This window comes from Apium graveolens, chromosome 9, assembly GCF_009905375.1.
Source record: "Apium graveolens cultivar Ventura chromosome 9, ASM990537v1, whole genome shotgun sequence".
Lineage (NCBI taxonomy): Eukaryota > Viridiplantae > Streptophyta > Magnoliopsida > Apiales > Apiaceae > Apium > Apium graveolens.
The window spans coordinates 88,801,140-89,089,497 of NC_133655.1; the positions used below are offsets into that span (position 1 = coordinate 88,801,140).

At 36.3% G+C, this 288,358-nt stretch overlaps 1 non-coding gene across 1 annotated transcript; it reads right to left on the reverse strand.

Annotated features, from left to right (window-relative positions):
• Positions 1–51,284: 51,284 nt before the first annotated feature.
• On the reverse strand, positions 51,285–51,389 carry LOC141688157 (small nucleolar RNA R71). The gene has a single exon (XR_012561619.1). It is a non-coding gene; the product is annotated as a small nucleolar RNA R71 (small nucleolar RNA).
• Between the last annotated feature and the right edge of the window lie 236,969 nt (positions 51,390–288,358).

Here is a 288,358-nt window from a genome sequence, read left to right on the forward strand (position 1 = left end):
GAGACTTGGTGGGCAAGTCTCTGAATTAGAATGGACTTTGGAGTCCTAGGAAGTAGGAAACTGATTTTTTATCCTATGAGATTTCTTGGAGGCCAAACTCCAAGGAATTGTGTCCTTATTTGGTCTTTATTTATCAGCTGATTTACCGCTTATTAATTAATTATGAAATTAATTAATATCTAGAATTTTGGTCCCTTTCTAATGGGCTTCACTGTCATCCCAATTTTGACATAACTAATGCGATATTAATTACGCAATCAAGGTTTATTTTAACTTTCTATCATTTGCCCCCAACTTCTGGGAAACCGTAAAAGATTTCTCAGAAGTTAAGTTTGTTTGTTCCCTTACAGGGTATTGTTTTTGCGTAAATTATGGAATGACCTATACATTTACAATGATTTGCCTTGTATGTGGCTTCAGGGTTATTTTAGAACCTCCCCATTAGTTTTCTTTACCTATATTCCTACTTTTAGGAATTTTCCGGTATTATTCACAGGAATTTTCCTTTAATTTTTAGAAAACATTCATAATTTTCAGGAATTTCCTTAATTTATAGGATTTATTCCTAACTTCTAGGATTTTTTCTTAATTTACAGGAATTTTCCCTTAAATTATGGGATTTTTTACCGAAATGATCCTTATTTTCCAAAAATATTCATAATTTCCAAGAATTTATAAAGGATTTTCTATAATTTCTTTAAATTATTCAGGAATTTTCCTTAGAATTTATTATTTTTCCTGAAATCTCCTTTTTTTAAAAGGAATTTCGACGAGGAATCCTTGCGGCTAGTATCCTGGTCGAATAAGCCTCCACTTTGTTCTGATCGACATCCATTTCGGGTAGAAGCTCTCGACCAGGATCCTGACCGAAATTCGGTCAGGATTTTTTTTGTTGCTTTGATGTTTGACCGAATAATGGCTCAATAGGATCCTGGTCGTGCATACTTTCGACCAGGGATTTTCAACCAGAATCCTGATAAAAATTCGGTCAGGATTTTTTGCTAATTAATTTTTTGATCCAATAATGCCCCCATATTTTCTGATCGTGGGATTTTCGATCAAAAATCTTCGACCTGAATTCTTGATCGAATTTTCGGTCAGGATTATATTGCTCGTCCCTTTTTTGACCGAATTAAGGACCATTATTTTCTGGTCGTGGGTAATTTCGAGCACATGGTTTCGACCAGGAATCTACTAAAAATCCTGATTGAGTTTGGTCAGGATTCTTTATATTAATAATAATACATTTTCATGGATTTGGGCCTCCTGGGTTTTCAACCTTTGGGCCTGGTTTGACCAAAGGCCCCTTCTTTCCTGTTGGTTTTCTTTTTATATATTTCCTGATTTGGGCCCTTATACCGGGCTTTTTATACTCCCAGGCCCAAAATCATTTGGGCTCCTTAGAGCTTTCCTGAACACTCTAGAACACACACATATATACATATTTATTTTTATATATACATTTTTTATTCTAGACTCTTCCAGAGTTTGGGCCCATGACTTGGGTTGGGCCTCTATTTTTTATGGGCTTCAAAATCCAAATTCCAGAATATTCTGGAATTCTGAAGTATCTTTTATATTATCAATGTTTTATTTCCAGATTTTTCTAGATTCCTCTAGAATTGTCCAATTTTTGGGCCGAAATGCGCTTTTGACCGGCTGTAGCCAGTTAAAATCCTTCTTCACCGGCCCATTTACCGGATAGCGGTGGCTATAAAAGGGGGAAAAAGTGAAGTGAAAAATCATACTTCTCATTTCACAAATTATCATTTCTCAAATTCTCCTTTCTCAAACTCTCCTCCTTTCTAAAACTCTCCTCTAGAAACTTTCTGGTAATAAACTAGCCTTTTCGGCCTTCTTCTCTTCCTTCCAAAGTTTCAAGTTTTCATTCACCTCTATCAATGGTGGATAAGAGTTCTGAGAGGGCGGCCAAAATCGCTTCTGCTTCCAAGCGAGGTAATGAAATCAAAATCCGCTCTTCTTATATGTCATTGCTAGACATGATTAACACTAGGGGGTGATAACCCATCGAATGCCCATCTAGATTCGTTTGATTACTGTAATAAGTGGTACAACATAGATGACATTAACAAGCTTAACACCACATACAATGTTCATCCCCCACTTAGGAGAGTTCTCGCTAAAGGTGGTGATCGCACATGCCACTGGAAGCCCAACACTCTTTTTATCTATGCAGATGGCCTTACTGCCGGGCTTAGGTTTCTGTTTCATGAGTTCATCCCTATTTTGTTAGCAAACTTACAAATAAGTCCTTGTCAGCTTCCCCCTAATGCTTGGAGAAACATTTTATATTTCATGGTCTTGTGTCTTAGGATCGGTTTCCCTTTGTTAGTAGCTGTCTTTAGAAAAAAAATTCAATGTTACAATAGTTCCCAAAATTCATGTGGCTAGTTCTATATTAGAAAAAGGCCCAAATGCAAACATATTTTTAACAGTGCTTCAATCCATGATAATAACCAACACTGGAAGGATAGCTTTGTTGGGCTTAAGTGGGAGAACGGAGACTGGGGCACCCCCTTTAGATCTTTCTTCGGGAAGGTCAGCGATGGTAACCTTAAATCCATTCACCTTACTCCCGAAGAGACTATCATCTATGATGAGCTCATCAAGGATAATGGCGTAACTCCCAGCTGGACTTTACTAGAGGCGTTTTCCCTGATCGATGAGGGGCTTTCCTCAGTTACTGCGCAGGATATTTTTCTTCCCTTCTTATTCTTACCTTCTTGCATGCATTATTGACACCACTTATTTTTGTTTCTCTTTTGCTTTTGCAGCTGCTAAGGGAATAAATGAAGATAACCTGCCTGTTGTTGAGGAAACAACGAGGATTAAAAAGGCCCGGCTCGCAGGGTTGGATACCCGGGGAAAGGCTTTGGAGCCTAGCTTCTTGAGGAAGCATAAAGAGCCTATGATGGAGGCTTCCTCAGGGGGAACTGAAGTCCCAAAGGCTCCTATTACTCCCGTTTCTGTTGCTATCGGCGCTTTCCAATCTCTTTGGGGATTTCGCCGAGGGGACACCGTGGTTGGATCCATGAAGCATGCCTGGGATTGGTCCTACCACTCTGTGACCCCTAAGGACTTCACCGATATTATGGCGGGTCCAGATTTGGAGAGGATAAAGCTCATGGGTGCTCAGTCTTTGGCCTCGGTATGAATTCTCTTCTCAAACTCCTTTTTCTCATATACTCATAGCATTCTCAAATTCAGTTACAATACCTTCTCAAATTCAGTTTGATGTGGCTCCTATAAATGTGGAGTCACAGCCAAAATCTTTAATCATAGAAGCACCTCACACACAAAACTCACCCATAAATTCTCTGAATGTGGATATAATTCACACATCAATTCCTGATTCTCCATCTTTAACTCTCATGGAGAAGCCAAAATCTACAGCCAGTGAGCATCATCTTTAGATGATTTGTTGGCTCACTTGCCATTTCTTTCTGATTCTACTGAGAAATATGTGCCAAATCTCAAATCAATCACCACAAATTCTATAGTAGTTTCTACTCCAAACTCGGTCATTTCTACTATCTCGATGGATATTGTTCATCCGTTGACTAGTGATTGTATCTCGACGGATATGCTTAACAGCAGTCATCCGTTGAAACTCTCTACTACTACCTCGACGGATGTTTCTAATTTGTTGACTATCACTGCACTACTTGAAATCTCAACTAGTGTTACTGTAATATTTGAGATATATCGTGTAATTATTTCGGTTAATAAATAAATATTATGCATGTTTAGTATGTATTCTGTGAATTATTTGTGAAGTGGTATATGTGTTTGAGTGATTAAAAATAATATAAATTGAGTATTTTAATTTTAATATATCCAAAATAAAATATAGATAATTGTTATATCTTTCTATTTATTTTTATGTTGTTTTTTGATTTTATAGAAAATTTACGGATTTAATAAATTCTTTTTCCGAGTATTTTTAAATCATTTTATATAATCGGGAAACAGCCGACTTCAACCGTTTTTACGTTTTTATAAACACAAAACTCTTCCGAGAACTCCTTCCTAACCTAATTGCAATATTCCGAGCATTTTCCACGTTTTGACTTTTTCAATCAGGCGTACGGTTTGTCTTGTGCGGGTCCCGACGCAATATTTTCGATACAAAATTTGTTTCGGGAAATCAATAAAACTCGTATTTTCGATAAACGGGATCTTTTTATTAAACTATTATAATTATCACATCGTAATATGTGTAACCAGGCGCTGAGACCAAGACCGCAGTACAAATTGTACCAAGACCTTCATTTTGGATCTGTTTTTATAAATAAACGTGCTATTTTATATCCGGTATGATCCAACGGGGTACCAATATTCCGTAAATATAAATAGCCCTTACCGTATTTTATTTTGTACATAAAATCATTTGCAGCCAGTAATTATATAATTTTACAGAGAAAAACCCTAATTTCTTATAACTTCTGAGAATCAAACTATAATTTCGAGGTGTTATTGAAATATGCTCGGGAAGGTCTAGTAACCAAAATGAAGGATTTAAGGAGTACTATCAGATTCTTCAAGTTTCAGAACTGTAGAAATCAATATTTATTTTCAATATTTTTATTTATTTTCGAATTATTTTGATTAAAATTATAAATTTTTGTTTGAATGATTGTTTGGATGATTTGATGATTGCATGTTGTAGATCTTTTGTTCCTGATGATTTTGATATATTATATGACTGATTTGGAGTCCAATAACATGTTCAAAATTGGGTTTAATTTTCGAATTTCAAAATTAGGGTTTATAACTCGTATGAACATTTTTAATTGAAATTTGGGCCTTTTTATTCTGGGGGTTATTAGATGTTTTTGTTGATTATATCGTGTTCCTTGTTGAATTTACAATCAGTTCATGTATATTACAACAACTGACGATTCCTGGTTTCCTCGAATCAAAGCAAACAAAGTTCGCTGGAACTGGCGAACTTCTCGGCCAATTTCCGGGGTTATTAGAACGATTTGATTGTTGGGGTGCGTTCCTGGTGATTAGGAGAAGTGATCTGGAGCTTATGGAGGTGTGAGGATTCCGGGCACGCCGTCTCCGGCGAGACAGGGGGTTTTCCGGCGACGGGTTTGTAAAATTGCACTTTAGTCCATGTACTTTTGAAAACGATGAAGTATGGTCCCTGAACTTTCCAGAATTTGCAAAAATAGGATTGCTGTTTATAAATTATTTAAAAATCATATTTTCTATTTATTTTAATTACAGAGTTTCATTTTTAATTATTAAAAATTCTAAAAATTATTATTTTAATTCCAAAAAATTATTTTTAATTCAAAAATAAATCTGAATTAATTAGTTAATTAATTTTAGTTAATAATAAATTAGTTAATTGGTCAATTAATTAGAAAATTAATTAATTAATTAATTTAATTAATTATTAATTGATTTTAATTAATTATTTAATTAGATTTAATTATTTATTTTTAATTTAAAAATTCCAAAAAATAGTTTCGAGCTTTAAAATATTATTCTAAATTATTTTCAAGGTCCGATAATTATTATAAAATTATTTTGAAGCCAGATTCGGCCAACCGAACTGTGTTTATTGTTTAAAGAATGGTTCAACGGCCCGTTTAAATTCCGAAAAATGTTTAAAAATCCATATTAAGTATCTGAAAAATCCTTTTAACATCAAACCTTCTTTGAAAAGTATTTTCAATCAAACATCTTACGTGTTATGTGTTATATGTGCATTGATTAATGTGTTAAGTGCGTATGTGTACGTTATATGACTGTTTTGATCGTATCTTTCAATCTGTAAATCGGATTTGGGTAAAACGAATGGTAGATAAAAGCTTATATTGAGTAGGATCATATGAGTTGAGTATTGATAGATACTTATGCTATGTGAGCAGAAGAGGCAAGGCGTAGGAAAGGGAAACAAGTAGTCGAGGAGTAAGAGGTTGTGATTGAAAGCTAGTAGAGTGTAACAAGTTAATACAAGGCATGTGTTCAGAAATTTCTCGAGATATACTGTGAATAGTTGCTAGTTCTGTTTTATATTGCAAGTGCTTTGAAGCACTGAACCCTAAACCTTGATTCCAGTTATTGATCTTTAAGCCGTAAACCTTATTCTTTCTGAACCATTGATTATTGAATACCCGAATACGAACCACAGATATACGATACTACTTCACAAATACATACAAACTAAATACTGAACACTGAACCAGGATTACTTACATACTCAAACCATTGTACCTTATACATTGAAAGACCAAATCCTTGTAACTCTGAAACTTTGATTCTTTTATTATCCAATTCTTTCACCACCTGATAGCCATTCTTTGTAATTGCCATATTATTTCCTTGTGAAGATTGAAACCATCTCATGATTGGAAATCCAATGTTGTTTATGAATCTGTTTATTGTGTTACATTGTTTATTCTGTTATTGTGATAAAATTGGATTATTTTATAAAATTATGGACCAGATTCGTGGTCAGACCAGATTTGTGGTCAAGTTAGGCCAATGTGTGCCTTAGATCCAGTAATTAGAGCAGAGCTGTGTGCCTTGCTCGGGATTAGTGCGTGACTGATCATCAGCCTAACCTTAGTTTTTAAAATGAAAATCTAATATCCAATTCTAAATCATTATTCAGTGTTCACTTGATACCTTAACTCATTTCCCTTGATCATTATTTATTCTCAGTATTATCAATGTGACTTGCTGAGCTAGTTAGCTCATTTGTGCGATTTTGTTTATACTCTTTTACAGTTAAGAAGGAACCGGTTTGTAGCGAGGATCCCCAATCTAGTGCGAGAGCTAGGATTACAGGTTGATCGGAATAAGCTAGCTAACGGCTTTTGGAATAGTTTAAGTTTGTGTAGTTTGTAATAATGTTTAATATTCAGTTGTAAGTTTAAATAGTTGGGATTTGGGCGTTTGTAATATAAGTGTGTGTGTGGCTTGTGTGCATACTTTAACCTGTTGTGATCCGTGGTAGTTGGTAAGTAGGATCACTGCATATTATTATTATTATTATCTTTATTATTGGTATAAGCAGGTTATAAATAAGGTGTTTGTGTGGACCCCAAACTTCTGACCCGGGTTTTGAGGGTGCCACATGTTTGATATCAGAGCTACATGTTATAAGTCACTGACACAAGCCTAGATTGACGAGAATTGGAAGAGGGTTATGATTAGAAGTAAGGACGTAGAAATATAGGACGTCGAGAGGTTGAGTGCAATGGTATAACATGTATTAGTATGATTCGCATTGTGGTTCGAGATTCTTATTTTGTGATATGATTTTAGATATCAGCGATGGACGACTCTTTCATCCCAGTACCAGCTGACCACTCTGAGCCCTCAGTTGGAGGACCATCTTCAGATCCACGTCCTGTTGCTCCGCCAGTATTGGCTATTCTACCCCCAGCTGTGTTGCAGCCCGTACCACTGCAGACCATTCCACCCTCGGGTATGAGGCCACTTATCAGTGGACCCCTACCTGCTGATTCAGATTCTACTGGGCATTCAGTTATGGGTGCCCCATTCCAGTCTACATTGCATCCTGTTCCTTATTACCAATATGAGGCTCTTCTTCTGGAACGTGATTCCCTGTTGGCACAAATTCGAGAGCTGCAACATATAATCAGGACTACAGATGTTGATCATAGTGTGAGGGCGCTTCGAGAGGAGATCCATGTGACACGCATGATTCTTGAGGCCAGACTGTATGGAGCTACATTAGCCGGGCCTGATTCATTTATAGGATGGGCTAGGGAGGTGATGGAGGACCTCGAGAGGCTAGGTGGACCAGAGTTTCCTTGGAGTTAGAGACAGAGATAAAGAGATGGAGATGCTGAGCAATGTTGTTGTGGTTGTTTGTTATGTACAGTAGTGTGTAATATGTATTAGTAGACTTTTGGGTTGTATTTATAGATTAGATCTGCTGACTAGTGAGTAGGTTTGTTGTACCCTTTTGCTTTTACTATTGAAGCATTTTTACACTTGTACTACCTAAAACTTTTGATCTATATATATTAGTACCTTTTCCTTTCGAGGATTGTCATTTACATTACTGCACCTGTTTTACTTTACTTTACTTATTGCATCAGTTATACCTCTTGTGATACTGTAACGCCCCCAAATCCGGGGTCAGGAATCTGGGTCATCACGCCATCCTTCACTCATGTGTAACCCGGTATTGATTCAATAATCCAACAGACCCCAATCTCATACTCGCATACAAGTTATAGCCTTAAAAATGATGTACAAAATGTAATCTTCTTTTATTACACTCAAATGTACTTTACAGGATCTCAAACAATTATTTATAACCTCTACATGAAGTTACAATAATTACGACCGATATCTTATATCTATCTGATACTCTAGCACACCTGAGACAAAGCTGCCAAGGATCCTCCCCATGACTACAAGCGACTAAGTCCCACACCGGCATACTGGTTATCTGTTGTGTTGTGTCATTTAAAAGAAAACAAGAGTGAGCTATAATGCCCAGCATAATAGTGTACAATATGAAATGACTGTATGATAAACTCAAGTAAAACGTCATATATGATAAATACGTTTTCTTCAAAAATAGTTTTCCTTGATGATACACACCTTCTTATGAAAACAATTCTTTAGTGGATTTTATTAACCTGCGAATACCTTAATAGTAAACCCAGCACCAAGGCTTGGGTTACGGTATTGCATCACAATTCCAACTAGAAGAATAGGACACTCGTTGGAGCCACCGCATACGATGATCAGTCGTACTACGATAAAAGTAACCTTTTCTACTAGTAGAAGGACGACTCCTTCGTATCCGGTTATCACCCTTGCCGCATTCGGGCTACGTGTCCCATTTTCGGGTATATACATACTTCACAAGTTCCTGAGTACACAGAGTACCTTCGCCTGCGGTACCTTTGGTAGTCCATCTAGCACACATAGTACCAGAGTCTACCCCTCCCTTGTCCTTTAAAAGAATTTTATCAATCTCGAGAACTCGAACCACATCGAAGTTCCCCAAGCATTTTGCTTGTTGATAGAAACAGCTTATCTCTCTAAGATATAATTGTATATATGTATATACGTACTTCCGAGATTTTCGGAGGAAGTACTAAGGATGTGAGTTGACCGTTGTCAACAGATAATTAATAAGGGGGAAAAGTTTCTCCTTGAAACTATATTCAAAATATTAAATAAGTCGGGATAATATTCACCGACGATCTGAAATTATTCGAATGATATTCCGAAATCAGGAAGTATATTTTAAATCAGGATCTATGATTTTTAAATCAATAATAAACCTTTTAAGAATAATAATTAATTAAATAAAAGTCGATAAATAATTAAATCTCGAATGAGTTTACTCTCTAGAAGAATATTTAAAATAATATTCCTCAACTAGTTTGTGTCTACATAATTAATAATCTATAATGATTAATCGGGTTTGAAATAAATAATCGTTGGATTATACTACTCCCATAATAAAGGAATAAGTATATAGTATTTATTATTTGAACCATAAAATATAGTTGAGGTAATATGATCGTTGGGAAATCGTTTTAATAAAAGCTCGAGGTATTTTAATATTTCATAAGTGGACGTTGAGTCCCTTTTAAAACGTACTACTATGGACTTATAATCGTCCAAAACATCTCCGGAATGATTCCCGGGTTTATACTTTATAAAACAAAACTGACCGACTCTCGGTCTTACGACTTATACATCACGCTATACTGTAGCGTTAATATTCTTAATTAAATCATCTCCGTAATACTTCTGGGTTTTCATCAATTTTTACTGACCGATCCTCGGTCTAAAATATATACACGCCACGCTACTCGCTAGCGTTAACATTCTCAATTATAAACTCCTCCGGGATACTTCCGGGTTTTTATAAGCTTATACCGACCGGCTCTCGGTCTAAATATAATATTTCGAACTCGGTATGAACATAAACTAGAAATTATCAACAATTGAATAATGTAATACATCTCAAATTTCATAAAACAGTTTAAAAGAATCTCATGCATATATCACAGTTTTGTAAAATATTCACAACACAACAGTTCTTAAAAGGTAGGGTTTGAAAACTTGCCTGGGTATCTCGAGGTGGAGGATGCTCTAGGTTCCGCTCGGAAATCTATAATCATAAACACAATTCGTTTTGTTAGGCCCCGTCCTAATTTACGGCGACTCGCACTCATGCGCTACTTATTATGCACCCTCTCAACTTATACTACCCTTATTATTCCTTTAAGTTCTTATTAACATTATGGTCGCTTCATTTTTCTAAGTATCTTAGGTTCATTTTCGCTGTCGGCTCCGCTTATGGATTCTACGGTTTCTAATCGCGCGGTCTCGGCTCCGATATTTTTATAAAACTGAAAAATCATTGTTTTCACTTGAAATTTTTATGACAGTTAGGAAACTCAATATTTTACTCTCTATAAAATTTCATGATTTATGAACACTTTTAAGTCGATCCTTTATATTTTCAAAGTTCGTGATTTGTAGCAGTTTTTGTCGCGTAAATCACTTTTACTAAAATGACCATAACTTTTAATCCGTAAATCGGAATCAAGCGATTCAAGTGCCTAAACGATCCTTATAAAATTTCCTATCATAATAAAGGGTTAGTTTTCAAGAAATCGCATTTTCAAACTCCGGGATTTTTTGCAGAAACTTAAAGTTACGATTCGTTGGTTTTAACGGAGTTACGTTTACGATCGGGGTTTCGTTTACGCCCTAACTCTTAACACAACCACCAACAATCATCATTTCATCATCAACACATAAAATCCTCTCAAGAAAATCATGTTATTGAGGCAACAACAATGAACCTTAAATCTACTTAACTTAAACTTCAAGATCTCAACAATACCACTTCTTAAACTAAGTTTTCTACCACATACTAAATGGATCTTAAAAATGAATCTTAAATAAAGTTGGGCCAAAGATTTTTACCTTTCTTGAAATCTTGAGATGTGTTATTGAGGATGGTGGAGACTTGGAAGTGCTTGGTATGATTTTTGGAGCCTAAAACAACCATTGAAATCAGGAAACCAAAGAGAGGTTACTATTCATACTATTCACTAGTGAGTTTCTTGATTTTATTTTACCCATCAAATCTTAATAAAAAGAAATGAAAGAATTTCCTTACCTTAGTTTAATTGCTAGGAAGCTTGAGAATTAATGGGATGGTTTTACCATGGCTAGAACTTGAGTTTTGAAATGGAATTTCTCCCTTTTTCTTCAAAGGGCCGAATGGAAGAAGTGAATGGGTGGTGGGTATTTATACTTGCTTCCCTTGGTTGCTTAGCTTGGTTGTTTTTCTAGGTTGCTTCTAGGAAATGGGGGTTATATATTTACTTGATCTTTATTCTTCCTAGTATAGCATTCTAGGTTTATTCTTTGTTGCAAATCTTAGGGACAAATCTTAGGTAGCTTCCTAGAAACTACTTGTGTTAGCTTCCTTAGCACATTATTTGGATAGTTTGCTTGATTATCCTATGGTTAGCTTACTATTTGATAAATTAACCATGGTTACTTTCTTACCATGGTTTAGTTAGTGCGTTAAATTTATTTAATCGTTTACGCGTTCGCTCGGTTGCTTAAACATTTTCGTAATACTTACTCGTAAATGGTTCGCGACGTAATTCCTTTCGTATTTATTCCTTATATTTTTAATTATCATACTTGAATATAAATCCTTAGGGTTTTAATCTTGTAATTATATTGTGATTCCCGTAATCCTCGATGAGTCGTAAATACGGTATTTTTCAAAGTTCGTTTTCTTCGAAAACTAATAATGTTTACATACACTTATTTGGTACGTATAATCGTAATATCAACTCCGAAACTCATCTTCTCATGCACTACATAGTGTGGGCTCAATAGTTTTTCCCGTCCGACAGTGTTACTATTCATTAAACATTTTACAAGATCTCAAAAATTCAATTTATTATATTACCATTCATAAGGGTCTTTTACCGATGTCAAAAATTTGGGTTCTTACAGATACCATGTACCCTAACCCCTTAACTGTTTACATTTTGTAAAGAAGCATGCAATTTACTTAGTTCAACTGTTATAACTATTTTCAAAACGAGATATTTCTGTTTTACAAAACTTTTCTTTTATGCAAAGAATTTGATTTAAAGGCTAAATAAGTTGTTTGATTGTTTACAGAAAATGCCTCCCAGAAGAAATAACCGTTCCAACACCCAGAATGAAGAAACCAACAACAACAACCAAGATAATACCAACCAGAATGCAAACCCAGGACCTATAGACCCAGCAGTAGCCCAGATTCTTCAGATCTTGGCTCAACAAATAGTTCACCTGACTCAACAGCAACAAACACAGACCAAACCCCCCCAGGTAACTTTCAAAACTTTTCAGGCGGTGAATCCACCGGAATTCAAGGGTTCCTTAGATCCAATTGAAGCGAATGTTTGGTTAAAGGAAATAGAGAAGTCATTTGCCTTAGTCAAGGTAAAGGAAGAACAGAAGGTTGAGTTTGTAAGTTATTATTTTAAGAATGAGGCCACCTACTGGTTGGAAAATGTGAAGATATTGGAAGGTACATATGCTATTACTTGGGAAAGGTTCAAAGAATTATTTTTAGAAAAATATTTTCCCCAGTTTGTTCAGGACCAAATGGAGTTGAAGTTTTTGGAGCTAAAGCAAGGAAGTATGTCGGTAGTTGATTATGAAAGTAAGTTTGAGGAATTGTCAAGATTTGTTCCATCATATGTGGATACTGACAAGAAGAAAGCTAAGAGATTTCAGCAAGGTCTAAAGCCATGGATCAGAGGGAAGGTAGCCATATTTGAATTGGATACCTATGCATGAGTTGTACAAAAGGCCATGATTGCAAAAACAGAGAGTGAGATGTCACAAAAAGATAAGGAAAGTAAGAAAAGACAGTTTGAAGGGAATGAATGACAGTCACAACCAGGGAATTTCCAAATTTTAAGAAGGGCAAGTTTCAGCCAAGAAGGAATTCTAATTTCAAGAAGCAGAATGCAGGCGATGGAGGTCAAGGCAACCGTCCAACCAATGTGAATCAGCCAAATCCGTTGAGGCTAACTTTTCTAGATTGTCAGGTATGTGGGAAGAAGCACGTAGGAGTTTGTAATAAGTTGAGTGTGGTTTATTTCAAGTGTAATCAGAAAGGGCACTATTCGAGGGAGTGGCGCAACCAGCGAACAAGAGAGCAAGTGAGCAAGGATCAGCCTAGCCGGAATCCAACATTTAAGGTTCTAGCCATTGGGTTTACATGTTTTAAATATGGGAAGGCAAGACATATAGCCAGGGATTGCAAGACACCAGCCCCAGTCAGTAATGCATTGAGGATTATGGGATCTACTCCCGCAGTGAATGAGACGCCATGGGCTAAAGTTTTTGATATGTCTATGAAGGACGCTATTCAGGACACTAATGTCGTGGCAGGTACACTTAATGTGAATTCTTTATGTGCCAAAGTGTTAATAGATTCGGGAGCAACTCGATCGTTTATTTCTCAAGATTTTGTTAGTAAGTTAAATTGTCCAGTTGAATATTTAAATGAAATAATGACCGTGGAATTAGCAAATCAAGAACGTGTATCTATTAATCAAGTTTGTGGGAATTGTGAAATTGAGATTTCTGGTAATAAGTTATGTGTGGATTTGATACCATTTAAGCTAGGAGAGTTTGACGTTATCTTAGGAATGGATTGGTTATCTAAGCACGATGCCCAGATAGACTGTCATAATAAAAAGGTAATTGTAAAGACGCCAGACGAAAGGATAGTAACGTTTAAGGGCCAGAAGCAAGCAAAGAAGTTCTTAACGATGATCCAAGCTAAAAGGTTGCTACGACAATGATGCGAGCATTTCATTGCATATGTAATTGATAGAAGTAAGGAGCCAGCAAAACCTTGAAGATATTTCGGTAGTCAATGAATTCCAGACGTGTTTCCCTATGAGTTACCAGGACTTCCTCCAGACAGAGAAATTGAGTGCAATCGACTTAGCACCTAGAACGGAACCAGTATCCTAGGCCCCATATAGAATGGCGCCCGTCGAAATGAAGAAATTAGCAAAGCAATTGCAAGAGTTGTTAGAGAAAGGAGTAATCAGACCCAGTGTATCCCCGTGGGGTGCACCTATATTATTTGTCAAGAAGAAGAATGGGAGCATGAGACTGTGTATCGACTATCGAGAGCTCAACAAGCTTACAATCAAGAACAAGTATCCGTTACCTCGAATTGATGATTTGTTTGACCAGTTGAAAGGAGCTAAGTACTTCTCCAAGATTGATTTGAGATCAGGATATTACCAACTAAAGATTAAGCCATGGGATATACCAAAGACAAATTTTAGAACAAGGTACGAATATTATGAATTTTTAGTGATGTCTTTTGGATTAACCAATGCCCCAACAACATTTATGGACCTGATGAACAGAATTTTCAAGGAATACTTGGACAAGTTTGTTATTGTGTTTATAAATGATATTTTGATTTATTCAAAGACAGAAGAGGATCATACAGAACATTTGAGGACAACTTTAGAGATTTTAAAGAAGAAAAAGTTATATGCTAAATTCTCGAAGTATGAGTTTTGGCTACAAGAAGTTCAGTTCTTAGGACACATAGTCAGTAATGAAGGGATCAAAGTGGACCCGACAAAAATTGAAGCTATTACAAATTGGGAAAGACCAAAAACACCGACAGAAGTAAGAACTTTCTTGGGATTAGCGGGATATTATCGGCGATTTGTTCAAAATATCTCAAGGATTGCAACACCATTGATAAAGCTTACACGAAAGAATGAAAAGTTTATATGGAACAACAAATATGAAGAAAGCTTTCAAGAATTGAAGCAAAGATTAATTACAGCACCTGTTTTGTCAGTTCCAGATGACCAGGGGAATTTCGTAATCTATAGCGATGCTTCTCATAAAGGACTAGGATGTGTTCTGATGCAGCACGATAAGGTTATTGCATATGCGTCAAGGCAACTAAAACCACACAAACAAAAGTATCATACTCAAAATTTGGAGCTAGTAGCCATAATATTCGCTTTGAAGATTTTGAGACATTATTTATATGGAGAAAAATGTGAGATTTATACAGATCACAAAAGTTTGAAGTACATATTCACACAAAAAGAGCTTAACATAAGACAAAGAAGATGGTTAGAGTTGATTAAGGATTACGATTGCACGATTAACTACCATCCCGACAAAGCAAATGTTGTGGCGGACGTGTGAAGTCAAAAAGAGAAGTTGAATATGTTATCAATACCCCAGGAGATATACAAGGAATTTCAGAAATTGGAATTGGAGATCAGAGTTTGCAAGCTTGATGAAGCAAAAGTGTATAGTATGACTTTCCAGCCAGAGTTGTTAGAAAAGATAAGGAAGTGTCAAGAGGAGATAATGGATCAGGACATCAATCGTTTGGTAGGTGAAGAGTTGTGCATACAAAAGGATGATCAAGGTATTCTTAGGTTTTCTTCTAGCATTTGGATTCCACCAGTGACCGAGTTGAAGAATGAAATTTTACAGGAAGCTCATAATTCGAGGTATTCAATCCATCCAGGGAGTATAAAGATGTACAAATATTTAAAGGAAAATTATTGGTGGCCCGATATGAAGATAGAGATTGCTGAATGGGTTAGCAGATGTTATACATGTCAGAGAGTCAAGGCAGAGCACCAGAGACCAAGTGGATTATTGCAGCCATTAGAGATTCCAGAATGGAAGTGAGAGAACATTGCCATGGATTTCATAGTCAGATTACCGAGGACAAAATCCAATCACGATGCCATTTGGGTTATAGTGGACAAACTTACCAAATCAGCTTATTTTCTGCCTATAAATGAAAGATTTTCACTGTGGTCCATATGTACCTGAAAGAGATCGTAGTTCGTTATGGAGTTCCTATGTCTATCGTATCTGATCGAGATCCGAGATTTAATTCGAGATTTTGGAAGAGTTTTCAAGAATGTTTGGGAACGAGACTAAAATGAGTACGGCCTACCATCCACAGACGGATGGCCAAAGTGAATGAACAATCCAGAAAATTGAAGACATGTTACGCGTTTGTGCTATTGATTTCAAAGGAAGTTGGGATGAAGTAGGAGAACGCAAGATACTTGGGCCTGAAGTGGTGCAACAGAGAAAAGAAGTTGTTGAAGTTATCTAGAAGAGATTAATAGCAGCACAAGACCGTCAGAGGAAGTATGCAGACCAATCAAGGAAAGATATAGAATTCGAAGAAGGAAATCTAGTATTGCTGAAAGTGTCGTCGCGGAAGGGATTGACAAGATTTGGGAAGAAAGGAAAACTAAGCCCTAGATATGTCGGACCTTTTAAGATTCTAAAGCGTGTTGGCAAAGTAGCTTATGAGTTGGCGTTACCCACACACATAGAGCACATTCACAATGTTTTTCACGTACTGATGCTTAAGAAGTATAATCCAGACTCCAGGCATGTAATTGAGTACGAGCCAATAGAATTTCAAGCAGATTTGTCGTCTGTAGAGAGTCCGATAGAGATTCTAGAAGAAAGAGAGAAAGCGCTAAGAAATAAAGTGGTAAAGTTGGTAAGAGTATTGTGTAGAAATCTAAAGGTTGAAGAGTCAACATAAGAGTTAGAGAGTAATATGAGAGAAAAGTACCCTCATTTGTTTTCTTAGGAGATTCTGAGGACAGAAACCTTTTAAGGGGGGAAGGATGTAATATCTGAGATATATCGTGTAATTATTTTGGTTAATAAATAAATATTATGCATGTTCAATATGTATTCTGTGAATTATTTGTTAAGTGGTATATGCGTTTGGGTGATTAAAAATAATATAAATTGAGTATTTTAATTTTTATATGTCCAAAATAAAATATAGATAATTGTCATATCTTTCTATTTATTTTTATGTTGATTTATGATTTTATAGAAAATTTATGGATTTAAAAAATTCTTTTTCCGAGTATTTTTAAATCATTTTATATAATCGGGAACTAGCCGACTTTACCCGTTTTTACGTTTTTATAACCAGAAACTCTTTCGAGAACTCTTTCCTAACCTAATTGCAATATTCCGAGCATTTTCCATGTCTTGACTTTTTCGATCTGGCGTACGGTTTGTCCTGTGTGGGTCCCGGCGCAATATTTTCGATACAAAATTTGTTTCGGTGAATCAATAAAACTCGTATTTTTGATAAACGGAATCTTTTTATTAAACTATTATAATTATCACCTCGTAATACATGTAACTAGGCGTTGAGACCAAGACCGCAGTACAACTTGTACAGATTTGAATAATTATCCCGAAACTGGTACCGTTTTTGATCTGTTTTTATAAATAAACGTACTATTTTATATCCGGTATGATCCAACGGGTTACCAATATTCCGTAAATATAAATAGCCCTTACCGTATTTTATTTTGTACAGAAAATCATTTGCAACCAATAATTATATAATTTTACAGAGAAAAACCCTAATTTCTTATAACCATCTGAGAATCAAACTATAATTTCGAGGTGTTATTGAAATCTGCTCGGGAAGCTCTAGTAACAAAAACTAAGGATTTAAGGAGTACTATCAGATTCTTGAAGTTTCAGAACTACAGAAATCAAGGTTTATTTTCTATATTTTTATTTATTTTCGAATTATTTTGATTAAAATTATGAATTTTTGTTCGGATGATTGTTTGGATGATTTGATGATTGCATGTCGTAGAGCTTTTCTTCCTGATGATTTTGATATATTATATGACTGACTTGGAGTTCAATAACATGTTCAAAATTGGGTTTAATTTTCGAATTTCAAAATTAGGGTTTATAACCCGTATGAATATTTTTAATTGAAATTTGGGCCTTTTTGTTCTAGGGGTTATTAGATGTTTTTGTTGATTGTATCGTGTTCCTTGTTGAATTTGCAATCGATTCATGTATATTACAACAACTGACGATTCCTGGTTTCCTTGAATCGAAGCAAACAAAGTTCGCCGGAACCAGCGAACTTCTTGGCCAATTTTTGGCCAACTCCGGGGTTTTTGGAACGATTTGATTGTTGGGTTGTGTTCCTGGTGATTAGGAGAAGTGATCTGGAGCTTGTGGAGGTGTAAGGATCCCGGGCATGCCGTCTCCGGTGAGACAGGGAGTTTTCCGGCGACGGGGTTGTAAAATTGCACTTTAGTCCCTGTACTTTTGAAAACGATGAAGTATGGTCCCTGAACTTTCCAGAATTTGCAAAAATAGGATTGCTATTTATAAATTATTTAAAAATCATATTTTCTATTTATTTTAATTACAGAAATTCATTTTTAATTATTAAAAATTCTAAAAATTATTATTTTAATTCCAAAAAATTATTTTTAATTCAAAAATAAATCTGAATTAGTCAGTTAATTAATTTTAGTTAATAATAAATTAGTTAATTGGTCAATTAATTCGAAAATTAATTGATTTAATTAACTATTAATTGATTTTAATTAATTATTTAATTAGATTTAATTATTTATTTTTGATTTAAAAATTCCGAAAAATAGTTTCGAGCTTTAAAATATTATTCTAAATTGTTTTCAAGGCTCGATAATTATTTTTAAATTATTTTGAAGCCAGATTCGACCAACCGAACCCTGTTTACTATTTCAAAAATGGTTCAACGGCCCGTTTAAATTCCGAAAAATGTTTAAAAATCCATATTTAAGTATCTGAAAAATCCTTTTAACATCAAACCTTCTTTGAAAAGTATTTTCAATCAAACATCTTACGTGTTATGTGTTATATGTGCGTTGATTAACGTGTTAAATGCATATGTGTACGTTATATGACTGTTATGATCGTATCTTTCAATCTGTAAATCAGATTTGGGTAAAACGAAGGGTAGATAAAAGCTTATATCGAGTAGAATCATATGAGTTGAGTATTGATAGATACTTATGCTATGTGAGCAGAAGAGGCAAGGCGAAGGAAAGGGAAGCCAGTAGGCGAGGAGTAAGAGGTTGTGATTGAAAGCTAGTAGAGTGTAGCAAGCTAATACAAGGCATGTGTTCAGAACTTTCTCGAGATATACTGTGAATAGTTGCTAGTTCTGTTTTATATTACAAGTGCTTTGAAGCACTGAACCCTAAACCTTGATTCCAGTTATTGATCTTTGAGCCGTAAACCTTATTATTTCTGAACCACTGATTATTGAATACCCGAATACGAACCACAGATATACTATACTACTCCATAAATACATACAAACTAAATACTGAACACTGAACCAGGATTACTTACATACTCAAACCATTATACCTTATACATTGAAAGACCAAATCCTTGTAACTCTGAAACTTTGATTCTTTTGTTATCCAATTCTTTCACCACCTGATAGCCATTTTTTGTAATTTCCATATTATTTCCTTGTGAAGATTGAAACCATCTCATGATTGGAAATCCAGTGTTGTTTAGGAATCTGTTTATTGTGTTACATTGTTTATTCTATTATTATGACAAAATTGGATTATTTTATAAAATTAAGGACCAGATTCGTGGTCAGACCAGATTGGTGGTCAAGTTAGGCCAATGTGTGCCTTGGATCCAGTAATTAGAGCAGAGCTGTGTGCCTTGCTCGGGTTTAGTGCGTGACTGATCAGCAGCCTAATCTTGGTTTTTAAAATGAAAATCTAATATCCAATTCTAAATCATTATTCATTGTTCACTTGATACCTTAACTGTTAGATATGAATACAACACAGAGGGGCGGGGGGGGGGGGGGGGGATGAATGTGTTTTGGCTTAAATGTTTACTTTTTGATTGACTTTGGGTTTAGCAGTTGGTTGTTATCAATGATTTTGTAGAATAGATGTTAAACATAAATAACAATGCAAATATGTAAAACAAAGATCTTCAAAACTCACTTAATTTAATATTAAAAATCAAGCAGTGTTTTGCTACAAAATCTTTAAGTTCTTGGTTTAGAACTTAGCTTCTTTCTTGAGAGAGAATATAATTTCTAATCTATTTTGTTCTATCTTAAAGAAAGGACCTCAGTTAACTTTATATGATAGTTAACTTTGGTTTATATAGTGAACAATAAGAAGTGCTAATCGCTTTTCTAACCTATCACTAATCACTTCTATTTAAGGGAAAAGTGAGATTTCCATATCTAGATTAACATATCTTCATCCACTGTATATTGGTTGATCCTCCTTTGTCAGTTAATCTTCACCATTAATCTTGTACATCTCTCAAGCTACTTTTTGTAGACTTGTCAATCCATCTGTGTGAATTGTTTGTTGATTTGCAACCTTGGATATTGAACTGTTCTGCAATTCTGTACTTAGAGAAATTTCTTCACTTCGAGATCTCCAATTAAGCTGTAGAGAACTCGACATCTCGATAGGCATGTTGGCTTGTCGATATCTCTAAAACTTCATTATTGACTTGACTTATCGACAACTCTGAGTTCTCTAGTGAATTTTGGTTTATTGATAACTAATAGTTCTCTAATGGACTTTGGCTTATCGATAACTCAGAGTTCTCTAATGAATGTATACTTGTCGATATCTCTGAGTTCTCGAATGGGAATCTGACTTATCGATATCTCCAATAGCATTTCCTGAGTTCTCGATAGACAATTCCTGAGTTCTCGATAGGTCTTTCTGAATTTTCGAATGACTTCTCTATAACACTAATTCTATGACTTGTAGAGATCTTGACTTAAAATGTTTTTCACCAAACAAAATTATTCAACTCCAAGCTTCTTCATAATTCTTCTGAGGCATGACCTTCTTGATCTTCTTCCAGATATAATTCTTAGGCTTGACACTGTTTAGGGAAAAATGCTCCAGTCTGCTCCATTTACATTTTACAGACATTAAGTGTTACAAGTATAAATTACAGATTAAGGTTACAATACAACTAATCTTAGGGTTATCAATATGACTTAGTCTTTTTATGATACGGTATGTCTTGCACAACAATCTCCCCCAATTTGTGAGAAGATTACTTATCACAAATTCATGCCTGTTAACAAGACTAACCCCAAGTTAAAGAATGAAAATAAAACAATACAAAAGCTGATACAACACTTGTACCTTGAACATTTGACAGTTTACAATAATTAAGTAAAGACTGAGCTTTCTGATCCTTTCTCAATTATGTTCTTAATCTGTACAAGTATTTCTAATTCTTCTAGGATGGGGGTGTCAGTTAGAGCCTCTATTAGTTTCAGCAAATCTGGCTTATGATAACTAGCTAACATCCCTATCCTATATCTTGACAAAGAGCCAGCTTTTACATTCATAAATCTTCCATCCTTTGATATTCTGCTCTTGCCTGCTGCCTTCAACTCTTCTGATCTTCTAATATACTCATCAATGTCATGCTCATACTTTCTCCTCTTTTCAGCTTGTAAAGCTCTATGCTCATCTCCCATCTCCTCTCTGTTAACCACAAACACTGCCAATACTGTTCTCCATGCCTTAGTGGCTGAATCTTTACCATTCATCAAGCTTAGCACCCTTTTCAGTTCAACAATTGAGAGAGAATCCATTAGTCTATTTCCAAGCTGTTCAAAGGACCCATCACTGTAGTAGATTCTAACTTCTTTGATGTTAACAACCCAAACTCTGACCATTCTTTCAGCTAGCTGTTGGAAGTAGTCTTCATCTGAATCAACAACATTTAGAGGTTGGAAATCATCTTAATCATATCTGTTCCAGATGGCCTTTTCACCAAATCCATGATCATTGAGAAATTCAGTTATCAGTTGTCTTCTTCTTTGTCTTCTTTGTCTTCTGAATCTTCTCTTGACCTTGGCTTCTTTTGGACCTATTCCAACTGTTTTGAAGTGTGTTTTATGGGGTGGCTTGAATGAAGGTACAGTTTTGAGTCTTTTCAGAGAAGTATGGCTGTGAGTGATTTGAGTTTTGATGAGAGAGTTTGCAGTGAGCTTGTAGAAATATTTAGACTTAGAGGTTTGAGGTTGAGCAGTTTTTGATGAGGTTGAATGTGAAGGTTTAGCAATTGGTATTTGGATATTTAGGGTTTGGAGGGGTTGTGAGGTATCATTCTTTTGACTTTGTCTCCTTCCACCCCTCCTTTGAGTCTCAGATCCACTTTTCTTCTCCTTCTCTTTCTCACTATCACTTTTTCCACCAATTGCCTTGCTAGATTAACTTGAGTTTGAGCCAAAAGGGTTTTGACCATCTTTCTTCTGTTCATCATCACCCAAGTCATCTTTGTTGAATTGAGTTTTAGGCAAACTGGCTTCAGGGTTATCAATGTATCTCCTCAGAATCTTGATCATAGCTTCATCTTCACTAGTCTTCAATTTCTTACTTTTCAGCCCATACTCAAGCACCATTATCAGTCTTCTGTTGGCCATGACACAGTTTTTAGGTACTTGGAAATGTTTCAGTTGCTTGGTTGTAGAGCTGATATAGTGCACCCCTTTGCTTGGATGTAGATAGGCTTCTGGGAATGCAGTTTTATGAGCCTTCTTCAACTCTGCTAGTAGCATTTTCTCTTCATTGGTGATTATCCTGACCTTGTTAATCAAAATATCCACCTCATATGCTCTTCTAGAAATTAAATAATTGATATTGACTTGCATACATCTGTCTACACCAAAATCATTAAGATTGATCACTATTCTTTTTTCCAAAAACTGGTCCTTGACTGGGATCTGCAGCACCCTGATGTAATTGATAGTCTTTTCCAAAGTCTTTTTGTAAGTGAAGAAGTTGTTGTTGAGAGAGTTCCTTAGTCCAGTGAGCAAATTATCAAATTCTTGTGTCATTCCTGGACCTTGGGCAGCCATAAGAAGCCTCTCTTGTTCTAGACCTCGTACTTGACTTTTGAGTTTTGATTGTGCTAGCCTTGCATCTATCTCCCCCTTAGTCTTAGTGACAGGCATAAGTAGGGGAGTAGGAATCTCAGGTCTTACAGCTTCAGGCAATGCTGGTAGTGGTATGTTGAGTTTTCCCATAATGGCTCCCAAAGTAACTGTATTCTGCATTTGTAAATGCTTATGGGACTCAACTAGGGCCTGAATATCATGCTGTTGACTTTCAACCAATGTGTTAGAGCTCTGACTTATGAAGATAAATCTGAGTTGGAAGTTTGAAGTGAAGAAATTTGATCTTGAAGTTCTTTTATTTGAGGAGTAGAGGTAGTGGAGACTGTTGTAGCTGAGAAGGACCCAAAGTGTTCATCAACAGCTTTTCTGACACCCTCCATGAGAAGAAATGAAGGCTCATACCTAGCAGTATGCATTTGATTTAGCTTGACCCCAGTATCATTTGAATTTGTGATATGAGCTTGAACTTGTTCACACAGGGCCTTGAAAGAACTCTTCATATTTGACACTTCCTTCTCCATGGAGGCCAGATTTATCCTTGACATTTGCTCAGTGAAAGACTAAAATTTATTCTTGATGTCCTTTTGAGAAGGCACAATGTCATCCATCTTTTCCTTGATCAGCTTCCTGATTTTATCTTCATGTCCAGTCAATTTTACTTCAAGGGCCTTTTCAAACAGATGAAAAGCCTTGAGTTGAGCTTTGTGCACATCCATGATGGCATCATAGACTTTAGGAGGAGTGAGAGATTTAGCATTGCTTCCCATGATAGTTATGTACTCCCTCCTGAATCTAGCCAAAACTTTATCCATTTCTGCGACATGGTCATTAGACAACCAGGCATCTATATTGCCATCCTCTTCAACCTCATCTACTATCTTCTCCTTCTGTTGTTCAACCTCTTCATTGAAGCATAGCAGTATAGCTTGATAGTCCTGGTTCCCTATGTCTGAAGTGAGCAATTGCTGAGAGAGATTGGCCAAGCCTGAGATTTGATCTACCAACATGTCATCAGCTGTAGAAGGCTGAACTTCTATATCTTGTAGCCATTGAGCCATGTCATGTAGTTGGCTGGATTGAGATGTGGATGGCTGTTGAGAAATGTCCAGATTACCACCTGTGACTGAAGTCACAGTTTGACTCACAGATAAATCTATGGTATTGACAATTTGTTGTTCACCACATGTAGTGGGACCCTCCATTAGAATTGGAGAGGATTTGACTGGGTTACTGTCATGTACACCAGCCTCAAACCTTTGTGCACCTTGCAGAGCACTGTCACATAAATGTGATGAACTTGCCTCTCCCATAACAGGGTCATTGGCAATTGTACTCCTAGCTTTAACTGTTAAGGCAATTTCAGCTAGGGTTGTGAGGGGAGTTATTCCTTCTAGAGGTACCTCCAATTGAATTGGAGAGGATTTAGATAACTCTCCCTCAAGAGTACTACCCTAAAACCTATTCATTTGTGAAGATGATTGTGCACATGAAGGTGCAAGAATGACCATGGGGTCTTCAGTAAAAACTGATGAAACCCCCATATTTTTGATGGTGTCATCAATGTCTACCCCAGCTAGTAGCCTCTCACCATCTAGATGTTGGTTCTGGGTGGTGATCACAGTTTCATGAACCATGTCACTTGAGTGTTGGTGCACTTAAGAATCAGATTCAAGTGCCCTATATGATGAAAAAATTTGAGAGATTAGAGAAGTTTGCTCCGTTGTGAGTGTTCGCAGCTCCCCCTGAATGGATGAGGGAGCTTCAAATGATGTGCCCTCAATGTATGTGCCATCCTTATTTCTTCTACCATACACTCTAGGTGCAGGTTGTGCTGACTCAGTACAGGGTGCATTGGGGTGAACGCTCTTTTCAATAGATACACCCTGTTGAGAGGATGCATCTAGTAACTGTTTACTCCCCATTTGTTCAACTGTGCCCTTCTGGGAGGACACAGAGGTGTTTTGAGTGGTCAACTCAGGTATCTTACTCTTCTTTGGTCTCTTGACCAAGGGTGACTCTGGTTCAGTTTGAACTGTTTCACTCTCATTTACAACAGCAAGGGTTGGTTCCTTTCTCTTCTTTTTACTCACTTCAGTCTTTTGAGAGACTAAAGTGGTTGGTTTGCTAATATCTAGTGGTTTAGAAGAAGGGGCTGCAGCTTTGGAAGGTCCATGTTGGTGTGCCTGTGTTTGTACTTCCACAGGCTCAGGAACCATAGCTGAACTAGCATGTAACACCCCCAAATCCGGGGTCAGGGATCCGGGTTGTCATGAGTTCCATTTCCCTTAATAATACTTAATCTTAATAATCAACCTACTACTTGCTGATATAAACATAGTTATAATATCCAATGAATTTGGAAAGAAGAAAACCTTGACATAAACCTGATATCTTGCTGATCAGGCAAAGATACCAATAAGTAACCTTTTCTACTAGTAGATGGACGAATTCCCCACTGGTCATCACCCTGGCCGCATTAGGACCTATGCTGGACTGCCACTCAGCCACATAAGCATTGATGGACTCCCACTGAGCCACTTACACTTTCATGGATGCCCACTGAGCCCATGTTGCTTATGCCGACTCAAATAGATGGACTTACTTCCCGAACGTTGGGAAAGTAATCAAAATGTTTTCTCAAAACAGCAACTTTGTTGCGAATATAAAATACACCACAGAGCCGGATCCCTCGGGTTTTGAGCGAGTATTTAAATCCCCTTTGAAAGGAAGATCTTAAATATAAAAATGAGTTTTGGGATCCGCTCTAACTTTCAAAATTTTTTTGAAGACTCGAAAACATTTTTAAGAATGTTTGGAGTAATGCTGATTTAATAAAATAAATCAGTCCCGATATATTAGAAAATATCTGAATATTATTATTTAAATAATATTCCCATAAGGATAACCTTTATAAAAAAATAATTGAAGTAGAATTTTTAAAACTCATACTTGAAATGAATAATAAATAACCAAAGATATACTTATGCGAAAGTAGGATCTTTATTTGAATAATCGAAAATAAGTTTGATTATCGAAACATTATTCTTTAATAAAATAAAGAATATTATTTAATAAATAAGCGAAGTCATAAGTCCACGAATGAATATTCAAAATAATATTCATTAAATATAATAAACGGAGTCATAAGTCCTCGAACGAACATTCAACTAATAATATTCATTAAATAAAATAAACGGAGTCATAAGTCCTCGAATGAATATTCAACTAATATTCATTAAATAAAATAAACGGAGTCATAAGTCCTCGAATGAATATTCAACTAATAATATTCATTAAATAAAATAAACGGAGTCATATATCCTCGAATGAATATTCAACTAATATTCATTATTTAAAATAAAGTTATCGAATAAACCTTATTCGATTAATAGTTTTGAAAACTATATCTATATATATAATATACTCAGGAACATCGACTCCCAGTTTAGAAAATGTTCACCTTTGGGTCCCCTATACTAAGGGTATACGCAACTACTGCTTATCTCTAGCATAGGTATTATGCAACTATAAGCATTGGAATCAACAGATAGATATCAAGATTACGAAACAGACATGCATATATCCCATATCAGCATGCTCCAATATATCGTAAGATTTTCTAATTAACCATCATACATCTATCACAAGATAATGCATATACATATATTTACATTACAACAACAATATAACGGGTAGAAAACTTGTCTGAGTACTCCGGGGTAGACTTAAGCTTAGAGTGGGTCCGGTAACCTATGAAAAATAACATAAGCCGGAATTAGACCACGGTCGCTTAAGAAACTAGTTTTTAACCACTTAGACCCTAACGTTCGCTTTTGCGCTTAGCGATTTACATAAGTCGCTCGAGTACCCTCGGCTCCACAATTTTTAATAAATTAACTGTTACGAATTTTAAGGCGATTCTTTCGCGAGTACTCTACCAACTTCCTAATCCACTTTAAATAATTGTTTCATACTCCAATTAGTCATTTAAGGGCCTTAACCAAGGTTTCAAAGTAAGACGAGGGGTAATGGTTCGTTCGCGAAATGCCGTTACTTAAAACGGTCGTTTCTCCTAAACCGTACATCGGATTCAAGCGAACCACATATCAAAACGAAGCTTACGACATAATATAACTAAACATGAAAAAGTAACAGATTAAATAGTTATATCTCTTTCCCGAACACTAAGAACAAGAAGTTGTATGAAATTGGGCATTACGACGGCTATGTTTACACGATTACCAAGTTTTAAACCACTCCAAACAACCACCATTCAACTCACAACCAACAATACAACCAACCCTCATCCAAAACTTACTACATCAGTCCCCAAACCTCAAGATTTTCCAATTTATACAACCCCACACATGAACTACTAGCTATACTTAAGTTTCATTAACTATAAACAAGATTTCAACATCCAAATCACTACAAATCCAATCCAAACTCTAAACACACAAGCATCATGCTTCTCATTTACTATAACCATCAAAACCATAGTAATACTCAAAGTAAAGTTAGGGTTTGGAGGTGTTATACCTTCCTTGGAGTGATTAGAGTAGCTAGGAAGTCTTAGGGAGCCTCCTACAAGCTTGATCTTTCCAAAGAAATCAAGAACACAAAGTTAGGCTTTGAAGTTTTCTAAAAGTCAGATTGAAAGAACTGTCAAAACGAGGGTCTTACCATACTTATTTGGACAAGACTTGTGAACAAGAGTTGTAGGCCATCTCAATACCTTTCCAAAGAGCTATAGAACATACTATTTGAGTGCGTATTGAAGGAGATATGGTAGTTTGAAGTTGCTGCTCTGGTTTTGGCCGAGAGCTTCTTCATGAAATGGGGAAAGTCAACTTGTGTTTTGTGTTTTTGATTTGTTTTGCTTGGTCGTTTCCTTTTGTTTTGCTTAATTACCTTTTAACCATGGTAAAATTTGTGTGGCTTGTAATCAACCAACAATCCCTCCATTTGTCATGCTTATGTCACCATGTATATGTCATCCATTTGCCACATGTCTCTTCCTTGTGGTTTGATGATGTCACAATCCTTGGCTTCTTGTACAAGCTTGTCTCTTGGTTGCTTATTTGTTTTACGGTTCGCTTAACTTTCGTTCTCGTTCATCATTTGAGGGATCATATCCGGGATCTTATTACTTGGGTTCCGCTAAACTCTTCTTAATAATTTATATTCCTTTTATGATCCTCTCTTATAATCCTTGAATTTAAATCCTTTTAATCATGTTACCTTATACTCAATTTTTTTCGGTATCTGGTGGATTTTCGGGAAAAAATCAAAGTGTTCGGATTTGGATTCTGACGATCTTTACATACACTTATATACCATATAGAGTACTAATAAGAACTCAGAATATCAATAAAAGAACTGCTATATTGTGTGGCATGAAAAGTTTTCTTATTCAGCATAATCAGCAAAATCACTATTCATAAGGTTTACAAAAAGTCCAAAATTTTTGGGTTTATTACATAGCAAATTGAGGAGCCCTCATGTCGGCATAGGGTAAGGATAAGTCCTGAATCTCTCTAACATAAATGGAGTGATTCTAAGACTTACACTCACCTTATTCTTTGTAGTAAGTGATCCAAATATTATTTTGGACACTTGTTTATAATTGCCAATTCTACTACTATCAATACCAGCTAACAAATGTATGTCATTTACTTTATGAGCTAAAATAGACATAATAAACCTTGGAAAAAAGATTTCTTTACCTCTATTCTTTAAAGGCACAGTAAGCCTGGTAGCCAGCTCCTCCAGAATTAGAGCCCCAACATTTAGATGCCTGTTGTGAGCTATTGAGAACACCAGCTTCTGCACCACACTTGAGATGTTGTCAAAGCCAGTTTTTCTATAGGTGAAAGCCCTCACTACAGAATCAAACACAAAGGACCATTCCTTCCTAAGGTTTGTCCTGTTCAGGCTTGCCAAGTTGATTGAGCCACTGTAGTTGATGAAGTCCATGAATTCACTCAGCTCATCTGCAGTTGGCATCTCTGCATAGTTCTCATTTGGCAATCCCAGGGCTGTATTCACATCAGCAGCTGAAAACTCAATTTCTTGGCCTCCAATTGTGCAGGTGACCACCATAGAAGTGACATTCTCTAGAACAACTGTCCTAGTTATAGCTGATGTCCAAAATTCATGAAGAACGTCCAAATACAGCACATGACTTGCAGTAAAAGCACCTGCAATATAGGATTCAGAAAGAAACTTCACAAACCCCTTGAAACTATCAGTGGTTTGGTTAGCATCAAGAAAAGCAATAAAGTTGGTTCCCTTCTCTGGAATGATAGCTCTAACAATGTTTTGTGCCATTTTAGTGTTTAGCAGTAGTGGGTAAGAAAAAGTTTTGAGAAAGGGGCAAAAACGAGAGAGAAATCGCCTTTTGTCTGAAAGCTAGGTCACTTGAGATCTCGAAAAAGTGTAAGTACAATGTATGTATCGAGAAGTCTGGGTATTTATAGAAAAAGTAAAATACTTATCGAGAAGTCAAATAAACGTTTGATATTAAACTTATCGAGAAGTAATTTTGAATTTGAAAAAGGTACATTCGATAAGTCATTTTATTAATTCTTTTCGAGAACTAAGAAATGATTTATCGAGAACTCTGATAAATGCCCAGTTTGTCCGAAAATGACTAAAAATGATTTTAATTTATTTGAATTGAATCAAATTGAAATCATAATAAATTTTCCAAAAGTATTTGTCTAAAATAATTCATTGAATTAAATTATTTTAGTTATGAGTTATTGATAAGTCTCAAAATATGCTTGTCGAGAACTCTGCGAATTAACACTATTAGAGAACTCTACATGGTCTTATCGATAAGTCATAATAGAGCTTATCGAGAAGTCATTCGAGAAGTCTGTAAATAGGCTTATCGAGGACTCACTCGAGAACTCTAAAATGACTTGTCGATAAGTCATTTTGACTTATCGAGAACTCAGTTCTCTATACCTTTGAGCACTTTTATTCAGCCTTGTGTTAATTTTACACATTTAAGATGTAAATTAACAACTACGCAGTTTACTTAGAATTTGAAATATTCTAAGTTAATTTTTGAGTTTTAAAAAAAAACATACAAAGATTCTAAAATATTTATAATTTGTATTTCAGTTAATTTCCAATTAAATCAAACTAGGTTGATTTATTAGAAATTAATCTGCTGCAACACATTAGCTGAGTTCTTGCCTTAGGATGAAGAATTGAGCATCCCAATTTCACTCACAAGTCTAGTGAAGGTTGCTTCATCCAAAGGTTTAGTCAGCTAATTCTTTCTCTGTTGGAACAAAAATGAGCTCAGTGGTACCATTTGCAGCATGTTCCTTGATAAAATGGTACCTAACATCAATGTGCTTTGTTCTAGAATGATTAACTGGATTAGCTACTATAGATATGGCACTAGTATTGTCACACATAATAGGAATTTTGTGTAACACTAGACCATAGTCCATTAGCTGATTTCTAACCCAAAGCACCTGAGCACAATAACTTCCAGCAGCTATATATTCAGCCTCAGCTGTGGAAGTTGACACAGATTGTTGTTTCTTACTATACCAGGATACAAGTTTTTGACCAAGAAATTGACAGCTTCCACTAGTACTTTTCCTATCAACCCTGCATCCAGCAAAATCTACATCTGTGTATCCAACAGCTTCAAAACCAGTTCCCTTGAGATACCATAATCCCAAGTTTGGAGTTCCCTTTAAGTATCTGAAAATCCTCTTCACAGCCATCAAATGTGATTCCTATGGATTGGCTTGAAATCTAGCACATAGACAAGTAGCAAACATGATATCTGGTCTACTAGCAGTCAAATAAAGCAATGATCCAATCATCCCTCTGTAGCTTGAAATATCCACACTCTTGCCTTTCTTGTCTTCATCCAACTTGGTTGCAGTAGACATTGGTGTAGATGCAGGTGAGCTATCCACCATACCAAATTTCTTCAATAAGTCATTCACATATTTGGTTTGGCTGATGAAAATAACATCACTTCTTTGACTAACTTGAAGGCCAAGGAAGTAACTCAATTCTCCCATCATGCTCATTTCATACTCACTCTGCATTAGCCTAGAGAATCTTTGACAAAGCTTTTCATTTGTAGATCCAAAGATGATATCATCCACATAGATTTGAACTAGGATCATATCTTCACCATGCTTCTTGTAGAAGAGAGTCTTATCAATAGTACCTCTGGTAAAACCATGTTTGAGTAGAAATTCTGACAGTGTGTCATACCAGGCTCTAGGTGCCTGTTTCAATCCATATAGAGCCTTGAGTAATTTGTAAACAGAGTTAGGAAATTCTGGATCTTCAAAGCCAGGTGGCTGTTGCACATAAACTTCTTCTTCTAGTTCACCATTAAGAAAAACACTCTTGACATCCATTTGATACACCTTGAAATTTGAGTGTGCAGCAAATGCCAGAAAAATTCTTATTGCTTCTAGTCTTGCAACAGGAGCAAAAGTCTCATCATAGTCAATTCCCTCTTCTTGTGAGTAGCCTTTAGCAACCAGCCTTGCTTTGTTTCTAGTAACAATTCCATTTTCATCCATTTTGTTCCTGTACACCCACTTAGTTCCAATTATGCTTCTGTTCTTTGGTGCAGGGACTAATTTCCAAACTTTGTTTCTTTCAAACTGATTCAGCTCCTCCTGCATAGCATATATCCAATCAGGATCCAATAGGGCTTCTTCAGTTTTTTTGGGCTCTACTTGAGATAGAAAACATGCATGTATGCATTCATTAGTAGTTGCACTTTTAGTTCTCACACCAGCTGAGGGATCACCAATAATAGCTTCTACTGTATGACTCCTATCCCACTTTCTAGTGTGTGTCAGTTGACTAATGCCTTCATCATTTTCTTCAGTATTACCATGACTGTCATTTCCATTCTTTCCTTCTCCCCCTGAGTTTGTGCCATCAAATTCAGGTGTCTGAAGAGAGCTTTCATTCCCATGATTTTGTTTAGAGGTCTCTTCATTTGTCATTTGTTGTGCCACAACTTCATCTTCCTCATCAGAATCACTATCAATGGTTAGATTCTCAAATGCAAGGGCTTCAACATCATTTACATCAAGGCATTCCAAGCCTGGACACTTGTCATCATCAAAAGTCACATCTGTGCTTTCCATAATTTTCTTTTGATCAATCACATAAACTTTGTAGGCTGTTCTTTCCAATGAATATCCCAGAAAAATTGCTTCAAAAACTTTAGAGTCAAATTTTCCCACATATTCAGAGTTGTCTTTTAGAATATAACACTTGCTTCCAAACACATGTAGATGCTTCACTGTAGGCTTCCTGTTAGACATGATTGAGTAAGGTGATTTTCCATGAGCTTTGTTGACAAGATATCTGTTTTGAGTGTAGCATGCAGTATTAACAGCCTCTTCCCAAAAACTAGTTGGCAACTGAGCATCTTGTAGCAAGGTTCTAGCAGCTTCAACCAATGTTCTATTTTTCCTATCAACTACTCCATTCTGTTGAGGTGTTCTAGCTGTTGAAAATTCTTTAACAATGCCTTTGCTTTTGCAGAATTCACTTAATGTTAAGTTTCTGAATTCTGTTCCATTATCACTCCTCAATCTTTTCACACTAACTTTTCCTTCAGCTTGCTTCTCAATTTTCTTGATGTGCTCAATTATAATGTTTGGAGTTTCATCTTTAGAGTACATGAACTCAACCCAAGTGTATCTTGAAAAATCATCAACCATGATAAGGGCATATTTGTTCCTTGAAATGGACAAGACATTTACTGGCCCAAACAAGTCCATGTGAATAAGTTGCAGAGGTGCACTTATAGAATTCACAGATTTTGACTTGTGACTTGATCTTTTCATTTTTCCTTTCTGACAAGCTTCACAAACTTCCAGTTGAGCAAATTCCAGACTGGGCATGTCTCTCACAAGCTCCTTCTTGACTAAGGTGTTGATTGCTTTGAAATTCAAGTGAGATAGCTTCTTATGCCATAATTTGCTTTGCTCTTCTGATGCCTTGGTATAGAAATAACACACTCCATCCTTATTTGTTGAGTCTAAGTCTGCAACAAACAAGCTTCCCTTTCTTACTCCTTTAAGAGCAATTTCACCATTCTTTTAGCTAATAAAAACACAATCTTCTTTGTTAAAAACAACTTGAAAACCTCTGTCTGCAAATTGACTAACACTTAGAAGATTTACTTCTAATCCAACAACTAGTGCTACATCTTCAATGACAATATTTCCAGAAACAATCTTGCCATATCCCATTGTGAATCCTTTGCTGTTGTCTCCAAAGGTCACCAAAGGGTCAGCCATCTCCTCAAATTGTGATAGCAGGGCCTTATCACCTGTCATATGCCTGGAACATCCACTATCAATGATCCATATGACCTTCTTTCCTTTGCCCTGCACACAATGAGGATTAAGTGTGTTTAGCTACCCAAGCTGTGTTGGGCACTTTCTTCTTGTTAACTGATTTTGCAGAAGTAGAATGAGAATTTTCAGATAAAATGGAATTTATAGACTGTTGAGCATTTTCCCTTTCAGATATAGAACCAACTTTTGATTCTATGAGATCAATTCTCAATTTGTGGCAACTCTTCATCACTTTCATGTTGCAGGGAATACAGTCAAACTTGTCACAGAATGAATAGGGATCATTAGCCTTAGCTTCATTGTACTTGTAGACTCCTTCAGGTGGATTACTAACAATCTTTTTACAAAGGTGAGTTAGGTGATTCATTGATCCACAATTCTCACACCTCTTTCTAGGAGCATCTGCAACATAAGCAAAATTATTGCTTTTGTTTATCCCAATCTTTCCATTTCTATTCTTCTTTTCTTTTTGACCTCTTCAGCTTTAATCTCCTTCACAGGCTCCTTAGTTTCTTGATTGGCTTTTAGTGTTTCAACAGAGATGGAAGACTGAGTTGTCTCATCATTTTTCTTTTCCTTGTCCTCATCAGCTATCTCCTGTTTGATGATCAACTCTTCTTCACTGAAGTTCACCTCACATGCCTTGAACAAAGGTGATTCAACTTTCTTCAAAATAATTGGAACATTCTCAGTTTCAGTTGATTTTCCTTTGTCACTGACATACTTCTTTTTGTTGTTCAAACCCTCATAATCAAGACCAATGGCAACGTTTGCACATGGCTTGTTCTTTTCATGATATTGGCCAATCAACTCAGAAGCATTTTTGAAGGATTTCAGCTTCACTTCATTCTTCTCCAGCCTTTCTCTCAATACTGCTTCAATTTCTCTTGCACACTTTAATTTGTTCTTTAAGTATGCATTTTCTTGCTTAGCAGCATCAAGCTCAACCAGCAACAATTCAGTCTCTTTTTTTCACTCTCAAGTTTTTCATTGATCTTTTTCAATCTTCTAACTTCCTCATTTGCAGAAACCATGCTTGTATGAATGTGGAACATTTCTGTGCTCATCTTTTCAACAGTTTCCTTATATTGACTCACATTTAAATCAATTGTGGTAAGAGTTGGTACCTGTGATTTAGATGATGAAGAATCTCCTTGCTCCAAGGCCATGAGTGCATAATTTCCAACTTCTTCATCTTCATCATTATCTGAATCATCCCAGCTTTTGCCCTCAGCAATATAAGCTTTCCCTTGTTGCTTCTTTAGAAGAGCATTATACTTTGCTTCCAATTCAAGATAGGCTTTGTCTTTCTTTGCCTTCTTGGTTTTCCTACATTCTTTAGTAAAATGGCCCAACTCATCACAGTTAAAGCACCTTATGTTTGATCTATCAACATATCCAGTTTTGTAGCCAGTTTTGCTATCAGGAGTGTACTTCCCTTTTCCTTTCCAACTGCTGTTTTTGTTGAAGGACTGTCCTGTGCTCTTGAAAAATCTTGGTTTTTTCACTCTAATGTTAGAGAATTTTCTAGCCAAGTAAGCCATTGATTTGTCTAGCTCATCAAGCTCATCAATAGTGTAGAACTCATCTTCTTCATCCAATTCCAGTATGACTTGCTCTTTAGTGTCATTGACTCTTTTCTAACTTGTAGAAATTACTGGAGTTTGGGATCTTTGCACATCATTAGAGGTCTGGCCATCATTCATAATTAGTGCACTTGAGCCATCCATTACATATCCTTGACCAGCCCTTAATGATTTCTTTTGAATCATTTCAAGTTCATAAGTTTTCAGAACCTCATAGAGCACTTCCAGTGTGATTATACTCAAATCCCTTCCTTCTCTGATTGCAGAGATCTTTTGTTCCAAATGATCAGGGAGAGTAAGCAAGAACTTCAAATTCACTTCTTCAACATCAAAAAATTTATCATTAAGCTGCAAGTCATTTATCAGCTTATTAAACCTTTCAAACACATCAGTAATACCTTCCTTTGGTTTAGCCATAAAACCCTCATACTGAGAAATCAATATCCTTCTTTGATTTGACCTAACCTCCTCAGTTCCTTCACAGAGTATCTCAATCTTTTCCCAGATCTGTTTAGCAGTGTCACAATTGACAATTTTATTATACATTACATTGTCAAGTGACTCAATTAGTATCAGTTGCAAAGCACTGTCTAGGGAAACTTTCTCTCTTTCAGTTTCAGTATACTCAGAGGCATCTTTGGGAGCATAATGAGCTGGAATAACCATGTCTCCATCTGTGGTTTCCTCAATTCTAACCATAGGAGTGAAGGGCCCATTCTTGAGGATCTGAATGTAAAGGTGATTGGCCATTCTTATAAACAACAACATTTTCTTTTTCCATAAAGTGTAGTTGGCCTTATCAAAGGGAGGAATCTTGATACTACTGATTTTCTAGTGTATTCATTTTTCCAAGATCTAATCTGTTTACATTCAGATTTTGCTCTGATACCACTTGTTAGATATGAATACAATAAAGAGGGGGGGTGAATGTGTTTTGGCTTAAATGTTTACTTTTTGATCGACTTTGGGTTTAGCAGTTGGTTGTTATCAATGATTTTGTAGAATAGATGTTAAACATAAATAACAATGCAAATATGTAAAACAAAGATCTTCAAAACTCACTTAATTTTATATTAAAAATCAAGCAGTGTTTTGCTAAAAAATCTCTAAGTTCTTGGTTTAGAACTTAGCTTCATTCTTGAGAGAGAATACAATTTCTAATCTATTCAGTTCTATCTTAAACAAAGGACCTCAGTTAACTTTATATGATAGTTAACTTTGGTTTACACAGTGAACAATAAGAAGTGCTAATCGCTTTTCTAACCTGTCACTAATCACTTCTATTTAAGGGAAAAGTAAGATTTCCATATCTAGATTAACATATCTTCATCCACTGTGTATTGGTTGATCCTCCTTTATCAGCTAATCTTCACCATTAATCTTGCACATCTCTCAAGCTGCTTTTTGCAGACTTGTCAATCCAGCTGTGTGAATTGTTTGTTGATTTGCAACCTTGGATATTGAATTGTTCTCCAATTCTATACTTAGAGAAATTTCTTCACTTCGAGATCTCCAATTAAGATGTAGAGAACTCGACATCTCGATAGGCATGTTGGCTTGTCGATATCTCTGAAACTTCATTATTGACTTGACTTATCGACAACTCTGAGTTCTCTAGTGAATTTTGGTTTATCGATAACTCAGAGTTCTCTAATAGACTTTGGCTTATCGATAACTCAGAGTTCTCTAATGAATGTATACTTGTCGATATCTCTGGGTTCTCGAATGGGTATCTGACTTATCGATATCTCCAATAGCATTTCCTAAATTCTCGATAGACAATTCCTGAGTTCTCGATAGGTCTTTCTGAGTTCTCGATCTGGTTGGGAAGTGTCTCTGTCCTTTTCACTGACTTCTCTATAACACAAATTTTGTGACTTGTAGAGATCTTGACTTAGAATATTTTTCACCAAACAGAATTATTCAACTCCAAGCTTCTTCATAATTCTTCTGAGGCATGACCTTCTTGATCTTCTTCCAGATAGAATTCTTAGGTTTGACACTGTTTAGGGAAAAATGCTCCAGTCTGCTCCATTTACATTTTACAGACATTAAGTGTTACAAGTATAAATTACAGATTAAGGTTACAATACAACTAATCTTAGGGTTGTCACTATGACTTAGTCTTGTTATGATACAGGCATGTCTTGCACAACATTAACTCATTTCACTTGATCATTATTTATTCTCAGTATTATTAATGTGACTTGTTGATCTAGTTAGCTCATTTGTGCAATTTTGTTTATACTCTTTTCCAGTTAAGGAGGAACCGGTTGATAGCGAGGATCCCCAATCCAGTGCGAGAGCTAGGATTCCAGGTTGATCGGAATAATCTAGCTAACGGCTTTTGGAATAGTTTAAGTTTGTGTAGTTTATAAAAATGTTTAATATTCAGTTGTAAGTTTAAATAGTTGGGATTTGGGCGTTTGTAATATAAGTATGTGTGTGGCTTGTGTGCATACTTTAACCTGTTGTGATCCCTGGTAGTTGGTAAGTAGGGTCACTGCATATTATTATTATTATCTTTATTATTGTTATAAGCAGGTTATAAATAAGGTGTGTGTGTGTGGACCCCAAACTTCTGACCCGGGTTTTGATTGTGTTACAGGTTTGATATCAGAGCTATATGTTACAAGTCGCTGACACAAGCCTAGATTGACGGGAATGGGTAGAGGGTTATGATTAGAAGTAAGGAAGTAGAAAGATAGGACGTCAAGAGGTTGAGTGCAACGGTATAACAGGTATTAGTATGATTCACATTATGGTTCGAGATTCTTATTTTGCGATATGATTTTAGATAGTAGCGATGTACGACTCTTTCATCCCAGTACCAGCTGACCACTCTGAGCCCTCAGTTGGAGGACCATCTTCAGATCCACGTCCTGTTGCTCCGCCAGTGTTGGCTATTCTAACCCTAGCTGTGTTGCAGCCCGTACCACTGCACGCCAGTCCACCCCCGGGTATGAGGCCACCTATCAGAGGACCCCTACCTACTGATTCAGATTCTACAGGGCATTCAGTTGCGGGTGCCCCATTCCAGTCTATATTGCATCATGTTCCTTATTACCAATATGAGGCTCTTCTTCTGGAACGTGATTCCCTGTTGGCACAAATTCGAGAGCTGCAGCATATAATCAGGACTATAGATGTTGATCATAGTGTGAGGGCACTTCGAGAGGAGATCCATGTGACATGCATGATTCTTGAGGCCAGACTGTATGGAGCGACATTAGCCGGCCCTGATTCATTTATAAGATGGGCTAGGGAGGTGATGGGGGACCTCGAGAGGCTAGGCGGACCAGAGTTTCCTTGGAGTTAGAAACATAAATACAGAGATGGAGATGTTGAGCAATGTTGTTGTGGTTGTTTATTATGTACAGTAGTGTGTAGTATGTATCAGTAGACTTTTAGGTTGTATTTATAGACTAGATCTGATGACTAGTGAGTAGGTTTGTTGTACCCTTTTGCTTTTACTTTTGAAGCGTTTTTACGCTTGTACTACCTAAAACTTTTGATCTATATATATCAGTAGCTTTTCCTTTCCAGCATTATCATTTACATTACTGCACCTATTTTACTTTACTTTACTTATTGCACCAGTTATACCTCTTGTGATACCATGTACCCTAACCCCTTAACTGTTTACATTCTGTAAAGAAGTATGCAATTTACTTAGTTCAACTGTTACAACTATTTTCAAAAAGAGATATTTTTGTTTTACAAAACTTTTCTTTTATGCAAAGAATTTGATTTAAAGGCTAAATAAGTTTGATTCTTTACAGAAAATGCCTCCCATAGGAAATAACCGTTCCAACACCCAGAATGAAGAAACCAACAACAATAACCAAGATAATACCAACCAGAATGCAAACCCAGGACCTATAGACCCAGCAGTAGCCCAGATTCTTCAGATCTTGGCTCAACAAATAGTTCACCTGACTCAACAGCAACAAAGACAGACCAAACCCCCCAGGTAACTTTCAAAACTTTTCAGGCGGTGAATCCATCAGAATTCAAGGGTTCCTTAGATCCAATTGAAGCGAATGTTTGGTTAAAGGAAATAGAGAAGTCGTTTTCCTTAGTCAAGGTAAAGGAAGAACAGAAGGTTGAGTTTGCAAGTTATTATTTGAAGAATGAGGCACCTACTGGTGGGAAACTGTGAAGATATTGGAAGGTACAGATGCTATTACTTGGGAAAGGTTCAAAGAATTGTCTTTAGAAAAATATTTTCTCCAGTTTGTTCAGGTGTAGATGGAGTTGAAGTTTTTGGAGCTAAAGCAAGGAAGTATGTCGGTAGCTGATTATAAAAGTAAGTTTGAGGAATTGTCAAGATTTGTTCCATCATATGTGGATACTGACAGGAAGAAAGCTAAGAGATTTCAGCAAGGTCTAAAGCCATGGATTAGAGGAAAGGTAGCCATATTTGAATTAGATACCTATGCAGGAGTTGTAGAGAAGGCCATAATTGCAGAAACAAAGAGCGAGATGTCACAAAAAGAGAAGGAAAGTAAGAAAAGAAAGTTTGAAGGGAATGAAGGACAGTCACAACCATGGAAGTTTCCAAATTTTGAGAAGGGCAAGTTTCAGCCAGGAAGGAATTCTAATTTCAAGAAGCAGAGTACAGGCGACGGAGGTCAAGGCAATCGTCCAACCAATGTGAATCAGCCAAATCCGTTGAGGCTAACTTTTCCAGATTGTCAGGTATGTGGGAAGAAGCACGGAGGAGTTTGTAATAAATTGAGTGTGGTTTGTTTCAAGTGTAATCAGAAAGGGCACTATTCGAGGGAGTGACGCAACCAGCCAACAAGAGAGCAAGTGAGCAAGAATTAGCCTACCCGGAATCCAATAGTTAAGGTTCTAGCCATTGGGTTTACATGTTTTAAATGTGGGAAGGCAAGACATATAGCCAGGGATTGCAAGACACCAGCCCCAGTCAGTAATGCATTGGGGATTATGGGATCTACTCCAGCAGTGAATGAGACTCTAAGGGCTAGAGTTTTTGATATGTCTGTGAAGGACGCTATTCAGGACACTGATGCCATGGCAGGTACGCTTAATGTGAATTCTTTATGTGCCAAAGTGTTAATAGATTCGGGAGCAACTCGATCGTTTATTTCTCAAGATTTTGTTAGTAAGTTAAATTGTCCAGTTGAGTATTTAAATGAAATAATGACTGTGGAATTAGGAAATCAAGAATGTGTATCTATTAATCAAGTTTGTGGGAATTGTGAAATTAAAATTTCTGATAATAAGTTCTGTGTAGATTTGATACCATTTAAGCTAGGAGAGTTTGACGTTATCTTAGGAATGGATTGGTTATCTAAGCACGATGCCCAGATAGACTGTCATAATAAAAAGGTAATTGTAAAGACGCCAGACGAAAGGATAGTAACGTTTAAGGGCCAGAAGCAAGCAAAGAAGTTCTTAACGATGATCCAAGCTAAAAGGTTGCTACGACAATGATGCGAGCATTTCATTGCATATGTAATTGATAGAAGTAAGGAGCCAGCAAAACCTTGAAGATATTTCGGTAGTCAATGAATTTCCAGACGTGTTTCCCTATGAGTTACCAGGACTTCCTCCAGACAGAGAAATTGAGTGCAATCGACTTAGCACCTAGAACGGAACCAGTATCCTAGGCCCCATATAGAATGACGCCCGTCGAAATGAAGAAATTAGCAAAGCAATTGCAAGAGTTGTTAGAGAAAGGAGTAATCAGACCCAGTGTATCCCCGTGGGGTGCACCGGTATTATTTGTTAAGAAGAAGGATGGGAGCATGACATTGTGCATCGACTATCGAGAGCTCAACAAGCTTACAATCAAGAACAAGTATCCGTTACCTCGAATTGATGATTTGTTTGACCAGTTGAAAGGAGCTATGTACTTCTCCAAGATTGATTTGAGATCAGGATATTACCAACTAAAGATTAAGCCATAGGATATACCAAAGACAGCTTTCAGAACAAGGTACGAATATTATGAATTTTTAGTGATGTCTTTTGGATTAACAATGTCCCGACAACATTTATGGACCTGATGAAAAGAATTTTCAAGGAATACTTGGACAAGTTTGATATTGTGTTTATAGATGATATTTTGATTTATTCAAAGACAGAAGAGGATCATGCAGAACATTTGAGGACGCTTTGGAGATTTTAAAGAAGAAAAAGTTATATGCTAAATTCTCGAAGTGTGAGTTTTGGCTATAAGAAGTTCAGTTCTTAGGACACATAGTCAGTAATGAAGGAATCAAAGTGGACCCGGCAAAAATTGAAGCTATTACAAATTGGGAAAGACCGAAAACACCGACAGAAGTAAGAAGTTTCTGGGATTAGCGGGATATTATCGGCGATTTGTTCGAAATTTCTCAAAGATTGCAACACCATTGACAAAGCTTACACGGAAGAATGAAAAGTTTATATGGAATGACAAATGTGAAGAAAGCTTTCAGGAATTGAAGCAAAGATTAATTACAGCACCTGTTTTGTCACTTCCAGATGACCAAGGGAATTTCGTAATCTATAGCGATGCTTCTCATAAAGGACTAGGATGTGTTCTGATGCAGCACGATAAGGTTATTGCATATGCGTCAAGGCAACTAAAACCACACAAACAAAAGTATCCTACTTATGATTTGGAGCTAGCAGCCATAGTATTCGCTTTGAAGATTTGGAGACATTATTTATATGGAGAAAAATGTGAGATTTATACAGATCACAAAAGTTTGAAGTACATATTCACACAAAAAGAGCTTAACATGAGACAAAGAAGATGGTTAGAGTTGATTAAGGATTACGATTGCACGATTAACTACCATCCCGGCAAAGCAAATGTTGTGGCGGACGCGTGAAGTCAAAAAAAGAAGTTGAATATGTTATCAGTACCCGAGGAGATATACAATGAATTTCAGAAATTGGAAATGGAGATCAGAGTTTGCAAGCCTGATGAAGCAAAAGTGTATAGTATAACTTTCCATCCAGAGTTGTTAGAAAAGATAAGGAAGTGTCAAGAAGAGATAATGGATCAGGACATCAATCGTTTGGTAGGTGAAGAGTTGTGCACACAAAAGGATGATCAAGGTATTCTTAGGTTTTCTTCTAGAATTTGGATTCCACCAGTAACGGAGTTGAAGAATGAAATTTTACAGGAAGCTCATAATTCGAGGTATTCAATCCATCCAGAGAGTACAAAGATGTGCAAAGATTTAAAGGAAAATTATTGGTGGCTCGATATGAAGAGAGAGATTGCTGAATGGATTAACAGATGTTATACATGTCAGAGAGTCAAGGTAGAGCACCAGAGACCAAGTGGATTATTGCAGCCATTAGAGATTCCAGAATGGAAGTGAGAGCACATTGCCATGGATTTCATAGTCAGATTACCAAGGACAAAATCCAATCACGATGTCATTTGGGTTATAGTGGACAGACTTACCAAGTCAGCTCATTTTCTTCCTATAAATGAAAGATTTTCACTGTGGTCCATATATACCTGAAAGAGATCGTAGTTCATCATGGAGTTCCTACGTCTATCGTATCCGATCGAGATCCGAGATTTAATTCGAGATTTTGGAAGAGTTTTCAAGAATGTTTGGGAACGAGAGTAAATATGAGTACGGCCTACCATCCACAGATGGATGGCCAAAGTGAATGAAAAATCCAGAAAATTGAAGACATGTTACGCGTTTGTGCTATTGATTTCAAAGGAAGTTGGGATGAAGTAGGAGAACGCAAGATACTTGGGCCTGAATTGGTGCAGCTGGAAAAAGGAAGTTGTTGAAGTTATCTATAAGAGATTATTAGCAGCACAAGACCTTCAGAGGAAGTATACAGACCAATCAAGGAAAGATATGGAATTCGAAGAAGGAAATCTAGTATTACTGAAAGTGTCGTCGCGGAAGGGATTGACAAGATTTGGGAAGAAAGGAAAACTGAGCCCTAAATATGTCGGACCTTTTAAGATTCTAAAGCGTGTTGGAAAAGTAGTTTATGAGTTGGCGTTACCCACGCACATGGAGCACATTCACAATGTTTTTCATGACTGATGCTTAAGAAGTATAATCCAGACTCCAGGCATGTAATTGAGTACGAGCCAATAGAACTTCAAGCAGATTTGTCGTATGTAGAGAGTCCGATAGAGATTCTAGAAGAAAGAGAGAAAGTGCTAAGAAATAAAGTGATAAAGTTAGTAAGAGTATTGTGGAGAAACCCAAAGGTTGAAGAGTCAACATAAGAGTTAGAGAGTAATATGAGAGAAAAGTACCCTCATTTATTTTCTTTGGAGATTCTAAGGACAGACTCCTTTTAAGGGGGGAAGGATGTAATATCTGAGATATATCGTGTAATTATTTTGGTTAATAAATAAATATTATGCATGTTCAATATGTATTCTGTGAATTATTTGTTAAGTGGTATATGTGTTTGGGTGATTAAAAATAATATAAATTGAGTATTTTAATTTTTATATGTCCAAAATAAAATTTAGATAATTGTCATATCTTTCTATTTATTTTTATGTTGATTTATGATTTTATAGAAAATTTATGGATTTAATAAATTCTTTTTCCGAGTATTTTTAAATCATTTTATATAATCGGGAACTAGCCGACTTTACCCGTTTTTACGTTTTTATAACCCGAAACTCTTCCGAGAACTCCTTCCTAACCTACTTGCAATATTCCGAGCATTTTCCATGTCTTGACTTTTTCGATCTGGCGTACGGTTTGTCCTGTGTGGGTCCCGGCGCAATATTTTCGATACAAAATTTGTTTCGGTGAATCAATAAAACTCGTATTTTTGATAAACGGGATCTTTTTATTAAACTATTATAATTATCACCTCGTAATACATGTAACTAGGCGTTGAGACCAAGACCGCAGTACAACCTGTACAGATTTGAATAATTATCCCGAAACTGGTACCGTTTTGGATCTGTTTTTATAAATAAACGTACTATTTTATATCCGGTATGATCCAACGGGTTACCAATATTCCGTAAATATAAATAGCCCTTACCGTATTTTATTTTGTACAGAAAATCATTTGCAACCAATAATTATATAATTTTACAGAGAAAAACCCTAATTTCTTATAACCATCTGAAATAAAACTATAATTACGAGTTGTTATTGAAATCTGCTCGGGAAGCTCTAGTAACCAAAACGAAGGATTTAAGGAGTACTATAAGATTCTTCAAGTTTCAGAACTGCAGAAATCAAGGTTTATTTTCTATATTTTTATTTATTTTCAAATTATTTTGATTAAAATTATGAATTTTTGTTCGGATGATTGTTTGGATGATTTGATGATTGCATGTTGTAGAGCTTTTCTTCCTGATGATTTTAATATATTATATAACTGATTTGGAGTTCAATAACATGTTCAAAATTGGGTTTAATTTTCGAATTTCAAAATTAGGGTTTATAACCCGTATGAATATTTTTAATTGAAATTTGGGCCTTTTTGTTCTAGGGGTTATTAGATATTTTTGTTGATTGTATCGTGTTCCTTATTGAATTTGCAATTGATTCATGTATATTACAACAACTGACGATTCCTGGTTTCCTCGAATCGAAGCAAACAAAGTTCGCCGGAACCAGCGAACTTCTCGGCCAACTCCTTGGTTTTTAGAACGATTTGATTGTTGGGTTGTGTTCCTGGTGATTAGGAGAAGTGATCTGGAGCTTGTGGAGGTGTAAGGATCCCGGGCACGCCGTCTCCGGCGAGACAGGGAGTTTTCCGGCGACGGGGTTATAAAATTGCACTTTAGTCCCTGTACTTTTGAAAACGATGAAGTTGGGTCCCTAAACTTTCCAGAATTTGCAAAAATAGGATTGCTGCTTATAAATTATTTAAAAATTATATTTTCTATTTATTTTAATTACAGAAATTCATTTTTAATTATTAAAAATTCTAAAAATTATTATTTTAATTCTAAAAAATTATTTTTAATTCAAAAATAAATCTGAATTAATCAGGTAATTAATAATAAATTATTTAATTGGTCAATTAATTTGAAAATTAATTGATTCAATTAATTATTAATTGATTTTAATTAATTATTTAATTAGATTTAATTATTTATTTTTGATTTAAAAATTCCGAAAAATAGTTTCGAGCTTTAAAATATTATGCTAAATTGTTTTCAAGGCTCGATAATTATTATAAAATTATTTTGAAGCCAAATTCGGCCAACCGAACCCTGTTTACTATTTCAAAAATGGTTCAACGGCCCGTTTAAATTCCGAAAAATGTTTAAAAATCCATATTAAGTATCTGAAAAATCCTTTTAACATCAAACCTTCTTTGAAAAGTATTTTCAATCAAACATCTTGCGTGTTATATGTTATATGTGCATTGATTAACGTGTTAAATGCGTATGTGTACGTTATATGACTATTTTGATCGTATCTTTCAATCTGTAAATCGGATTTGGGTAAAACAAAGGGTAGATAGAAGCTTATATCGAGTAGAATCATATGAGTTGAGTATTGATAGATACTTATGCTATGTGAGAAGAAGAGGAAAGGTGTAGGAAAGGGAAGCCAGTAGTCGAGGAGTAAGAGGTTGTGATTGAAAGCTAGTAGAGTGTAGCAAGCTAATACAAGGCATGTGTTCAGAACTTTCTCGAGATATACTGTGAATAGTTGCTAGTTCTGTTTCATATTACAAGTGCTTTGAAGCACTGAACCCTAAACCTTGATTCCAGTTATTGATCTTTGAGCCGTAAACCTTATTCTTTCTGAACCATTGATTATTGAATACCCGAATACGAACCACAGATATACGATACTACTCCACAAATATATACAAACTAAATACTGAACACTGAACCATGATTACATACATACTCAAACCATTGTACCTTATACATTAAAAGACCAAATCCTTGTAACTCTGAAACTTTGATTCTTTTGTTATCCAATTCTTTTATCATCTGATAGCCATTCTTTGTAATTGCCATATTGTTTCCTTGTGAAGATTGAAACCATCTCATGATTGGAAATCCAATGTTGTTTATGAATCCGTTTATTGTGTTAAATTGTTTATTCTGTTATTGTGACAAAATTGGATTATTTTATAAAATTATGGACCAGATTCGTGGTCAGACCAGATTGGTGGTCAAGTTAGGCCAATGTGTGCCTTGGATCCAATAATTAGAGCAGAGCTGTGTGCCTTACTCGGGGTTAGTGCGTGAATGATCAGCAGCCTAACCTTGGTTTTTAAAATAAAAATCTAATATCCAATTCTAAATCATTATTCATTGTTTACTTGATACCTTAACTCATTTCACTTGATCATTATTTATGCTCAGTATTGTCAATGTGACTTGCTGAGCTAGTTAGCTCATTTGTGCGATTTTGTTTATACTCTTTTCCAGTTAAGAAAGAACGGGTTGGTAGCGAGGATCCCCAATCCAGTGCGAGAGCTAGGATTCCAGGTTGATCCGAATAAGCTAGCTAACGGCTTTTAGAATAGTTTAAGTTTGTGTAATTTGTAATAATGTTTAATATTTAGTTGTAAGCTTAAATAGTTGGGATTTGGGCGTTTGTAATATAAGTGTGTGTTGCTTGTGTGCATACTTTAACCTGTTGCGATCCGTGGTAGTTGGTAAGTAGGGTCACTGCATATTATTATTATTATTATCTTTATTATTGTTATAAGTAGGTTATAAATAAGGTGTGTGTGTGTGTGTGGACCCCAAACTTCTGACCCGGATTTGAAGCTGAGTTAAAAAGCTGATTTGAATAGAAAGGTTGAGGCCATGGATTCAAGACTGAAATATGGAGAAAATAATGGCCAAGATACTTACAAATCAGGAAACTCAAACAAGTCTGCTAAACAAGTTATGGCCGCATAAACTTCAAACTCTGCTCAACATGATTCTAACAAAAAGGGGGAGAAAGACTCTATCATTCAAGTTAACCAAGGTGAGTCAGCTAGTGAGGGGGGGAAAGTGCTCAATATAAATGTCAACAAGGTAATAGTTCCATAAATTGCCTTCATAAAGCCACCAATGCTTGACAACATTGATTTAATCAATATAGCAGTAACATAATTGGAGTTGAATGAGAAATGGAAGAAGTTTGATGAGAACATCAAGAAGAAATTTGGTCCAATTGAGAAACAAGACAAAGTTTTTTCTAATTTCTCTTAATTGAGACCAATTTCGGCAAATGACATGAGCTTAGAGAATATGGAAATGGGACAACCCTCATTAATCAAATCTCCAAAGGCCAATGTGATTTTTCAGCCAAAGAGAAATTATCCAAAGAACTCAGATAAAAATCCATTAGACCTGGCCTATGAAACTCCCAAGCCTGATGAGAAGAAGCTGCTTGGAAGGTCTATTGCTTTCTTCAAATATCCAAGAGATTCAGTACTAAAGAAGAGAATTGCTAAAATCTACAGGAATGGAAAATTAATCTGTGTGGTGGCTGGACATCCACAATTTGTAGAGGCTAAGAAAGAAGAAAAGGTGCGGCTCAAACAACAACAAAAGCAAGCTTCTTTAGATGCCAAGAACCAAGCCGAGAAGCCTGTAATGCCCACTGTGACAACTGAGACTCATATTGAAGAAAAGAAAGTAGAACCAAAGTAGATTAAGAAAATGAGATACAAGCTTAAACCAAAGAGGAAGCTGGATTTTGATGAAGATAAGGATGAATATATGCCAACCCAATCTACTACCTCAAGTCTACCAGCCAAACCTACATTGAAGGAGGCTGTATTCAAGGTTAATCATGATATGAATTTCCATGGTGAACCCATAATTCCCAATGATGAACCTATAGATTGGGATAGCCTATCCCTTCCTGATCTAAATATTCCAATCTTATCCAAGCCAAAGAAGACAAAGAAAAAAGTAATCATGTAAGTCAAGCCTGTCAGACTTCAATCCAAATCATTGGCCAAACCCAAACCAACTGTCAACATGGGAGATCAACTCTTCATTTGTGACATCAAAGAATTCTCACACATAAATCTTTATCTGGATGAGCTAGAAGAAGTTAGAGCTATTGATGCATACGAACATCTCCTAGAAAGATTAGTCTTCAGGTACAAGGGTGGAAAAGAGATGACTTGGCCTCTTCACAGGATTCTCAGTGAAGGTTATTCTGTTTTAGTAAAGATTTTCTCCTCAATAAAGAAGAATTTTGGATTCAACATTGTTGCCAAGAAAATGGTACTGAACAAAATTGATGAGATAAGGAATAGCTGGAGATGATCAAATGCACTCCCAAGAGTCCTAACAATTCCATACACAGGAAGTAGAGTGCATTTGAGGCCTTACTAGTTGATGGAGTTCAAGGATGAAAAATACTCCAGAAGATTCTTTAGGCTGGAAGATCAGCTGAAAATTTCAAGCAATGAAACTCTCATGGAGATGCAAGAAATGTTGGATCAGACAAATGAAGAGGAATCTGAATTTTACAGGAAACTTCAACACCAGATTGAAGAAAAAAATGTGAAATTGGGAAAGAAGTTTAGAAAGTCAAGGAAATAAGCTAAATTTGCTCAGTCTATAGGAGCACCTTGAAAATGACTTGTGATTCTCTACAAACCTTCCTCTGTAAGATTTTTCAATAAATTTAGAGCATTTGTTAATTTTATCAACTGTGATTCAGTCTGTATTCATAGGGTGTTTTTTTTATCATTAAGTCTCTCTTAATTTATTCTACAATTTCAGTAGACATAAATTGGGGGAGATTGTTGAGAACATGTTGTGTACTTGCTGATAAGTTAAACAAAATACTTAGTAGATTTTAATTTAGTGAGTTTGTAGCCTCCAACGGATGATCACTTCAATATCCGTTGAAAGGGTAGCTTATGTATTAATAAGTTTAGTAGCACATTTCTACATATTATAATGCCTTAGAAAACTAGATGTTGCAGAATATTTTAAGTCATGCTGACTACTAGATTGATATGCAAGATAGGTTGGTTAATTGTTAATATTAGATGCCCTATAATCTTGTATAAATAAAATGGAGTCAACTGCTATGAAGATAGTCTCAACGGATGTTCCACAAGGCTTCAACGGATGATCAACAGAAGTTTCAATGGATGTTCAACTAAAGTCTCAACGGATGATCAACCAGACTCTCAACTGATGATCCAACAAAGTCTGAACGGATGATCCCACTGAGTTTCAACGGATGATCTAACTGAGCTCCAACGGATGAACAAATTCAAAAGAGCAGTTGATAGTGACTTGACAATCACATGCGTTGATTGTATGCAAATGGAATGTGACAGCCTATTTACAAGTTTAGAGAATAAAGAAGCATTTCCATTTCCATCATAAACTAAAGATATTCAAAGATGCTGGATAGAGAAATGAAGGAGCATAAAATTAGACTAGAAATATTTTATCTTATTTGTTTGTCTTTTTATCATGTAACTTGGTGACATATTGATAAGTGGTTTTAGTATCTACTTGGAACGCTTCATTAAAAGCTTAAGTTGGTGTTTTGGACACAAGTTGTTGGTATTTTTAATATGTTTTCGTGTTATTGTATTTCACGCATCAGTTCAATGAAGAAAATATCTTTACAAGGAAATATGCTGAAAAGAGCTAAGAATTGGAAGCCTAAGACATTCTCAAGTTAAATAGAATCTCGTTAGCTTCGCGTGGGCAGTTGAATCGCCTAATTCTGACGAGCAGAACTCAAGATACGGCCAAAAGAAGAATCAGCAGAAAAATCCAGAAATCCTGCGCGGCCGCCTAATTACCGGCGCGGCCGCGCTGATTTGAGCGCGGCCGGGCCGCCCTTTTTGCCCCAGAATCCTGTTTTGAGTGGAATTTGATGATTTTAAGAGTCCAGGTCCACTAGGGGCTTATATATAGTGATAAAAAGACATTTTTAACAACAAGGAGCAAGGAGAGAGCAGTAAGAAGACCTAATAGCACAATACAATGAAGGGGAAGAAGATCTTATTTTTACTTATGATTCTTTGCTTAAGTTGTAATATTGGATGCTTGGTTTCTTATTCATTTGAACCTTACACTCTTGTTAACGTACTTTTGATTTTTATTCAGTTTATAAAGATCTAGTTTTTATACCATGCTTTCATTGGAACCCATGGTGACGATGAGTTCGATTATAAACTAATCGTTATCGTGTGGTTCTAACTGATTTACTTATGGATTTATATAGTTAATTTGTTTCAATATCTTGGTGTGTGGTGATTGATTGATATCCTAGTATTGGTTGTACTTATTCGTCTTATGTGCGTCGCGAACATATAAGATAGTTTGTTAATCTCTATTGAAGCGACATTGAATATAGAGATTTAGAACTTGCCATGCTAGCATAGGTTCAAGTATTTATTATGCATGATTCGTAAGTAATTTTAACCATCTTACTTTCCCTATATAATCACGATAGATAACTTGCACATTAAACCTTTATGTTGTCAAATTCTATAGACATATAGAGTCTCAACATAATTGGTGTCTATTCAGCTTCTATCTCTTTTTTGGATGTCTGGTAGTAGGGTATTCGCACAACGAAAGTTGGCGTTTACTAGTTTCGTGTTATTTGATTACTTGTCATCACCATTGCATGCCAAGGTTAAAATCTATGACTTTAAATGAAGTATTTAATGAAGTTAGAATCCCATATTTGTCTCATATAGTTAATTCAATCACTTTTATTCTTTGTTAATTGCATGTTAGTTTAATCTTAGTTATAAACATCTCAACTTGTTATTATCTTAGCATTGAGCGATAGCCATACCATTGTTGCATAAGTGCATAATCTTAAGTTAACTAAAAAGAGTCTATGTTGGAACGAATCTGATTTATATCTTATACTACTTGTGAATGCGTATACTTGCGTGTAATTTTAGCGCGTGTTTTCGTCCTAACAAGTTTTTGGCACCGCTGCCGGGGACTCGGTGTTAATTTTTAGTTTATGTGCTTGACATCAGTGGTTGTTAAAGTTCACTGACTCAGATTCTTTTAATTTTATGGTTTACATATTGTGTTTCAGGTACTCGAGAGAGCGTGTATGCGAACACATTCTCAATATCTTAAGAAATCTATTGAAGAAGAAGAAGTGATCATTACAATGGGAGAACTAGCAGCAACAATTAAGGCATTGATGGATTATTCTCAACCAAAGATCAATGACGTTCAATCTAGCATTGCCAGCCATCATGGCGAATACCTTCGAGATCAAGCCTTTCCATAATTCAGATGGTCTAGAATTCAGTCCAGTTTGGTGGTGCTCCAACAGAAGATCCAAATATGCACATCAGAGATTTCATAGAGATCTGCGACACCTTCAGGTTCAATTGTGTGTCTAAGGATACGGTGAAACTGAGACTATTTGTATTCTCTCTAAGGGACAAGGCTAAGAGTTGGTTACACTCTCTACCAGCTGGTTCGATTACTACTTGGGAAGTTCTTGCTTCAAAATTTCTCACTAAATTCTTCCCTATGGAAAAAATAGCTGCAATCAGGAATGCTCTTACTCAATTTATGCAACAATCGGGAGAGTCTTTATGTGAGGCTAATGAGCGCTATAAGGAGATGCTTAGAAAGTGTCCTCATCATAGAATGCCTGATTGGATGATCATCAATTGCTTCTATAATAAGTTGGTAGCACAGTCGAGACCTATACTCGATGCAGCATCAGGTGGAGCTCTATGTGCTAAAAGCTATAATGAAGCTTATGAGTTAATTGAACTGATGGCTGCTAATGAATATCGGTATCCAACCCAGAGATTGCCACATGGCAAGGTAGCAGGAGTTCTTGAAGTGGATACAACTATGACTATCACTGCTCAACTAAAGGCGTTGTTTATGATGATTGATTCTTTGGCTAACTATGGTGTTAATCAGATAACCAGTGTTTGTGATCTGTGTGCAGGTTCGCATGCGATGGAGCAATGCGCTATATCTAGTGAATCAGCTTAGTTTGTGAGCAAATTTCAAAGATCACAGCAACCAGCTCCATACGCTTATCATCCTGACAAATGGAATCATCTTAGCTTCAGCTGGAGCAATAATCAGAATGCGATGCAACAGCCATTCCAGCAGTTTGGAAATAAGCAATTCAATCCTCCTGGTTTTTAGCAACAATTTGCACAAAGACAAGAACTCCAACTTCAACAACAAACTCATGGAGGTGCAAGTCAATCTTCGAATGAAAAATCTGAGTTGGGGGAGTTGAGGCCTATGTGCATAAACCAGGCTCTTATATGCTAAAACCAGGCTGCTTCTATCAAGACTCCGGAGAACCAAATAGGGAAAATTGCTAACACCTTATTGAATCGACCACCAGGAATGATTCCTAGTGATACAGAACACAATCTAGGGAAGAGGGAAGTTAAAGAACAGGTGAACGCCATAATTTTGAGGTCTAGAAAGGTCGCAAGGCCCCAAATTCAGCAAGACGAAGAGTTTGAAAATTCTGTCCAGAAGGTGCGTCTGTACACCTTCCAATTCCAGAAAATGAGATTGTAGCTGAAAAAGTTGTGCAGAAGGATGCCGAGGTGGAACCGAAGAAGAAAGATGTTACAAATAATCCTCCTGAGAGTAATACAGGGGAAAAAGAAGTCTATCCACCTCCGCCATTTCCTAAAAGGCTTCAAAAACATAAGTTTGACAAGCAATTTGCCAAGCTTTTGGAGGTTTTCAAGAAGTTGCACATTAACATACCTTTTGCTGAAGCTTTAGAATAGATACCGAGCTATGCTAAGTTCATGAAGGGTATTATCTCTCGGAAGCTAAAAATTGAGGAGTTGGAAACCGTTGCTCTAATGGAAGAGTGCAGTGTTGTTCTGCAATAAAATCTACCTCCAAAGCTTAAAGATCCAGGAAGCTTCACGATACCTTGCACCATTGGCAATCTGTCATTCGACAAGTGTTTATGTGACTTGGGAGCTAGCATCAATCTGATGCCCTTATCAGTCTTCAAGAAAATTAGTTTGCCTGAGCCAAAATTGATAAACATGTTCTTACAGTTGGCCGATCGGACCATCACTTATCCGCGAGGAATAGTGGAGGATGTCTTGGTTAAGTCGGACAAACTCATTTTCCCTGCTGATTTTGTAATTCTAGATTTTGAGGAAGATAAGAAGATTCCTATCATCTTGGGAAGACCATTCTTTGCTATAGGCCGAACTATGATCGATGTGCAAAAAGGAGAGCTTACGATGAAGGTTCAAGATTAGAAGGTCACTTTTAATGTGTTCAAGGCAATAAAGTTACCCACAAATAAAGAGTAGTGCTTTAAAGTAGAGCGGGTTGACTCTGTCGTGAATTCGAACCTTGAGCAATTGCCAAGGTCAGATACCTTAGAGAGATCCTTAATAGGAGAATCAATTATTAAAGATGAATAAAGAGCAAAGCAACTACAGGTTTCGAATGCACCTCCGTGGAAGAGGAAGTTGGATATGCCATTCGATTCTCTTGGGTTAGCAGAGCTGAAAATTTTTCAGGAGCGTCTCAAGCCGTCTATTGAAGAAGCTCCCATACTTGGGCTCAAACCGCTGCCAGATCACTTGAGTTATGCATTTTTAGGCACGCTCCCTGACAAGGGGTTGGAATATAGTTATGAGTATCTAAAGGGTGACCTAACGGTTCCTCCCGTGCTTATAGAGGGTCCCTCTCGTGCACCACAGATAGTTGATAGGTTTGGTCTTGGTGATGCACAATTTAGAAGGTTGATTCAGCGTATTGGGCCATGCATGACATCCACCGATATTTTGCTGAAGATTTGAAATACGCTTTCGGTACTATTTTCTGAGACACTAGTGTCGAGGTTGATTGGCCACCTGATCCTCCACTCGAGGAGGGTGATCCCCCTGACGACTAGGTATGGCTTGAATCCTTATTATTACCTTCAATGAGGATATTGAAAATTTTAAGTTTGGGGGTGATAATGTAAGGATTAGTTTGTGTGTGTCCATATAGATTCATATAGATTCATGTTGCATGTTTAGTTGTAGTTCATTCATATTTTTGCATGATTATTCATTTAGGACATATTTGTTGTGTTTTTAAGTGAGTTCATTTATTTGCATGTGCATGCATATATCAAGATCCCTTAGGTTGAGCTATTGCTATCTGATAAGTTGATGTTGATTTGAGTGGAGTGATGATGATTAAAGGGATGTTTAAGTCTTAATGAATTGATTTTCCTGCCTGGAAAAAAATTTCACAAGTCTTATAGGATTGCTTTTGATCTAGATCATGATTGTATTTGTTTATTATTAAGATTTAATCACCTGTTTATATTTAGAATTTTTAGTATTTTCGTAATGATGTAGGAGCACTGAATTTTAATCGGGAGAAAAACTTGGATTTCATTGCTAGTTGTGAATAAGGCTAGGCGTCAAATGGCTAATAGCAGGCTCATATTTATATGAGTAGTCTAGGGTTGAGCGATATGGAGCGAAACACACTCGTTCAGAATAAGGAAAAAAAAGAAAAAAAGAAAAAAGAAAGAAAAGAAAAGAAAAGGTACGTGTTTATGCATAATTGATCAAGAGTGAGCTATTTAATACTCGAGTTATTAAGTTCTAGGGGACTTTGTGCCTAGTGACCTAAGGCTTTTATAGTTTGGGATCCGCTAACCTAATGATCGCTACATGGGTATTGTTGTATAAGTCTTTTGGTACCTCATTCATTGCACGATCAAATAAGCATCTTTGTTATGTGTTCAATAATAGTGTGAATCCTTGTATAACTCTAGTAAAAATGATGTGTTGTGAGTCATTATATGTTTAACTTATATTCTGTTTATAAACTTGTGATTGTTTTGATGAAAGATAAGTTATGGTTAGTGATCTGGTATCAAGAGTATATCTGTTATGCATTCGACACATGCACGTTATTGGTTGTGAGTAGATTTGTGGGATTTATTCGAGCTCTGTTTAGAGTCATTGCATTCTTAAAGGTGTTTGCTTATTCATTTGGTTATGGTTATTCTGAGGGGATCGATTGCATCATCATTTAGTTGCATTCACGTAGTTGCATTTATGCATTGGGCTGTTTTGTAGTTTTGAGTCTATTTATGCTTGAGGGCAAAAATCGATTCAAGTTTGGGGGTGTGGTAAGTGGATTTTATATCTACTTGGAATGCTTCATTACAACCTTAAGTTGGTGTTTTGGACTCAAGTTGTTGGTATTTTTGATATGTTTTTATGTTATTACATTCAGGCATCAGCTAAATGAAAAAAAGGAGCTTTTCAAGCAAATATGCTGAAAATAGCTAGGAATTGGAAGCCTAGGCCATTATCAAGTTGAAGAGAATCTCGTTAGCTTCGCGTGGACAGTTGAATCGCCTAATTCTGACGAGCAGAACTCAAGATACGGCCAAAAGAAGAATCAGCAGAAAAATCCAGAAACCCTGCGCGGCCGCCCTACTTCCTGGTGCGCCCGCGCCGCTTTTCTGCCAAAAACCAGCGCGCCCGCGCTGATTAGAGCGCGGCCGCGCCGCCCTTTTTGCCCCAGAATCCTGTTTTGAGTGGAATTTGATGATTTTAAGAGTCCAGGTCCACTAGGGGCTTATATATAGTGATAAAAAGACGTTTTTATCTACAAGGAGCAAGGAGAGAGCAATAAGAGGACCTAATAGCACAATACAATGAAGGAGAAAAAGATCTTGTTTTTATGGGCCCTACAAGTTTAGGCTGAGTTTTTCTTGGTGAGTGGGGTTTGAATACTCGGTGGCTCGAAGGATTAGATCGCCCTCATCATACGGTTGGGGTTGATCCTTTTACCAAAGTAGGTTATGGTGTTTTTCTCATAGTCTGTCATCCAGATTACCTCATGATAACAAAATTTGTCTAGGAGGTCTTGGAGTTTTTTTTGTAATTTTATTAAATTGGATCTTTCAACCTCAGTCTCGTAGCATAGCTTAAATGGGGTTTCTTCTGTGGTCGTTCGACGTGTTTTCGGTATGACTAAATTACCTTTGGAGATCCTCGCCCTATTTTTCATTAGCTTCAAAGAGCCTCTTTGTCATGCCCCGTAGAATGATTCTGTTTACTTCCACTTACCTATTTAATTAGGATTGGGCTACGGCTGATTGGCAGTGGGTAGTGTGGAAGTCTTGCAAAAATTCAGTCAAGTAGGAGCTTGTGAACTAGCTCTCGTTATCGAATATAAAAGTGATGGGGACTTTAAATCGGAATATTACATTCTCGTATCAGAATCTCCTGAGCTATTTAATAGAGATATGGGAGGAGGGCTTGGTATCGACCCGTTTGGTCATATAGTCGATAACAATGATCACACACTTGAGTTATCCGGGGGCGAGTGGGAAAGTTCCCACAAGGTCGATCCCTAATGTGAAAAAGGGAACCGGGGACATGATGGTTGATAGGGATGCTGGGACCTAGTTTTGGATGTTACATTAAAATTGGCATTGTTTGCATTTTTGGGTATAATCAATGCATTCTTGAAGAGTGTTGATCAGTAGTAACCCATTCAAAAGAGGTTGTGTGCACACATATTACCTCTCATGTGATTCCCGCACATGCCCTCATGTACTTCGTCCATGGCACAATTGTCCTCGTCTAGCTTTAGAAATTTGAGCAAGGAGTCATAAAACCTTTGCAGTATAGGATTTTGCCGATGAGGGAGCATCTCTATCAGAGTGACATTGCAATTTAAGCTACACATTTTGATCAATAGTGGAGTCTGCGACATGCTTGGATATTACGGTTACTTGAGATATATTGATAGTGTCTTGACATCTCAATTCATTTAGCACTTGTCTTCTCGATAAGAACTTCTAGATATGCATGTTAGCACAGTCATCTCAAGGTGACTTCTCTCTAAGCACTTTCAGGAATGTGATGAATATGTGTCTTGTTGACTTTACACTTAGTCTGTTTTCAATCTATAACTTTATTGGATGCAACTTTTAAGCTCCACTTTGAGGCATGATCAACTTATGATCTTCTTCCAAAATGTTTATTCTAGCTTACATGGATTTTTTGAAGATAAAAATACTTCAGTGTAGTCTTGATCTTGCTTTGACAGACTTCATTTTTCATTGTATCAAGTACTTGAGCTCGAAATGACTTATGTAACTTTGGGTGTCATATGTGACATAGACTTGTTGTTGTATCAAACATTTCTTATTCAACACTATGGCGTAGGAGAAGTTTTTAAGGTACAGGTATCGGGTTGCGCCATCCTTCAATATATGGATAACATAGTAGACCGGCCTGGCCTCTTCTCGGATTAGGGATGCACAAACTGCGTAGGATTCGAGGAAAGGCACAAATATAGAGGTTCTTCGCACAAGACTTTAGGTGACACAGAGGTTAAAACCATGTAGTGTTTTATGGCAATGAAGGAGGCCTGATGGTCTAGAGTCCATATGAAGGTCTTACACTGTGTTTGGTTGGCCAGATAGGATCAATTTATGAAGGAATGGAATCGGCTATTTCACTCAAAAAAGTCTGTTCGGTTGGTCCAAAGAATGAAATTACCCATTCCTTTCTTCATTCCAATCGATCCATCAGAAAGACAATTTACTCTTTTTTAAAAGTGTGGTTTAAGCTCATTTCATTAATAAATCAGATAAAAAATTCTATCCACATTGTTTTCTGTCCCATGGTCCCTCGATGCCTCTCATCTCTCTCTCTCTCTCTCTCTCACTCTCTCTCACTCCCACTCCCACTCTCTATCTCCCTCTCTCTACATATGTATATATATAGGCACATGATCAAATAAAAACTAAAATTAAATTAGAAACTAGAAACTAATCTAAGCCATTAGATCAATCTAATCTAATGGCCTCCCTAAAAGCACCACACCCAATTAATCCGCAACCTCCCACACCCAATTCCAGCTTTTCCCCTCCGTTTTTAATTTGATTTTTCCCGTCAAACTGTAAATTTTTTGAAATCCGATTTCACTGTATTTTTCTACATCTCTCAACGATCGATTTGCATACCATATATGATATATTTCGAAGTAATTTTTTTTAAAAATTATTTGGTTTCTAGTTTCTATTCTAAATTTGGTTTCTATTAGAGTAGCCCCTATATATATGTATCTCTCTCCTTCCATCACTCTCTCTCTCTCTCACTTCTATATCCCCTTATCCCCCTTCTCTCTACGTTCTCTCTCCCTTTCCTATTTCTTCGATGAAAATTTGGTTTATCCACAAGTGGTACAAAAAATCATGGGTGATCATTGGTCCGATGCTTCGGTTCTACTTTGGAGACGAATTCTAAGCCTTGGTGAACACTTAAAAGCCTCAATCTACACGTTACAACCTTAATCGATCTATCTTAACAGGTTTTAAATTGATCGATTTTGATAAAATTTTATCTCATTTTTGGTAACTTAATATGTGGGTTCATAGCTTTTATGCATGTTTATATACATTACACTTTTTTTTATTTAATTACATATTAATGTTGTATTAATTAGACCTGATGTGGTCCAAAGAAAAGCCCAATCAATGAGGTCTATAAATATAATAACTCGAATTATTGAGACCTTGTAAAATGCTTAATGAATAGTAACCCTGACAGACGGGAAAAACTTTTGAGCCCATACAATGTAGTGCATGAGAAAATGAGTTTCGGAGTTGATATTACGACTATACGTACCAAATGAGTATATGTAAACGCTATTAGTTTTCGAAGAAAACGAACTTTGAAAAATGACCGTATTTATGACTTATCGAGGATTACGGGAATGAAAATATAATTACGAGATTAAAATTCTACGGACTTATATTCAAGTAGGATAAATAAAAATTTAAGGAATAAATACGAAAGGAATTACTTCGCAAACCAATTACGAGTAAGTATTACGGAGAACGTTTAAGTAACCGAGCGAATATGTAAACGATTAAATAAACTTAACGCACTAACTAAACTATGGTAAGGAAGTAACCATGGTTACTTCATCAAATAGTGAGCTAACCATAGGATGATCAAGCTAGCTAGCAAAATAGTGTGCTAAGGAAGCTAACCTTGTAGTTTAACTTGTAACCTAGTAAGCTAGTAGGATTTGTCCCTAAGATATGCAACCAAGAATCAACCTAGAATACTATACTAGGAGAATAAAATCAATTGCAAAGATATCACCTCATCTTTCTAGAAGAAACCTAACAAAGCATCCAAGAGAAGCAACCAAGAGGAGTATAAATACCCCCCATCACTTTGTTCCATTCCGCAATACTGAAGAAAAATGGGAAATCCAATTCAAAAACTCTAAGTTCTAGCTCTTGTAAAATCACCCAATTAATTCTCAAGCCTCCTAGCAATTAAAATAAGGTAAGAAAATTCTTTCATCACTTTTTATCGAAGTTTGATGGGTGGAATAAATTCAAGAAACTCACTAGTGAATAGTGTGAATAGTAACCTCTTTTTGGTTTCTTAATTTCAATGGTGGTTTTAGGTTCTAAAAATCATACCAAGCACTTCCAAGCTTCCACCATCCTCAAGAACACATCTCAAGATTTCAAGAAAGGTAAAAATCTTTGGCCCAACTTTATTTAAGATTCATTTTTAAGATCCATTTAGTATGTGGTAGTAAACCTAGTATAATGAGTGTTATGGGTGAAATCTTGATGATTAAGTTAAATAGATTTAAGGTTGGTTATTGTTGCCTCAAGAACATGATTTTCTTGAGAGGAGTTTATGTGTTGATGATGATATGATGATTGTTGGTGGTTGTGTAAAGAGTTATGGCGTAAACGAAACCCCGATCGTAAACGTAACTTCGTTAAAACCAACAAATCGTAACTTTAAGTTTCTGCAGAAAGTCCCGAAGTTTTAAACTATAGTTTATTGAAAAATAACCTTTTTTTAGGATAGACAATGTTATAAGGATCGTTTAAGCGCTTGAATCGCTTGTTTCCAATTTACGGATCAAAAGTTATGGTCGTTTTACTAAAAGTGACTTACGCGACAAAAACTGCTACGAATTACGAACTTTGAAACTATAAAGGATAGACTTTAACGTGTTCATAAATCATGAAATTTTTACAGAGAGTAAAATATTGAGTTTCCTAACTACAATAAAAATTTCAAGTGAAAATAACGATTTCCCAATTTTATAAAAATGTCGGAGCCGAGACCGCGCGAATAGAAACCGTAAGAATCCATAAGCGGAGCCGACGACGATAATAAGAATGAACCTAAGATACTTAGGAAAATGAAGTGACCATAATGTGGATATGACTTAAAGGAATGATAAGGGTAGTATAAGTTGAGAGGGTGCATAATAAGTAGCGCATGAGTGCGAGTTGCCATAAATTAGAACGAAACCTAACGAAATAAATTGTGTTATGGTTATAGATTTCCGAGCGGAACCTAGAGCATCCTCCATCTGGAGATACCCAGGAAAGTTTACGAACCCAACTCCATTTTTACTGTTGTGTTGTGAAAGGATTGTTTTACTATCATTGCATAAATACCATGCTTGCCATGATACGTAGTTGTTGAATTTTCACATAATGTAGCGATGTTGTACGATAAAGTATATATCATGAAATGTTATTTCGCTTTAAGCGTGACGTATTATATAAGACCGAGAGTCGGTCGGGATTTAAGATAAAACCCGGGAATCATTCCGGAGATATTATAGGACGATTATAAGTCCATAGTAACACGTTTTAAAGGGACTCATTGTCCACTTACGAAACATTAAAACACCTCGAACTTTTATTAAAATGATTTCCCAACGATCATATTCCCTTAACTATATTTTATTGTTCGAATAATAAATACTACTCCCTCCGTCCCTCCCAATTGTTATCGTTTCTGGGAGAGTGTCCGACACACATTTTAAGATGAAGAGAAAGTCTAGTTCTTTAACCTTTTTTAAAAAATTTATGTTTCTGAATAAAAGTTTAAACATTCTATTTTTATTCGGAAAAAGAATTTTTTTTTAAAAAGTTATAGAACTATACTTTCTATTCATCTTAAAATGCGTGTCGGACACTCTCCCAGAAACGATAACAATTGGAAGGGACGGAGGTAGTATATATTTATTGCTTATTATGGGAGTAATATATTCCAACGATTATTTATTTCAAACCCGATTAATCACTATAGATTATTAATTATAGAGACACAAACTAGTTGAGGAATATTATTTTAAATATTCTTTTAGAGAGAAAACCCATTCGAGGTTTAATTATTTATCGATTATTGTAATATCCGGGATATATCGTGTAATTATTTTGCTATTATATAATTATTATGTGTGTTCAGTATCTATTCTGTGAGCTAATTGTTAAGTGTTATCTGTACTTGAATATTCAAAAATAATATTAATGGAGTATTTTAATTTTTATATGTCCAAAATAAAATATAGATAATTGTCATATCTTCCTAATTATTTTTATGTTGGTTTATGGATTTATAAGAATCATATGAAATTTCTAAAATCTTTTTCCGGGTAATTAAAATCTATTTTATAAAAACGGGAACCAACCGACGTCAACCGTTGTTACGTTTTTGGAACCCGAAACTCTTTCGAGAACTCCTTCCTAACCCAATTGTAATATTCCGAGCATATTCCATGTTTCGACTTTTTCGATCCGGCGTACGGTTTGTCCTGCGCGGGTCCCGGCGCAACATTTTCGATACAATATTCGTTTCGGTAATCAATAAAACCCGTATTTTTGATAAACGGGAGCTTTTTATTAAACTATCACAATTATCACTTCGTAATACGTGTAACCAGGCGCTGAGACCAAGACCGCAGTACAAATTGTACTGATTTGGATAATTATCCCGAAAACCGATACCGTTTGGATCAGTTTTTACAAATAAACGTACCGTTTTATATCCGGAATGATCCAACGGGATACTAATTTTCCATAATTATAAATAGCCTTTTATCGTATTTTATTTCGTATCAAAATCATTTGCAGACAGATAATTATATAATTTTCAGAGAAAACCCTAATTTCCTAAAACTGTTCTAAGAATCAAACAAGCATTTGGAGGTGTTATTGAATTCGGTTTGGAAAGCTCGAGTAACCAATCTGAAGGTCTTGAAGAGCTCTACCAGATTCTGTAATCCATACACCTGCAGAAATCAAGGTTATTTTTCTAAAAATTTATTTATTTTCGAATTTATTTTATTAAAAATATGAATTTTTGTTCGGATGATTGTTTGTATGATTTGATGATTGCATGTTGTAGAGCTTGTTTTCCTGATGATTTTCATATGTCATACGTCTGATTTGGAGTTCAATAACATGTTCAAATTTGAGTTTGATTTTCGAATTTTAAAATTAGGGTTTATAACCCGTATGAATGTTCTTAATTGAAATTTGGGGGTTTCTTATTCTGTGATAGATTGATGTTGTGTTATAGTGGGTTGTGTTCTCTGTGAAATTTGCAATCTAGTCGTATAAGTTTCATGAACCAACGAGGTCTGTAGAGAAGGGAGTTGTGTTTTGAAGTTTTCCGATGTTCGCCGGAAACTGGAAAATTTCACGGCCAAATTCCGGCCAACTCAGGGAATGTTAGGATGAATTGATTGCATGGTTGTATTCCTGGTGTTGTGTAGATGTGATCTGGAGGTGATGGTGGCCTGAGCATTCCTGGAACGTGTTCTCCGGCCATCCCCGACTGTTTTCCGGCGACCCCCTGGAAAATTACAGTTTAGTACCTATAGTTTTGAAAACGATGCAGTTTGGTCCCTGTAGTTTCCAGACTTTGCAAAAATTGGATTTCTGTTTTAAAAATGTTTAAAAATCATATTTCCTATTTATTTTTATTATAAAAATTCGTTTTTAATTTCTGAAAATTCTAAAAATTATTATTTTAATTCTGAAAATTATTTTTAATTCACAAATAAATCTAAATTAATTAGTTAATTAATTTCAAGTTAATTTCTAATTGATTAATTGGTCAATTAATTCGAAAATTAATTGATTAATTGATTTAATTAATTATTAATTGATTTTAATTAATTATTTAATTAGATTTAATTATTTAAAAATGATTTAAAAATTCTGAAAAATAGTTTCGAGCTTTAAAATATTATTCTAAATTATTTCCAAGGCTCGATAATTATTCTAAAATTATTTCGGAGCCAGAATGGGCCAACCGAATCCTGTTTATTAACCCGAAATTGATCCAACGACCCGTTTTAATTCCAAAAAATGTTTTAAAAAATCATTTTAAATACCAGAAAGCCTATTTATGACCCGAGACTTCTTTATAAATAATATATCATTGATTACGTGATGTATTATGTGCTATATGTGACTTGTTAATTGACTATCGGTCTATATATTCGGTGTTTACTTGATTATTGCATAACTTTCAATCCGTTAATCGGATTTGGGTAAAATGAAGGGTATATAGAAGTATGTGTTGAATAGAATTCCATGAGTAAATTATTGATAGATGCTTATGATATGTGAGCAGAAGAGGCAAGACGTAGGAAAGGGAAACAGAAAGTTAAGGAGTAAGACGGTTGTGATTGGAAGCGAGTGCAGTGTAGTAAGCTAATATCAGGCAAGTATTCCGAACTTTCTCAAAATATTATAATACGTGATAGTCTTGTTGATATTGCAAGTGCTTTGAAGCACTGAAACCTAAACCCTGATTCCAGTTATTGTGCTTGAGCCATGAACCTTATTCTTTCTAGACCATTGATTATTGTATACTCAAAAACGAATCTCAAGTTTACGATACTACTCCACAAATACATGCAAACAAAATCCCAAACACTGAACTGAATTACTTGTACATTCAATCATTGTATCCTATGCATTGAAAGCCCAAATCTTTGAAACCCTGAAATGTTGATTCCATTGTTATCCAATTCTTTCATTACCCAGCATCCAAGCTTTTAAATTGCCTTATTGATCCTTACAAGGATTGAAACCCTTTCATTGTTAAACATTTATTGTTGTTAATAATTTCGGTTATTGTTTATTATTGCATATTCTGTTATTATGTTAGAATTGGATTGTTTTTATAAAATTGTGGACCAGATTCGTGGTCAGACCATATAATGGTCAAGTTAGGCCAATGTGTGCCTTAGATCCAGTAGTTAGAGCAATGCTGTGTGCCTTGCTCGGGGTTAGTGCGTGACTGATCAGCAGCCTAATCTTGGTTTTTAAATTAAAAGTATAATATCCAATTCTAAATCGTAATCCAATGTTCACTGGATATCATAATCATATTCACCTGATGATCATTATTCTCAGTTTTGTCATTGTGACTTGCTGAGCTATTTAGCTCATTTGTGCGATGTTGTTTATATTCTTTCCAGTTAAAAAAGAACCAGTTGGTAGCAAGGATCCCCAGTCCAGCGCGAGAGCTAGGGGTTCAGGTTGAGAAAGCTGAGCTAGTAGGCTTCTTTTGGGATAATTTAAGTTTGTAAAAGTTTATAATAATGTTTAATACTTAGTTTGAGTTTGAAATAGTTGGGATTTGAACGGTTTGTAATATATTAGTGTGTTTGGCTTGTGTGCATACTTTAACCTGTTGCGGTCCGTGGTGGTTGGTAATAGGGTCACTGCATATATTATTATTATCTTTATTATTGTTATAAGCAGGTTATAATTAAGGTGTGTGTGTGGACCCCAAACTTCAGACCCGGGTTTGGAGGGCGCCACAGGTTTGGTATCAGAGCTACAGGTTATAAGTCACTGACACAAGCCTAGGTTGACGGGAATGGGTAGAGGGATAGGATTAGAAGTAAGGTATAGAATGATAGAATGTCGAGAGGTTGAGTGTTATGGTATAACCGGTATTAGTATAGTTTGCGTCGTGGTACGAGATTCTTATATTACGATATGATTTCAGATAGCAGAGATGGCCGACTCTTTTATTCCCGTATCAGCTGATCACTCAGAGCCTTCAGTTAGAGCACCAGCATCAGATCCACGTCCTGTTATTCCACCAGCATTGGCTATTCTACCTCCACCGGTGTTGCAGACCGTACCATTGCACGCCATTCCACCTCCAGGCATGAGGCCACCTGTCAGAGGACCCCCACCAGCTGATTCAGATTCCACTTGGCATTCAGTAGCGAGTGCCCCCATTCCAGTCTACATTACCCCCAGTCCCTTATTACCGGTATGAGGCTCTTCTATTGGAGCGTGATTCCTTGTTGGCTCAGATTAGAGAGTTACAGCATATCATCGGGACTACAAATGTTGATCGTGGTGTGAGGGAGCTTCGAGAGGAGATTCATGTGACACGGAGGGTTCTTGAGGCTAGGATACATGGAGCTACATTACCTGGCAGAGGCCCTGATGCACTCGTGGGCTGGGCTACTGAGATGATGGAGGACTTTGAGAGGCTGGCAGGACCAGAGTTTCCTTGGAGCTGAGTTAGAGATTCTGAGATGGAGATGCTGAGCAGTGTTGTTATGATTACGTAGTATGTACAGTAGTCTGTATTGTGTATCAGTAGACTTTTGAGTTGTATTTATAGACTAGCAATGCTGACTAGTGAGTAGGTTGTTGTACCCTTTTTGCTTTTACTTTCGAAGCGTCTTTACGCTTGTACTACCTAAATCTTTTGATCTATATATCAGTATTTTTTTTCCTTTCCAACCCTATCATTTACTTTATTGTACCTGTTTTACTTTACCTTATTTATTGCACAAGTATACTCTATGATACCATGTACCCTGTTTTCCATAACTGTTTATATTCTATAAAGAAGCATGTAATTTACTTAGTTACAACTGTTTTCAAAAAGAGATTTTCCTATTTTACAAAACTTTTCTTTTATACAAAGATTTGATTCAAAAGCTAAATAAATTGATTGATTCTTTACAGAAAATGCCTCCCAGAAGAAATACCCGCACCAACACCCAGAATGAAGAAACCAACAACAACAACAATAACAACCAAGATGATACTAACCAGAATGTGAACCCAGGACCCATGGACCCAGCAATAGCCCAGATTCTTCAAATCTTGGCCCAACAAACAGTTCACCTGGCACAACAACAGCAGAGACAGACCAATCCCCAGGTAACTTTCAAAACTTTTCAGGCAGTAAACCCACCAGAATTCAAGGGTTCCTTAGAGCCAATTGAAGCAAATGTGTGGTTAAAGGAAATAGAGAAGGCATTTGCCTTGGTAAAAGTGAAAGAGGAACAGAAGGTTGAATTTGCAAGTTACTATCTGAAGAATGAGGCCACCTATTGGTGGGAGATGGTGAAGACATTGGAAAGCACAGATGTTATTACTTGGGAAAGGTTTAAGGAATTGTTTTTAGAAAAGTATTTTCCTCAGTTTGTTCAGGATCAAATGGAGCTGAAGTTTTTAGAATTAAAGCAAGGGAACATGTCGGTAACAGATTATGAGGGGAAGTTTGAGGAATTGTCAAGGTATGTGCCGTCATATGTTGATACTGATAGAAAGAAAGCTAAGAGATTCCAGCAAGGCTTGAAGCCATGGATCAGAGGGAAGGTAGCTATTTTTGAATTGGATACCTATGCCGGGGTTGTACAGAAAGCTATGATCGTAGAGACAGAGAGTGAGATGTTCCAGAAAGATAAGGAAAGCAAGAAAAGGAAAGTTGAGGGAAGTGAGGATCAGTCACAAACAGGGAAGTTTCCAAATTTTAAGAAGGGAAAGTTTCAGCCAGGGAGAAATTTTAATTTCAGGAGACAAAATGCAGGAGACGGAGGCCAGGGCAATCGTCCAGCTAATGTGAATCAGCCGAATCAGTTGAGATTAACTTTTCCAGATTGTCAAGTATGTGGAAAGAAGCTTGGGGGAGTTTGTAACAAGTTGAATGTGGTATGTTTTAAATGCAACTAGAAAGGGCACTACTCGAGGGAGTGCCGAAATCAGCCAGCAAGAGAGCCAACAAATAAGGATCAGCTTATCCGGAATCCAGCAGTGAAGGTTCCAACCATTGGATTTACATGCTTTAAATGTGGGAAGCCAGGACATATGGCGAGGGATTGCAAGACACCAGCCCCAGTCAGTAATGTATTAAGGATTATGGGATCTACCCCAACAGTGAATGAGACTCCGAGGGCTAGAGTTTTTGGCATGTCGGTGAGGGATGCGATCCAGGATACGGATGTCATGGCAGGTACGCTTAATGTAAATTCTTTATGTGCCAAAGTGTTAATAGATTCGGGAGCAACTCGATCGTTTGTTTTGTAAGATTTTGTTAGTAAGTTAAATTGTCCAGTTGGGTATTTAAATGAAATAATGACTGTGGAATTAGCAAATCAAGAACGTGTAACTGTTAACCAAGTTTGTGGGAATTGTGAGATTGAGATTTCTGGTAGTAAGTTTTGTGTAGATTTGATACCGTTTAAGTTTAGATAATTTGACGTTATATTAGGGATGGATTGGTTATCTAAGCATGATGCTCAGATAGATTGTCAAAATAAGAAAGTAATGGTAAAAACGCCAGACAAAAGAATAGTAACGTTCAAGGGATAGAAGCAGGTAAAGAAGTTCTTAACGATGATTCAAGCCAAGAAGTTACTACGACAAGGATGTGAGCATTTCGTAGCATATGTGATCGACAGAAGTCAGGAGCCAGCAAAACTTGAAGATATTCCAGTTGTGAAGGAATTTCCAGACGTGTTTCCCGACGAATTACCAGGACTTCCTCCAGATAGAAAAATTGAATTTGCAATCGACTTAGCACCTGGAACATAACCAGTATCCAAGGCCCCGTATAGAATGGCGCCCGTTGAGATGAAAGAGTTAGCAAAGCAATTACAAGATCTGTTAGAGAAAGGAGTAATCAGACCCAGCGTATCCCCGTGGGGTGTACCGGTATTATTTGTCAAGAAGAAGGATGGAAGCATGAGACTGTGCATCGACTAAAGGGAGCTCAACAAGTTTACGATCAAGAACAAGTATCCGTTGCCCAGAATTGACGACTTGTTTGACCAATTGAAGGGAGCCAAGTATTTCTCCAAAATCGATTTAAGATCGGGATATCATCAACTGAAGATCAAACCAGAAGATATACCAAAGACAGCTTTCGGAACAAGGTATGGACATTATGAATTTCTATTAATGTCTTTTGGATTGACCGACGCCCCAGCAGCGTTTATGGACCTGATGAACAGAATTTTCAAGGAATATTTGGACAAGTTCGTTATAATATTTATAGACGATATTTTGATCTATTCAAAGACAGAGGAGGATCATGCAGAACATTTAAGGACAACTTTAGAGATTTTAAGGAAAAAGAAGTTATATGCTAAATTATCGAAGTGTGAGTTTTGGCTACAACAAGTTCAGTTCTTAGGACACATAGTCAGTAATGAAGGGATCAAAGTGGACCGGCAAACATCGAGGCAATTACGAATTGGGAAAGACCGAGAACAACCACTGAGGTAAGAAGTTTCTTTGGATTGGCAGGATATTATCGACGATTCGTTCAGAATTTCTCAAGAATTGCAACACCATTGACAAAGCTTACACGGAAGAATGAAAAGTTTATATGGAATGACAAGTGTGAAGAAAGTTTTCAGGAATTGAAGCAGAGATTAATCACGGCACCTGTTTTGTCACTTCCAGACGATCAAGGGAATTTCGTAATTTATAGCGATGCTTCTTACAAAAGATTAGGATGTGTTCTTATGCAGCACGACAAGATGATTGCGTATGCGTCAAGGCAATTGAAACCACACGAACAGAAGTACCCTACTCATGATTTGGAGTTAGCAGCTATAGTTTTCGCTTTGAAGATTTGGAGACATTACTTGTATTAAGAAAAGTGTGAGATTTTCACGGATCACAAAAGTTTGAAATATATATTTACCCAGAAAGAACTTAATATGAGACAAAGGAGATGGTTAGAATTGATCAAGGATTATGATTGCTCGATTAATTATCATCCCGGTAAGGCGAACGTTGTAGCAGATGCGTTAAGTCGGAAGGAAATGTTAAATATGTTATCCGTACCTGAAGAGATATATAAAGAATTTCAAAAATTGGAATTGGAGATTAGAATTTGCAAGTCTGAGGAAGCAAAAGTGTACGGTATGATTTTCCAACCGGAGTTATTGGAGAAAATAAAGAAATGCCAGAAAGAGGTAATGGATCAAGATATATATAGTTTGGTAGGTGAGGAATTATGCACGCAACAAGATGATCAAGGTATTCTTAGGTTTTCTTCAGGAATTTGGATTCCACCAGTGACGGAGCTGAAAAATGAAATTTTACAAGAGGCACATAGTTCAAGATATTCCATCAATCCAGGGAGTACCAAAATGTACAGAGATTTAAAGAAGAATTATTGGTGGCCAGATATGAGGAGGGAAATTACGGAATGGGTTAGAAAATGCTATACCTGTCAGAGAGTTAAAGCAGAGCATTAGAGACCAAGCGGATTGCTACAGCCATTGGAGATTCCAGAGTGGAAGTGGGAACATATTACCATGGATTTCATAGTTGGATTACTAAGGACAAGGGCTAATCATGATGCCATTTGGGTTATAGTAGATAGACTTACCAAGTCAGCTCATTTTCTGCCTATTAATGAACGATTTTCGCTCGACAAGTTAGTTCATATGTACTTAAAAGAGATCGTAGTTCGTCATGGAGTTCCAGTGTCTATTATATCTGATCGAGATCCAAGATTTAATTCAAGATTTTGGAAGAGTTTTCAAGAATTTTGGGAACAAGATTGAATATGAGTACGGCCTATCACCCCCAAACGGATGGCCAAAGTGAAAGAACGATCCAGACAATCGAGGACATGCTACGTGTTTGTGCTATTGATTTCAAAGGAAGTTGGGACGAGCATTTACCCCTGGTAGAGTTTGCCTATAACAACAGTTATCACGCCAGCATTGGGATGCCACCTTTTGAAGCCCTTTATGGACGCAAATGTAGATCTCCAGTATATTGGGATGAAGTAGGAGAATGCAAAATACTCGGACCCGAATTGGTGCAGCAGACAAAGGAAGTTATTGAAATTATCCAGAAAAGATTAATAGCCGCACAAGATCGTCAGAGGAAATATGCAGACTAGTCAAGAAAAGACATGGAATTTGAAGAAGGAAGCTTGGTATTATTGAAAGTATCACCGTGGAAAGAACTAACGAGGTTTGGGAAGAAAGGGAAGCTAAACCCAAGATATGTTGGACCTTTTGAAATCCTAAAGCATATTGGCAAAGTAGCTTACGAGTTGGCGTTACCTCCGCACATGGAGCACATTCACAATGTTTTTTACATATCAATGCTTAAGAAATATATTCCAGACTCCAGGCATGTAATATAATATGAGCCAATAGAACTTCAAGCAGATTTATCATATGTAGAGAGTCCGATAGAGATTCTAGAGGAAAGAGAGAAAGTATTGAGAAATAAAGTGGTAAAGTTAGTAAGAGTATTGTGGAGAAACCCAAAGGTTGAAGAGTCAACCTGGGAGTTAGAAAGTGATATGAGAGAAAAGTACCCTCATTTGTTTTCTTAGAGATTCTGAGGATAGAATCCTTTTAAGGGGGGAAGGATGTAATACCCGGGATATATCGTGTAATTATTTTGCTATTATATAATTATTATGTGTGTTCAGTATCTATTCTGTGAGCTAATTATTAAGTGTTATCTGTACCTGAATATTCAAAAATAATATTAATGGAGTATTTTAATTTTTATATGTCCAAAATAAAATATAGATAATTGTCATATCTTCCTAATTATTTTTATGTTGGTTTATGGATTTATAAGAATCATATGAAATTTCTAAAATCTTTTTCCGGGTAATTAAAATCTATTTTATAAAAACGGGAACCAACCGACGTCAACCGTTGTTACGTTTTTGGAACCCGAAACTCTTTCGAGAACTCCTTCCTAACCCAATTGTAATATTCCGAGCATATTCCATGTTTCGACTTTTTCGATCCGACGTACGGTTTGTCCTGCGCGGGTCGCGGCGCAACATTTTCGATACAATATTCGTTTCAGTAAATCAATAAAACCCGTATTTTCGATAAACGGGAGCTTTTTATTAAACTATCACAATTATCACTTCGTAATACGTGTAACCAGGCGCTGAGACCAAGACCGCAGTACAAATTGTACTGATTTGGATAATTATCCCGAAAACCGATACTGTTTGGATCAGTTTTTACAAATAAACGTATCGTTTTATATCCGGAATGATCCAACGGGATACTAATTTTCTGTAATTATAAATAGCCTTTTATCGTATTTTATTTCGTATTAAAATCATTTGCAGACAGATAATTATATAATTTTCAGAGAAAACCCTAATTTCCTAAAACTGTTCTAAGAATCAAACAAGCATTTGGAGGTGTTATTGAATTCAGTTTGGAAAGCTCGAGTAACCAATCTGAAGGTCTTGAAGAGCTCTACCAGATTCTGTAATCCATACACCTGCAGAAATCAAGGTTATTTTTCTAAAAATTTATTTATTTTTGAATTTATTTTATTAAAAATATGAATTTTTGTTCGGATGATTGTTTGTATGATTTGATGATTGCATGTTGTAGAGCTTGTTTTCCTGATGATTTTCATATGTCATACGTCTGATTTGGAGTTCAATAACATGCTCAAATTTGAGTTTGATTTTCGAATTTTAAAATTAGGGTTTATTACCCATATGAATGTTCTTAATTGAAATTTGGGGGTTTCTTATTCTGTGATAGATTGATGTTGTGTTATAGTGGGTTGTGTTCTCTGTGAAATTTGCAATCTAGTCGTATAAGTTTCATGAACCAACGAGGTCTGTAGAGAAGGGAGTTGTGTTTTGAAGTTTTCCGATGTTCGCCGGAAACTGGAAAATTTCACGGCCAAATTCCAGCCAACTCAGGGATTTTTAGGATGAATTGATTGCATGGTTGTGTTCCTGGTGTTGTGTAGATGTGATCTGGAGGTGATGGTGGCCTGAGCATTCCTGGAACGTGTTCTCCGACCATCCCCGACTGTTTTCCGGCGACCCTTTGGAAAATTACAGTTTAGTACCTATAGTTTTGAAAACGATGCAGTTTGGTCCCTGTAGTTTCCAGACTTTGCAAAAATTGGATTTCTGTTTTAAAAATGTTTAAAAATCATATTTCCTATTTATTTTTATTATAAAAATTCGTTTTTAATTTCTGAAAATTTTAAAATTATTATTTTAATTCTGGAAATTATTTTTAATTTACAAATTAGTTAATTAATTTCAGTTAATTTCTAATTGATTAATTGGTCAATTAATTCGAAAATTAATTGATTAATTAATTTAATTAATTATTAATTGATTTTAATTAATTATTTAATTAGATTTAATTATTTAAAAATGATTTAAAAATTCTGAAAAATAGTTTCGAGCTTTAAAATATTATTCTAAATTATTTCCAAGCCTCGATAATTATTCTAAAATTATTTCGGAGCCAGAATTTGTAATATCCGGGATATATCGTGTAATTATTTTTGCTATTATATAATTATTATGTGTGTTCAGTATCTATTCTGTGAGATAATTGTTAAAGTGTTATCTGTACTTGGTTATTCAAAAATAATATTAATTGAGTATTTTAATTTTTATATGTCCAAAATAAAATATAGATAATTGTCATATCTTCCTAATTATTTTTATGTTGGTTTAAGGATTTATAAGAATCATCTGAAATTTCTAAAATCTTTTTCCGGGTAATTAAAATCTATTTTATAAAAAAGGGAACCAACCGACGTCAACCGTTGTTACGTCGGAAAGGGTGGGTAAGTATAGAGAGCCAGACGGCTCGTGAAGAGAGAAACCATCTGCCCCATTCATAATATTCCGAGCATTTTCCATGTTTCGACTTTTTCGATCCGGCGTACGGTTTGTCCTATGCGGGTCCCGGCGCAACATTTTCGATACAATATTCGTTTCGGTAAATCAATAAAACCCGTATTTTCGACAAACGGGAGCTTTTTATTAAACTATCACAATTATCACTTCGTAATACGTGTAACCAGGCGCTGAGACCAAGACCGCAGTATAAATTGTACTGATTTGGATAATTATCCCGAAAACCGATACTGTTTAGATCAGTTTTTACAAATAAACGTACCGTTTTATATCCGGAATGATCCAACGGGATACTAATTTTCCGTAATTATAAATAGCCTTTTACCGTATTTTATTTCGTATCAAAATCAATTGCAGAAAGATAATTATATAATTTTCAGAGAAAAACCCTAATTTCCTAAAACTGTTCTAAGAATCAAACAAGCATTTGGAGGTGTTATTGAATTCGGTTTGGAAAGCTCGAGTAACCAATCTGAAGGTCTTGAAGAGCTCTACTAGATTCTGTAATCCATACACCTGCAGAAATCAAGGTTATTTTTCTAAAAATTTATTTATTTTCGAATTTATTTTATTAAAAATATGAATTTTTGTTCGGATGATTGTTTGTATGATTTGATGATTGCATGTTGTAGAGCTTGTTTTCCTGATGATTTTCATATGTCATACGTCTGATTTGGAGTTCAATAACATGTTCAAATTTAAGTTGGATTTTCGAATTTTAAAATTAGGGTTTATTACCCATATGAATGTTCTTAATTGAAATTTGGGGGTTTCTTATTCTGTGATAGATTGATGTTGTGTTATAGTGGGTTGTGTTCTCTGTGAAATTTGCAATCTAGTCGTATAAGTTTCATGAACCAACGAGGTCTGTAGAGAAGGGAGTTGTGTTTTGAAGTTTTCCGATGTTCGCCGGAAACTGGAAAATTTCACGGCCAAATTCCAGCCAACTCAGGGATTTTTAGGATGAATTGATTGCATGGTTGTGTTCCTGGTGTTGTGTAGATGTGATCTGGAGGTGATGGTGGCCTGAGCATTCCTGGAACGAGTTCTCCGGCCATCCCCGACTGTTTTCCGGCGACCCCCTGGAAATTACAGTTTAGTACCTACAGTTTTGAAAACGATGCAGTTTGGTCCCTGTAGTTTCCAGACTTTGCAAAAATTGGATTTCTGTTTTAAAAATGTTTAAAAATCATATTTCCTATTTATTTTTATTATAAAAATTCGTTTTTAATTTCAGAAAATTCTAAAAATTATTATTTTAATTCTGAAAATTATTTTTAATTCAAAAATAAATCTAAATTAATTAGTTAATTAATTTTAAGTTAATTTCTAATTGATTAATTGGTCAATTAATTCGAAAATTAATTGATTAATTGATTTAATTAATTATTAATTGATTTTAATTAATTATTTAATTAGATTTAATTATTTAAAAATGATTTAAAAATTCTGAAAAATAGTTTCGAGCTTTAAAATATTATTCTAAATTATTTCCAAGGCTCGATAATTATTTTAAAATTATTTCGGAGCCAGAATTGGCCAACCGAACCCTGTTTATTTACCCGAAATTGATCCAACGATCCGTTTTAATTCCGAAAAATGTTTTTAAAAATCATTTTAAATACCAGAAAGCCTATTTATGACCCGAGACTTCTTTATAAATAATATATCATTGATTACGTGATGTATTATGTGCTATATGTGACTTGTTAATTGACTATCGGTCTATATATTCGGTGTTTACTTGATTATTGCATAACTTTCAATCCGTTAATCGGATTTGGGTAAAACGAAGGGTAGATAGAAGTATGTGTTGAATAGAATTCCATGAGTAAATTATTGATAGATGCTTATGATATGTGAGCAGAAGAGGCAAGACGCAGGAAAGGGAAACAGAGAGTTAAGGAGTAAGACGGTTGTGATTGGAAGCGAGTGCAGTGTAGTAAGCTAATATCAGGCAAGTATTCCGAACTTTCTCGAAATATTGTAATACGTGATAGTCTTGTTGATATTGCAAGTGCTTTGAAGCACTGAAACCTAAACCCTGATTCCAGTTATTGTGCTTGAGCCATGAACCTTATTCTTTCTAGACCATTGATTGTTGTATACTCAAACACGAATCTCAAGTTTACGATACTACTCCACAAATACATGCAAACAAAATCCCAAACACTGAACTAAATTATTTGTACATTCAATCATTGTATCCTATGCTTTGAAAGCCCAAATCTTTGAAACCCTGAAATGTTGATTCCTTTGTTATCCAATTCTTTCCTTACCCAGCATCCAAGCTTTTAAATTGCCTTATTGATCCTTACAAGGATTGAAACCCTTTCATTGTTAAACATTTATTGTTATTAATGATTTCGATTATTGTTTATTATTGCATATTCTGTTATTATGTTAGAATTGGATTATTTTTATAAAATTATGGACCAGAATCGTGGTCAGACCATATAATGGTCAAGTTAGGCCAATGTGTGCCTTGGATCCAGTAGTTAGAGCAATGATGTGTGCCTTGCTCGGGGTTAGTACGTGACTGATCAGCAGTCTAACCTTGGTTTTTAAATTAAAAGTATAATATCCAATTCGAAATCATAATCCATTGTTCACTCGATATCATAATCATATTCACCTGATGATCATTATTCTCAATTTTGTCATTGTGACTTGCTGAGCTAGTTAGCTCATTTGTGCGATGTTGTTTATATTCTTTCCAGTTAAAAATGAACCAGTTGGTAGCAAGGATCCCCAGTCCAGCGCGAGAGCTAGGGGTTCAGGTTGAGAAAGCTGAGCTAGTAGGCTTCTTTTGGGATAATTTAAGTTTGTAAAAGTTTATAATAATGTTTAATACTTAGTTTGAGTTTGAAATAGTTGGGATTTGAACGGTTTGTAATATATTAGTGTGTTTGGCTTGTGTGCATACTTTAACCTGTTGCGGTCCGTGGTGGTTGGTAAGTAGGGTCACTGTATATATTATTATTATCTTTATTATTGTTATAAGCAGGTTATAATTAAGGTGTGTGTGTGGACCCCAAACTTCAGACCCGGGTTTGGAGGGCGCCACAGGTTTGGTATCAGAGCTATATGTTATAAGTCACTGACACAAGCCTAGGTTGACGGGAATGGGTAGAGGGATAGGATTAGAAGTAAGGTATAGAATGATAGAATGTCGAGAGGTTGAGTGTTATGGTATAACCGGTATTAGTATAGTTTGCGTCGTGGTACGAGATTCTTATATTATGATATGATTTCAGATAGCAGAGATGGCGGACTCTTTTATTCCCGTATCAGCTGATCACTCAGAGCCTTCAGTTGGAGCACCAGCGTCAGATCCACGTCCTGTTATTCCACCAGCATTGGCTATTCTACCTCCACCGGTGTTGCAACCCGTACCATTGCAGGCCATTCCACCTCCAGGCATGAGGCCACCTGTCAGAGGACCCCGACCAGCTGATTCAGATTCCACTGGGCATTCAGTAGCGAGTGCCCCATTCCAGTCTACATTACCCCCAGTCCCTTATTACCAGTATGAGGCTCTTCTATTGGAGCGTGATTCCTTGTTGGCTCAGATTAGAGAGTTACAGCATATCATCAGGACTACAGATGTTGATCGTGGTGTGAGGGAGCTTCGAGAGGAGATTCATGTGATACGGAGGGTTCTTGAGGCTAGGATACATGGAGCTACATTACCTGGCAGAGGCCTTGATGCACTCGTGGGCTGGGCTACTGAGGTGATGGAGGACTTTGAGAGGCTGGCAGGACCAGAGTTTCCTTGGAGCTGAGTTAGAAATTCTGAGATGGAGATGCTGAGCAGTGTTGTTATGATTACGTAGTATGTACAGTAGTGTGTAGTGTGTATCAGTAGACTTTTGAGTTGTATTTATAGACTAGCGATGCTGAGTAGTGAGTAGGTTGTTGTACCCTTTTTGCTTTTACTTTTGAAGCGTCTTTACGCTTGTACTACCTAAATCTTTTGATCTATATATCAGTATTTTTTTTTCCTTTCCAACCCTGTCATTTACTTTATTGCACCTGTTTTACTTTACCTTATTTATTGCACCAGTATACTCTGTGATACCATGTACCCTATTTTCCATAACTGTTTATATTCTGTAAAGAAGCATGCAATTTACTTAGTTACCACTGTTTTCAAAAAGAGATATTCCTATTTTACAAAACTTTTCTTTTATCCAAAGATTTGACTCAAAAGCTAAATAAATTGATTGATTCTTTACAGAAAATGCCTCCCAGAAGAAATACCCGTACCAACACCCAGAATGAAGAAACCAACAACAACAACAATAACAACCAAGATGATACTAACCAGAATGTGAACCCAGGACCCATGGACCCAGCGATAGCCCAGATTCTTCAAATCTTGGCCCAACAAACAGTTCACCTGGCACAACAACAGCAGAGATAGACCAATCCCCAGGTAACTTTTAAAACTTTTCAGGTAGTAAACCCACCAGAATTCAAGGGTTCCTTAGAGCCAATTGAAGCAAATGTGTGGTTAAAGGAAATAGAGAAGGCATTTGCCTTGGTAAAAGTGAAAGAGGAACAGAAGGTTGAATTTGCAAGTTACTATCTGAAGAATGAGGCCACCTATTGGTGGGAGATGGCGAAGACATTGGAAAGCACAGATGTTATTACTTGGGAAAGGTTTAAGGAATTATTTTTAGAAAAGTATTTTCCTCAGTTTGTTCAGGATCAAATGGAGCTGAAGTTTTTAGAATTAAAGCAAGGGAACATGTCGGTAACAGATTATGAGGGGAAGTTTGAGGAATTGTCAAGGTATGTGCCGTCTTATGTTGATACTGATAGAAAGAAAGCTAAGAGATTCCAGCAAGGCTTGAAGCCATGGATCAGAGGGAAGGTAGCTATTTTTGAATTGGATACCTATGCCGGGGTTATACAGAAAGCTATGATCGTAGAGACAGAGAGTGAGATGTTCCAGAAAGATAAGGAAAGTAAGAAAAGGAAAGTTGAGGGAAGTGAGGATCAGTCACAAATAGGGAAGTTTCCAAATTTTAAGAAGGGCAAGTTTCAGCCAGGGAGAAATTTTAATTTCAGGAGACAAAATGCAGGAGACGGAGGCCAGGGCAATCGTCCAGCTAATGTGAATCAGCCGAATCAGTTGAGATTAACTTTTCCAGATTGTCAAGTATGTGGAAAGAAGCTTGGGGGAGTTTGTAACAAGTTGAATGTGGTATGTTTTAAATGCAACCAGAAAGGGCACTACTCGAGGGAGTGCCGGAATCAGCCAGCAAGAGAGCCAGCAAATAAGGATCAGCCTATCCGAAATCGAGCAGTGAAGGTTCCAGCCATTGGATTTACATGCTTTAAATGTGGGAAGCCAGGACATATGGCTAGGGATTGCAAGACACCAGCCCCAGTCAGTAATGCATTAAGGATTATGGGATCTACCCCAACAGTGAATGAGACTCCGAGGGCTAGAGTTTTTGACATGTCGGTGAGGGATGCGATCTAGGATACAGATGTCGTGGCAGGTACGCTTAATAAAAATTCTTTATTGCCAAAGTGTTAATAGATTCGGGAGCAACTCGATCATTTGTTTCGCAAGATTTTGTTAGTAAGTTAAATTGTCCAGTTGGGTATTTAAATGAAATAATGTCTGTGGAATTAGCAAATCAAGAACGTGTAACTGTTAACCAAGTTTATGAGAATTGTGAGATTGAGATTTCTGGTAGTAAGTTTTGTGTAGATTTGATACCGTTTAAGTTTAGATAATTTGACGTTATATTAGGGATGGATTGGTTATCTAAGCATGATGCTTAGATAGATTGTCGAAATAAGAAAGTAATGGTAAAAACGCCAGACGAAAGAATAGTAACGTTCAAGGGACAGATGCAGGTAAAGAAGTTCTTAACGATGATTCAAGCCAAGAAGTTACTACGACAAGGATGTGAGCATTTCGTAGCATATGTGATCGACAGAAGTCAGGAGCCAGCAAAACTTGAAGATATTCCAGTTGTGAAGGAATTTCCAGACGTGTTTCCCGACGAATTACCAGGACTTCCTCCAGATAGAGAAATTGAATTTGCAATCGACTTAACACCTGGAACAGAACCAGTATCCAAGGCCCCGTATAGAATGGCGCCCGTTGAGATGAAAGAGTTAGCAAAGCAATTACAAGAGCTGTTAGAGAAAGGAGTAATCAGACTCAGCGTATCCCCGTGGGGTGCACCGGTATTATTTGTCAAGAAGAAGGATGGAAGCATGAGACTGTGCATCGACAATAGGGAGCTCAACAAGTTTACGATCAAGAACAAGTATCCGTTGCCCAGAATTGACGACTTGTTTGACCGATTGAAGGGAGCCAAGTATTTCTCCAAAATCGATTTAAGATCGGGATATCATCAACTGAAGATCAAACCAGAAGATATACCAAAGACAGCTTTCAGAACAAGGTATGGACATTATGAATTTCTAGTAATGTCTTTTGGATTGACCAACGCCCCAACAGCGTTTATGGACCTGATGAACAGAATTTTCAAGGAATATTTGGACAAGTTTGTTATAGTATTTATAGACGATATTTTGATCTATTCAAAGACGGAGGAGGATCATGCAGAACATTTAAGGACAACTTTGGAGATTTTAAGGAAAAAGAAGTTATATGCTAAATTGTCGAATTGTGAGTTTTGGCTATAGGAAGTTCAGTTCTTAGGACATGTAGTCAGTAATGAAGGGATCAAAGTGGACCCGGTAAAGATCGATGCAATTACGAATTGGGAAAGACCGAGAACACCCACTGAGGTAAGAAGTTTCTTGGGATTGGCAGGATATTATCGACGATTCATTCAGAATTTCTCAAGAATTGCAACACCATTGACAAAGCTTACACGAAAGAATTAAAAGTTTATATGGAATGACAAGTGCGAAGAAAGTTTTCAGGAATTGAAGCGGAGATTAATCACGACACCTGTTTTGTCACTTGCAGACGATCAAGGGAATTTCGTAATTTATAGCGATGCTTCTTACAAAGGATTAGGATGTGTTCTTATGCAGCACGACAAGGTGATTGCGTATGCGTCAAGGCAATTGAAACCACACGAACAGAAGTACCCTTCTCAAGATTTGGAGTTAGCAGCTATAGTTTTCGCTTTGAAGATTTGGAGACATTATTTGTATGGAGAAAAGTGTGAGATTTTCACGGATCACAAAAGTTTGAAATATATATTTACCCAGAAGGAACTTAATATGAGATAAAGGAGATGGTTAGAATTGATCAAGGATTATGATTGCTCGATTAATTATCATCCCGGTAAGGCGAATGTTGTAGCAGATGCGTTAAGTCGGAAGGAAAGGTTAAATGTGTTATCCGTACCTGAAGAGATATATAAAGAATTTCAAAAATTGGAATTGGAGATTAGAATTTCCAAGCCTGAGGAAGCCAAAGTGTACAGTATGATTTTCCAACCGGAGTTATTGGAGAAAATAAAGAAATGCCAGAAAGAGGTAATGGATCAAGATATAAATAGTTTGGTAGGTGAGGAATTATGCACGCAACAAGATGATCAAGGTATTCTTAGGTTTTCTTCAAGAATTTGGATTCCACCAGTGACGGAGCTGAAAAATGAAATTTTACAAGAGGCACATAGTTCAAGATATTCCATCAATCCAGGGAGTACCAAAATGTACAGAGATTTAAAGAAGAATTATTGGTGGCCAGATATGAGGAGGGAAATTACGGAATGGGTTAGCAAATGCTATACCTGTCAGAGAGTTAAAGCAGAGCATTAGAGACCAAGCGGATTGCTACAGCCATTGGAGATTCCAGAGTGGAAGTGGGAACATATTACCATGGATTTTATAGTTGGATTACCAAGGACAAGGACTAATCATGATGCCATTTGGATTATAGTAGATAGACTTACGAAGTCAGCTCATTTTCTGCCTATAAATGAAAGATTTTCGCTTGACAAGTTAGTTCATATGTACTTGAAAGAGATCGTAGTTCGTCATGGAGTTCCAGTGTCTATCGTATCTGAAAGAGATCCAAGGTTTAATTCAAGATTCTGGAAGAGTTTTCAAGAATGTTTGGGAACAAGATTGAATATGAGTACGGCCTATCACCCCCAAACGGATGGCCAAAGTGAAAGAACGATCCAGACAATCGAGGACATGCTACGTGTTTGTGCTATTGATTTTAAAGGAAGTTGGGACGAGCATTTACCCCTGGTAGAGTTTACTTATAACAACAGTTATCACGCCAGTATTGGGATGCCACCTTATGAAGCCCTTTATGGACGCAAATATAGATCTCCAGTGTATTGGGACGAAGTAGGAGAACGCAAAATACTCGGACCCGAATTGGTACAGCAGACAAAGGAAGTTGTTGAAATTATCCAGAAAAGATTAATAGCCGCACAAGATCGTCAAAGGAAATATGAAGACCAGTCAAGAAAAGACATGGAATTTGAAGAAGGAAGCTTGGTATTATTGAAAGTATCACCGTGAAAAGGACTAACGAGGTTTGGGAAGAAAGGGAAGCTAAACCCAAGATATGTCGGACCTTTTGAAATACTAAAGCGTATTGGCAAAGTAGCTTACGAATTGACGTTACCTCCGCACATGGAGCACATTCACAATGTTTTTCACATATCAATGCTTAAGAAATATAATCCAGACTCCAGGCATGTAATAGAATATGAGCCAATAGAGCTTCAAGCAGATTTGTCATATATAGAGAGTCCGATAGAGATTCTAGAGGAAAGAGAGAAAGTATTGAGAAATAAAGTGGTAAAGTTAGTAAGAGTATTATGGAGAAACCCAAAGGTTGAAGAGTCAACCTGGGAGTTAGAAAGTGATATGAGAGAAAAGTACCCTCATTTGTTTTCTTAGGAGATTCTGAGGACAGAATCCTTTTAAGGGGGGAAGGATGTAATATCCGGGATATATCGTGTAATTATTTTTGCTATTATATAATTATTATGTGTGTTCAGTATCTATTCTGTGAGTTAATTGTTAAAGTGTTATCTGTACTTGGTTATTCAAAAATAATATTAATTGAGTATTTTAATTTTTATATGTCCAAAATAAAATATAGATAATTGTCATATCTTCCTAATTATTTTTATGTTGGTTTATGGATTTATAAGAATCATCTGAAATTTCTAAAATCTTTTTCCGGGTAATTAAAATCTATTTTATAAAAAGGGAACCAACCGACGTCAACCGTTGTTACGTTTTTGGAACCCGAAACTCTTTCGAGAACTCCTTCCTAACCTAATTGTAATATTCCGAGCATTTTCCATGTTTCGACTTTTTCGATCCGGCGTACGGTTTGTCCTGCGCGGGTCCCGGCGCAACATTTTCGATATAATATTCGTTTCGGTAAATCAATAAAACCCGTATTTTCGATAAACGGGAGCTTTTTATTAAACTATCACAATTATCACTTCGTAATACGTGTAACCAGGCGCTGAGACCAAGTCCGAAGTACAAATTGTACTGATTTGGATAATTATCCCGAAAACCGATACCGTTTGGATCAGTTTTTACAAATAAACGTACCGTTTTATATCCGGAATGATCCAACGGGATACTAATTTTCCGTAATTATAAATAGCCTTTTACCGTATTTTATTTCGTATCAAAATCAATTGCAGACATATAATTATATAATTTTCAGAGAAAAACCCTAATTTCCTAAAACTGTTCTAAGAATCAAACAAGCATTTGGAGGTGTTATTGAATTCGGTTTGGAAAGCTCGAGTAACCAATCTGAAGGTCTTGAAGAGCTCTACCAGATTCTGTAATCCATACACCTGCAGAAATCAAGGTTATTTTTCTAAAAAATTATTTGTTTTCGAATTTATTTTATTAAAAATATGAATTTTTGTTCGGATGATTGTTTGTATGATTTGATGATTGCATGTTGTAGAGCTTGTTTTCCTGATGATTTTTATATGTCATACGTCTGATTTGGAGTTCAATAACATGCTCAAATTTGAGTTTGATTTTCGAATTTTAAAATTAGGGTTTATAACCCGTATGAATGTTCTTAATTGAAATTTGGGGGTTTCTTATTCTGCGATAGATTGATGTTGTGTTATAGTGGGTTGTGTTCTCTGTGAAATTTGCAATCTAGTCGTATAAGTTTCATGAACCAACGAGGTCTGTAGAGAAGGGAGTTGTGTTTTGAAGTTTTCCGATGTTCGCCGGAAACTGGAAAATTTCACGGCCAAATTCCGGCCAACTCAGGGATTGTTAGGTTGTTTTGATTGCATGGTTGTGTTCCTGGTAACCTGTAGATGTGATCTGGAGGTGTTGGTGGGGTGAGGACGCCGGGAACGTGTTCTCCGACCATCCCCGACTGTTTTCCGGCGACCCCCTGGAAAATTACAGTGTAGTACCTATAGTTTTGAAAACGATGCAGTTTGGTCCCTGTAGTTTCCAGACTTTGCAAAAATTGGATTTCTATTTTAAAAATGTTTAAAAATCATATTTCCTATTTATTTTTATTATAAAAATTCATTTTTAATTTCTGAAAATTCTAAAAATTATTATTTTAATTCTGAAAATTATTTTTAATTCAAAAATAAATCTAAATTAATTAGTTAATTAATTTCAAGTTAATTTCTAATTGATTAATTGGTCAATTAATTCGAAAATTAATTGATTAATTGATTTAATTAATTATTAATTGATTTTAATTAATTATTTAATTAGATTTAATTATTTAAAAATGATTTAAAAATTCTGAAAAATAGTTTCGAGCTTTAAAATATTATTCTAAATTATTTCCAAGGCTCGATAATTATTCTAAAATTATTTCGGAGCCAGAATTGGCCAACCGAACCCTGTTTATTTACCAGAAATTGATCCAACGACCCGGTTTAATTCCGAAAAATGTTTTAAAAAATCATTTTAAATACCAGAAAGCCTATTTATGACCCGAGACTTCTTTATAAATAATATATCATTGATTACGTGATGTATTATGTGCTATATGTGACTTGTTAATTGACTATCGGTCTATATATTCAGTGTTTACTTGATTATTGCATAACTTTCAATCCGTTAATCGGATTTGGGTAAAACGAAGGGTAGATAGAAGTATGTGTTGAATAGAATTCCATGAGTAAATTATTGATAGATGCTTATGATATGTGAGCAGAAGAGGCAAGACGTAGGAAAGGGAAACAGAGAGTTAAGGAGTAAGACGGTTGTGATTGGAAGCGAGTGCAGTGTAGTAAGCTAATATCAGGCAAGTATTCCGAACTTTCTCGAAATATTGTAATACGTGATAGTCTTGTTGATATTACAAGTGCTTTGAAGCACTGAAACCTAAACTCTGATTCCAGTTATTATGCTTGAGCCATGAACCTAATTCTTTCTAGACCATTGATTGTTGTATACTCAAACACGAATCTCAAGTATACGATACTACTCCACAAATACATGCAAACAAAATCCCAAATACTGAACTGAATTTCTTGTACATTCAATCATTGTATCCTATGCATTGAAAGCCCAAATCCTTGAAACCCTGAAATGTTGATTCCTTTGTTATCCAATTCTTTCATTACCCAGCATCCAAGCTTTTAAATTGCCTTATTGATCATTACAAGGATTGAAACCCTTTCATTGTTAAACATTTATTATTGTTAATGATTTCGATTATTGTTTATTATTGCATATTCTGTTATTATGTTAGAATTGGATTGTTTTTATAAAATTGTGGACCAGATTCTTGGTCAGACCATATAATGGTCAAGTTAGGCCAATGTGTGCCTTGGATCCAGTAGTTAGAGCAATGATGTGTGCCTTGCTCGGGGTTAGTGCATGACTGATCAGCAGCCTAACCTTGGTTTTTAAATTAAAAGTATAATATTCCATTCTAAATCGTAATCCAATGTTCACTTGATATCATAATCATATTCACCTGATGATCATTATTCTCAGTTTTGTCATTGTGACTTGCTGAGCTGTTTAGCTCATTTGTGCGATGTTGTTTATATTCTTTCCAGTTAAAAAGGAACCAGTTGGTAGCAAGGATCCCCAGTTCAACGCGAGAGCTAGGGGTTCAGGTTGAGAAAGCTGAGCTAGTAGGCTTCTTTTGGGATAATTTAAGTTTGTAAAAGTTTATAATAATGTTTAATACTTAGTTTGAGTTTGAAATAGTTGGGATTTGAACGGTTTGTAATATATTAGTGTGTTTGGCTTGTGTGCATACTTTAACCTGTTGCGGTCCGTGGTGGTTGGTAAGTAGGGTCACTGCATATATTATTATTATCTTTATTATTGTTATAAGCATGTTATAATTAAGGTGTGTGTGTGGACCCCAAACTTCTGACCCGGGTTTGGAGGGCGCCACAGAATTGGCCAACCGAACCCTGTTTATTAACCCGAAATTGATCCAACGACCCGTTTTAATTCCGAAAAATGTTTTAAAAATCATTTTAAATACCAGAAAGCCTATTTATGACCCGAGACTTCTTTATAAATAATATATCATTGATTACGTGATGTATTATGTGCTATATGTGACTTTTTAATTGACTATCGGTCTATATATTCGGTGTTTACTTGATTATTGCATAACTTTCAATCCGTTAATCGGATTTGGGTAAAATGAAGGGTAGATAGAAGTATGTGTTGAATAGAATTCCATGAGTAAATTATTGATAGATGCTTATGATATGTGTGCAGAAGAGGCAAGACGTAGGAAAGGGAAACATATAGTTGAGGAGTAAGACGGTTGTGATTAGAAACGAGTGCAGTGTAGTAAGCTAATATCAGGCAAGTGTTCTGAACTTTCTCGAGATATTGTAGTATTTGATAGTCAGATTGATATTGCAAGTGCTTTGAAGCATTGAAACCTAAACTCTGATTCCAGTTATTGTTCTTGAGCCATAAACCTTATTCTTTCTAGACCAATGATTGTTGTATACCTAACCACAAATCTCAAGTATACGATATTACTCCATAAATACATGTAAACAAAATCCCAAACACTGAACTGAATTACTTGTACATTCAATCATTGTATCTTATGCTTTGAAAGCCCAAATCTTTGAAACCCTGAAATGTTGATTCCTTTGTTATCCAATTCTTTCCTTACCCAGCATCCAAGCTTTTAAATTGCCTTATTGATCCTTACAAGGATTGAAACCCTTTCATTGTTAAACATTTATTGTTGTTAATGATTTCGGTTATTATTTATTATTGCATATTCTGTTATTATGTTAGAATTGGATTGTTTTTATAAAATTGTGGACCAGATTCATGGTCAGACCATATAATGGTCAAGTTAGGCCAATGTGTGCCTTGGATCCAGTAGTTAGAGCAATGCTGTGTGCCTTGCTCGGGGTTAGTGCGTGACTGATCAGCATCCTAACCTTGGTTTTTAAATTAAAAGTATAATATCCAATTCTAAATTATAATCCATTGTTCACTCGATATCATAATCATATTCACCTGATGATCATTATTCTCAGTTTTGTCATTGTGACTTGCTGAGCTAGTTAGCTCATTTGTGCGATGTTGTTTATATTCTTTTCAGTTAAAAATGAACCAGTTGGTAGCAAGGATCCCCAGTCCAGCGCGAGAGCTAGGGGTTCAGGTTGAGAAAGCTGAGCTAGTAGGCTTCTTTTGGGATAATTTAAGTTTGTAAAAGTTTGTAATAATGTTTGATACTTAGTTTGAGTTTGAAATAGTTGGGATTTGAACGGTTTGTAATATATTAGTGTGTTTGGCTTGTGTGCATACTTTAACCTGTTGCGGTCCGTGGTGGTTGGTAAGTAGGGTCACTGTATATATTATTATTATCTTTATTATTGTTATAAGCAGGTTATAATTAAGGTGTGTGTGTGGACCCCAAACTTCTGACCCGGGTTTGGAGGGCGCCACAGGTTTGGTATCAGAGCTACAGGTTATAAGTCACTGACACAAGCCTAGGTTGACGGGAATGGGTGGGTAGAGGGATAGGATTAGAAGTAAGGTATAGGATGATAGAACGTCGAGAGGTTGAGTGTTATGGTATAACCGGTATTAGTATAGTTTGCGTCGTGGTACGAGATTCTTATATTACGATACGATTTCAGATAGCAGAGATGGCCGACTCTTTTATTCCCATATCAGCTGATCACTCAGAGCCTTCAGTTGGAGCACCAGTATCGGATCCACGTCCTGTTATTCCACCAGCATTGGCTATTCTACCTCCACCGGTGTTGTAGCCCGTACCATTGCAGGCTATTCCACCTCCAGGCATGAGGCCACCTGTCAGAGGACCCCCACCAGCTGATTCAGATTCCACTGGGCATTCAGTAGCGAGTGGTCATCCTTCTACTAGTAGAAAAGGTTATTATTATCGTATTACGACTGATCATCGTATATGGTGGCTCCAACGAGTGTCCTAATTCTTCCAATTGAAATTGAGATGCCATACCGTAACCCAAGCCTAGGTGCTGGGATTACTATTAAGGTATTCGCAGGATATTAAAATCCCTTAAAGAATTGTTTTCATAAGAAGGTGTGTATCACCAAGAAAAACTATTTTCAAATAAAACATAATTATCATATATGATGTTATCATACAGTCATTTTCATACTGTATATTTTTATGCTGGGCATTATAGCTCACACTTATTTTCTTAAATTAACACAACATAACAGTGAATCAAGATGCCTTCCATGAGAACCACAGCCAGGAAACAGGTAGGAAACGGCCAGCTGTCCCATAGATTGTTTGGTGCTGTACCACAGGTAGTCAGAATATGCTGGATTAGTTTTCAGTTATTTATATTTCAGCTTATTTATATGTATGACTTATGTAAGGTAAGAAACAAGAAACATATATTTGGCCGGTGGACTAACCTTACCTAAAGGTCACTCCCAGGTAAGACTAATTATATTTGGGTTGTAATAAAATTACTCTAGTTATGATGGTTCATTTCCAAGACAATAACCTGTAAGTGTGTGTGATAAGTGTGGGGTCGTGAAGCGTGAGTATTTACATATTATAGTGTGAGTTGTGTGAGTTTGGATGGCGTGGCTTCCGAGATTCCTGACCCCGGGTTTTGGGGCACCACAGAAATGGTATCAGAGCCTTAGGTTATCAAATCTTTGAAATGATAGGTCATAAAATACGTAGACATAAGAATAATAAAATAATCAATTAGAGCTCAAGTCGAGTTCGTCGTCGGGCTACACGGGCAGTCTTGACTATTTTACCTTCAAGGGAATTCCAACTCTAAGTTAGTAACACCTTGCCTATTGTATCAGGTACCAGTGGAGCCTAGGAGGGAGGTTGATCCTGTTGATGATGTCATGATTCCTGAGCGTGACCCTATTCCCGAGACAGAGAGCCCACCCATTGATGATTCAGATGATGACCCTACTGAGGATGTCCTATAGGAGGAGACTGACCTTCCTGTCCCCATAGCTAATGGCGTAGTATGGAGGGATGTAGAGATGTACCCTCACCAGGCTATTCACTCTCCTACACCACCCTCAGGGATCCAGAGCCCTATGCCCTATACTGATGATGATGATAAGGAGGCGATACATGCACAGTTCCACGAGGTTCATGACATATCCTCTAGCGACCTAGATTCACCTCTACCACCACCGGCGACCATGCATGTAGCAGTACACGACTGGATATTGGGTCATCTTAACGCTGAGATCACTACAGCATCTGCTCGCATTGCGGAGTTACGCCAGGCACTGACAGCTGAGAGAGCCACCCGACTAGGATACCCAGGAGATTTCAGAGCTGCTTCCCTAGCCATAGCCCGCAGAGAGATCGATGGGATCGAGCTCCGTACCAAGGTTCAGATGAGGATGATATCAGTGGGAGGATATATCCCGGTAGTTGATGCAGAGCTGATGATTGCAGGAGCGATGAGGAGGGTGCGTGACCTCACTCGCAGTGATAGTGACTGAGAGACTAGTGACTAGATATAGACCTTGAAGAAGGCTGGTTGATTTGTCACCAATTTTGGTAGGATAGCTAGTAGTAGATAGCGTTCCTAGCCCTTCAGGGTACACGGCTTATGTATTTTCATTTCAGTATTCAGAACTAGTAGTGATAGATTGTAATCAGGCATGTATGAACTCGGCTAGTTGTTTCATCCCCAAGATATAAGTGGGAGATCTTATTAATATATATCTAAGCAGTTATTAAGAAATTGATGTCTATATTATTGCACTTTATAAAAATCTGCTAGATAATAAATGACATGCTTATATACGAATAAAATAATCTGACTGTTATAATTACAACTATGTTGACCAATTTTCAATATCAGAACAATGCCACCCCGTAGAAGAGGAACCAGGGCACAACCCGCAGAATCTGCTAACCAACAACGAGGTGAACCTGACCCTGTAGTGAATGAGGAAAGTGAAAAAGACTTAGACTATAATGAATATGATGAAGAAGAATATGTAGAAGAAGAGGCTGAGGATACCCATCAGGGAGGGTACCCCATAAATGAATTTATGGAACTGCTAAGAGCAAATCTGAACCAACAGCCTATTCCACCACAGCCACATGTTGCCCAACAGACTACAACTACTGCCTTTAGGGCCTTCAAATCTCTCAAACCCCCAGAGTTTCTAGGATCTGCCGACCCCGTTGAAGCACGGGCCTGGCTCAAGGAGATAGAAAAGTCCTTCGAGATACTAGGTGTTGAGGAACGACATAAGACCATTTTCGCTTCTTACATGCTGAAAGGAGAAGCTAACTAATGGTGGAAGTCCAAACGAAGCCTAGAAACTGATGTTGTGATTCCATGGTATAGGTTTACCCGACTGTTCTTAGACAAATACTTCCCTAGGTTTATGGAAACCCAGATGGAGATTAGGTTTCTGGAGTTGAAATAGGATAAGATGACTGTGGCAAAATATGAGGCCAAATTTACTGAGTTGTCGAGATTTGTGCCTAAGTTTGTGAATACCGAAGAAAAGAAAGCACGAAGGTTTCAGCTTGGTTTGAAACAGTGGATGCAGAACTGAGTAGCAGTGTTAGAGCTGACAGACTATGCCACCTTAGTACAGAAAGCCTCGATTGTTGAAGCTCGCAGTGAGCAGAGTGTGAAGGAGAAGGAAAATAGGAAGAGGAAGATAGGAAGCCAAGGAATAGGAACCGGGAACAAGAGCCTTCCGAGCAGGTTCATCAGGGGAGCAGTGTCCCAACCTGCACGAGGCCCCGAATTCAGAAAGGCCCCGAGTGAGAGCGTTGGCCAGGGCGGCGGGAAATCTAGGGCAACATTTCATAGCCAACCACGTGCCCCAATACCAGAGTGTCAAAACTGTAAGAAGAGACACCTTGGGGTGTGTACCCAGACAAGATCCCCTCTGAGATGTTATCGGTGTGACCAAATCGGACACCTTGCCAACAATTGCACCCGGCCCAATGTAACATGTTTCCAATGTGGAAAGGTAGGGCACATGAGAAAGGATTTTCCAACGTTGAAGCCCCCAGCCTCAGGGATGAGCAAAGCTACATCCAACCGACCTCCAGCTGCTAGGACCTTCAACATGACTGTTCAGGATGCTGTTCGAATTACTGACGTGATAGCAGGTACCCTTTTGTTAAATTCCGAACATGCAAATATCCTATTTGATTCTGGAGCAACCAAGTCTTTTATATCTCAAGATTTTGCTAAAAAGTTAAAACTTAATGCCATACCTTTACGTGAGATCTTACGAGTGGAAATAGCAAACAAAGAAATAATTCCTGTAAATCAAGTACACCCTAAGTGCAAGTTGAAATTAGAAGGAAAGATCTTCGAGGTCGACCTAATCCCATTCACGTTAGGAGAGTTTGATGTAATCTTAGGTATGGATTGGTTATCCAGCAACGGAGCACAAATAGATTGTGAACGGAAGAAAGTAAAGATAAGAGTGCAGAATGAAAAAAAAGTAGTGTTTAAAGGTCAATGATAGAACCATAAATTTCTAACCATACTACAGGCAAAAAGATTGTCAAGGAAAGGTAACGAAGCCTATTTGGCTTATGTGATAGATACCAAGAAGGAAGTCCCTAATATATAGGACATACCCGTAATAAGTAAATTCGAGGATGTATTTCCAGAAAACTTACCAGGATTGCCAGCTGACCGAGAAATAGAGTCCGCTATAGAGTTAGCACCAGGAATGACACCAGTATCCAAGGCCCCATATAGGCTAGCCCTAGTTGAGATGAAGGAACTAGCTTCTCAACTGCAAGAGTTATTAGATAATGGAATGATAAGGCCCAGTGTGTCGCCATGGGGAGTGCCAGTACTGTTCGTAAAGAAAAAGGATGGCAGTATGAGATTATGCATAGACTATCGAGAGCTGAATAAGCTGACTACTAAGAATATGTACCCTCTCCCCAGAATTGATGACCTATTCGATCAACTCAAAGGAGCTGTACATTTTTCCAAAATAGATTTAAGAACAGGATATCACCAGTTGAAAATCAAATCGGAAGATATACCGAAGACTGCTTTTCGTACTAGGTATGGACACTATGAGTTCTTAGTTATGTCGTTTGGGTTAACCAATGCACCCGCAGCCTTTATGGATTTGATGAACAGTGTGTTCAAAAAGTACCTTGATATATATGTGATAGTTTTTATAGACGATATTCTGATCTACTCAAAGACAGAGCAAGAACACGCAGAACATTTGAGGATAGTCTTAGAAATCTTGAGGAATGAGAAATTGTATGCCAAGTTCTTGAATTGCGAGTTTTGGTTGAGAGAAGTTCAGTTTTTAGGACATGTGGTGAGTAGCAAAGGAGTTTTAGTTGACCCTGCCAAGATAGAGGCGGTATCCAATTGGGAAAGACCAACTACCCCAACGGAGGTTAGGATATTTGTGGGTTTAGCAGGATATTACCGAAGATTCATGCAAGATTTTGCTAAGATAGACGGTCCACTGACTAGACTTACCCGGAAGATAGAAAAGTTTGTATGGACAGAGAAATGTGAGGAGAGTTTCCAAGAACTGAAAAGGAGGCTGGTGTCAGCACCAGTGCTCGCTCTTCCCGATGGAAAGGGAGAGTTTGTGATATATAGCGACGCATCGCCTAAACGATTACGATGTGTACTGATGCAGCACGACAAAGTTATAGCGTATGCCTATCGGCAATTGAAGGAATATGAGAGCAGATACCCTACACATGATCTAGAATTAGCAGCCATAGTGTTTTCCCTGAAAATTTGGAGACACTACCTATACGGTGAGAAATGCGAGATCTACACTGACCATAAAGCCTCAAATATATTTTTACTCAAAGGGAACTGAACATGAGACATAGGAGATGGTTAGAGTTGAAAAAAGACTACGACTGTGAAATTTTGTATCACCCGGGTAAAGCCAATGTGGTGGCTGGCGCCCTTAGTAGGAAGGAAAGACTCAAGATGATAATGACATCAAAGGAGTTAATTAAAGAATTTGAGAAGATGGAAATTGACGTGAGGATGACCGGTAAGGGAACGAAAGGATTATTTGAGATTAAGCTAGTGCCGGAACTGACTGAAAAGATACGAATATGTCAGGAAAAGAAGATGAGTGAGGAAAGAGGAACATTGACCGGTGAAGAAGTGAGATACGAGAAAGATGAGAAAGGGATCATGAGGTATGCGTCCCGAATTTGGATTCCAAATGTGCAAGAGTTAAAGGATGAGCTGCTGCACGAAGGGCACAGCTCTAGATATTCAATCCACCCAGGAAGTATAAAAATGTACCATGACCTTAAAGAATATTATTGGTAGCCTAACATGAAGAGAGAAGTAGCAGAGTGGGTCAGCAAGTGCTTGACATGCCAGAGAGTGAAGGCTGTACATCAGTGACCTAATGGACTATTACGACCCCTAGAGATTCCGGAATGGAAATGGGAGCATATAGCCATGGATTTTATGACAGGCTAACCAAGGACAAAGACCAATCACGATGCCATATGGGTTATCATAGATAGATTGACCAAGTCCACACACTTCCTACCAATCAACAAAAGATACACTATAGACAGGTTGGTGGATTTTTACTTGAAGGAAATAGTAGTTAGCCACGGCGTTCCGGTAGCCATAGTGTCAGATAGAGACCCGAGGTTTAATTCCTGATTTTGGAGAAGCTTCCAGGAATGCGTAGGCACCAGACTAAACATGAGTACTGCTTACCACCCCAAGACTGATGGACAAAGCGAAAGGACTATTCAGACCCTAGAAGATATGCTACGAGTATGTGCCATTGATTTCAAAGGAAATTGGGATGACCACTTATCCCTGATCGAATTTTCTTACAACAATAGCTATCATGCTAGCATAGGAATGCCCCCGTATGAAGCTCTTTACGGAAGAAGATGTCGCTCTGCCCTGTGTTGGGATGAAGTTGGAGAACACAAGATATTAGGACTAAAGTTAGTCTAGCAGACCAGAGAAATGGTAGGACTCATCAAAAAAAGACTGGTAGCAGCCCAGGATAGAAAAAAGAAGTACGCCGACCAGACCAGGAAGGATAGGGAATATGAAGTAGGAGATTCTGTGCTATTGAAGGTATCTCCGTGGAAATGAGTGATGTGATTTGGAAAGAAAGGGAAGCTAAGTCCCTGATTCATAGGACCCTTTGAAATTTTGAGGAGAATAGGACCTCTAGTTTACGAGCTCGCCTTGCCTCCTAATTTGCAACAAGTGCACAACGTGTTTCACGTGTCCATGTTAAGGAAGTACCATGCAGATGCACGACATGTAATAGACTACGAGCAGGTAGATTTACAACCAGACTTGACCTACATCGAGCAACCAGTAAGAATAATGGACCAGAAAGAACAAGTGCTGAGGAACAAAACTGTGAAGCTGGTTAGGATCTTATGGAGAAATCAAAATGTTGAGGAATCAACTTGGGAACTTGAAGACGCATTGAGGAACATATATGCCCACTTATTTTCTAATTGATTCCGGGACGAAATCCATGTTAGAGGGGAAGACTGTAATAACTCTAATTTTTGAGACCTTGTAAAATGTTTAATGAATAGTAACCCTGACATACGGGAAAATTTTTTGAGCCCACACTATGTAGTGCATGAGAAAATGAGTTTCGGAGTTGATATTACGACTATACGTACCAAATGAGTGTATGGAAACGCTATTAGTTTCGAAGAAAATGAACTTTGAAAAATGACCATATTTACGACTTATCGAGGATTATGGGAATCACAATATAATTACGAGATTAAAATCCTACGGAATTATATTCAAGTAGGATAAATAAAAATATAAGGAATAAATATGAAAGGAATTACTTCGCAAACCAATTACGAGTAAGTATTACGGAGAACGTTTAAGTAACCTAGCGAACGCGTAAACGATTAAATAAACGTAACACACTAACTAAACCATGGTAAGGAAGTAACCATGGTTACTTCATCAAATAGTGAGCTAACCATAGGATGATCAAGCTAGCTAGCAAAATAGTGTGCTAAGGAAGCTAACCTTGTAGCTTAGCTTGTAACCTAGTAAGCTAGTAGGATTTGTCCCTAAGATATGCAACCAAGAATCAACCTAGAATGCTATACTAGGAGAATAAAATCAATTGCAAAGATATCACCTCATCTTCCTAGAATAAACCTAACAAAGCATCCAAGAGAAGCAACCAAGAGGAGTATAAATACCCCCCATCACTTTGTTCCATTCGGCAATATTGAAGAAAAAGCTCTTGAAAAATCACCTAATTAATTCTCAAGCCTCCTAACAATTAAAATAAAGTAAGAAAATTCTTTCATCTCTTTTTATCAAGGTTTTATGGGTGGAATAAATTCAAGAAACTCACTAGTGAATAGTGTGAATAGTAACCTCTCTTTGGTTTCTTAATTTCAATGGTGGTTTTAGGTTCTAAAAATCATACCAAGCACTTCCAAGCCTCCACCAACCTCAAGAACACATCTCAAGATTTCAAGAAAGGTAAAAATATTTGGCCCAACTTTATTTAAGATTCATTTTTAAGATCCATTTAGTATGTGGTAGTAAACTTAGTATAATGAGTGTTATGGGTGAAATCTTGATGATTAAGTTAAAAAGATTTAAGGTTGGTTATTGTTGCCTCAAGAACATGATGTTCTTGAGAGGATTTTATGTGTTGATGATGATATGATGATTGTTGGTGGTTGTGTAAAGAGTTAGGGCATAAACGAAACCCTGATCGTAAACGTAACTTCGTTAAAACCAACAAATCGTAACTTTAAGTTTCTGCAGAAAGTCCCGAAGTTGTAAACTGTAGATTCTTGAAAATTAACCTTTTTTAGGATAGACAATGTTATAAGGATCGTTTAGGCACTTGAATCGCTTGATTCCAATTTACGGATCAAAAGTTATGGTCATTTTACTAAAAGTGATTTACGCGACAAAAACTGTTACGAATTACGAACTTTGAAAATAAAAAGGATAGACTTAAAAGTGTTCATAAATTATGAAATTTTTACATAGAGTAAAATATTGAGTTTCCTAACTTCCATAAAAATTTCAAGTGAAAATAATGATTTCCCAATTTTATAAAAATGTCGGAGCCGAGACCGCGCGAGTAGAAACCGTAAGAATCCATAAGCGGAGCCGACGGCGATAATAAGAATGAACCTAAGATACTTAGGAAAATGAAGTGACCATAATGTGGATATGACTTAAAGGAATGATAAGGGTAGTATAATTTAAGAGGGTGCATAATAAGTAGCGCATGAGTGCGAGTTGCCGTAAATTAGAACGGAATCTAACGAAATGAATTGTGTTATGGTTATAAATTTCCGAGCGGAACCTAGAACATCCTCCACCTCGAGATACCCAGGCAAGTTTACGAACCCAACTCCATTTTTATTATTATGTTGTGAAAGGATTGTTTTACTATCATTGCATAAATACCATGCTTGCCATGATACGTAGTTGTTAAATTTTCGCATAACGTAGCGATGTTGTACGATAAAGTATATATCATGAAATGTTATTTCGCTTTAAGCGTGATGTATTATATAAGACCGAGAGTCGGTCGGAATTTAAGATAAAACCCGAGAATCATTCTGGCGATATTATAGGACGGTTATAAGTCCATAGTAACACGTTTTAAAGGGACTCATCGTCCACTTACGAAACATTAAAATACCTCGAACTTTTATTAAAACGATTTCCCAACGATCATATTCACTCAACTATATTTTATTGTTCGAATAATAAATACTATATATTTATTCCTTATTATGGGAGTAGTATACTCCAACTATTATTTATTTCAAACCCGATTAATCACTATAGATTATTAATTATGGAGACACAAACTAGTTGGGGAATATTATTTTAAATATTCTTTTAGAGAGAAAACCCATTCGAGGTTTAATTATTTATCAATTTTCATTTAATTAATTATTATTCTTAAAGGGTTTATTATTGATTTAAAAATCATATATCCTGATTTAAAATATACTTTCTGATTTCAGAATATCATTCGAATAATTTTAGATGGTCGGTGAATATTATCCCGATTTATTTAATATGTTGAATATAGTTTCAAGGAGAAACTTTTCCCCCTTATTAATTATCTGTTGACAATGGTCAACTCACATCCTTAGTACTTCCTCCAAAATTCTCAGAAGTACGTATATCCATATATATACACTTATATCTTAGAGAGATAAGCTATTTCTATCAACAAGCAAAACGCTTGGGGAACTTCGATGTGGTTCGAGTTCTCGAGATTGATAGAATTCTTTTAAAGGACAAGGGAGGGGTAGACTCTCGTACTATGTGTGCTAGATGGACTACCAAAGGTACCGCAGGCGAAGGTACTCAGTGTACTCAGGAAATTTTGAAGTATGTGTATACCCAAAAATGGGACACGTAGCCCGAATGCGGCAAGGGTGAAAACCGGGTTATGAAGGTGTCGTCCTTCTAGTAGTAGAAAAGGTTACTATTATCGTATTACGACTGATCATCATATACGGTGGCTCCAACGAGTGTCCTAATTCTTCCAATTGGAATTGAGATGCAATACCGTAACCCAAGCCTAGGTGCTGGGATTACTATTAAGGTATTCGCAGGATATTAAAATCCCTTAAAGAATTGTTTTCATAAGAAGGTGTGTATCACCAAGGAAAACTATTTTCGAATAAAACATAATTATCATATATGATGTTATCATACAGTCATTTTCATACTGTACATTATCATGCTGGGCATTATAGCTAACACTTTTTTTCTCAAATTGACACAACATAACAGTGAATCAAGATGCCTTCCATGAGAACCACAACCAGGAAACGGGTAGGAAATGGCCAACTGTTCTGTAGATTATTTGGTGTTGTACCACAGGTAGTCAGAATAAGCTGGATTAGTTTTCAGTTGTTTATAATTTGGCTTATTTATAAGTATGACTTATGTAAGGTAAGAAACAAGAAACGTATATTTGGCCGGCGGACTAACCTTACCTAAAGGTCACTCCCCGGTAAGACTGATTATATTTGGGTTGTAATAAAATTACTCTAGTTATGATGGTTCATTTCCAAGACAATAACCTGTAAGTGTGTGTGTGATAAGTGTTGGGTTGTGAAGCGTGAGTGTTTACATATTGTAGTGTGAGTTATGTGAGTTTGGATGGCGTGGCTTCCGAGACTCCTGACCCCGCGTTTTGGGGCGCCACAAGAAACCTTAAGTAATTATTTATTTCATAATTGATAAATAAGGATAATAATCGGCCCCCAAATAGTCTAGTTAAGGATATACTTCAATAGGGAGTAACCTCCAAGGCATCCAGATCAATAAGGATTCTGCCTCCTACATTCTAAGACTCCAATGTTCAATATAATTGGGAGACTTTTTTACCAAGTCTCCTAACCAAATTTATAGGTTGACAAAAACTATATAACGGATCTCTCCCCATAAATCAGAACTACAGTTTTTAACATTATCCTTGGATAGAGCAATGTATGTAGGCACATTGTGAGGGAAATTTGAAGTCACAAAACACGAGAGCTGTCATTAAGGGCCTTGGGCTCATGTATCCCAACATTAATTATGACCTTGTTTTCTACCTATAACACCACCAAAGACATCATGGTGGATAATGCCCTCAGGCTATCCGGCTGAACTGGGGTGATGGCAATTGTGACAAACCCATCTCTAACAGAACCAATACATAAAGATAAAAAAATACCACCATACAGGGCTGTCCACAGTGGCAACTTAACAAAGCCACCTTATCTATCTAGAGCTCCAAGAAAATTCTAATAAAATATAGACATAATATGAGACAATATCGTACCTTAAAGTAGTTCCAATTTTCATCAAGTCATTTGGAATCGATTTAGAATGTTTAAACTCTTGTAATCTCAAAACCTTGCGAGGGACCACATGAACATATCTACTAATCATTTCAATTGAACTTTAAAAGTTTTTGCTCATAACACTATTTTAAATTTATACACACAAGTGTCCTATTTAAATTTTTACAGGCACACATGTTAGGAATATATTGTTTACTTGATGATAAGTTAAACAAAACACCTTAGTAGATTTAATTTAGTGCTTTTATAGCTTTCGACGGATGATCCCTATAACATCCGTTGAGAGAGTAGCTTATGCTTTAATAAGTCTTGTAACATATTTCTGCATTGCACTATACCTTCAAGATCTAGAAGTTGTAGGATATTCAAAGTCATGTTGACTACTAATTTGATATGCAAAATAGGTTGGCCAATTGTAAATATTAGATGCCTTATAATTTTGCATAAGTGAAATAGAATTAACTGCTATGGAAGAATTTCAACGGATGAATCAAGTCATACGCAACGGATGATCTAATGAAGCTTTGCCGGATGTTTCAACACAGTTTTAATGGATGATCCAATGAAGTTTCAACGGATGTTCTAATTCAAATTGCAGTTGATAGTGACTTGACAGTCACATGGGTTGATTAGATGCAAATGGAATGTGGCAGCCTATTTACAGGGTTTTAGATAACAAATAAGCATTTCCATTTCCATGCTAACTTGAAGATATTCTAAGATGCTGGATAGAAAAATGAAGAAGCATGTAATTAGACTAAGAAACATTTTTTCTTATTTGTTAGTCTTTTTATCATGTAACTTGGTGAGAAATAAACCAAGTGTAGCAAGCAGAAAAACTGTGATTGAATCAAGCAAATAAGTATTCAACTAGAGAAATGTATAAAGCAAAATCTGTAAAGAATTTCTCTAGAGTTTTTAGTCCTGCTTGTAAGCAGTTGTGTATAGTCTTTGTATCACAAAGTTCTCGATTTTATATATATCTCTGATAGAAAAAATCAATCCACCAAAAAGTTTTTAAATACTCGTATTTAATTACTTTGTGTTTGATTTCTTCAATATTCTTATTTCCGCACTTTAGCCAAATCAAACACAGTTATATATTCAAGATAGAACAATTCTTAAATTAAAAAAAAACCAGAATTACATTCAACCCCCATTTTGTAATTCTTTGTTATATTATTTGGGATTAACAATTGGTATCAGAGCAAGCTCTTGAAGAACAAAGAGTTTAAAGGTCACAAAAACTAACAAGATGAGCAAAAAAAGAGGTTGGAGTAAAAATTTCATTTCTGTAAAAGACAACTATCACCACTGGAAGGTGAGAATGCACCTACATCTCCTCTCTCAAGATGAATAATATGTGGACTGTATTGAGAAATGTGCACATGTCCCTATGAGAGCTGCTATAGGAAATGAGCCATTTATCCCAAAGCCTATAGCAGAATGGTCTATCCTTATATTGAGCAAGTTCATATGGATAAGAAGGCCATGAACATTTTGTTTAATGGTGTTGATGGTGACATGTTTGACAACATCATCAATTGTAAAACTGCTAAGGATGTATGGGATACAATTCAAGTTATATGTGATGAAACTGAGCAAGTAAGGGAAAATAAAATGCAACTCTTGATTCAACAATATGATCATTTTCATAGTGAAGAAAGTGAGTCACTCACTGAAATTTTCAGTAGGTTTCAAAAACTGCTAAATGCTCTAAAGCTGCATGGAAGAATCTATTACACAAAGGATTCAAATCTCAAATTCCTTAGATCTCTACCAAAGGAATGGAAGCCTATGACAGTCTCACTAAGAAACTCTCAAGATTACAAGGAATTTACCTTGGACAGAGTGTATGGGATTCTAAAGACCTATGAGCTTGAATTAGAGCAAGATGAGAAGCTAGAGAAAGGAAGAAAGAAGGGAGGATCTATTGCATTGGTTGCTGAGCAAGAGATAGAGAAAGAGATAAGTGTAGAAGCTGTGGAATCTACACCAAACCCTAGAGTTTGTGAGGGCAAAGGAAAGGGGCTAGTAGCTGAACATGAAGACCATCTTAGTCAAGATGATATGGATGACATAGATGAGCATCTGGATTTTCTATCCAGAAGGTTTTCTAAGCTCAAATTTAAGAAGAATTTTGGAGCATCTAAGCCAAACAAAAACATGGTTGAAAAGCCAAAATTTAAGTGTTTTAAGTGTGGTTTGAGTGGTCCTTTTACAAGTGAATGTATAAAGGATGATTCTAATAGAAAGAAGTTTGAGCCTGTGGATTACAAAAAGAAATATTTTGAGTTGCTCAAAAAGAAGGAAAGGGCTTTTGTAACTCAGGAAAATGAATGGGCTGCTGATGGATTAGAGGGGGATGCGGATACAAGCTATGTCAATCTAGCACTTATGGCCAAATCAGATGAAATAGAGGTCAGTTCATCTAGTAATCAGGTGAGCACCACTAACCTAGCATATTTAACTAAAGCTGAGTGTAATGATGCTGTAAATGACATTTCTACTGAATTATATCATCTGCGTGTTACACTCAAATCTCTCACTAAAGAAAACACTAAGATTAAGGAGAACAATTTGTTTTTGAGTGAAAGAAACAATGTGTTAGAAACTCAATTTGTTGAGTTTGAGAAACTGAAGATAGAGTGCAAGATTGTAAAAGATGAACACACTGAATCTTTAAAGAAAGAGGAAATTTTAAGAAAGCAATTTGAACGAGACCATAAAATAATTAGGCATGGAAATCATCTAGAGATGTCCATGCTCAAATTACTAAAGTTCAAGGTATATAATCTTTCTATGATGAAGCCTTGGAAAAAGAGCAAGGAGAAACTGAATCCTAACTTGGAAGAATGACTTTCAATGGATGTGGATTTGACGGATAATGAATGTTATCCGTCGAATGATCAAATAAATTATCCGTCAAAAGACAAGGAACCACATCCATCGAGTGAAAGAAATGCAGTTAGCAAATCTCAACTAGCTAAGTTAAATGAGAAATATGGATCAATTTCCATGAACTTTGTTCCAGGAGAAACAAGTCAAGTGAAAAAGAACAAGAGAGTCAATATAGGCCATCTGTCAATCAAGCAATTGAATGAAAAATTGGAGAAATAGATGTTAAAGCGGAATCTAAAAGGAAAACAATAGGAATGGGAAAGTAGGAATTAACAAACATAACAACTACACACCTGATAAATATGCACTTAGAAAAACCTGTGTGAAATGTGGTAGTGTTAATCATTTGTCTGTTAATTGCAAACTTGCTATGCATGTACCCATGTCTGCACCATTTTCATTTCCTAACATGCCTACAATGCCTGTAAATGTTATGCCTGCACACAATTTGAATGCACAGTTTGCTAATATGCCATTTGCATAAAATCCTTACTATGCTGCATTTAGTATGTCACAAATGCCATTTAACATGCCTTAATGGAATAACATGTTTGCCTAAAGTATGCCTTTCCATGTTAACCAGCATGTGCATGATAATTCTATAATGATGAATGGTTTTAAAGGTTCTACTCAAATGACTAAGGATGAATCTCAGATACCTAAGTCAAATGACGACAAGCCTAAGAAACCTAAGAAAAAGGCTAACAAAGAAGGACCCAAGGAAACTTGGGTAGCAAAATCAACTTGTTTTGATTTTGTTGTGTATAGGGAAATAGAAAGAATCTGTGGTATTTGGATAGTGGGTGCTCAAGGCACATGACTGGAGATTCTACCCTGCTCACTGAGTTCAAGGAGAGAGCTGGCCCAAGTATCACTTTTGGCGATAACAACAAGGGTTATACTGTGGGATATGGCTTGATTTCTAAAGACAATGTCATCATTGAGGAAGTTGCCCTAGTGGATAGACTCAAGCATAATATATTGAGTATCATCCAGCTTTGTGACAAGGGCAACTCAGTGACATTTAACTCTGAAGCCTGTGTTGTGACCAACAAGAAAAGCAACAAAGTAGTCCTCACTGGAGTGAGAAAAGAAAATGTGTATCTAGCTGACTTTAACTCATCAAATGCAGAATTTGCCACTTGTCTCTTCAGCAAGGCAAGTCAAGATGAAAATTGGCTATGACACTAGAAGCTGTCCCATCTTAACTTCAAGACTATGAATGAACTAGTCAGGAAAGATTTGGTAAGAGGAATTCCTCAAGTGGAAAAAAGATGGATTGTGTGATTCATGTCAAAAAGGAAAGTAGATCAAGGCATCATTCAAAAAAAAGCTTGACTCGACAATTGAAGAACCTTTACAATTACTACACATGGATTTATTAGGACCAGTCAATGTGTTGTCCATCTCAAAGAAAAAATATTTCCTAGTAATTGTGGATGATTTCTCAAAGTTCTCTTGGACATATTTTCTCAAATCCAAAGATGAAGCTAGTGAAATCATCATCAATAACATAAGGCAAGTTAACAATCATCCTGATCTCAGAGTTGGAAGATTTAGGAGTGACAATGGAACTGAGTTCAAGAATTCTGTGATGAGATTGTTTTGTGAAGAAAATGGGATCATGCATGAGTTTTCAGCAGCAAGAACCCCACAACAAAATAGAGTGGTAGAAATGAAGAACGGATCTCTTCTAGAAGCTGCAAGAACAATGCTAGAAGAATCAAAGTTACCAACATACTTTTGGGCAGAAGCTGTAAATACTGCATGCTGCACTCAGAATATTTCTTTGGTTAATCAAGCAAAATTCATGGCACCCTACCAATTGTTCAAGAATAGGAAGCCAACATTAAACTTTCTTCATGTCTTTGGCTGCAAATGCTATATCTTAAGGAATCAAACTGAGCAGCATGGAAAATTTGATGCCAGAGCAGATGAAGGCATCTTTATTGGCTATGCAGTGGGAAAAGCATATAGAGTCTATAATCTCATAACTAACATTGTTATGGAATCTGTACTTGTTGTGTTTGATGAGAAGAAGATTGAAGGAATGCAAATGGAGATATTCATGAAAGCCTCAAATTTGACAATGTTGAGATGATTTGTGATGATAGTGATGATGAAAGTGATCAAGAAACAATATCTAAGGATAATGCAGAAAAATCTACAATAAATGGAGCACATAATTCAACATCCGTCAAAAGACCAAGTGCATCATCCGTTGAGAGATAATCTGCATCATCCGTCGAGAGGAAAAGATCAACATCCGTTGAGCCATCAATAGGATTTAAAAGCCAATATAGATCACAGTCAGAAAGAACCCCAACTTCAAGTCAAAGATCCACAAACTCAGGGGGAGTTTCTTCTAATCAAAATTCAGTCACTCATCAAGACAACTATGAGGCCTTTTCATCTAGAGCTAATCTACCACAACAGAGAAAATGGACTAGAGATCACCCATTTGAATTAATTATTGGTGATGCATCTTCAAGAGTGCAAACAAGGAAAGAAACTCAGGAAGAATATCTATACATCAGCTTCCTGTCTCAGGAAGAGCCTAAAAAGGTAGAAGAAGCGCTGTTGGATCTTGATTGGGTTTTAGCTATGCAGGAGGATCTAAACCAATCTGAAAGGAATAAAGTTTGGAAGCGAGTACCCAAGACTAAAGGAAAGAATCCTATTGACACCAAGTGGGTATTCAGAAACAAGATGGATGAAAATGGCATAGTAGTTAGGAACAAAGCTAGATTGGTTGCTAAAGGCTACTGTCAATAAGAAGGTATAGATTTTGATGAGACTTTTGCTCCTGTTGCAAGACTTGAAGCCATCAGAATCTTTCTAGCCTATGCAGCCCATGCCAATTTCAAGGTCTATCAAATGGATGTTAAAAGTGCATTTCTTAAAGGAGACTTGGAGGAGAAGGTCTATGTTAGCCATCCTACTGGTTTTGAAGACCCCAACTTTCCAGAATATGTCAGCCATCCTACTGGTATGACACTTTGTCAAAATTTCTCTTAAAAAATCATTTCACAAGAGGTACTGTTGATAAAATTTTATTCTTTAGAAATGTTAATGGATCTAGTATACTTGTTAAAATTTATGTAGATGATATTATATTTGGCTCTACAGATGAGAAACTTTGCAAAAAGTTTGCCAAATTCATGCAAAGTAAATATGAAATGAGCATGATGGGAGAACATACTTACTTTCTTGGTTTACAAGTTAAGCAAGTTAGTGATGGAATATTCACTAGTCAAACCAAATAAAATTATGATCTTTTAATTAAATTTGACTTGATGGATTGCACATCTGTAAAAATCCCATGACCACTGCCAGTAAAATTGAATTAAACACTACTGAAAAGTCTATGGATATTTTAAGCTATAGAAGCATGGTTGGCTCACTTTTATATTTAACAACCAGTAGGCCATATATAATGTTTGCTACTTGTCTTTGTGCTAGATTTTAGGCTGATCCTAGATAATCTCATTTAGTAACTATTAAGAGAATTTTCATATATCTCAAAAGAACACCAAAACTTGGCATTTGGCATACTAGAGATTCTGGTTTTAATCTAATTGGTTATTCAGATGCAGATTATGTAGGATTGTAAAATTGATAGAAAAAAGTATACGGGAACCTGTCAATTTCTAGGAAATAAGCTAGTATCTTGGTTCAGTAAGAAGCAAAATTCAGTCTCTACTTCTACAGCCGAGGCTGAATATATTGATGCTGGTAGTTGTTATGCACATATTTTATGGATGAAAAATCAACTGTTGGACTATGGTCTACAGGTGAATAAGATTCCTACTTTCTGTGATTACACAAGTGCCATTGCAATCACTGAAAATCCAGTACAACATTCAAGGACCAAGCACATTGACATCAAGTACCATTTCATTAGAGAACATGCCATGAATGGTACTGTGGAACTTCATTTTGTTCCAAGTGAGAAGCAACTTGCAGACATCTTCACCAAACCACTTGATGAATCCACCTTTACTAGGTTGGTAAGTGAGTTAGGTATGCTTAATTACTCTTAATTTGTTTTGATGTCTAAGCAATTTGAAATGCATCCAGAATAAAATTTGATGTTTCTTGTCAAAGATGAAATTTTGGCTAAGTCATAATTTATATCTCGACGAATGTTTATTATCCATTAAAAATGAATATCCATTGAATTGTATCATCCGTTGAAATATCAAATACTATTCTGGGTATTTTTATCTCGATGGATAATTGTTTTATCCTTATCCGTCAAATTGCTCTCAATATTAGCCGTTAATTCTGGGCATTATCCGTCGCATTTACTTATAACCTTGAAGTATATTTCGATGGATAATCATTAGAATTTTGACAATTTATTTTATTTTAAACGGCTATTTTGGGCTAATTTCATTGGTTACTTTATTTTTATTTTTACTTTTTAATCGTTTATTTCTGAGATAGTATAAAAGCCTATTTAATTTTCCATTTTTACTTTTATCTTTCTCGAGAAATTTCTCTAACACTCTCGTCTCCAAAGAAAAAACCTTCTTCTCTGCAATTACTTTTACTCTCAGCAATTGCACCAGTAGTCAAGATCATGTCCCAAACTGGGTTTGTTTATGAAAAGAATAACTTCGTCGCACTGGTGAATAAGGAGATTACTGCTTCTGAAGATTAGCACATAAGGATGGATTTCATTCAAAGTTGCAAACTGAAATATGCTATGTTAGAGTCCCCAGTCATCTACAGTGAAGTGGTTGACGAGATATGGACCACAACAGAGTACAACTCAAAGGACAAAACTATTTCCTTCACTTGGAAGGGTAATAATTACCGCATAAATAGTGATGTAATTCGAGCATGTTTCCAATTGCTTGAGAATAATACACTAGTTCCACACACAGACACATATGTAAGCTTTATGCTTATTTCTTTGGGTTATTCTCTTGATCCTGCAAAGCTAGGTGATGTTAGGAGAAAAGGCCTTAGAAAGGAGTGGAGTTTTCTCAGTGACTCTTTTATCAAAGTTTTTTCTAGAAAAATTAGTAATTTTGATGTTGTGACTTACTCACTTGTTAACATGATGTATAAGCTGCTTAGTGATAAGTATCATAATTTTAGTGAGTCTGTCTTGTTTGAATTTGGTTATAAGCTAGGAGACATTAAGAAAAGGTCTAAAAACATATATTATGTTATATTCATTATGTTTCTAGCTAATTTTGTTTCTGAAGATCTTATCATTGAGAACCCAACCAACAAGCTTGATTGTTGGGTTCAAGAAAGAAGAGTTATTGCTGACTTGAACAGGGCAAACAACCTCAGTGAGGTTCCTCTAGTCTACTTGCCAGTCATGGAGGGGCCTCAGGTAAGTGAGGTAAATACTTCTATCTCTGCTACTTCTCTACCATAAGTTTCTTTGCAGACAACTGTGGCTATGGCATCTGTGAGTGTGCCCCAACAGATGCCTACCCAAGCCACTAAAATAAAAGGTTCTAAATCCAAGCCTCAAAGACCCCACTCTAGTTCCTTTCAAAAGGGACTAGTTTCAAAAACTACTAAAACCAAATAGGGGATTGAAGGGAAGTAAGCTTGGTGGGGGACAGGGTGAACATCAAAAAAACCTTAAGGATAAGGAGGGAGAGGTGTGTGTAACCCAGCCTAGCCATACTGCAGGTTCCCAAAACATTGTAGTGATTAATAAGGAATCTAGCTCATTTCTAGTTGCATCCTCCCAAAAGGATGTGACTATTGAACAAAACTCTCAGGCAAGAGCACAAACCAAGAGGGTTAGGGACACAGACTTACCTCAAACTTACACAAGAAAGAAGAAATTTAAAACACATGGGGATACACAGGGTGCACACACTGTGCAAACTACAGTCAAAGACTCAGTTATAGCACCTTCTCAAAGTTAGATTGATGTGGCTCCAATAAATGTGGAGTCATAGCCAAAATCTCTTACAATAGAATTACCTCACACACAAAACTCACCCACTAACTCTCTGGATGTGGACATGATTCACACATCAATTCCTGATTCTCCTTCTTGAACTCTTTTGGAGAAGCCAAAATCTCAAGCAACTGAGCATCTTCTTTTGGATTATTTGTTGGCTCATTGCCATTTCTTTCTAATTCTACTGAGAAATCCGTGCAAAATCTCAAAAAAATCATCACAGATTCTATAGTGGTTTCAACTCCAAACCCTAACTACTATCTCGACAGGTGTCTCTCGTCCGTTGAATATCACTGCACCACCTGAAATTTCAAATATTGTTACAAGTGCAGATGATCTGGTAGTTGTACAATCACTCTTAGAATTGAGGGAAGGGATTGAACAGAGTGAGAGGCTGAGTTGCTCTAAGGAAAAAGGACAGGAAATGAGTGAACAAATTAAAGCTATTTCTTCCAGCTTGGAAAAACAGAGTGAGAATAGTCCCTCCTTAGAAGGTGAATGTGAGGGTGTGAGGGTGGGAAGCCAAGGGGAGACCTTGATGCAAGAACATAGATAAAATGAGAGAAAAGTAGGTGCAGGTGAAATAAGGGTGGACACCATTGCTAGTGAGTCAATGAATATCAGTGATGCAGAAAAAGAGAGACTATTTCAGCAAGAATATCAAACTGTTATAGGTTCTATCTCTTTGGATGCCGAGACATTTACTCATCATGTTACAACATATGAAATACTGGCTGGATATGGTAATGAAGAGGCTGAAAAGATACTAAACTTGGTGCACACAACAACTTCAATTCTATGGGCCAAGGATGTAATCAAAGCCATGCCCTCCTTAGCTGGTGATGATTTTGAGTTAGATTCTAGTGGCACATTTGGGGATGTTTCTAATGATGAAGATGATTTCATGGACATAGGGGGAGATGCATGTCATAACTCAAGCACAAACACTCCAGCATGGATGTTTAGCAAAGACTGCAGTGAGAATCACTTGAAATCAACTCTATTCCACATTATGCATCAGACTCAGACATCTCTTCAAGCTACTACAGATGCCAACACCAAGAGTCTTCTCCAAGCACACCTTGAGTCTCTTCACTCGTACAAAATACAATCTCTCAAGCAAAATCAAGATGTGTCTGAGATCAAGACATGAATTGGACAAGTCAAGAAGGACATCACTGAAAGATTGGAGTCTATTCTTCTTGACACAACAATGAGAGATATCAACAGGCAACTCAGGAAATATTGTGATCTCAGTAGCAAGGTTGATTCTTTGGACACTGGGCTGAAGGCCCTAGAAACTTTCATCACTAAAATCTAAATCCACCAAGCTCAATAGACACTCCTTCTTCAGAAATTGGTGGCTGCACAAACTTCCAACCCTGCTCAACTTGATGCTAACAGAAAGGGGGAGAAATATGTACTTGTCTCATTTAGTGAAGGGGAGATAACTGCAATCATTCCAGTTAGTAAGGGGGAGAAAGTGCACAAAAATCAAGTCAGTAAAGTGATTGTTCCAGTAATTACTTTCTCTAAGCCACCAGTTCTTGACAACATTGAATTGATCAAGATAGCAGCAGCTGAACTAGAGCTGAAAGACAAATGGAAGAAGCTTGATGAGAACATTGAAATTTTTTTTGGTCCAATTGAGAAACAAGACAAAGCTGTGAAACATTTCTCACATTTCTCTAAATTGAGATCAATTTCAATCAATGAAATGAGCTTAGAGAATATGGAAAGGGGTCAACCCTCAACAAGAAAACCTCAACAGGATAATGTAATTTTTCAGCCAAAGAGAAACTATCCAAATAATTCAAGCAAAAATCCATTGGACCTAGTCTATGAAACTCCCAAGCCTGATGAAAAGAAGCTGCTTGGAAAATCTATTGCTTATTTCAGAGATCCCAGAGACTCAGTCTTGAAGAAAAGATTTGCTAAAATCTACATGAATGGTAAATTGATCCATGTGATGGCTGAACATCCACAGTTTGCAGAAGCTAAGAAAGAAGAAAATGTGAGGCTCAAACAACAACAAAATCAAGCTGCTTTAGATGCCAAGAACCAAGCTAAGAAGCCTGCAACCACAGAATCTAAAATGTATGATGTGATAGCCGAGTCTCTGAGTGAAGCAAAGCAAGAAGAACCAAAGCAGACAAAGAAACCAAGACTGAAATTCAGACCAAAGAGGAAGCTGGATTTTGATGAAGACAAGAAATAGTACATGCCAACCCAATCTACCACTTCAAATCAACCAGCCATGCCCACAATGGAGCAGGCTGAATTCAAGGTTTATTCTGATACAAATTTCCATGGCGAACCCATAATTCTCAAGGATGAACCTATAGATTGGGAAAGCCTTTCACTCCTGATCTAAACATCCCAATCCAAACAAAACCAAGGAAAAAAAGTCAAGAGCCATCAAAAAGTCCAAGCCTTTCAAACTTAAAACCAAAGACATAGCCAAACCCAAACCAACTGTCAACAAGGGAGATCAACTCTTCATCTGTGACATCAAGGAATTTTTAGACCTAAATCTCTATATGGATGAGCTAGAAGAAGTAAGAGCTATTTATACTTACAAGCATCTTCCAGAGAGATTGGTCTTCAGGTAGGTATAAGGGTGGAAAAGAGCTAACTTGGCCACTTCACAGAATTCTCAATGAAGGCTATTCTGTTCTAGTAAAGATTTTCTCCTCAATAAAGAAGAACTTTGGGTTCAACATTGTTGCCAAAAAGATGGTACTGAATAAAATTGAGGAGATAATGAATAGAAGGAGAAATCCAAATGCACTCCCAAGAGTCTTGACTATTCCCTTCAATGGAGATAGAGTGCATTTGAGACCATACTGGATAATGGAGTTCAAGGATGAGAAGAACATCAGAAGATTCTTCATATTAGAAGATCAGCTAAAAATTTCAAGCAATGAAACTCTCATGGAGATGTAATGGATGTTGGATCAGACCAATGAAGATGAATCTGAATTCTATAGGCAACTCCAAAACCAGATTGAAGAGAAAAATAAGAAATTGGGAAAGAAGTCCAGACAGTCAAGGAAATAAAATAAATTTGCTCAGTCTAGAGGAGCACCTTGAAAATGGCTTGTGAGATTCTCTATAAACCTTCCTCTGTATGATTTTCAATAAGTTGCAGCCCTTGTTAATTTTATCTCCTATAAATTAGTCTGTATTTATAAGGTGTTTTGTTATCATCAAGTTTCTCTTAATTTATGCCTACAATTCCAGTAGACATAAATTGGGGGAGATTGTTAGGAATATGTTGTGTACTTGATCATAAGTTAAACAAAACACCTTAGTAGATTTAATTTAGTGTTTTTGTAGCTTTCAACGGATGACCCCTATAACATCCGTTGAGAACGTAGCTTATGCTTTAATAAGTTTTGTAACACATTTCTGCAGTCTACTATACCTTAAAGATCTAGAAGTTGTAGGATATTCAAATTCATGTTGACTACTAGTTTGATATGCAAAATAGGTTGGCCAATTGTAAATATTAGATGCCTTGTAATTTTGCATAAGTGAAATAGAGTAAACTGCTATGGAAGACTTTCAACGGATGATTCTACAAAGTTTTGATGGATGAATCAAGTCACACTCAACAGATGATCTAATGAAGCTTCGACGGATGTTTCAACACAGTTTCAATGGATGATCCAATGAAGTTTCAACGGATGTTCTAATTGAAATTGCTGTTGATAGTGACTTGACAGTCACATGGGTTGATTAGATGTAAATGGAATGTGGTAGCCAATTACAGGTTTTAGATAACAAAGAAGCATTTCCATTTCCATGGTAACTTGAAGATAATTAAAGATGTTGGATAGGGAAATGAAGAGGTATGTAATTAGACTAAGAAACATTTTGTCTTATTTGTTTGTCTTTTTATCATGTAAATTGGTGATATATATAAACCAAGTGTAGCAAGAAGAAAAACTGTGATTGAATCAAACAAGTAAGTATTCAACTAGAGAAATATATAAAGCAAAATCTATGAAGAATTTCTCTGGAGTTTGTAGTTCTACTTGTAAGCAGTTGTGTACAATCTTTGTATCACAGAGTTCTCGATTTTATATATATCTCTGGTGGAAAAAATCAATCCACCAAAAAGTTTTTAAATACTCGTATTTATATACTTTGTGTTTGATTTCTTTAATATTCTTATTTCCGTACTTTAGCCAAATCAAACACAGTTATATATTCAAGATAGAACAATTCTTAAATTCGAAAAGAAACCAAAATTACATTTAACCCCCCTTCTGTAATTCTTTGTTAGATTGTTCGGGATTAACAACACACGCACAAATAAAGCATCTCATCATATACAAAGTGTACATACACGTACCTATATTTATCCCCTATCATTTGCCCCCAAATTTTAGAAAATCGATTTGAGGTTTCGTAGAAGTTAAGTTAACTCATGCCCTTTCAAGGTTTTTTTATTGTAAAGCGTGGAGCAACCTACACATTCACAATGATTTGCCTTACTCCAGGCTTTGGATCGTTTCCTTATAATTTTTCATTTTTATTTTCATACTTATTCCTATTTATAGAATTTTTCTGATATCTTTTCCTTAATTTCCGAAGATTTTCTCACTCACGGATATTTTTTAAAGATATATATATATATATTAAGGAATATCTTCAAAAATTATCCCTAATTTTCCTGAATTTTTGAAAATTTTCTATAATTTTCCATATTTTCTGGGAACTTTACCAATTTCCTTGTCGTAATTCGATTAAAATGCAACCCTAATCGACGAGGATTCCTGGTCAATTTCGATTAGGATTCTCGTTGACTTATGGGTCAATTTGGTGTTCTGGTCGATTTAATCTCCGACCAGGATGCATCATACTTGACGAGGATTTCTGGTCAATTTCGATCAGGATTCTCGTCGACTTATTGGTCAATTAGGATATTGCCTTTATCGATCAAGAATATAGTCGATTTATGGGCAATATTAACATTCTAGTCAAATGAAAATTCGATCAGGATGTTGCCCATAATCGATCAAGAATCTGGTCGACTTATGGGACATTTTAACACTCTGGTAGAATGAAAATTCAATCAGGATGTTGACCTTAATCGCTCAAAAATCTGGTCGACTCATTGGCCTTTTTGACACCCGGGTCGAATGAAAATTAGATCAGGATGTTGCCCAATGTGATTGTATAAACACTATATTCAACCCCTTCTATAGTGTTATGTGACCTAACAATTGATATCAGAGCATCTCTGTTATAACATCCGGGATATCGCGTGTAATTATTTTTATCAATAAATAATTTTTAAATGATTATTATATGATTTTTGGTGAATTATCTGATAATTGGTGTGGATATATGGATGCTTATATGTGATACAGTATAAGTTTATTAATTTTATTATGACCAGAATAAAATATAGATAATTATGGGATTTTTCTGGTAATTTTTGGGCTATTAAATGATTTTATATTGATTTATGAATTTATTAATTATTTTCTGAATAATTACAAAATTATTTTATAAAGTCGGGAATCGTCCGACTTCAACCGTTTTTACGTTTTTACAACCCGAAACTCTTCTGAAAACTCCTTCCTAACCTAATCTGGTAATTCCGGTCATTTTCCGTGTTTTGACTTTTTCGATCCGGATTACGGTTTGACACGTGCGCGGCCCGGCGCAAGATTTTTGATACGATAATCATTTCGGTGAACAAACAAAACCTTTATTTTCGAAAGACGGGATATTATTATGTTATTTTCATATATAGTGTTTTATAAGAATCCCGGTTTGGATAATTATCCAATACGGGTATCGAATCGGATCGTTTTTGCAGTTACTTAGCGGCTAAGTAACTAAATTAACGATCCAAAATGAGCCAATATTCCAAAAATATATATAGCCCTTTTATTATTTCATTTTATTCGTATAATCACAATCAGTTAGTAAAACCCCGTAAAATACAGAGAAAATGTCAAATTAATATCGTGTTCTTGAGAATCAAACGTACGAACGAAGGCGTTATCGAACTCCGATTCGGGCGTGCAGCATATCAAAATGAAGCTCTCGAAATATTCTTTCTGAATCAACCATTTGTTTTTGCCCAGAAATCAAGGTATTTTTCTGATTTAATTATTTTATTTCGAATTAATTATGGATTAAATTATGAATTTTTTGTTCTTGATGTTTTTGATATGATTTGATGATTTCATCGTGTAGAAAATCTTTTTCTGGCCATTTTGGTATATTATACTTCAAATTTGGAGTTCAATAACATGTAGAAAATGATGTTTAATTCTGGAAATTGGAATTAGGGTTCTAGTTTATATGAATATTCTTAATTGGAATTAGGGCTTTCTGCTCCTAGGGTTTTGTGTGATTTCGATGATTGATTAATATTCCTGATAAAATTTGCAACTGATTCGTATATATAAATATATTAAACGATATCGGGAAGGGGCCAGAACCGTGTCGCCGGAGTTCTTAAACTCGACGACGGCGGCAGTTTTTTTGACTGGTTTTTCCGGCTGTTTTGGCAAAGATTGGTAAAACTAACTACAGGAAAGTGTTGCTGGCACAAAGAAGAACTGATATGCATCTTCTTGGATGTGTTAGAGAAGGGGAAGACAACGGCCGGCGAATCGCCGCCGGTGCTCGTCGGAGAAGAAAGTGGAGGGGGAAAATTACATTTTCTACCCCTGCGGCTTTCTAAACTTTCGATTTCCGTATTCTGGTTTCCAAAACTTACGAAAATCGGATTTCTGTTTTGTTTGTTTTCAAAAATGATATTCTTAATATTTTAAAAATCGGAAAATTATTTATTTAATTATTTTAAATTCAGAAAATTATTTTAATTATTTATTTATTCAAAAATAAATCGAAATTATTTTATTAATTAATTTTAATTAGTTTTTAATTATTTTAATTAATCAATTAATTTATAATTAATTGATTAATTAATTTAATTATTTGATTAATTAATTTAATTAGTTATTAATTGATTTTAATTAATTTAATAATTAGATTTAATTATTTAAAATTGATTTAAAAATTCCGAAAAATAATTTCGAGCTTTAAAATATTGTTTAAAATTATTTTCAAGGCTCGATAATTATTATAAAATTATTTTAATGTCAGATTTGGGTGTTCAAACCCTCTTATTTAATTATAAAATTATTCGGAGTCCAATTTTTATTTCGAAAAATGTTTAAAATTTCGTATTAAATACCTGAAAAATCATTTTGACCCCGAATATTCTTTGAAAATTTATTTTGATCGAATATCTTGTGTGCTATGTGCTACGTGCTATCTGGGTGATGTGTTATATGCCTATATGGTTATTGTTTGACTATTTTAGTCATAACTTTTAATCCGTAAATCGGATTTGGGTGAAATGAAGGGTAGATAAAAGCTTATGACGTCTATGTGACGATTAGAATAATACGAGTATGAATAATTGATAGATACTTGTGATTTCTAGCAGAGTCAGCAAGGCATAGAAAGGGAAATCAGTGATCCATAAATAGAATCAAAGTGTAGAAAGAGGAGGAAAGTGATTGATAAATAGAAGCAAGGCATAGAGAGAGAAGAAAAGTAGTTGGTGAATTAAACTGTTAGATGAGTACAAGTAAAGTGGAAATCGTCGGTGATAAGGAAAGTACTTCTGAACTTCTCTTCAAGATATATTGTAAATATTTTCAAACTGTTTTTATAACATGTCGCTTTTATTCAAAATAATTCATGTTTTATATTGCAAGTGCTTTAAACTATTTAACCCTGAACCCTGATTCTTCTTGATCTTGAGCCATAAGCCTTGTTCGTCACAAACCATTGATTGTTGAATTCCCAGATACGATCCAAACACACACGATACTACTCCACAAATACATATCTACCACATAGTGATTCTGATATTGAGCTTTTTAACATACCAACCCTTATTCCTTGTTTAACAGAAGACCAATTCTTGGAATCCTTGGTCATCTACTTTCTGATTCTTTCCTTGATTGAAAGATAATCTTTTTGAATTCCCTGTTATGCCTTCATGGTGTTATGAATCACCCTATGCTTCAAGATAAAGGTTGTTTATGATTTAACTTATTGATTTACATTGGTTTTCATATTGAAATGTTCTAGAATTGGATGGTTTTATACGTGTGGAACAGATTCATGGTCAGACCAGATTCGTGGTCATAATAGGCCAATGTGTGCCTTGGATCCAGTATATAGAGCAAAGCTGGGAGCCTTGCTCGGGGTTAGTGCGTGACTGATCAACAGCCTAACCTTGGTTTTTAAAATAAAAATTGAATATCCAATTCTAATTATTGCTTATTCAGAAACTTGTTTCTTCTGAATCACTTCAATTGATGATTGATTAACCTCAATTGTTGCTATTATGACTTGCTGAGCTAGTTAGCTCACTCTTGCAAAACTTTTTATGTTTTTAATAGTTGAAAAGGAAAATTTGTTGATAACAAGGATTCCTAATCCAATGTACGAGCTAGGATTCCAGGTTAAGTTGGATCGAGCTAGCAAGAGCTTATATTGTAGATGGTTTATGCGAGATTGTAAGAATGATATCATTATCAATTGTAAGTTGAACTAGTTGGGATTTGCTACGATATAATAAGAGTTAAGGTTGTGGCTTGTTTTCATACTTTAACCTGTTGCGATCCGTGGTTGTGTAAAAGGGTCAATGCATATAATACTTTATATACAGGTTTAAATATTATGGTGTGTGTTGTGAGCCCCAAACTTCTGACCCGAGTTTGGAGGGCGTCACAGGTTAGTATCAGAGCTACAAGTTATAAGTCACTGAAATAAGCCTAGATTGTCAGGAATGGATAGAGGGTTATGATTCAGATTAGGAAATAGAAATATAGAACTTCGAGAGGTTGAGTGCGATCAAATAGTAGGTTTTAGTGGGATTAGTGATGAAATTCGACATCCTTATCTAGTGACGCGATTTTCAGATGGCGGCGATGGAAGATTCTTTTATTCTCGGATCGTCTGATCATTCGAAGCCTTCATTCGGAAGACTATCATCTGATTCACGTCTTGCTCGTTCACCGGTATTCGCCATGTCACCTCCTGTTGCGACGGTTGCACCTTTTCATATTATTATTTCATCCCCTGATGCGAGGCTATCTATTCGAGAATTTCCCCCATACGCTGATTCTAGTTCTACTGGATAATCAGTTGTATGCACATCTTTCTTTCTACTCTACATTCTGTTCTATAACATTCGTTTAAAACCCGTCTTATGAAGTAACAGCATCTACGAGGATGGATTCGAGAGTTACTGCATATGGTAAATATACGAGGTATTAAGAAGAGTGAGAAGAAACCTAGAGAGAAGATTCGTGTGTGCCAGAAAATAGCCGCTACCAGGTTATAGGGAGCTACTAATGAGTATGCTACCCACGATTATCTTGTGAAGTGAGCTAGATGGATCTTTAACGAAATTTGAGAGGATTGGAAATTGAGAGCTTTCTTGAAATTAAATGATGATGATATGATCAAACATGATGCATATAGAAGTAATGTGATATAAATCGACCTTGTGTTATAAAATATATCTGATGATTACTGGATAGATTTGTTATGCTTAGTAACCGTAAGAGATGAGGATAAGGATGTTACCAGTATGGAAGACTAGAAGTGAAGTTACGAATAAGATAGTATGCAACGGTAACTGAAGTTTTGTCGACCAATGAAGGTAAAATGGACCCAATGAAGGGTAGAAGATATATGGAAAGGAACAGGCTCTTATCTGATTATTTTCCTAATTGGAGACCTTGTGATAGTTGAGGAGGACGACAACCAACTCATATAGTAATGACGACCATGTGTATGATTTTCAAAATTTTAAACAAGTTTTCCAAAGAGATTTTCTTCACTAATTTTTTTTCTAAAATTCCTTGGAACAAAATAAGTTTAAAAAAAAACTTGGTTGTCCAAATACTACTTGAGTTCTTGTTTGATTCAGATTATCCAGATAAATACTTGTTCAAGAAGTTAGTATGGTTCGTTTAGAAAGCCAAGTGGACCCGCTTTTACGGAGAAGCTGTTCATCCAATTTCTGAGACAATTAGAGCACGAGGAATATGTCGATTCACGAGAAGCTAAGTATGAGCAAAGAAGATTAAGGAAATCTCTAGACCTTCTAAAGGGAGAATGTTATTAGCAAAAGAGGCGACAAGGTGAACGATTAGCAGCATAAGCGAAATTTGAAGTAATGAGTGTAAATCTCGTAAGATTGCAAACAAAATTGTATATGAACGTGGAAGCGTGATGCTAAAGATACAAGACCTGATAAATGGGAAATTATTTTAATGATCGATTCAAGAAAGAATTTCTGAGAATCTTCTAAAGTTGATATATGACTCGGCGTGGAACCTATTGGTTGGACAAGTGTTGAAGTTGTAAACAGATGTAATGTGGATGACGACCAAGGATATCAATCTTTCTTATCATTCTTATAAATCTCGAGTAAAGTATGAAGTTCTTTCATGATCAGCTTTACAAGATGATTGTTGAATCCCTTTCAAATCATTCCTTCTTCAAAATACTGTTTCCTAATCGGGACAAGCAGCGTTATGGTGTGACGATTTGTCGAAATGACAAAGAGTCTGGTGGGACGCCATCTAATAATGTGCTCTGTGCCATATGGTATGAAAGACAGGCCATCTTGAGTACTAATATGGTTGTCTCAATCCTATTCAAATCATTATTCACTCTTCCTTCTTAAATCCTGATTTGTTGATTCATGAATTTCTCCGATTGTTTCCTTATACTCTTATTCCTTACAGAAAGTTTCCCATCAGAATCATATACACAAACTCATTCTTGTGTAAGGTCTATCCTTTGAATGTTTCAAAAAGAAAGTAAAATGAACCTGTACATCAGAGGGAGTTATGTGGGCAATTTCAAGCCGAAGGATGGTGGACATTTACTTGCAGAAAAGAGTCAATATGCCGATAACGGGATAGTTGCGAGAGCATCAAATCAAAGGCGGAAATCTGCATACATGATACGCTTCGAGTATGAGATTTTAGTGTGAATCGGAGTAATTAGCAAATCGTATGAGATAAATTAACTAGAGAAATAACAAAATAAAGCTGTATATATCAGGTGAGGCAAATGATCAATTGGACAACGAAGACGAATGAAGAAATTCTAAATAATAACCAAATAATTGATTAAAATGTTACAAAAAAATGATATCTCGATCATATGGGAGATATTTGTCATGAAGATTCAAAATCGAAGAAATGATAGATGCGAATAAACTTTAAGTGTGTTCATCAAGGGATTATTGGGTTTTTTCACTCAAGTAAGTGAGTTGTGGTAAAATTTATGCTTGTAGCAGGGACGACAAAGAAGGTTCAATATGGAAAGGCATAAGGGGAGATGAAGGTATGGTGGTTTGACTGCAATAAATTTTAAAGATGTGAAGCTTTAAAACCAAATGAACTCATTCACAAAATTTTAAGAATGTTGGTTGAGACCAGGTGTCGGTCATCAGAGGTTGAACAAGTTAACTAATAAGAACAAGTGTATATTGCCAAGAATGGACGAATTGTTAAGTAGAGAGCTTTATTTAAAACATGAACTAGAAGAATTCTAGAAGAATTTATAATTATACTCAGTATTCATATCCTGTTATAATCAGAAGATATGAGAAAGGACATGGTATCATCAGAATCGTTCGCTATAATCCTAGGTTGAACTAAAATATGGATTGTACTGATTAACATTACATGAGAGGGTGAAATGGTGAGTTTAGAAAGTGGCAGTGGATTGGTACACATGAGGATTGATTGTTGGCTGTTTGATTGATTATTGGTGTCGGCTTAAGTCCGATTGGTAGTCAATAATATAAAGGAGATGCTGCCCAAATTTTCAGAGATTATCCTGCTTTTAAAGATAGAATGTAAATTTTCGTATGTTATTAATATTCCTATGATACTCCAAATAATTGTGATCTTAGTTCTCGAGTGAGGTTGTTACATCCAATCCGACTATATGCAATTGGTTTTTGATTTCATTTAGCTAGTCATCACTTGGTACAATTGATCAATTAAGTAAGTTAATTGGTTAATTTTATCAATTAATGGTCAGTTAGATGGAAATCGATTCCAATTAGATTAAGTCAAATTTTGATGTGACTTTCAAATTCAAAATCAAAATAATGAGGAATTGGGGAGAAGTAAGGACGCTGGCAGAATTCAGAAATTGTCACAAATGTATGAGTTTTTTGCGCAGGTGAATACTCCTGTCATAATGAACAAGAGAAATAAAGAGTCATTTGTATGGACAAGTGAGGAGCATGTTTCCAAGAGCTAAAGATTTAAGATAAGGCAACGAGAAGAAAGGAAGAAGGGAGGTGGAATAAAGTAGAGATTAATAAGTACACCAATATGGATTTCATTAAACAGTCAAGGAGATTATATCATCTGCAACAAAGTTTTATCAAAGGGCGTCTTGTTTCTAAATTGTTGTGATAATCATACAATAAATGATTTTCCAAGTATTTCTGTTTTGGATAAAGTGTGAGGTATAGGTTAAATTCAGTTTCCGATTGATATTGATACTTAGGTTATTGTTAAATATCAAAAGTGGTATTAATACAGATGATTGATGTTTACTTCAGAATGGGATGTTGTGAGCATTAAAGTTCGTATTAATATCTAATTTGATATGACAACAAAATGAGTATTAATGTCAAAAGTTCGGTTTTGAATAAGCTATGAGAATGAAGAACGGAAATGGAAAAGGAAGTGGAATCAAAAGGATGATAAAGAAACTATATAAAATGCCAGGATATAGGTAAGATATGGGTAATATGAACGACAACGAAGATGGATGGAGTTGAGCAAGGACTATGACCGCACGATTAACTATCACCCAGGAAAAGCAAACGTAGTAACAGATGCATTAAACGGAATGGAAGAACTGAACGTGTTGAAAGTGTCAGAAGAATCCTACAAGGAATTTCAAAAATTAAAATTGGAAGCCAGAGTTTGCAAACCTAACAATGTAAAGATATATAGTATGACCTTTCAGCCAGAATTGCTAGAGAAGGTAAAGAAATGTCAAGGGGAAATAATAGATTAAAATATTAACAGTTAGAAGAAAAATATATATATACTCAAAAAGATAATCAAGGCATTCCCAGATTTTATTTCCGAATATGGGATTCCACCAGTGAAAGAATTGAAGAATGGACTTTTACAAGAAGCTCACAACTCAAGATATTCAATCCATCCATGGAGTACCAATATGTATAGAGATTTAAAGGAAAATCATTGGTGGCCAGATATGAAGAAAGAAATGGTGGGATATATTAGAAAATGTTACATGTATCAAGGAGTTAAGGCGGGACATTAAGGACTAGATGGATATATTGCGCCAAGAAACGTCATGGTGATGTCACCTGAAAACCAAAAGTGAGGAAAACGTTAATTGCATTATTATTGATAGGATAATTAAACCTGATCATTCTCATTTAGTAATAAACATTTTATCCTATAAGCGGATTAGTTGCTGCTTGAAGAAATGGTAGTATGTCATCAGATCCAGAAACTAATTGTAGATGATCAATATTGGGTGATTTGAAATTTGATAAAAGTATTCAGAATACGATGAATTATGTCGAACTAGAATGGTATGTACTACTCCTAGATGAACGGATATTAAGTAAGGCGAAACTAAAAAGATTGGAATTTAGTTTAATGGCGATAATTCAAGAGATTAAAGCTACTCCAAAGATATGATACGAGACGTAGATGTTAAAGAAGACTCTCTGATAGTATGGCATAAATAAAGAATAAACGTTATATTTGATTAGACATCAAAGAAAGCATCGCAGTCAGTTTCGTATGAGAACTCCTTAGAACCAAAATAAATGATAATATAGGTTAAAAGTATGCCGGTGATGCCTCCAGGTTAGTATACTTTCTTTAAAATTGTAAGAGATCTTCGCTCAATAAACATACTCGGTTGTACTTCAAGGAAAAATAAAATATGGTGATAAGTTCATGCGTCAGTCATATTTAATCGAGACTTTCTCGTTAATTCTTAACTCTGGAATAATCTCGAGAACGTTAGAAATCGAATACGCCATGGTTTCAGTATATCAAGCGTAGATGAACGAGAAGGTTAAAAGAATGATTAAAGAGCCTGAAATGCGATAGGAAGTGATTATGAACTAAGTTAATTGAATAGAGAAACATGTGGGAATGAGTTTCAATGACCAATGGCTATTGCAAGCTTTCATGAGCACGAATTACTAGAATTACAAGGAAAAGCTAATTATTAAGCATTATGCTGGTCCCTTTTGAGACAGTAAAATAGTTAGGATAAGTGTAAGCAAGTAGGCTTCACCACCACACGTTTAGCAGATTCATACGGTATTTATACGTGTATACTCAGGAAAAGTAATTTAGCTCCATTATATATAAAATGGAGACTCGAGTTGAGTTATATGAGCAACAGATAGAATATGATATCAACGAGAGCTTATTAAGTAACGGTTGATGCTGCGAGTAAAAGTTTATGAAAAGTTATAAGGTTGAAGAATCAACCCGAGAAAATAAGAGTGAGATACTTGAATATATCACTACCTGGTCCTTAGTATGATTATGAGGACAAAATCCTTTTAAGGGGGATGGATGTAAAATCCGGGATATCGCGTGTAATTATTTTTATCAATAAATAATTTTTAAATGATTATTATGTGATTTTTGGTGAATTATCTGATAATTGGTGTGGATATGTGGATGCTTATATGTAATACAATATAAGTTTGTTAATTTTATTATGACCAGAATAAAATATAGATAATTATTGTATTTTTCTGGTAATTTTTGGGCTGTTAAATGATTTAATATTGATTTATGAATGTATTAATTATTTTCTGAATAATTACAAAATTATTTTTTAAAGTCGGGAATCGTTCGACTTCAACCGTTTTTACGTTTTTACAACCCGAAACTCTTCCGAAAACACCTTCCTAACCTAATCTGGTAATTCCGGACATTTTTCATGTTTTGACTTTTTCGCTCTGAATTACGGTTTGATCCGTGCGCGGCCCGACGCAAGATTTTCGATACGATAATCATTTCGGTGAACCACTAAAACTTGTATTTTCGAAAGAGGGGATATTATTACGTTATTTTCATATATAGTGTTTTATAAGAATCCCGGTTTGGATAATTATCCAATACGGGTATCGAATCGGATCATTTTTGCAGTTACTTAGCGGCTAAGTAACTAAATTAACGATCCAAAATGATCCAAAACGAGCCAATATTCCAAAAATATATATAGCCCTTTTATTATTTCATTTTATTCGTATAATCACAATCAGTCAGTAAAACCCCGTAAAATACAGAGAAAATGTCAAATTAATATCGTGTTCTTGAGAATCAAACGTACGAACGAAGGCGTTATCGAACTCCGATTCTGGCGTGCAGCATATCAAAATGAAGCTCTCAAAATCTTCTTTCTGAATGAACCATTTGTTTTTGCCCAGAAATCAAGGTATTTTTCTGATTTAATTATTTTATTTTGAATTAATTATGGAGTAAATTATGAATTTTTTTTTCTTGATGTTTTTGATATGATTTGATGATTCCATCGTGTAGATAATCTTTTTCTGGTCATTTTGATATATTATAATTCAAATTTGGAGTTCAATAATATGTAGAAAATGATGTTTGATTCTGAAAATTGGAATTAGGGTTCTAGTTTATATGAATATTCTTAATTGGAATTAGGGCTTTCTGCTCCTAGGGTTTTTGTGTGATTTCGATGATTGATTTATGTAACACCCCCAAATCCGGGGTCGGGGATCCGGGTTGTCACGAGTTCCATTTCCCTTAATAACACCCAATCTTAATAATTACTCAACTACTCTGTACTGTGACCCCACAATAAACACACACACCACACGTTATAGTCTCAGAGATGAACATCCAAAAATAACCACAATTATCTGCCAATACACCTTAAAAGGTTTTCTGAATAAATTTACATTTCTTTGCCATTATTACAATTCATAATTATACATAAATCTGGTACATTAGAAGTTGAAAGCCTAGCCTATTGGTAGTTCCTACCTCAGCTACGGCGGCATCAATGCTTCTAGAAAACTGCGGAACGTCTCCTAATCGCTTGCGAATCGGGAGCTTGGTCCTGTTCATCCTTTCTATCTGTTGTTGTGTGATGAAAGAAGAAAGCAAGGGTGAGCAGCAAGCCCACCAAAATAATATGTATAATGATTAATACTATATGAGCCTTCTCATAGTACTCATGAAAGTCTTGGTCAAAAGAAATGAACCAAGTTTGATATCTTAATGCGATGAAGTCGCAAAATATTCAGTATATATACATATATACTTTTCAAAATCGTTGAAATCCTCTGACATGTATAATATACACAGAGTTCCCGTTTATAACTGTATAAACTATCGTTGCAAGGTGATCTCATATATCTAACCTTGTCTCAACGGTTTTCTGAAAATCTTTGACATGCACAAGATAATCATTTACTAGATATAAGTTTAAAAGATGAAGCTACAAGATACTCCAATATAGTTATATCTGAATACTACTTGAACTACCACTGTTCAAGTTATAATCAGTTTCAAAAGTTCATCACATAGATGAGACTACAAGACCAGATTTGAATAGATTAAATCTTTAAAATATCATCAAAATAAAATGAAGTGACGAGATACTTCATTTGTTGCAAACATCATTTTGAAAACTTGACCCTGCCAACACTCAACAATCGCCCAACCGTAGCCTTTCTATCGAAGTGCTCTGGGTAGTGTTGCAGAAATATCCAATTGGATGATGAACTCATTACGGGAGTTTACCGCGCCAGGAAGACCACTTACGATGATCAGTCGTAGTAGTACAACCCCACCATTTTCTACATATAGAGGAGAACCTGTCGGATTTACTTGTCAACCGAACACTGAACTCCTAAGGAATGGACCGCCTTAGCGGAACTTCCAGGCCATTTGGGCCAATATAATAAGGCTGGGCCGGCGCCACTCGACCACTTACGCCACTCCTAGTTCAGATGAAATCCATGACTCTGAAACGTAAAGCTCGTTCCCCTTTTCCCCAAGTAGAAACTTGTTGATACGGCTCCACCAAGAAGTCGTATCTAGTTGGAAAGGAAAACTCACCGATATTTCCCAGGCGATGCCTGTTAATGGATTAACTTGTTCCAAGAATTTTACTTCCCGAGTGTTGGGTAAGTAATCAAAATTCTTTTATCAAGACAGCAACCTTGTTGCGAATATAAAACACACCACAGAGCCGGATCCCTCAGGTTTTGAGCGAGTATTTAAATCCCCTTCGAAAGGAGGATCTTAAATATAAAAATGAGTTTTGGGATCCGCTCTAACTTTTAAAATCATTTTGAAGACTCGCAAAACATTTTTTGAGAATGTTCGGAGTGATGCTGATTTAACAAAATAAATCAGTCCCAATATATTAGAAAATATCTGAATATTAAATAACCAAAGATATACCTATACGAAAGTACTATCTTTATTTGAATAATCAAAAGTGAGTTTGATTATCGACACCTTATTCTTTAATAAAATAAAGAATATATCTCAGCAAATAATCGGAGTCATAGATCCTCAAATGAATATTCAAATAATATTCAATAAATAAAATAAGCTGAGTCATAAGCCCTCGAATGAATATTCGAAATAATATTCAATAATAAAATAAAGGAGTCATAAGTCCTCGGATGAATATTCGAAATAATATTCAATAATAAAATAAAGGAATCATAAGTCCTCGGATGAATATTCGAAATAATATTCAATAATAAAATAAAGTTATCGAATAAACCTTATTCGATTAATAGTTTTGAAAACTATAACCATATATATATATAAATATATATATAAAATCTACTCGGGATCCTCGACTCCCGGTTTTAGAAAATGTTTTCACCTTTGGGTCCCTATACTAAGGGTATATGCAAATTACTGCTATTCTCTAGCATAGGTATTATCAACTGAACCAACAGATATATATGGCAAGAATACGAAACAGGCATGCATATATACCATATCAGCATGCTTCAATATATCGCAAAATTTGCTAATTAACCAACATGCATCTATCACAAGATAATGCATATACATATATACATCACAACAACAGTATAACGGGTAGAAAACTTGCCTGAGCGATTGGGGGTTACGAATGGCTCGGGACGAGTCTGGTAACCTATAAACAACAAGTAAGTTGGAATTAAACCAAAGTCACTTGTAAATCTATACTCTAACCAACTCAGACTCTAACGATCGCTTTGCGCTTACTGATTCTCTTAAGTCACTCGAGTACCCTCGGCTCCACCATTTTTAATAAATTAACCATTACGAGTTTTAAAGCGATTCCTTCGCGAGTGTCTTACCAACTGCCTAACACTCTTACCATAATTGTTTCATACATTAATTAACCCTTTTTGGTCTTTAACCTATGTTTCAAAGTAAGGCGAGGGGAAATGTTTCGTTCGCAAAACGCCGTTACTTGAAACGGTCGTTTCTCCTAAACCGTGCATCGGAATCGAACGAACTACATATCAAAACGAAGCTCGTAACATGAGCTATCTAAAAATGGCAGTGGTCATATTCTAGAAGGGGGTTCTCGGGTCCTAATGTTATGCACAAAAACAGTCTAAAGAAAATCGGGCGTTATGACGGCTATGTTTACGCGATTTCCAAATTTTAAACCATTCAAAACCATCCCAATTCAACCTCAAATCCAACATACAACCAACATCCATCCTTATCACATCATAACAACCCCAACCAATTCAATTTTAACATTCATACTTATGCCTAAGCTTAACTTTAGTCATACTTAAGTTCTTTTAATCAAAACAACAACATTTACCATTCCATTTCACTACCATTTCAAATCCCAAACTCTAATCACAACAACAAGCTACAATATCACCCTACTAATCAAAATCATCTTATAATACATAGTAATCTAGGGTTTGGAGATGGTATACCTTCCTTGAAGTGGTGGGAGGAGCTAGGAAGCCTTAAGAAGCTTTGAGAAGTCTTAAGAATGCTTGGATCTTCAAGGAAAACAAGAAAAATTTCAAGTTAAAAACTTGAAAACACTATTCATTGTCTTCTTCTTTGATTAAATGGAGAAGATTGAGAAGGAATTAATGGCTTAAACTCATGATATAGCCCTAACTAAGCATAAAGATGATTAGGGAATTATCTTACCAATTTAGGAAGCTTGGATCTTTGATTTTGAAATTCTTGCCCTTTAAAAAGCTAAAAAGCCGAGAGCAAAGATGAACAATGCCTTGGTTCTTTTTGATTTTGATCAAGAATGATTTTACTTGGCTTGGTTGATTTGTTTTTGTGTTTGATTTAGTCAATTACCTTGTTGCCCTTGAATTTGTGTGGTTCTCATTCAACCACACCTCCTTCCTTCCCATGTCATGCTTGTGTCATCCTCATGATGTCATCCTCCCCTCCTTGTCCCCTTCTCATTGGTTGGGTGACATCATCCTCTCTAATCCCTTTGATTGACTTCCTAATTGTTTGCCTAATGACCGCTGATCTGTTATACGGTTTGCTTAACTTTCGTTTTCGTTTATCGTTTGAAGGATCATACCCGGGATCTCATTACTTAGGTTCCCTTAACCTTTCTCAATACATTATATTCCTTTATATGATCCTCTATTATAATCCTTTAATTTAAATCCTTTTATCCTGTTACCTTATACTCAATTCTTTCCGTATCTATTGGATTTCCGGGAAAAATCAAAGTGTTCGGAAATTGGATTCTGACGATCTTTACATACACTTATATACCACATAGAGTACTAATAATATCCCAGAAGATCAATAACAGAACCCCTACATAGTGTGGCATGAAAAGTTTTCTCATTCAGCAAAAACACTATTCATAAGGGTTTCAAAAATTTTCCAAAAATTGGGGTTATTACAGTCTCCCCTCCTTAAAAGGATTCCGTCCCGGAATCAGATAGAAATGAATAGGGATACCTTCTTAGTATTGCACTTTCTAACTCTCAAGTCAATTTTCCCACATTGTGGTTCTACCATCAAACTCTTACTAGTTTGATAACCCTTCTCCTAAGCACTCGTTCCTTCTTAATCTATACCCTTCCTGGTTGCTCCATATAGGTTACGTCTGGTTGCATGTCTATGCGCTCCTATGCCCCTATTTATCTGGCATCCGAATTACCCTTTCTTAACATTGATACGTGAAACGCGTTATGACTTGCTACATGTTCTGGGGTAAGGCTAGCTCATATGCTAACTTCCCAATACGTCTTAGTATATCTCAGGGTCCAACAATTCGTGGACTTAGCTTTCCTTTCTTTCCGAACCTCATCAATCCTTTTTCCAAGGGATACCTATAACATTACTAGGTCCCCTATTTCCCATTCCTTGTCCTTTTGTGTTAAATCAACATACTTCGTGTTCCCATCTTGGGCTACTACCAGCCATCCTCTGATTAGATTTATCATATCCTTGGTCCTTTGGACTACTGCGGGTCCGAGCATCTTGCGCTCTACAACTTCATCCTAACATAAGGGAGATCGACATTGTCTTCCCTCAAGGATCTCATAAGGCGATACCTCAATACTGACATATGATCTATTGTCATAAGAAAACTCAACCCGTGTTAAGTGATCATTCCAATTTCTTTCAAGTCTATTGCACAGACTCTCATTATAGCTTTTAGCATTAGAGCTTTTGCTTCTCACTACCCATCCTTTTCCAGTTCGTAGTCGCTACTACCTTCCGTTCCTAATATTATACTAGTTATACTTTTGCTCGTTAGCGTTCTATAACCTTTTAATAACCATGCCAACCTTAGTATCACGAATGTGTTTCCATTCTGAATACTACCACAACTTTATTACTCCTTTTTCAGCTGTTTCTATTTCCCAAAGCTTAATCCTTCATATAGAAGTAAAAGAATTTATTGAGAGATCACTATGATCATGAACACTTGTTATATCGCATAGTTAGTACAGAAGGTGGCCAGCCTTTAGTACTTGACAAGCAATTAAACAATAGATGGTATCCTACTAGGCTTCTATCACACAGATAGATAGTCATTCGGCAATACCTCCCCTTTCTGGAAGGGTTGTTCTTCTCAGCTTACATGAAATGAAAAGAAGAGAAAAGAACGAATTGAAGAGAATTGTATATATGAAAAAAAATATACTGCCGCAAAATATCTGGCTTGGAACCTACCTCTGAACTATAGAGGTTTGTCATAGGAGAACAAAACATATATGTATTTATATCAACATCAAGTATTATAGCATCGTATTTCACATGCTTAAATATTTTCGCTATCCCGTCCATCATTCTATGGACCCACACTCTTCCTCGAGCTTATACAGAATCACCTTTGAAACTCCCTTGACATCGAAAATCGAATCTGGGATCTCATTCTATACATCATCGTTACTAGAATTCTATGCTTGCACCGCAACCTTCCTCGTATAATAATACGACTCTCTATTGATAAGAAAGAATAATTATTCACTAGGTAGATACTCTACTTAATTAGTCTATCAATGATAACTTATACACTACCACGACCTGATTAGTGGTACTCAATCTCAACACCCATTCCAATACAACTCTCACGGTTGTAATCAGCTCAATACTCGCAGAATCATTGCTGCCTTACTATGGTCCACCACTGACCTACTGTAGTCATTCAGTTTCCATGAAGTCTTAATATCTAACCATACAGAGTCCATTCATATCATATCGAATTCTTCTAAGGAGGTAACATGATCACCGTTCTTGATTCATGTAGAACACTCCTGATCCTGACGTACATTCATGACGTGAAGCAGATAAAATTGCAGAAGAGTTTCAATGAAAGCAATGATAGCAGGTTAATACCATTCTTAATCATATGCCTTCAATAGAAGACTTAACTCAAAGGTTTGTTTAGTCCTTTTTTTTTGAAACATGGTCCAGGCTCATTCTCAAGATAGTATCTCCTGAGATAGATAGCCCGCTCATGGCGATTACACGAATTAAACCTTTACCAACTACTATTACGGTTGGGTATTGCACATTCATCAGAAGGAATGTCAATCTTCCAAACCATAATACAACCTTCATAGCTTTAACCATCATCACTGTATTCCTTTGGCACAAGCGCCTATAATTATCCTCTTACCTTTAAAGTGTCGGCCACCTCTTTGGCCTTTCCTGATAGTAAAATTTCCTTACAGTCAATGTCATTTTAACCACCTCCAAATAAATTTTCTACCTTATTTCAATCACAGCTTATGTGAAAATGCTTTTCTTTAATATCTGATGAGTAAATAAAAAAAATATCACCATTTTTTCATAAGTTATTGCCTTAATTTTTAGAGGTTAATCACTGTCACGACTGACTCTCAATCATACTTAGAACATCTTTTATCTTAGGTCCTAATTGCCCTGAACAATTTCGACCTTTACTGGTTCGATCCATACTTTCTCGTAGTTTAACACGTGCCCCACTTGGCATCATTATAATTATGTCATATTTCCTTTATCAACATTTTTATTCTTGAGAATTTCGAATATTTCCTTTCTCCTTGTAAAACCTCTAAGGTTATCCTTCAATCGTTCCTCCTGTATTCCCTATATACAGGGCATATCAAAATACCATTTACTAATACTAGAACCATTATCTATATACTTCTGAAAAATTTCTCCACTGATCCTTAAAGGTTATTATTACCTTAATCCTTTCCAATTCATACTGTCAAAACTCATACTATCCCTATTAAGGGTGAAATGCCAACCTTTATGCATTCCCCTAGGATTCGTTTTAAGTTACCGATGTTCTATCCTTAATTCCACCTTTAAAAAGGTACAAGCATCCTTCCATGGATAAATAAAGTCATATATCCCTGATAAGGGTATCTTATTCAATCATTTCCACCTCGATAGTCTATACCAAATTTCACAATAGCATCCTTATTCAAGTTAAGGTCAATCCACATGGCCTCCAAAAGATAAAAATGGTTATCTGCTTTTCTTTCATGATTTGGTAATGATCACATGGATGATCTGGAAGATATTGGTCGTGTTCAACGTGAACTTCTTCTTAATAAATCCTTATTTACTTTTGTTGTTTATCTCAACAGTCATCTCAATGTTGGGATATCTTTCATACCTGGCATCTCCCTTCCTGGGTATCAAGCCACCGGTCTTACACTTCACATTCTTGAAGGTCACTTCCTTCATCCAATTTTCCTAATTTCTTACTTCCTTGTCTCCTCAGTCTATCCGCGTCTCAATATTTATCCTTCGAACTATCTCAAGGTTTCCTCAAATCCTCCCAACTTACAGGGGATAAAATATATTTATCTCTTATGCCTTCAACCATCAATTTAACTCATGGTGAATCACCCTCATCCTGACGATTACATACTTTTCTATTTCTATTGCTACGAGTCTTTAGGGTTTCCTCATACCCAACTTCCTTATCATTCCTCAAACTCTATTGCCTTTATATTCCTTTCCACTTTAGTTTCTTTTTATTTTCCTTTCTCTTATCATTATTTCATGAACCAACACAACATAAGCATTGATTTCAAATATCCCATCATTCTGGATTCGTGTCCTCAGAACGAATCTTGATAACTTTTACAACTTAGATTCATAATTCATCATACTCATCCGCTTTTGTTCTAGCTCCAAAGCTTTTACACTACCTTCATAACCTTGGGAAGTACTTTCCCGAAAATAATTGTCTGAACTTAAATCAGTTTATTATAATCTCTTGCTCCGCGCCTTCCTTGGCCTTTCACCAGCGGGTGGCCTCTCTCTTAGGAGGGTAAGTGACAAAAATAGTCTTTTGTGATTCGTCAATCATTTAGAATCTCAAATGATTCCTGTATTTCCTTTAGCCAGGCTCTTGCCTCGACTGGGCCAGCTTGTTCCTTGGAACTCTGAGAGCTTAGCGACTTAAAGGTCCTGAAAGAATTTCTCACCGCATTGTTTCCTCGGGGTGGTGGTTGGGGATAATAGTCTAAGTTCTGTCTAGACTGGTCCATAAATTGTCGTATAGGAGTACCATCTCGGGTCTCCTTTCCTTACTCGACTTTCTGTTTCCTTAGTATGAAATGTTTCAACCTTCTCCCATAATCGGGGTTATCTTATACATTAAAAACCTTGTTTTCCACTCTATTATGTTATGGGTTCTTTCTTTCTTGATGGCAACCTCCCTGACTATCACATTCAGGGTTTGCCCTAAATCTTATTCCTCAAACTATGGCTCTCATCTAAGTTCTCATCCTTAAGCTCTTGAACTTTTGGAACCCAATTTATGTAGGAACACCTCACTATCCCCTTATCATCTTTCTCGGTGTGGATCTCTTCTCCAGTCATTGATTCTCTGCCTTCATTCATCACTTTTTCTGGCACAATATGTTCTTTTCCAAAAATTCGGTCTGTATTGCAATCTCAAACAGCTTTTCGGTACCGGCTCCGATTACCTTCACTTCTATTTCCATTTTCTCAAAATCTCTTATAAACTATCCCAAAGACATTATCATCTTGGGTCTCTCCTTTTTACTAAGGGCATCAGCCACCACATTGGCTTTCCCCGAATGATAAAGAATCTCCCAATCATAATTCTTGATTAGCTCTAACCGCCTCCTCTGGCGTATGTTGAGCTCTTTCTACGTAAAAATGTACTAGAGCTCCTATGGTTTGTGTAAATCTTGCACTTCTCTCCATACAAGTAGTGCCTCCAATCTTTAGGGAAAAACTGGTGCCACGAGCCCAAGCTCATGGGTGGGGATATCGAATTTTATATTCCCTTAATTGTCTTGACGCGTACGCGATTACCTTGCTGTGCTGTATATGAAGCACCCTAATTCCTTATGTGAAGCGTCACTACACATCACAAAATCTCATTTTCCATTCGGCAACGCCAACATAGGGAACGTCACCAACCTTTGCTTCGGTTCTTAAAAGTTGTTCTCGCATTTCTTTGTCCATTCGAACTTCTCAGTCTTACGAGTAAGTCGCGTTAAAGGGGCTACTATCTTTAGAAACTTGAACGAACCTCCGGTAGTGACCGGCCAATCCTACCTCTGGTAGTTTCCCTAACCATGGTCATCAATTCCTCAGTGGTCCTTTATTCATTCTTGTCAGGATCCTCCACAGGATCCTCCTCAGCAACAATCCCTTCTAGGACAACATCCTCAACCGCTACATCCTCAATATGAACATCATCCGTTAGGATGCTCTATCGGATCCACAATCCAATCTCCAATTAGTAATAAAACATCATCGCGTTGTTTCTCCTCAACCTCAGGGTTCGGAGTCCCGCTACCATATACGATAACGAACTACTCTTCTATCACGATATTTATAAGGGTTCCCATAAGGGTTTTAACTGTCAGTACTATGTTAGGTAGCCCGACTATGAACTTGGCAAGAGTTCTTATTATCTTAGTTATTATCTTAACGTCACATCATCTCTGAGGTTTATAATGCTTAGCTCTGATACCACTTCTATAACACCCCCAAATCCGGGGTCGGGGATCCGGGTTGTCACGAGTTCCATTTCCCTTAATAACACCCAATCTTAATAATTACTCAACTACTCTGTACTGTGACCCCACAATAAACACACACACCACACGTTATAGTCTCAGAGATGAACATCCAAAAATAACCACAATTATCTGCCAATACACCTTAAAAGGTTTTCTGAATAAATTTACATTTCTTTGCCATTATTACAATTCATAATTATACATAAATCAGGTACATTAGAAGTTGAAAGCCTAGCCTATTGGTAGCTCCTACCTCAGCTACGGCGGCATCAATGCTTCTAGAAAACTGCGGAACGTCTCCTAATCGCTTGCGAATCGGGAGCTTGGTCCTGTTCATCCTTTCTATCTGTTGTTGTGTGATGAAAGAAGAAAGCAAGGGTGAGCAGCAAGCCCACCAAAATAATATGTATAATGATTAATAGTATATGAGCCTTCTCATAGTACTCATGAAAGTCTTGGTCAAAAGAAATGAACCAAGTTTGATATCTTAATGCGATGAAGTCGCAAAATATTCAGTATATATACATATATACTTTTCAAAATCTTTGAAATCCTCTGACATGTATAATATACACAGAGTTCCCGTTTATAACTGTATAAACTATCGTTGCAAGGTGATCTCATATATCTAACCTTGTCTCAACGGTTTTCCGAAAATCTTTGACATGCACAAGATAATCATTTACTAGATATAAGTTTAAAAGATGAAGCTACAAGATACTCCAATATACTTATATCTGAATACTACTTGAACTACCACTGTTCAAGTTATAATCAGTTTCAAAAGTTCATCACATAGATGAGACTACAAGACCAGATTTGAATAGATTAAATCTTTAAAATATCATCAAAATAAAATGAAGTGACGAGATACTTCATTTGATGCAAACATCATTTTGAAAACTTGACCCTGCCAACACTCAACAATCGCCCAACCGTAGCCTTTCTATCGAAGTGCTCTGGGTAGTGTTGCAGAAATATCCAATTGGATGATGAACTCATTACGGGAGTTTGCCGCGCCAGGAAGACCACTTACGATGATCAGTCATAGTAGTACAACCCCACCATTTTCTACATGTAGAGGAGAACCTGTCGGATTTACTTGTCAACCCAACACTGAACTCCTAAGGAATGGACCGCCTTAGCGGAACTTCCAGGACATTTGGGCCAATATAATAAGGCTGGGCCGGCGCCACTCGACCACTTACGCCACTCCTAGTTCAGATGAAATCCATGACTCTGAAACGTAAAGCTCGTTCCCCTTTTCCCCAAGTAGAAACTTGTTGATACGGCTCCACCAAGAAGTCGTATCTAGTTGGAAAGGAAAACTCACCGATATTTCCCAGGCGATGCCTGTTAATGGATTAACTTGTTCCAAGAATTTTACTTCCCGAGTGTTGGGTAAGTAATCAAAATTCTTTTATCAAGACAACAACCTTGTTGCGAATATAAAACACACCACAGAGCCGGATCCCTCAGGTTTTGAGCGAGTATTTAAATCCCCTTCGAAAGGAGGATCTTAAATATAAAAATGAGTTTTGGGATCCGCTCTAACTTTTAAAATCATTTTGAAGACTCGCAAAACATTTTTTGAGAATGTTCGGAGTGATGCTGGTTTAACAAAATAAATCAGTCCCAATATATTAGAAAATATCTGAATATTAAATAACCAAAGATATACCTATACGAAAGTACTATCTTTATTTGAATAATCAAAAGTGAGTTTGATTATCGACACCTTATTCTTTAATAAAATAAAGAATATATCTCAGCAAATAATCGGAGTCATAGATCCTCAAATGAATATTCAAATAATATTCAATAAATAAAATAAGCTGAGTCATAAGCCCTCGAATGAATATTCGAAATAATATTCAATAATAAAATAAAGGAGTCATAAGTCCTCGGATGAATATTCGAAATAATATTCAATAATAAAATAAAGGAATCATAAGTCCTCGGATGAATATTCGAAATAATATTCAATAATAAAATAAAGTTATCGAATAAACCTTATTCGATTAATAGTTTTGAAAACTATAACCATATATATATATATAAATATATATATAAAATCTACTCGGGATCCTCGACTCCCGGTTTTAGAAAATGTTTTCACCTTTGGGTCCCAATACTAAGGGTATATGCAAATTACTGCTATTCTCTAGCATAGGTATTATCAACTGAACCAACAGATATATATGGCAAGAATACGAAACAGGCATGCATATATATACCATATCAGCATGCTTCAATATATCGCAAAATTTGCTAATTAACCAACATGCATCTATCACAAGATAATGCATATACATATATACATCACAACAACAGTATAACGGGTAGAAAACTTGCCTGAGTGACTGGGGGTTACGAATGGCTCGGGACGAGTCTGGTAACCTATAAACAACAAGTAAGTTGGAATTAAACCAAAGTCACTTGTAAATCTATACTCTAACCAACTCAGACTCTAACGATCGCTTTGCGCTTACTGATTCTCTTAAGTCACTCGAGTACCCTCGGCTCCACCATTTTTAATAAATTAACCATTACGAGTTTTAAAGCGATTCCTTCGCGAGTGTCTTACCAACTGCCTAACACTCTTACCATAATTGTTTCATACATTAATTAACCCTTTTTGGTCTTTAACCTATGTTTCAAAGTAAGGCGAGGGGAAATGTTTCGTTCGCAAAACGCCGTTACTTGAAACGGTCGTTTCTCCTAAACCGTGTATCGGAATCGAACGAACTACATATCAAAACGAAGCTCGTAACATGAGCTATCTAAACATGGCAGTGGTCATAATCTAGCAGGGGGTCTCGGGTCCTAATGTTATGCACAAAAACAGTCTAAAGAAAATCGGACGTTACGAAGGCTATGTTTACGCGATTTCCAAATTTTAAACCATTCAAAACCATCCCAATTCAACCTCAAATCCAACATACAACCAACATCCATCCTTATCACATCATAACAACCCCAACCAATTCAATTTTAACATTCATACTTATGCCTAAGCTTAACTTTAACCATACTTAAGTTCTTTTAATCAAAACAACAACATTTACCATTCCATTTCACTACTATTTCAAATCCCAAACTCTAATCACAACAACAAGCTACAATATCACCCTACTAATCAAAATCATCTTATAATACATAGGAATCTAGGGTTTGGAGATGGTATACCTTCCTTGAAGTGGTGGGAGGAGCTAGGAAGCCTTAAGAAGCTTTGAGAAGTCTTAAGAATGCTTGGATCTTCAAGGAAAACAATAAAAATTTCAAGTTAAAAACTTGAAAACACTATTCATTGTCTTCTTCTTTGATTAAATGAAGAAGATTGAGAAGGAATTAATGGCTTAAACTCATGATATAGCCCTAACTAAGCATAAAGATGATTAGGGAATTATCTTACCAATTTAGGAAGCTTGGATCTTTGATTTTGAAATTCTTGCCCTTTAAAAAGCTAAAAAGCCGAGAGCAAAGATGAACAATGCCTTGGTTCTTTTTGATTTTGATCAAGAATGATTTTACTTGGCTTGGTTGATTTGTTTTTGTGTTTGATTTAGTCAATTACCTTGTTGCCCTTGAATTTGTGTGGTTCTCATTCAACCACACCTCCTTCCTTCCCATGTCATGCTTGTGTCATCCTCATGATGTCATCCTCCCCTCCTTGTCCCCTTCTCATTGGTTGGGTGACATCATCCTCTCTAATCCCTTTGATTGACTTCCTAATTGTTTGCCTAATGACCGCTGATCTGTTATACGGTTTGCTTAACTTTCGTTTTCGTTTATCGTTTGAAGGATCATACCCGGGATCTCATTACTTAGGTTCCCTTAACCTTTCTCAATACATTATATTCCTTTATATGATCCTCTATTATAATCCTTTAATTTAAATCCTTTTATCCTGTTACCTTATACTCAATTCTTTCCGTATCTATTGGATTTCCGGGAAAAATCAAAGTGTTCGGAAATTGGATTCTGACGATCTTTACATACACTTATATACCACATAGAGTACTAATAATATCCCAGAAGATCAATAACAGAACCCCTACATAGTGTGGCATGAAAAGTTTTCTCATTCAGCAAAAACACTATTCATAAGGGTTTCAAAAATTTTCCAAAAATTGGGGTTATTACAGTCTCCCCTCCTTAAAAGGATTCCGTCCCGGAATCAGATAGAAATGAATAGGGATACCTTCTTAGTATTGCACTTTCTAACTCTCAAGTCAATTTTCCCACATTGTGGTTCTACCATCAAACTCTTACTAGTTTGATAACCCTTCTCCTAAGCACTCGTTCCTTCTTAATCTATACCCTTCCTGGTTGCTCCATATAGGTTACGTCTGGTTGCATGTCTATGCGCTCCTATGCCCCTATTTATCTGGCATCCGAATTACCCTTTCTTAACATTGATACGTGAAAATATTGTTTAAAATTATTTAAAATATTGTTTAAAATTATTTTCAAGGCTCGATAAATATTATAAAATTATTTTAAAGTCAGATTTGGGTGTTCAAACCTTATTATTTAATTATAAAATGATTCAGAGTCCAATTTTTATTCCGAAAAATGTTCAAAAATTCGTATTAAATACCTGAAAAATCATTTTGACCCCAAATCTTCTTTGAAAAATTATTTTGATCGAATATCTTGTATGCTATGTACTACGTGCTATCTGGTTGATGTGTTATATGCCTATATGGTTATTTTCTTACTGTTTTAGTCATAACTTTTAATCCGTAAATCAGATTTGGGTGAAACGAAGGGTAGATAAAAGCTTATGACATCTATGCGACGATTAGAATAATACGAGTATGAATAATTGATAGATAATTGTGATTCCTAGCAGAGTCAGCAAGGCATAGAAAGGGAAATCAATGATCCATAAAAAGAATCAAAGTGTAGAAAGAGGAGGAAAGTGATTGATAAATAGAAGCAAGGCATAGAGAGAAAAGAAAAGTGGCTGGTGAATAAAACTGTTAGATGAGTACAAGTAAAGTGGAAATCGTCGGTGATAAGGCAAGTAATTCTAAACTTCTCGTCAAGATATATTGTAAACGTTTTCAAACTATTTTTATAACATGTCGCTTTTATTCAAAATAATTCATGTTTTATATTGCAAGTGCTTTAAACTATTTAACCTTGAACCCTGATTCTTCTTGATCTTGAGCCATAAGCCTTTTTCGTCACAAACCATTGATTGTTGAATTCCCAGATATGATCCAAACACATACGATACCACTCCACAAATATATATCTACCACATACTGATTCTGATATTGAGTTTCTTAACATATCAACCCTTATTCCTTGTTTAACAGAAGACCAATTCTTGGAACCCTTGAATCCTTGGTCTTCTACTTTCTGATTCTTTCCTTGATTGAAAGACAATCTTTTTGAATTCCCTGTTATGCCTTCATGGTGTTATGAATCACCCTATGCTTCAAGATAAAGGTTGTTTATGATTCAACTTATTGATTTACATTGGTTTTCGTATTAAAATGTTCTAGAATTGGATGGTTTTATACGTGTGGACCAGATTCATGGTCAGACCAGATTCGTGGTCATAATAGGCCAATGTGTGCCTTGGATCCAGTATATAGAGCAAAGCTGAGAGCCTTGCTCGGGGTTAGTGCGTGACTGATCAGCAGCCTAACCTTGGTTTTTAAAATAAAAAGTGAATATCTAATTCTAATTATTGCTTATTCAGAAGTTTCATTCTTCTGAATCACTTCAATTGATGATTGATTAACCTCAATTGTTGCTATTATGACTTGCTGAGCTAGTTAGCTCACTCATGCAAAACTTTTTATGTTTTTAACAGTTGAAAAGGAAAATTTGTTGATAACAAGGATTCTCAGTCCAATGTACGAGCTAGGATTCCAGGTTAAGTTGGATCGAGCTAGCAGGAGCTTATATTGTAGATGGGTTATGCGAGATTGTAAGAATGATATCATTATCAATTGTAAGTTGAACTAGTTGGGATTTGCTACGATATAATAAGAGTTAAGGTTGTGGCTTGTTTTCATACTTTAACCTGTTGTGATCCGTGGTTGTGTAAAAGGGTCAATGCATATAATACTTTATATATACAAGTTTAAATATTATGGTATGTGTTGTGAGCCCAAACTTCTGACCCGGGTTTGTAGGGCGTCACATCTGTTGATATACAAACAGTGAGATCCAGTTTACAATCATGTCTGATGAAACATAAACTCCACCTAAACCCACCAAAACTCAAGATACTCAAAACAATCAAACCCACAGTCGATATGAAAGTATTAGGCTTTCCATACTGAGAGCATTTGAGTATCCTATATGGAAGATAAAGATGGTTATATTTCTGGAAGCCACAGATCCTGAATACCTTGATAGAATTAATGATGGACCATATAAGCCTACCAAGCTTTCTGTTGCAGTTGCTGATCAATCAGTAAAGACCATACCAAAGGAGAAAGGTGATTACACACATGAAGATATCTCATCTATTACCAAGGATGCAAGGGTAAGGCATTTACTTCATAGTGCAATTGACAATGTAATGTCAATCAGGGTAATTGGATGCAAGACTGCAAAGGAAATATGGGATGCTTTATAGACAAGATGGCAGGGAACTGAAGCCATAAAAAAGAACAGGAAGTCAATACTCACATAAGAGTATGAGCACTTTGACTCAAAATCTGATGAGGCACTAACTGATTTATATGACAGATTTGCCAAACTCTTGAATGATTTGTCACTGGTGGACAAGGAATATGATCTTGAAGATTCAAATCTAAAATTCCTTTTAGCTCTTCCTGAAAATTGGGATTTGAAGTCTACTACCATAAGAGACAACTATGACCTTACTGAAACTACTCCTGATGAAATTTATGGTATGCTCAAGACTCATGAAATTGAGAAGGATCAAAGGAGAAAAAGACATGGAAGAAAGTCAAAGACAGTTGCACTTAAAGCTGAGGAGGAATCTCCTAAAGTGGTTGTCTCAAAGAGGGGCAAAAGAAAGGCTCTCATCATACAGTCTGATTCAGAGTCATCATATTCTGATGATGATGATTCAGAATCTGAAAATTTATCTGAAGTGGATGTTGATGCAGAGATGATGCAACTGTGTGCTCTTATGGTGAAGGGTATCACAAAGATAGCCTACAAGATATTTAGAAAGGGTAAGAAGTTTTCCAAGAAAGGTGGAAGTTCTGAAAAGAAAGGGTTAAGAAAGACTGAAGGCAAAGAAAGAAAGTCTGACAGAGGAGACAACTCAAATGTCAAATACTACAATTGTGGTGAAAGAGGCCACATCTCTCCTGACTGCAAGAAAGGAAAAGATGATAAAGGCTAGGCTCTTATCATAAAGAAGAAAAACTGGGAAGACACTTCAGATTCCGAAGAAGAGGTGAACTATACTTTGATGGAAAATGCTGATAGTAGTTCTGGAACTGCTGAATTGAAGGTACCTCATTCAACTCTTGCTTTTCATACTGATGATATTTCTGAGCTAAGCTTATATCTTAAAACCATGTTCATTAGTTTTAGAGATCAGACTTTAGAAAATGAAAGATTAAAATCTGAAAGTCTTGCTCTTAGAACAGAAATGACTACTTAGAAAAGGAGTTAGTTATATTTCATCAAACTCAGAAAGAAAGAGATGAGGCTTTGTATGTTAAAGATGAACTGCTAAAACTGAATAAATCTCTTAAATCTGAACTAGAAAAGGAAAATGAGATAATTAAAACTTGGACTAACTCTGAAAAAACAACTCAGAAAATCTTAGAAAGTGGAAATTGGAAAGAAGGACTAGGTTACCTAGATGATAAAGAAGAAAAAGAAACTGTGTCATCTAAACCAAACCTTCCCAAGAAAGCTAAAATGCCTCAAATTAATCCTGTCAAGTTTGTGTCAAATTCAGACAAGTCAAAATCTGAAAAGATGAAAGACTTTAAAACATAAGTCAAAGAAAAGTCAATTTCTGACAAATTAAAACAGGATAAACCAGCTGTAGTAAGCATTGGCTTAATGACAAAGAAGCAGCTTAAGTATAAGCTGAAAGAGATTAGAAAAGTGAACAAGGTAAAGGAAGCTAGGAAAAATAGGAATGGAAAGGAAGGTATGAATAAAAGCAATAACTATATGACTATTCCTAATGCTTCTAGAAAGAAATGCTATAATTGTGGATACTCTGACCATCTTGCTTCTTTTTGCAGGAAAAATAAAGATATAAACTCTTTACCTCCTAGATCAGGAGTTAAGAGTCAGTCTGTTAGGTTTAAACCACAAAATCCTTGTTTTCATTGTGGTAGTTTATGGCATTCTATTTATACTTGTAAGGAATATCATAGTTTGTACTATGATTATTATTAAATAAAACCTTCTTTAAAGAAAATTAGTGTAATTCCTTCTAGTGCAAAGTCTGATATAAAGTCTGATAAAAAGCATGTTAGCATAAACTCTGAAACTAAATCCGCTGCAAATGCTAACAAACTTAAAAAGGCCAAAGGATCCAAGCAAGTTTGGGTCCTTAAAACTAACCAATAGTGGTCTTTGTGATTGCAGGGCAACATGAAAAACATCCTGGTTCTGGACAGTGGATGTTGAGGTGATATGACTGGAAATAAAGCCCTGCTATTAGACTTTGTGGAGAAAGCTTGCCCATGAGTTTCTTATGGGGATGGCAACATGGGAAAGACTCTAGGATATGGCAATATCAATCTTGGGAATGTCATAATTGAATCAGTAGCTCTTATCTCAAGACTTAAACACAATCTGCTAAGTGTGAGTCAAATCTGTGACAGAGGTTATCATGTGGATTTCTTTGAAGAACACTATGAAGTTGTAAGTAATTCTACAAGCAAAGTGGTTCTGAAAGGTTATAGACATGGTAACATATATGAAGCCAGACTTTCAACAAATTTTGATGGTTCTGCAATCACTCTGTTAAGTAGAGCATCAATTGAAGAAAGCTGGAATTGGCACAAGAGACTCTCTCATTTAAATTTCAACAACATAAATGAGCTAGTAAAGAAAGATCTTGTGAGAGGACTGCCAAAATCAGTATTTGCTCCTGATGGTCTTTGTGACTCATGTCAAAATGCAAAACAAAGAAAATCTTCATTCAAGAGCAAAACTAAATCCTCAATTCTTGAGCCTTATCACTTATTGCATGTTGATCTATTTGGTCCAGTCAATGTCATGTCTATTGCAAAGAAGAAATATGTTATGGTTATAGTGGATGAGTTCACAAAATACACTTGGGTGTATTTCTTGTACAAGAAGAATGAAACTATATCTACTCTAACTGATCATATCAGACAACTGGATAAGTTAGTCAAAGATTCTGTTAAAATAATAAGAAGTGATAATGGCCCTGAGTTCAAGAATTCAATCATGGAAGAGTTCTGTAAAGAGCATAAAATAAAGAAGGAATTTTCTGCACCTGGAACTCCACAGCAGAATGGAGTTGTAGAAAGAAAGAACAGGACTCTTATTAAAGTTGCCCGAACTATGCTTGATGAAGCAAAGCTACCAACCTATTTTTGGGCTGAAGCTGTGTAGACTGCTTATTTTACACAGAATGCTACACTCATAAACAAGCATGGAAAAACACCATATGAGATGGTGAAGAAAAAGAAGCCAAATCTAAAATACTTTCATGTATTTGGATGCAAGTGTTTTGTTTTTAAGACTCATCCTGAATAGCTGTCAAAATTTGATCTAAAAGCTGATGAAGGAATTTTTGTTGGATATCCACTTTCCACAAAAGCCTTCAGAGTCTACAATTTAAGAACAAGGGTTGTCATGGAATCTATCAATGTATCTTTTGATAATAAAAAGATTACTAGACTTGAAGATTTCAATGATCATGATCAGCTGAAATTTGAAAATGAAGATGTAAATTCTGATTCTGTAAATTCTGATGACCTAAATCCTGATATCTGACGGGTTAAATTCTGATATCATTGAAACTGTGGTAAGTGCTCCAAAGGAAAATGCACATGTTCAGGGGGAGCAAGCTGATGATCATACCACATCTCAAGACTCTCAAGAAGCATCAGAACCAGTCACTGGCTCTTCAAGTTTTGATTCAGCAAGTTCTGATGAGCCAAATTCTGATAATTCTGGAAACTCTAATTCTACAATTCCTGAAGGATCCTACTCAAATTTTGGAATCTCGGAGAGCATAACTTCAGGGGGAGCATCAGAAAATGCCGATGGAGACAACATGGATTATGGGGGAGGATCCAGTTCTAGAGATCAACTTCCATCTGCAAAGAAGTGGACTAAATCACACACACTTGACTTAATAATTGGAGATCCTGAAGCGGATGCCAGAATTAGAATAACAACAATAAGTGAATGTCTCTATCATTTTTTTTATCTCAGACTGGACCAAAAAAGTGGAAGAAGCTCTTCAAGATGCTGATTGGGTGCAAGCAATGCAGGAAGAGTTAAATGAATTTGAAAGAAATAAAGTCTGGACCCTAGTGCCAAGACCAAAGGACATATCAATTGTTGGTACAAAATGGGTGTTAGAAATAAAACTGATAGTGATGGCATAATAACAAGGAATAAAGCAAGGTCGGTTGCTAGAGGTTACTCTCAACATGAGGGTATTGACTATGATGAAACATTTGCTCCAGTTGCTAGATTGGAAGCCATAAGAATCTTTTTGGCTTATGCTGCTCAAAAGAAGTTCAAAGTCTTTCAAATGGATGTGAAAAGTGTTTTTCTCAATGGAGAATTGGAAGAATAGGTATATGTTGAACAGCCTCCAGGCTTTGTAGATCCAAAATTTCCAAATCATGTCTACAGGCTTGACAAAGCACTTTATGGCCTTAAGCAAGCTCCTAGAGCATGGTATGAGACTATGACTCAATTCCTTCTGGAAAGTGGATTTCACATAGGCACAATTGACAAGACTTTATTCTACCTCAACCATGGAAAGGACTTACTTTTGGTACAGATATATGTTGATGATATCATCTTTGGCTCTACAAATACAAAACTTTTTGAAAGATATTCAAAATTAATATAGTCAAGATGTCAAATGAGTATGATGGGAGAACTTAGCTATTTTTTAGGACTTCAAGTCAAGCAAACTGAAGAAGGTACTTTCATAAATCAATCCAAGTACACCAGAAATTTACTCAAGAAGTTTGGAATGCAAGACAGTTCTACTGCATCAACTCCCATGGCCACTGCCACCAAGTTAGATAAATATACTGGAGCATCAGTAGGTATTACTAACTACAGAGGTATGATTGGCTCTTTACTCTATTTAACTGCAAATCGATCAGATATCATGTATGCTACCTGTCTTTGTGCAAGATTTCAGGCTGATCTACGAGAACCTCATCTAATAGCTGTGAAAAGAATTTTCAAGTACCTCAAGGGTACAGCTGATCTAGGATTGTGGTATCCTAGGGAATCAGATTTTAAACTAATAGGTTACTCATATGCAGATTTTGTAGGATGCAAAATAGACAGGAAAAGCACTAGTGGAAGCTGCCAATTTCTTGGAGGCAAATTGGTTTCTTGGTTTAGCAAGAAACAGAAATCAATTTCCACATCAACTGTAGAAGCTGAATATATTGCTGCAGGGAGCTGTTATGCACAAATTCTTTGGATGAAGAATCAACTACTGGACTATGGGTTAGAATTTTCTAAAATACCTATTTACTGTGATAATCAAAGTGCTATTACTATGACAGGAAATCCAGTTCAACACTCAATGACAAAGCACATCAGCATTAGGTATCATTTCATAAGGGAACATGTGATGGAAGGTACAGTGGAATTGCATTTTGTTCCAACAGATCAATAACTAGCAGATATCTTCACAAAACCACTATGTGAAGCTACTTTTACAAGAATGATAAATGAACTTGGAATGGTTTCAGGTTCTTTCTCAAAATCTGTTTAGTTTTTGTTCTCATACATCAGACTTTATGATCAGTGTTAATATATTTTCTTATCTAAATGTAATATGTGCTTAAATTGTTACATATTAAACACTGCTTGTTATCTGATGTGATTCTATAAACTCTGAAAGTGTTTTGAATGTTCTGTGACTATTCAATCCAATGAGGATTATCTTGTTAGATGCTGACTTAGTACTATTTAACAAACTATGTATCCCATGTTTGAATTAGTTGTTTATGTGGAAATCAATAACACAATCAAATTCTGATTTTGATCTTAGTCAAATTTACTTTGTGTATCTTATTACTAAGTCACAAACTAGATTATTGCTTCTTATCTGTCAAATTCTGATGTCAGTCAATCTTAAGGATGAACTACATGCTTGATAAGCCTCACTTATCTGAAGAAAACAAAAGAAAAGAAAAATTAAAATCTGGTACTCCTTTGAGATCTAGAGTAATTTATGTGAGAGGGAAGATCCAAGTGCATTGCTGGTATTAAGTTATTTGCATTAGAAAAGCAAATTGATTTTTCTTGGTGACTTTTCACATTCTCTGATTACTGGAGAAATATTCTGATAACAACATAAATTCTGATGGCAGTTGTAACTCATTTACACTGAGAAGCCACTGTCTAAAGAATTTTAAAAAATGCATAAAATAAGCACAAACAGTTGAGGTGGATTCTTGCATAACTTTATTTTACAGTAGACTTCACAATTCAAGACAGATTTTAAGCATTTTTCTTAGTTATGTCTTATTTCTAAGATATACTGAAGTTTATCAGACTTTAATCCTTATCTGATCATTTGCACATACACACACTATCACTCCATATGAATGATGAAAATTACTGTGGTGATTAAGTTGTTTCTGATAAACAGTTAAGTATTATTTGCATAAATTATGAGGACAAGTTCTGATTATGTTCTGATGATTAAACTCTGAAGATACCAGTCAGTATTTGTGTGAAGTAACACAGAAACAGTCATTCATTTTTTGATTATAGAAGTCATGTTCTGATGACCGTTAAATTCTGATAAGAGTCAAGTTCTAATGCAAACTCTGATGCTTACGTGTCATATTTTAATGACTTGACTTATTTTTAGTATTTACTGTAACGGTTATATTTCACAGGAAAGTAATTAAGTGAAGGTAAAAACAGTAATAATCATTTGGTTAATGGGTTGCGTGTTTGTTTTGGTAACCGCATGTGAGCAATAATTACTGCACGTTTACCGTGCCCACTAATAATGTTTTGACTGTTTACATGCTGCCAGGTGTAAAATGTTGGTTTTACTTCCAAAAAGAGCCGTTAAGTGGAAAGAGTATAAATATTAGAGATAAAAGATTATCAAATCTTTTAACTTCTCTCTTATCTTATCTCTTATTTCTTTTACTCTCTCTCTCTCTCTCTCTCTCTCTCTTTTTCTCTCTATTTTCTGATAGACATTCTTATAGGCATTTTATCAAACACCTTGCAAACACACAATTTTCACTTAATTTTTCACAGAAATGGCACTTAAGGATCTAATTTATGATGGAGCCAAGTTTGTCCCCAACAACTACATGGCTATTCTCAACAAGGACGAGGCTCCTTCAGAACTTCACTTCATTCAAGACTTTCTATCTCAAAGTGAAATTGGGTATGCTCTGACCCAACTACAGATTCTCTCAGGCAAGCAAATTCTGGAGCTTTGGAGGTCTGGCATTTAGGATGATGGTGGTGAAAATGGGTCCCCAAGAATCATTTTTACAACAGGGGAAGATGAGCACTTGGTAACCTTGTCCACTGTTCGACAAGCATTGCATCTACCAGAAAACTGTACTTTCAGTTCACAAGTTGGGGAGTCAGCTCTTCAAAATATGATGGCAAATCTTGGGTATGAAAAATCTTTGTCCAAGTTGGGACAACTGAAGAGGCCCTACATTAGGAGGGAGTGGAGCTTCTTTTTTGACTGTATTACCAAGGCCTTTCCAAACAAATGCTCCAACTTTGATGTTATTCCAATAATGAGTCATCAAATTGGGTATGCCCTTCTTAATCAAACTCATTTTGATTATGCTACTGCTATTTTGGGTTTTATAGGTGATAGGATAAAAGAAGATAGTAACACGGTATATTTTGCTAGATTCTGTCAGCTTATATATAATTTCTGTTGTTCTGATGCACCTCAAAACTTTAGTGAGACAAGTGAACCCTTTAAACTTTACAAAAGGGCTTTCACAGACTTATTATCTGCTGATAATAAGAAGAATGTAGTAAGACCCCTCCAAATTCCTCAATCTGTAAAACAGTTCTTAGTAAATTCTGATCCTCACACATATAGTACCATATATCCTGATGTAGCACCAGCACAACCTCCAAATACACAACCTACCAATACTCAACCAGCTCAATCCTCTCAACCACAACCATCAACACCTACTATCAGAACCTCACCTCTCAAATTCAAAACCTCTGGTACTTCTCAAAAAGTGCCAGTTGTAAAATCTGACAAATCCTCTAGGCCTAAAAGGACTATCTCTGTGACTAAATCTCCACCAAGGAGAAGAAGAAAGATTATTCTGAGGGATGAATCTGATGAGGATGATCAAGTCCAAGTTCCTGCATCAGAACCTGTGATAAAAGAAGCTGAAAAGGTAATTTTTTAGAAGGATATAGAAGCTGAAGAGGTAACTCCTCAGAAACAGAATGAAACTGAGGGTTCTGGGATTTTGAAAAGAAAAAGACTTTCAAGTTCTGATGCTGCTCAAACAACACCTTCACAACCAAAGTCCAGATCAAAGAAGAAGAGAGAGGTGTGAAAATTACACAAGCTCAATATGAGGATGCTGAAGAAGCTGAGGAAGGGGATCAGGAATCTCTGATCTCATCAAGACCTAAGTCATTGAAGCTTTTCCAGCTCCACCTCAACCTGAAGACACTGTTTAAGAAACAGTGATCACACCTCCTATCTCTCCACTCAAAGAAACTGATACAGTTGAAGATTCAGGATTAAGTCCTGAAATTGACATTCACAGGCTGTATATTCCAACTGTCTTGTTTCTGGAAGCACCACCAACACAAGTGTCAACTCCACCTGTTTCTCCATTAAATGCTGAAATTCCTAATACTCCAATTCTGGATTTGGAACCTGAAACAAATGAAGTTGTTCCAGAATATCCTTCAGTTACACACACTCTGGTGTTATCAGAAGATGATGAGATTTTTTCAAGTTCTGGAGACAGTGCTCCAGCAAGTGCTCCAGTTAATGCTCCAATTCTTGGGAAGGAGGCACTGCTTAAGTTTGTTAAAGAAGATGCTCATGTTCCAAGGGAGGAAACTTTTAGAGGAGTGGAATGGACAAAGAAATGGAATGATAATGATTTCATTCCTAGCTCACATGTTCTGTCAGAACATATTTCCAAAGCTGATGAGTTGTTGACAAATTCTGATTTCAAGCACCAACTTAAAGTCACTGCTCTCAGTACTAAGAATCTTCAAGGTCTAGACTCCAAGACTTATGAAAAGGTCGATAAACTTCAGGAAGCAGCTGATAAGCTAGACCTGATGCTTAAACTAGACAATAATAGGTTTATCAGACCAATTCATGAAAACGTGGAAGCTATTGAGCAAGCTAAAATTAAGCAGCAGGCCCAACTGGATAAGGTCTTAAAGAATCAAGCTTCTCAACAGACACAGCTCAATGAAATCCAATCTTCAGTGGAACTTCTTCTTTCTCTACTCCTGCCAGATGATGCCAAAAAGGGGGAGAAGGTAGTTAAGTCCAAATGCTCACCAAGCCAAACATTGAAGAAAAAGGATGATTCTGAAGATGACCAGGGAAACCCTAGCAAGGGCAAAGGTCAAGGTCAGGGCAAGCAAAGCAGCAAAGTTTCTTCACATAAACTAATTTCTGTTTCTAACAAATCTTCTACATAGAAGAATTCAAGTTCTGAAGCTGTGAATGCTTAAACTCTGATACCAAGTTCTGATAATCAAATTCTGATGACAAAGTCTGATGTTCTGATTCAGTCTGAAAGTCAAGACTCTCAGAAGTTTTTACAAACTCTAAAGCTTAAGGGAAGGGAGACTACTGTCTACTATAAAGATCCCAAAATTCGGACTCTTGATGAAGAAATTGCTAAAAGATTGTTTCTCAAGCATAATCCTGGAATGGATTTAGAGACTCTGAAGGAGGAAGAAGCTAGATTTGCTGCTGAGAAGACAAATCCTAAATCTAAAGCTTCTAATGCAAAGAAGCCTCCCGGACTTAAGGAGAAAGGTATAGTGATAAAAGAAAGATCTTCCATAGAGATTCCTACATCAAGGACTAGATCTCAAACTACTACCAATCCCAAAGACAAGGGAAAAGGAAAAGTTGGGGAGACAGTCAAGAAGCAAGAAATGAAGATTCCTCAATTTCTGATGGATCCTGTGTGTAAGTTGGTTCAAGTCTTTGATGATGCTGCTGCTGAAGATGAAACTGTTCAAACTCTGAAAAGAAGAAAGATGATAGAAGAATCTAAGACAACCTCTAACATAGCTCAAGTTGTTTAGAGTGAAGAAATTTTTGAACAAGTTACAGAAGAATCTGCAAACCTTGAACAAGTCATTAAGACATCAACCTCTGACAGAGCTCAAATTTATTTGGGCAAGATGACAGTTACTAATAAGAAGAAACTCCTATGGAAAAATGTTAAACCATCAGATCCTAAGAAAAGTCAACTGCTATATGATTTCAAGAATGTTGGATTGAATACCAGAGAAGCAATTATGATCAAGTGAAGCCAAGATCAAAACAGGAGTTGAAGTACCTATCAAAGATCCATTTTTATTAACTGACAAACTACTTGAGGAAGTTACACAAAAACACCTTGACAAGGTTATATTTGTTCAAGTGGTACTGGATGCTCATGATAAGAGTAATGTCAAGGAAAAACTGATTCTATTTCTTAAAGATGGAAGAACATACAGAATGTCAGAATCAGATGTACTGAACAAATCTCTTAAAGAACTTCAATTCTTCCATTATCTTTTGGAGGTAAAGTTTGAGGTTACCAGAAGATGGTCAAATTTCATGATGAAGACCATAAGGGATAAAGCCAGAATATTTGGATCAAGGGTTGCAGAATTTATTCCAAAAATAGTTGAAGATGATGGAAGTGAAATTCCAATGAAGAAGAATTCTGCCAAGATGGAAGTTATTCTGAAAGAAAAATCTCTATGCTACAATGAAGATGCCTCTCATCCAAGGGTAATCAGACTTGGTGATGGATTGGAAAGAAATCACATTTCAGTACTTAGGACTGCCATCTACCAAATTGGAAGTCAAGATGAAGAACTGAAGCAAGTCAAGGTTACATTAGTTCAACTCCTGAGAAATGCAGAAGAGAAGCTGATATCAAACTTTGTCAAGAATCATTTTGGATTCAGATTGATTCAGTAAGATTGGTAAAAGCTGCAAGGACTGTAAGTTGTAGTTAGTTGTCTATATAAACTCTCATTGCATTTGTACTTAAATGTTTTTGACATCATCAAATCTATTAACTTGTATATTTTTTATAATTTACAAGTTGGGGGAGATTGTTAGATATATTTATGATGTCATGACTAATCTGATGTGCTTAGTTTTAGAACTTAATATCAGGACTTATCAGGATTTACTGGAAATCAGGATTTACTGAAGATAGGAAGATATCAGAACTTAAGTTATCAGAACTTGTGATATCACAACTTAAGGAAGGATATGCTTCAGAAATAAAGTGCGGCTGATTTCTAGGGGAGGATCTGGTCTAAAACAAAGGAAGATATGCTTTAGGAGTTGGACGATTAGAAGACTTGTAGAAGATAATATCTGATTGATATATTTTAGGAAGAGATATATTTCATATCAATTAGAAGATATCTTGTAACTGTGTTCTATGTAACCCATGAATTTTGTTGCAAGACATACTTGATTTTAATATAAAATTAAGTGAGTTTTGAAGATTTGTGTTCACTATTTTTATTTCATTATTTATGTGTTAACACAATTCACTACAAAGCAGATCACTTTGTTCACCAAACCAAACATAATTCAAGAAAAGCCCAAAATCAAGAAAAACACATTCACCCCCCTGTATTGTATTCACTACCTAACAAGTGGTATTAGAGCAAAATCTGAAAGCAAACAAAAGATCTTGGAATAATGAATACATAGAAGCTCAGCAGTATTAAAATCCCTACCTTTGATATATATAACTACACATTATAGAGAAAGAGAATTATGTTGTTCATAAGGATGGCCAATCCCCTATATCTTCAGATCCTCAAGAATGGGCCTTTCACCCCCATGGTAAGAGTTGAGGAATTTATAGATGAAGACATGGTCATTCTGGCACATTATGCTCCTAAAGATCCTTCTGAATACACTGAACCTGAAAAGAAAAATTCTCTCTGGATAGTGGCTTGCAGCTGATTTTAATAGAGTCACTTGATAATGTAATGTACAATAACATTGTCAACTGTGACACAACCAAATAGATCTTGGAGAAGATAGAGATTCTGTGTGAAGTAATAGATCATGTGTGAAGGAACAGAGGAAGTTAGGTCAAACCAAAGGAGGATTCTGATTTCTCAGTATAAGGGGTTTATGGCTAAATCATAATTCAAATGACTTGCAGCTACATAATAAATATTATGAAGCTGAAGACGTTAACCTAAAGTTTCTGCTAGCTCTTCCTGACCATCATGAACAAAAAATATCAGCTATTAGAGAAGGAAGAGATCTAAGCCGAATGACTTTAGAAGTTCTATCTGGAATCTTGAAAACCTATGAACTTGAGATGTTGCAAAGAAAGTCATTAAAAGCACATCATGGACATGTTGTTGATGGTTCCAGTGCTTTGATTATGAATGACAAAGAAGAAAGTGAAGATGAGCAAGAAAATCGAGTTCCAGTTATTCAAGCTATGGAACAAAAGAACAAAGGACCTCGGAAGCAAGTTGTATTGGAGCTAGAGGAAGATGAATATCACACCTTGGATGAGCTAGATGAAATGGACCAATCCATGGCTTACTTGGCTAGAAAATTTTCCAACATATGAGTCAAGAAGCCAAGGTTTTTCAAAGGCAACGGACAATCTTCCAACAAAAACAATTGGAAACCAATAGCTCGGTACAATTCAACTAGCAAAGGTGGCTACAAAACAGGATCTGTGGATAGATCAAAGATAAGGTGCTTCAACTGTGATGAGTTGGGTCACTTTGCTACTGAATGCAAAAAACCCAAAAGATGAAGAAGGATAAAGCTTACTTGGAATTGGAAGCAAATTATGAAGCTCTCTTGAAGAAACAGTCTGGAAAAGCCTATACTGCAGAAGGAAAGAGTTGAGATGACACTGATAATGATGATGAGGATGAAGAAGTTGGAAACAATGCACTAATGGCTTTCGAGCATGAAGAAACATCCACTTCAAAATAAAAGGTACCAACTCTAACCTCTATTGATTTAAATGCTAGTCAATATAAGGAGATTGTGGAAAAGATGAGTATGGAGATGTTCCATATACACACTAGCTTGGTAGCAGCTACTGAGGAAGTCAGTCGCAGCTACTGAGGAAGTTAGTAGGCTAACAAAAGCTAATGAAAAACTTGAGAGTGAGAAGCATAAGCTAGATCTACTGCTTGTGGAACTTGAGTCAATCAAGCAAGAAAATGAATATCTGAAAAACAAGCTAAAGTGTGCTGCTGAAATTGAAGCTGTGTTGAGGGAGAAGCTGGAAAAAAATGAAGTAATGTTGAAGTCTTTCAGAAATAAATCTGAGTTGGTTGATCAGTATCATGAGAAGAACAAGCCATGTGCTAACATAGATATGGGCCTTGATTATGATGCCTTGAATAGCACCAAGAAAGCTATAGGTGGTAAAGGAAAAGCAACTGAAAATGAAGATGTCCTAGCTATGCTGAGAAAGGTTGGTTCACCTATGTTCAAGACATGTAAAGTAGACTTCAGTGAAGAAGAGTTGATCATAAAGCAAGAAATTGCTGATGAAGACAATTAAAAAAATGCAAAAACAACTCCATCTTCCAAAGTTGAAAAGAACCCTATGGTCAACCAAGATTCCAAGACACCTGTCAAGGAAGTAAAAACTGAAGATACAAGAAAAAAGAAAAAGAATAGGAATGGGAATATTGGGATAAACAAAAGTAACAACTTTGCATTTGTAGCAGATGCTCCAAGGAAACAATGTCAAATATGTGGCTCTGTGAATCATCTAACTCACCTTTATAAAAAGGTTGTTAACAAGCCAGTAGACGGAGCATGCAAGCACAATAAAGCAAATGCAAATGATCCCTACTCATTCTATGACATGTTTGATTGCATCCCTTGCAACTTGAAAGTGATGAAAAGTTGCCACAAGCTGAGAGTAAATCTCAAAGAAGTAAAAATTGGGTCTACATCGAAAGGGAAAATTGCACAACAGTCAATGAACACTATTATTTCTAAAACAACTCATTCTTGTTCTGCTCATTCTGTTAACAAGAAGAAAGTACCCAACACTGCTTGGGTTGCTAAACATACTTAATCTTCATTGTATGCAGGGAAAAGAGAAGAAAGTCATATGGATCATAGACAGTGGATGCTCAAGACATATGACATGTGATATGGCCCTGCTATCACAGTTTGAGGAGAAGGTTGGCCCATTAGTGACTTTTTGAGACAACAACAATGGGTTCACAATGGGATATGGCAAATTGATTTCTGGAAATATTGTCATTGAAGATGTAGCACTGGTAGCTGGTCTTGAAGTGAATCTCCTTAGTGTCAGTCAATTTGCAGACAAAGGATTCAAGATCTCATTAGACAAAGGAGAATGCATTTTTATCAGCAAAAAGACTGGTGAAGTTGCTCTGAAAGGAAGAAGGAAAGGAAGCTTATTTGTTACAGACTTGGACTCAACAAATGAGGATGGAATTTGTTGCTTCTACACCAAGGCATCTATAGAGTAAAGCAAGCTATAGCATAAGAAGCTATCTCACTTGAATTTCAAGGCAATCAATACTCTAGTCAAAAAGGAGTTAGTGAGAGACATGCCTAATCTGGAGTTTTCTCAAGATGAAGTCTGTGATGCTTGTCAAAAAGGGAAAATGAAAAGATCAAGTCACAAGAGTAAAACTGTGAATTCTATAAGTGCACCTTTGTAACTTATTCACATGGACTTATTTAGACAAGTTAATGTCCTGTCAATTTCAAGAAAGAGTTATGCACTTGTGATGGTGGATGACTACTCAAGATATACATGGGTAAAATTTATGCACTCCAAAGATGAGACTCCACACATCATAATTGAGCACATCAAGAAGATTGAGAAGCAGGATGAAGATCAGAATTTTGTGAAAAGTTTGAGGAGTGATAATGGAACAGAATTCAGGAATGCAACCTTAACTCAATTCTGCAAAGACAAGGGCACTGATCAAGAATTCTCAGCTGCTAAAACACCTCAGCAAAATGGGGTAGTTGAGAGAAATAATAGAACACTAGTAGAGGCTGCTAGAACAATGCTGCAAGATATAAAGTTGCCAATAAGTTTTTGGAAAGAAGCTGTGAACACTAAATGCTACACTTAAAAAAAATATCTCATTCACAAGAATCTTGGCAAGTCACCCTACTCAATCTTGTCTAAAAGGAAGCTTACTATGAAGCATCTTCATGTGTTTGGAAGTAAGGGCTATGTTTTGAAGGACAACTCTGAATATGTGGGAAAATTTGACTCTAAAGTTTTTGAGGCAATTTTAATGGGATATTCATTAGTGAAAATGCAGCTGAAGCCCTAAAGTTTGAAAATCTCAACATTGATAGTGATTCCGATGATGAAGCTGAAATCAACACAAACTATAGAATATATGAAGAGTCTACTGATCTAGTGAATCATGAGAATGGAAGCACATCTCAAACACTTGAATTTGACAACACAAACTCAGGAGGAAAAAAAGAAGAGAACTATGGAAGTAATACTAATAATGAAGAAGAAGCAGAAAATACAAGCAGAAAATACAAGTCAACAAACTCACACAAGGAAATGGGATAGAACTCATAATATAGAAGCAATTATTGGTGATCCCAATGCTGGAGTAAGGACTAGAAGTGCAAATGCAAATGAATGCCTTCTGTTAGGTCACACAACACTGTAGAAGTGGGGTTGAATACAGTGTTTAATACAATCAAATCAATTTCGAACACAAGTAAGAGTAAACATATATATTCAATATAATAAACTCTGTTACAATGGAATTGTTCTCTCTCAGTGATGAACAAATGTCACGAGAGATGCTAGGTTACAATGTATGATCTTCTCGATAATGATAACATATATAGTGTAAACCTATGTCTGTGTTTATATAGTACACAGTTACAAGATAACTTCTAATTGATATGGAATTCTGTCTCCTAAAATATATCAATCAGATATCTTATACAAGTCTTCTTATCTTCTAACTCTTTCCATGCATATCTTCTTTTATATTAGTCTCGATCTTCTTTCCTGTAAATTAGCTTCCTTCCTTAACTATAAGTCCTCCCCTACTTAAGTTCTGATATCTATCTTCTGGTATTTATCTTCTGATAACTAAGTTCTGATATCCTTAAGTTCTGACTTCCAGTAAGTACTGATTCCAGTAAGTACTGATATTTCCTGTTTGTTAAGATCTGAAAACTAAACATGAAACATATTAGACATGACATCTCAAATATATCTAACACCTTCAGGCATATTTTCTTTCACAAGTTGAGCCAAAGAAAACTGAAGAAGCTCTACTTGATCCTGATTGGATATCTGCTATGCAAGAAGAGCTAAATCAGTTTGAAAGGAACAAAGTTTGGAAATTGGTTCCTGCACCAAAGAACAGGAGTATAATTAGAACAAACTGGGTGTTCAGGAATAAAATGGATGAAAATGGAATTGTTATCAGAAACAAAGCAATGTTGGTTGCAAAAGGCTACTCATAGGAGGAAGGAATTGATTATGATGAGACCTTTGCTCTGGTTGGAAGACTTGAAGCAATAAGGATCTTTCTTGCATTTATTGCACACTCCAATTTAAAGGTATATCAAATGGATGTGAAGAGTGCTTTCCTCAATGGTGAGTTGGAAGAAGTAATTTATTGGTTAAATTATTTTAGTCTGAGTCAAAGATAAGCTTAAATAAACTTGTAGAGATCTTAAAATTACTCTTTCGATATTTCTATAATGACTTATAGAGAAGTCATAAAGTGACTTATCAAGATGTCCATTCGAGAAGTCTATTAATGACTTACTTGAGAACTCATTCTAGTCATAATGACTTATCGAGAAGTCCACGAGAAGTCTACCAAAGATTTATCGAGAGCTCATTTGAGAAGTCAAAACAACCATTCGAGAAGTCCATTCGAGAAGTCCAGAATTGACTTATCGAGAACTTATTCGAGAAGTCACAAAATGACTTGTCGAGAAGTCATTTATACTTATCGAGAACTCAATTCTCTATATACTTTTGCTGCATTTTAAGACTGTATTTTATCACTTACATATATTGACCATATCAAATAACAAAGTGACAGTTTACTTAGAATTTGAAAAATTCCAAGTTAATGAAAATAAAATGAAAAATAAATATGCAGAGAAATCTGAAATATTTATAATTCTTATTCCAGTCAGTTTCCAATTAAATCAAATTATTTTTGAATAACTAGAAATTAATCTACTGCAAAACATTAGCTGAGTTCTTGCCTTAGGATGAAGAATTTAGCATTCCTATTTCACTAACAAGTCTAGTGAAAGTTGCTTCATCCAAAGGTTTAGTAAAAATGTTAGCTAATTGTTTTTCTGTTGGAACAAAAATGAGCTCAATGGTACCACTTACAACATGTTCTCTAATAAAATGGTACCTTACATCAATGTGCTTTGTCCTAGAATGATTAACTAGATTAGCCACAATAGATATAACACTAGTATTGTCACACATAATAGGGATTTTGTTCAATATTGGGCCATAATCCATTAGCTGATTTCTAATCCAAAGCACTTGAGCATAGCAACTTCCAGAAGCTATGTATTCAGCTTCAGCTATGGAAGTTGACACAGATTATTGTTTCTTGCTATACCAGGATACAAGTCTTTGTCCAAGAAACTGACAACTTCTACTAGTGCTCTTTTTGTCAACCCTGCATCCAGCAAAATGTGCATCTGTGTATCCAACAGATTCAAAACCAGTTCCCTTAGGATACCATAGTCCCAAGTTTGGAATCCCATTCAAGTATCGGAAAATCCTCTTCATAGCCATCAAATGTGATTTTTTTGGATTTGCTTGAAATCTTGCACACAGACATGTAGCAAACATGATGTCTGGTCTACTTGTAGTTAAGTACAAGAAAGATCCAATCATTCCTCTATAGCTTGAAATATCTACACTTTAGCCTTTTTTATCTTCATCCAACTTTATAGTTGTAGACAAAGGTGTAGATGCAGGTGAACAATCAACCATGCCAAACTTTTTCAATAAATCTTTGACATAGTTTGGCTGATGAAGATTCCATCACTTCTTTGACTGACTTGAAGTCTAAAAAAGTAACTCAATTCCCCCATCATATTCATTTCATATTCACTCTGCATAAGCTTGGAAAATCTTTGACACGGCTTTTCATTTGTAGAACAAAGATAATATCATCCACATAAATCTGAACTATGATCATATCATCACCATGCTTCTTATAGAAGAGAGTCTTAACTATTGTTCCTCTAGTGAATTCATGTTTGATTAAAAATTATGACAGTGTGTCATACCAAGCTCTAGGTGTTTGTTTTAGTCTATAGAGAGCCTTAAGTAACTTGTATACAAAATTTGGAAATTCTGGATCTTCAAAGCCAGGTGGCTGTGGCACATATTTCTTTTACTCACTAAACTTCATACTCTTATCAATGGCCTCAAACACTATTGTACCCTTTATCCCAAAAGATACCAACTTTCTTGCATTTCTAGATCCAAATCAAGCTCCTGAAGCTTTCAAAAGCTTTGTGAAGTTTCTTTCTGAAACTTACTTTGTAGGGGCTCTTACTGTAAATCATATGCTTTACTTGGATGTTCTAAGGGATTTCTGGAATACAGCTGTGACAAGGACAGTTGTGAATGAGAATAAGGCTGCATCAATTATGATAAATTGACAAATCAAGGGCCAATAGGTGAAGATTTCTGAGAATTATGTCAACATGGCTTTGGGCATTCCTATTGCAAAGCTGGTGGAGATTCTAACTCAGAAGGAGCTTCATAAATTCATGGACTTCATCAATTATTCTGAAAGGATTAATCTGGAAAGCCTAAATAAAAAGAACCTGAGAAGGGAATGGTCCTTTCTATTTGACTCAATAGTGAGGGCATTCACATGCAGGAAGTCTGAATTTGATAACATATCAAGTATTTTCCAGAAGTTGGTCTACTCAATGGCTCACAATAAATAGATCAATGTAGGACACTACATCTTGGAGGAATTGAGCACCAGGCTAACAATGCCATTGACATCTAGAGGTAAAGAGTTTTTTCATCCTAGATTTATTATGTATGCTTTAAACTATAAAATAAATGACATACATATGCTAGATTATGTAGATAAGTGATAAGTGGATTTTATATCTACTTGGAACGCTTTATTACAGGCTTAAGTTGGTGTATTGGACTCAAGTTATTGGTATTTTTGATGTGTTTTTAGGTTTTTGCATCACAGGCATTAGTTGGATGAATAAATGAGATTTTCAAATAAATATGTTGAAAAGAAATCAGAATTGGAATCCTAGAATGTTCAAGTTGTAGATAATCTTGATAGCTTCGCGTGGACTGTTAAATCGTCAAATTCCGATGAACAGAGTTCAAGTTATGGTCAAAAGAAGAATTGCAGTCAAAGGACCAGAAGGCCCGCGCGCCCGCGCCCAGAAGGCAGACAAGCCGTGCGCCCGCGCCGCGTCCCGCGCGCCCGCGCCGCGTCCCGCGCGCACGCGCCGCGTCCCGCGCGCACGCGCCGCGTCCCGCGCGCCCGCGCCGCGTCCCGCGCGCCCGCGCCGCGTCCCGCGCGCCCGCGCCGCGTCCCGCGCGCCCGCGCCGCGTCCCGCGCGCCCGTGCCCTAATCTGTGCCAGCATCTTGATTTAACTTGAAATCAAAGAATTTGAGGGCCCAGATCCACCAGAAGCCTATATAAACCAATAATAAGACATTTTTAATAACAAGGTGCTAAGGGAGAGCAATACGAAGACCTAGAGAGCACAAGATGGCTACGGAGAAGAAGACTTTTGTATTTTTCAATATAGTTAATACTTCGAATGCTTGTTTTTGATTTATCTTTAAACCCTAGTACTCTTATATTGTTTTTATCATGTTTTCATTGGAACCCATGGTGACGATGAGTTCGATTATGAACTAATCGTTGTCATGGGGTTCTAACGGATTTATCTATGGATTTCAATAGTTAATTGTTTTATAATTCTTTGTATGTGGTGGTTTATGATTTCCTAGTTTGGTTGTGCTTATTCGTCTTTGATGCGTAGCTAACATCTAAGATTGTTTGTTAATCTCTATTGAAGCGATAATGAATATAGAGGTTTAGAACTTGCCATGCTAGCATAGGTTTATGTATGAATTGACATGCATAATTCATGGGTAATTTTAACCATCTTATTCACCCTATCATCTTATTCACCCTATGTAATCAAGATAGATAACTTATTCTTAAACCATTATATTTTCAATCTTTATAGACATATATGGACTAAGCATAATTGGTGTCTATTCAACTTCTATCTTAATTATGGATGTTTGATAGTAGGTAACAAAAGTTAGTGTATATTAGTTTCGTATTATCTGATTAGTTGTCATCACCATCACATGCTAGGTTTAAAGAACATAACTTTGAATAAAGTATTTAATGAAGTTAGAATCCCATATTTATTCTCATATTAGTAATTTAATCGTAATTCTCTTAGTTAATATTATTTAGTATAATCTTTTAGTTAATTAAAACTCAATTTTTTATTTGTCTTAGCATTGAACGATAACCATACATTGTTGCATATGTGCATATTCTAAACTTAACCTAAACCAGTCCCTGTGGGAACGAACTTGACTTATATCTTATACTAATTGTGATCACGTGCACTTGCGTATATTTTTGCGTGTGTATTAGTGCGAACAATAAGTCACTAATATGCAACTGTAAACAAGTATCCAAAATTCTATTTGGATCACTTATTACTAAGAATAAGGTATAGGTAGGCCTTAAATTAACTCCATTCATGTTAGAAAGATTTAATACCTATCCTTACCCCATGCCTAACATGAAGACAAATATTGAACAACTAATACAGCAATGGTCCATGAACCCGTGGAAGTACAAATACAAGAACACCAATAGGGGCCTTCCAATATTGAGACCACTTCTTCTATACCTGTAGCTATTAGGAAGCCAATCACTTCATCCTCTCAAAAGGATGAAGTAAGTAAAAAGAAGATAAAGTAGGCACCCCTTCCTAGTATAAATGAGAGTGGTGAGGATGATACACCAAAAGAGTCACTATTGGTCATAAATCCAAATAAGGTAAAGCGAACTAAGTTGACCACTCTAACCACCTCTACATTCTCTCAAAAGGATAGTTGTAAATAAGGGACAAAAATAGGGTCTAGAGGCACCCTCTCAATAGATGTCTCTATTAAAAAGAGCATTAGCCCAAATGTACCTTGTATATAGTCTACACCTACAGTTTAACAGATTCAAGTGTATGAAAGGAGAAATAAGGATAGCACACACAAAGAGAGCACATATTTTGAAGCCCCCTCACTTATTTAGGGGGAGCTGCCAACACTCACTTCTGATCAACAAATTCTTATCTCTAAAATTTCTCCTTCCTTCACAGTACTTGAATCTAATCCCACTCAAGTGACTTGGTTCAAGAAACCTTGCTCACCACCCAGACACAAAATTTAGATAGTGAGAGGCTACTAGCTGGGGTAGACCTTGATGACACCATAACAAATATGGGGGATTCATCAGTTTTCAATGAAGACCCCATGGTGGTTACTATTGCACCTTCATGTGCAAATCATCCTTCAGAGGCTGTTAGGTTTGAGGGTAGTACTCCTGAGGGGAAGCTATCTAACTCCTCTCTAATTCCATTGGAGGTTACTGTTACAGGAACAATTCCCCTCAAAACCCCAGGTGAAATTGCACTAACAATTGAAGCTAGGAGTTCAATTTCCAATGACCCTACTATGAGAGAGGCAAGTACATCACATTTATGTGACAGTGCTCTGCAAGAAGCACAAGGGTTTGAAGGTGGTGCACATGACAGTAACCCAACCAAATATCCTCCAATTCAACTGGAGGTTCCCACCACAAGTGGAGAACAACACCCTGTCACAACCACAGTGCAAACTGTGACTCCTGTCACAGGTGATTCTGTTACCATATCACCTTCACACCCAACCAATCAACCTTCCACCTCTCAACCACAAGAACCTCATCTCATTTCACAATGGTTACAAGAAACAACAGCTCAACCCTCCACTATTGATGATCTAGTGGTTGACCAACTTGATGGCCTTGCACAAATATGACAGCAGCTTCTCACATCTAACATGCCAAACCAAGACTACCAGGCCATCATGCTTTCCTACCAGACAGATATTGAGGCTCAACAAGCCAAGATTGTTAATGAAGTTGGTCAGGATGCAAATTGTGATACATGGCTGGACAAGGAATTTGAATTGAAATGAATGTTGTATTAGCTCAGTTCAGGGAGAAATACCTAAATATCTTTGGGAGCAATGCCTGATCCTTATCTCCTCAAGAAGTTTATGATGCAGTCAATAAAGAATATAAAGCTCAAATCAAAGCTTTCCACAACTTTGGAAAAATATTTCAAATTACTTTGACTGGGCATCAGGATAAAATCATGAAGATGGTTAGAAAAAAGATGGACCAAATCATCCCTTCACAAACAGAGATAAAAAATAAATTCAAAACCTTTGCTGATCGAATGGAAAGTGTTAGGTCATACACACTGTAGAATGGGGTTGAATACAGTGTTTAGCACAATCAAATCGAATATAAGAATTTAAGTAACATAAAACAGATTTTATTCAACACAATAAACTCTGTTACAATATGGAATTGTCCTCTCTCAGTGATGAACAAATTATCACGAGAGCTGCTAGAGTTATAAAGAATAATAACTTCGATAATCGTAACACTTATAGTGTAAACTCTATGCCTGTGTTTATATACTACACAGTTACAAGATAATCTTCTAATGATATGGAATATAATTCTGCCTCCTAAAATATATCAACTAGTTATCTTTTCTTCCAAGTTTTCTATTCTTTATAGAATTCCTTCTTCATGCACAATTCTTTCTGTCTTAGTTTCGATCTTCTTTCCTTTCAATCAGCCGCCTGCCTTATCTGAAAGTCATCTTAAGTCCTGATATTATCTCCTAATAAATATCTTCAGAACCTTAAGTTCTGATATCTTAAGTTCTGATATCTTAAGTTCTGTCTTCAGTATAAGTGTTGATTTCCAGTTAAGTAATGATTTGTCCTGTTAGGTAAGATCTGAAAACTAAACACAAATCATATTACCCATGAAATTATCAAATATATCTAACAATCTCCTTTAACTTGTAAATTAGCATAATATACAAGTTCAACAGATATTTGATGATGTCAAAAACATTAAGTACAAATGCATGAGAATTTGACTAGATAACTACAACTTACAGTCCTTTCAGCTTTACCATCTTTAACTTTTGATAACAGCTTCAGTCTATATAAACTTCAGAATTTAAGTAGTTGTAGATCTTTGACTTGGCTTCAACTTTCAATTTCTTCTGATCTCTTTGATATCAGGAGTTGTCCTGAGATAGTTCTTCAACAAATATCTCTCTACATATTCAAGTTCATTGACCATCCTCCTTTTAGCATTTATCAATTCAGATGTATCTTCTCCAGTTTGAAAAATAGCTGCTCTGAGATCATTTATCTTAGCTTTTCTTATCTCCTGATCTAGTCTAATCAGATATGCCTTGTCAGACTCTAGATTGAATTCCACAGCCTTATAACCTAGAAAAGTAGTTATAATCCTAGCAGAGTTAGGCTTCATATCGACAATATCACCTTTGTGATCTCTGTACTTGGGATAGTATGTGCTGTCAGACTTTACAAAATAAAGCTTCTTATGTCTTTAAATTTGAGACTTTAAATATCCTGCAACACTATCTGTTAATCTGTCTTTCACTTGAAGTAGGAATAGAACATGTTCCAGTTCCTCAAAATACTTCAGTGGTATAGCATTTTTCTTAATCTGGTATACCCTTCCACCTGTCATAAAATATAACAAGATATGTTCTTTCAAGAAGGTATGGTAAACCATTTGTACAGATTCAAATCGATTCAATCTTTCGGGAGTTGCTCCACACCTGGTTCACTTAAGGAAGTTGGATTATTGGTAGTATTATGTACTCTTCTTTCAATAAGAACTACCCAACCCAGATTTATCTCTTGCTTCCTTTCCTGTAATAACTCTTGCTTCAAAACCACTTGTTGCAGTCTTCAAAGGTTGAGTCTGTTTAGATTTGGTGCATCCTGGTAGGAGTATCTTTGAAGGTTTAACATGAGCAATGTCAGAGGTTTCCTTTTCCTTATCTTCTGATATCAAGCCAACTTGAGCTATGTCAGAGGTTGCTTGCTTCTCTGTCATATCAGAACTTACTATTTCTTGACTCTGAACAACATGAGCCATGTCAGAGGTTGCTTGAAAAATCTTCTTATGCATTAGAGTAAGATTAGCATCTTCTTCATCATCAATTATTTCTTCATCCATGACTGGCATATAAACCTTACAGGTTCACCAACTTTTTCTTTGCCCTTGGACCTGGGATCAATTTCCATTTGTGATTTGGCCTTGGTTGCCTTAGAACTTGTTCTTTCCTTTATCACAATACCCTTAGTCTTTGAAAATTTCTTTTCAACAACAGAAGCTTCATATTTTGTCTTGACACCTTCTGCTTTGAGTCTAGCTTCTTCTTCCTTTAGACTCTCAAAGTCCATTCCTGGATTTTCTTTAAGAAATAACTGCTTTGAAATTTCTTCATCAAGTTCTAGATATTCACCAGAACTTATCCTTTTACCAGTATCAGAACTTATTCTTCTCCCAGTATCAGAACTTGTTCCTTGACTTGTAATTCTAGCTTTACTTGACGAAAGTCCTTTGCCTTGACCTTGACCTCTACCCTTATCAGAGTTTCCCTGGTCATCATTTCCATCATCCTTTCCTTTCAGTGTCTGAATAGATTTGCATTTGGACTTAATCACTTTCTCCCCCTTTTTGGCATCAGTAGGTAATAGAAGAGAGACAAGCAATTCCACTAAGGATTGGATCTCATTGAGTTGATTTTGGTGAGAAGCTTGATTCTTTAGAATTTCTTCAATTTGAGCTTGTTGCTTCTCCTGAGTTTTCTCAATATAGGCAAATTTGTCAAAGGCTGGCGTGAAAATCTGTTCTTTTCAAGTTTCACATTCATATCTTGCTGGATCAAGTTTTCTTGAATTTTATTCACCTTGTCATGAGTTATTGAGTGTTGACCTTGAAGGTTCCTTGTACTCAATGCAGTAATTCTCAGCTGTGCCTTGAAATCATCATTTATCAGCATTTCATCAGCTTTTGCAAGATGCTCAGCAAGAATCTTTTTAGAAGGAAAAAAACTAACTGAGTTCCATTCTTTAGTCCACTCCTTTGCTCTAGGAGTTTCACTCTAATGTACAGGTGTTTCCCCTGTAACAAACTTCTTGACTAAATCAGCTTAATAAACAGTTTGTTGAGGTGCATGTCCTGATGGACCAGCTGCATCAGCATCTAAATTAGCAGCAACTTCACCAGTAGTTTCTTCATTAGCAGCATCAGAACTTGTAGATCCTGGAGTATCAGCATCCTCTGATAAAATAGCAGTATGTGAGGCTATAGAGGCTTCAACATTTTCCTCTAAATTCTGATCTGCAGCCAGGTTCTGATCAACATTCAAAAGTGATGTTGTTGGTGGAGTGAGTTGAATTGGTGGAGCTTCCAAGTACAAAACCTCAGGCACAATCAGGTTATGAATATCAATTTCAGCACTTGTACCTGGTTCTTCAGTATGTACTGGATCAACCATAGGTGACATAGGAGGTATAGGTATTTTAGCTTGAGCAGTTTCATGTTGTGCAGAAGGAAGTAATTGAATAACAACTGGTTCTGTTGAGATCAGAGATTCCTGATCCCCTTCCTTAGCTGCTTCCACTACATCTGAATCTGACTCAACTATGTCCCTATGAGCTCTCTATTTCTTTAATTTCCTCAATGATGGAGACACTGTAGGAGCTTTATCATCAGAATTTAATTTTCTAAGCCTTTTGAGGGGCCTAGAACTCCCAGTTACAGTATCTTTCTGAGAAGAAACCTTCTCAGATTCTACAATAACAGGTTCTGATATTGGAACCTGTTCCTCAGTTGTTTTCTCAAATCAACAGAATTTAATCAAAACATTCATCACAGTCTAAAATTAAAAGTCGATAAAATAAAGATTAATAAATTGCAATTAAACATGCACAGTCACATAATTTAAGAAACAAAGAACAAATCATGCAATTTAAAGAAAATTTCATTGATATATCAGATGATTACATTCGATGAAATTTATCAATTACATGCAAAAAATACAAGATGGTCCTATTCTATGATTCCTTACATCAACAGCCTTAGTCCTCAGCTAAGAAGCCTGACAAAGCTGATGGTGAAGAGAAACGGATGGATAAAAATTAATTCTTCTTCCTACTTTAACAAAGAGAACAGCAAGACGAATGATTCGCTCCTGCTGTCTAAGAATGCGAAGATGAGCTTCTCTTTGGAAAGACAACAGATCATTTTTAATGTTCTCTGGAAGTTGAATCCATATGACAAATGGAATGTTGTTGATAGGATATGAAGTCGGAATTCCATTTTGAAAAATGAACACAGTTTCTGTGCCATAGCTGTAACACCAACTAAAATGAGCCATTGTTTGAGAGAAATGACCAGATGTGGTTTTACTAGATGAATGATCAGTCATTTAAATAGGCAATGGAATAATAAGGGACACGAGGACTGGTTAAACATTGCAAGTAAAAATAATGACCCCTCGACTCCCTAGACTGATGTGTAATAATAACAGTCAGTAAAAGATCTAAAGCCAGAGTTAATGGGTACGGGATATAATAATAATTACTGTACGCATGCATTTTTTCAGGACATACACGCTAACCATTAACCCATAATGATTATGACTGTTTTATCACACATTAACCAATATTCTGTAAAAATATTATCATTCAAATAATGACCAAAAATAAACCAAGTAAATAAATATTGTCATGTCAGTATCAAAACTTGATTATTATCAGGATTTAAAAGTCATCAGAATATGGCTCCTTAACTCAAAAAGTGAATGTGTATTCCTGTAATTCTTCACACAAATACTGAAACGGTTTAACTTAATCATCAGAACTTGCATCAGAACTTGTCCTCAAAATTTATGCAATCTGACACATAAACTATTCATCTAAAACAACATTTATCACCACAATAATTTTCATCATTCATATGGAGTGTATGTGTGTGCATTAAGCTAAATATCAGACAAAGAGTAAAGTCTGATTCACTTTAGTACATCTTAGAAATAAGGCATAACTAAGAACTTTGCTCACAATCTGTCATTATTCTGAAGTCTACTTTAGAATGAGTTCATGAATGAGTCCGCCTCAACTGTTTCGTGCTCATTTTATGCATCTTTTGAAATTCTATTTTACAGTGGCTTCTTAGTGTAAGTGAGTCACAACTGCTTATCAGAATTTATGCTGCTATCAGAGTATTTCTCCAGTTATCATAGAGTGTAAAAAGTCACCAAGAAAATTTTTATTTTTCTTTTCTAATGCATATTACTTAATACCAGCAATGCACTTGGGTCTTCCCTTCCACATTTTTACTCTAGATCTCAAAGGAGTACCTGATTTTTATTCCTTGTTATTTTCCTTTTTCTTTTTATAAGTGAGGTTTATCAGCACTCAGTACATTCATCAGATTTACTGACATCGGAACTTAACAGATGAGAAGCATTATTCTAGTTTTTGACTTAGTAATAAGATACACAAAGTAAACTTAACTAAGCTCAATATAAGAATTTGCTTGTGTTAAAAGATTTCCACATAAATAATTACTTCAAACACGGGATCTTTAGTATATTAAAGATTACTAGGTCAGCATCTAGCACAGTTATCCTCATTGGATTGAATAGTCACAAAAATATTCATATCACTATCAGAGTTTAGAAATTCATATCAGACAATAATCAACACTTAAGTAATTTTCAATTTAAGCACAGAATACACAAAGATAGTAATATCTGTAAATATTGATCATAAAGTCTGATGTATCAGAACATAAACTAAGCAAATTTAGAGAAAGGACCTGAAACCATTCCAAGTTTATTTACCAATCTTCTAAAAGTAGCTTCACATAGTGGTTTTGTGAAGATATCTGCTAGTTGTTGATCTGTGGGAACAAAATGCAATTCCACTGTACCTTCATCCACATGTTTCCTTATGAAGTGATACCTAATGCTGCTGTGCTTTGTCATTGAGTGCTGAACAGGATTACCTGTCATAGCAATAACACTTTGATTATCACAGTAAATAGGTATTTTAGAAAATTCTAACCCATAATCCAGTAACTGATTCTTCATCCAAAGAATCTGTGCACAACAGCTTCCTGTAACAATGTATTCTGCTTCTGCAGTTGATGTGGAAATTGACTTATGTTTCTTGCTAAACCAAGAAACCAATCTGCCTCAAAGAAATTGGCAGCTTCCACTTGTGCTTTTCCTGTCAATTTTGCATCCTGCAAAATCTGCATCTCTGTAATCAGTAATATCTATTGATTTACCAGTACCCTTATCCAACTTAGTTGCAGTGGCCATAGGAGTGGATGCACTTGAACAATCCTGCATTCCAAATTTCTTCAACAAATTTCTGGTGTACTTAGATTGACAAATAAAAGTTCCTTCTTCATTCTGCTTGACTTGAAGACCCAGAAAATAGTTAAGTTCTCCCATCATACTCATTTGATATTTTGACTGTATTAGTTTGGCAAACTTCTTACAAAGTCATGCTCTTGGAGCTTGCTTAAGGCCATAAAGTGCTTTATCAAGCCTGTAGACATGATTTGGAAATTTGGGATCTAAAAAGCCTGGAGGTTGTTCAACATATACTTCCTCTCCCAATTCTCCATTAAGAAATGCACTTTTAACATCCATTTGAAATACTTTAAACTTCTTGTGAGCAACATAAGCCAAAAATATCCTTATGGCTTTCAATCTAGCAACTGATGCAAATGTTTCATCATAATCAATTCCCTCCTGTTGAGAGTATCCTTTTGCAACCAGCCTTGCTTTGTTCCTTGTAATTATGTCGTCACTGTCAGTTTTATTTCTGAATACCCATTTTGTACCAACAACTGATCTGTTCCTTGGTCTTGGCACTAGGGTCCAGACTGTATTTCTTTCAAATTCATTTAACTCTTCTTGCATTACTTGCACCCAATCAACATCTTGAAAAACTTCTTCTACTTTCTTTGGTTTAGTCTGAGAAAGAAAAGAATGATAAAGACATTCATTTGATGCAGCTGTTCTAGTTTTGACACCTGCATCAGGATTTCCAATAATTAAGTCAGGTGTATGTGCTTTAGTCTACTTCCTTGCAGATGGAAGGTTTTCTCTAGAACTGGATGCTCCCCCATGATCCATGCTGTCTCCATCAACATTTTCTGATGCTCCCCCTGAACTTACGCTCTCTGAGTTGGATCCTTCATTATTTGAGTTTCCGGAAATATCAGAACATGAGTTTCCAGAGTTATCAGAACTTGGCCCATCAGAACTTGAAGAGCCTGTTGTAGGTTCTGATGCTTTTTGAGATGTGGTTGGTTCTTCAGTATGCTCCCCCTGCACAGGTGCATTTTCCTTAAGCGTAGTCACCATAGTTTCAATAACATCAGAGTTTAATCCATCATAGTTTGCAGTATCAGGATTTACAGAATCAGAATTTAAAACTTCATTTTCGAATCTCATCTAATCATGATCATTGAAATCTTCAAGTCCAGTAATCTTCTTATCATCAAAAGAGACATTGATAGATTCCATGACAACCCTTGTTCTTAAATTGTAGACTCAGAAGGCTTTTGTAGAAAGTGGATATCCAATAAAAATTCCTTCATCAGCTTTTAGATCAAATTTGGATAGCTGTTCGGGATGAGTCTTAAGAATAAAACACTTGCATCAAAATACATGAAAATACTTCAGATTTGGCTTCTTTTTCTTCACCATCTCATATGGTGTTTTTCTATGCTTGTTAATGAGTGTTGTATTCTGAGTAAAACAAGCAGTCTGCACAGCTTTAGCCCAAAAGTAGGTTGGCAACTTTGCTTCATCAAGCATAGTTCGTGCAGCTTCAATAAGAGTTCTATTCTTTCTTTCAACAACTCCATTTTGCTGTGGAGTTCCAGGAGCAGAAAATTCCTGCTTTATTCCATGGTCTTTGCAGAACTCTTCCATAATCAAATTCTTGAACTCAGTTCCATTATCACTCCTTATGATCTTCACAAAATCTTTGACCAATTTATCCAGTTGCTTGACATGATCAATCAAGATAGATGCAGTGTCACTTTTTGTGTGCAAGAAATACACCCATGTGTATCTGGTGAACTCATCCACTATGACCATAGCATATTTCTTCTTTGCAATAGACATGACATTTACTGCCAAATAAATCAACATGTAGTAGGTGATAAGGCATAAGAATTAATGATTCAGTCTTGCTCTTGAATGAAGATTTTCTATGTTTTGCCTTTTGACATAAATCACAAAGGCCATCAGGAGCAAATACTGATTTTGGCAGTCCTCTCACAAGATCTTTCTTGACTAGTTCATTTATATTGTTGAAATTTAAGTGAGAGAGTTTCTTATGCCAGTTCCAGCTTTCTTCAATTGATGCTCTACTCATCAGACAGATTGCAGAACCATCAATACTTGTTGAAAGCTTGGCTTCATAAATGTTACCATGCCTGTATCCTTTCATAACAACTTTGCCTTTAGATTTGCTTACAACTTCACAGTGTTCTTCAAATAAATCCACATGATAACCTCTGCCATATATTTGACTCACACTCCACAGATTATGTTTAAGTCCTAAGACCAGAGCTACTTTTTCAATGATGACATTCCCAAGATTGATATTGCCATATCCCAGAGTTTTTCCAATGTTGCCATGTCCATAAGAAACACCTGGGCCAGCTTTCTCCATAAAGTCTGATAGCAGGGTCTTATTTCCAGTCATATGTCCTGAACATCCACTGTCCAGAACTAGGATGTTCTTCCTGTTGCCCTACAATCACAAAGACCACTAATGATTAGTTTTAAGGACCCATACTTGCTTGGATCCTTTGGCCTTTTTAAGTTTGTTAACATTTGCAGCGGGTTTAGCATCAGAGTTTATGTTAACAATTTTATTATCAGCATTTGCAATATTAGACTTTGCATCAGAACTTATACTAGAAGGAATAATGCTAACTTTCTTTACAGAAGGTTTTATTTGATAATAATCATAGTACAGACTATGATATTCCTTACAAGTATAAATAGAATGCCATAAACTACCATAATGAAAATAAGGATTTTGTGGCTTATATCTAACAGACTGACTCTTAACTCCTGATTTTGAGTCTAAGGAGTTTATATTCTTATTCTTCCTGCAAAAAGAAGCCAGATGTTTAGAATTTCCACAGTTATGACATGTTTTTCTAGGAGCATTAGGAATAGGCTTATAATTGTTACTTTTGTTCACACCTTCCTTTCCATTCCTATTTTTCCTAGGTGGCTTTAGCTTGTTTACATTCTTGACATCTTTCAGCTTATGCTTAAGCTGCTTCTTAGTCATTAAGCTTATGTTAACTTCAGTTGGCTTATCCTGTTTAGGTTTGTCAGATGTTACTTTTTCCTTAACTTCTGATTTATCAATATCATACTTTGCAGTTACAAATGTAACATGATTTACCTTTGGTTTTTGTTTAACAACTATAGGCTCAGTTTCTACAGTTCCCTTACTGTTCTTACATTCTCCATAACCTAAGCCCTCTTTCCAGTTTCCACTACTAAGAATATCCTGAGTTGCTTTACCAGAGTTAGTCCAAGTCCTGATAATCTCTCTTTCCTTTTCTAACTCAATTTTTAGAGATTCATTCATTTTTAACACTTCATCCCTAACATAAAAGGCATCATCTCTATCTTTCTGAGTTTGATGGAACATGACTAACTCTTTTTCTAAATAATCATTCTTCTTTTTATAAGCAAGATTTTCAGAAGTTAATCTTTCACATGTTAAAGTTTGATCTTTATAACTAATGAACATGGTTTTAAGATATCTTCTCAAGTCAGTAATATCATCAGTATGAAAGGCATAAGTAGTTTGAGGTACCTTTAAGTCAGCAGTATCAGAACTGCTATCAGCATTTGCCATCAAGGCATAATTTTCCTCATCCTCAGAATCTGAAGCATCTGACCAGCTTTTATTCTTTGTGACAAGATCCTTTCCTTTGTCACTTTTCCCTTTTCTGCAATATGAAGATATGTGGCCTTTCTCACCACAGTTGTAGCATTTAACATTTGTGTAATCTCCTCTGTCAGACTTTCCTCCTTTGCCTTCAGATTTTTTGAAACCTTTCTTATCAAAACTTGCACCTTTCCTGGAAAACTTCTTTCCTCACCTGAATTTCATGTATGCAATCTTTGTGATCCCTTTCACCATAAGAGCACACAGCTTCATCATCTCCTGATCAGTGTCCATCTCAGGTATACTTTCAGTTTTTGAGTAATCATCACTATCAGAACTTGATGACTCAGTATCAGACTTTGTGATGAGAGCCTTTCCCTTGCCTTTCCTTGAGGCATCTTCTTTGGGACTTTCCTCCTCAGCCACAAAGGCAACTGTCCTTGTCTTTCTTCCATTCTTCTTGCTTCTTTGTTCCATCTCAAGTTCATGAGTATTGAGCATCCCATAAATTTCATCAAGAGTTGTTTCATCAAGATTATAGTTGTCTCTTATTATTTTGGCCTTCAAATCCTGTTAGCTATATTTGATAATGTCATGACTATTATAATTTATGTTTAGTTTTCAGATCTTACTTAAACAGGATAAATCAGTACTTAACTAAAATCAGCACTTATACTGAAGTCAGAACTTAATTCATCAGTACTTAAGGTTCAAGAGATATTTATCAGAAGATAATATTAGGACTTAAAGGAAACGTTCAGATAAGGAAGGCGGCTGATTGATTGAAGAGAAGATCGAGACAAACATAAGAAGAGATATGCATGAAGAAGGAATTCTATGAAGAATAGAATACTTGGAAGAAAAAATATTTGATTGATATATTTTAGGAAGCAGAATTATATTCCATATCAATTAGCGATTATCTTGTAATTGTGTAGTATATAAATATAGACATAGGGTTTACACTAAAAGTGTTATCATTATCGAGAATATTATTCATTGTAACCCTAGCAGCTCTCGTGATATTTGTTCATCACTGAGAGAGGACAGTTCCATATTGTAACAGAGTTTATTGCTTTGAATAAAGTCTGTTTTCTGTTACTTGTGTTATTAGAATTCGATTTGATTGTTCTATACACTGTATTCAACCCCCTTCTACAGTGTGTGACCTAAAAAGTGGTATCAGAGCCTATTTGTTAACACACAAACAGTTTAAGATCCCAAAACAATCATTTCTGAAGTAGAAACTCTAACTAAGCCCACCAAAACTGAAGAACCTCCAAAGACACAAATCCATAGTCGATATGAGGTTATTAGAGTTCCCATATTGAAACCGTCTGAATATCTCATATGGAAGGTGAGGATGACTATGTTTCTGGAAGCTATAGATCTAGAATATCTTGACAGAATCAAAGAAGGACCTCACAATCCAACAAAACTCGCAGTTGCAGTTGCAGGTGAAGCAGCAAAGTCTGTACCAAAGGAGAAGAGTGATTACACTGCTGAAGATATCACTTCAATTGCTAAGGATGCTAAGGTACGACACTTACTGCATAGTGCCATTGATAATGTAATGTCAAACAAGGTAATAAACTGTAAAACTGCAAAGGAGATATGGGATGCCTTGGAAACAAGCTGTCAAGGAACTGATTCGATTAAGAAGAACAGGAAGACAATACTCACTCAAGAGTATGAACACTTTGACTCAAAGGCTAATGAGTCATTGACTAACTTATATGATAGATTTGTCAAACTCTTGAATGATTTGTCACTGGTTGATAAAGAGTATGATCTTGAAGATTCAAACCTTAAATTCCTGTTAGCTCTTCCTGAAAGCTGGGATTTGAAGGAAACAACTATAAGAGACAACTATAATCTTGATGAAACGACTCTTGATGAAATCTATGGGATGCACAAGACTCATGAACTTGAGATGGAACCAAGAAGCAAGAGGAAAGGAGGAAAATCAAGGACAGTTGCTCTTAAGGCTGAAGAAGAATCGCTCAAGGCAGCCACCTCAGGGAAATGCAAGGGTAATGTTGGGAACCACGGACTTAGGGTGTTACTACGTTTTACGATAAAGATTACGAAAAGAGGATTAGCTTATTAATGGTTGATTCCACGCTCTTCTATTGTATTCCCAAATTCCCTTGAGCGAAGTGTGGCCTCCGTCTTCTCAAGTTATCCTCTCTTCTTGCTCCTTGGTGGCTACAATATGTTTTCACACAATTGACAAGCAAGAAGAGAATAAGAATATATATAGGCTACAATAGGGACCATGGATAATTAGGTTGGGCCTTCTAATTACATCTTGAGCCTAGCCCAATGTAATTAAATATTAATTCAATCCACTAAAGAATTAATATTTGCACTACCTTTCCTAATACCGTAATTTAATTAATTCGGTTCCAATATTATTTGCTTATTAAATTCCCCATGTTTAAAATATCATATGTCCATTAATTAAATAAATTACTGATAATTTATTTAATTAATATCTTTTATCCTTGATCATCCACTCAACCTTTATTTAATTATGCCAGAATAAATTCCACCTGTAGGGTTTCACATAATTAAATTTTTTTGAGCTTTCAAGGGGACATCATTAACCCGAATATTATCAGGACATGGATTCCTTCAATAAATAATATCCACCATGTATATAATTCCATCACCCAAAATATAATGATATAATTCAAAAGAATTATTTCATATATAAATCAAAGCATGTAAATAATATACACGTGTTAATTACTATTTTCGGATTAAGAACCTAAGCATTAATAATAACATAGAATCTTATTTCTCCTTCTTAATCAGTATTAAGGGAACAATTCTAAATTTGATCCTGTTCAATATACACAAAGTATACTAGTATTATTTATTAGTCAATATAAACTAATCTAAATAATACTACAGCCATACCAGTGGATTTTCCAACACCACCTGTGCTGTGAACCTTATTATATTATATAACCGTATTTAACAATCTAATATTATGTATCCCATTTGATACTAGATTGTTCACAATATATAATATTAGACAACGTGTAAACATTCAAATGATTCTCAAATAAACTGGCCAGAAATAAATGTACATACTTCAAATAAATATTTTCAGTATACACTAACAATCTCCCACTTATACTCAAAATATTCTATGTGTACATCAGTGTTAATTTAATCCACTATTACATAAAAATCTATGTGTCCATCCATCTGACTCCTATCGCTTCCACATGCTTGTCAAAAACCTTGGTTGGCAAGCTTTTTGTGAAAGGATCTGCTCGGTTGTCTTCTGATGATATGTGAGCCACAACTATATCCCCTCGCTTGACGATTCCTCGTATGAAATGATACTTACGTTCAATATGTTTAGCTGCTTTGTGGTCTCGCGGGTCCTTTGAATTTGCCACAGCACCAGTGTTATCACAATACACCGTCAAGCTCCTAGGCAAATTAGGTACCACATCTAAGTCCAAAAGGAAGTTCCTGAACCATACAGCCTCCTTGGCAGCCTCAGAGGCCGTCACGTACTCGGCCTCTATGGTGGAGTCTGCAATGCATTTCTGCTTTACACTCCTCCATATAACGGCTCCACCTCCCAAAGTAAAAACATATCCCGAGGTTGATTTCCTCTTATCCCTATCTGATTGGAAATCTGAATCAGTATATCCCAAAGGAAATAGATCTGAGGTCTTGTAAATTAACATATACTCCTTATTCCTTCTCAGGTACTTGAGTATAGTTTTTACTGCACTCCAATGTTCCTGACCTGGGTTCGACTGATATCTACTAACCATGCCTACAGCAAAGCAGATGTCAGGCCTCGTACATAACATAGCATACATTAAGCTTCCACATGCTGAAGCATAAGGAACTGCTTTCATGCTCTCTATATCCTTAGGTGTCGAAGGACACTGCTTCTTAGATAGAGCAACTCCATGCTTAAAAGGTAAAAAACCTTTCTTGGAGTTCTGCATGTTAAAACGAGCTAATACTTCATCAATGTAGGGCTCTTGAGATAAAGCCAACATCCTTTTCTTGCGATCCCTTATAACTTTGAACCCAAGGATGCATGCCGCTTCACCTAAGTCCTTCATGTCAAATTGTTTAAACAACCATGCCTTTACTGATGACAACATCTCAACATTGTTTCCAATGAGTAAAATATCATCTACATATAGTACTAGAAAAATCACAGCATTACCTTTACTTCTCTTATACACGCACGATTCGCTTGGACTTTGATCAAATCCATATGACTGGACTGCCTGATCAAAACGAATATTCCAGTCTCTAGAAGCTTGTTTAAGTCCATAAATAGATCTGTTAAGCTTACATACCAGATGCTCTTGGCCTTCCTTAATGAATCCTTTTGGTTGCTCTATATAGATGGTTTCTTCAAGAGTTCCATTAAGAAAAGCTGTCTTGACATCCATTTGCCAAATCTCATAATCGAGATGACCTGCTATAGATAAAAGAATACGGATTGACTTAAGCATGACTACCAGAAAAAAGGTTTCCTCATAATCGATACCTTCTTTCTGAGTATACCCTTTCGCAACAAGTCTTGCTTTCCAGGCTTTCACCTTTTTATCTAATCCCCTTTTTTTCTTGTAGATCCACTTACATCCAATAGGTTTTATACCTTTGGGTGGTTCCACGGGCTCCCAGACCTGATTAGAATACATTGATTCTATCTCAGATTCCATCGCCTTTTGCCAAAGATCTGCATCTTTGTCTTGTACTGCCTCTTCGTATGTACGGGGATCATCATCATGTTCACCAGGGACCAAGTCTGAAGACTCTCCCAAAAACATGAATCTATCAGGCTGTTGAACAACCCTCCCACTACGACGAGGCACTGGTGCGGTATTAGTGACAGGTTGTACATTATGTTGTGGTTGTTCTACTTGTACTACAGCTTCATGGGTATTATTTGTCCCTCCCACTAGTTCCTCTAAAATGACACTACTCATGGGTTTGTGATTCATTATATAGTCCTCCTCTAAGAATCTTGTATTGGTGCTAACAATGACATCCTGATTCTTCGGACTATAAAATAAATATGCTTTCGTTCTCATGGGGTAGCCTACAAACAACCTTACTTCTGTATGAGATTCTAACTTAGTCGCGTTCTTGTTCAGCACATGTGCTGGACAACCCCATATTCGAATATGTCTTAGACTCGGTTTATCCCCGGTCCACAATTCTAAGGGGGTTTTAGGAACCGACTTAGAAGGTACTAAGTTCAGAAGATAAGCTGTTGTCTCTAAGGCATATCCCTAAAATGACTTGGGTAAATCCGAATAACTCATCATCGATCTAACACTCTCTAAAAGAGTTCGGTTCCTTCTCTCTGCTACACCGTTCTGCTGGGGTGTGCCTGGTGCAGTTAACTGGGATTCTATCCCATTTTCTGATAAATATTCCCTAAATTCTCCAAGCAATTATTCGCCACCACTATCTGATCGTAGTGACTTGATACTTTTATTAAGTCGCTTCTCCGTTTTAGCTTTGTACTCTTTAAACTTATCAAAGCACTCAGACTTACGGTGCAACAAATAAACGTACCCATATCTAGAATAATCATCAATAAAAGTGACGAAATATTCATAACCATCTCTTGCTTGGATATTCATGGGTCCACATAAATCAGAGTGAACCAATTCTAACAGTTGTTTGGCTCTATTCCCTTTTGCCTTGAAAGGCCTATTAGTCATTTTACCTTCTAAGCAGGATTCACAAACTGGAAATGGCTCCGCTGCCAATGAGCTTAAAGGCCCGTCTACTACCAGTCTTTGAATCCTCCTTAAGTTAATATGACCTAATCTCAAGTGCCAAAGATATGTTTGGTTCAAACTCGAAGGTTCCTTTCTTTTAGTAGAGTTAGAAGATGTGTTGTTCAATTCCCTAAATTGCAGTTGCAGTGCAGGTTGACTAGGATTAATTATATACAAATTGTCTTGTAATGTACCAGAACATATAATTCGTTTATTCATCATAATAGAAACATTACGATCCAAACAAACATTATAACCATCCAAAGCAAGTTTAGAAACCGAAATTAAATTCCTTCTAAAAGAGGTACATAAAGACAATTGTTCAAAACCAAAATCCTATCAGAACCAAAAGATAAATGAATAACTCCTACTGCAACTACTGCTACTTTCGTAGCATCTTCCATGAACACGTATATCTCACCATCTCTAAGCATTCTGGATAGTTGGAACCCCTGCATAGAATTACAAACATGATCAGTGGCTCCTGTATCTACACACCAAGTGCTCGTAGATATAGCCGCTATAAATGTTTCTGTAACTAGAGAAAGAGACATACCAGTATTGTTTATCTTCTTAGGAAGAGGACAATCCTGTTTCCAGTAACCTGACTGTTTGCATCTGAAGCACTTTCCATTAGGCTTTTTCACACCACCCTGAACTCCCACCGCCTTCACAGCTTTCTATGTCTAAGCCTTTTTCTTCTTCTTAATACCTTTCGGTTTAGAGGAAGAACCTTTCTCAGCCACATTCACTTGAACACTCTGCCGAAATAATCCTTCAGCTGCCTGAAGTTCTGTCAGCAGTTCCGCGAGACTATACTGCCTCTTGTTCATGTTGTAATTCAAGCGGAACTGCTCAAAACTCTTGGACAAGCTCATAAGGATAATGTCAATCTGGGTTTCCCCGTCAAGTTCAGCACCAAGGATCTCTATCTCATTCAGATGCGACATCATCTTGAGAACATGATCCCTTACAGGTGTGCCTTCAGCCATCTGAGTGTTCATTAAAGCCTTCATGGCTACTTGCCTAGCAGCCCTATTCTGATCTCCAAAAAGTTCCTTGAGATTAAAGAGCATATCTGAAGCAGTGGCCATAGACTGATGCTGATGCTGCAAAACACCCGACATTGCTGCCAGAATGTAACATCGCGACATCTCATCAGCCTTAATCCACCGTTTATAATACTCTTTCTCATCTTCAGGAGCATCAGCAGCAGGCTGTTCAGGCTTGGGTTCATAAGTGCAAAACTTGTACTCCTCAGCAGTCAACACAATGTCCAAATTTCATTTCCATTCAATATAGTTAGGTCCGATAAGTTTGTTATCCTTAAGTATGGTGAATAGTGGATTAAAGCCCATTTTATCCTGAGAAATAATGCATAAAAACATCACATAAATAAGGGTGCATTAATTATTAAGATCTATTGATTCCTCTAACAATTATTAAAATTTAATACACTAACATAAAACACCATAAGCTTCTGGTACGCCATGATGTGTGACATGTATACCACCTAATTTTGTTTAAATGTTACTTCGGTCCTATTACTAAACAATATGCCACGTTGGGGTGGACTATATTATTTTTCATAGCTAAGTGTATACCATCATCAAATCTTAAATTATTCAAAATCTATGGAACTTGGTAAGCCACGATGGGTGGCGTGTATACCTTCCAATATTCGTAATTTTGCCTTGAATAGAATACATCAATTCAATATTCATCAATGGTTTGATTTCCAGGTAGTGGAGGAGTCACATCGTTCTCGCTTAAAACCCACAGCCTTACAAGTTCGATGAACCCGTTTTTGACAAAATCGCCCCAAATCAGAAATAAAGAAAATCCGTATTTATTCCTTTCAAAATTTATTAATTTAAGAAGTTTGTTCTAGTAATTTCTATAACATTCTAGACACCATAAATTACATGCCACGATAGGTGACGTATGTATAATTTATATTCGTCTTTATGTTAAATTACCTACAACCAATAATGGAGACCATGGGATTTAATTTCATATTAATTCCCTCTCCCACTTAGATTTTTTTTTATTAAAATTGAGGAATTTTAAAATTAAATGGGGCCCTATGTTGTTATAATTATGTCTAATCATGCATTCAAAATACACACATAATTTTAGCAAAATATAATATTTAATTAAAGCAATAAATAAAATTTATGTCCATGTCGTCCTAATTAAGTTAAACATGTAATTTTAAAAGAATTACACACATAATTAACGACACACATAATCAATAAATTAAAGCAATAATTAAAATTTAATGAAAAAAATTAAAATAAATTTTCCACTATTATGGTCCTTGAAAAAAAAATCCAGCTCTCAAAAAAAATCTGCCCCAAGCGCGCCCCGACGCCCCCAGCAGCCCCAGCAGCCCCAGCAGCCCAGCAACCGTAGCAGCCCCAGCAGCCCCAGCAGTCCCAGCTGCCGCAGCGGCCCCAGCAGCCCCTTGTAATCGCACAGCGGAACAAAAAACTACCGGAATTGATTTCCGATCGCACATAACTATTACAAAATACCCAGAACAATTACAAAAAAAATAGATCTAATACAAAACTAATTTTATAAAATCTATTCTAACACGATCAACCCTCGTGTAAATTACAACCACGATTAAACCACGTGGAAACCAAAACAAAAATTAACCCCGATTAAACCACGTGGGATCCAAACACATAATTAAAATATACATGGCTATAATAGTGGATTAATAACCTGCATCAAAACCAATACAAGCAAAACACTATATACACGCATATATAATTACGACATGGACATTATATCATAAAACGTAGAACCCATTACCAGGCTCTTGATACCAATTGTTGGGAACCACGGACTTAGGGTGTTACTACGTTTTACGATAAAGATTACGAAAAGAGGATTACCTTGTTAATGGTTGATTCCACGCTCTTCTATTGTATTCCCAAATTCCCTTGAGCGAAGTGTGGCCTCCGTCTTCTCAAGTTATCCTCTCTTCTTGCTCCTTGGTGGCTACAATATGTTTTCACACAATTGCCAAGCAAGAAGAGAATAAGAATATATATAGGATACAATAGGGACCATGGATAATTAGGTTGGGCCTTCTAATTACATCTTGAGCCTAGCCCAATGTAATTAAATATTAATTCAATCCACTAAAGAATTAATATTTGCACTACCTTTCCTAATACCGTAATTTAATTAATTAGGTTCCAATATTATTTGCTTATTAAATTCCCCATGTTTAAAATATCATATGTCCATTAATTAAATAAATTAGTGATAATTTATTTAATTAATATCTTTTATCCTTGATCATCCACTCAACCTTTATTTAATTATGCCAGAATAAATTCCACCTGCAGGGTTTCACATAATTAAATCTTTTTGAGCTTTCAAGGGGACATTATTAACCCGAATATTATCAGGACATGGGATCCTTCAATAAATAATATCCACCATGTATATAATTCCATCACCCAAAATATAATGATATAATTCAAAAGAATTATTTCATATATAAATCAAAGCATGTAAATAATATACACGTGTCAATTACTATTTCCGGATTAAGAACCTAAGCATTAATAATAACATAGAATCTTAGTTCTCCTTCTTAATCAGTATTAAGGGAACAATTCTAAATTTGATCTTGTTCAATATACACAAAGTATACTAGTATTATTTATTAGTCAATATAAACTAATCTAAATAATACTACAGCCATACTAGTGGATTGTCCAACACCACCTGTGCTGTGAACCTTATTATATTATATAACCGTATTTAACAATCTAATATTCTGTATCCCATTTGATACTAGATTGTTCACAATATATAATATTAGACAACATGTAAATATTCAAATGATTCTCAAATAAACTGGCCAGAAATAAATGTACATACTTCAAATAAATATTTTCAGTATACACTAAGAGGTAAAGCGCTCTTCACAAAGTCTGATACTGAGTCATCAAGTTCTGATAGTGATGGTGACTCAGAAACTGAAAGCTCTCCTGAGATGGATGTTGATGAAGAGATGATGAAGCTGTGTGCTCTTATAGTGAAAGGAATCACAAGGATTGCATAAAGGAAGTTCAGGAAGGGAAAGAATTTTTCCAAAAAAGGTGCAAGTTCTGATAAGAAGAATTTCAGAAAATCTGAAGGTAAAGGAGGGAAGTATGACAGAGGAGATTACACAAATGTCAAATGCTACAACTGTGGTGATAAAGGCCACATATCTTCTGATTACAAGAAAGTGAAGAGTGACAAAGGCAAGGCTCTTGTCACAAAGAAGAAAAGCTGGACAGACACCTCAGATTCTGAAAGTGAGGAGAACTATGCCTTGATGGAAAATGCTGATATAGAAAATGCTGAAAGCAGTACTGAAGCTGCTGAGTTAAAGGTACCTCAAACTACTTATGCCTTTCATACTGATGATATTAATGAGTTGAGAAGATATCTTAAAACCATGTTCATTAGCTATAGAGATCAAACTTTAACATGTGAAAGATTAACTTCTGAAAATCTTGCTTGTAAAAAGAGGAATGATTATTTAGAAAAAGAGTTAGTCATATTCCATCAAACTCAGAAAGATAGAGATGATGCTTTCTATGTTAGGGATGAAGTACTTAAAATGAATGAATCTCTAAAAGCCGAGTTAGAAAAGGAAAGAGAGATTATCAGGACTTGGACTTACTCTGGTAGAACAACTCAGAATTTGTTAAGTAGTGAAAACTGGAAAGAGGGCTTAGGTTATGGAGATGATAAGAATGACAAAGGAACTGTAGATATTAATCCTAAAGTTGTTAAACAAAAGCCAAAGTTAAAACCTGTTAAGTTTGTAGCTGTAAAGTCTGATACTGAGAAATTAGAAGTTAAAAAGGAATTAACTTCTGACAAACTAAAACAGGAGAAGACAACTGAAGTAAATGTAGGCTTGAAGACAAAGAAGCAGCTTAAGCATAAGCTGAAAGATGTTAAGAATGCAAACAAGGTAAAATCACCTAGGAAAAATAGGAATGGAAAGGAAGGTGTGAATAAAAGCAGTGATTATAAACCTGTTCCTAATGCTCCTAGAAAAACATGTCATAACTGTGGAAGTTCTAACCATCTGGCTTCTTTTTGCAGGAAGAATAAGAACATAAACTCTTTACCTTCAAAGTCAGGAGTTAAGAGTCAGTCTGTTAGATATAAGCCACAAAATCCTTGTTTTCATTGTGGTAGTTTATTGCATTCCATTTATACTTGTAAGGAATATCATAGTTTGTACTATGATTATTATCAAATAAAACTTTCTTTAAAGAAAGTTAGCATTGTTCCTTCTAGTGTAAGTTCTGATTCAAAGTCTGATAGTGTAAATTATGATAAAAAAAATGTTAACATAAACTCTGATGCTAAATCCGCTGCAAATATTAACAAACTTAACAAGGCCAAAGGATCCAAACAAGTCTGGGTCCTTCAAACTAATCATTAGTGGTCTTTGTGATTGCAGGGCAACAAGAAAAACATCCTAGTTCTGGACAGTGGATGTTCAGGACATATGACTGGAAATAAAGCCCTGCTATCAGATTTTGTGGAGAAGGCTGGCCCAAGTGTTTCTTATGGAGACGGAAACATTGGAAAAACATTGGGATATGATCAATCTTGGGAATGTCACCATTAAAGAAGTAGCTCTATTCTCAGGACTTAAACACAATCTGCTGAGTGTTAGTCAAATCTGTGATAGAGGTTATCATGTGGATTTCTTTGAAGAACAGTGTGAAGTTGTAAGTAAATCTACAGGCAAAGTTTTTCTGAAAGGATACAGGTATGGTAACATTTATGAAGCCAAGCTTTCAACAAGTACTGATGGTTCTGCAATCTGTCTGATGAGTAGAGCATCAATTGAAGAAAGCTGGAACTGGCATAAGAAACTCTCTCACTTAAATTTCAACAATATAAATGAACTAGTCAAGAAAGATCTTGTGAGAGGACTGCCAAAGTCGGTATTTGCTCCTGATGGCCTTTGTGACTCTTGTCAGAAGGCTAAACAAAGGAAATCTTCATTCAAGAGCAAGACTAAATCATCAATTCTTGAACCTTATCACCTTCTACATGTTGATCTATTTGGTCCAGTAAATGTCATGTCTATTGCAAAGAAGAAATATGCTATGGTCATAGTGGATGAGTTCACCAGATACACATGGGTGTATTTCTTGCACACAAAAAGTGAAACTGCATCTATCTTGATTGATCATGTCAAGCAACTGGATAAATTGGTTAAAGACTCTGTGAAAATAATAAGAAGTGATAATGGCACTGAGTTCAAGAATTTTATAATGGAAGAGTTCTGCAATGACCATGGAATCAAGCAGGAATTTTCTACTCCTGGAACTCCATAGCAAAATGGAGTTGTTGAAAGAAAGAATAGAACTCTTATTGAAGCTGCACGAACTATGCTTGATGAAGCAAATCTTCCAACCTATTTCTGGGCTGAAGCTGTACAGACTACTTGTTTTATTCAGAATGCAACACTCATTAACAAGCATGGAAAGACACCATATAAGATGTTGAAGAAAAAGAAGCCAAATCTGAAGTATTTTCATGTATTTGGATGCAAGTGTTTTATTCTTAAGACTCATCCTAAACAGCTATCCAAATTTGATCTAAAAGCTGATGAATGAATCTTTGTTGGATATCCACTTTCCATAAAAGCCTTCAGAGACTACAACTTGAGAACAAGGGTGGTCATGGAATCTATCAATGTCTCTTTTGATGATAAGAAGATTACTAGACTTGAAGATTTCAATGATCATGATCAGCTGAGATTCGAAAATGAAGAATTAAATTCTGATACTGAAAACCCTGACAGTCTAAGTCCTGATACTGCAAACTCTGATGGATAAAACTCTGATGTCATTGAAACTGTGGTGACTACGTCAAAGGAGAATGCACCTGTGCAGGGGGAACATACTGAAGATACAACCATATCTCAAGAAGCATCAGAACATACAACTGGCTCTTCAAGTTCTGATTCATCAAGTTTTCATAAGCCAAGTTCTGATAGTTCTGAAAATTTAAATTCTGAAGGATCCAACTCAGATCACATAGTTTCAGGGGGAGCATCAGAAAATGTTGATGAAGATAGCATGGATCATGGGGGAGCATTTAGTTCTAGAGAAAACCTTCCATCTGCAAGGAAGTGGACTAAATCACATAGACCTGACTTAATAATTGGAAATCCTGATGCAGGTGTCAGAACTAGAACAGCTACTTCAAGTGAATGTCTTTACAATTCTTTTCTTTCTCAGACTGAACCAAAGAAAGTGGAAGAAGCTCTTCAAGATGCTGATTGGGTGCAAACAATGCAGGAAGAGTTAAATGAATTTGAAAGAAACAAAGTCTGGACCCTAGTGCCAAGACCAAAGAACAGATCTGTTGTTGGTACAAAGTGGTGATTCAGAAACAAAACTGATAGTGATGGCATAATTACAAGTAATAAAGCAAGGTTGGTTGCTAAAGGATATTCTCAACAGGAGGGAATTGATTATGATGAACCATTTGCACCAGTTGCTAGATTGGAAGCCATAAGGATATTTTTGGCTTATGCTGCTCACAAAAAGTTTACTGTCTTTCAAATGGATGTGAAAAGTGCTTTTTTCAATGGAGAATTGGAGGAGGAAGTATATGTTGAACAACCTCCAGGCTTTGTAGATCCCAAATATCCAAATCATGTCTACAGGCTTGATAAAGCACTTTATGGCCTTAAGCAAGCTCCAAGAGCATGGTATGAGACATTAGCTCAGTTTCTTCTGGAAAGTGGATTTAACAGAGGAACTATAAACAAAACATTGTTCTACCTCAACCATGGAAAGGACTTACTTTTGGTTCAGATATATGTTGATGATATCATCTTTGGTCCTACAAATGACATAATTTGCAAAAAGTTTGCCAAATTGATGCAGTCAAGATATCAAATGAGTATGATGGGAGAACTTAGCTATTTTCTGGGCCTTCAAGTCAAGCAGAATGAAGAAGGCACTTTTATTTGTCAAACCAAGTACACCAGAAACTTGCTGAAGAAATTTGGAATGCAAGATTGCTCAAGTGCATCCACTCCCATGGCCACTGCAACAAAACTGGATAAGGATACTGGTAAATCAGTAGATATTACTGATTACAGAGGTATGATTGGCTCTTTACTCTATGTAACTGCTAGTAGACCTGATATCATGTATGCTACCTGTCTTTGTGCAAGATTTCAATCAGATCCAAGAGAACCTCACTTAACAGCAGTAAAAAGAATCTTCAAGTATCTTAAGGGAACAGCTGATCTGGGATTGTGGTATCCCAGAGAATCAGATTTTAAACTAATAGGTTACTCAGATGCAGATTTTGCAGGTTGCAAAATTGACAGGAAAAACACTAGTGGAAGCTGCCAATTTCTTGGAGGCATATTGGTTTCTTGGTTTAGCAAGAAATAAAAGTCAATCTCCACATCAACTGCAGAAGCAGAGTACATTGCTGCAGGAAGCTATTGTGCACAGATTCTTTGGATGAAGAATCAGTTACTGGATTATGGGTTACCATATTTTAAAATCCCTATTTACTGTGATAATCAAAGTGCTATTGCTATGGCAGGTAATCCAGTTCAACACTCAATAACAAAGCACATCAGCATTAGGTACCACTTCATAAGGGAACATGTGGATGAAGGTACCGTGGAATTGCACTTTGTTCCAACAGATCAACAACTAGCAGATATATTCACAAAACCACTGTGTGAAGCTACTTTTACAAGATTGGTAAATGAACTTGGAATGGTTTCAGGTTCTTTCTCTAAATCTGCTTAGCTTTTGTTCTGCTGCATCAGACTTTATGATCAGTATTTACAGATATTACTATCTTTGTGTATTCTGTGCTTAATTGAAAATACTGATTGATGTCTGATGTGTATTTCTAAACTCTGATATTGATATGACTGTTTCTGTGACTATTCAATCCTATGAGGATAACTGTGCTAGATGCTGACCCAGTAGTCCTTAATATACTAAAGATCCCATGTTCGAAGTAATTATTTATGTGGAAATCTATTGACACAATCAAATTCTGATATTGAGCTTAGTTCAGTTTACTTTTTCTATCTTATTACTAAGTCAAAAACTAGAATAATGCTTCTCATCTGTTAAGTTCCGATGTCAGTAAATCTGATGAATGTACTGAGTGCTGATAAACCTCACTTATAAAAAGAAAAAGGAAAATAACAAGGAATAAAAATCAGGTACTCCTTTGAGATCTAGAGTAAAAATATGGAAGGGATGACCCAAGTGCATTGCTGGTATTAAGTAATATGCATTAGAAAAGCAAATAATTATTTTTCTTTGTGACTTTTCACACTCTATGATTACTGGAGAAATACTCTGATAATAGCATAAATTCTGATAAGCAGTCGTGACTCACTTACACTGAGAAGCCACTGTCAAATGGAATTTCAAGAGATGCATAAAATAAGCACAAAACAGTTGAGGTGGACTCATGCATAAACTCATTCAATAGTAGGCTTCAGAATAATGACAGATTTTAAGTAAAGTTCTTAGTTATGCCTTATTTCTAAGATGTACTGAAGTAAATCAGACTTTACTCTTTGTCTGATATTTAGCTTAATGCACACACTTACACTCCATGTGAATGATGAAAATTACTGTGGTGATCAATGTTGTTTTCGATGAACAGTTTATGTGTCAGATTGCATACATTCTGAGGACAGGTTCTGATGAAAGTTCTGATGATTAAGTTCTAAAAAACCAAAATCAGAATTTGTGTGAAGAATTATAGAGATAGGCATTAACTTTTTGAGTTAAGAAATCATGTTCTGATGACTGTTAAGTTCTGATATAAGTCTAAGTGCTGATATTAAATTCTGATCCTTTATTTGACTTATTTATGGTTAAAATCTGAAATAGTCTTATTTTAAATCAGAATATATTCGGGTGAAATATTTACACTTCCAATGGCTATTTTTATTCTCCTCAGTCTAGGGAGACGAGGTAGAATTATTTCTACCAGTCAGCATTAAATTTTACTTGCGTCTCCTGACATTCCATTGGCTATATAAACCAACACTTCATTCCAACCAGTACATCTCTCATTAACACTCAAACTCTCAAACTCATTTCTTCTTCACTCTTCACAATCATGGTTAATTACAACTTAGCCCTGAACTATGATACTTTCTCTCTCATCATGAGCTGTCCAGAATGGCAGCAGGAATGGCATGTTACTGCCATTCCTGATGAGGTTTGGGACTCTGTTCCCCAAGAGGTTCTGATATACCTCTTTTTCTTCTATATGGATTACAATCGCCATGTTGAGCGACTGGAAGAAAAACGGTTGGAAGCTCTTCGACAGCAGGAGCGAATCATTAGTCTCGCTGTTCTTTTTGTTGAAAGTAGGAAGAAGAAATAGGTTTTTTAGCTTAGGACAATCTTGTAATTTTGTGCTGTAATTTTAATTTCATGAATGTATTTTCTCAATATATTAATGAAATTTTATATTTTTGCAAGATTTTGTCTCTGAGTTGTTTGAAATTCTGATGCATTTTTAAATCCCGATTTACCCATTTTCTGATGACCATTTTTATATCTCATACAAATCAAGTTTTGATTCTGACGTGGCAGTACCTGTTTACTTGATTTATTTTTTTGGTCATTCTCTCACTTAGTGTATTTATACAAAATATTGGTCTCGCAGTAAAAATAATTTTTTAAGTGGGAACAGTTTAAATTTTAAATTAAAACTGAACTACCTTAATTAATGGGATTACTTGGTAAGTGGAACGGTTTTTCCTTGAAAAACTGTATGTGATAAGTAATGATTACTGTTTTCCCGTGCCCATTAATTATTCTTTACTGCTGCATGTCTGACAGGTGTCCAACGGTTACTTTTTCTACCGTGTATAAGGAAAAAAAGAGAGAAGATTGTAAAATCTTTTATTTACTTTCACACTTTATCTCTCTTTTCTTTACTTCTATTCTATCTCATCTCCTGACGTTTTTTTTTCATACAGACATTTTATCAAACACCTTACAGGCAAACTTATTTCTCAATTTTTCTCATGGCACCTAAGGATTTGATTATAGATGGAGCCAAGTTTATACCCAACAACTATGCTGCAATCTTAAACTATGATGAAGCTCCATTTGATTTGCACTTTGTGCAAGATCTTCTAGCACACAGTGAGATTGGGTATGCATTGACCCAGCCTCAAGTCATTTCTAGCCAACAAGTTTTGACGTTCTGGCGCACTGGGCATTTTGATAATGGTGGTGCTACTGGTACTCCAAGTATTATTTTTGAAGTAAATGATGTTGAGCATGTGGTAACTCCTGGAGCAGTTCGTAAAGCTCTACACTTACCAGAAGGCTGCATTTTCTCAACACCGGAGGAACCTGTTCTACAGTAGCTCATGGCCAATTTGGGGTATGAGAAGAGTTTGGCCAAGCTTGGACAGTTGAGAAGAGCACATATCAGAAAGGAATGGAGTTTTTTCTTCGACTGCATCACTAAGCCATTATCCAATAAGTGTTCCAACTTTGATGCCATTCCAATTATGAGTCAACACATCGGGTATGTTATTATTCACCAAACTCATTTTGATTTTGCAAGTGATGTGCTAGGCTTTATAGGGGATATGATGACAGAGGATAGGAATGTAGTATACTTTGCTAGATACTGTCAGCTTATATATACTTTTTGTTGTGCTGATGACCCTCAACTAGCCAGTTCTTTATTTCCACCCTTTAAACTTGCAAAACGGGCTTTTAATGATCTGGTAAATGCTGACCTTAAGAAAAAGGTAGTTAGACCCTTACAGATACCTCAGTCTGTAAAACAGATCCTGGTAAATGCTGATCCTCAAACCTACAGATCTGTTTATCCTGATGTTCAACCTACCAACACATCCTAGACACCACAACAACCATCAAAACATACCACACATACACCTCAATCTACTCAACCCTCTATCAGAACACATCTCAAATCTTCACAGATACCTCAACCTTCATCATCAACACATACTGTGAAGCCTTCATCTTCCAAGCCCAAGCGGACAAAGACTGTACCTCAGACACCACAGAAGAGAAGGAGGATTGTTCTGAGAGATGAGTCAGACAGTGAGGAATAGGTTCCTGCATCAGAACCTGTTGATAAAGAAGCTGAGAAGGTCTCTTCTCAGAAGGATACTGGAATTGGGGGATCTAAGCTTCTCAAAAGGCTTAGAAAAATGTCTTATGCTGAAATTCCCAAGGAATCTTCTTCTTCAAAGAGATACAAGAAACAGAGAGCTCACAGGCCAGTTTCAGATGATGAGGAAGTAGCAGCTAAGGAAGGAGATCAGGAATCTCTGATCTCACAAGAGCCAAAATTTGCTGAAGCTACTGCTACATATAAAGCATCTACACCACCTGTGTCTCCTGTACATGAACCAGTATCTACTGCAGACCCAGGCACAAGTTTTGAAATTGATATTCACAACCTGGTTGTGCCTGCAGTTCTCTACTTAGAAGCTCCAACAGCTCCAATTAATCCATCAATAACACCAATTACTGATGCTAATGAAACTCCAGAATTGTCTACAACACCTTCTCTGCATGTAGACATTGAAGATCAGACTATAGGTGAGCATCAAAATATGGTTGTTGATCAGAACTTGGAAGCAGATCAGCACTTAGAAGATGATGTTGAAGCCTCAATTGCTTCTCATACTGTTCTTTTAACAGAAGATGCTGAATCTGTAAGTTCTGATGCTGCAAATGCTGATACTACTGGTGATGCTGCTATAAATGAAGATGCTACTGCAGCTGGTCCATCAGGACATGCACCTTAACAAACTATTCACAAAAGTGCGATAGTCAAGAAGTTTGTTACAGGGGAAGCACCAGTACCTGGGAGTGAAACTCCTAGAGGACAGGAGTGGACTAAGGAATAGAACACAGCTACTTTTGTTCCATCTGAAAAAATTCTTGCTGAGTACTTGGCAAAATCTGATGAGATGTTAATTAATGATGATTTCAAGACACAGCTTTGAGTCACTGCATTAAGTACTAGACATCTTCAAGGTCTACATTCAACAACTCATGCAGAGGTGCATAAAATTCAGGAAGAATTGCTCAAGCAAGAAATGACTAAGAAAATTGACAAAAAAACTTTCTTTCAACCTACCTTTGACAAAGTTGCTTACATTGAGAAGACCCAAGAGAAGCAACAATCTCAGATTGATGAAATTTTGAAAAATCAAGCTTCTCACCAATCTCAACTCGATGAGATCCAATCCTCAGTGGAATTGCTTGTCTCTCTTCTTTTACCTGCTGATGCTAAAAAGGGGGAGAAGGTAATTAAGTCCAAATGCAAAACTTTTAAGACACTGAAGGGGAAGGATGATGAAAAAGATGACCAGGGAAACTCTGGAATGGGTGGAGGTCATAGTCAAGGTAGAGGTCTTTCATCAAGAAGAGATGAAGCTACAAGTCATAGAACAAGTTCTGATACTGGAAAAAGAATTACTTCTGATACTGGTAAAAGAATAAGTTCTGATGAACTTTTGGATCTTGATGAAGAAATTTCAAGACAGTTATTTCTGAAGGAAAATCCAGGAATGGACTTTGAGAGTCTATTGGAAGAAGAAGCTAGACTTAAGTCAGAAAAAGTTAACTCTAAATCAGAAGGTTCTGTTGGTAAAAAGAAACTTCCAAAAGCCAAAGGCATTGTGATAAAATAAAGGACAAATATTGAGGCAACCAAGGCCAACTCACAATTGCAGATAGATCCAAGGTCCAAGGGCAAAGAAAAAGTTGGTGAACCTATAAAGGTTTATGTGCCTCCTGTGGATGAAGAAATTATTGTTGAAGATGCTGATCTTACTCTGACTTCAAGAAAGATTTCTAAGACAACCTTTGACATAGCTCAAGTTGTTCAGAGTCAAGATATAGTTAGTTCTGATATTACAAAGAAGCAAGTAACCTCTGACATAGCTCAAGTTGACTTGATATCAGAAGATAAATCAAAGAAAATGTCTGACATTGCTCATGTTAAATCCTCAAAGTTACTCCTACCAGGATTCACCAAAGCCAAACAGACTCAACCTTTGAAGACTGCTGTAACACCCCCAGATTCGGGGTCGGGGATCCGGGTCGTCACGAGTTCCATTTCCCTTAATAATACTTAATCTTAACAATCAACCAACTACTGCGTACTGTGACCCCATAATATACACACACACACCACAAGTTATAGTCCCAGAGATGAAAACCAAAAATAACACAAGTCATTTTATTCCACAATTGAAAGCCATTACACCTTAAAAGGGTTCTGAATAAATTTACATATTCCTTGCCATTATTACAATTTATATTATACATAAGTCTGGTTCATCAATAGTTGAAAACCTAGCCTATTGGTAGCTCCTACCTCAGCTACGGCGGTATCAACGCTTCCAGAAAACTGCGGAACGTTTCCTAACCGCTTGCGAATTGGGAGCTTGGTCCTGTTCATCTTGTCTATCTGTTGTTGTGTGATGAAAGAAGAAAGCAAGGGTGAGCAACAAGCCCACCGAAATAATATGTATTATAATTAACAATATTTGAGCATTCTCATAGTACTCATGAAAGTCTTGGTCAAGAAGAAATGGACCAAGTTTGTTATCTTAACGCGACCAAATCGTAAAATATTCAGTATATATACATATATACTTTTCAAAATCTTTGAAATCCTCTGACATGTATAATATACACAGAGTTCTAGTTTATAACTGTATAAAAATATCGTTGTAAGGTGATCTCATATATCTAACCTTGTCTCAACATTTTTGTGAAAATCTTTGACATGCATAAGATAATTATTTACTAGATATAAGTTTAAAAGATGAAGTTACAAGATACTCCAATATACTTTTATCTTTTCCGAATACTACTTGAACTACCGCCATTCAAGTTATAATTAGTTCATCCCATAGATGAAGCTACACGACAAAACTTGTATAGAATTAATCTTTGAGATATCATCAAAATGAAATGAAGTTACGAGATACTTCATTTGATGAAAACATCATTTTGAAAACTCGACCCTGCCAACACTTAATAATCGCCCAGCCGTAGCCTTTTATCAAAGTGCTCTAGGTAGTGTTTCAGAAATATCCAACTGGATGATGAACTCATTACGGGAGTTTGCCGCGCCAGGAAGACCACTTACGATGATCAGTCGTAGTAGTGCAACCCCACCATTTTCTACATGTAGAGGAGAACAGTCGAATTTACTTGTCAACCGAATACTGGACTCTTAAGGAATGGACCGTCTTAGCGGAACTTCCGGGCCATTTGGGCCAATATAATAAGGCTGGGTCGGCGCCACTTGACCACTTACGCCACTCTTAGTTCAGATGAAATCTATGACTCTGAAACGTAAAGCTCGTCCCCACTTTCCCCAAGTAGAAACTTGTTGATACGGCTCCACCAAGAAGTCGTATCTAGTTGGAAATGAAAACTCACCGATATTTCCCAGGCGATGCTTGTTAATGGATTAACTTGTTCCAAGAATTTTACTTCCCGAGTGTTGGGTAAGTAATCAAAAACTCTTTTATCAAAACAGCAACCTTGTTGCGAATATAAAATACATCACAGAGCCGGATCCCTCAGATTTTTGTCCTACTAGGCTTCTATCACACAGATAGATAGTCATTCGGCAATACCTTTCCTTCTGGAAGGGTTGTTCTTCTCAGCTTACATGAAATGAAAACGAGAGAAAAGAACGAATTGAAGAGAATTGTATATGAAGAAAAAAATATACTGCCACAAACATCTGGCTTGGAATCTACCTCTGAACTATAGAGGTTTGTCATAGGAGAACAAAACATATGTGTATATATATCAACATCAAGTATTATCGCATCACATTTTACATGCTTAAATATTTTTGCTATTCCATCCATCATTCTATGGACCTATGCTCTTCCTCGAGCTTATACACAATCACCTTTGAAACTCCCTCGACATCGAAAATCGAATATGGGGTCTCATTCTAGACATCATCGTTACTAGAATTCTATGCTTGCACCAAAACCTTCCTCGTATAGTAATACGACTCTCTATTGATAAGAAGGAATAAGTATTCAATAGGTAGATAATCTACTTAATTAGTCTATCAATGATAACTTATACTCCACCACGACCCGATTAGTGGTACTCACTCTCAACATCCATTCAAATACAACACTCCCGGTTGTAAGTAATCGGCTCATTACTCGCAGAATCATTCCTGCATTACTATGGCCCACCGCTGACCTACTGTAGTCATTCATTTTCTAATAGCTAACCATACGGAGTCCATACATGTCGTATCGAATTCTTCTAAGGAGGCAACATAATCACCATTCCATGATTCATGAAGAACACTTTTGAACTTGGCGTACATATGACATAAAGCAGATAAAATTGCAGAAGAGTTTCAATAAAAGCAACGATAGCAGGTTAATACCATTATTAACCATATGTCTTTATTAGGAGACATGAAGCTCAAAGGTTCATTTAGTCCTTTCGTAACATGGTCCTGGATTATCTTAAGATATGACCTTATAAGATAGATAGCCCACTCACGGCGATTTCATAAATTAAATCTTTACCAAACTACTATCACGGTTGAGTATCGCACAATCATCAGAAGGAATGTCAATCTTTCAAACCATAATACAATCTTCACGGCTTTAACCATTATCACTGTATTCCTCTGGCACGAGTGCCGATATTTGTTTTCTTACACTTAAAGTGTCGACCACTTCTTTGGCCTTTCCTGATAGTAATATTTCCTTACAATCAATGTCATTTAAACCACCTTTACTAAATTTTCTACCTCATTTCAAATCACTGCTTGCGTGAAGATGTTTTCCTTAAAATCTGATGAGTAAAAAAAAAATATCACCATTTTTCCATAAGTTATTGCCTCAGTCTTTAGAGGTTAATCATTGTCACGACTGACTCTCGATCATACTTAGGACATCTTTTATCTTAGGTCCTAATTGCCCTGAACAATTTCGACATTTACTGGTTCGATCCATACTTTCTCGTGGTTTAACACGTGCCCCACTTGGCATTATTATAATTACGTCACATTTCCTTTATCAAAATTTCTATTCTTGAGAATTTTGAATATTACCTTTCTCCTTGTAAAACCTCTAAGGTTATCCTTAAATCCTTCATTATGTACACCCTAGGAACAGGGCATATCAAAATACCATTTACTAATACTAGAACCATTGTCTATGTACTTCTGAAAAATTTCTTTACTGATCCTTAAAGGTTGTTGTTACCTTAATCCTTTCCAATTCATATTGTCAAAACTCATATTGTCCCTATTAAGGGTGAAATGCCAACCTTCATGCATTCCCCTATGGTTCATCTCAAGTTATCGAAGTTGTAATAACCCCAATTTTTGGAATTTTTTTGAAACCCTTATGAATAGTGATTTTGCTGATTATGCTGAATAAGAAAAACTTTTCATGCCACACTATGTAGGGGTTCTTTTATTGTTATTCTGAGATCTTATTAGTACTCTATATGATATATAAGTGTGTGTAAAGATCGTCAGAATCCAAATTCGAACACTTTGATTTTTCCCGGAAATCTACCAGATACAGAAAGAATTGAGTATAAGGTAACATGATAAAAAGGATTTAAATTCAAGGATTTTAAGAGAGGATCATAAATGGAATATAAAATATTGAGAAAGGTTTAGGGGAATCCCAAGTAATAAGATTTCGGGTATGATCCCTCGAACGATAAACGCGAACGAAAGTTAAGCGAACCGTAAAACAAATAAGCGACCAAGAGACAAGCTTGTACAAGAAGCCAAGTATTGTGACATCATCAAACCACAAGACAAAGACATGTGGCAAATGGATGACATAAGAAAGGTGACATAAGCATGACAAGTGAGATTGTTTTGTTGGTTGATTTGTAGCCAAGCATTATTTACCATGGTAAATTCTAAACTAACCAAGCTAACAATATACCACACAAATACACCAAGCAAGCAAAAAAATTCCTTTCCTCTCTTTTCTTCATGAAGCTCTCGGCTTCTTTCTTAGCAAAAGGGAAGTCCAAGCTCCTCCACTTGCTAATTTACAAGGTAATTATCCTAGCTTCTCCTAGTTAAGTTACATACTTCCTAGGAATCTTAGCTTCAAAATCCTTTCCTAGCATTTCCTATAAATCATTCAAGAAGATGGTGAATAGTACTTTCTTGAAATTAATTTTTGTGTTATTGATTTCTTTGAAAGATCAAGCTTGTAAGAGGTTAGATTAAGGCTTCCATGGGCATTCCAAGGATCTTTCATGGATTAAAAGCTTCAAGGAAGGTATAACTCTTCATGGCCTTAGTCTTAAGTTTTGTTGTTTGGATTTCCTAATGTTTAGATGATGGGTTAGTGTAATGGGTGTGTAATCATGTTTATAGCTTTGTTAAGTTGAGATATTGAGTTATGGTTGAATGATATTGTATTATGGTTGAATGATGGTGGAATGGTGATGATTGTGGGTTGTTTGTGAATTGAATTGGAGTTGTACGAAATTGGTAATCCCGTAAACATAGCCGTCGTAATGTCCGATTACCCTAGACTGTTTTTGTTCTTAACATTAGGACCCGTGAACTCACTGTTAGGTTTTTACCATTGCCATAATTAGATAGTTCATGTTACGACCTTCATTTTGATATGTGGTTCGTTTGAATCCGATGTAGGTTTAGGAGAAACGACCGTTTTAAGTAACGGCGTTTCGCGACCGAACCATTACCCCTCGCCTTACTTTGAAACCTTGTTTAAGGACTTTAAATGACTAATTGGGATATGAAACAATTATGTTAAGTGGATTAGGCAGTTGGTAAGGTAATCGCGAAAGAATCGCCTTAAAATTCTTAATGGTTAATTTATTAAAAATGGTAGAGCCGAGGGTACTCGAACGACTTATGTGATTCCTTAAGCGTAGGAGTGACCATAAGCGAACGTTAGGGTTCAATTGGTTAAAGTCTAGTTTCTTAAGCGACCGGGGTTTAATTCCAACTTATGTTGTTGTTCATAGGTTATCGGACCCACTCTAAGCTTAAGTCTATCCGGGAGCACTCAGGCAAGTTTTCTAACCATTATACTGTTGTTGTGATGTAAATATATGTATATGCATTATCTTGTGATAGATGCATGTTGGTTAATTATCAAATTTTGTGATATATTGAAGCATGATGATATGGTATATATATGTATGTCTGTTTCGTAATCTTTATATATATCTGTTGATTCAAATTCTTATTAGTTGCATAATACCTATGTTAGAGATAAGCAGTAGTTGCGTATACCCTTAGTATAGGGGACCCAAAGGTGAATATTTTCTAAAACCGGGAGTCGATGTTCCCGAGTATATTATATATATATATTTATATATATAGATTGATATAGTTTTCAAAACTATTAATCGAATAAGGTTTATTCGATAGCTTTATTTTAAATAATGAATATTATTTGAATATTCATTCGAGGACTTAAGACTCTGTTCATTCTATTTAATGGATATTATTTGAATATTCATTCGAGGACTTATGACTCTGTTTATTCTACTTATTGAATATTATTTGAATATTCATTTGAGAACTTATGACTCCGATTATTTACTAATTAATATTCTTTATTTTATTAAAGAATAATGTTTCGATAATCAAATTTATTTTCAATTATTCAAATAAAGATCATACTTTCGTATAAGTATATTTTGGTTATTAATATCTATTCCAAGTATGAGTTTTAAAACTTCTACTTCAATTATTTTCATAAAGATTATTCAGTCGGCATAAGCAACATGGGCTCAGTGGGCGTCCATGAAAGTGTAAGTGGCTCAGTGGGAGTCCATCAAATGCGTAAGTGGCTGAGTGGCAGTCCAGCATAAGGTCCTATTGCGGCCAGGGTGATGACCAGTGGGGAATTCGTCCATCTACTAGTAGAAAAGGTTACTTAATGGTATCTTTGCCTGATCAGCAAGATATCAGGTTTATGCCAAGGTTTTCTCATTTCCAAATTCATTGGATATTGCAACTCTGTTTATAATTTTCATAATAGAGGTTTTCAAGGAGTGTATGAAATATATATATAGGTGTATATATATATCGGGACTTAATGAAGTATCTCGTAACTTTATTATTTATAATGATATTCAAAGATTGAATCTATTCAAATCTTTTCTTGTATTCTCATCTATGTGATGAACTTTTGAAACTAATTATAACTTGAACGGTGGTAGTTCAAGTAGTATTCGGAAAAGATATAAGTATATTGGAGTATCTTGTAACTTCATCTTTTCAACTTATATCTGGTCAATGATTATCTTATGCATGACAAAGATTTTCACAAAAACGTTGAGACAAGGTTAGATATATGAGATCACCTTGCAACGATATTTTTTATACAGTTATAAACTGGAACTCTGTGTATATTATGCATGGAAGAGGACTTCCAAGATTTTGAAAAGTATATATATACATATATACTGAATATTTTGTGACTTGGTCACGTTAAGATATCAAACTTGGTTCATTTCTTCTTGACCAAGACTTTCATGAGTACTTTAAGAATGCTCATATATTGTTAATTATAATACATATTATTTCGGTGGGCTTGTTGCTCACCCTTGCTTTCTTCTTTCATCACACAACAACAGATAGACAAGATGAACAGGATCAAGCTCTCAATTCGCGAGCAGATAGAAAACGTTCCGCAGTTTCCTGTAGGCGTTGATGCCGTGTAGCTGAGGTAGGATCTACCAATAGGCTAGGCTTTCAACTTTCGATGTACCAGATTTAGGTATATCTATGAATTGTAATAATGGCAAAGAATATGTAAATTATTCAGAAACCCTTTTTAAGGTGAAATGGTTTATAATTGTGGAATAAAATGACTTGTGTTATTTTTGGTATTCATCTCTGAGACTATAACTTGTGGTGTGTGTGAGTATATTGTGGGGTCACAGTACGCAGTAGTTGGTTGACTGTTAAGATTAAGTATTGATAAGGGAAATGGAACTGGTGACAACCTGGATCCCCGACCCCGGATTTGGGGGTGTTACAGAAATGGTATCAGATCCAAGCGTTATAAACCTTAGAGATGATGTGACGTTAAGATAATAAGTTCACTAAGATAATGAGAACTCTTGCCAAGTTCATAGTCGGGCTACCTAACGTAGTACTGACAGTTAAAACCCTTACGGGAACCCTTATAAATATCGTGATAGAAGCGTAGTTCGTTATCGTATATGGTAGCGGGACTCCGAACCCTGAGGTTGAGGAGCAACAGCGCGATGATGTTTTATTACTAATTGGAGATCGGATTGTGGATCCGATAGAGCGTCCTAACGCAGGACCGGATGATGTTCATATTGAGGATGTAGCGGTTGAGGATGTTGTCCTAGAATGAATAAAGGACCACTGAGGAATTGATGACCATGGTTAGGGAACTACCAGAGGTAGGATTGGCTGGTCACTACTGGAGGTTCGTTCAAGTTTGTAAAGATAGTAGCCCTTTAACGCGGCTTACTCGTAAGACTGAAAAGTTTGAATGGACAGAGAAATGTGAGAAAAGCTTTCAAGAACTGAAGCAAAGATTGGTGATGGCCCCTATGTTGGCATTGCCGGATGGAAAAAGGAGATTTTGTGAATTGTATTGACGCTTCGCATAAGGAATTAGGGTGCTCTTATACAGCACAACAAGGTACTCGCGTACGCGTCAAGAAAATTAAGGGAATATAAAATTCGATATCCCCACCCATGAGCTTGGGCTCGTGGCAATAGTTTTGCCCTAAAGATTGGAGGCACTACTTGTATGGAGAGAAGTGCGAGATTTACCTAAGCCATAAGTACTCTAGTACATTTTCCCGTAGAAAGAGCTCAACATACGCCAGAGGAGGCGGTTAGAGCTAATCAAGAATTATGAGTGGGAGATTCTTTATCATTCGGGGAAAGCCAATGTGGTGGCTGATGCCCTTAGTAAAAAGGAGAGACTCAAGATGATAATGTCTTTGGGAGAGTTTATAAGAGATTTTGAGAAAATGGAAATAGAAGTGAAGGTAACCGGAGCCGGTACCGAAAAGCTGTTTGAGATTGCAATACAGTCCGAATTATCGGAAAAGAACATATTGTGCTAGAAAAAGTGATGAATGAAGGAAGAGAGCCAACAATTAGATAAAAGATTAATACCGAGAAAGATGATAAGGGAATAATAAGGTATTCCTACAGAATTTGGGTTCCAAATGTTCAAGAGCTTAAAGATGAGATCTTAGATGAAAGCTAGTTTGAGGAATAAGAATTAGAGCAAACCTTGAACGTGATAGTCAGGGAGGTCGACATCAAGATAGAAGGAACCCATAACATAATGAAGTGGAAATTATGGGAGAGGATTGGAACATTTCATACTGAGAAAACTGAAGTTGAACAAGATAGGGAGAATCAAGATGGTACTCCTATTGGGAAATTCATGGACCTGCCTAAACAGAACTTAAACTATTATCCCCAACCACCACCCTGAGGAAACGATGCGGCGAGAAATTCTTTCAGGACCTTTAAGTCGCTAAGCTCTTAGAGTTCCAAGGAACAAGCTGACCCAGTCAAGGCAAGATCCTGGCTAAAGGAAATATAGGAATCACTTGAGATTCTAAATGATGGATGAATCACAAAAGACTGTTTTTGTCACTTACCCTCCTAAGAGAGGGGCCACCCGCTGGTGAAAGACCAAGAAAGGCACGGAGCCAGAGGTTAGAATAAACTGATTAAAGTTCAGTCAATTGTTTTCGGGAAAGTAATTCCCAAGGTTATGGAGATAGTGTAAAAGCTTTAGAGCCAGAACAAAGGCGGACGAGTATGATAAAATATGAAGCTAAGTTGTAAAAGTTGTCAAGATTCGTTCTGATGACAAGAATCCCAGAACGATGTGATGTTTGAAGTCAATGATTAGTGGGTTCATGAAATAATGATAAGAGAAAGGAAAATAAAAAGAAACTGAAGTGTCAAGGAATATAAAGGCAATAGAGTTTAAGGAATGATAAGGGAGTTGGGTATGAAGAAACCCTAAAGACTCGTAGCAATAGAAATAGAAAAGTATGTAATCGTTAGGATGAGGGTGATTCACCATGAGTTAAAGTTGATGATTGAAGGAATAAGAGATACATATATTTTATCCCCTGTAAGTTGGGAGGATTCGAGGAAACCTTGAGATAGTTCGAAGGATAAATAATGAGACGCGGATAGACTGAGGAGACAAGGAAGTAAGAAATTAGGAAAATTGGATGAAGGAAGTGACCGTCAAGAATGTGAAGTGTAAGACCGGTGGCTTGATACCCAGAAAGGGAGACGCCAGGTATGAAAGATATCCCAACATTGAGATGACTGTTGAGATAAACAACAAAAGTAAATAAGGAATTATTAAGAAGAAGTTCACGTTGAACACGACCAGTATCTTCCAGAACATCTTTGTTATCGTTACCAAATTAGGCAAGAAAAGCGGATAATCGTTGTTATCTTTTGGAGGCCATATTGATTGACCTCATTTTGAATAAAGATGTTATTGTGAAATTAGGCATATACTATCGAGGTGGGAATGATTGAATAAGACACCCTTATCAGGGATATATGACTTGATTTATCCATGGAAGGATGCATGTACCTTTTAAAGGTGGAATTAAGGATAGAACATCGGTAACTTAAAATGAATCCAGGGGAATGCATAAAGGTTGGCATTTCACCCTTAATAGGGATAGTATGAGTTTTGACAGTATGAATTGGAAAGGATTAAGGTAATAACAACCTTTAAGAATTAGTGGAGAAATTTTTCAGAAGTATATAGACAATGATTCTGGTATTAATAATTGGTATCTTGATATGCCCTGTATCTAGGGAATACAGGAGGAACGATTCAAGGATAACCTTAGAGGTTTTACAAGGAGAAAGGTAATATTCAAAATTGTCAAGAATAAAAATGTTGATAAAGGAAATATGACGTAATTATAATGATGCCAAGTGGGGCACGTGTTAAACCACGAGAAAGTATGGATCGAACCAGTAAAGGTCGAAATTGTTCAGGGCAATTAGGGCCTAAGATAAAAGATGTTCTAAGTATGATTGAGAGTCAGTCGTGACAGTGATTAACCTCTAAAGACTGAGGCAATAACTTATGGAAAAATGGTGATATTTTTTTTTACTCATCAAATTTTAAGGAAAACATCTTCACATAAGCAGTGATTGAAATGAGGTAGAAAATTTATTTGGAGGTGGTTAAAATGACATTGACTGTAAGGAAATTTTACTATCAAGAAAGGCCAAAGAGGTGGCCGACACTTTAAAGGTAAGAGGATAATTATTGGCGCTTGTGCCAAAAGAGTACAGTGATGATGGTTAAAGCTGTGAAGGTTATGATTGACATTCCTTCTGATGACTGTGCAATACCCAACCGTAATAGTAGTTGGTAAAGGTTTAATTTGTGTAATCGCCATGAGCAGGCTATCTATCTCAGAAGGTACTATCTTGAGATAAGCCAGGACAATGTTTCAAAAAGGACTAGACGAACCTTTGAGTTAAGCCTTCTATTTAAGGCATATAATTAAGAATGGTATTAACCTGCTATCGTTGCTTTGATTGAAACTCTTCTGCAATTTTATCTGCTTCATGTCATGAAAGTTGTCAGAATTTGGTGTGTTCTTCATGAATTATGAATGGTGATTATGTTAACTCCTTAGAAGAATTCTATACGACATGTATGGACTCTGTATGGTTAGATATTAAGATTTCATGGAAAGTGAATGACGACAGTAGGTCAGTGGTGGACCATAGTAATGCAGCAATGATTCTGCGAGTAATGAGCTGATTACAACTGTGAGAGTTGTATTGGAATGGATGTTGAGATTGAGTACCACTAATCGGGTCGTGTTGACGTATAAGTTATCTTTGATAGAAAAACTAGGTCGATTATTTACCTATTGAATATCTATTCCTTCTTATCAATAGAGAGTCGTATTACTATACGAGGAAGGTTGCGATGCAAGCATAGAATTCTAGTAACGATGATGTCTTGAATGAGATCCCAGATTCGATTTTCGATATCGAGGGAGTTTCAAAGGTGATTGTGTATAAGCTCGAGGAAGAGCATGGGTCCATAGAATGATGGACGGAATAGCGAAAATATTTAGGCATGTGAAATACGATGCTATAATACTTGATGTTGATATAAATACATATATGTTTTGTTCTCCTATGACAAACCTCTATAGTTCAGAGGTAGATTCCAAGCCAGATATTTTATGGCAATAATTTTGTTTTTACGTATATACAATTCTCTTCAGTTCGTTATTTTCTCTTCTTTTCATTTCATGTAAGCTGAGAAGAACAACCCTTCCAGAAGGGGAGGTATTGCCGAATGACTATCTATCTATGTGATAGAAGCCTAGTAGGATACCACATGTTGTTTAATTACTTGTCAAGTACTAAAGGCTGGCCACCTTCTGTACTAACTATGCAATAGAACAAGTGTTCATGATCATAGTGATCTCTCAACAAATTCCTTTACTTCTATATGATTGATCAAATTTTGGAAAATAGAAACAACTGAAAAAGGAGTAGTAAAGTTATGGTGGTATTTGGAATGGAAACACATTCGTGATACTAAGGTTGACGTGGTTATTAAAAGGTTATAGAACGCTAACGAGCAAAAGTATAACCAGTATAATATTGGGAACGGAAGGTAGTAGCGATTACGAACTGGAAAAGAATGGGTATTGAGAAGCAAAAGCTCTAATGTTAAAAGCTATAATGAGAGCTGTAAAATAGACTTCAAAAAATTTGGAATGATCACTTAACACGGATTGAGTTTTCTCACGATAATAGATCGTATGTCAGGTATCGAGATGTCGTCTTATGAGATTTTTGAGGGAAGACAATGTCGATCCCCCTTATGTTAGGATGAAGTTGTAGAGCACAAGATGCTCAGACCAGCAGTGGTCCAAAGGACCAAGGATATAATAGATTTAATCAGAGGACGGATGGTAGTAGCCCAAGATGGGAACACGAAGTATGTTGATTTGACATGAAAGGACAAGGAATAGGAAGTAGGGGACCTAGTGCTGTTATAGGTATTCTCTTGGAAAGAATGGATGAGGTTCGGAAAGAAAGGGAAGCTAAGCCCACGAATTGTTGGACCCTTTGAAGTATTAAGACATATTGAGAAGTTAGCATATGAGCTAGCCCTACCCCCGAACATGTAGCAAGTTCATAACGTGTTCCACATATCAATGTTAAGGAAGTGTAATTCGGATGCCACATAAATAGGGGCATATGAGCGCCTAGACATGTAACCAAATGTAACTTATATGGAGCAACCAGGAAGGGTTATGGATTGAAAAGGAACAAGTGCTTAGGAGAAGGGTTATCAAACTAGTCAGAGTTGGTGGTAGAACCGTAATGTGGTAAAATTTACTCGAGTGTTAGAAAGTGCAATGCTAAGAGAGTATCCCTATTCATTTTCTATCTAATTCCGGGACGGAATCCTTTTAAGGAGGGGAGACTGTAATAACCCCAATTTTTGGAATTTTTTTGAAACCCTTATGAATAGTGATTTTGCTGATTATACTGAATAAGAAAAACTTTTCATGCCACACTATGTAGGGGTTCTTTTATTGTTATTATGAGATCTTATTAGTACTCTATATGATATATAAGTGTGTGTAAAGATCGTCAGAATCCAAATTCGAACACTTTGATTTTTCCCGGAAATCTACCAGATACAGAAAGAATTGAGTATAAGGTAACATGATAAAAAGGATTTAAATTCAAGGATTTTAAGAGAGGGTCATAAATGGAATATAAAATATTGAGAAATGTTTAGGGGAAGCCCAAGTAATAAGATCCCGGATATGATCCCTCGAACGATAAACGCGAACGAAAGTTAAGCGAACCGTAAAACAAATAAGCGACCAAGAGACAAGCTTGTACAAGAAGCCAAGGATTGTGACATCATCAAACCACAAGACAAAGACATGTGGCAAATGGATGACATAAGAAAGGTGACATAAGCATGACAAGTGAGATTGTTTTGTTGGTTGATTTGTAGCCAAGCATTATTTACCATGGTAAATTCTAAACTAACCAAGCTAACAAAACAGCACACAAATACACCAAGCAAGCAAAAAAAATCATTTCCTCTCTTTTCTTCATGAAGCTCTTGGCTTCTTTCTTAGCAAAAGGGAAGTCTAAGCTCCTCCACTTGCTAATTTACAAGGTAATTATCCTAGCTTCTCCTAGTTAAGTTACATACTTCCTAGGAATCTTAGCTTCAAAATCCTTTCCTAGCATTTCCTATAAATCATTCAAGAAGATGGTGAATAGTACTTTCTTGAAATTAATTTTTGTGTTCTTGATTTCTTTGAAAGATCAAGCTTGTAGGAAGTTAGATTAAGGCTTCCATGGGCATTCCAAGGATCTTTCATGGATTAAAAGTTTCAAGGAAGGTATAACTCTTCATGACCTTAGTCTTAAGTTTTGTTGTTTGGATTTCCTAATTTTTAGATGATGGGTTAGTGTAATGGGTGTGTAATCATTTTTATAGCCTTGTTTAGTAAGTGGTTTTGTTGATTTTGGAGTTAGGAGTGATACTTGTTGGATTTAAAGTTCTTGGCCACATTTTTGACTTGGTTTAGATGCATAAGTTGAGATATTGAGTTATGGTTGAATGATATTGTATTGTGGTTGGATGATGGTGGAATGGTGATGATTGTGGGTTGTTTGTGAATTGAATTGGAGTTGTACGAAATTGGTAATCCCGTAAACATAGTCGTCGTAATGTCCGATTACCCTAGACTGTTTTTGTTCTTAACATTAGGACCCGTGAACTCACTGTTAGGTTTTGACCATTGCCATGATTAGATAGTTCATGTTACGAGCTTCGTTTTGATATGTGGTTCTTTTGAATCCGATGTACGGTTTAGGAGAAATGACCGTTTTAAGTAACGGCATTTCGCGACCGAACCATTACCCCTTGCCTTACTTTGAAACCTTGGTTAAGGACTTTAAATGACTAATTGGGATATGAAAAATTATGTTAAGTGGATTAGGCAGTTGGTAAGGTACTCGCGAAAGAATCGCCTTAAAATTCTTAATGGTTAATTTATTAAAAATGGTAGAGCCGATGGTACTCGAACGACTTATGTGATTCCTTAAGCGTAGGAGTGACCATAAGCGAACGTTAGGGTTCAATTGGTTAAAGTCTAGTTTCTTAAGCGATCGGGGTTTAATTCCAACTTATGTTGTTGTTCATAGGTTATCGGACCCACTCTAAGCTTAAGTCTATCCGGGAGCACTCAGGCAAGTTTTCTAGCCATTATACTGTTGTTGTGATGTAAATATATGTATATGCATTATCTTGTGATAGATGCATGTTGGTTAATTAGCAAATTTTGCGATATATTGAAGCATGCTGATATGGTATATATATGTATGTCTGTTTCGTAATCTTGATATATATCTGTTGATTCAAATGCTTATTAGTTGCATAATACCTATGCTAGAGATAAGCAGTAGTTGTGTATACCCTTAGTATAGGGGACCCAAAGGTGAACATTTTCTAAATCCGGGAGTCGATATTCCCGAGTATATTATATATATATTTATATATATATATTGATATAGTTTTCAAAACTATTAATCGAATAAGGTTTATTCGATAGCTTTATTTTAAATAATGAATATTATTTGAATATTCATTCGAGGACTTATGACTATGTTCATTCTATTTAATGGGTATTATTTGAATATTCATTCGAGGACTTATGACTCTGTTTATTCTACTTATTGAATATTATTTGAATATTCATTTGAGGACTTATGACTCCGATTATTTACTAATTAATATTCTTTATTTTATTAAAGAATAATGTTTCGATAATCAAATTTATTTTTGATTATTCAAATAAAGATCATACTTTCGTATAAATATATCTTTGGTTATTAATATGCATTCCAAGTATGAGTTTTAAAACTTCTACTTCAATTATTTTTATAAAGATTATTCTTTATGGGAATATTATTTAAATAATAATATTCAGATATTTTCTAAATATATTAGGACTGATTTATTTTATTAAATCAGCATTACTCCAAAGATTCTTAAAAATGTTTTCGAGTCTTCAAAATGATTTTCTAAAAGTTAGAGCGGATCCCAAAACTCATTTTTGTATTTAAGATCTTCCTTTCGAAGGGGATTTAAATATTCGCTCAAAACCTGAGAGATCCGGCTCTGTGGTGTATTTTATATTCGCAACGAGGTTGCTGTTTTGATAAATGAATTGATTACTTACCCAAAGTTCGGGAAGTAAGTCCATCTATTGAGTCGGCATAAGCAACATGGGCTCAGTGGGCGTCCATAAAAGTGTAAGTGGCTCAGTGGGAGTCCATCAAATGCATAAGTGGCTGAGTGACAGTCCAGCATAAGGTCCTATTGCGGCCAGGGTGATGACCAGTGGCAATTCGTCCATCTACTAGTAGAAAAGGTTACTTATTGGTATCTTTGCCTGATCAGCAAGATATCAGGTTTATGCCAAGGTTTTCTCCTTTCCAAATTTATTGGATATTGCAACTCTGTTTATAAGTTTGATAATAGAGGTTTTCAAGGAGTGTATGAAATATATATATAGGTGTATATATATATCGGGACTTAATGAAGTATCTCGTAACTTCATTATTTATAATGATATTCAAAGATTGAATCTATTCAAATCTTGTCTTGTAGTCTCATCTATGTGATGAACTTTTGAAACTAATTATAACTTGAACGGTGGTAGTTCAAGTAGTATTCGGAAAAGATATAAGTATATTGGAGTATCTTGTAACTTCATCTTTTCAACTTATATCTGGTCAATGATTATCTTATGCATGACAAAGATTTTCACAAAAATGTTGAGACAAGGTTAGATATATGAGATCACCTTGCAACGATATTTTTTATACAGTTATAAACTGGAACTCTGTGTATATTATGCATGGAAGAGGACTTCCAAGATTTTGAAAAGTATATATGTTAGTCCATTAACAATATAGCAAGAATTACAGAAGGGGGGTTGAATGGAATTCTTGAACCTTTTTCTTGAAATAAAAATGTTCAACTCGATTATGGATATATTTGTTTTGATTAGCACAATGCGGAATGTAAACTTGAATGAATCAAAACATAAGTAATTAAAAACAAGAGGCTTTAAAACTTTCTGGTGGATTTAAACAATTTCACCAGAGATATATTTAATATATCGAGAGGACTCTGTGTGCAGAAATGCTCACAGCTGCTTACAAAATAGAACTGCTAAAAACACAGGAAATGCTAAAGATAGTGCTTACAAAGATTTCTCTGTTGTTGTTTCTTAGCTATCTCAGTTGTTTTTCTATTTGCTACTCTCTTGGTTTATATATTACCAAGATTACAAAGTCAAAAGAACTGAACAAATATAAAATCTAATAGTCTTGATCTTTGCTGCTTTTCATCCTCTATTACCCAGTTAATGGGCTTCCACAGTGTACTTGTATCCAACTCAACGGCTGTGTGTCAGCTTTCACTGTTAAACTGATGTTTGAATCTTGATATGATCATCAGTCGACTTTCAGATCATCCGTCGATGACTTAATTGATCATCCGTCGACTGCTATGTTAAACATCCGTTGATAGTCATTTGATCATCCGTCGAAGCTTTGTTAAGCATCCGTTGGTAGCTATTTTGGCACTTGACTTCATTTCACTTATACAGAATTACAAGACATTGCTTATGTACAGTTAATCAACCTATTCTGCATATCTAGTTAAAGTCAACATGACTTATATGCTACTTCAGATTCTATACAAAGGTGCATACAACACTGTGCTACAAACTTATTATTACATAAGCTACTCACTCGATGGATAATAAGTTAATCATCCATCGGGACTATAATGAGTTATCCGTCGGGAATATAATTCTTATCCGTCGAGTGCTACATTATTTCACTAAGTAAAATCTACTTAGATGTTTTGTTTAGGTAATCATCAAGTACACAACATATTCACAACAATCTCCCCCAATTTATGTCTACTGGAATTGTAGCCATAAATTAAGAGATACTTGATGATAACAAAACATCCTAAACATATATCTTTAAAGATAAGTAGATAAAACTGAAAGTGCTTCAATTTAAACAAAAATGTACAAGGTTTGGCTCATAGTCAGTTCAAGATGCTCCTCTAGTCTGAGCAGATTTTTCTAGTTTCTTGAAGGTTTGGATCTTCTTCCAAGCTTTCTGGTTGTTTTCTTCAATTTGATTCGGGAGCTGTCTGTGGAATTCTAATTCATCAGATTCTGAGAGATCTAACATTTCTTGCATTTCCAAGAGAGTCTAATTGCTAGAGATACTCAATTGGTCTTCTAATCTGAAGAATCTTCTCACACCCTTGTCATCCATGAATTCCATCAGCCAGTAGGGCCTTAGGTGCACCCTTCTCCCTGTGTATGGGATGATAAGAGTTTTGGGTAGTGCATCTTTGGCTCTAACACTCCTTAGCTCTTCAATCTTCTTCAATACTAATCTTCTTGCAGTTACATTGAACCCAAAGTTTTTCTTGAAGGATGAATAGACTTTGATCAACACAGCTTGGCTTTCTTGAAGTATCCTGTGAAGAGGCCACTGAATCTCCCTTCCCCCTTTGTACTTGAACACCAACCTTTCAGGTAGGTTTCTGTATGAATCAATTGCCATTACCTCATCCAGCTCCTCCAGATAAAGGTTTAGATATGAGAATTCTTTGATGTCACACAAGTACAAGTAGTCTCCCCTGTTGACCTTGGGTTGAGCTTTGACTACTGACTTGGATTTGAGAGGTGACATCTTCACTTTCTTGACTGCCCTTGATTTTGTCCTTCTTGGCTTAGTAAGAATTGGCAAGTTGAAGTCAGGAATTGGTAATTTATCCCACTCTATTGGCTCATCCTTTGGCACAATAGGCTCTCCATGTATGTTCCTGTAGGGGTCCACCACCCTTATGTCTTCAAACACCACAGAGGGCTTTGATGCTTGAGTTTCAGCTTGAGTGGATTCCTTTGGAAATTGATCTTCCAATTCCTTATCAACAACATCCAACTTTCTTTTTGTTCTTTTAGCCAATTCTTTCTTTCTTGGGGATTTCTTCTGTTTTTCAATCTTCTTCTCTGATTCAGTAGCTTGAGATGGTTGAGAGGGAATTTGTTGAGAAGAATTCACAGCCTGTAGCTTGGCCAAGATAGCAAACTGTTCTTTCTTTTGTTTAGACATCTTTGCATCTAGAGCAGCTTGCCTCTTTTCCTGCTTCAATCTGGCTTTTTCTTCTTCCTTTGCATGAGCAAATTGTGGATGTCCAGCTACCACACAAATTTCCTTCCCATTTCTTAATATCTTTGCAATTCTCTTTCTTGAGGCTGAATCAGCTGGATCTTTGTAGAGGAGAATAGATCTTGACAGAAGCTTCTTTTCATCAGGCTTGGGTGTCTCATACATAGAATCCATAGGGTTCTTCAAAGATAACTTTGGATAGTTTGCCCTTGGTTTAAGAATTATCTCAGCCTTTGTAGTCTTGATGCAGGAAGATTGTCCTTTCTCCAGATAGTTCATGCTCATCTCATTCACATTGATTGGCTTGACATGAGAGTGATGGATGGCTGACTGATCTGGTTTCTTGACTAATTGAAACTTTTTCTGTATTTCTTCATCAATCTTTTTCCAGTTGATCAGAGTCAACTCTCCTTTATCAGCATCTTTCAAATTTGCTGTTGCTGCATTTATAAGATCTATACCATCTGCAACTGGTGGCTTGGAGATAGTAATTGAAGGTACAATTACTTTGCTGATTTGAACTAGAAGTTTCTCCCCCTCAGTTGGTCCTTTCTCCCCCTTACTTGATTCTCTCTCCCCCTTTTTGTTATCATCAAGTGGAGGAGTTAGGCCTTGTGCTTTAGCCAGTTGCATAAAAAGATTTGTCTGAGTCTGTTGATTTTGAAGAAGTAGAGCCACTGAATTCTCAATAACCTGAACTCTGTTCTCCAGCTTGGCTATCTTCTTGTCAGAATCTGATTCTCTCCTTAATCTTAGTAATAGATCATGCATGGTACCATATGGCATTATTGAATCTAGCTTCTCAGAGTTATATGTCTTTAAGTCAGCTATATCCTTTTTCAATTCATCCACACTGAGATTCTGTCTTGAGTGTTGGATCTTCATTAAATATAAGGAGTCTAGGTGAGCTTGAAGAACAGCCTTGGTACCAGCATCTGAAGCTTCCTGAAGGGCCTGCTGAATAGCTATTACTTGTTTTACCAAAGACACCTCAAATTGCCCTGGTGAAAATTCCTTTGCCCATGCCCATTTAGGTAAACTGAAAGCAGAACTTGGGCCTTCAGCTCCCCCTAAGTTCATGCTTCCATCCAAAGAACCAGAGTCATCATCATCAGAATTTACTCCAAATTCTTCAGATGGCTCTCCAGCTTGAGAAGGCATTCTGTTCACAGCAGCTTTATCTCTTTGAATAGATTCTGTGGTGTGCACTAAATTCAAAGTCTGCTCTACCTCCACATTGCCCTGAGCAGCCCACAATTGATAGGCTGAAACAGGGTGAGTAAAAGTGTCAGCATCCAAGGAAATGTTATCAATTACAGCTTTGTAATGTTGCTGAAATTGTCTTTCCTTGTCAGCATCATCCACAATCATTGACTCACTAGCAATGGCTGGTTCTATCCTTATTTCTCCAGTACCTGCCTTTCTCTCATATTCTCTCTTTTATTGCATCAGGGTCTCACCCTGGCTCCCCACCCTCACACCCTCACCTTCACCTACTAAGGTGGGACTCCTCTCACTCACTTTTGCCAATCCTGAATGAATGGATTTCTGAGATTCTTTCTTCCTCTCCTTTTGCCTGGGAGCAACCCAGCCTCTCACTCAATGCACTCTCCTCTCTCAGTCCTAAGAGTTATTGTATTACCACCAAATCTTCTGCACTTGAAATTATTAAAGTTTGAAGTTGTGCAGAGACACTCGACGGATAAGTGATATCCGTCGGGTGAGTGGTAAAGCTATCCGACGGATAACTGCTGTTAAGCTTATCCGTCGGGATACAATCAATACTCGACGGATGAGCAATATCCATCGAGAGAGTAGAAATGAATGAGGTGGGAAGAGAAACTATTGTTGACTCTGTGTTGATTGAAGTTATTTGAGGCACAAATGTCATAATAGAATCCGAAAGAATTGGCAAGTGAGCCAACAAATCTTCTAAAAGATGATGCTCACTTGCACTAGATTTTGGCTTCCCTGACAGAGTTAAAGAAGGGGAATCAGGAATTGAAGTGTTTATCATGTCCACTTCCAGTGGGTTAGTTGGTGAGTATTGTGTTTCTGTGGCTTCTATTATGAGAGATTTTGGCTGTGACTCCACATTTATTGGAGCCACATCAATCTGAATTTGAGAAGGTGCAGGGACTGTGTCTTTAGCACCAGTTTGCACTAAGTGTGTGCCCTGTGCATCCCCAGTTGTTTTGGATTTCTTCTTTCTAGTGTAAGTTTGGTGTGAGCTTGTGTCCCTAATCTTCTTGTCCTGTGCTCTTGGATGAGAGCTTTGTTCAATAGCCACATCCTTTTGGGAGGATGCAGCTAGAAGTGAGCTTTTGTCCTTTTAAGCACTACAGTTTGTTGGGAAACTGCAGTGTGGCTAGGCTGGGATTCACTCAACTCTCCAACCTTATCCTTGGGGTTTCTTTGATGTTCACCCCTTCCCTCACCTATCTCACCCTCCTTCACACTCCCCTCTTTGGCTTTGGTAGATTTTTGAACTGGTACCTTTTGAGAGATACTAGAGGGGGTTTTCTTTGATTTGGATTTAGAAATTGCAGATATTTTGGCAGCTTTGGTAGGCAACTGTTTGGTCATTGTCACAGTTGCCATAGCTATGCCTGAAGTCAAAGAAATAGAAGAGATTGGAATAGTTGAGGGTCTGGATGAACTTACCTCACTTACCTGAGGTGTCAGTATTACAGGAAAATAGAACATTGGCACATCCTTGTGATGGTTGGCTCTGTTCAAGTCTGCAATGATTCTTCTCTCTTGAACCCAACAAGCTAATTTGTTGTTTGGGTTCTCAAGTTCAATCTCTTGACAAAGATGGTTAGCCAAAAGCATAAAAAATCTAGCATAGTAAATATTCTTTCCTCTTTTGGCTAAGTCACCTAGTTTAAAACCTAACTCATACACAACAAGGTCACTGAAATTGTAATATTTGTCTGTAACTAGCATGTATAGCATGTTAAGCATGGAAATGTTCACAGAATCAAAATTACTGTTTTTTCCAGAAAAGACTTTAGTTACTACATCACACAAGTAACTCCATTCCTTCCTAAGACCTAGTCTTCTAATTTCACTTAGTTTTACAGTAGGAAGTGCATAATGAATGGAATTGAGCATATTTACAATATCAGTGTCAGTGTGTGGTGCAGTTACATTATCATCAGGAATCTTGAAACATGCTTTTATGACATCACTATTGATACAGAAATCATTACCTTTGATGGTTAGAGTGATGGTTTTGTCAGTAGAGTTATAGATTACTGTTGTCCACATCTCCTCAACAACTTCACAATAAATTGTGGGTGATTCCAGCATGGCAAAACTTAACTTGCAGTTGTTCACGAAGTCCATCATCTTATGATAGTCTTCAGATTGCTGAATCCCCTTATTGACCAAGGCAGTGAAGTTGTTCTTCTCATAGATGAACCCAGTCTATGACATGATCTTAACTACGGGTGCCATTGTTAGAGAAGAAAAGCTTGAAGAGAAAGAGGATTTTTGCTTGAGAGAGAATGAAGTAACACAGTTGAATTTGAGAATGATAAAAGAAAATGATTAGAATGAAATAAGCTTTTATACTTTACTCAAAATCAACTGATAAAAATAATAAAGAGAAGTAAATTACCCAATAGAAATTGTCTAAAATAGCCGTTTTAAAATAAACTGTAAAAATTCTACCCATTATCCGTCGTGTAATGCTTACAAACTGTAAGTATACTCGATGGATAATGTTCAGGGAATTAACGGTTAAGATTTAGACACTTCGACGGATGATGATAAGTTGATATCTGTTGAGCTTTAAAATACTCCAGAAAAGTAATTGATTTTTATTTACAATTTGTATATCGACGGATGACTCAACTCGATGGATAATGGTCATCCGTCGAGATGCAAATTTTGACTTAGCCAAAATTTTCATCCAAGACTAAAAATCAGTTAAATTTCTGGCTACTTTTCAACTTGCAAAATAATTCAGATAAATTCAAGAGTAATTAAGCATACCTAACTCACTTACCAACCTAGAAAAGGTGGATTCATCCAGTTGTTTGGTAAAAATATCTGCAAGTTGCTTCTCACTTGGAACAAAATGTAACTCTACAGTACCATTCATTACATGTTCCCTTATGAAATGGTACTTGATGTCTATATGCTTTGTTCTTGAATGTTGCACTGGATTTTCAGTGATGGCAATTGCACTTGTGTTGTCACAGAAAATAGGAATCCTTTCAACTTGCAAACCATAGTATAGCAATTGATTTTTCATCCATAAAATCTGTGCACAGCAACTGCCAGCAGCATTATATTCAGCTTCAGCTGTAGAAGTAGAAACTGAATTTTGCTTTTTACTGAACCAGGACACAAGCTTGTCTCCTAAAAATTGACAGGTTCCTGTTGTGCTTTTTCTATCAATTCTGCAACCTGCATAATCTGCATCTGAATAACCAGTTAGATCAAAGCCAGAATCTCTAGGATACCAAATGCCAAGGTTTGGTGTTCCTTTGAGATATCTGAAGATTCTCTTAATAGCTATCAAATGAGACTCTCTAGGATCAGCCTGAAATCTAGCACACAAACATGTAGCAAACATTATATCTGGCCTACTAGCTGTTAAGTACAGAAGTGAGCCAACCATGCCTCTATAACTTGAAATATCCACAGACTTTTCAGTAGTGTTTAGTTCAAGCTTAGTTGCAGTGGCCATGGGAGTTTTTGCAGATGTGCAATTCATTAGATCAAACTTCTTTAAAAGATCAAAAATATATTTAGTTTGACTAATGAATATTCCATCACTAACTTGCTTAACTTGTAAACCAAGAAAGTAAGTTAGTTCTCCCATCATACTCATTTCATACTTGCTTTGCATCAGTTTGGCAAACTTTTTACAAAGTTTCTCATCTGTAGAGCCAAAAATAATATCATCTACATAAATTTAAACAAGTATGCTAGAGCCATTCACATTTCTGAAAAATAAAGTTTTATCTACAGTACCTCTTGTGAAGTGTTTTTCCAAAAGGAACTTTGATAAAGTGTCATACCAGGCTCTAGGTGCTTGCTTTAGTCCATAAAGTGCTTTCAGTAGATAATAGACATACTCTGGGAAATTTGGATCTTCAAAGCCAAGAGGTTGAGTTACATACACTTCTTCCTCTAAATCTCCATTCAGAAAGGCACTTTTGACATCCATTTGATAGACCTTGAAATTGGCATGGGCTGCATAGGCTAAGAAGATTCTGATGGCTTCAAGTCTTGCAACAGGAGCAAATGTTTCATCAAAATCTATTCCTTCTTGCTGACAATAGCCTTTAGCAACCAATCTTGCTTTGTTCCTTACTACTATGCCATTTTTATCCATCTTGTTTCTGAATACCCATTTGGTGTCTATTGGATTCTTTCCTGTAGGCTTGGGTACCAGCTTCCATACTTTATTCCTTTCAAATTAGTTTAGCTCCTCCTGCATAGCTAAAATCCAATCAGTATCTAACAAGGCTTCTTTTACCTTCTTTGGTTCTTCCTTAGACAGGAAGCTGTTGTATAGACATTCTTCTTGAGTTGCTCTCCTGGTTTGAACTCTGGAAGAAACATCACCAATAATCAGTTCAAAGGGGTGATCTTTTGTCCATTTTCTTGGTTGAGGTAGATTAGCCCTAGATGAAGAGACCTCAATGTTGTCTTGATGTGTGATTGAGTTTTGATTGCTAGAAACTCCCCCTGAGTTTGTGGATCTTTGATTTGAGATTGGGGTGCTTTCTATGGGTGATCTGCCTTGACTTCCTGCTCCTTTTGATAACCCGACGGATGGTGAATTTTGAGTACCGACGGATGAGGCAGGTTGTCTTCCGACGGATAATACAGATTGCCTTCCGACGGATGAAGCATTATGTAACTCGACGGATGTTGAGTTTTATGCTTCATTTGTAGTAGATTTGTCTGCATTGTCCTTAGACACTGTTTCTAGATCACTCTCATCATCACTGACCATCTCAACATTGTCGAATTTGAGGCTCTCATGGTAATCTCCATCTTTTAGTTCTTTAATCTTTTTATCATCAAACACAACATGTATAGATTCAACAACAATGTTGGTTCTTAGATTGTAGACTCTATATGCTTTACCAACAGCATATCCAACAAAAATTCCTTCATCTGCTTTAGCATCAAACTTCCCATTTTGATCAGTTTGATTTCTCAGAATATAGCATTTACAGCCAAAGACATGAAGAAAGTTCAGAGTTGGCTTCTTGTTCTTGAACAATTGATAAGGTGTCATGCATCTTGCTTGATTAATCAGAGAGATGTTCTGAGTGTAGCATGCAGTGTTTACAGCTTCAGCCCAGAAGTATGTTGGTAGTTTTGATTCTTCAAGCATTGTCCTTGCAGCTTCAATAAGAGATCTATTCTTTCTTTCCACTACTCCATTCTGTTGTGGAGTCCTTGCTGCTGAAAACTCATGCAAGATTCCATTTTCCTCACAAAATGCTCTCATGACATAGTTCTTGAACTCAGTTCCATTATCACTCCTGATTCTTCTAACTTTGAAATCAGGATGATTGTTAACTTGCCTTATGTGATTGATGATGATTTCACTAGCTTCATCCTTGGACTTTAGAAAATAGGTCCAAGAGAACTTTGAGAAATCATCTACAATTACTAGGCAAAATCTTTTCTTTGAGATTGACAATATATTGACTGGTCCAAACAAATCCATGTGAAGCAGTTGTAGAGGCTCTTCAATTGCTGAATCAAGTTTCTTCTTGAATGATGCTTTAATCTGCTTCCCTTTTTGGCAGGCATCACACAGTCCATCCTTTGTAAACTCCACCATAGGAATGCCTCTAACTAGCTCTTTCTTTACCAGCTCATTCATGGTCTTGAAGTTCAAATGGGATAGCTTCTTGTGCCATAGCCAACTTTCATCTTGACTTGCTTTACTGAGAAGACAAGTTACAGATTCTGCTTTAGTTGAGTTGAAGTCAGCTAGATACACATTTCCTCTTCTCACACCAGTGAGAACCACTTTGTTGTTTTGATTATTAATCACAACACAGGTTTCTTTGTTGAAGGTTACTGAGTTGCCTTTATCACAAAGCTGGCTGATACTCAACAGATTGTGTTTGAGACCATCCACTAAGGCAACCTCTTCAATGATGACATTGTCCTTTGAAATCAAGCCATATCCCACAGTATAACCTTTGTTGTCATCTCCAAAAGTGATACTTGGGCCAGCTCTCTCTTCAAACTCTGTGAGCAGGGTAGAATCACCAGTCATGTGTCTTGAACAACCACTATCCAAGTACTAAAGATTCCTTCTGTTTCCCTGCACACATCAAAATCAAATCAAGTTAATTTTGGTACCCAAGTTTCCTTGGGTCCTGCCTTGTTAGCTTTCTTCTTCTGTTTCTTAGGTCTTAACTCATTTGACTTAGGAATTTCAGATTCTTCCTTAGTCATTTGGGTTGGGCCTTTGAAACCACTAGATGCAACAGAATTATCATGCATGTTATGGCTAACAGGAAATGGCATGCTTGGTGCAAACATGTTATTCCAGTAAGGCATGCTAAATGGCATTTGAGGCATATTGTATGCAACATAATATGGATTAGGTGCAAATGGCATATTAGCAAACTGTGCATTCATGTTCTGTGTAGGCATAGCATTAACAGGCATGGGAGGCATGGCATTCATGTTAGAGAATTGAGGCTGAACAGACATGGGAGTAGGCAAGGCAGATTTGCAATTAACAGACAAATGATTTACACTACCACATTTGATACAGATTTTTCTAGGAGCATATTTGTCAGGTGTGTAGTTATTATGTTTGTTAATCCCTACTTTACCATTCCTATTGTTTTTCCTTTTAGTCTCTGTTTTTACCTCTATCTTCTCAAGTCTGTCACTTAACTGTTTGACAGTTATGTGACCAACATTAGCCTTCTTCCCTTTCTTGGCTTGACTTGACTCTCCTGAAACAAAGTTCTTGGAAACAGACCCATACTTTTCATTTAGCTTGGTTAATTTGGCTTTGCTAATGGGTTTGCTCACAGCCGACGGATGATGATTTTTATCATTCAACGGATAACACTTTTTGTTATCCGACGGATAGTTCTCATCATCCGTCGAGTCTACATCTGTCAGCAATCCATCTACCAAAATAGGTTCTAGTTTCTCCTTATTCTTTTTCCAGGCTTCATCACAAAAAGACTCAATTCCTTGAACCTTGGTGATTTGAGCATGAACATCTCTGGATGTTTTCTATGCTTTAATCACCTCATGTTCACGATCGAGCTGCTTCTTTAAAATTTCTTCCTTTTTCAAGGACTCAGTTAATTCCTCCTTGGCAATTCTACACTCAATTTTTAGTTTCTCAAACTCAACAAACTGAGACTCAAGCACATTATTCCTCTCACTCAAAAACAAGTTGTTTTCTTTGATTTTAGTATTTTCTTTAGTGAGGGACTTAAGTGTAACACGCAAATGATACAATTCTGTAGACATGTCATTTATTGCATCATTACACTCAGCTTTAGATAAATGTGCAAGGTTTATAGTGATTACCTGATTGCTTGAGGAACTTGTCTCTGTTTCATCAGACTTGGACATAAGGGCTAGATTGACATAGCTGACATCCTCATCTTCATCCAAACCCTCAGCTACCCAGTCATTCTCTTGTGTAATAAAAGCCCTTTCCTTCTGTTTGAGTAGATCAAAGTATTTTTGCTTATAATCCACAGACTCAAATCTTTTCTTATTGGAATCTGACTTTCTACACTCATTTGCAAAATGCCCTGCCAAGCCACATTTGAAACACTTGAATTTTGATTTATCCACCATGTTTCTATTTGTCTTGGCAGCTCCAAAGTTCTTCTTGAACTTGAGCTTGGCAAATCTTCTTGAAAGGAATGCTAGGTGCTCATCAATGTCCTCCATGTCATCTTGGCTCAATGAATCTTCACTTTCTACAGCTAGCCCTTTACCCTTGCTTTCACAGGCCTTTGAAGTTGATTCCACAGCTTTCATCTTCACTTCCTTCTCCTTTTCCAGTTCAGCCACTAGTGCAATGGATCCTCCTTTCTTCTTTCCTCTCTCCATTCTTTCATCCTGCTCTATCTCAAGCTCATAGGTCTTCAGAATGCCATACAGTCTCTCCAAAGTAAACTCCTTATAATCTTGTGAGTTTCTCAATGAGACTGTCATTGGTTTCCATTCCTTTGGAAGAGATCTGAGAAATTTCAGATTGGAGTCTTTAGTCTGATGGACTCTTCCATGCAATTTAAGAGCATTTAGTAGCTTTTGGAATCTACTAAAAATGTCAGTGAGTGACTCACTTTCTTCATTGTGAAAATGCTCATATTGCTGAATCAGGAGCTGCATTTTTTTTTCTCTTACTTGCTCAGTACCATCACAGATTATCTGTATTGTGTCCCAAACTTCCTTGGCAGTCTTGCAGTTGATGATGTTATCAAACATGTCTGCATCAACACCATTGAACAGAATGTTCATGGCCTTTTTATCTTTCCTGACTTGTTCAATATCAGGATCAGACCATTCATGACTTGGCTTTGGAACAGATGGTTCATTTCCTGTTGCAGCTCTCATAGGAACATGAGGGCCTCTTTCTATGCAATCCACATAGGCCTCATCTTGAGAAAGCATATGAAGATGCATCTTTACCTTCCAATGATGGTAATTATCTTTATCAAGAAAAGGAATCTTGACTCCAACATCTTCTTGTTCATCTTGCTGAATTGTTTTGATCTTTAAACTCTTTGTAGATTAAGAGCTTGCTCTGATACCAATTGTTAGTCCCTTAACAATATAGCAAGAATTACAGAAGGGGGGTTGAATGGAATTCTTGAACCTTTTTCTTGAAATAAAAATGTTCAACTCGATTATGGATATATTTGTTTTGATTAGCACAATGCGGAATGTAAACTTGAATGAATCAAAACATAAGTAATTAAAAACAAGAGGCTTTAAAAACTTTCTGGTGGATTTAAACAATTCCACCAGAGATATATTTAATATATCGAGAGGACTCTGTGTGCAGAAATGCTCACAGCTGCTTACAAAATAGAACTGCTAAAAACACAGGAAATGCTAAAGATAGTGCTTACAAAGATTTCTCTGTTGTTATTTCTTAGCTATCTCAGTTGTTTTTCTATTTGCTACTCTCTTGGTTTATATATTACCAAGATTACAAAGTCAAAAGAACTGAACAAATATAAAATCTAACAGTCTTGATCTTTGCTGCTTTTCGTCCTCTATTACCCAGTTAATGGGCTTCCACAGTGTACTTGTATCCAACTCAACGGCTGTGTGTCAGCTTTCACTGTTCAACTGATGTTTGAATCTTGATATGATCATCAGTCGACTTTCAGATCATCTGTCGATGACTTAATTGATCATCCGTCGACTTCTATATTAAACATCCGTTGATAGTCATTTGATCATCCGTCGAAGCTTTGTTAAGCATCCGTTGGTAGCTATTTTGGCACTTGACTTCATTTCACTTATACAGAATTACAAGACATTGCTTATGTACAATTAATCAACCTATTCTGCATATCTAGTTAAATTCAACTTGACTTATATGCTACTTCAGATTCTATACAAAGGTGCATACAACACTGTGCTACAAACTTATTATTACATAAGCTACTCACTCGATGGATAATAAGTTAATCATCCGTCGGGACTATAATAAGTTATCCGTCGGGATTATAATTCTTATCCGTCGAGTGTTACATTATTTCACTAAGTAAAATCTACTTAGATGTTTTGTTTAGGTAATCATCAAGTACACAACATATTCACAACAATATATATACATATATACTGAATATTTTGCGACTTGGTCACGTTAAGATATGAAACTTGGTTCATTTCTTCTTGACCAAGACTTTCATGAGTACTATAAGAATGCTCATATATTGTTAATTATTATACATATTATTTCAATGGGCTTGTTGCTCACCCTTGCTTTCTTCTTTCATCACACAACAACAGATAGACAAGATGAACAGGATCAAGCTCTCAATTCGCGAGCAGATATAAAACGTTCCGCAGTTTCCTGTAGGCGTTGATGCCGTGTAGCTGAGGTAGAATCTACCAATAGGCTAGGCTTTCAACTTTCGATGTACCAGACTTATGTATATTTATGAATTGTAATAATGGCAAAGAATATGTAAACTATTCAGAAACCCTTTTTAAGGTGAAATGGTTTATAATTGTGGAATAAAATGACTTGTGTTATTTTTGGTATTCATCTCTGAGACTATAACTTGTGGTGTGTGTGAGTATATTGTGGGGTCTTAGTACGCAGTAGTTGGTTGACTGTTAAGATTAAGTATTGATAAGGGAAATGGAACTCGTGACAACCTGGATCCCCGACCCCGGATTTGGGGGTGTTACAGAAGTTATATCCTTAATTCCACCTTTAAAAAGGTACTTGCATCCTTTCATGGATAAATCAAGTCATATATCCTTGATAGATTATCTTATTCAATCATTCCGACCCAGATAGTCTATACCAATTTCGCAATAACATCATCATTCAAACTGAGGTCAACCCATATGGCCTTCAAAAGATAACAATGGTTACCCGCTTTTCTTTCCTAATTTGGTAATGACAACAGGGATGTTCTGAAAGATATTGGTCGTGTTCAACGTGAACTTCTTCTTAATAATTCCTCATTTACTTTTATTGTTTATCTCAATAGTCATCTCAATGTTGGGATGTCTTTCATACCTGGCGTCTCCCTTTCTGGGTATCATGCCACCGGTCTTACACTTCACATTCTTGAAGGTCACTTCCTTCATCCAATTTTCCTAATTTCTTACTTTCTTGTCTCCTTAGTCTATCTGCGTCTCCTTATTTATCCTTCGAACTATCTCAAGGTTTCCTCGAATCCTCCCAACTTATAGGGGATAAAATATATGTATCTCATATGCCTTCAACGATCAACTTTAACTCATAGTGAATCACCCTCATCCTGACGATTATATACTTTTCTATTTATATTGCTTCGAGTCTTTAGGGTTTCCTCATACCCAACTCCCTTATCATTCCTCAAATTGTATTGCCTTTATGCTCCTTTCTACTTTAGTTTCTTTTTATTTTCCTTTCTCTTACAATCATTTCATGAACCCACTAATCATTGACTTCAAACATCACGCCGTTCTGGGATTCTTGTCCTCTAGACGAATCTTGACAACTTTTACAATCTTAGATTCATAATTCATCATATTCGTCCACCTTTATTCTGGATCTTAAAGCTTTTACACTATCTCCATAATCTTGGGAGTTACTTTCTCGAAAATAATTGACTGAACTTTAATCAGTTTATCATAACCTCTTGCTCTGTGCCTTTCTTGGTCTTTCACCAGCGGGTGGCTTCTCTCTTAGGGGGTAAGTGACAAAAACAGTCTTTTGTGCTTCGTCAATCATTTAGAAGCTCGAATGATTCCTATGTTTTAAAATCCTCATTTTCCACTTCATTATGTTCTGGGTCCCTTATATCTTAATTGCGACCTCCCTGATTATCACATTCAGGGTTTGCCCCAAATCTTATTCTTCGAGGGGGCATAATGCTTGCAAAATTTTGGGATTCTCTTTATATTTGTCTTACTTACTTTGCTTAAGTCTTTCCCTCGTTCAATCCTTGCATGATTGCAAATTATGAATTCTCAAGTTCTATAAACTTCGTGACACTCTCTTAAGTGTTAATAGTGCAATTAACAATATGAACTTATCACAACAAACTGATCTGAACTAAAAGGAACAAATATATACATAACCATTTGTTCGAGGGTACAACAACTAAACACATGAAAGAGAATTACATCATTTGATCTGATCGCTTCTATCCCAAAAGTACTACCATAGATAATCATCTAGTCATTAGAACTAATCATTCATAACTTAGGCTAATCCTCCAAAAGCGGTGCTACATGAAACCCTTGTCTGATCGCTCTAGCTCTGCACACTACCATGGATCAAGAAATGCCGGCACGCACGACATCCCTAACCTTCTCCATTAAGGCGGTGATGAGGTCTAAGATAGTTGCAAGTAGAGCTGGATCAATCTGACCCTCAAGATGGCCTCTAGCTGTAATTCGGGTGGTAGCCTCAATCCTGTCCATGCTATACGCTAATCCTGCCGGAAGTACCCCGCCCTCAATCCTTGGTGCAGTGAGTCGATCCAATAGATCACTCCTAATATTACGGGCCTCAGACAGGCCACCCCAAGTCATATGATAATTGGCGATAAGAGAAGCCTGAGTGGTAGCATCTAGCAGTCCATGGGGTGCAGGTGGTGCAGACCCAGGAGATCCAAATGGATAACCAAGCACGGTATCAGGTGACAATGGTGCAGGAGATAAAGGTGGCATTTCCTCAGTAGGTGCTGGGCTCTGTACAGGGGAGGGAACAGGAATTGGTGGAACCTTATGGATGTCTACATGAACCTCTGGAAGAGGGTCTGATACTGGTATAATTGGTGCCGTGGAAGGCCCCACTCCTTCTGCCCTCATTATCCTTTGTGCCCTTGGTAACTCTTCATCCTCTAGTGCCACCCTCGTGGCCATTCTAGCTCTGGTAGTCGCCCTGACTACGGTCATCAATTCCTCAATGGTCCTCTCTTCATTATGGTCAGGCTCCTCCAGGAGGTCCTCCTCAGCAACAATCTTCTGGGATAACATCCTCAACTGCAACATTCTCAATATGAATCTCATTCGGTCCCTCATTAGGGTACTCTATCGGATTCACAATTTGATCTCCAACATGTAATAAAACATCCTCATACTGATGCTCCTGAACCTCAGGGTTCGGTGCCCCGCTGCCCTATACGAGAATGAACTATGTTACTATCATAATATTTATAAGGGTTCCTGTAAGGGTTTTAACTGTCAGTACTACGTTAGGTAACCCGACTATGAACTTGGCAAGAGTTCTTATTTATCTTAGTGAACTTATTATCTTAACGTCACTTCATCTCTGAGGTTTATAACGCTTGGCTCTGATACCATTTCTGTAACAACCCCAGATCCGGGGTCGGGGATCTGGGTCGTCACGAGTTCCATTTCCCTTAATAATACTTAATCTTAACAATCAACCAACTGTTGCGTACTGTGACCCCACAATATACACACACACACCACAAGTTATAGTCCCAGAGATGAATACCAAAAATAACACAAGTCATTTTATTCCACAATTGAAAGCCATTACACCTTAAAAGGGTTCTGAATAAATTTACATATTCCTTGCCATTATTACAATTTATATTATACATAAGTCTGGTTCATCAATAGTTAAAACCTAGCCTATTGGTAGCTCCTACCTCAGCTATGACGGCATCAACGCTTCCAGAAAACTGCGGAACGTTTCCTAACCGCTTGCGAATTGGGAGCTTGGTCCTGTTCATCTTGTCTATCTGTTGTTGTGTGATGAAAGAAGAAAGCAAGGGTGAGCACCAAGCCCACCGAAATAATATGTATTATAATTAACAATATATGAGCATTCTCATAGTACTCATGAAAGTCTTGGTCAAGAAGAAATGAACCAAGTTTGTTATCTTAACGCGACCAAATCGCAAAATATTCAGTATATATACATATATACTTTTCACAATCTTTGAAATCCTCTGACATGTATAATATACACAGAGTTCCAGTTTATAACTGTATAAAAATATCGTTGCAAGGTGATCTCATATATCTAACCTTGTCTCAATGTTTTTCTGAAAATCTTTGACATGCATAAGATAATCATTTACTAGATATAAGTTTAAAAGATGAAGTTACAAGATACTCCAATATACTTATATCTTTTCCGAATACTACTTGAACTACCGCCATTCAAGTTATAATCAGTTCATCCCATAGATGAAGCTACACGACAAAACTTGTATATAATTAATCTTTGAGATATCATCAAAATGAAATGAAGTTACGAGATACTTCATTTGATGAAAATATCATTTTGAAAACTCGACCCTGCCAACACTTAATAATCGCCCAGCCGTAGCCTTTCTATCGAAGTGCTCTGGGTAGTGTTGCAGAAATATCCAACTGGATGATGAACTCATTACGGGGGTTTGCCGCGCCAGGAAGACCACTTACGATGATCAGTCGTAGTAGTGCAACCCCACCATTTTCTACATGTAGAGGAGAACAGTCGGATTTACTTGTCAACCGAACACGGGACTCCTAAGGAATGAACCATCTTAGCGGAACTTCCGGGTCATTTGGGCCAATATAATAAGGCTGGGCCGGCGCCACTCGACCACTTACGCCACTCCTAGTTCAAATGAAATCCATGACTCTGAAACGTAAAGCTCGTCCCCACTTTCCCCAAGTAGAAACTTGTTGATACGGCTCCACCAAGAAGTCGTATCTAGTTGGAAAGGAAAACTCACCGATATTTCCCAGGCGATTCCTGTTAATGGATTAACTTGTTCCAAGAATTTTACTTCCCGGGTGTTGGGTAAGTAATCAAAAACTCTTTTATCAAAACAGCAACCTTGTTGCGAATATAAAATACATCACAGTGCCGGATCCCTCAGATTTTTGAGCGAGTATTCAAGTCCCCTTCGAAGGAACATCTTGAATTTGAAAATGAGTTTTGGGATCCTCTCTAACTTTTAAAATCATTTTGAAGACTCAAACACATTTTTGAGAATGTTTGGAGTGATGCTGATTTAATAAAATAAATCAGTCCCGATATGTTGGAGAATATCTGAATATTATTATTTAAATAATATTCTCATAAAGGATGATCTTTATAAAAATAAATGAAGTGAAAGTTTTAAAAGCTCATACTTGAATTGAATAATAAATAACCAAAGATATACTTATATACGAAAGTACGATCTTTATTTGAATAATCGAAAATAAGTTTGAAATATCAAAACCTTATTCTTTAATCAAAATAAAGAATATTATTTAATAAATAAGCGGAGTCATAAGTCCTCGAATAAATATTCAAAATAATATTCATTAAATAAAATAAGCGGAGTCATAAGTCCTCGAATGAATATTCAAGATAATATTCATTAAATAAATAAGCGGAGTCATAAGTCCTCGAATGAATATTCAAGATAATATTCATTAAATAAATAAGCGGAGTCATAAGTCCTCGAATGAATATTCAAGATAATATTCATTAAATAAATAAGCGGAGTCATAAGTCCTCGAATGAATATTCAAAATAATATTCATTAAATAAATAAAGTTATCGCATAAACCTTATTCGATTAATAGTTTTGAAAACTATTTATATATATATATATAAAAATATACATATATTATACTCGGGAACACCGACTCCCGGTTTAGAAAAATGTTAACCTTCGGGTCCCCTATACTAAGGATATACGCAATTACTGCTTATATCTAGCATAGGTATTATGCAACTTATAAGCAATTGAATCAACAATTAGATATCAAGATTACGAAAAAGGCATGCATATATATCATATCAACATGCTCCAATATATCGCAAGATTTGCTAATAACAATAATGCACTTATCACAAGATAATGCATATACATATATACATCACAACAACAGTATAACGGGTAGAAAACTTGCCTGAGCGACTGGGGTGATAAATGGCTTGGGACGATTCTGGTAACCTATAAACAACATATAAGTTGGAATTAAACCAAAGTCGCTTATGAATCTATACTTTAACCAATTAGACCCTAACGTTCGCTTTTGCGCTTAACGATTCACTTAAGTCGCTCGAGTACCCTCGGCTCCACCATTTTTAATAAATTAACCATTAAGGGTTTTAAGACGATTCTTTTGCGAGTACTCTACCAACTGCCTAATCCACTTTAAATAATTATTTCATACTCCAATTAGTCATTTAAGGGCCTTAACCAAGGTTTCAAAGTAAGGCGAGGGGTAATGGTTCATTCGCGAAATGCCGTTACTTAAAACGGTCGTTTCTCCTAAACCGTACATCGGATTCAAGCGAACCACATATCAAAGGAAGCTTACGACATGAATTATCTAATCATGGCAATGGTCAAAATCTAAAAGTGAGTTTACGGGTCCTGAAGTGAAGAACAAAAACAGTCTAAGGTAAATCGGGCATTACGACGGCTATGTTTACGCGATTACCAAAGTTTATCCCACTCCAATCAATCCACAATTCAACCCACAATCAATATTACAACCAAAATCCCTCGAAACCTCACCACATCAGTCCATTACTTCATGTTTTATCTAACTCATTCAATCACAACAAAAGCTACTAACCATACTAAGGTTCATTAACTAATAACCAAGATTCAACCATCAAAATCTCTATAAACTCAACCAAACTTTAAACAAACAAGCATCATGCTTCTCATATACTATATCAATCATAACCATTCCTAAATACTCAAAACTAAATCTAGGTTTTGGAGTTTATACTTTCTTGAAGCTTCTTAACACAACACAAGAGCTTTGAATGCCTAAAAGAACCTTGATCCTTGCTATTATAACCTTAAACTTTCATAAAAATTCAAGAAAACTAAAGTTATTTTTTGAAAGTTACTATTCACTATCTTCTTCCTTGAATTATTGTAAGAGATTGTGAAGGAAATGGAAGCTTAGATTCATGGGATAGCTATATCTATGTATAAGGAACCTTGGATAATTACCTCATGATTTAACAATGCTTGGATCTTGGATTTTGATTTTTTTCTCCTTAAAAATGAAGCAAGGCCGAGAGCTTTCTTCTTGAAATGGGAAAGTCAACTTCTCATTTTGTGTTTTTGATATTTTGTTGGTTGGTTGCTTCCTTTGTTTGTTAATTACTTTTTACCATGGTAACTTTTGCATGGCCAAGAATCAACCAACAACACACTTCCTTTTTGTCATGCTTAGGTCATCATTCTTATGTCATCCAATTGCCACATGTCTTCTCCTTATAGTGTGATGACATCATCATCCACTAACCCCTTTGATTAACCCCTAATTACTTGGCTAATGACCGCTTATCTGTTATACGGTTCGCTTAACTTTCGTCCTCATTTATCATTTGAGAGATCATATCTGAGATCTTATTACTTTGGTTACCCTAAACCCCTCTCAATATTTTATATTCCTTTTATGATCCTCTCTTATAATCCTTGAATTAAAATCCTTTTAATCATGTTACCTTATATTCAATTCTTTCGGTATCTGGTGGATTTTCGGGAAAAATTAAAGTGTTCGGATTTGGATTCTGACGATCTTTACATACACTTATATACCACATAGAGTACTAATAATATCTCAGAAGATCAATAAAAGAACCCCTACATAGTATGGTATGAAAAGTTTTCTTGTTCAGCATAATCAGCAAAATCACTATTCATAAGGCTTTCAAAAAAATTCCAAAAATTGGGGTTATTACAACTGCTGCAAGTGGTTTTGAAGCAAGAGTGGTTACTGGAAAGGAAGCAAGAGATAAATCTGGATTGGGTAGTGCTGATGAAAGAAGAGTACAGAACATAACCAATGATCCAACTTCCTTAAGTGAACTAGGTGTTGGAGCAACTCCTGAAAGATTGAATCAACTAGAATCTGTACATATGGTTTACCATACCTACTTGAAAGAACACATCTTGTTATACTTCATGACAGATGGTAGAGTTTACCACATAACGGAAAATGTTATTCCACTGAAGTATTTTGAAGAACCGGAACATGTTTTATTTTTACTTCAAATGAATGACAGAATAACAGAAAGTGCTGCAACCTATTTGAAGAATCAAATTCAGAGACAGAAAAGGCTTTATTCTGTAAAGTCTGACAGCACATATCTTCCAAAGTACAGAGATCACAAGGGTGATATTGTTGAGATGAAGCCTCACTCTGCTAAGATTATAACTACCTTTCTGGGTTATAAGGCTGTAGAATTCAATCGTTAGTCTGACAAGGCGTATTTGATCAGACTGGATCAGGACATAAGGAAAGCTAGAATAAATGATCTCAGGGCTGCTATCTTCCAAACTGGTGAAGATTCTGCAGAGCTTAAAGATGCTAAAAGGAGGATGATTGATGAACTCAGATATGCTGAGAGATGTTTGTTAAAGAACTATCTCAGAACAACTCCTGATTTCAGAGAGATCAGAAAGTGAAGCCAAGTCAAGATCTACAACTGCTCAAATTCTGATATGTATACAGACTAAAGTTGTTATCAGAAGTTAAAGTTGGTAAAGCTTTAAGGACTGTAAGTTGTAGTTATCTAGTCAATTTCTCATGCATTTGTACTTACTATTTTTGACATCATCAAATATCTGTTAAACTTGTATATTATGCTAATTTACAAGTTGGGGGAGATTGTTAGATATATTTGATAATGTCATGACTATTATGATTTATGTTTAGTTTTCAGATCTTACTTAAATAGGACAAATTAGTACTTAACTGAAATCAGCACTTATACTGAAGTCAGAACTTAAGTCATCAGTACTTAAGGTTCAGGAGATATTTATCAGAAGATAATATTAGGACTTAAAGGAAACGTTCAGATAAGGAAGGCGACTGATTGATTAAAGAGAATATTGAGACAAACATAAGAAGAGATATGCATGAAGAAGGAATTCTATGAAGAATAGAATACTTGGAAAAAAAGATATCTGATTGATATATTTTAGGAAGCAGAATTATATTTCATATCAATTAGCGATTATCTTGTAACTGTGTAGTATATAAACACAGACATAGGGTTTACACTAAAAGTTTTATCATTATCGAGAATATTATTCATTGTAACCCTAGCAGCTCTCGTGATATTTGTTCATCACTGAGAGAGGACAGTTCCATATTGTAACCGAGTTTATTGCTTTGAATAAAGTTTGTTTTCAGTTACTTGTGTTATTAGAATTCGATTTGATTGTGCTATACACTGTATTCAACCCCCTTCTACAATGTGTGTGACCTAACAAATCCCATCTTTGAGGAAGAGCTAACAGGAATTTAAGATTTGAATCTTCAATATCATACTCTTTGTCAACTAGTGACAAATCATTCAAGAGTTTGACAAATCTGTTATATAAATTAGTTAATGACTCATCAGGCTTTGAGTCAATGTGCTCATACTCTTGAGTGAGTATCGTCTTCATGTTCTTCTTGATTGAATCAGTTCCCTGACACCTTGTTTCCAAAGCATCCCATATCTGTTTTGTAGTCTTGCAGTTAATTACCCTGTTTGACATGACATTATCAATGGCACTATGTAGTAAGTGTCTTACCTTTGCATCCTTTGCAATCGATGAGATATTTTCAGCAGTGTAATCACTTTTCTCCTTTGGTACAGACTTTGCTGGATGACCTGCAACTTCCACAGAGAGTTTGGTTGGCATATGTGGTCCTTCATAAATCATGTCGAGATATTCTGGATCTGTAGCTTCCAGAAACATAGCCATCTTCACTTTCCATATGGAATACTCAGAAGGTTTCAACATGGAAACTCTTATAGTCTCATATCGACTATCAGTTACGGTTTTTGGAGGTTCTTCAGTTTTGGTGGGCTTGGTTAGAGTTTCTTCTTCAGACATGATTGATTTTGGATCTTAAACTGTTTGTGTGTTAACAGAAGGCTCTGATACCACTTGTTAGGTCACACACACTGTAGAAGGGGGTTGAATACAGTGTTTAGCACAATCAAATCGAATATAAGAACTTAAGTAACAGAAAATAGATTTTATTCAACACTATAAACTCTGTTATAATATGGAACTGTCATCTCTCAGTGATGAACAAATTATCACGAGAGCTGCTAGAGTTACAAAGAATAATTACTTCGATAATCGTAACACTTATAGTGTAAACTCTATGCTTGTGTTTATATACTACACAGTTACAAGATAATCTTCTAATTGATATGGAATATAATTCTGCTTCCTAAAATATATCAACTAGTTATCTTTTCTTCCAAGTATTCTATTCTTCTTAGAATTCCTTCTTCATGCACAATTCTTTCTGTCTTAGTTTCGATCTTCTTTCCTTTCAATCAACCGACTGCCTTATCTGAAAGTCATCTTAAGTCCTGATATTATCTCCTGATAAATATCTTCTGAACCTTAAGTTTTGATAACTTAAGTTCTGATATCTTAAGTTATGTCTTCAGTATAAGTGCTGATTTCCAGTTAAGTACTGATTTGTCCTGTTAGGTAAGATCTAAAAACTAAACACAAATCAGATTACACATGACATTATCAAATGTATCTAACAGAAAGATATGATCTAAGTGGAGTGGATTCAAGTGTCAAGAATCTTATAACCTCATTTGTAGCTCTGCACAACCAAGTCCAGGACCATATCACTCACTCTAATGACACAAGATTGAAGTTGGATCAGATGCACTCTAGCAGATACACTCCTTTAGCCTTGCTAATGGAAGAAATTAAAAAGGCTGTGCAGGATACTTTTGGAGTCTCTACTTCCTCCATATTTCAATCCTCATTTAAGCTGCAAATTCAAGAACTTCAACAACATGTGTCTTCTCTCCAAACTTCCAATGACTCACTTAGTATACAAGTACCTGCTCTCACATCCTTGGTGCAAAGTCAACAAACAGACATCAAAACCCTGGTGGACTCTCACAAGCATCTCCAAATGCAGAATACTATGGCTTTGGGAGCCATCATGGGGAAGCTCAATATACCATTGCCCTCATTTCCTGAAGATATAAGGCCAGCAATACCAATTCCCCTAATCATGCAAGTCAACAAGCCTAAGAGGGAGATAGTAGCTAGGATTTAACAGTCCAATGATGCTGGTAAATCTAAGGAACCTATCACATCAACTCAGCATGGCCAAAGTTCATCAAAAGCTCAACCATTCCAAGATGTGGGAAAAGCCAGACTCAACAATATTGCAGAAGGACCAAATTAAGATCAAGAATTTGGTGAACTTCTTGCAGTCCTAAGGATGTCTCTTCAAAACAACTACATCACCTACAAAAGATCATTGGCCAAGAACATCAACTCCATTAGGGCAGTGTTTGTGAAAATTGATAATTATTTGGAGAAAAGGATTGTTGTAAATATCAATGATAGTGGCATGGACAGATGTCTCCGGGTGTCTCTTCCAAATCTCAAAACCTTAAGAGCATTTGAGCTGGATGTAGTTATTGACAAGGTACATGCAGTCATCACAGAGGATACCCAATTGCTTCATGAACTCAAAAAGGCTCAGATATATGTTTTTTGTTAAGCTTATCTATATCCAAGCAAGGGGGTGGCCTACATCTTTTCTCAGTCCAAGAAATACAAGATCTTCAATGTTCCTAAGAACTGTGTAAGAGGAAATATGAGGCTTATTATGACACTTCAATCTGATCTGAAATGCAAGAAGCACAAGAAAATTGAAGATGAAGAAATGATCAGAATCCTTGAAAGGTACCTTGTGAATGCCGATACCATGTTGTCAAACTCACAATACAAATTAAAGGATGACAAGGATGATGATGAGCAGAAGCAAAATGGTCAACCACCTTCTGGCTCAAATCTAAGTCAATCCTCTAGAGCAACTGGCAACAAAGAAAATAAGAAGGATGAGAAGAAAGGAGATGAAAAGAGAAAGGAAGATGAGAGGAAGAAAGGGGATGAAAGAAGAAAGAAGAAAAAAGAAGATGGATCAGAACCACAATAACAAACCCTAAAAATCAAAATCAATCAAGCTCAACCCTCTAAGCCAACTAACTCAAATACCAAACCACCTCAAACCTCAAAGCCTAAATTCTTGTACAAACAAACTGCTAACACCCTTCTGAAAATACCAATCACCTCAAACCAAACATCTCTAAAGAAAATCTCTAACCTACCTTCTGTTAAGCCACCAACCAAATTTCATTACAAATCTATTGGGAGAAAACCAAAGAAAATGTAAGTTACTGAGAGGGCCATCTTGAACTGCTTTAATCAAAGTGATTTTCTACCTCTAAGCTAGTGCATCTCAGATGAAGACTGCTTTCAAAAATTAGCTAAATAAATGGTCAAAGTTTGGGTTGTATCATTAAGGGAAGTAAGAATCTACTATCAGGATGGAACTTTCACATTTCTTGGAAAAGGCTTAATGGACACATTTTCACCCACAGAGATCAAAAGAGTGATAAGCTTACTGAAGGATAAGAATTTTGCAACTAAGGCATATAGATCTATTTTGGCTGAATGGTTGGTAGAAAGGGAAGAAAGAAGAGCAAGAAACAAGGCTGAAAGTGAGGAGAGGAGAAGAAAGTATGTTGAGGAGATAGACATCTATATATAAAAATCTGAACATCTCAAGGCAAAGGGGATTAGCAGAGTTACCAAGGATGGACAATTCCCTAACATCAAGGCTGGCAGATTCTCAAGAATAAGGTTTGGTTTCTTGGACAGTTATCCATTAGTTGATAAACTCAAACTTATAGAAGCTCTAAGAGGGACACCTATCATAGAGGAACTGGAAATTCTTGTAAAGTTAAAGGACCTCATTAGAAAAGAAATAGGAGATGAGAAATTTGACCGATGAATGTATTTGTCAAACTCAAGAAATTCTTTATGTATAAATGTTGTACTTCTGTCAATTTGTATGTAAAGTTTAATTGTTCATTGTAGCTTGGGGTTAGTCTTGTTACTAGGCATGAATTTGTGATAAGCAATCTTCTCACAAATTGGGGGAGATTGTTGTACAAAGACATGCATGTGCTGTAACAAGACAAAGTTAAATTGACAGCCCCAAGTAAGTTGTATGATAATCTAAGTTTGTACTTTGTATTGTATCACTTAAGCCTGTAAAAATGCGAATAGATTAGACTGGAGTATTTTTTTGTAAACAGTCCCAAGCCTAAGAATAAACTCTCAAAGAAGATTATGAAGATCATGCCTCAGAGACATTGTCAAGAAATCTACAAGTCACAGATTAAGTCTTATAGAGAAGTCATTTGAGAACTCCAGAATGACTTATCGAGAAGTCAAGAAACAGCTTATAGAGAAATCTCAGAGATATCGACAAGTCATTTATGCATTAGAGAACTCAGAGATATTGATAAGCCAAAATGATGATATAAAGATTAGAGATATCAACAAGTTGAATCTACATGCAAATATTTAGAGACCTCGACAAGCTAAGCTCACTCGAGAACTCAGAGACCTTGAAAAGTCAAGCTCATATTCGAGAACTCAGAGATCTCGATAAGTCATTATACTTATTGAGATGTCAGTTCTCTATAGTTCAAACTGGAGATCTCGATGTAAAACTCAAAGTACAAAATGCAGACCAGTTAAAGATCCAAAATTATCAATCAACAAACAAATTAATCACTGATTTTAAAAGTCTACAAATAGCAACTTGAAGAATACAAGATCAAAGGCCAATATTAACTGACAAAGTAAAGTCATAGACATGCACGATTTGCAAAGATACACTAATCCAGAAATAGAAAGTTTTAGTTAACTTAAAGTAGGGTTTAGTACATGCTATTGCATGCTGTGTAAAACTTGTGTTTACTATTCTATAAAGTAAATAATGGATGCATTGTTTTAGAAGGAACAAATAAATCTGAAAAATCAAGTACTCTCTCAAGGAAGAAGCAGAGTTCTTTATCAACAAAAAACCCAGGAATTTTATAGCAAGACTTGATTTTAATATAAAATTAAGTAAGTTTTGAAGATTTGTGTTCACTGTTTTTATTTCATTATTTTTGTGTTAACATAATTCACTACAAAGCAGATTACTTTGTTTACCAAACCAAACATAATTCAAGAAAAGCCCAAAATCAAGATAAACACATTCACCCCCCCCCCTCTATGTTGTATTCATTACCTAACATAGTAGATGGTAGCCCAAATTCTATTAGGTTAAATAATAAGGAGAAGACCGCACATCAAGACTTTATTATGGATAACAACAAACGGACAGATGGGCCCTTTTGGAGCCTCTAAGAAGAATTCGTGTTGAAGAAAGTCGACCTTTCAGAAGCCACTGAAAAGGGTGATTTCCATCAATTTTCTTTTTTTAATATCATTTGATAAATCGTGTATTAAACATTTTGTGTTTTGTCTTTTTTTGCAGCTTGCAAGGCTATAAACAACATCAACAAGCCCAAAAAAGGTTAATCGGGCCGTCAAAAGTGGGCCAGACTTGAACAGGAAGGGGGTAGCCTAATGGTCCATCTTTTCTAAAACCAAGCAATCCTGAGAATGTGTTGAGCGATGAAATGGATCCTCCTTTAAAAAAGCATTCCTACCGGCCCAACTGGGGTTTTCTCAAAGGAGACACGACATTAGGGTCCACCAAACATGCTAAATACTGGTATTTTCTCTCTATCATGCCCTGTACTATACTGATATTGTCACAAGAAATGAATTCGAATGGATTGAGCATATGGGCTCTCAGGCTCATGCCACAATAACAACCTTACTATTACTCATTTAATCTTTTTCGTTGAATGGTTTTCTAATATGCAGTTTAATTCTTTTCTTGTAGGGAAATGCCTATTTCTAGACAACACTCCATCAGGCCAAGTCCTATAAATCCAACTCCGACACCTATAAGGAGTACAACAAATGGAAGGACAAAGCTGTAGTCCTCGAGAAAAAGATAAAGTCCAAGAATGAAAAGATGTCCTATACTTATGCAGAGCTAGTGAACCTCAGGAGTGATAAGGAGGTCATCATAAATGATTACATGGACTCTACAAAGTTCAAGAATTTGATAGAGATTCATGATGAGGGCTTGTACCCCATTTAATTCATGTCTGGATGGGATACTGCAATGAAGGCAATTAGGGAGAAGTATCATGACTTAATCGAGGCTAAGGACTTTATTAGTCCCGAGCATCTGACCGCAGAGAATAGTTTTGATAATCTATTTGACTCTCTCGTGCAGAAAAATCACATCTTGGACCCCCAACTCTTCCTTGTTTGCTTCTCCCGTTAAAAATACAGAGACTTCAACTCATATACAAGAGGAGGAGCGTACTAAAGAGGAGAAGAATGGCAAGAAGTCCGCCAAGGATGACTAACTTAGCATATAGCCTTGCATGGACTTTAAATTTGTATTTATTTGATGTTTAATATTCGAACTGTCACCCTTCTTGGTTTATTTTATCTATTTACAAAAATTTTCTTCCCTTTGATTTTCCTCTATTTCCTTTACTTTCCACTTTTTGATGCGTAGCATATATTCGCTCATGGTGTTTAAAAACATCAAATCACATAATTAAAAACTACCTTATATTGACAATAAGGAAAAGAACTTGTCTAATCCTGAATAAAATGGGCTCAGCACTTACGTAGTAAAGTAACACCCTAAAGAGCAACTAAAGCTCATGGTGTCATTGAACCTTATTTCTACTTTTAATTATTCTAATAATAATAATTTAAGGGAAATCATATATAGTAAATCTTCAAGTTTTGAGCATGCGAAGTCCTTGGCACCTCTTCACCATCTAATGTCTCTAACTTGTAAGGTCCCCGTCCTTGAACACTCTTAACTTATATGGTCCTTCCAATTTAGGTGCTAACTTTCCCTTCTGCCCAAATCATCTTGGTTGAAGAATCTTTCCTTCACCCTTAGATTATAGTAGAGAGAAGCTTTCTTCTGATATTGAACTACCTTTACATTTGCTGTATCACAAACTTCATCTATTAAGTCCTGAGTTAACCTTTGTCCTTCTTCATTATCCTCTACATTATAAGCTTGAATTCTCGGAGATGAGTGGGATATCTCAATAGGAACAATTATCTCATCTCTATAGAGAGCATGAAGGGTGTGGCTTCAGTAGTTACCCTACATGTGGTCCTGTATGCCCACATTATTGGCAACATCTAATCCACCCAATTATTCTTGGACTTCTCTATCTTTTTCTTTAGTCCATCAAGAATATTTTGATTAGCCACATCAGCTTGTCCATTGGCTTGTGGGCGAGCAACAAAGGTAAATCCTAACTCAATCTCATTTTCTTCACAATACTTTTTAAATTCTACATTATTGAATTGCGTTCCATTATCAGTCACCAAGATATGGGGAATTCCATACCTGCACATGATATTTTCCAAAAGGAATTGGGAAACTTGCTTAATGGTAAATTTAGCCAAGAGCTTGGCCTTAATCCACTTGGTGAAGTTGTTAGATATAATTGAGGATATCAATATCTATTGTCAGAGTTTTCCATCAGGATTTACAATCAGAAATTATCAGAGTTTATTGGCATATCAGCATTTGACAGATTAGAGTTTATTATCAGCTTTTGTTTGTCAGCATCTGTCAAAGCTGAATTCCAGTAGAAGATTGATTCTGTTTAGAAGATATGATTTACAGAAGATGTGTCGGTGTAGGACTTTACTTAATTATAGAAATAATTAGTTGGATATTTATTAGGATTCCTTATTCATGTATATCATATCAATTAGGTTAATTATTTTAATGTACAGTATATAAGCACATATTAGGTTTACTCTATAGGTGGTGTTAAACGTTTTACTATTCGTGTAACTTAGAAGCTCTCAAGAATATCTGTTCATTATTTGAGAAAGTTCTGTAACAGTTTTCATTATTAATATAAAACTGCTCTTGAGTTTACAGTCTTTTAATTCAATTTGATTATTACAATTGTATTCATCCCTCTCTATAGTTTTATTAAAGGCCTAACAGTAGTAGATGATGGCCATAATCAGAAAATTCCTTTGTGTAGTGGTCATGGGGAATGACCCAAGAATATCTGTTCCCCATATTACGAATGGAATGGGAGAATTTATAGTAGTAAACATCACAGGAGGTTGTCTAACAACGAGTGTATGCTTCTAACAACGATCACATTTTTTCACATAGTCTTTGGCATCAGCCATCATCTCAGGCGAATAGAAACCCAAACGAGTGATCTTGTGGGAAAGGGCCCTACCCCTAGGTGTTGGCCACAAATGCCTTAATATACCTCTTTAATGGCTAGTCGTGCCCCATCAGAACCGAGACACCTTAGATATGGAATCATGAAAGATCTCTTGTATAAAATTCCATCAATTAAAGGGTACCTTAAGGCTCACACAACCAATCTTTGTGCTACCGTTACATCATTAGGGAGCCATTATGTTTGAAGGTGGGCCTTAATGTGATCTATCCATGATCCTCCAAGCCTGATGGGGGCAACCAATTTAACATCAATGCTTTTTATTTTCAGAATACGGAAGTACACGCTTCTAGAACTATCTTCTAATCCTGAAGAGGCGAACTTGGATAACGCATCAGCCTTAGAGTTTTCCTCTCTTGTGATATATTCAACATGACATTCATCGAGTTGATTCATCATAGCTCTTACAAGTCGTACATACTTGGCCATATTTTCATCTCTTATCCAAATTCTCTATTGATCAGAGACACCATAAGCCTTGAGTCTTCATAGACCTTCAATTTTTTAACCTTCAAGGTTCCAGCTAGACCAAATCCTGCTATGAGAGCTTCATATTCTGCTTCATTGTCCGTAGCTGGAAACTCCAACTTTATGGAATAGTTAATCAAGAATTCATCGGGGCTCTGTAAGATCAATCCAGCTACACTTGATTTTATTTTTGATGCCCCATTAAAATAGAGTACCCAAAACCCTTATTCTCATATTTCTTTCCCACTTCCTTGTTGTCTATGCCCTTTTGAGATAGGTATATTTTCCTGCCCCCAACTTCTTGGTTTTTAATGGTACATTTAACCATAAAATCTACTAAGGCCTGAGTTTTTATTATCGTTATAGGCTTATATTTGATATCGAACACCCCGAACTCAATGGCCCATTTTATCAAACTTCCACTGGACTTGACACTATTAATGATGTTCCTCAAGGGTTGATTAGTTAATACTCGATCTTATGCTCCTGAAAGTAAGGGTGTAACTTTTTTGAGGCCATAACCAAGGCTAAAACAAACTTTATTATGGTGGAATAGTTCACCTCAGCTCCATGTAGAAACTTGCAGATATAGTAGATTGGCTTTTTAATTTTATCTTCCTCCTTCACCAATACAACACTTTAGTGCAGGTAAAATGTTTCATTCATAAAAAGTTTGGCCAATAATGGGGCTTGAACCATGTATATTTTCAGTTCCTTAAACGCTATATGATTTTCATCAGTCCAAGCAAAGTCCTTTACTTTCTTCAAAGCTTTGAAGAATAATAATCATTTATCTCCAGATTTGGAGATGACTCTCCCCAAGGCCACAATCCTTCCAGTGAGTTTATGAATGTCCTTTATGGAACAAGGAGGCTCCATGTCTATGATGGCCTTTAACTTATCAGGATTAGCCTCAATCCCTTTCTTGGAGACCATTAATCCCAAAAGCTTTCCAAATCCTATACCAAAAGCCACATTTGGCTGGATTCAACATCATCATGTGATATCTGAACAATTCAAACACCACCCTCAAATGGGTAATATGATCAGCCTTGACGAGGCTCTTGGCTAACATGTCACCTACATAGATCCCTATGGTCTTTACTATGAGATCCTTGAAGATCTTATTCATAATATTTGGTACATGGATCCTATATTCTTGAGACCAAAAGCCATAAAAAGATAATTGAAAACACCAAAATCAGTGATAAATAATACCTTTGGGATGTCATCCTTGTGCATCTTAATCTGATTATAGCCAATAAATCCATCCATGAAACTTAGCATATCGTGTCTAGCAGTTATGTCTATCAGGGTGTCAATAATCATGTGGGCATGTATCATTCAAATCAATGAAGGAATACACATCCTCTACTTTTCATTGGCCTTTTTCACCATTAATTGATTAGCCAACCATTCTGAGAATTATACTTCTTCAATGAATCCAGCCTACATGAGCTTATCTACCTCTTATTTTATGGCTTTTTGCCTCTCAAGGGCGAAACTTCTCTTCATTTACTTCACCATCTTCCAATTATGATCTACATTTAACTGGTCAGTTATCAATTCAGGATCAATACCCGATATATCAGCCATTGACCATATAAATATATCATTGTTTTCTTACAGAAATTTTACTAACTTTCCTTTGAGGGGCTCTTCTAGTGTTGCTCCGACAAAAGTTATTTTCTCAGGATCTTATGGATCTAAAAGTATCGAAATCAAAGCCTATGTTGGCTTTCTTTGTTTCTCATCGTTCTTACGAAAATCCATGTCCTCAATGGGTAAAACCTTCCCCCAACTTCATCTGCCCTCAAAGAGGCTACATAACAGTATCTTGCCTTCTTTTGATCTCCTATCACTTCTCCTACCATTAGTAACTTGATTTTTGAATGGTTGGAGGAGGGAACAACCTTGAAGGCTTGTTTACCCTTCCTTCTAAGGTTTACATTATAAGTTGATCTGGCTTAAACCACCACAAAGTTATATACATATGTGTGGCTTGTCTTGGTTCCTCACCCATTACCACTAGAAGTTTAATAATTCCATCAGTCGAACACTCAATTCATGGGAAACTATAGATTGGCATGTCTGTTGGGGTCAACTGAGAGTTGGTATATCCCATTCTAATTAAGGTGTCATAATGACGATTGTCCACAGATGCTCCATTGCTACAATGAATCTCTTTACTGCACTATTCCCTAGTATTGGGGTTATAACCATGGGATCATCGTGGGGACATTTCATTTCTTCCAAATCAAAATCCTCGAACGCCAATGACACTCGAGTCTTTGATCATTTTGGGGCTTCCTCTACTACATGCATGACTCCTTGAGCATATACCTTCCTTCAGTTTTTGAATGCTTCAGTAACAGTTGGCCCTTTAAAGATCATGTTAATCGCCGAGCCCCAAGGTTGGGGGGTCCTCCCCTGATCATCTTGGTCACTCTTTCTGTCCTCATAATCCCTTCTTCAAGTATTATTTGTTTCACCATCTCTGGTGTATTTGTTCAATCTTCCTCTTTAAATTAGGAATTCAATTTCATCTTTAAGTTGACGATAATCATCAAGGTCACGACCCACATCCTTATGAAACCGATAATATTTGCTTCTATCTAGTTTGGCAGGGTTACCCTTTAGGGGTTGGCCAATGAATATCCATGTCCTTCTCAATATCCATCAGGATTTGGCTCCTGGGAGCTTTCAATCTGGCATACTCAGTAAATTTTTATCCAGGACCGCCCTTCTTCGGGGGTGAATCGGAATCCTTATCAACTCGAAGATACTTATCCTTTGTATTGTACTCATGATCCCCCTTTATTTTCTTTCCCTTTTCCCCATCAATTTGAATGGGTTTCTTTTTCATGGCTTCCCCGACCATAATATATTTTCCAGCTCTATCTCAGAGTTGTAGCATACTCTCAGGTGCGCGCTTAGACAATGATATCTTAAAAAGCTCATTCCTAGTTCTTCATTGCAAGGCTATCATGGCCACTTTATCATCAAGATCGGGGACCTTCAAGGCCTCCTTTATGAATCAATTCAAGTAGTCTCTCAAGGACTTCTTTACTCCTTGTTCAAGACTCGTGAGAGAAGGATCAACCCTAGAGGGGTCCATTATTCTTCTCATAGGGGTATCTTCCAAGTCAATAACTTGGGTAGTTCACCAAACTTTGCTTCATGACCACGAATTCTTTCCTCAAAAGTTTGGGATTCCATCCCTTGAGTTTCCTGAAGATCCTCCGGCGGGATCTTTGCTTCTACATCCCCTCCTATGATGAGCATCTTTATCAATCAGTTGGTCACTCTCTGTCGTATCGGGACCCTAGAACTCGTGTTCTTAGTTATACAGAGTCAAAGCCCTAATATAATTGAGGTTGTTCCATGGTTGTGGTCGTGGTGGAGGCTGTATCCTACTTCCTCCAACCTCAGGATACAGTGACATCCTATATGTGGGATTTACGGGTCTGGTGTGCACCACCGTTAACATCTCAAAACCTACAGATTATGTTCTCAAAGGAGCGTTCAATGTCGAGCTTTGAGGATTCGTCCCTAAAAGCGGGATAGATTGAGATCCAGGAGGTAGTGCAAGAATGGGATTTAGCATCCCTAAAGTTCCTTGAATATTGTAGGTATAGTGAACCGAAATCTCAACGGTGGAAGAGATAACTTGAGTTGTTCCAGCCGGAGTTTCATTAGATCCATTATTCCTGCTTCGTGTTTTCACCATATTTAATGTCTTTTTCCCACAAACCGCGCCTAATATTATGGGTAGAAAACTAGTTGTAATTAATGCTAGGGTTTGTGAGCTCAAGGCCCTTAATAACTGATCTTGTGTTCATAACTTAAATCAGCCCTCACAAGATGGCTACGTACCTTGTTCTATTCCAAGAATCAAGTTAAAAAATGTTATTTTGATTTATCGCGGTGAGACCCCTTATATAGGTATTTTTAACCCATAAATTAGGTTTAGGGTTAGGAGAGTCATGAATAAGTCTTCCAATTGTATTGAATATTGGAGTCCTAGAATGTAGTAGGTAGAATCCTTATTGAACCGGATGTCTTGAAGGTTACTCCTTATTGAAGTATATTCTTAATTGGATACGCTAATTATTATCCTTATTAATTAAATAAAAAATATTGAATACTTAAGGTTTGTAGGCCTTGTTGATTAGGCTTTCCTTTGGACCACATAAAGTATAATTAATACAATATTATTTACACAATTAGGGTTATGTTTATCCCCTATCAGGAGGCCATGGCATAAACTCTGGTCATATCCCTTGAATTTTGTGGATGATTTCTAGGAAATAGTATTTGTAGACATAGTTATTGAGGTTGCGGTGAAAGGTGCCGATTGTTTCATGTTCGTCCATAGAGCTAACCTTATCCACCAGTTTTTTAAATTTATCGATAAAATCTCCTAGGCTCAATTTTTTTCTCTAAATGATGGATTCTAGGGACACTATCTGTAAATCACAGGGACGATTTGTTTTGAATCTCTTAAGGAAGGATGATGGAAATTCACCCTAAGTGCCGATGTTACGAGCTGGAAAAAGGGAGAATCATTCATGTGCATGGCTCTCTAGGGTGGAGGTGAACAATCTGTTGGAATAATCTTAAATTTAGTTATTAATTATTTGTTTATTTAATTATTAGATATTTAGCAATGATTAATTATTAGAGAAAAATATTATTTTAGAATTGTTTAGTAGTGGGGTAGTGGAGTTATGGAGTAAATTATGGACATGTAATTTATCCATTAATTAGTAGTTGTTAGTTTTAGTAATAGTTTGTTTTAATATGTTTGTAAAGCCTATATAATGGCTAGTTTACCTTGAGTTTTAGAAGAGAAAAAGAAAAAAAAAACAAGAAATATAGCAGTACAAGTCCTTTGCAAAAAAAATGTAGGTGTCTTCTTTTTTCTCTAAGTTTTTCCAACATGGGCATCAGAGCCATATGATCCACGGCTTATAAAACTCTTATAAAAATACACATATACATATATATATTATCCTTAATATTTTCCATGGCATCAGAGCTATATGTTCTAAGGCTTGTGAGACTCTGAGAAATACATACATTTATATATATATATATATATATATATATATTAAGTATTTATCTGAGATTTCAAATGGTATTAAAAATTTCTCCATATATATTTAGTGAAATATCAAGATGAAATGGTACGTGGAAAAGGAAAAGAGAAGCAAGAATAAAAATGAAGGAGGAACATGAGCGGTGGAAATAATGAGAAAGATATCATGACACAAGAGGCCATGAAAGAAATTTTATTTTAGAGTTGTGGAGAGAATGTGCTCCTAAGTGTTTTTGGAGAGAAAATGCTCCAAAGTGTTTTTGATGAGATAGTGCATCAAAATTGATGGTGATGAGAAGTGCATCACAGGCGAAGAGAAAGTGCTTCGTAAATTTAAGATTATGGGGGTGAATGTTGGAATAATCTTAAATTTAGTTATTAATTATTTGTTTATTTAATTATTAGATATTTAGCAATGATTAATTATTAGAGAAAAATATTATTTTAGAATTGTTTAGTAGTGGGGTAGTGGAGTTATGGAGTAAATTATGGACATGTAATTTACCCATTAATTAGTAGTGGTTAGTTTTAGTAATAGTTTGTTTTAATATGTTTGTAAAGCCTATATAATGGCTAGTTTACCTTAAGTTTTAGAAGAGAAAAAGAAAAAAAAAACAAGAAATATAGCAGTACAAGTCCTTTGCAAAAAAAATGTAGGTGTCTTCTTTTTTCTCTAAGTTTTTTTCCAACACAATCAACACTTGGCCAGGTAGTTGTAATCGTGTAGGTCCATCTGTCGATCGAAGAACTTAGCATGGTCCCCGGGTTCCGATCCCCGCCATAGAATCTGAGTAGATGGTGTTAAATCTTGGGGTGCCTCTTTTAGGCCTCTAATTTTGTTGTGAATACGGACTCTTTTGGGTCAAAGTATTCTTCATCATTCACTTGACGGTGGAGTTAGTCAATTTGCTTTTGTAGATGTTTGTCGGATGTCCATCTGCGGTCAAAGGATGAGCGCCTTTTGTCTTATGGATGACTATCATGGATGGTGATATGTGAACGTTTTTACTCGGGTGATGACTGGTCCCGGATCTTACGAGTCTTATTCTCACGGTGATGAGGTGGGGGCTGTTGTTGTTTATGGTGGCCCTTGTCTTGACTATGGATGATCAGAGTGTGTAGCTTAAAGAAGTCTTTGGGGTAAGCTTTGTAATGATCCAAGGTTTATTTCCAGTATTGTGGGTCTCTATGGCGGAGATGGTCCTCCCAACAAAACTCCCATAGGTATTGAAAAAGGGGACGTGTTTGAGACCTGGTTTGAGATTTCTCGTACGACCTTTGGGGTTAAGCTATGTCTTTGAAAAGATTGGGTTTGAGTAGCTGGTTGGAAGTTACCCCTAGAATTGAAGTGTCGTACGCCCCTGTTGGCATTATTGTATAGCCGAAAGCCATAAGGGCTGGCAACTATGGTTTAGTGATGGACTGTAGCTGTTGGGCGGTCATGACTTAGTGGTTAAGGATATCCCGTGTCGTGCTGGACAAGTGGTGGTGTGGGGAGTATGTTCTATATCTGAAGGTGTTAAGTCCTTTTTACTGGCTAAATCTCGCTCTCTGGTAGTTGCCTACGGTCGAGCCCCGTATCGACTCGAGTGGGGGGTCTTGATCATGTATTATCATCATTCTGGTTAGTTTGGTTTGACCTAGTACTGGCCATTTTTAAATGTCGGTCTCAGATGTTAACTAAGTAGTGACCCAGTTAAGTACTAATTAAGTCGATGGTGATAGTGATAGGGGAAGAATTTTGGGAGCCCCTCCTTGTAGGGCCAAATATTAACTCTCTAGATTTTCGTGACCTTGTTTCTTTAAGAGATAGGTCGATTCCGAGTACGATGGTACCTGAAATAAAATAAGCAATAGAGATTTTCTGGTGTAAGATCTGAAAATTTTTAGAGCGAGAAAGTAGAAAGAAGGTAGAGCTAAAGTATCTTTAAAATATGAATCATTGTGCTTGTTGCTTCGTTTGATATTTATAGAGAAGATGTCATGTGCTAGGAGCATGCAGGATGCATGCTGAGTTGACTAGACTGGAAGTGTCACTGTCATGTCGGATTGGAGTATGCATATCAAAAAGTCGGGCTCGGTTATTACGGTTAGTTAGGCTAGAATCCCTTCTTGGCCCATTTTCAATCATACTTTATTTTGGGCTGGGCCTATTGGGCTCATCCTATCACATTGTTAAAATAATTATTCTTAATAATTTCTTTTGTTAAATTTTAGCACAAATTACATATTTTATTTTAAAAAGAATAGTTTAAAAAAATTAATTATCCAAACTATATTGTGAAAATACTTTGAGATGTATGCACAAAAATAAAATTCAAATTAAATATTATTGAGGGAGTAAGAATTAAAGGTCAAATTATATTTTGTCACATTCGTTCGAGTAAGCTTTTCTCAAGCCAAGCATATAAATATATGATATTGTATTTTTTAAAGTAGAGTATTGAATCCGTTTCATTATTAAAAATAGTACTAAATTTTGTAAAAAATAAATAGAAATGCATTGATTCTTCATATCATTTGTCTGGATAAAAAGACTTAATTATGTCTAAGCTGAGGACTAGTTTCTAAACCACCAATTAAAGTGGGCTAACAAAACATCACATTATTTCATGCATCTTTTGTGCCAAAATATTCAATATACAAAATTGAAATTATCTTCCTAAGTTATTTTTTAGTAGAGGTTGATATATAAATTTAAAAATTTAAAAATATATATCATACATATTAAATACATAAATTAAAAAAATATATCATAACTTTTAAAAAAATATATTAAATGTATGAATTTAAAACAAATTAAAAGGTGATAATTGATCAGTGATCGGGGACACGGAAGATAAATGATATAAGAACACTATATCTATCTCATACACACATATACGTGATGTTAGGTCCAAAAGATACATACAAAGGGGGATGAATGTACGTTCAATATTTTAAATCTAAAATGCAGCGGAAATTGAAACTTTAAAATGAAATAAACAAACACAAGAGATTTCTCGGAATGATTCTTATATAAAAAAATTAAACCACAAATGTTTGCTTGCACCTTTGAATATAGATTCAAAGTTACACAAAGAAAGAGCCAATACAAATATAAAAGCTATCAAACTAATGGCTTCTTTATATCCTCTAAAAACCAATACCTCTTATCAAAAAATATTCAATGCAATCAAAGAGGTTATAAATGATGAATGTAATCAAATGTGTAAGAATTTAATGGTGAGTAATCAATTGGCATGATCTCTCCTTGTCAAATCATGTTTTTGTGTGCTGAGAAAAATTCGCAAGAGTTTCGCACTATTCACTGTTGGAGATATGCAATTCCAATCTGCATCTTTTTGATTATATATATAGGGTAGTAGCTTGAAGAGAGGGAAACATATATGTGGCTTAATATTAGCCAAGTAAATTGACTGACAGCTTGCATTTGTTGTCCAAGTTGCGGCTGTATTATTCCTTGACAAAACACCTTCCACTAGCGCCTAAGGGGTAAAGAAAAAGCCATTTGCCTTAGAATTTGAAGTATCTAATGCCCACAAGGCACCAATGAGAGTTACTTGCGCCTCCAAGAGCAAAGGAATGTTGTACTTGCGCCTAGGAGAGTTTCTTGCCTTAGATAATATAGCTACTTGCGCCTACAAGGGGTTACTTGTGCCTATAGGGAACAAGATAGCCATTGGACTTAGATTTTAAGCTCACTTGCGTCTCCTAGGGTACTATAGAAGAGTACTTGCACCTACTAGCATTTATAGGGATTATTTGCCTTAGTTTTTTAGGGCTACTTGTGCCAAGAGTGACAAGAAATGATGTTACTTGCGCCTAAAGTGATACAAGTGCACTTCTGAGTTAGTTTATGAGTTTATTTCTTCCCTGTTACTCCTACTAGGTCAAGACCACTTCTAGTAAATTTTTGAGCCATACTATAGTTGCTCCTACTAGGTAAGAGAGTAGCCTTGGTGACTCCTACTACAAGGTAGTGATAACTTGTATTTAGTTTCGTAGAGCACTTTAACTCTTAAACTATCAAGTATTCATGTCTTCTCTCCGAGTCTTCGTTTAAACCATATAACCTTTATATTCAGATATGAATCATCACTTAACAATCCTTCTTATGATAGTTCTTAGTTTCCCTTCATGGATCACTGACGCCTAGTGCAATGGTCAGGTTCACAGACGACTAGTTCCGCTCTCAGGTCTTCGTACTATAATCTTTACAAGCCATTGTTAAGTCTTCTACCATATACAATCAACTTCACTATGAATCCTTAAGGTCTTCACACTAATACTAATAACTGCTTTGAATGACTTTTGTAATATCCCATATTTTCAAATATTATTATTATTATTATTTGGAATTGTTTATGTGATTTTTTATGTAAATTTTGGTGAATTATATGATAATTGGAGTTGGTGTTTCGATGTTTATATGTGATATTATTTGAGTATTTTAATTTTTATGTGCTCAGAATAAAATATAGAAAATTGTGATATTTTTCTGGTAATTTTTGGACTGTTAGATGATTTTATAATGATTTATGGATTTATTAATTATTTTCTGTTTAATTATAGAATTATTTTATAAAGTCGGGAATCGTCCAACTTCAACTGTTATTTATCAATCCAATATGATCCAATGCGTACCAATATTCTATAAGTATAAATAGCTTTTATTTATTATTAATTATTATAAAAAAATCAGATGTTTATTTAATTTTCCAGAAAATCATAAAATCTTCTAAAATTTGTTCTTCATGTTCTTGAGAATCAATCTGGAAATTGAAGATGATTCTGGCCTCTGATTGTGACGTTCCAGTAACTGTTTTGAAGCCCTCAACATCCTCTTTCTGATTTCGTCTTCAAAATCAACCAAGAATAGATAATTTATAAAGTCGATCTTTAGGGTTCTTAATGTAACACCCCCAGATCCGGGGTCGGGGATCCGGGTTGTCACGGTCTTTCTTTCCACAATATCACTTCACTTAATTAATAATAAATAACCTCATGCTGTGACCCCATACTAACACACACCACAACCCGTTATAGTCTCAGAGATGAAATTGAAATAAGTACAAGTCTTTGAATCCACCATTTAAAAGTTATTACAACCCAAAATGATTACTTGATAAATTTACAGTTAATTGCCATTATCTGCCACAAGTTATAATTATACATAATTTGATTCTCAAAAGTAGAATGCCTGAACTACAATGGATCTACCTCTGCAGCTATAGCAGCTACAACATCATCGGGAAGACGCGGGACGCTTCCCACGCGCTTGCGCTGGGTCTGCTGGAGTCTGGCCATCTCTCCTAACTGTTGTTGTGTGATGAAGAAATAAAGCAAGAGTGAGCCTTACAGCTCGCAAGATAATACATAGTGATAACAATAATATAAGTATCTAAATGGATACTTAATAGAATCTCTATCATGCGTAAGATAATTACTTACTAGATATAAGTAAAAACAAGGAATGAAGTTACCAATACTTCACCACGCTTATATCATTTATAAAGCTACTTGAACTACCACCGTTCAAAGTATTATAAGTTTTAAGAAAAACATCCCATAGATGAGACCACAAGTTAAGACTTGAATAGATTCAATCTTTGAAATATTATTGAATGAAAAAGTTATGAGATACTTTATTTAGTCCCGATATATATATATCCACATATATATATCTCTTTAAACATTTCCTGGAACCTCTGTTATGTAAAGTATGAACAGAGTTGCAATATCCAATAAATTTGGAAGGAAAAGAAAACCTTTGGCATAAACCAGATATCTTGCTGATCAGGCAAAGATACCCATAAGTAACCTTTTCTACTAGTAGATGGACGAATTCCCCACTGGTCATCACCCTGGTCATAATTAGGACCTTATGCTGGACTGCCACTCAGCCACTTATGCATTTGATGGACTCCCACTGAGCCACTTACACTATCATGGACGCCCACTGAGCCCATGTTGCTTATGCCGACTCAATAGATGGACTTACTTCCCGAACCTTGGGTAAGTAATCAATTCATTTACCAAAACTGCAACCTTGTTGCGAATATAAAATACACCACAGAGCCGGATTCCCCAGGTTTTGAACGAGTATTTAAATCCCCTTTAAAAGGAAGATCTTAAATATAAAAATGAGTTTTGGGATCCGCTCTAACTTTTAAAAATTATTTTGAAGACTCGAAAACACTTTAAAGAGTGTTTGGAGTAAAGCTGATTTAATGAAGTAAATCAGTCCCCAGAATATTTAGAAAATGACTGAATATTATTATTTAAATAATATTCCCATAAAGAATAATCTTTTATAAAAATAATTGAAGTAGAAGTTTTAAAACTTATACTTGAAACGAATATTAAATAACCAAAGATATACTTATATGAAAGTATTATCTTTGTTTGAATAATCGAAATTAAGTTTGATTATTAACACCTTATTCTTTAATAAAATAAAGAATATATTTCAGCAAATAATCGGAGTCATAGATCCTCAAATGAATATTCAAATAATATTCATTAAATAATATAAACTGAGTTATAAGCCCTCGAATGAATATTCAAAATAATATTTATTAATAAAATAAACGGAGTCATACGCCTTCGAATAATATTCGAAATAATATTCAATAAATAATATAAAAGAGTCATAAGTCCTCGAATGAATATTCAAAATAATATTCAATAATAAAATAAAGTTAAAGTTATCGAATAAACCTTATTCGATTAATAGTTTTGAAAACTATAACCATATATATATAAAAATATATATATTATACTCGGGAACATCGACTCCCGGTTTAGAAATATGTTCACCTTTTGATCCCCTATACTAAGGGTAAACTCAATACCGCTTATCTCTAGCATAGGTATTATGCAACTGTAAGCATTTTAACCAACAGATATATAATCCAAGAATATGAAACAGGCATGCATATATACCATATCACATGCTACAATATATTGCAAGAATTTGCTAATAACAAATATGCATTTATCGCAAGATCATGCATATACACATATACATCACAACAACAGTATAACGGGTAGAAAACTTGCCTGAGCGACTTGGGGGTGAGAAAGGCTCGGGACGAGTCTGATAACCTATAAACAACAAGTAAGTTGGAATTAAACCAAAATCACTTGTAAACCTATACTTTAACTAACTTAGACTCTAACGCTTGTTTTGCGCTCACCGATTCGCTTAAGTCACTCGGGTACCCGCGGCTCCACCATTTTTAATAATTTAACCTTTACGAGTTTTAAAGCGATTCCTTCGCGAATGTCTTACCAACTGCCTAACACACTTACCATAAATGTTTCATACATTAATTAACCCTTTTTGGTCTTTAACCTACATTTCAAAGTAAGGCGAGGGAAAAAGTTTCGTTCGCGAAACGCCGTTACTTGAAACGGTCGTTTCTCCTAAACCGTGCATCAGAATCGAACGAACTACATATCAAAACGAAGCTCGTAACATGAGCTATCTAAACATGGCAGTGGTCATAATCTAGCAGGGGGTTCTCGGGACCTAATGCTATGCACAAAAACAGTCCAAAGAAAATCGGACGTTACGACGGCTATGTTTACGCGATTTCCAAATTTTAAACCATACAAAACCAACCACAAACCAACCTCAAATCCAACATACAACCAACATCCATCCTTATCACATCATAACAACCCCAACCAATTCAATTTAATCATTCATACTTATGCCTAAACTTAACTTTAATCATACTTAAGTTCTTTTAATCAAAACCACAACATTTACCATTCCATTTCACTACCATTCCAAATCCCAAACTCTAAATCATAACAACAAGCTACAATATCAACCCACTAATCAAAATCATCTTATAATATATAGGAATCTAGGGTTTGGAGATGGTATACCTTCCTTGAAGTGGTGGGTGGAGCTAGGAAGCCTTAAGAAGCTTGGAGAAGTCTTAAGAATGCTTGGATCTTCAAGAAAACCAAGAAAAGTTCAAGTTAAAAAAACTTGAAAACACTATTCATTGTCTTCTTCTTTGATTAAATGAAGAAGATTGAGAAAGAATTAATGGCTTAAACTCATGATATAGTCCTAACTAAGCATGAAGATGACTAGGGAATTATCTTACCAATTTAGGAAGCTTGGATCTTTGATTTTGAAATTCTTGCCTTTGAAAATGTTAAAAAGCCGAGAGCTCTCAAGAACAAGCCTTGGTTGCTTTTGATTTTTTGATGAGAATGATTTTACTTGGCTTGGTTGATTGGTTTTTGTGCTTGCTTTAGTCAATTACTTTCTTGCCCTTGAAATTGTGTGGTTACAAAGCTACCACACCTCCTTCCTTCCCATGTCATGCTTATGTCATCCTCATGATGTCATCCTCCCTTCCTTGTCCTCTTTCTATTGGTTGGATGACATCCTTCCCGCTAATCCCTTTGATTAACTTCCTAATCGTTTGCCTAATGACCGCTGACCTGTTATACGGTTCGCTTAACTTTCGTTCTCGTTTATCGTTTGAAGGATCATACCCGGGATCTTATTACTTAGGTTCCCTTAACCTTTCTCAATACATTATATTCCTTTTTATGATCCTCTATTATAATCCTTTAATTTAAATCCTTTTTATCCTGTTACCTTATACTCAATTCTCTCCGTATCTTGTGGATTTCCGGGAAAAACCAAAGTGTTCGGAATTGGATTCTGACGATCTTTACATACACTTATATACTTCATAGAGTACTAATAATATCCCAGAATATCCATAACAGAACCCCTACATAGTGTGGCGTGAAAAGTTTTCTCATTCAGCTAAAACACTATTCACAAGGGTTACAAAAAGTTGAAAAATTTTGGGGTTATTACAGTCTCCCCTCCTTAAAAGGATTCCGTCCCGGAATCAAACAGAAAACAAATGGGGGTACTTTTCTAGCATTGTGCTCTCTAGTTCCCAAGTTGATTCTTCCACATTATGATTCTGCCATAGTACTCTGACTAGCTTGATCACTTTGTTCCGAAGCACCTGCTCCTTCTTATCCATAATCCTTACTGGCTTCTCCACGTAAGTTAGATCTGGCTGCATATCCACCTGCTCGTACTCCACTATGTGCCTGGCATCCCGATGATACCTCCTTAGCATTGACACATGGAACACATTATGAACTTGTTGCAAATTAGGGGGTAGGGCTAGCTCGTAAGCTAACTTTCCAATCCGTCTTAATATCTCAAAAGGTCCAATGTATCTTGGGCTTAGTTTTCCTTTCTTTCCGAACCTCATTAATCCCTTCCAAGGGGATACTTTCAGCAGTACTAAGTCCCCTACTTCATATTCCTTGTCCTTTCAGGCTAGGTCTGCATATTTCTTTTGTCTGTCTTGGGCTGCTACAAGTCGCCCTCTGATAAGATCCACTATATCTTTGGTCCTTTGGACCACTTCGGGTCCGAGCATCTTCCGCTCTCCTACTTCATCCCAGTATAAGGGAGATCGACACCTTCTTCCGTACAGGGCCTCATAAGGCGGCATTCCGATGCTAGCATGAAAGCTATTGTTATAAGAAAACTCGATCAACGGCAAGTGATCATCCCAACTTCCTTTAAGGTCTATTGCACAGACTCTCAACATATCCTCTAGTGTCTGGATGGTCCTTTCACTCTGTCCATCCGTTTGGGGATGGTACGCGGTACTCATATTTAACTTGGTCCCCGCACATTCCTGAAAGCTCCTCCAAAATCTGGAGTTAAACCTAGGGTCTCGGTCTGAGACAATGGACGCTGGGACTCCATGTCGTGTCACTATTTCCTTAAGGTAAATGTCCACCAGTCTATCGACTGTGTATCTCTCATTGATAGGAATGAAATGAGCTGACTTTGTCAGTCGGTCTATAATTACCCAAATGGCGTCGTGATTGGCTTTCGTCCTTGGCAAGCCTACAACAAAATCCATCGCTATCTGTTCTCATTTCCATTCGGGAATCTCCAGGGGTCGCAAAAGTCCACTGGGTCTCTGGTGCTCTGTCTTTACTCTTTGGCAAGTCAAACACTTGTTTACCCATTCTGCTACGTCCCTCTTCATGTTGGGCCACCAATAATATTCCTTCAAATCCCTATACATCTTGGTATTTCCTGGGTGAATGGAATACCTTGAACTATGGCTTTCATCCAAAATCTCATCTTTAAGTTCTTGAACATTCGGAACCCAAATTCGGTAGGAGTACCTCATTATCCCCTTATCATCTTTTTCAGTATGGATCTCCTCTCCAGTCATTGACTCTCTGCCTTCATTCATTATTTTCTCCTGACACAATCTGATCTTTTCCAATAACTCTGGCTGCATTGAGATCTCAAAAAGCTTTTCAGTTCCGGTTTCGGTTACCTTTACTTCTATTTCCATTCTCTCAAAATCCCTTATCAACTCTTCCGAAGTCGTTATCATTCTGAGTTTTTCCTTTCTACTAAGGGCATCAGCCACCACATTGGCTTTCCCTGGATGATAGAGAATCTCACAATCATAGTCCTTGATTAGTTCTAACCATCTCCTCTGGCGCATGTTGAGCTCTTTCTGCGTAAATATGTACTTGAGGCTCTTATGGTCTGTGAAAATCTCGCACTTCTCTCCATACAAGTAGTGCCTCCAAATTTTTAAAGCAAATACTATTGCCGCGAGCTCAAGGTCATGAGTAGGATATCTAACCTCGTATTCCTTCAATTGTCTCGACACATACGCAATAACTCTACCGTGCTACATAAGTACACATCCTAATCCTTTGTGCGACGCGTCACTATATATCACAAAATCTCCTTTTCCGTCCGGCAATGCCAATACCGGAGCCGTTATCAACCTTTTCTTTAATTCCTGAAAACTGTTCTCGCATTTCTCCGTCCATTCAAACTTCTCTGTCTTACGAGTAAGTCGTGTCAAAGGGGCTGCGATCTTCGCAAAGTCCTGTACAAATCTACGATAGTAGCCGTCCAATCCTATGAAACTCCTTACCTCTGTGGGTGTGGTTGGCCTTTCCCAATTTGAGACCGCCTCTATCTTGGAGGGGTCGACCAATACTCCTTCTTTATTGATCACATGTCCTAAAAACTGTACTTCATTCCGCCAGAATTCACACTTCGAGAATTTGGCATATAACTGCTCCTCTCTGAGTATTCCTAGAGCTATCCTCAAATGCTCTACATGTTCTGCCTCAGTCCTTGAGTAGATCAAAATATCATCGATAAAAACTATCACACACTTGTCCAAGTACTTCTTAAATACTCTATTCATTAAATCCATGAAAGCCGCTGGGGCGTTGGTTAATCCAAAGGACATTACCAAGAACTCATAATGCCCATACCTGGTACGGAACGCTGTCTCGGAAATATCTTCGGGTTTAATCTTTAGTTGGTGATATCCAGTTCTCAGGTCAATCTTGGAAAAATAAACAGCATCCTTTAGCTGGTCGAACAGATCGTCTATTCTAGGCAATGGGTACCTGTTCTTTATGGTTAGCTTGTTCAACTCTCGATAGTCTATGCACAACCTCATGCTCCCATCTTTCTTCTTAACAAATAAAACTGGTGCTCCCCACGGAGACACACTGGGTCTTATCATACCCTTATCCAAGAGTTCCTGCAATTGGATAGCTAATTCCTTCATTTCTAACGGGGCTAACCGGTAAGGTGCTTTTGAAACTGGCGCCGTCCCTGGGGCCAACTCAATAGCAAATTCAATCACTCTATCGGGTGGTAATCCCGGAAGGTCTTGTGGGAATACATCTTCAAATTCGTTGACTACTGGAATATCTTGTAAGTTGGGCACCTCCTTCTGCGTGTCCACCACATAGGCTAGGTAAGCCTCACTTCCTTTTCGTAGCATCCTTTTGGCCTGGGCCATAGTCAAAAATTTCTGCGTCTGCCTCTTTCCTCTAAATATAACTTCTTTCTTCCCGGGGATATTTAACTTAACTTTCTTCCCTTTACAGTCTATCTGAGCATCGTTGCTAGATAGCCAGTCCATTCCCAAAATCACATCAAACTCCCCTAATTTAAAAGGAATCAGATCAACACTGAAAGATTGCTCCCCTATGCCTATCTCACAGGCGGGGTGAATCTGGTTAACAGGAATAATTTCATGATTGGCTATTTCTACTTGTAAGGGTTCTATCAAGGGTTCAGCCTTAAGTCTTAACTTACGCGCAAGGTCCTTTGATATAAAAGATTTAGTTGCTCCCGAATCAAATAAAACATTTGCACTGACTGAATTTAGAGAAAGGGTACCTGCTATCACATCTGAATCTTTCATAGCATCCTGGACTGTCATGTTGAAAGTCCTCGCAGTAGGTGGCTTATTAGAAGCAGCCCTGCTTGCTCCCGAAGCTGCTGGTTTGTTCATTGGGCATTCCTTCTTCCAATGACCCGGGCGTCCACACCGATGACAATTGGTGGTTGGAACGACGGCAGGGATTGATGATGGGCACTTAGTTGAATAGTGGTCTTCCCGACCGCACTTAAAACAGGTTACTGGCCTTCCTTTACACTCCCCAGTGTGATTCCTTCCACATATGTTACAGGCTGGCAATGGGGGTCGAGACTGGTTGGAATAGGACATTCTTGACTTCTGGCCGCCCTGGCTCATACTCACACTCATTGGCCGCTTAAACCCAGTGTTCCTTCCTGGTAGGGACACTGCTCCTCGATTAAATCTAGTTGGGAAGCTCCTTCCTGCGGAACCTCCACCCATGCTCATACTTTTCCTCTTTATTCCTTTCTCCTCTCTTTCCTTCTGCATCTGTTCACTTCCAACTTCTACAATCGTTGCCTTTTGCACCAGAGTGGCATAGTCCGTAAGCTCAAGGATTGCCACCCTATTCTGAATCCACGGTTTCAGTCCCTGCTGAAACCTCCTAGCTTTCTTTTCCTCGGTGCTCACAAACTCCGGCACAAACCTTGATAACTCAGTAAATTTCGCCTCGTACTCTGCTACAGACAAGTTATTCTGCTTTAGCTCCAAGAACTTGAGCTCCATCTGGCTTTCCATAAACCTCGGGAAATACTTCCCCAGAAACAACTGACTAAATCTCTCCCAGGTTATAATAGCATCTGTCTCCATGTTTTTTCTTGGCCTCCCACCAGTAGTTAGCTTCTCCTTTCAGAAGGTAGGTAGCAAATACAGTTTTCTGTGCCTCATCGATACTCAAAATCTCAAAAGATTTCTCCATTTCCTTTAACCATGCCCTTACCTCAACTGGGTCGGCTGATCCGTGGAACTCAGGGGGCTTAAGGGACTTAAAAGCCCTGAAAGAGTTTGCCACTGCATTGTTACTTCCTTGAGGGGGTGGGTTGGGTTGACGTTCCAAATTCTGTCTTAGGAGTTGCATGAACTGGCTCATGGGATCCATGCCTGGGTTTGGTACTGGTTGCTCAACCTCGGTTTCTCCTTCTTCAGCCTCTATCTCAAATCCCTCAACATTATATGTTTCCTCTTCCTCTTCATACAGGGAGTCATCCTGTTCCACATAATCCTCATCTTCCTCTTCACTGTGTTCTTGGTTTCTATTGTCCTGATTATGGCTTCCCTGGTCCTCAGATCCAGGGTTCTCCCTAGTTCCAATCTTTCTTGGCGGCATGATTCTGATAATAATAAAAACAATTATTGGGAAAATTTCAACGTTAGGTCACAATCATACATCATTGTGCCTTGCACGGCTCTTATAATGGGGAGAACGTATATCGCAATTCTATTATTTTAAGAAAGTTCTAATACGAAGTGCAGTAATAATAATGATAAAATAGTGATCACGTCACTATGGAACTGAACCGAAAGGAAACAAATATATACATAATGCGAGAAATACATAGTTTGATCTGGTCAAAAGTACAACAGTGCTACAGTCATCTGTCCCAAAAGTGATACACTAGAGTCTATCTGTCTAGTCAGAAAAAGGGATGCTATATACAAGTCAACTATCCCGGAAAATTGGCTCTTACTAAGGCCTCGGCTAACTAGACAACTAGACTATTCCATCATCAATCCTGAATCACACACCGGAGTGGGTCAGCTCCCAAACCCTTTCCATCGCACGACGGAAGATATAGTCAGCCTGCCGCCTGGAGATCCTACCATGCCTGTCCCCCTGGAGAGATCTGAGTCTCGCTCGGGACGTGAGCTCTATCCCCGTAAGCTCCCTCCTCAAGGATCGGGGTATAGAAGCCCTGGTCTCATAAGCTCGGGTACGCCTACCCGCCCTCTCTGCATCCAACTCCCTCCTGGCCTCATCTAGTCGGCCCTCGGCAACAGCCACTCGGGTCCTCAATACATCCTGAACATATCCATGAGCTAACGAAGACTGCCTGTGGGCAGGGTCAAGAGGTGGTGAATCCGGAGCCGCTGAGGGTGCCTCCTCGGTCTGCCTAGGCTCGGAAGTATGGGTCTCTGAGCTGTCATCATCAGGAATCCAAGATAGTGGTGGAGGGGTAGGGGCTCTGACCACCGGAAGTGTGGGTAAAGGGATACCAGCATACACTACCATAGATCCAACACGTTCCTCAGCTACTGGGACCTCATCCGGGTCCTCCTCATCTGGAATAGCAATAACCTCTGTCTCTGACTCCTCTGAGGGGTCCTCCTCATCTGAAACAGCAATGACCTCCGTCTCAGGCTCCTCTGAGGGGTCCTCCTCATCCTCCTCCATCTCAGGCTCCTCCTGATCCTCAACATCTAGCAATGCCTCATCATGCTCACGCTCGAACATCTCAGGGTCCTCTATCTCAGGCGCCTACACATTAAACGAGCTAAGTTACTATCATGATACTTATAAGGGTTCCCATAAGGGTTTTAACTGTCAGCACTACTTTAAGTAGTCCGACCATGAACTTGGCAAGAGTTCTTATTATCTTTGTGAGTTTGTTATTATATCGTCGCATCATCTCTGAGGTTTATAACGCTTAGCTCTGATACCATTTCTGTAACACCCCCAGATCCGGGGTCGGGGATCCGGGTTGTCACGGTCTTTCTTTCCACAATATCACTTCACTTAATTAATAATAAATAACCTCATGCTGTGACCCCATACTAACACACACCACAACCCGTTATAGTCTCAGAGATGAAATTGAAATAAGTACAAGTCTTTGAATCCACCATTTAAAAGTTATTACAACCCAAAATGATTACTTGATAAATTTACAGTTAATTGCCATTATCTGCCACAAGTTATAATTATACATAATTTGATTCTCAAAAGTAGAATGCCTGAACTACAATGGATCTACCTCTGCAGCTATAGCAGCTACAACATCATCGGGAAGACGTGGGACGCTTCCCACGCGCTTGCGCTGGGTCTGCTGGAGTCTGGCCATCTCTCCTAACTGTTGTTGTGTGATGAAGAAATAAAGCAAGAGTGAGCCTTACAGCTCGCAAGATAATACATAGTGATAACAATAATATAAGTATCTAAATGGATACTTAATAGAATCTCTATCATGCGTAAGATAATTACTTACTAGATATAAGTAAAAACAAGGAATGAAGTTACCAATACTTCACCACGCTTATATCATTTATAAAGCTACTTGAACTACCACCGTTCAAAGTATTATAAGTTTTAAGAAAAACATCCCATAGATGAGACCACAAGTTAAGACTTGAATAGATTCAATCTTTGAAATATTATTGAATGAAAAAGTTATGAGATACTTTATTTAGTCCCGATATATATATATCCACATATATATATCTCTTTAAACATTTCCTGGAACCTCTGTTATGTAAAGTATGAACAGAGTTGCAATATCCAATAAATTTGGAAGGAAAAGAAAACCTTTGGCATAAACCAGATATCTTGCTGATCAGGCAAAGATACCCATAAGTAACCTTTTCTACTAGTAGATGGACGAATTCCCCACTGGTCATCACCCTGGTCATAATTAGGACCTTATGCTGGACTGCCACTCAGCCACTTATGCATTTGATGGACTCCCACTGAGCCACTTACACTATCATGGACGCCCACTGAGCCCATGTTGCTTATGCCGACTCAATAGATGGACTTACTTCCCGAACCTTGGGTAAGTAATCAATTCATTTACCAAAACTGCAACCTTGTTGCGAATATAAAATACACCACAGAGCCGGATTCCCCAGGTTTTGAACGAGTATTTAAATCCCCTTTAAAAGGAAGATCTTAAATATAAAAATGAGTTTTGGGATCCGCTCTAACTTTTAAAAATTATTTTGAAGACTCGAAAACACTTTAAAGAGTGTTTGGAGTAAAGCTGATTTAATGAAGTAAATCAGTCCCCAGAATATTTAGAAAATGACTGAATATTATTATTTAAATAATATTCCCATAAAGAATAATCTTTTATAAAAATAATTGAAGTAGAAGTTTTAAAACTTATACTTGAAACGAGTATTAAATAACCAAAGATATACTTATATGAAAGTATTATCTTTGTTTGAATAATCGAAATTAAGTTTGATTATTAACACCTTATTCTTTAATAAAATAAAGAATATATTTCAGCAAATAATCGGAGTCATAGATCCTCAAATGAATATTCAAATAATATTCATTAAATAATATAAACTGAGTCATAAGCCCTCGAATGAATATTCAAAATAATATTTATTAATAAAATAAACGGAGTCATACGCCTTCGAATAATATTCGAAATAATATTCAATAAATAATATAAAAGAGTCATAAGTCCTCGAATGAATATTCAAAATAATATTCAATAATAAAATAAAGTTAAAGTTATCGAATAAACCTTATTCGATTAATAGTTTTGAAAACTATAACCATATATATATAAAAATATATATATTATACTCGGGAACATCGACTCCCGGTTTAGAAATATGTTCACCTTTTGATCCCCTATACTAAGGGTAAACTCAATACCGCTTATCTCTAGCATAGGTATTATGCAACTGTAAGCATTTTAACCAACAGATATATAATCCAAGAATATGAAACAGGCATGCATATATACCATATCACATGCTACAATATATTGCAAGAATTTGCTAATAACAAATATGCATTTATCGCAAGATCATGCATATACACATATACATCACAACAACAGTATAACGGGTAGAAAACTTGCCTGAGCGACTTGGGGGTGAGAAAGGCTCGGGACGAGTCTGATAACCTATAAACAACAAGTAAGTTGGAATTAAACCAAAATCACTTGTAAACCTATACTTTAACTAACTTAGACTCTAACGCTTGTTTTGCGCTCACCGATTCGCTTAAGTCACTCGGGTACCCGCGGCTCCACCATTTTTAATAATTTAACCTTTACGAGTTTTAAAGCGATTCCTTCGCGAATGTCTTACCAACTGCCTAACACACTTACCATAAATGTTTCATACATTAATTAACCCTTTTTGGTCTTTAACCTACATTTCAAAGTAAGGCGAGGGAAAAAGTTTCGTTCGCGAAACGCCGTTACTTGAAACGGTCGTTTCTCCTAAACCGTGCATCGGAATCGAACGAACTACATATCAAAACGAAGCTCGTAACATGAGCTATCTAAACATGGCAGTGGTCATAATCTAGCAGGGGGTTCTCGGGTCCTAATGCTATGCACAAAAACAGTCCAAAGAAAATCGGACGTTACGACGGCTATGTTTACGCGATTTCCAAATTTTAAACCATACAAAACCAACCACAAACCAACCTCAAATCCAACATACAACCAACATCCATCCTTATCACATCATAACAACCCCAACCAATTCAATTTAATCATTCATACTTATGCCTAAACTTAACTTTAATCATACTTAAGTTCTTTTAATCAAAACCACAACATTTACCATTCCATTTCACTACCATTCCAAATCCCAAACTCTAAATCATAACAACAAGCTACAATATCAACCCACTAATCAAAATCATCTTATAATATATAGGAATCTAGGGTTTGGAGATGGTATACCTTCCTTGAAGTGGTGGGTGGAGCTAGGAAGCCTTAAGAAGCTTGGAGAAGTCTTAAGAATGCTTGGATCTTCAAGAAAACCAAGAAAAGTTCAAGTTAAAAAAACTTGAAAACACTATTCATTGTCTTCTTCTTTGATTAAATGAAGAAGATTGAGAAAGAATTAATGGCTTAAACTCATGATATAGTCCTAACTAAGCATGAAGATGACTAGGGAATTATCTTACCAATTTAGGAAGCTTGGATCTTTGATTTTGAAATTCTTGCCTTTGAAAATGTTAAAAAGCCGAGAGCTCTCAAGAACAAGCCTTGGTTGCTTTTGATTTTTTGATGAGAATGATTTTACTTGGCTTGGTTGATTGGTTTTTGTGCTTGCTTTAGTCAATTACTTTCTTGCCCTTGAAATTGTGTGGTTACAAAGCTACCACACCTCCTTCCTTCCCATGTCATGCTTATGTCATCCTCATGATGTCATCCTCCCTTCCTTGTCCTCTTTCTATTGGTTGGATGACATCCTTCCCGCTAATCCCTTTGATTAACTTCCTAATCGTTTGCCTAATGACCGCTGACCTGTTATACGGTTCGCTTAACTTTCGTTCTCGTTTATCGTTTGAAGGATCATACCCGGGATCTTATTACTTAGGTTCCCTTAACCTTTCTCAATACATTATATTCCTTTTTATGATCCTCTATTATAATCCTTTAATTTAAATCCTTTTTATCCTGTTACCTTATACTCAATTCTCTCCGTATCTTGTGGATTTCCGGGAAAAACCAAAGTGTTCGGAATTGGATTCTGACGATCTTTACATACACTTATATACTTCATAGAGTACTAATAATATCCCAGAATATCCATAACAGAACCCCTACATAGTGTGGCGTGAAAAGTTTTCTCATTCAGCTAAAACACTATTCACAAGGGTTACAAAAAGTTGAAAAATTTTGGGGTTATTACACTTAAGCTCGAATTGGGGATTTTATTTTTGTTGATTGTTCGGTTGTTTTGAAGTTAATTATGGCATTATATTTTGATTTACAGTCGATTTGTATGTTTACAAGATAATTTGGTGTTCAATTTTGTTAAAACCGAAGTGGTTGGTTAAACTTGAATTTTTGATTCGATTTTCTGGATTAAACATGGAAGGATTGTTATCAACAATTATATGAATAGATTGTAGGGATTATAAGCTTCATTTTGGTAGTTTAATTGTTAATTTTGGTTTGGAAACCCCTGAGTTCGTATTTTGCCGGGACGGAGGTTGGGTCGGCGGAAAACATGGCGACTCCGGCCGAATCGAAGTGTTTTCTGGTAGATTACTAGCGTTATGAGTCGTTGTTGTTGACTGTTGTGAGTAGGGAAGAAATTGGGTGGATTCAGGCTGGGGAAAACGATCGAACGGAGCTATTTTTGGGTTCGCCAGAATCCGGGATGTCGCCGGATTCTGCAGAAAATCCGGTGGTGTTCTTGATTCTTGACGACCCAGTTCGACCCGTTTTGCAACCACAGCCGACCCGGTTTAGATCCTATTTTCTCCTATTCCAAAATCAAAAACATGTTTCTACAATTTCTATTTTGTTTTAAATCAAAATTCAGTTTCTTTTATTCTAAAAAAATTCATTTTTATTCTAAAAATCATTATTTTATTTCTGAAAATTTATTTTAATTCAAAAATAAATCCAAATTATTTAGTTAATTAATTTTAGTTGATAATTAATTATTTAATTAGTCAATTAATTTAAATATTAATTGATTAATTAATTTAATTAGTTATTAATTAATTTTAATTGATTATTTAATTAGATTTAATTATTTATTCTTAATTTACAAATTCCGAAGAATAGTTTCGAGCTTTAAAATATTATATTAAATTATTTTCCAGGCTCGATAATTCTTATAAAATTATTTTCGAGTGTTCGAGCCCTATTATTTAATTATTAAATAATTCGGAGACCGTTTTAATTCCGAAAAATGTTCAAAAATTCATAATAAATCGACCGTTCGTCCGTTTAATACAAAACGAACGCCTCTAGACTCAGAAAAATATTCTGCTTTCAATAAAAATACTTTTGAGATCCAAATCCTTTTGTTTCGAAAGGTCGCTTATTTTACAAGTTATTCTGAGTCGATTATTGATCGATAAATCATTTTTTTGACCCGATTTGAGTTCTAAAAAGACCGAGTCGACCCTTTTAGTGAACCGAGTCATATGTGATATAAATTATGTGACACGTGAGTTATGTGCTTATGTGCTATGTGAATTACATGTGTACGTGGGTCAAGAGTCCTGTGTTTGATTATTATAGTTATGTGTGGGCTATCGTATGGGTGGACGATAGGTTGTTGAAGCGCAGTTCGTTGAGTAATTATCGATTAGACGATTAACGCTATATATTTTAATTATAGATGCAGATCATTCGAATGATCAGGAAAAAACGTTGGATAAAGAATGAGATGGAATGATATTGGAAGTATGGCTTCTTGCAATCGCAGGAGCAGCATAACAGTAAAGTGTTGAAAAGAAGGATGGTGATGCTTTGAGACAGAATGTCACAATAGATGCATTTTTGCGAGTGTGACTAACTGCTAAATCCCAAAGGCAAGTATCCCTATCATCACTTATTGTTCAAGTGATATTTATTTTAAATCTTCTTATACAAGTATTGCTTTCCCTATTTAGTTCGTAATAGATAAATGTTTTACATATCGCTGAATTAAAATGCTTATCATGCAAGTACCCCTGACTTCACTTATCGTTCAAGTGACGTTTATTTCGAATCATATTATGCAAGTATCCCTATCATCACTTATCTTTCAAGTGATATTTATTTAAATCTTCTTATGCACGTATTGCTTTCCCTATTCTCAGTTCTGAATAAATAAATGTTTTACATATCGTGGAATTAAATGATTCTGTTTATGCAAGTATTCTTCTGCTATTCTATGTTCAGAATAGCTAAGTGATTTTACTTATCAAATTACAGGATTTACAAATGTTTTGGATTTTGAGAAAGATGATTTTGTTGCGAGTATTCCTGCCCAAGTGAATGGGGGAATGAAATTATTTAGGATGTCGATTGATTCGGCTCCTTTTCAATAAAAAGGTTTTTAAGATTGGAATTGTATATGGTTACTATTTATTGGTTACAGCGTAGGTGATCAAGATATCGGTCCAGCTGTAATATCTTTCAAGGCTAGTTATGCCTTTTCTGGCGCCCTATAGGTACCGTATGTCTTCGGGATACGGGTAGTACTTATACTTACGGTATGGCTGCGGGATACCGGTGTTGTTTCGCGACTGATCATCAGGAACAGCATGAAATATAATTGGTTCCAATCTAAATTGATATCTAAATTTCTTTATTATTTTGATAATCATAGAATAAATGATTTATCAACTGTTCCTGTTTTGGATTAAAGGTGAAATGCAGTTTTGATTCAGTTTCTGATTTATGCTGATACTTACTTAGTTGTTAAATATCAAAGGTGGTATTAGTATAGATGATTAATGTTGACTTCAATATGCAACGTTGTGAGCATCAAAGTTCGCATTGATATCTAATTTGATATGACAGCAAAATAAGTATTAATTCCAAGAGTTCGGTTTTGAGTAAAGTTTATGATTCAATCCATAATCATTGTTTCTTATTATTATTGTTTACGATATTTCCGTAAACACTGTTTTACGAGTTTTATTCTCGTTAAGATTCAAAGTATTGCTGAAGCATTTCGCTCAAAAATATCAAAATGGTTTTGAATACCATTAAGGAATCAATTCTGGGATTCCTCAACTAAAATTTTATGATTCAGCAATTATGATTTTTAAATGTTATGCGCTGATGCAGATGTCGGTTTTATATCAAAACGACCCTATATATGTTATAATTAACTTGCTGAGCATTTCTTCCGCTCATACTTGCCTGTTTTCAAATTTAACCTCCAGTGAGGATTAGCTTGCGTTGTTTAGCTACGTAATTCAAGGAAGCAAAGAAGAAGATTTTGGAAAGTGGTTAGTCCAGGGTTTGCGAACTAGTGTAAGTTTTATTGTATAAAGTTGTTTATATTATATTATATTATAGTTGTATAATTTATTTGGGCCTAGTATACTTCATTTCGAAGTTATACTAGTGGGTTTAGTTTTGAGTTGGAATTTATTGAAAAGAGTTTTAAAAGAAAGTGAAAAAAAATTATTGATGGAATTTAGAATTCTTGTTTCTAAAACTGTAACCTTAAAAGATCTTGGGTGTAGTTTGGGGTCATTTATGATAAATATCTTTCATTGGCATTTATTTATTAATTAAACAGGTTAATTTGGATTGAAGTTTTATAGTGACGACCAAATCCTCTGACCCCGGATTTGGGGGCGTTAAAGGTTGGTATTGAAAGGAATATGTCCTAAGTCCAATCAGGTATTAGGATTTAGGAATAACTTTTTATGTAATCTGTTTTGATTTCATTGATATTAATAAAAGACTTGTTTTGTTTTTATTACGGGCTCTATCTATTTAAGTGTTTAAATAAGATATATCATAGTTTAGAGTAAAGCTTTTTATGGATTATGATGAGATCATAATAGTGAGACCTAAAAGATGATAACTCTAAACTTAAATAGTTCCTGGTCATAGGATTACTAACTGGTAATTAATAATCCGCAAAGATCGGTACATACTATGTTTGCTTCATTATGAAGGATGTCTGTTCTCATAGACATTTGTGTGGTGACACTATAGCTAGTATGTAGGTGCTTATTATAGAATAAGTTCACTGAACATGACTCGCACAGCTGAACAACTGATGGAGTTCACTCACGTGTCAGCAGTTGTTCACATAGTGATATTTGTACAAGTATCCTTAGACTTGAGGTCATCATAGTCATATTGTGTACACTGAACTATGCTTTGGTTTAGTTCTTAGTCTCCAGGGACAATTATTAGGGCTCTACTGCGTTTAGGAATTTGTACATGAAGGTAGTGTATGATCAATAAAGGATCTACCCCTTCCAGTGAAGGAAGCGAATGTTCAAGGCTGATCCACTTATGCTAGTTCAGGAATCTCTGGCCAGAGTAAATGAAATTAGAAAGGAGTTTCTAATTTGCATAGAACTACGCATAGTAAATGGTAAGCAAGTGATTGAATTAGATAGGCTTGACACGAGATCCATGCCTTGTATTTAACCGGGACATTGTAGGGTAGAAGGAGTTTATTGTACGGTAACTATTCACTGAATAGGTTCTTGGTATTCTAAGCAGTGAATTCGTATTATCCGGATAGTCGCGATATGCTGAGAAGTATCCCTCACGATGTAGAATAAATGTGATTAATTAATTAATCATATTTAATAAATTAGAGAATTTATATAAATAATGATAAAATAGTTTTATTATTATTTATTTCTACTACCGGCTTAATATTGAACCTACAGGGTCACACCATAAAAAGAGAATGATTTAATGGTGGAGGAATTAATTAATAATGGCTAATAATTATTTATTTCTGAAATAAATAATTAATTGGCAAATTTAATAATTGATTAAATGAGATTTAATTGATTATAAATTAATTAAGAAAAGTTCTTAATATTATTAATTAAGGATTTAATTTTTGGAAATTAAATCAAGAGAGAGAATTATTTCTAAAGTGTTTAGAAAAAGGATTAATAATTAAAAGATGTTTTAATTATTAATGAGAATAATAAATGGGATAATAATAATAATATTTATGGGAAAATTTCAGCTGAAAATTTTGCCTATAAATATACTATTATAGACCCTATTTTTATTCGAACCCCAAAACCCAAAAAGTTTGGAAAACCCAATTCTCTCCACCTCCTTCCTCCTCCTTAACATCGTTTTCTTGGTGGATACCGGTGGAGTGCTTCACACTTGAGGAGCAATTGCTAAGGATCTCTGATCGTTGTCTCCGAATTATTTTAAAGGTTAGATTCGATCCCCTCATTTTTACCATGATTTATATGCTTTTAATTTGGATTTTATGTGTGTAAAAGTGTTTTACCATGCCCCCGCTGCGATTAAAATCCAACAGGTATCAGAGCTGAGGTTATAGTAAACTAGAAACGAGAGTGTGTAGAAGTGTATATAGCTATGTGAGGACGCTTGAGCTCATATCGAGTTCTTGTTGGACTATTGGATATAGTACCAACGAATGCGAATTTCTGCGTCTTAAATTTTCATTATGTGGTATATGATTTTTCAAAGCAAAAGTTTATTTATTTCTTTTATTTTTGATTTATAAGGAATATTCTAAGCCTTGGAAATTTTTTCCTTTAAAAGGTATTTTGTTCACAAATTTTGAAAATGATTTTATAAAGTCTCTAAAAAATCCAAGTTATTTTATGGTATAAATTTTATAATTTTTGAACTTGTGTTTTATTTTATAAAAATAAATCTTTATAAATGTTAATTGTTATAATTAGCAAATTACATAGTTATCCTTGCATGCAAATCCCTTCTATTCAATCCAAAAGGGCTAAAAAGTCAATAACCACCCCACTAACTCTTATTTCCTAAGCCAAATACCTTCTTTACCCTTGCATGCAAATTGAACCAAGTTCAAGTGGAAGGCTAATCATGTCAATTCTTAATTCCACTCACTTTTGGCAACACAAAAACCATAAAACAAGCAAAGACATGATCATTCACTCCACTCACCACCACACTTTCTCCTCCCTCCCTCCTCCCTCTCTCACTCTCGGCCCTCCTCCCCCTTCACTCTCGGCTTTTAGCCGAAACCCCCCTCCCCATTTTTTTTTCTTCAATCCTCAACCAAGCTTCCACTCTCTATACAAGTAAATGTTACTTCCCATACCATGATCACTCATATTTCAAAGAGTTTTGAGTAGAAAGTTTAAGTTTAAAGGTTGCATGTAAAGGTTTTAGTTGGAACTCAAAGTACAATCTTGATTCTTATGGATTTAAGGTTGTTTTTGAGAGGACTACAAGGAATGGAGAAGTGCCAAGTCTTGAGGGGAAACTCTTGATGATTAAATGGCCATTCTCTTCCATTTCATTCGGCCATGACCATATGGGAGCCGAATGAATGGTCCTTGAGACTATTCTTGTTGCTTAATTCGATTTTTTGCATGTTTATGTGATAATGGCTTGAATTTTATGGTGAATATTTGATAAAACTCTTTGCATGCTAAGTGATCATCTAGGTATATATTATGCTAGGCTTGCATGTCAATTTTATGATAGAATATATGTAGAAAATATGTTGTTTTGGTTTGCAAAACCCGAAGACATGCATGCATGTGGATTTCTCTTAGAATGTTATAAGATTTTGATCATTTGGAAAGATTTTGTTAGTGAGCCTTAACTTCAGTAGGAATAATGTGTTAATATTTATTTATGCTTCTTGTTGCATGGTAATAATTCGTGGTTATTTTTTAATAAAAATGCATATCTTGTTGTTTCAAAAGCATGAAGATTTGTGAGTTGTGAAGTGTAGTTTCATTTGTTTTGCCATAATTGTACCTTAGGTAAGGATGATCTCACCCAAGGTTATTTTGAGAATAAGGGAGTTAGTTCAGTAGATTACCATGTTTAAGTCTTGGTTTGAGTATTGGGTTGTTGGTAGTTGAGTTTGTCAAGTCAAAACCTTGGAGAAAGGAGAGTTATAGTTTCTGCAGAAAATCAGTTTAGAACTCTGAGGTTTAGAGTGAGTTTTGACCATGTCATTGATGTGCACTTTGAGGCCCAAGCCACCAGAAGTTAGTATTGGGAGTATATAAAAGGTTTTAGGAGTTGGTTGGAGGTTTGCATGTCATTTGGTTAGGTGCACAAGTAGAACAACAAAATCTGTCCAGCAGGGGACAGTTTTGTTGCAACTTAGAAATAGGGAGATTTGACCATGTCATGGGTACGCCCTCATTAGGCCCTGTTGGGCCTTAGTTATAGGGAGTGTCAGAGAAGTTTTTCCAACCATAGTTCATAGGATATTAGTTAGAACCATGTGTCGCAAGTTGATTCAAATCAGGGCATTTTCTGCCCAGAAAAATAGGGGAACCTTGGATTTTAGCTTAGGCCCAAGCCAGGCCCTTGAGCCACATCAAGTTTTTGAGATTCCCTTAGGTCAGGAGAGTCTTGTGTAAAAGTTTTGATGGAAAACTTGTAGTTTAAGAGTGTCTAATGCACTCAAGAAACCATAGTTGTCATTCTGAAATTTGCACCAGTGAGCACTTTCACTTATCACATAGTTTTAGAACACTTAGGAGTGAGTATTAGGTCGACCACCATAGTTGTAAGATAGTATAAGGTCAGTAGAGAAAAAGGCACAAGTGAGGGTCAATAGGTTTTGGATAGTTTAGTAAAGGCACATCGAGTTAGGAAGCCAAAATTTGAAGACTTTGTCTAGTTTAGCGACCAAGTGACTTAAGTTGTGAGTCGAGATCATCCAAGCCTAGTGTTGCATTATAGTATATATGATGTTATTAATATAGTATATGTGATTCTGTGGTTATGTGTGAACATTTGTAATTTAAAAGTGAATATAAAATTAAGTGCATATAGGCCTAAGTGCCATCCATGATAAATTTCGGGTTGTAAATAGGTTAAGTTGGTGAGAATATATTATAATGAGGATTATTATTATTATTGTAGGATCTCGAGATGAGGGAAAACTTGCCATAAAGGTCGAGTGAAGCTCCAGTTGTTGCTCCTAACAGTCAGACCAGACCAGCCTTTCTCAAGGCAAGTGATTCAGTTTGACCTTCGTATTTACTGTAAATAGTTCATATATATCGATGCAATTATCCTGAGTCATTTTGATATATTTAAATCAAGCGTATCTTTTGTTTATCTTTGAGTTATATAGAGATGCCATGAACCCTCGAGTACGTATTGCAAGTAGTTCAAAAGTCTTTTTCATGATAGTTAAATGCCATGATAAAATGAAGAGTTGTTATATTACTTGATTGATCCTCTTGATTAACATGCTGATGATTCCTAAGTATTGATATCTCATCCTGATACTTGAATCCCTATAGAAACTTACCTTGAATCCTGAAAGCCAGATATTTATCAAAGTGATTCCTCATTGATTGATACCCCTCTTTCTTATCCTAAAGCTTGACAATTATGATATATCCAGAGCTAAAGATCATTTCTTCATACCTTAACACCCTTAGTATTCATGAAGCTTATCTTCTTGATGATCCAACACATGTACCTTGACGAGAAACCATTGCTTTAAGCCCAGTTTGGCATTACCCCTTCATATTATCCATCAGCCTCACTAAATTTTCTTGTCCAAGTTTTGACATATGAAAACCTTTTAGTTACCCTAATAGAGTAAAGTTTTGTGAATCATGGCCCTGAGAGTTAGTATCATTTTCCCCGTGTTTCGAGTTAATCTATAATCCCTTGATAAAAATGTTTACTATAAAAAGAGATTTTAGTTATAATTCGGCATCAGTGTTTTTGAAATAAATAAAATATGGGTTTTCAGTCCCAATGGGGGATAAATGTTTTCTTTGAATAGTGGATCTAGACTGAGACGCGAGTCCTTTCCACACTTATATTAGGCTTAAAAGTTGCCTAGGGATTCCCATTAATGTTTTAGAACCCAGCGAGGTTCGGGATTACTTCGCGGCTGATCACCGGTTGTAATCCGTAGCGTCATAAAATAATTTTGATTAAGACATGATTTTAAAATTGTTTTGATACAAGCTAAATGATGCCATCGCGCATAGTTTTATCTCTCGTTATCATTGGTTATGTCTTTCCATTGTCATTCTTTAATGTATATCTCGATTTATGTTTTGTATCGTACTGTTATCACTTGTTGAGCATTTGGCTCACTCCTTGCTTTACCCTGGTATTACAGCTAGCAGCTATGGTTAGATTCAAGCAGACTTCCCGTAAGACCTGTGATGCTGATGCTTATGTTCGAGCTCAGGTACAGTAAGTGATAGTAGTTTGTGTGAGGACTCGGTTTTTAAAATCAGATGTAATAGTTGGTTGTGTTGGGCTGTTCCAAACCCTAAACTGTAAGATCTTGGATTTGGTTGTATTATTTCTGTTAAAATTTTGTAATAGCTATATTTAATTTGCTGTTTAAGTTGGGGGCGTGACAGGTTTTGGTATCAGAGCTACGGTTTAGAGTCCCTGGACAGCCCAAATAGGTTATAGGTTATGTGTGTAGGATATAGATAATATGCGAGAGAGTAGGATAAGTAAATTTATTATTAATACTCCTCTTATTGGTTGTCAGCAAAGGGCGCATTCCTCGTCATCCTCTGGTTCAGACGACACTATTGCTTTCACGGTGTATGCTGAGTTGAGGCGCGAGTTCAACATGCTTCAGGGCAAGTACGACCGACTGATAGACCGACTGAAGAACGTGTATTCGGACAGCCGAAACTACGAAGGGAAGCCCAAGGAGCAGATGACTGCGAGACTTGAGACCTTGGTTCAGTACGTCAACACTAAGCTTGAGGAGATGTCAGCGCACCGGGACCGCACCAGCCAGTATGTCATTCAGATGGTGGCGGATGTGCTCCAGAGCATTGTGAAGATGCTTCGAGAGGAAAAGACTACCAAGCCCCGTTCAGATGGAGTGGAGCCTTAGTTCTTTCCGTTCACCTTTCATGTTGTTGTACAATCAGACTCTGTGGAATCCCCAGTTGTTTCCGTTGTTTCCTTTAAATAAGCCTGTTATTCCTAGAATCAGACTTTGTCCTAATCCTATGTATTGTGACCTTTAAAATTTTAATAATTATGTGCTATTGTTCCATTTGCTCTCAACTGTTATTTTACGTTTTTATCATCATATCTGCTTAATTTGGAAACTTGACCCCATATATAAAATAAGAATGCCATGCGATACCCTCGAATCATTTTATCATTCATATCTGTTTTTGACACAACTCTTATTTCAGGATCATGCCTCCCAAAAAGAAGAACCCAACAACCGCATCCACCACAGACCCAAACATTCTTCGACTACTGGAAACCTTGCAATAGCAGACCAATGCTATAGCTCAACAACAACTAACTCTTCAACACCGAATTGAAAACCAAGATAACCGTGAACCCACCTGCATTTCATGATACCACTGATCCAGTGATAGCTAACACCTGGATCAAGGAGATGGAAAGGGCTTTTGAGTTGGTATAGTTAGGAGACGATCAGAAGATGCCGTATGCTACTTACTTCTTGAAGGGAGAAGTCATCTATTGGTGGGAATCAGTAAAAGCTATGGAAGTCACTCAACAAGTTTCTTGGGAGAGATTTAAGAAGTTATTTCTGGACAAGTATTACCCTAAGTACATGCAGAATCAGATGGAGCTAAAATTTCTTGAGTTAAAGCAAGGGAACATGACTGTATTGGAGTATGAGAAGAAGTTTACTGAGTTGTCAAGGTTTGTGACGAAGTATACCAGCACTGAGGAGGAAAAAGCAAAGAAATTTCAACAAGGATTGGAGACTTGGATCAGAGATAGAGTGGCTATCTTTGAGCTTGAAACTTACGCAGGAGTAGTACAGAAAGCTGCTCTGATTAAGAATAATGGGACGCAGTCAAGGAAGGAAAGGGATAACAAGAAGAGGAAGGTTCCATTTTATGAAGAAAAGTCTGAAGCAGGAAGTTCACAAGATCGGAATATAAAGACGATTTGTTTCCAGAAGGGCGGAAATTTTCAAAAGAAAGGAAATTTGGGTAAAAGGCAAGAATCGAAGGGGAACAATCAGGCAAGCCAAGGGCAAGTTGGAGAAAATAGGTTCCAGAGGCCAGAATGCAAGCACTGTGGAAGAAGGCACCCCGGAGTGTGTAATAAGCTGAACATGTCATGCTACAGGTGCAATCAGAAGGGACATTTGGCGAATGAGTGCAAGATGTCGAAGCCAGGAGTTACGTGTTACAAGTGTGGGAAGACTGGACACATAGCTAGGGAGTGCAAGGCAACCGGACCAGTCAAAGCTCTGATGAATGTGGCAAGTGCTAGTGCAAGCGTGCCAGCCGAGGTATTGGTATTACCTCCACCACCTACACCAACCCCGCAAGCAACAACAAGGACATTTGATCTGAAGATGAAGGATGTTGTTCAGAATTCGAAGGTGATAGCAGGTACACTTTTACTCAATAATGTCAAAGCTAAAGTATTGATTGATTCGGGAGCAACAAGATCTTTCATATCAGAAACTTTTGTTGATAAGCTCCAATGTGATAAAATGATTATGAGTGAGGTAGTAAATGTGGTAATTGCGAAACAAGAGAAGATTCCTGTGAATCAATTTTGTCCAAAGTGTGAGATCGATATTTCGGGGTATAAGTTTTCAGCCGACTTGATACTCTTCAAGTTGGGAGAGTTTGACATAATTTTAGGAATGGATTGGTTAGGAGAGAATAATGCTCAGATTAATTGTAAGACCAAGAAAGTGTATTTAAAGACGAAGAGTGGAGAAAAGGTAGTATTTAAGGGGCAGAAGCAAGAGCAACTATTTCTTACAATTGTTCAGGCTAAGAAGCTACTTAGAAAAGGTTGTGAGTCGTTCCTAGCTTATGTAGTGGATTCGGAAAAAGGCAGCCCCAGCATGGAAGATATCCCTGTAGTTAACGAGTTCCCAGATGTGTTTCCCGACGAACTACCAGGCATATCACCAGATCGACAAATCGAGTTCGAGATCAACCTTGCTCCAGGCACGGAACCAGTTTCAAAGGCCCCATATAGGATGGCACCAGCAGAAATGAAAGAGTTGGCAAGCCAGCTACAAGAATTGTTGGATAAGGGAGTGATACGGCCAAGTACGTCGCCATGGGGAGCACCCGTTCTGTTTGTAAAGAAGAAAGACGGGAGTATGCGATTATGCATAGACTATCGGGAGTTGAATAAGGTAACGATCAAGAACCGCTACCCGCTACCAAGGATAGATGACCTTTTTGATCAGTTAAAGGGAGCAAAATGCTTTTCGAAGATTGATTTGAGATCGGGATACCATCAATTAAAGATCAAGGAAGAAGATATTCCCAAGACCGCATTCAGGACCAGATATGGGCATTATGAATTCCTAGTAATGCCGTTTGGATTGACCAACACTCCGGCCGCATTTATGGATCTGATGAATCGGGTATTTAAGAAGTATTTGGACAAATTTGTCGTGGTATTCATTGATGACATCCTTATTTATTCTAAGTCGGAAGAAGAACATAAGCAGCACCTCTGGATAGCATTAGAGATACTTCGTCAAGAAAAGTTGTATGCCAAGTTTACCAATTATGAGTTTTGGTTAAGGGAAGTTCAATTTTTGGGGCATGTCATTGGAAATGAAGGAGTTAAAGTGGATCCGGCAAAGATTGAGGCAGTTATGAGTTGGGAAAGGCCAAAGACTCCTACGGAAGTGCGAAGTTTTCTAGGATTGGCCGGATACTATAGAAGATTCGTCAAGGATTTCTCGAAGATCGCCACGCCATTGACCAAGTTAACCAGACAGAATCAAAAGTTTGAATGGAGTGCAGAATGTGAGGATAGCTTTCAAGAGTTGAAGCAGAAATTGGTAACAACTCCGGTGTTAGTACTTCCAGACAATCAAGGGAACTTTGTAATTTTTAGCGATGCTTCACATAAGGGTTTGGGTTGTGTGTTGATGCAACACAGTAAAGTGATCGCATATGCATCAAGACAGTTGAAACCGCATGAGTTAAAGTACCCGACGCATGACTTGGAACTAGCCGCCATAGTGTTCGCACTTAAGATTTGGAGACATTACCTCTACGGAGAGAAGTGTGAAATCTACACGGATCACAAGAGTTTAAAGTACATTTTTACTCAGAAAGAGCTCAATATGAGGCAGAAGAGATGGCTGGAATTGATCAAGGACTATGACTGTTCGATAAATTACCATCATGGAAAGGCGAATGTTGTGGCCGATGCTCTGAGTAGGAATGAGAGATTGAATAAGATGACAACACCAAAGGAGTTATCTGAAGAAATCAAGAGATTTGAACTGAAACTTTGTGATTGTGGAAAAGTTGAGGAAGTTTATCGCGCAATGACTTTTCAGCCAACACTAGTGGAAAAGATAAAGAAATGTCAAGAAGAAGTAATGAAGAGAGAGAAGAATTAGTTATCTGGAGAGGAGATTAATACTCAATGGGATGAGCAAGGGATACTAAGGTTCTTTTCCAGAATATGGATTCCTCATGTACCTGAATTAAAAAATGAGATCCTCCATGAAGCCCACAATTCGAAATTTTCAATCCACCCGGGAAGCACCAAGATGTATCGAGACTTAAAGAAGAACTTTTGGTGGCCAAATATGAAGCGAGACGTGGCAGAATGGGTTGCGAAGTGTTATACTTGTCAGAAAGTGAAGGCAGAACATCAACGACCAAGCGGATTAATTCAGCCCCTGAAGATTCCAGAATGGAAATGGGAAAATATCGCTATGGACTTTATAGTAGGACTACCGTGAACGAAATCCGGGCATGATGCAATATGGGTTATAATTGATCGTCTTACGAAGTCGGCGCATTTCCTTCCAATAAACGAGAAGTCGTCATTGGACAAGTTGGTTCATCTGTACGTGCGCGAAATCGTACTGAGGCATGGAGTACCCGTATCAATAGTTTCAGACAGAGATCCCCGATTTAACTCGAGATTTTGGAAGCAATTTCAGGAATGTCTGGGCACAAAGTTGAATATGAGCACGGCGTACCACCCGCAGACTGATGGCCAGAGTGAAAGGACAATTCAAACAATCAAAGACATGTTGCGTAGTTGCACAATCAATTTTGCAGGAAGTTGGGACGATCACTTGCCGTTGATTGAATTCTCTTACAACAACAGCTATCATTCCAGTATCGGCATGCCGCCATAGGAAGCTTTGTACGGGCAAAAATGTAGATCACCAACAAGTTGGGATAAAGTAGGAGAAGGAAGAATTCTCGGCTCGAAATTGGTACAACAGTTGCATGACACAGTCAAGTTAATTCAGAAAAGGTTGCTTGCTGCTCAAGATAGACAGAGGAAGTATGCGGATCCAGCGCGTAAGGATGTTCAATTCCAAATTGGCGAAGCTGTTTTGTTGAAGGTGTCACCAAGAAAAGGGTTGTTTAGATTTGGCAAGAAAGGGAAGTTAGCACCTAGATACATAGGTCCTTTTGAAATATTGAGTCAAGTGGGAAAGGTGGCCTATGAGTTGGCCTTACCACCTCAGTATCAGCATGTGCATAATGTGTTCCATGTGTCGTTGCTTAAGAAGTACTATCCTGACGCTAGCCATATAATAGAATATGAACCTGTAGAAATTCAGGCAGACCTGTCATTTGTGGAGCAACCGATTAAAATACTCGACTGGCAAGTAAAGAGTCTTAGGAATAAGTCGGTAAAGTTAGTGAAAGTACTTTGGAGGAACCCTAAGGTCGAAGAATCGACTTGGGAGTTAGAGTCTGATATGTGTTCCCGGTATCCTCATCTGTTCTCTTAGATTCTGGGGACAGAATCCCTTAAGGGGGAGAGGATGTTACGACCGGCATTTTAGGTAATATTAATTATGAATTTGGTGTAATTATAAAGCCGAATGCAAATATATTCAACTATTTTATGCTTGTGTGAATGAGAATTTCTGCGTCTTAAATTTTCATTATGTGGTATATGATTTTTTAAAGCAAAAGTTTATTTATTTCTTTTATTTTTGATTTACAAGGAATATTCTAAGCCTTGGAAAAATTTTCCTTTAAAAGGTATTTTGTTCACAAATTTTGAAAATGATTTTATAAAGTCTCTAAAAAATCCAAGTTATTTTATGGTATAAATTTTATAATTTTTGAACTTGTGTTTTATTTTATAAAAATAAATCTTTATAAATTTTAATTGTTATAATTAGCAAATTACATAGTTATCCTTGCATGCACATCCCTTCTATTCAATCCAAAAGGGCTAAAGAGTTAATAACCACCCCACTAACTCTTATTTCCTAAGACAAATACCTTCTTTACCCTTGCATGCAAATTGAACCAAGTTCAAGTGGAAGGCTAATCATGTCAATTCTTAATTCCACTCACTTTTGGCAACACAAAAACCATAAAACAAGAAAAGACATGATCATTCACTCCACTCACCACCACACTTTCTCCTCCCTCCCTCTCTCACTCTCGGCCCTCCTCCCCCTTCACTCTCGGCTTTTAGCCGAAACCCCCCTCCCCATTTTTTTTTCTTCAATCCTCTACCAAGCTTCCACTCTATATACAAGTAAATGTTACTTCCCATACCATGATCACTCATATTTCAAAGAGTTTTGAGTAGAATGTTTAAGTTTAAAGGTTGCATGTAAAGTTTTTAGTTGGAACTCAAAGTACAATCTTGATTCTTATGGATTTAAGGTTGTTTTTGAGAGGAATACAAGGAATGGAGAAGTGCCAACTCTTGAGGGGAAACTCTTGATGATTAAATGGACATTCTCTTCCATTTCATTCGGCCATGACCATATGGGAGCCGAATGAATGGTCCTTAAGACTATTCTTGTTGCTTAATTCGATTTTTTGTATGTTTATGTGATAATGGCTTGAATTTTATGGTGAATATTTGATAAAACTCTTTGCATGCTAATTGATCATCTAGGTATATCTTATGCTAGGATTGCATGTCAATTTTATGATAGAATATATGTAGAAAATATGTTGTTTTGGTTTGCAAAACCCGAAGACATGCATGCATGTGGATTTCTCTTAGAATGTTTTAAGATTTTGATCATTTGGAAAGATTTTGTTAGTGAGCCTTAACTTCAGTAGGAATAATGTGTTAATATTAATTTATGCTTCTTGTTGCATGGTAATAATTTGTGGTTATCTTTTAATAAAAATGCATATCTTGTTGTTTCAAAAGCATGAAGATTTGTGAGTTGTGAAGTGTAGTTTCTTTTGTTTTTCCATAATTGTACCTTAGGTAAGGATGATCTCACCCAAGGTTATTTTGAGAATAAGGGAGTTAGTTCAGTAGATTACCATGTTTAAGTCTTGGTTTGAGTATTGGGTTGTTGGTAGTTGAGTTTGTCAAGTCAAAACCTTGGAGAAAGGAGAGTTATAGTTTCTGCAGAAAATCAGTTTAGAACTCTGAGGTTTAGAGTGAGTTTTGACCATGTCATTGATGTGCACTTTGAGGCCCAAGCCACCAGAAGTTAGTATTGGGAGTATATAAAAGGTTTTAGGAGTTGGTTGGAGGTTTGCATGTCATTTGGTTAGGTGCACAATTAGAACAACAAAATCTGTCCAGCAGGGGACAGTTTTGTTACAACTTAGAAATAGGGAGATTTGACCATGTCATGGGTAGGCCCTCATTAGGCCCTGTTGGGCCTTAGTTAGAGGGAGTGTCAGAGAAGTTTTTCCAACCATAGTTCATAGGATATGAGTTAGAACCATGTGTCGCAAGTTAATTCAAGTCAGGGCGTTTTCTGCCCAGAAAAACAGGGGAACCTTGGATTTTAGCTTAGGCCCAAGAAGGCCCAAGCCAGGCCCTTGAGCCACATCAAGTTTATGAGATGACCTTAGGTCAGGAGAGTCTTGTGTAAAAGTTTTGATAGAAAACTTGTAGTTTAAGAGTGTCTAATGCACTCAAGAAACCATAGTTGTCATTCTGAAATTTGCACCAGTGAGCACTTTCACTTATCACATAGTTTTAGAACACTTAGGAGTGAGTATTAGGTCGACCACCATAGTTTTAAGATAGTATAAGGTCAGTAGAGAAAAAGGCACAAGTCAGGGTCAATAGGTTTTGGATAGTTTAGTAAAGGCACATCGAGTTAGGAAGCCAAAATTTGAAGACTTTGTCTAGTTTAGCGACCAAGTGACTTAAGTTGAGAGTCGAGATCATCCAAGCCTAGTGTTGCATTATGGTATATATGATGTTATTAATATATGATATGTGATTATGTGGCTATGTGTGAACATTTGTAATTTAAAAGTGAATATAAAATTAAGTGCATATAGGCCTAAGTGCCATCCGTGATAAATTTCGGGTTGTAAATAGGTTAAGTTGGTGAGAATATATTATAATGAGGATTATTATTATTATTATTGTAGGATCTCGAGACGAGGAAAAACTTGCCATAAAGGTCGAGTGAAGCTCCAGTTGTTGCTCCTAACAGTCAGACCAGACCAGCCTTTCTCAAGGCAAGTGATTCAATTTGACCTTCGTATTTACTGTAAATAGTTCATATATATCGATGCAATTATCCTGAGTCATTTTGATATATTTAAATTATGCGTATCTTTTGTTTATCTTTGAGTTATATAGAGATGCCATGAACCCTTGAGTACGTATTGCAAGTAGTTCAAAAGTCTTTTTCATGATAGTTAAATGCCATGATAAAATGAAGAGTTATTATATTACTTGATTGATCCTCTTGATTAACATGTTGATGATTCCTAAGTATTGATATCTCATCCTGATACTTGAATCCCTATAGAAACTTACCTTGAATCCTGAAAGCCAGATATTTATCAAAGTGATTCCTCATTGATTGATACCCCTCTTTCTTATCCTAAAGCTTGACAATTCTGATATATCCAGAGCTAAAGATCATTTCTTCATACCTTAACACCCTTAGTATTCATGAAGCTTATCTTCTTGATGATCCAACACTTGTACCTTGACGAGAAACCATTGCTTTAAGCCCAGTTTGGCATTACCCCTTCATATTATCCATCAGCCTCACTAAATTTTCTTGTCCAAGTTTTGACATATGAAAACCTTTTAGTTACCCTAATAGAGTAAAGTTTTGTGAATCATGGCCCTGAGAGTTAGTATCATTTTCCCCATGTTTCGAGTTAATCTATAATCCCTTGATAAAAATGTTTACTATAAAAAGAGATTTCAGTCATAATTCGGCATCAGTGTTTTTGAAATAAATAAAATGTGGGTTTTCAGTCCCAAAGGGGGATAAATGTTTTCTTTGAATGGTGGATCTGGACTGAGACGCGAGTCCTTTCCACACTTATATTAGGCTTAAAAGTTGCCTAGGGATTCCCATTAATGTTTTAGAACCCAGCGAGGTTCGGGATTACTTCGCGGCTGATCACCGGCTGTAATCCGTAGCGTCATAAAATGATTTTGATTAAGACATGATTTTAAAATTGTTTTGATACAAGCTAAATGATGCCATCGTGCATAGTTTTATCTCTCGTTATCATTGGTTATGTCTTTCCATTGTCATTCTTTAATGTATATCTCGATTTATGTTTTGTATCGTACTATTAGCACTTGTTGAGCATTTGGCTCACTCCTTGCTTTACCCTGGTATTACAGCTAGCAGCTATGGTTAGATTCAAGCAGACTGCCCGTAAGACCTGTGATGCTGATGCTTATGTTCGAGCTCAGGTAGAATAAGTGATAGTAGTTTGTGTGAGGACTCGGTTTTTAAAATCAGATGTAATAGTTGGTTGTGTTGGGCTGTTCCAAACCCTAAACTGTAAGATCTTGGATTTGGTTGTATTATTTCTGTTAAAATTTTGTAATAGCTATATTTAATTTACTGTTTAAGTTGGGGGCGTGACATCTTTCAAAAAAAAGAAATAATTGTTAGAGGATATATTTCCTAACACTCATTTTCAATCATATATGTGTTTTAAATGTGCCAGAGGCTGTCATGAAGCCTATTTTTCAGGTTTTGATAGCTCTGTCAAGTTATGATAATTAAATCTACTTTTCTTATTTGGTGGATAGTTTCTTGGTGATGTGACACCACTTGCTCATTTGGTGCCGGAATTTTGTTCTCTGGATTTCATTTCCTTCAGAAATATCAACTTTGAAATCTTTTCAGTTTTATTCATTTGATTTTGAATTCCTTCGATATTCCTTTTATTCTGACTGAGATGAACAACCCTAACTATAGGGGACACAAGGTATACTTGTCTGTGTGATAGGAGTTGGATGGGACGCCATCACTTGTGTGTGTTGTGAATACATGAAGGTTAACAACGTTTAGTAGTGTCTTAATTTGGGCACCCAACACCAAGTTCGTTTGATCATATTGATCTCTCAGTTATTCTTTTATTTCAACAATACTTTTTCTCAAATTCAAATTTTGGTCTCATTATTGTATCAATTTTTTTTATTTGAAATTCCATGATTTTATTATTCCAAATATTCGAAGGTATGCCAATCAAGTTAAGCTGAGTTATCCTGGTCAAGTCAAAGCAAGGCTATGTGATGGGATTGCCAAGAGCAACAGTGGACTACGATGCGATTAGAATATTGGTGGCATATAACGAAGTCAGTCTGTCTCTTTATTTCTCTCTCTATTTATCTCTATCTCTCTTTCTTTTTCTTTCTCTTTCTCTCTATCTTTCTCTCTATTCTTCTCTCTCGCAATCAGTAAAAGTGATTCTATTGAAGAGTTGGTTAAAAGATATGGATGGAACAGTGGTGCGCAGTGGAACTCCTGTAAAAGTTTTATTATATAAGGAATACAAGATTTATTTGAGAATATGGAAAATTGAGTTTATTTGGAAATGGAAAGTTGGTTAGAAAACCCTTAGTGCTTTCTTCTGCTGATTTCGAGGACGGAATCCTTATAAAGGGGGTAGATTGTAATATCCCATATTTTCAAATATTATTATTATTATTTGGAATTGTTTATGTAATTTTTTATGTGAATTTTGGTGAATTATATGATAATTGGAGTTGGTGTTTGGATGTTTATATGTGATATTATTTGAGTATTTTAATTTTTATGTGCTCAGAATAAAATATAGATAATTGTGATATTTTTCTGGTAATTTTTGGACTGTTAGATGATTTTATAATGATTTATGGATTTATTAATTATTTTCTTTTAATTACAAAATTATTTTATAAAGCCGGGAATCGTCCAACTTCAACCGTTTTTGCGTTTTTACAACCCGAAACTCTTCCGAAAACTCCTACCTAACCTAATCTGGTAATTTCAGACATTATTCGTGTTTTGACTTTTTCGATCCGGATTACGGTTTGACTCGTGCGCGGCCCGGCGCAAGATTTTCAATACGATAGTTATTTTGTGTTGTGCATATGTTGTGTACTTGATGATTACATAAACAAAACATCTAAGTAGATTTTACTTAGTGAAATTATGTAGCACTCGACGGATAAGAATTATAGTCCCGACGGATAACTCATTATAGTCCCGACGGATGATTAACTTATTATCCATCGAGTGAGTAGCTTATGTAATAATAAGTTTGTAGCACAGTTATGTATGCACCTTTGTATAGAATCTGTAGTAGCATATAAGTCATGTTGACTTTAACTAGATATGCAGAATAGGTTGATTAATTGTACATAAATGATGTCTTGTAATTCTACATAAGTGAAATAGAGTCAAGTGCCAAAATAGCTACCGACGGATGATTAACAAAGCCATCGACGGATGATCAAATGACTATCAACGGATGTTTAATATAGCAGTCGACGGATGATCAATTAAACCATCAACGGATGTTCTGAAAGTCGACGGATGATCATATGAAGAATTCAAACAGCAGTTGAACAGTGAAAGCTGACACACAGCCGTTGAGATGTATACAAACACACTGTGGAAGCCCATTAACTGGGTAATAGAGGACGAAAAGCAGCAAAGCTTAAGACTGCTAGTTTTTACATTTGTTCAGTCTTTTTGACTTTGTAATCTTGGTATTATATAAACCAAGAGTGTAGCAAATAGAAAAAACTGAGATAGCTGAGAAACACAAAAATAGAGAAATCTTTGTAAGCAGAATTATTAGCATTTCCTATATTCTCAGTAGTTCAATTTATAAGCAGCTGTGAGCATTCCTGCACACAGAGTCCTCTCAATATATTATATATATCTCTGGTGGAATTGTTTAAATCCACCAGAAAGTTTTTAAAGACTCTTGTTTTTAATTACTTATGTTTTGATTCAATTAAGTTTACATTCCGCATTGTGCTAATCAAAACAAATATATCTATAATCGAGTTGAACATTTTTATTTCAAGAAAAAAGGTTCAAGATTTCTATTCAACCCCCCTTCTGTAATTCTTGCTACATTGTTAAGGGACTAACAATTGGTATCAGAGCAATCTCTTAATCTACAAAGAGTTTAAAGATCAAAACAATTCAGCAAGATGAACAAGAAAGTTGTTGGAGTCAAGATTCCTTTTCTTGATAAAGATAATTACCATCATCGGAAGGTAAAAATGCATATTCATATGCTTTCTCAAGATGAGGCCTATGTGGACTGCATAGAAAGAGGCCCTCATGTTCCAATGAGAGCTGCTACAGGAAACGAGCCATCTGTTCCAAAGACAAGGCATGAATGGTCTGATCCTGATATTGAACAAGTCAGGAAAGATAAAAAGGCCATGAACATTCTGTTCAATGGTGTTGATGCAGATATGTTTGATAACATCATCAACTGCAAAACTGCCAAGAATGTTTGGGACACAATACATATAATTTGTGATGGCACCGAGCAAGTTAGAGAAAATAAAATGCAGCTCCTGATTCAGCAATATGAGTATTTTCACAATGAAGAAAGTGAGTCACTCACTGACATTTTTAGTAGATTCCAAAAACTAATAAATGCTCTTAAGTTGCATGGAAGAGTCTATCAGACTAAAGACTCCAATCTGAAATTTCTCAGATCTCTTCCAAAGGAATGGAAACCAATGACAGTCTCATTGAGAAACTCACAAGATTATAAGGAGTTTACTTTGGAGAGACTGTATGGCATTCTGAAGACCTATGAGCTTGAGATAGAGCAGGATGAAAGAATGGAGAGAGGAAAGAAGAAAGGAGGATCCATTGCACTAGTTGCTGATCTGGAAAAGGAGAAGGAAGTGAAGATGAAAGCTGTAGAATCAACTTCAAAGGTCTGTGAGAATAAAGGTAAGGGGCTAGCTGCAGAAAGTGAAGAAACATTGAGCCAAGATGACATGGAGGACATTGATGAGCACCTAGCATTTCTTTCAAGGAGATTTGCCAAGCTCAAGTTCAAAAAGAACTTTGGAGCAGCCAAGCCAAATAGAAACATGGTGGATAAGTCAAAATTCAAATGTTTCAAATGTGGCTTGGCAGGGCATTTTGCAAATGAGTGTAGAAGTCAGATTCCAGTAAGAAAAGGTTTGAGTCTGTGGATTATAAGCAAAAATACTTTGATCTACTCAAACAAAAGGAAAGGGCTTTTATTACACAAGAGAATGACTGGGTATCAGATGGTTTGGATGAAGATGAAGATGTCAGCTATGTCAATCTAGCCCTAATGGCCAAGTCTGATGAAACAGAGACAAGTTCCTCAAGCAATCAGGTAATCACTACAAACCTTGCACATTTATCTAAAGTTGAGTGTAATGATGCCATAAATGACATGTCTACAGAATTGTATCATTTGCGTGTTACACTTAAGTCTCTCACTAAAGAAAATGCTAAAATCAAAGAAAACAACTTGTTTTTAAGTGAGAGGAATAATGTGCTTGAGTCTCAGTTTGTTGAGTTTGAGAAACTAAAAATTGAGTGTAAGATTGCCAAGGAGGAATTAACTGAGTCCTTGAAAAAGGAAGAAATTTTGAAGAAGCAGCTCGAGCGTGAACAAGAGGTGATTAGAGCATGGAAAACATCCAGGGATGTTCATGCTCAAATCACCAAAGTTCAAGGAATTGAGTCTTTTTGTGATGAAGCCTGGAAAAAGAATAAAGAGAAACTAGAACCTATTTTGGTAGATGGGTTGCTGACAGATGTAGACTCGACGGATGATGAGGACTATCCTTCGGATAACAAAAAGTGTTATCCGTCGAATGATAAAAATCCTCATTCGTCGGCTGTAAGCAAACCCATTAGCAAAGCCAAATTAATCAAGCTAAATGATAAGTATGGGTCTGTTTCCAAGAACTTTGTTTCAGGAGAGTCAAGTCAAGCTAAGAAAGGGAAAAAGGCTAATGTTGGTCACATGACTGTCAAACAGTTAAGTGACAGACTTGAGAAAATAGAGGTAAAAACAGAGACTAAAAAGAAAAACAATAGGAATGGTAATGTAGGGATTAACAAACACAATAACTACACACCTGATAAATATGCTCCTAGAAAAATCTGTGTCAAGTGTGGTAGTATAAATCATTTGTCTGTTAATTGCAAATCTGCCATGCCTACTCCCATGTCTGTTCAGCCTCAATTTCCTAACATGAATGTCATGCCTCCCATGCCTGTTAATGCTATGCCTACACAGAATATGAATGCACAGTTTGCTAATATGCCATTTGCACCTAATCCATATTATGCTGCATACAATATGCCTCAAATGCCATTTAGCATGCCTTACTGGAATAACATGTTTGCACCAAGCATGCCATTTCCTGTTAGCCATAACATGCATGATAATTCTGTTGCATTTAGTGGTTTCAAAGGTACAACCCAATTGACTAAGGAAGAATCTGAAATTCCTAAGTCAAATGAGATAAAACCTAAGAAACAGAAGAAGAAATCTAACAAGGAAGGACCCAAGGAAACTTGGGTACCAAAATCAACTTGATTTGATTTTGATGTGTGCAGGGAAACAGAAAGAATCTTTGGTACTTGGATAGTGGTTGTTCAAGACATATGACTGGTGATTCTACCCTGCTCACAGAGTTTAAGGAGAGAGCTGGCCCAAGTATTACTTTTGGAGATGACAGCAAGGGTTATACTGTGGAATATGGCTTGATTTCAAAGGATAATGTCATCATTGAAGAGGTTGCCTTAGTGGATGGTCTCAAACACAATATGTTGAGTATCAGCTAGCTTTGTGATAAAGGCAACTCAGTAACCTTCAATAAAGAAGCCTGTGTTGTGACTAATAATCAAAACAACAAAGTGGTTCTCACTGGTGTGAGAAAAGGAAATGTGTACCTAGCTGACTTCAATTCAACTAAAGCAGAATCTGTAACTTGTCTTCTCAGTAAAGCAAGTCAAGATGAAAGTTGGCTATGGCACAAGAAGCTATCCCATTTAAACTTCAAGACCGTGAATGAGCTGGTAAAGAAAGAACTAGTAAGAGGCATTCCTCTAGTTGAGTTTGCAAAGGATGGACTGTGTGATGCCTGCCAAAAAGGGAAGCAGATCAAAGCATCATTCAGGAAGAAACTTGATTCAGCAACTGAAGAGCCTCTGCAACTGCTTCACATGGATCTGTTTGGACCAGTCAATGTATTTTCAATTTCAAAGAAAAGATTTTGCCTAGTAATTGTAGATGATTTTTCGAAGTTCTCTTGGACATATTTCCTAAAGTCTAAAGATGAGGCTAGTGAAATCATCATCAATCACATAAGGCAAGTTAACAATCATCCTGATTTCAAAGTGAGAAGAATCAGGAGTGACAATGGAACTGAGTTCAAGAACTATGTCATGAGAGCTTTTTGTGAGGAAAATGGAATCTTACATGAGTTCTCAGCAGCAAGGACTCCACAACAGAATGGAGTAGTGGAAAGGAAGAACAGATCACTTATTGAAGCTGCAAGGACAATGCTTGAAGAATTAAAATTACCAACATATTTCTGGGCTGAAGCTGTAAACACTGCATGCTACACTCAGAACATCTCTCTGATTAATCAAGCAAGATGCATGACTCCTTATCAATTTTTCAAGAACAAGAAGCCAACTCTAAACTTTCTTCATATCTTTGGCTGTAAATGCTATATTCTGAGAAATCAAACTGATCAAAATGGGAAGTTTGATGCTAAAGCAGATGAAGGAATTTTTGTTGGATATGCTGTTGGTAAAGCATATAGAGTCTACAATCTAAGAACCAACATTATTGTGGAATCTATACATGTTGTGTTTGATGATAAAAAGATTGAAGGACTGAAAGATGGAGATTACCATGAGAGCCTCAAATTCGACAATGTTGAGATGGTCAGTGATGGAAGTGATGATGAAAGTGATCAAGAAACAGTGTCTAAGGATAATGCAGACAAATCAACCACCAATGAAGCACAAAACTCAACATCCGTCGAGTTACAAAATGATTCATCCGTCGGAAGGCAATCTGTGTTATCCGTCGGTAGACAACCTGCCTCATCCGTCGGTACTCAAAATTTACCATCCGTCGGGTTATCAAAAGGAGCAGGAAGTCAAGGCAGATCACCCATAAAAAGTACCCCTTTCTTAAATCAAAGATCTACAAATTCATGGGGAGTTTCTAGCAATCAAAACTCAATCACACATCAAGACAACATTGAGGTCTCTTCATCTAGAGCTAATCTACCTCAACTAAGGAAATGGACAAAAGATCACCCCTTTGAACTGATTATTGGTGATGTTTCTTCTAGAGTTCAAACCAGGAGAGCAACTCAAGAAGAATGTCTATACAGCAGCTTTCTGTCAAAGGAAGAACCAAAGAAGGTAGAACAAGCCTTGTTAGATCCTGATTGGATTTTAGCTATGCAGGAGGAGCTAAACCAATTTGAAAGGAATAAGGTATGGAAGCTGGTACCCAAGCCTAAAGGAAAGAATCCAATAGACACCAAATGGGTATTCAGAAACAAGATGGATGAAAATGGCATAGTAGTAAGGAACAAAGCCATATTGGTTGCTAAAGGCTATTGCCAGCAAGAAGGAATAGATTTTGATGAAACATTTGCTCCTGTTGCAAGACTTGAAGCCATCAGAATCTTCTTAGCCTATGCAGCCCATGCCAATTTCAAGGTCTATCAAATGGATGTCAAAAGTGCCTTTCTGAATGGAGATTTGGAGGAAGAAGTGTATGTTAGTCAACCTCCTGGCTTTGAAGATCCAAATTTTCCAAAGTATGTCTATTATCTACTAAAAGCACTTTATGGACTGAAGCAAGCACCTAGAGCCTGGTATGACACTTTATCAAAGTTCCTTTTGGAAAATCACTTCACAAGAGAACTGTAGATAAAACTTTATTTTTCAGAAATGTTAATGGCTCTAGCATACTTGTTCAAATTTATGTAGATGATATTATTTTTGGCTCTACAGATGAGAAACTTTATAAAAAGTTTGCCAAACTGATGCAAAGTAAGTATGAAATGAGTATGACGGGAGAACTAACTTACTTTCTTGGTTTACAAGTTAAGCAAGTTAGTGATGGAATATTCATTAGTCAAACTAAATATATTTTTGATCTCTTAAAGAAGTTTGATCTAATGGATTGCACATCTGCAAAAACTCCCATGACCACTGCAATTAAGCTTGAACTAAACACTAATGAAAAGTCTGTGGATATTTCAAGCTATAGAGGCATGGTTGGCTCACTTCTGTACTTAACAGCTAGCAGGCCAGATATAATGTTTGCTACATGTTTATGTGCTAGATTTCATGCTGATCCTAGAGAGTCTCACTTGATAGCTATTAAGAGAATTTTCAGATATCTCGAGGGAACACCAAAACTTGGCATTTGGTATCCAAGAGATTCTGGTTTTGATCTAACTGGTTATTCAGATGCAGATTATGCAGGTTGTAGAATTGACAGAAAAAGCACAACAGGAACTTGTCAATTTCTAGGAAACAAGCTTGTGTCCTGGTTCAGTGAAAAGCAAAATTCAGTTTCTACTTCTATAGCTGAAGCTGAATATATTACTGCTGGCAGTTGCTGTGCACAGATTTTATGGATGAAAAATCAATTGCTAGACTATGGTTTGCAAGTTGAGAGGATTCCTATTTTCTGTGATAACACAAGTGCAATTGCCATCACTGAAAATCCAGTGCAACATTCAAGGACAAAGCACATAGACATCAAGTACCATTTCATAAGGGAACATGTAATGAATTGTACTGTAGAGTTACATTTTGTTCCAAGTGAGAAGCAACTTATAGATATCTTTACTAAGCCACTGGATGAATCCACCTTTTCTAGGTTGGTAAGTGAGGTAGGTATGCTTAATTACTCTTGAATCTATCTGAGTTATTTTGCAAGTTGATATGTAGCCAGAAATTTAACTGATTTTTAGTCATGAGTGAAATTTTGGCTAAGTCAA